Genomic DNA, 288,358 nt, shown 5'->3' with positions numbered 1-288,358 from the left:
ATTTTCTTCAGCCCTTCCATTTTTATGATAACTAGTATTTACATAGCATCTTAAAGTTTGAAAAGCTCATTATGCATATTATCCCATTATCTTCCAGACAACTTTGGGAGGTAAGTGCTATTATTATTCCCATTTTACAGAGGAAATTAAATTTGCCCAGCTTCACACAGTTAGCAAGCATCTGAGGCTGGATTTAAACTCAAGTCTTCTTGACTGTGGACCAAACTAGCTATCCACTGAGTCATTTAACTATTCACTATCTAAGTATTACCTCCCTCTACTAAATGTTAACACCTCATCTGATATTGTTAGTTATAATTAGTTATATTATACAGTTATAAGATAACTCAGAAAGACTAGTGTAGGTTTTTTAATAATTAGCTCTGTAACCCTGGCCAAGTCATTTTTGTTAAATCTGTGGGAGAGCAAAAATGTACCTATCTGTCACACTTTATGCTTTCAAAAAATGCTTCTTATGGAATAATCCTAGGCAAAAATAATTGGCCTCCAAATAAATAGTTTAATCTCTCTGAAAAGTAGCTTCTTCATGTGTACAATAGAAATAACTTTAGCAACTACCTCCCAAGGTGGTTGTGAAGATCTAACCCTAAAGTACCATATAAACTTAAGCTGTGATTATTGATAGGATGGATTGAGGTGTCAGGATCAGAACCAAGATTTGAACCTTGAAACCAGATCTGCAAATTAAATATTCTTTCTATGACATCACATGGACTTTCTGAAAAAGAAGGAGCTTCCATCTTTGTCAATTTATGAATTTGTTACTCTATCAGTCTAGTGGATCTCCTTTTGCCTTCTGTACTGTAAGCCCTTTAGTGGGGTCCCTGCCACTGTCAGACTAGAGCTTTGGTTCAATTATTTATCAACATAGTCCTTAGCTACAAAAAAAGTTAATACCTTTTTATTCTGCAAAATCATGAAATGATAGATGTAAATTATTGACATTTCTGCCAAACTTGCAAGTATTAAATCTTCCACAAGATGTAAATAATAAAATTTTTGGAATACAAAAGGTAATAGTGAGGGGAAAAATATCTATTCTCATTCACAAGGCTATCTATACTACCCTTCTTAGATAAACTCAAAGTAGGGAGCTATTATATATAAAAGCTTGAAGATTCAAGAAAGAATTTGTGATTGGGGGAGGGAGGGAAGGGAAGAGGTATTATATCTTACTTAATTTAGAACTTTAGAACTAGGTGATACAGTGGACAAAGTAGTAGGCTTGCAGTTAGGAAGACCAGTTCAAATCCTGCCTCAGACTTATTTGATGTTGGGCAAATCGTTTAAACTATTTTAGCTTCTTATTTGTAAAAACAAGGACAATAATATAATACCAGCTTTACAGGATTTTTGTGAGGATCATATAATATAATATATATACAGTGCTTTGTAAATGCTAGCTATTATTACTATCCCTGGATAATTGCTCAGTTCTCCATTTCATTTTGCCCATATGGGTATCAGTTTACTGAGATGAACCAAAAGTTAACAGAAAAAGATTTTAGAATATCATGAAATGACAGAGACAAAGATCGTATCAAAGAATCTAACTCTGTTTCTATCACAAAGAAAGAAAATGAGACTGAGGAAGACTGAAGAAGATTGGCAACATATTTTTAATCTGAATTTTGTGGTCATGATGAACAGGTTATTTTCCTAAATTTGGCTTGAAGTCTTATAAGAACAACTATTTCACCCCTTCCCACTCTAGAATTATTTCTCATTAACCCAAAACATTTTTTTCCCAAACAAACAAACAAAAACCCCTTAAATATCACAAAAAGCCTTTCTTGCAAACCTATTTATGGCAAATGCCTTCTCCTGTTAGAATAGCAATTATGTTTTCATGGCCCTTAATTTGTCATTTCACTGAAGCTCAAAGCAATACAAATTTACCTCAAGTCAATTAGCTACATATTTCTAACTCACAGTCTTGTGCAGGAGCAAGAACTTTTGGATGAGAGACCAACTGGGGAATGAATTAGAACTAGTCCCCTTGGAAGATATCTCCTTATTATCAGTATAAATTGGTGCTATTGCATATATGCCTGAGGATAAAACTGTAGTCTACAGAGAAGACATTTGCGGAAAGGACTTTTTCATTTGGGTGGATGAATAAAATACAGCACGGCACTGGGATACAATGGAAAGAAAGCTGGAATTAGAATCAAGGAGATTTGGATTTCAGTCTTGGCTCTGATCTTTGCTAGATGAATGACTTTGCCCCTCACAGTTTCCTAATGTGGAAAACAAGGCAAATACTAGCTGTCTTTCATGATATTATCATAATGGAGGGTCTTTGTTAACCTGAAAGCTCTCCAGAAATGTGAGTAGTTATTTTCTCTGTTAATTGAGAGAAAACTAAAGGAATATTAGACCCATTAATGCCAGCCATTCACAAGGGACTTTGTGTCAATAAGATTTGTATACAAACTGAATTATTAAGGAAGGTATCAATTCTAGATCAAATCTTTCATGCAGCAAAAACTCCTCATTCTATCCACAGATTCCTGCTCAGTTTATAATCTCCCCAGACATCTTCCCCAAGGACTGAATACCTACTACCATTATTATAATCATCTGAATACTTCCCAAGGCAGGACACACATATATTCCTAAGAAGGAAAGTGTGTTTTTAAAAACTTGTATAATGATGTGACAAACTCTCAAGAAATCAATTTACAGAGTTCCAAGGAATCTCCAAGCAACTGAATGCTTGCTTAGTTCAAAATGATCTGATAATCTCAGAGTGATCATATATATATGTCTTATTGCTCACAAGGACATAGTGTCATAGAAGACAGAGTGTTGGGCTTGGAATATAGAGACCTACTTTCTGAAACCTAAACCATAATGGAGAGAATAATCCTACTACTTACTTCACAGGATTGTTAAGGGACTCCAATGAGAGTATGTAAAGCACTTTGGAAAACTTAAAGACTATGATAGTCCACTCCCCTACTTTAAACTTTAAACATCTCAAGGGCAAGTATTAAATACATCATTTTATATCTTTATTTCATAGCATCTAGCATAGTGTTTGACATATAGTAAAGGCTTAATAAATGTTTATTGAACTTAATTGAAATTTAACTTATCTTTTTGTATTCTGGTTACTTTTTTAAAAAATTCATTATAAGTCTGCAAATGAAAAGTACAAGTTATTTTATTTAAAAAGAAAGAAATCCAATAACATTCTGTTCTGCTCTATTCAACAACCATCAGTTACCTACCACAGAAAGAACACTATGCTATGTATACTTATTGTGTATCTAATTTATACTTTAATATATTTAACATCTACTGGTCATCCTGCCATCTAGGGAAGGGGGTGGGGGAAAAGAGGGGAAAAATTGGAACAAAAGGTTTGGCAATTGTCAATGCTGTAAAATTACCTGTGCATATAACTTGTAAATAAAAAGCTATTAAAAAATAAATAAAGACAGGTTTTGCTAGGTACCATGATTAGGCATCCATATCAAATAAATAAATAAATAAATAGTTGTTGAATTTATGGATAATCATTAGTAGGAAAGAATAAAAAAAATAAAATAATTAAAAAAGAATACTATGCTAGGTGTCAGAATAATTTTGTTGTGGTTCAGTTCTATATGATTCTTCTGTATGATCCCATATGGGGTTTTCTTGGAAAGTACATTTGCGTGATTTGCCATTTCTTTCTCTAGTTCATTTTACAGATGAGGAAACAAGCAAACAAGTTTAAGTGACTTTGCCCAGAATCTCATAACTCTGAGGCCATATTTGATTACAGGCAGATGAGTCTTCCCAACTTCAGATTTGTTATTCTATGTATCATATCATCTAGCAGCCCCATCAGAAGAGTTAAAAGTTTCTATAAGAAACAATTCTTGCTCCCTCTGAACTTTCACCTTAGAAAGAAATGGCATATATACAAATATATATTTTATATTATAGTTATGATACAAGTAATATATTATAAGTTCATAAAAGGGGTGTAAGTGACATGCCAGATGATATCACTTAACTGCCACACATAGAGGGGCAGGGATTATCAAGGAAGGTTTCCTAGGAGAGATGAGATTTAAATTGGGCTTTAAAATTTGGGTAGTAATTCAACCGAGGGGTCAGACAAGGGATTTAGAATTCCAACAGAATCTATTCTTTGCAAAGGGAAAGCATTAAAAAAAAGCATAAAGCTTAAAAAAAATTCGAAGCATCTAGGAAGATAATGAATAATGCAGTTTTTGTGGAAATGCAGAGCAGATGGGAAAAAAATATTTGTAAGATCACTTTAGAATATCAGATTATGGAGAGCCTTTAATACCTTCAATAGTTTCTTATTGCCTATGTCATGGTAACACTGTCTTCCATAATGTATTTGCAAGATCTCTGAAAATTATAAAATGTTATAAAACATACATGATTATGATAATTTGATAAAATAAAAAATCTACCAGACTAAATATCTACTAACAAAATCAACTCAGAATTGACTCCTGTAGAGCAGTTTTGAGATATGTAGTTTAGAGGAAAGAATAATATTGAGTCCCCTCTCTATTCAAGGCTTCCATTCCTTCTTCTGTAAAATGGGAGGATTAGGTTTGATATTCCAGCTCTGAAATGTTCTGATTATAGTATTCTAAGAGAAATAAATGCATTTAGAATTTAAGGTTGCAAGGTAGGTGCATAGTACATAGGGTGGAGATTTCTATCCTGGGTGATTAAGGGAGTCTTCAGAGTTTTGTCTCTTGGGTCACTACTTATAGATCCTCCATAAACTAGGCAACAGCCCCAGAGAGAAAGAATAATGTAACTGGCAAAAGGCTGGCACAATAACTAATTGATGCTTAGAAAGCATTTTGGAAATGTAAAGTACCACATAAATGAACACAACAATTAGAATGATAACAGGGTTGAACAATTAAAACAAGGAGGAAATGGTTAAGGGAGTTGGTTTTATCCTGCAGTGGGTCTATCTGGGCCCTTGAAAACCACATAAGCTTTTAAGATGAAAAAAGAATACAGACTTCTATTCCTTCCCCCTTTAACACCTTGGATTCAAGTTAAAGGGTTAAAAAAGTAAGACAGGTTCTAAAAAGGAATGAAGGGAATAATAGGTCAGAGAACAGCCCAGGTAAGTGCTCTGTTTTCAAAGAGAGATAAGCATCTCTAGTCTAAATTTTATGGGCAGCCGCAGAAGCAGTCAGTTTCCCAGCAAAAAGAGCTCAGCATTTTAAAATTCAGGATATAGAGTGAAATAGGTAGAATGCTTATCAAACCTGTAGAAGACAAAAATAGCTGTTGTGACCAGAATGATGAGAAGACTAGAGACTATGTCATATATGATTCAGCTAAAAGTGCTAAAAAAAAAAAAAAAAAAAAAAAAAAGAGAGAGAGGGGGAGTGGAATAGAAGGGAGAGAGAAGAAAAGAGAGAGAGAGAGAGAGAGAGAAGCAGAGAGACATACAGAGACAGAGAGGGGGACAGAGGAAAGTAGGGAGGGAGAGAATTTAAGGGGGACAGGGCTTTTTTCAAATATTTGAAGGGCTTCACAAGGAATCAAGGGTTAGAATTGCTCTGCCTAACCCCATAGGACATAACTAGAAGAAGGAAATAGAAGTAGAAGAAAGATCTAGTTTTAATGAAAGGGAGGAAAACTCCCTAACAATTACAATTAACTAAATGTGGAATAAGATTTTTTGGTTTTTGGTTTTAGAAAGAAATGAATTCATTTTCATTGGTGGATCTCAAGTGGAAAGGGAATGAGTTTTTTTGTGGAGAATATTGGATGGGCCATTCAAGCTCAGAAAGGATTGAACTTTATGATCTCTAAGAGTTCTTCCAATTCAGATTCAGTGATTGTGGCTGGGCCTAAATCTCTAAAATGAAAAGGATTCAGAAAACAAAACAAAACAAAACAAAACAAAAAAAACAATTCAAAGGGACAAGGAAAATGACATTCTAAAACAAGTCCCATAGGGGTCAGATCTACAATGAAATCTAACCTTTAATTGCTGTTGGGGTGGGAGGTGGGGGGGGGGAGAGGAACTCAAAGTTTTATGTTCAGCTTTCCAGCATTTCATCCAGAAAATTTTAAGGCATCTATTTCCTGTACTGAGCCTGGCTTTGGTGAGCTACATGCTGCCCTCTTGTGGAAAAGGGGCACTACTAGCCTCTGAAAGGTGCTGCCAACTCAGCCCAATGCTGTATTTCATGCCTTTAACATATATCCTGGAAGCAGCAGAGTAAGACAAATTCTGGATTGTTGCGCTGTGTTAACATAGTTTCTGCCAACATTTAGAGCTATAAATAGGGAGATGTGGAGAGAAAAATAGCCAGAGCCTCTGTAAAATCCCCTGAAGTTTACTGGGCTGGCAGATTTCTGGCAGAGCAAAGAAAACGGTCAATGTCTAAAAAAATTACAAAGAGCAGAGATTGTTTTTTCTCAAAGGGAGTACTTTTATGTGCAGTTTACATGTTTTTACATTCAATCTCTCAGTGTTTCTAGAAAGAAAAGGCTATGGGGAGGAGGGAAGTGTTTAGGATGAATGTCTATTTATTTATTTATGTGGAATTAATCATAAGGTTTTGTTCAAAGATTTCTTAGCCTTTCTTCAAGTACAATCTCTCAAATACTACAATGAATTCACAGGAGGTAAATGAAGTACAAGGGGCTAGAGTCAGGGTGTGTGCATATGTGTGTGAAGTGTTTTGTCTGAAAACAGCCCTTAATGATTCTTTTCCCACTCTACTCCTTCCTCTCCCTACCAGATCACAAGACTTCAGTTATTCAATCATCAAACACTTATGATATGCTTATGTACCAGGCACTGTACTAAGTTACTCAGGATACAAAAAAAAAAAAAAAAAGCAAAAACAAGTCCCTTCCCTCAAGGAATACATATTTTAATAGAGGAGACAACCTGCAAATTACTACATACACAGAAGATATTACATATGAAAGGAAATCTCTAAGGCAAAACATTCACAGTAGAGAAGTAGAGAAAGGAGGACAAGGAAAGGCAGAATTGAGTCTTGAAGGAGTCTAGGGAAGGCAGAAGTGAGAAGGAAAATAATATAGGCATGGAAAACAACCACTGGAAAGGCAGGGAATAGGCACAGAGTAATGTGGGAAAAGTGGCAGTAATTAGGGCAGGGCAGCTGTATCACAGAGTGTGTGAAGGGCAGTAAAGTGCCAGAATACCATTAAGGTAAGAGAGCAGGTTGTAAAGGACTTTAAATGCTAAAAAAGGGTATTTCAGAGTTGATCCTCTATCAGGGGTCCTCAAACTTTTTAAATAGGGGGCCAGTTCACTGTCCCTCAGACTGTTGGAGGGCCGGACTATAGTAAAAACAAAAACTTTGTTTTGTGGGCCTTTAAATAAAGAAACTTCATAGCCCTAGGTGAGGGGGATAAACATCCTCAGCTGCTGCATCTGGCCCACGGCCGTAGTTTGAGGACCCCTGCGTCTAAGTAACAGAGAACCCCTGGAGTTTTTAGAGTAGAAGATTAACATTTTAGAGCTGGAAGAGAACTTGGCTATGTGATCCAGTCTAATCATTTTATAGATAAAGAAATGGAAGTTCAAAGCAGGAAAGAGATTTGTTCAAGTCCTACAAGTAGTAAATAGAAAATGTAAACATGACTCTTCAGATTCCAAGATCAGGATTCTTTTTACTATTTAACAATGCCTCTCTTGATATATCTTCCTTAAAATGAGAGCTCTCCAAAAGTGGAATGAGAGATTCCAGGAAGTAATGAGCTCCCTCTAAGAAAGTTTCAAGTGAAGTCTAGATGACTATTTCTTGTTGCTCTTTGTTCTTAAACAAGACCATGACATTAGGGAGGTCAAGATATTATAAAGAAAACTTCTAGTCAGATACAAGTAATACTAGTTGACCTCTGAGATCCCTTCCAACTCTTAATTTTATCTCTGTATTAGTCTAAATCAGGGCCCCTTTTCATAGAGCATCAAAGTGATGAATTAAAGAGGATGGGAAAGATAAAAAGAAATTGGTTTTAAGGAACAGTGAGGTTTTATAAGGCAGTTAGGAGTACAGTAGGTAGAGTGTTGAGCTTGAAGTCAGGAAGACCTATGTTCCTAGATTCAAACCTAGGCAAGTCACTTTATCCTGTTTGCCTCGGTTTCCTCATCTATAAAATGAGAAGAAGAAGAAAATAAAAAATTCCCATTATCTTTACCAAGAAAATCCCAAATGGGTTCATGAACAGTTAGATACAACTGAAAGACAACAAAAAGTCTTATGAGCCCTAATTTAAAAAATAAAAACATGATAACTGGTTTATTCAAATAAACCAGTAACTAAGCATGTTTCCAGCTTGCCGTGGCACAGCAAAAACATAGAATACTCATCCCAAACTTGAGTCATTTTTCTCCGTTAGCTCCAAGTAGTAAGTCTAATGGAGGGAGCCCTGGACTGACAATTAGAAAACCTGGACTCCAGTCCCAAATACTCTGCTGGTTATTTTGCTTCTCCATTCCTCAGTTTCCCCATCTATAAAATAGAAACAGCCATATTTACTATTCCTTAAAACTCAGGGATGCTATGAGAATAAACAAGATGCTGTCAAAGAATCAATGAACCACTTGTAGAAAAAAACAAATATACACTAAGACCCCATATCATTATTCAGGATAAGGAATGTTAATTTTCCTTTCTGGATTGCTGACTTCCCTACATGATCAGCTGAACTTCTTCACCCATCCCTTCAGTATAGCCCCAGAGAGGATAATTTTACATCTGGAAATTCTGTGTTTCCCAATCCCTTTCTGAAGGCAGGAAAAAAAGTCATTATTCTTCCCTTTGTCTCTTCTGATAATTAAATGTTATCAGTTTCAGAACAAAGTAGAGGAATGCTTTAACATTTTGGCATATAGCAGGTTGAATATTAAAAGTCAGAAGAATTAGGTTTTAGTCAACTCTGCTGCCAATTAGCTGTTTTACTTTTGGTAAGTAATTTAACTACATTAGACCTCAGCTTCCTCCTCTGAAGAAACAAGAGATATCAACCTATCTCACTTCATGGCATTACAAAAGATTCACCCTCAACAGGGCCAAAATTTGAATCCAAGTCTTGTGACTCCAAATCTAGAGCTCCTTCCACTAAGGCAGATAACCTCCCCATAAATGTTGGTAATGCAAAACACAATCTTATCCCCATACAGAACCCTGATGTGCTGAATTTAGTTAGGGAAGGAATATCTGAATTCTACTTCTGCCATTTAATATGCGGGTCATCATGGGCAAGCCATTGAAATTCTCTGGGCCTCAGTTTTTTCATATATGAAATATAGAGGATAGAGTAGATGATTTCCAACTCTTTCCAGCTCCTTTCCAACTCTAACGCTATGATCATATAATTCAACAAACATTTATTAAGTACTTGCCAAATATTTGTTAAATTCTGGGGATAGAAAGAAAAATAAGACAATCCTGAGAATATCACTACTTTCAAGGAGTATATATTCTACTGGGTAATTCAAAAAGTATATACATAAGCCAGTGCAAGGTAATTTGAGAAGAGAAAGAAAACAAGGAAAGGAAGGGGAGGGGAGAGGAGGAAAGGCTAATACCTAAACCTGAGCCAAGACTCAAAAGAAGTTAAAGATTCTTTGAGGTCAGGGGAGGTAGCCCACAATTATGTATTCTAGTTATTGGGGAAAGACAGAAAAAAGAGACAAAGAAATGTAATATTCCAATGACCCCTATACTACTTATTATTCACCAAAACTTACCACTAATATTCCAAATTTACTATCATTGTACTTCTTCTCACTCTAGTTCATAAGCCTGGAATTCAATTAAGTTATTTTAATAAGCATCTACTTCTTCCTTCTAACAAATGAAATCTTAAGCATTGTTAAAGGCCATATTCAAATGAAGCCTTCCCTGATTCCCTATGACAGAAGTAATCCGTCCTGATTCTGAATTCTCATACCATTTGATAATTCCCATCTATGATTTTGCAGAAGAAATATGGCATAGAAGAAAAAAAAATGCTAGCTCTTTAGTCATCTGACTAGAGATGAAATCCCTCTTCTGTAACTTACTGTCTGTCCTTAGTCTTCTCATCTTTTAAATGAAGGGATTAGACTGGATGATCTCTATGGTTCCTTTCAATACTAAATTCTAATCCCCATCTGTAAAATAAGCTGGAGAAGGAAATGACAAACCACTCTAGTATTTTTGCCAAAAACAACCAAAAAATGGACATTACTGGCATGTATGGTTCATAGGATCATGAAGAATGAAACACAACTGAAAGACAATCAACTTGAGACAAAATGGTAGGCAACAAAATTCTTCTAATGAGCTCTCTTCTATTACTAAATTTTTTTTTGATGAAATATTTTCATTGATTTTTAGGATGGAAATTGTAGAGTTACTGTATAATGATGATATTAAGCACCATTAATTTAAAATGTGTGATGGGATTTTTTCCTGAAATGCCAGTTGTTACAAGCTCAGAGAAAGCATGGTATGACAGAAAGGTTTTGCCTTGAGAAATTTACATTTTAATGTAGGGCAACAAAGTACACAGAGATAGATATAAAGAGTAAAAATATTTTCAGCAAAATTAATCAATGTATCAAAAAAAATCTGATATTACATACAATGTTCCATATGCCTGGATATCTCCAACTCGGGAAAGGAGTTTGGGGAGAATGGGAGGGATCTTTTTATAAATCTTCATGAGGACAAGCTTGCTTTTTGTAATTTGTTAACATTCATTTAAAAATATTTATAGTTGTTCTTTCATTATTTGTATGTTCATCTCTTCCCTATTAGACCTGTGTATATGGTGCTTTAAGGGATGCAAAGATAAATAAGTCATTGTTTCTTAGTATCTCTCAAAGCACCATATACATAGTAGACACTTAAGAAATATTGAAAACTTATTTGGGAGTTCAAAATATATTAACAAAGATGTATCCCAAATAAATACATTGAATTGCTATTTCTCCCACACCGAAGCTGGGATCATATTGGTCAATCCAATCCTTTGACATGGTTTTGGAGAAATCTTTGATCATTGAACAGGTTGACAACTTGTATTCTAGAGACAAATCTTGAGGGGCCAAGGTTTCTGGCATTGTCAATGATTTATCTTTGGGTCACAGACCAGACTTCCCTTGCTCCTTAACCTAGCATAGAACTGTGAAAAAAGCCTTTAAATTTGTGGAACACTGTAAAGACAGAATGGCTTAACCCAGGGATATAGAAATACCTAAAGTAATTGCCTTCCAAGCTGGAAATACATCATAGAAAATGTCACCACAAATTCAAAGAGCTGGAGATGATGGATTACCCTTACACAAAGTTTTTGCCTTAAAGGACTGAAATCTAGATTTGTACTTTTTTATTTTACAAATATTTATTTAGGAACTAAATGAATTTGATTCAGTCAAAATATGTCATAAGCTTTGTGACTCAGTCTTTCATTCTGACAGGCGGCTAGATGGCTCAGTGGATAGAGTCAGAAAGTCAGGGGTCAGGAAGATCTGAGTTCAAATTTGGCTTCAGATATTTACTAGCTGTATGATCTTGAACAAGTCATTTAACCTCTGATTTTGCCTTAATCCACCAGAGAAGGAAATGGCAAGGTACTCTTTGTCAAGAAAACTTCATGGACATTATTGGCATGCTCTGATTTATAAGATCATGAAGATTCAAATATAACTTAAGGACAATAATCTTGAGGCAAAATAGTAGCCAACAAAATTCTTTGAATGGGCTCTCTTCTATTACTAAAAAAATTTTGGTGAAATATTTTCATTGGTTTGTGGGTAGAAATTATAAAGATATTGTATATGATGATGTTGGGCACCATTAATTTAAAATATGTAATGGGATTTTTCCTGATATGCCAGTTGTTACAAGTTTGGAGAAAGCATGGTATGAGAGAAAAGTTTTGCCTTGAGAAACTGACATTTTAATACAGGGCAACAAAATACATAAAGGTAAACATAAAGAAGAGTAAAAGAAAATTAAGCAAAATTATAAAACCTATGCTGTTGTAGTTCAGTTGTGTCCAACTTTTCATGACTCATTTGAGGTTTCCTTGGCAAAGATATTAGAGTGATTTGTCATTTCCTTCTCTAGCTTATTTTACAAATGAGGAAACTGAGGTAAACAGGGTTAAGGGACTTGCACAGTGTCACACAACTAATTAAGTGTCTGAGGTCAGATTCTAATTCATGTCCTCTTGACTCTAAGCCTGGTGATATATCTACTGCACTACCTCCAACCCATATAACTCTATAACCCAACTTTATAACATTCCTCTTTAGGGGTTCTATAATCCAACAAAATTAGATTCCTGACCTTATCTCATCCTTTCTCACCTCTGTGCATTTGTGTTCACTATGCCTCCTGGCTGAAATGGATTCCTATCACATTTTTGCTTGTCTAAAGATTTCTTTTCCTTTAAAGCCCTGCTCAGCTGCTACTTTGTCCATGAAGCCTTCCCTGATTCTTCCTGTAGGAAGTGTTTTTATTCCCCAATCTCACATTTTTCTGTCAAATCTTTTTTATGCACTTGCCATATTCTGACTTGTGTTATAATTTGTGCACATAACTTGTCTACTCTCACTTTTTATTTTTCCATCTCCAATGACTAGCACAATGCCTCCAAAATTATTTTATCATTATAAATCTGACAAGTAATAAAAAACATCAATATTTATATATAAAAAGAAAAGAAAAAGGAATTGAATGTGAAATCATGAATCTATTATGTAGGGCTTTTTTTTTTTGTTACCATATATAAATCCAACACACTGTTTTTGAAGCTGTCCTAATTATATGTTGCTCTCTGAATTTCCCTTTTTTTTTTGCATTAAAAAGTTTCATTGATGTTCTTTCCCCCCTCTTTTTTGTCATCACTATAATTAACCTCTTCTACCTCCCCTCAGAAAAGTCCTCTCAAAAAATAAGTATAGTCAAACAAAAAAAATCATATTACTCATATCTGAAGATTTATGCTACATTCTGCATTTCTAGTCTTTCACTTTTCTGCTAAAAGGCTAGAAGCGTGCTTTATTATTACTGTTCTCAAGCTGTGTCTAGTCATTCTGATTTCTTTCAAAGTTGTGGGGGCCTCCCCCCACAGTGTTGTGGTCACTGCATAAGTTGTTTTGGTTCTGCCCAATTTACTCTTCATCAATTCCTATAAGTCCTCCCAGGTTTTTCTGAATCTATCCCTTACATCATTTCTTATGGTGCAATAATATTCCTTTACATTTATAAACCATAATTTGTCCAGCCATTTCCCAAATGATGAGTACCTCTTGAGTTTCCTTTTTCTCAAAAAAACTACAACAAAAATGCTGCTTAGAATATTTTTGGATATATGAGGGGTTTTTTTTTAACCTCTTTTTTGATCTCTTTGAGGTTATCTAGTATATAGGCCTTTCTATCTTCCACTATCTCTCAAAGTCTGTTCAAGCTCATGATGTTCGTTATTTTTATGATACTTAACTATCCATCTCATTCTCTGCCTTCCTTTTTTCCTTTTGCCTTCAATCTTTCCCAACATCAGAGTCTTTTCCAGTGAGTTCTGGCTTCATATTATGTGGCCAAAGAATTTAAGCTTCAGTGTTTGTGTGACCTTCCAGTGAATAGCCTGAATTAATTTCTTTTAAGTATTGACTAATTTGATCTCCTTGCTGCCCAAGGACACTCAAAAATCTTCTCTAGCACTACAATGTGAAAGCATTGATTCTGCATCTATACAATGCTAGTAGAAAAGCCATAGCTTTGACTATATGATTTTTGTTAACAAGCTTTAGCCTATTTTTTAGTGTACTGTTCAGATTTACTTTACCTTTCCTTCCAAGGAGCAAGAGCATTTTAATTTCATTGCTGCACTTTCCATCTGCAGTGATCCTGAGCTCAAAAATATAAAATCTAACACTGCTTCCATTTCTTCTCCCTTTTTTTATCAGGAAGTGATGGAACCAGCTGTCAGGATCCTAGGGGTTTGTTTTTTTAATGTTAAGCTTCAGGCCAGTTTTTACACCCTCCTCTTTAACTCTCATCAAGAGGCCTCTTAATTTTTCTTCACTTTCTACCATCAGAATAGTAGCATCTGCATATCTGAGATTGATGAGATTTCTCCTGGCAACTTTAATTCCAACTTTTGATTCATTCAACCTGGCATATCACATGATGTGCTCTGTATATAAGTTAAGTAAATAAGGTGACAATATAAAGACTTGTTATACTCCTTTTCCAATCTTAAAACAAATCAGATGTTTCATGTTGTACCAGGGAATATTAATATGCTACAATAAATGATGTATGTGATGCATACAGAGAAGCATGGAAAGTTCTGCATGGACTGATACAGAATGATGTAAGCAGAGTCAAGAAAACATCATTCAAGATAACTACAACAATGCAAATGGAAAGAACAATACATACAAAAAAACTAAAATTGAATTACCAAAATTACTAAGATTAAGCATGACTTAAATGAAGAAATATGAGAGGACACCCACCCTCAACCTATCTCTTAATGGAGGTGGAAGGTCCACAAATATCACATACTCTGGATGTTTTGGGACTTTTTGTTTAATATATCAATTGATGTATTGATTTCCCCCACTTTTCCTTTTTTCTTTTATTTAATTTAAGGACGAGATGGAAATAATTTTATTTACTTACTTTTTATCTGAAAAGATAAAGTTCCACAGGAGATATATTGGTTACAATAAAGGTCAGCTTCATCTTGAATGTGGTTTTTTATTCAGAATGTCTGAATCCAGTCTGGGAATTTGATATTCTTCATTCAATTTAAGACTAACTGTATCAAAGTGATAATTTTCTTTTTTTATTCCCCTTCGTGGGAAAATTTACCAAAAAAGTCTCCATTTAAGACACTCTCTATGTTGGGTTTTTTAAAATCTTTAATCAAAAGATGATTTCCATTAGCTATTTTGCCTTTAAAAATACTATCTGTTATATAAGATGAGGAAGTGGGAGGGATGCTGGAGATAACTATGATATAAAAAAAAGAGAAGCCAGAAAGAAGTTTTTTTTTTTTTTTATTTCTATCTCTTTTATAGATTAAAAACTCACAATGGATAAGGGTTATGTAGATTGTCTTAACAGTAAGGCAAGCAGACTAGGGCCTAGAACAGTAGGTATTCAGTAAAACTTTGCTGAATTAATTGACGAGCACATATGGTTCTCCTTCCTTTCTCATATTCCACAAATGCTCCGTTTTTGCTCATCAAGCATGAAAATTTGGTTCTCTCTGGAACATTTGAAAGAAAACATTGAATCAAACTTGCTCAACTTTTCAGAAAGCATATCCTGGTGTTCTTGAAAGTCAAGGCCCTGGGGCCAGAGAGAAAACAAACAAACAAGATCTAAAAAGAAAAGGGCTTCAGCTCATTGATGTGACTTTGGGAGTTACTGGAAGGTATTTTTGTGGGGTAAAATTGAGTAAAAGTCCAACTATCCTACATTCACTCTTTCCCCTTAGGCTTTCATGAAGAGACAGTCACTAACTTGATAAGAGAAAAGAAAAAAAGCTCTCACATTTATGCAGCGTGTTACAAAGCACAAAGCCTTGTCTTCCTCACAACAATTCAAGGATACAGTATATTGAAGAACAAATAGATTTGATTTTGGAATCAGAAATGTTAATTCCGATTCTAGTTTTGCTATTCACTAGCTAAGCCATCTTGAACAAACCAATTAACCTCTTTTGAACCTCAGTTTACTTTATCTATAAAAAACACCATATTTTTCTCCTTTCCACACTGAGCGGTTGACACAATCTGGAAAAGCTGCATAAATTTTCTTGGACCTTCCTTCATACCAGAGAAGAAGTCTGGATTATTATGGAATTAAAAGATAAAATATGCTGATATTGTACAATACTATCCATATATTTTATGGATTTCTGTTTCCAAACTTTTCTTGTATCATCTTCTGGTCTTTGCATGTGGTTTCTGCAAAACCTCTCCAAAATTCCCATTTAATTTTTTTATGCCAAACCATGCTATATTGAAACCACAATGGGAAAAGTTAAAAATGTGGAAGGGATAACTGTAAATGATTTATATAAAAATAGTAGACGATTTCTAAGATACTTTTTAGCACCCAAAGTATCTATTTCTGTGCCTTTACACAGGCTCTCCTCAATATTTGAATTGTTCTTCTGCCTCACAGCCTCCTCTTTGAAATCCCTTTGTTGTTGTTGAGTCATTTTTTAATCATGTCCAACTCTTCCTGACCCCATTTGGGGTTTTTCTTAGAAAAGATATTTGAGTGGTTTTGCCATTTCCTTTTCCAGTTCATTTTACAGATGAGGAAACTAAGGTAAACAGAATTACTCACCCAGGGTCACACAGCTAGTAAAACATCTGAAGTAACATTTGAATCTTGTTGACTCCTGCCGCTTTACCCACTGTGCCACCTAGTTACCCTTGGAATTCCTAGTTATCTTCAAAACTTAGCTAAAACACCATTTTCTCCTGCAGCCTTTTCTGATTCCCCTTCCAGTTGCCAAAGCCTCCTTCAACCACCCCCAAATTACCTTGTAGCTATCTTTATTTATTTATATGAATGCGTCTCCCTCTTTAAAATATAAATTCCTGAAATTCAGGGAACATATTTTTGTATTTCTAGTGTCTCACACAATTCTTATTATATAATAGGAACTTAATTAATGTTCACAGATTGATCATTTTAAAACTTTATTTATTTAGCATCTTGATTTTTTTTTTTTTTATCTATTTTGCAGATGAGGAAAATGAGGCTCAGAGAAGTTGAAGGCCTTTTTAGAGTCAGAGTCAGGACTAAAAGACATGTCTTCTGACTCCAAACTCAGGGCCCTCGCTCTCCAGTCTTCCTGGCTACCTTGGCTCTAGTCTCTCACACATGGCACTTCTAACTAAAAGTTCCCTTCCTGGCTTCAGAAGGATCCTAGACCTTTCCCACTGCTATTCAAATTAGCATAACAGGGTCACTGAAGGTCGCCTGTATTTCTGGGACATTATTTTTTCACCAACACACAAAGTAAGTGCCCTGCATCATTTTGTATTTTTACTGGCTTAGCCTTAATGATAAAAACCATTTCCACAGATGTTTCTGGCTAAGATTTCAGCAGGGTGGAGTGACCTTAATGCAAGTCCAGAAAATTCATAAAATTACAGAATTTTATAACTTGAAGGGACCTCAGAGACCTTGTAGTCCAAGATTTCTTAACTTTTTTTTTTTTTTTTTTTGCATCATGGACCTGTCTGGAATCTTTTAAAGACTCTGGACCCCTTCTCGGAAACAAGTTTTTAAATAGTTGAAGGAAATACTCAATTTCAGAAGCCAGTGAAAATAAAGTACATTTTCCTAAATAAGTTAATACATCTGCTAAAATATATCTATGGATCTCCAAGATTGTTACTTTTATTTTCTTATATTTTCTTTATATTCAATAGAACAAAGAGCAACATCTGTTGGTAAAGTAGACATATTCTTATTGTTAAAGGTTAACTTAACCTTCATCCCCCCACTTTACAAATAAGGAAAGAAAGAATAAGTGGTTTGCTAAAGTTCACATAGAACTGACCAGTGACAGATCCAGGCCTCTTGATTTCTAGGTCTAGCGCCTTTCCTACTATCCTGTAATTTTAGCACACTAGGCAAATATCCAGGAGTCACAGCTACTGCTGTCTTCCCACTAAAAGTACCAAAAAAAAAAAAAAAAAAAAAAAAAAAAAAAAAAGGAAAAAAAATCCCACAGACTTCTCTTTTCAGAATTCTGGGCAAATACTCCATTACCTTTGCCATTTTTATAGTGTTTTTAAGGTTTTCCCATTACTTTCTTCATAACAATTCTGTGAGTTAGATCTTATAAATATATATGATCCCGTGTTTGAGGTGCCTTAGGTCACTTAGTGTCAAAACATAGCAAGAGCTGGCTTTTGTACACAGGTCCTCTTACTTTAAATACCTTCTCCATCAATTCGAGCTACATCCCAAAGCAATGAAGACAACAAAGAATTACTATAGTTCCAGGATGCAAAAAAAGAGATGTCTGGATATTTAGTACTTGGCATGAAATCATGAAGACCCAGTTCAAATCCTTCCTCAGGAATTTACTAGCTATGTGACCCTGAACAAGTTACTTCACCTTGGTCTGCCTCAATTTCCTCAACTAAAAAATGAGGATAATAGCTACCTCTCAGGACTGTTGTAAAGATCAAATGGAATAATATTTGTAAATTGCTTAGCACAGTGCCTGGCACATAGTAGGTACTTAATAAATACTTATTCCCTCTTTTTAGCCCTCTCTGATAGTGTATATTCCTGAAGTCCCAGTTTTTTAATGGAGCCACTTACATGTCTGTCCATCTTAAAACTGACCCTGCCCATTTGGTTTGAAAAATGAAAATTGCAGACATATTCATTTTTTAGCAGCAGAAAAGAAAGACATAAAACCACATAAATATCATGTAAAGTGATCTTTTTTCCTAAGTGTATGTTTATTGTGCATAAAAAGGTGGATTTAATTACAAATGGCTGGAAGTTTCCTAACAGCCCAGTATTTTATTTTATTTTATTTTTTTCTTTTCAAAAATTAAGGTCTGGCCTAAACTTTTGGGTTGCACTTTGAGTCTTCTAAGCATTTCCTTGGAAAGATGTTGCACTTGGTCCCAGGCAAAAAGTCAAAATCAACATTCCAAAAACATAGCCTGTATCATTTCCAGGACTGCAGCATCGAGGTATATTTAGGGGGAACTCAGCAAAACTAACTCCTCTGCTATTTGAGTTGTTACATGAAGCTAGACTTCAGAGGAGGAAGTTTGTATTTCAAATGGTGTTTTTAACTACATGTGGTCAAGAGAATAACTTATTAGACTACCACGCTATTCCCTACATCTTCACTGCCCTCCCCATGAGTAGTCTTAATGGCTTTATACTTAGATGCATGTGATTGCCTCTTTTAAAACAATAACTTGAAAATGGAATTTTTAAAGAATTAAATCCCAGATGTAGCTATGAATTAGAAGAACAAAGAATAGAAGGAAGAAAATAAACTACTAAAAATTTCAAAATTTTCCTTTTGGCTTAGTCTTCTATAAGTTTCTCTAGCATTTACTGAAAGCAAACAATTTCTAAAGTTTCGCTCATTTACTTTTAGCTATCTGGTGTCACATAGTGGTTGATAATATGCATTTTTGCAGCTATAGGATTTCCTTAAGTCACAAGCTGGTCTCTGTGTTACCCAAGGAAAACCATCTAAAGCCAAGGATGAGAGTCTGGACCAGATGCTAGGAAAGCACAACACTAAGAATGCACTTGGCCAAATAGAAATTCAATTGTTCTAAGTGGGGATACATACCCACAATCTTTGTGGCATGATAAAGTTTGAATCTGAGGGGGGAAAATCATGTCCATGTTTTCTGGTCAATTGCCTTTGTTGCAGCTGTTCTGTTTTCCAAACGCTTCATTTAATTTTCTGAGGAGCTGTGCACGGGCATTCAGAGTTCTGTCTCAAGTATGTCTCCTAGCATTGAAATGTGAATTTCTAAAGAGCATGTGGGTTTGTTTTGGGCAGCTGCAGGCACATGAAGGGCACAGAATCAATGGGAAATAACAACCAATTCCAGAGTCCAAATAGAATGTGCTTGCTTGTGTGTGGAATGTATTATTTTGTGCCAATGTGCACAATTAGCAATGTTACTGAAGAATGACTGACTACAAACTGCTTGCTGGAAGTATTTATTGTGCAGAACACATGAAAAGTGGGACAGGGTAAGTAAGCAATGATTACAAATGTTGTTTGCAGAATTGGTCTTCACAGTTTTTCAGATCTCCAAGGAGATGAGTTAATTAAGCATAAAAAACAGAAGGAAAGAATATGACTCTAGACAAAGTGGACTAAATAGCAATGATTTTAAGAGTAAAGACTAGTTGTAATCGAAAGATCACTGGATTAGGAATCAGAGTTTTTGAACTGGGATACAATTCCAGCTCTGTCACTAAATCTGGACAAGTCACTCCCCTTTCCGAGTCTCAATTAGGGAGTTTAGCAGCATGCAAAAGAAACTAGCTTTGGAGTCAGAGGGTCTGGTTCCAAATCAGCTTTTGATCTTTAAAACTACCTCTATGACCCTGGACAAGTCAATTAATTGATGTGGGCCATCATCTTCATCTTCTTTCTTCTCCTCTCATCAGAACCTTGGACTGTGCCCAGAAATACCCTGATGAGTAATCACTTTCACCCTATATTGATTGCCCTGAACTGGACCTCCAAATCTCTTCTCTGACATGCTCCAAAATGAGCATACCAATCACCTCTCTTTCGAGGTCTCTTTAATGTCTTATCTTTCCTTCTTATAGTGGAAGCTCCCCAATGGTAAGAATTTCCTTGCTCTCTTGTATTTGTGATCCTTTGTGCTTAGCACGGTGCCTGGCACATAGTGCTCCATAAATACTTTTTCATTCTATTTACTAATTTGTAAAATAAAGAGGGTTGGCCTAGATGGCATCTGAGATTCTGACTACATCTGTGATTTAAGGGAGTATAGGGAACAGGAGAGATGTAGAGGATCTCTAAAGTCTTTTCTAACTCTAGCAAACCAAGAATTTAAACATATTTAAATTCGATTTAACTTGATCCAGCAATGAACTATGAGATTGACTTGGTTAATTTCAGTCCAAGGTCAATTCATTATTTTTCTATTATGAAATAAGAATTGCTCTCAGAGTCACCTTGGGATATTTCATGCTTTTTTATCTCAATAAATCTCTCTGCAAGAAGACTTTGGATTAGAGATATAGGACCATTTAAATGGATAAGAGCACTTTCATTTGGATGTTGTCAATAAAACATTGGACTTAGTCTTTTTTCTAGAGAAAACTTTTAAAAATCAAAAACATTTAAAAAGTAATAATTGACCTTCATTCAGTATAATCGGGATTTGATATCTATGCCTTGTAATTAAAATCTCAGACATGAATGCTCATTGGTTTTGCTCTCATTAATTCAAAATTTGTGATAAATTTGATAAGTGGCACTGTAAAGAAGGAGATGAAGTTTACCTTATTTTAACTTACTATCTGTGAAGAAAGGCCTACCTAAACAAATTAATGATAAAGTCCTAAGTAAATTATTTAACCTATATAACCAAATTACTTTCAAAGATTTACTTGCAGAATGGAAATGGATTGGTTACAAAAGAGATTTGTCTATTCACTAATGCAATACCCAAGTAATAATTTATTGGCAGACAGCTGGAGCTATTCTATGTCCTTGAAGAATTTTTAAAAACACATTTCTTTGAATGAGACATTCTATAATTTAGGCAGGCCTTCCCCTTAATTAGTCTGAATGGGTGCATTTTTTTTCCCTGAAGTATTTTCCAAATGTTGATAGTTTTACAATCTGAGTACAATTAACTCTTCATCCACTTACTTGCTTTTCCTTTGTTGAATCGCTTAGACCATTGCATTAGGCAATGATATATCTCATTGCAGAAGCACTGTAATTAATATTCCAGGGCTTGCTGCAGTCAACATAATATCATCTGCAAATAGGTTCACCTGGAGAATCTTACCATCTGTATGAAATCCCTTTTTCATTGAGGCTTTACACAAAACATCCAATAGGACACTGGCTAGAATGCTCTCTGCTGGGTAAGAAGAACTAGAACTATGATTTCATTGATACAGGAAACTTCTTGGTGAGGAAACTCTTTCCACCAACACAGAGTGGCACCTTCTCTGCAACAGTAATCTTATAGCATTAGCTAGGGCACTAAGAAGTTAAGTGACTTGCCCAGGATCACACTACCAATATGTGCCAGAGGTAAGACTTAAACCCAAATTTTCCCTGCTAGGTTTTAAGTCCATTCAAATGCTTTATTTTGTTTTGGTACTCAGAAAAGTTTTAAAGTATAGTTATCCCTTCTACATCCTGACTTTCCCCATTGCAATTTCAATACATTGCAGGTTGGTATAAAAATTAAATAAAAATTTGGGGGAATCTTTGCAGAAGCTGCAGATGACACTCAGAGACCAATAGGTGACATTAACAAAAATACTTATCCCAAATTTTACAATATGGTACTGTAAACATCCCATAAAATAAAAAGAAAAAGAAAACATTCAGATCTTCTCTGGTACAGAGGGAGAAAAAATGTATGTGGATTTTCCATATCTTGGGGGCACCATATATCTAACTCCTGTGATATAGAAAGGATAACTGTATTCAAAGAATCAGAGACAGGCCCCTAATGTGACAATTGGATCTTCTATGAAAGAACATGAATAAGTTATCTTCTTTGCTAGGAGAAAGAGTACTAATCAGAGGCCGACTTAAATTCAGAATGTTCAATAATATATCAGATCTAAGGCAGTAATCCTCTGAGACATACTAGATATGTAACTCTGAGGGGAGCTCTTCAAACTTCATCCTGGACAGTAACAGGCATTGAGTGAGAATTAAGCTCCATGTTCTGTTCCTATTATTGTTTTTTCTAAGCACCTACATCTAAGAAAAGCCAAATTACATTAAGAATGGGAACTGAGTCTTAAAATTTTTGAGTAAGTACTCTATGCATTCTGAAGCATAGAAAAAGTCAACTCACTTGAGTATAAGTCAAAGGGAGTCTGAAGGGCAGTAAGACAGATGAAATATCCCTCTTTCCATCTCTCCTGACAGAACCCCTGGTCAAGTCTATATTCCTAGGTTCCTTATGTTATAATAATTTATGGAATGCTTTTTATAACAAACCAAAACTATTAGCCAAAAAACTTGAATTTAATCTCCTCTCCTTCTAAGTTCAACCCACATATCTTATTTAAAAGAATCAAAGACACGTTATTTTGTCTCAGCTGCGGTCTAAGTCTGGTGACAAACAATTGATTAGCTAAAGAAAAAATGATGCTGAATATGAAGATACTGAAAAATGAGGCATCCCTGCCTGAATGGAACCAAAAAGAACAATGGAGACCAAAAGTTGATAAAATTTAGAAATGTGTGGATTTAGATTATAAATTCGCTAAAGATTTAATTTGTCATACAAACAAAGCACACATTAGTTGGGCATAATGAGCATTATGACAGAATAAAGTATGAATCAGACAATGTCCTCCCACAAAACCCAATCACCTCAAATATCACTGCAATCATAAGATAATAGAATGTAGGTCTAAAAAAGTATCTTAGACAGTCATTTATGAATTATTAAAACTCGAAGGAAATTTAGATCATTTCTAGTATAGTCTTATCTTACAGATGAAGAAACTGAGATTTATAAAAAGGAAGTGACTCACCTTTCATAGGAAGAGAGAGAGATCTAAACTACCACAGTGTTTTTTTATATTTTTATAGCACTTTAACATTTATAAAGTATTTCTTCAGAACAACCTTATGAGGTAGGCAATATGAGCAGCATTACACCTGTTTTACAGTTGAGGAACTGAGGCTAAGAGGGATGAAATTAATTGACCAAGATCCTATATCTATCTAGTAAGTGTCAGAGTTAGGATTCAAACTCAAGTCTTCCAGCTGCAAAAACAATACTATACTTTCATGAAATACAGTTGGAACATTTATTCAATAATGAGATATATTGAGGATTTTGGAATTTTTTTATTGTTTATAGATATAAGAATTACTGTATACAGAATGTAATTTTTTTAAAATAAAGGAAAGATAGAGGCCAATAAATATAAAATAAATATCTTAAAGTTTCTAAAAATTCGAATTTCTTGAATGTACAAGTACCATATCCTTGAGTTATTAAGGACAATTTTCAATAGCAAGGGCACATGTTTATTAAGCACTTACTATGTTTTAGGTACTGTGCTTAAGTGCTGGATATTCAAATACAAAAAAAATGAAACAATCTCTGCTCTAAAGAAGCATCATAGAAGATCATCTCAGTGATGCTAGAGTAGAAAACACTGTTCCATCATTAGAATGATATCATGTATATTATGTATATGGGATAATATTTTTTTTATCATACCCTGGTTAATATTCTGTGGTTCAAATATCCTGCAGCTCAATAGGAAAGAGACCACAGGATACATTTAGATCTGATTTTATGATGAAAAATAATTAATGCATGGACCAGCTGGCTACTTTGTCCTGCTTCAGGCTCCCATTCCTCAGTACATGTTTTTTTCTTTCCTAATAGATGTATACCATCTCCATTTGGATATTTTAGTAGTTGTTGATTCCTTTGAAGATCCAAGGGAATTGTTTCTGGGATACCATGACCTTTCCCTGGCCATCTTCCACCCTTCCATTCTTTTGATACCTCAGGAGGTATTAAATAAGATATTCAGTTCTGAACTCCCCATCCTTCTTCATCTAGCCATCTTGCTCTGGGAAATATCATTTAATCAATATTATCATTGTTACTGAAAAGGTTAATTGACTATTCCATTCAACACCTTAGTGACTTCTCAAGCTAAGACACATTTTCTTGGGCATCATTCTCCTATGTCTTATATCCCCCATTAAAATGTGAGCTCCTTGAATTCAAGGACTGTCTCAGTTTTGTATTTGTATCCTAGTGCTTCGCATAATGCCTGTCACAGAAGAGGTACTCAAGAAATGTTTTTTTAATTCATTCATTCAACCATCTATCTATTCCTTGTACATATGTAAAAACTATAATATAATTCCTAGTCTGATCATCTAGCTTAGCTGATGCTGTGAAATACTCACTTAAAGAATCTAGGAAATGGAAGGAATGGAAGAAGAGTAAATAAATGGAATATGGAAGTGGCATACAATATGTGATATATCTTCAAGACAAAGAAAGTTTGTATAAATCTCATTTTCCTCTAGCATGTTATGGAGTAGGGCTTCTTAAACTTTTCCCACTTGTAACCCCTTTTCACCCATAAAATTGATATGTGATCCTGGGTATATAGGTATATAAAATAGTATATAAATAGTATATAAATCAAATATTTCCTAATAATAATCCATAATTTTGTGACTGCCACATTCAGTGGCCCCCGTATGGGGTTGCAATTTGCAGTTTAAGAAGATTTGCATATACCATGAATGCAACTTCCAGGATCCTTTGCTAACAATCCAAACTCTTCTTGCCCATGAAGAGATCTCTTCTGCACTGCTCTGGCTGATCTAAGTTAACTAGATATGAAAAGAAAATTATTCTTTCAAATGGAATACTATACTGTAAAAATCGATAAATGTGAACAACACAAAGATATGTGGTAAGACATGAAATAATGCAAAAAAAGCAGAATCAGGGCATAATATGTACTATGTAAAAAGGGAATAATAGCAAAATTGAATGAAGATATGAGTGAAAAAAGGATTGGACAGAGAATTATGGACACTGGTAAAAATACTGTTATATTTTCTTTTTATCCAACTGTAAATAATTTAGAACAGATAGTTTTATTTGTGACTTTATTTCTTGGAAAATATTTATTTTTCTTCTGGGTGAGGATAGATCTTAAGTTTGAACAAAAATTGTTTTTAAAAACTGAACCTATAGGTCATAAAACAAGAATTGGAAGGGATCTCTGAAGCAATTGTCAAATCCTTTCATTTTTCTAATGAAAGAATTGAGGCCAAGAGGCTAACAACTTGTCTAAGGTGATAAAGGTTGTAAGCATCGGAGGTGAGATTTGAATCCCGATTCTTTAATTCTAGGGTCCAGGCTTTTTCCACTTTATAAGATTTCTTGTTTCTTATCTGTAATTTACCATCTGCAGTCTCAGATTAAAAGGGCTATTCATTAGAAACTCTTCAAAGATGGCAGATAAGTTTTAACAACAAAACAAAATGAAATCAAATTTACAAGGATGTGTAAGAAAGTTTGCTGTGAGACAGGTTTTACTTATGAGGACTGTATAAATGAGAATGTATCCTTTACAGATCACTGTACTAAAGATATTTCATAAAGTTGTCTACAATGTGTCTCTCTTCAATGTCTCTGCAATGTCAGTTTGAGAGAAGCGGCTGGCACCTCATAATAATAATGAACCAATCCTAGGCTGGCTTAGCACTGAGGGACAGGCTACAGGTGGCTGAAAGTGATCAGTCAGAATCCCATTAACACACTGCATCTAATGCTTCCTAGAAATGGCCAAGCCCAAGTAGTAAAGATATAATGAAATTCTACTTGTTTCATACACTGCTGGGAACATGTAAATCTCCAGATCCAATAAAAGCTTATTTCAATTTTCTAAGTGGGAACTTGTCATAGAGAATATGCTTTCGAAACTACTTAAGAAAATTATTGAAAAATTACCCCTAGTAAGTGGATTTCTTCAACAAAGAGATCTAACTCAGTTTCAATCGATCAATGGTGGACAGAAGCAGCTCCACTCAAAGAAAGAACACTGGGAAATGAATGTAAACTGTTTTCATTTTTGTTTTTCTTCCCAGTTTATTTTTACCTTATGAATCCAATTCTTCCTGTGCAACAAGAGAACTGTTTGGTTCTGCACACATATATTGTATCTAGTATATACTGTGACATATTTAACATGTATAGGACTGCTTGCCATCTGGGGGAGGGGATGGAGGGAGGGAGAGGAAAAGTCCAAACAGAAGTGAGTGCAAGGGATAATGTAAAAAAATTACCCAGGCATGGGTTCTGTCAACAAAAAAGTTATAATTATGAAAAAAAATTATCCCTAAAAGACTTAAGTGTAGTGACAAAGAGTAAAGTAAGAAGAACCAGAAAAACTACATACCCAATGACTCCACCAATGTAAATGGAAACAACAATAACAAAAATGAAACTGAATGCTTTGTGATTATAATGCCTGGGCTTAGCCCCAGAGAAGAGATGAAATTAATATGCCTACTTTCCTTCCTTAGAGAGATGTAGGGAACTAGGACTGTGAAAAACTGTGTACTGTCAAAGTAGGCTGATATATTCATTAATTTGCTAAATTTGCTTCCCGTTCCCTATTTATTCCTAGTTTCCCTGGCTTCCTGCAAAACAGCTCAAATTTCACCTTCTGAAAAAAGATTTTTCCCAGTCCCCTTAGCAGCTGGTGCTTTTCTTATGAGATTATGTTCTATCTACTCTGTCTAATTTTACATGTTGTCTCCTATATTAGAATTCAAACACTTGGAGGGTAGAAACTATCTTGTTCTTTGTTCATATTCCTAGTGCTTGGCACAAGGCCTGAAAGTGTTGTTGCTGTTTGTTGTAGTTGTTCAGCATTTTTCAGTTTTGTCCAACTATGACCCCTTTGGGTTTTTTTTTTTTTGTTAGAGATATTGGAGTAGTTTACCATTTCCTTCTTCAGTTTATTTTACAGAAGAGGAAATTGAGGCAAATGGAATTAAGTGATTTGTCCAGGGTCACACAGCTAATAGGTGTCTGAGGCCAGAATAGAACTCAGGAAAATGAGTTTTCCTTTTTCCAGGTCTGGCACTACTCACAGTGCCACTGAAGTACATACATTTTTTAAAAAAACAAAAGTAAAATCAACTCCCACCCCTCCCCAAGAAAAGCAACCATTCTTCTGGAGCCTTAAGGTGAAAGCGAAATTGAGGGTACAATGATGTTCCTTTTGGTTAATCCTTCTAAAATCTCCCAAATAATTTTAAACTTTACTCTTATCAAGGGACTAGGCTCCACACAATTGGCATTTTCAGATATATGGCCATATGCCATTCTTCTTAGATATCCTTCCAGTCTGACTTCCCATTTCTACTAAGGCTCCATTTCAATTATTGACCTCTCATATAGAACCACAAACTAATGAATTCCTTAGGACTGTTGAAGGCTCTTCTATATTTTCCTTGGAAAGAAACATAATCATCTATCTAAGTAAGGCCTGAGATGGAAGACCATATGATATAGGGTTGGATCTGAATAAAATTATTATATTTGTTTAACTCCAAGAAACTTAGAAATATAATAACTGACATTTATGCAGTGCTTTTGAGTTCAGAAAACATTTCATATATATTATCTTATTTGAATCTCACAACAGCCATATGGTTGATAGGCAGGAATTATCAAACCCATTTTATTAATGAGAAAACAAGTTCAGAGACATGATGAAGCTTGTTTATGATCATGTAGAGATCTTTGTAAATCCAAAAGGAGCACCTCAGAATTAGAATGATTAAGATTGTTATTTTCCCATTGTTCAAATCATATGGACAGGACATAGTGAATAAGACCCAACAAATCTTTCAGTCAGGTCTGATTTACCCAATGTTTAATTAGACAACAAGCATTTACTAAATACTTACTATGTGTTAGACACTGTATTAGGCAGTAGATATATAAGACAAAAATGTATGTGTCCTCAAGGATCTTATACTCTATTAGGAGGAAACAATTTAAGAATGTAGGAACATAAAAACATAAATTTGGAATTAGAAAAGAGCTAAGAGATTATCAACTCCAACAATTTTATAGGTGAGGAATCCAAGAGACCAAGAGAAATTAAGTATTTGCCCAAGATCATAGAGGTAAGTATCAGAGATGAGATCTGAACTCAGATCCCGTATGTACAAAGTCATTTCAAGGGAAATTATGTACCAATTAAAGTGAGAAGGACTTACAACTACGGGGATCAGGACAAGCTTCCTAGAGAAGGTAACATTTAGATTGCATCTTAAAGAAAACCAAAGATTTTCTCAGGTACAGTTCATATACTATAGTACCTTCCAGTGATTTAAGAATGTCAAATTGTTAGTGCGTAAAACATGAATCCATGGAGGCAAGGAGTCCAATAAAGAAGCTTTTACATATAATCTCTTTCATTATTACATATACTTTTTTGAAATGGAAATTTATTGTTATATATTTTCAATCTTCCCTGATATTCTGCTACATTATAATGTTTTGTTTTGATTTGTTTTTTATTTTCCTTTTCTGTCTTTATTTTTATATCTTGTTTTTTCTTATTTTGTATTTAGTTCACTAAAAAAAATTAAGGAGTTCTAGATTTAACAAAAAAAGAGGTTATTATAGCAACCCATGTGAGACATGATGAGGCTTCATCCAGTTGATGGCCATGTAATTAGAAAGAAGATATTGGATACAAGATATAATGTGGAGGTAGAATAAATAAAACTTGGTGAGGGGGCAAGGGTTTACATATACGTAGTATAACAGCTTCATTTTATTGATATATAAACTGAGTCTTTAAGGCTTAACTGATTTGTCCAGGCTCACACAGGTAGTAAGTGGTGGAACTAGTATTTAAAATATCATCCTCTGATTCCAAATCTAATTCTGTTTCTTCTTCACTGCCTCCCTATAATTGGCTTAATGTCAGTAGAAGTGAATTGAGAGGACTGGAGCAGAATTTATTATGCTTCAGGTGAAGTAAAAAAAGCAGGGGTAGCAATCCTGATCTCAAATCAAGTAAAAGCAAAGATAATAGATATCTTTGAAAATATCTTCAGAAAGAATAGAGATAATGAAGCAATATCAATATTAAACATATATGCACCAAGTGGTATAGTATCCAAATTCCTAGAGGAGAAGTTAAGAGAGATGTAAGAAGAAATAGACAGAAATGAACTGAGGGTAATGCTTTGAAATAATAGAGGAAAAGCCTAAGATTAACCATTTATCATCTGGCTAGTTTCTCTTCTCCTCTTAAGTACTTTGCTGTTATCTTAATATCACTCCTTATGATTAAGATGTGTTTATGCTTTTCCCAACATCAGGAGGCAGCAGAGTACTTGTTCAATAGACAAGTTTTAAAGTCTCTGACACTTATTAATTGTGTTGAGTAAATTATCTCATCTCTCTAGGAAAAAAAAAAAAAAAACAAACCACCAAATGTGAATGTCCAAAGTAAGTGCAAACTGACTACATGAAAAAGGACTGAAATTTATATAGCACCATATAGTTTACAAAGAACATCCCTGTTAAGCAGCCAACATTCATATGATTTTCCCCTTGATATAGAAAATGAAACCAAGGATCAAAAAGTTGTAGCAGGTCCAGGGCCTGTCAGTTAGTCAATAGACTAACATTTATTAAGTACCTATTATGCACTATGCTAAATACTAAGGATACAAGGAAAAGAGAGGGAAAAAAAAAAGTCCCTGCTGCCAAGAAGCTCATTGTCTAACTGGAAAAACTATATGCAAACAATTATGGATGTGGAAGAAATATATAAGATAAATTAAAGATAATCATCACCAGGCAAAAAGTGTTTGCAGTACTTAAACCCAAGTTTTCTGATGACAATCAGAAGTTCCTTTCACTATATCTGCCTGTATCAAAAGTGAAGACTGTTCACTGTCTTTTTCTTAACATCAGAAATATATGAATGACTTGTTATTGTTGTTGCTGAAAATCAAGCCTGGCAGGTAAACCATTAGATTTTAAATGCAGCTATTTAATTGTTTTCTCTTTCTCTCAAAATCAATTAAGTGGTAACTACTGACCCCTGGTTCCAAGCTTCCCTTGAAAATTGTGCTAGGGATCTAAAAATGTCCTCCCACAATGCATTAGTGCAAAAGATATTACTATTTTGATGGACATACGTATTACTTGATGCTGCAATGGTGCTATTGGCTAATGGGGTAATCAGCTAAAAGCAAGTCTTTTTTCCCCTCTTCAGTGTGATGAGAGGTAGGTAGGTAGTACAGTGGATAGAATGCTTGGTCTGGAGTGAGGAAAACCTGAATTCAAATCTAGCTTTACATACTTACTATCCAAGCAAGTCACATAACCTCTGTTTACCTATTTCCTGAACTGCAAAACAGGGATAATAAAAGCATCTATTCACAAGACTGTTAAGAGTATCTAATGAAATAATATTTGTAAATCACTCAGCACACAACCTAGCACATAGTTGTTGTTCAATATCATTCACTAACTTCAACACACACACACACAGACACACACACACACACACACACACACACCAAAAAAAAAAATCAATCAATTATCGGTCTATCTTAATATAATGTTTTTTAAAATGGAAGAATAACAATTTATTTTCTTGTAGGGCATTTTTTTAAACTATAAATATTTTTGTAAAGTTGTTTTGTACCATTTTTTTTCCTAATGTTGAGCAAAATCACTACATAGCATGATAAAATGGAGAGAATCCTGACTTTGTATTCAGAAGATATGACTTCAAATCTTGGTTCTGCTACTTAACATCTGTATGAATTTGGGCAAATTCTTTCACTTCACTGAGCCACAAATTCCCTTATTTGTAAAAAGGGATCATAATTAGATGACATCTAAGTTTTCTTCTAGATCCAAATCTGTGGTGCTATCTCTGAATTTCGGCAACACATTTGCTGAAGCTCCTCACGCTAACCTGTGAACAAGTTAGAGAAATTTGGGCTGCATCATAATAGTTAGATTCAGAACTGCTTGAATGACTAAATCCAGAAAATAGATTTCAATGGATGGAAGAGAATCTGGAGGACAATTTCTAGTTGGGAGAGTCACAGGGATCTCTACTTGTCCTTATTTCAGTCATTATATTCTATCAGTGACTTGGAGAAGGAGAAATGAGAACTATCTTCAAAGTACCTGAAGGAGTAATATGCATAAGAAGATTCAATGGTATGCTTAACTGAAAGAGATAGCTAATACTTTGGGTGATTGAAGTAGGATCCATAAATATCAACAGGCTATAAAAATAGGTTGGATTCAATAAGATGAAATTTTACAGGGATAATAAATACAAAGTTCAATACTTGGATTAAAAACAATTTGTTTTAATAAACAACAAATATGAACTTGAGCAAATCCGTTAGCTTTATTGGGCACCATGGCATAGTCAGTCCCCCAATCTTCTCCTGGTTTTTTTTGTATTCTTAATAGCATGAACTCTCTGAGAGGGGACATTAGGCATATGGATATCAGGCACTTAGCTATGGTGTGATCACCTCTACAGTACTGTGTTCAGTTCAATGAAATGCATCTTAAGAAAGGCCTTAACAAGCTCAATAATATTAAAGAAAGATGACAGGGAAGGAAACAGTAAATCATTCTATCTGAACATCAACTGAAAGAATTGGGGGTATTTAGTTTAGAAATGAACACTGAAGGGAGAGACTGAATTGTCTTCAAGGACTGTCATGTGAAAGAGAGATCTAAATTGTTCTGCTCAGCTGCAGAGGGAGAATCTAAGAGTACTGAGTGCAAGCTGAAGAAAGGTAGACTTTGGCTCAATATAAACATAAACTTACTAACAATGAGAAACAATGAGAAAGAGAATGAATTGCCATCCTTAAAGGTCTTCAGTAGACTGGTGATAGTTAGTAATGTTAGAGGCACTAGTTGCTCTGATATGTATTGAACAAAATGAGTTCTAAATGCTCTTCTTTCTCGAAGATTTAATGATTCCATTGGACAAATAGGTAAATTAAGAAAATATGCAGAGATAAAAAATCAAAAAGCTGATTACAATGACTTCTTTAATAACCAAGGCTGTGGAAATAAATATCCACATGGTACAACTACTAAAACTCCAATAAAGAAAAAAAAGAATATAGATGTGGAAATAGCTATTTCCAATTTATATTGACTTCTGATATAGAATGTATATCAACATTAACCATTTTTAAAAATTTAATTCTATGCCTTATAAATACATTTTCAAATAAAACAGCCATTTAAAAAAAATCTCTAAATTTTATGAGGAAAACATGATCAATTTAAATAGCTCCCCTTAAAAATAATTGCTTATAAAAGGGGAAAGTGAAAATTGTTATATCTTACAAGCCTCATTAGTATATCCAGTTCTTGGCATAGTGCCTGGCATATAGCAGGGTACTTAAGTTTATTAAATGACTATTGGTTGATAAATATATGTGTGTGTGTATGTGTGAGTATACATATAAATTGCTCCTAATTATCAAAATTGGGGCAAATAATCATATCCTTTTTACTAAGTCATTTGTAATTCTGTGAAATTAAAAATAAAATTTATCTAAAATATAAAAGTATTTAAAATCATCCTTCATGATCTCTAAGGTCCCATTAAAATAACTTTCTTGTCCTTCACAATACCTAAGATTGTACCACCTTTCTCAATGTCTTTCCACAGACTAGAAAGGACTGCTAAAATCCCTTGCTTTTTTTAAAGTTCAATTCATTGGTCTTTCCTGATCCTTCTAGCTCATAGGTTCTCAAATACAGAATCCCAAGGGTCAATGAACTTGGATGGGGAAATTTTACATCTTTATTTTCACATCTTCTAACTGAAATTTAGCATTGGTTAGTTTTGCTGAACTGCTCTTTCCTCCCCATCTTGCTTTTTTATTCTTTGTTGTTCAGAACAGCTTTCTTGGTAGGGAAGAAGGGAGAGATATATTTAGAAGTGAAGATGATATAAAAATGAAACATCAATAAAAATTCTGAAAATGAAGCAAAAGTTACCACAGCTAGATACAGCTAGATTACAATGATATACTTATATTTACCATATTAACAGTAGAACTAGCACTCATGAATTTCTTTTATTTTTATGAAAATTTCTTTATTAATTTCTTTTTACAAGAGAAAGGAGGGTCAATTTCACAGGGCTTTATTTTAGATTCTTTTTTTTTTTTTGTCAAACAGTGGCATCAAACTCAAAGAGAAATGGATCCCTGAAGGTGGCAAAAGGACTTAGAAAACCACAAATTAACATCTGTTTTGTGTTGTAATGTTATTTATTTTGCTAAATATTTTTCAATTACATTTTAATCTGGTTCAAGCTGTATTTCTGAGAATGGTAGGCCATATGCCCTTAGAGGCATGTAAGACACCTCAAACTCTAGTTTGCGTAAGTGACATGCCTTTGCTTTCTCTAATAGCTTGCAGAATTGTCAAAGAACATAGAATTGGAAGGGACTTTACAACACAGAAAAACAGCATTGCAAAAATACTTAAAACCACAGAGACAGAATAGAGTCAATCTAACCCTAGCATTCTACAGATTAAGAAAATAAAGTCCAAACAGGTTGTACAACTAGGTAGTGGAAGAATAAGGATGAGAGCTTTGGTTTCCTCCCTCTCAGTTCACAGTGTTCTTCAGATTACACCCCTCTGCTGCCTCCCTGAACTCTACTCTGAATATTGAAATTCCACACACATGGAAACAGCTGCTGTTTGAAAAATGGTGATTAGGATGGTATCATTTTTCAGGGTTTGTTGGCTCAGCACAGTTTCAGATCTACTTCATTCCCACATGAAAGTATATTTTCTAATATGCCACAATATATATTATTATTGCCCTTTATAGTAAAAAATGTTATCAGATCTTGATATAATACACTATATACTATAACAATATTAGCATGACTTAACTAACGTATCATTACAGTATAGAGTGTATTGTTGATAATGGTATCAAGAAGAGCCATAAGGTAGTAGAGAGGCAGTGTGGTGTAGTAAGTACAGTTAGGTAACACAGTGGAGGGACTGCTGGGTCTGGAGTTAGAAATATTTGAGTTCAAATATTGCCTTAGACACTTACTAATTATGAGACCCTGGGCAAGTTAATTTTGTTAGACTCAATTTCCTCATCTGCAAAATTACTTGGAGAAGGAAATGGCAAACTACTCCACTATCTTTACCAAGAAACCCCCAAATGAGGTTACAAAACCACTAAATAATAATAATAACAAAGTGTGGTGTAGTAGAGAGTGATGGTTGGAATTAGAAAAACAAACCCTTGGGAATTCTTACAGAATAAGAAATATATCACCAGGAACTGAGATGACATTCATTTCAGAAATTTTCATCTCAGAATTGCTTATTTCTGAAGTAAAAGCTATTATACCAAAGCCATAAATCTGGATGGTTAGATTTAAAATGAAGGCAGACATGAGGGAAATAGGAGAGAAATGGAGGGAGCCCTTCTAGCCTGAGACCTTGATTTTTAAGGGAAAATGTCATTCATTATGGACAATTCTAAAAGCTTTGTTTATGATGAATATGAAGCATCTTTGCACAACCACAACAGGTTTTACCTTTGCTATCAATTGTCCTTTTCCCAAAATACTTAGAAAATACACTTCATATGTTGTAATTCATATGCTTTACATATTCCACAAGTCACATACACTGTCACACTGCTGAGATGCATTCCTAGAACAAGACCCAATTTCACATGATTTAATTACTCCTAAACCCCTTTATTTTTTACTCTAAATATGAAAACGATCCCCATTCTGGAAAAAAGCAAACAGAATGTCTAAGAATATGTACAATTTTTATAAAATGCATATGGAAAAATACAGTCTATCCACTCTCATTCCTGGATCACAAGACAATCTATCCTTTAGCTGTATATTCACAGCAAACTTAAGCTATTCAGTATTTAAAAGCATTAACAGATGTAGGGCCACTCCCACCTATTTAGAATCACAGAATCACAAGGCAGCTAGTTCTGTGGCTTCTACTGAAATACCATAAGTAGTGGTGGAGCTATTTAGTGCTTGATATAACAGCCTGGTACTGCATCCTCCTCCTAAACACCCCCCCCCCCCCATCCTCCCACTTAAATCAGGCTACAGAGTTGGTCGTCTACAGAATCTGCTGCCTTCTGGTCTTTCATTTGACTCAACGAAGTCCTAGAACTGAGGAACCAAAGAACCGAACTACTTGGGCAAGCTAGGAATGATGGTTAAGAGGCAAAGAAACAAAGGAGAAATGGGAGCTAAGGGGCAAAAGAGTATTTTGCTGGGGAAACTGCCTTTTTTTCTGCCCACTAGCCAGGCCAAAACCCACTCTCTATGCAAGTCCTGACACTTAATACTCCTTGACTTTAAAGCTTCCAGCTGCGGTGCGCTTGGCATCCAGTGCAAAGAATGTGAAGTGGAGACTAAAAGTTTTGCATGGGATAAAAAAAAAAAAAAAAAATGATTGAAAGTCTACTTCTAGGAAACACTTAACCTGAGCAACCCAAGACCCCGGTTCCTTAGCTGGACGGTTTAGCTGATATGTGGGTGGTTCTCCCTGTACTCTCAGCTCCGGTCCCACATCAGTCTGGGGCTCCATGGGTGCAGGAAAGGATACACTCTATTGGTTTTTCATCATCACTCGATGTCAAACAGGCGGCGAGTTTTCATTCACTGAAGCTACCCCAAACCTCCACCCTTCCATCACCGCTCCTCAAGGGCCACCCCAGCAACTGCCCCTTACATTACTCCCTCCCAACACCCAAACATTCACACGTCCTTCTCCAAACCTCCCTCCCCCCCAACTCCTTCCGGGCTCAGCCCATCTTGACCGGCTATTTCCAACACTGGGGCTCATTGTAGCGTTCTGCCCCAGCTGGGGCCGAAAGATCTCCGCCCTATCCCCCGCCCCCACTCATCTCTTTCCACTACCACCACCACCACCACGATCACCACCACGATTACCACTACTACCCCCCATCCCCGCCACATCCTCTGCCCCACCCCCTCCTTGGACACGGCTCGGAGCGCGGGCTAACTCGACCCATCCTCCATCAGGACCCCGCCCCACGACTGCACTTTGGGGTGAGGAGTCCCTCTCTTACCCCAATCACAAACCAAGCCAGTTTTCTCCTTGTCCCGCCACCTCCCTCCTTCCAGGCCACAATATCCCTCCTTCTCACTTTTCTTGGGTCTGGTTTGGGGAACCTACACACATCGTCTCAGGGCTGTCAGGGGCCTGGACTGGCACTTGCGGCCCCCAGCACTGGGCATGCTCTCTCCTCCACCCCCATCCCTGGCTCGACCCGCGAGTGCCTAGCAGCTCAGACTGCTCCCCCTATCTTTGAACCCCAGACAGTACCCCCGCGCCCCCGAACCCCCAGGACAAAGCCAGTTGCCTCACCCAGCAGCAGCAGCCGGTGGGTCTGTCTGTATTCGCGCTTCTCCGCCTTCAGGCTCTTGTCGATGCCTTTGCTTCGCTTTCTCTCTGCCTTCAGCCGGGCCAGCTCCAGCTCCCGCAGCCGGCTCCGCGACTGAGGGTCGCCTGAGTCGGGCTGTTGTCCCCCAGGGAGGTCGCCAGTTTCCAGAGCGACTGCGGGGCCCCGGCCGCTGTAGGAGATGGAGGGGTGATGGGCGCCCAGGATCCGGGCTCGGAGGCTGTAGCACATCCCCATGGCTCTGGGTGAGGGACGCGCGGCTCTCCCGCGAGCGAGCGAGTGAGCGCACACTCCCCGGGAGGACACACACACCGCGCGCGCACACACACACCACACACACACTCTCTCCCTAGCCCTTTCGTTCCCTTGCTCACTAGCACACGCCCGGGCTAGGAGAGCAGGCTGCGGGCTTAGCTCCCCGCCCCTCCCCTTCCCCTCTCGCCCGGCCCCCCGGCCCCCCTCCCGCCCCCTCCGGTCACTCTGGCCAGACGAGTCCATGCGCTCTGCTCCGGGTGCTGCCTGCTCTGCCTGGGTTACCCAGTCTGCCCCGGCTTCGTAATCGGCGGGGAGCCGGAGGGACCTGAGGATGTTCCGCCCCTTCCCTGGCGGAGTGCAGACTGCAGAGGAGAGAGGGGGGACTAGGGCGGGGGTGGCCTTCGTAGGGGGTTCTGACGCCTCTCTTTCCGGATTGATCGCCTCTCTCTCCACCAGCCCAGGAGCCAGAAAGCGACAGCCACTTCACACCCCACGTGATCAGGACATGTTTACCATATTTCTTCCAAACGGGTGGGGAAGTGGTGGCTGTTGCAGCTCAGGCCAGGCCTGCAGCCTCCCAAACCTCCTTCTTTTGGTCCGGCCCAACCCTCCCCCCGGGAGGCTTCGTCTTGGCGCCTCCAAACCGCTGCCTGAGGCAGCCGCAAGAGGAGCTGGCTGTAGCCGTAGCCTGAGACCCACAGGTGGCCTTGTCCTCCCCGCAGAGCCATCAGTTACTCAGAGAAAATGATACTTGATTGTTTTTCATTTTTAAGCATCTCTTACACACACAGGGCTGGTGGCTGTCCCTTCTCCGCTACCGGGACTAGAGAAAAGACAAAGGAATCGATGCCCTCAGACTAGGCCACTGCTTGGCCATAATGAAATCAGTGCATTTAACTGGGGAACAAAACGCTCCCATGCCTGTCAGATTTTTTTTTTTTTTTTTTTTTTTTTGTCACTATAGGGCCACATTCAAAGCATTCCGGCCAGGCCAGCTTTTTTTTTCCCTTAGGGAAGAACTTTAAGTCTTGGAGAGCCTCTTCTGTGTTGTTCCCCTCCCCCATCCTGATTTTCACTAATTATTGCTGCCCCTTATCACACACACACACACACACACACACACACACACACACACACCTCTCCCTCTTCCCCCGGAAAAGAAAAAGGGCCAGGTATTTTCTTCCTGATTTTTCTTTTAAGAAAATTGAGTCATAGAGAAGTTACACAGCAAGTATAAAGGATATGGTACTTAGACCCAGGTCCCTATTTCCCTAAGCAGCAGGAGTTTCCTAAGGCCCTTGCCTAAATTTAGTTTTGCTTTTGGATAAGCCTTCTGCACACCTTCCTAAAAGGCTGGACAGTCAAGGTTCTCAAATTTTAAGATAGCGTTACATCCCAAGAAGCATTTACATTGTGCTGTGAGTCTGTTGGAGCTCAAAATCTTATAATCTTACATTGAAATAAGACATGAAGAAGATAATTTTTTTTTAAATGGAAGGAAGATTATTTCTCTAGTCTATCCCATGACAACAACAAATTGCTTCTTTACATTCAAGGTATCTCTATTCTACCCATAAATGTTATTTCTAAAGGATGTCTGGAGTCTTTATCAACCTTTTAAGTCTCTTCCATGACTTAAACTAACTCAATTCCTGAACATTTCATAGCTGCCACCATTTATAGAAAATCATGTCTGAAATCTGATCAATGATTTGAATTGGGGGGGTCTGGGGAGAAGGATCCTTTTATTGCCTACCTCCACAAACAGTCATGGAAATCTGGGTCTTCTGGAAGCTCACAACAGTAATTCACCTCCTTAAATGGGCTGATGGAATGTTAGAGATGTATGGAACTTTCTAAATCATTTCACTAAGGAGAAAGCAAAAGCCCTATGTTACATGAAAAACCTAGTTAATGAAAAAGCTAAAATAAATTCAACAAATATTTATTAAGCACCTTACTACATTCATGGAACAAAGGCAACATGATGTGGTGACTAGAGAGCCATTTTCAGTTAACAAGACCTGGGTTCAAGTCCTACATCAGACATATACAGTCTTTATGACTTGGGACAAGTCATTTAACTTCTCATCAAACCAGGTTAACTTTCGTAGACAGAGATCCAGAGCAAGTGCCAATTGGGAATTTCTTTTCCCTATACCAATAAAATCAGAGATATAGTCCCTCTTTCCCACCAAAATATTTTGATGGCACTATACAAGGTTCTGGAAATACAAAGAAAAACTAAATAGCCCTTTCCCTCACATTCTAATTGAGTGACATAATATGTACACAGAGAAGGAGAAAGAGGTAATTTGAAGAATGAGAAGTGGTACTCAAGCTAACCCTTGAATGAAAACAGAAGTGGACGAAAGAAGCAATGCATTCTAGACTTGGGATAGCCATGTGGAAGCATGAAGAAAGGAGATGGTATATTGATCTAATCTTGAGAAACTACTGCTGGACTCCCAGGGGCTTGGGTACTATACCATTTCCTGTCCTCTAACCAGCTGTGTGAGTTCCAGCTTCAGAGAAAAGCAGGGCTAGCCTCACTGTTCTCACATTCTTTCATTACTTAAACTCTCATCCCAGAATTCTAGGCATGATTTTATTTCTTGATACAGCTCATTTCTAAGATTTCCCCAAAAAGGGAAAGGAAAGAGATAATCAATGTATCATATGAATCAATAGTGAAACAGGTAATTCCCTATAAACCTGCGAAATTCTAAACATAACAAAGGATGCATTTTAACAGAATGACTTAAATAACATTTAATAACAACTTTAAACTACTGATAAAATCTTATGGGTGCTTGATAATTAAACCTTCATCAAAAAATGAAGCATGCTATAGCACTGTTAATTAGGTATTTTATATTTCACCTTGGCTCTTTACTTTCCAAATAACTGGTGGTACACATCTTCTGGAAAACAGCCAGGCCATGCTCTTATTGGTTGCTGTCTTCTTCAACTACTGCTGCAGTAGTTGATGGGAATTCTTCTGCTTCCATTCAGCTCAGATGTGATGGAACTTCTTGATGTCTTGAACTCACTCATCTCAGCAGAAGTACTCATTCAAATTACAACAATGGTTTTTAATGCCATAGGTTATGGTTAGAGTCCATACTAAAATTATTATGGAAATGATGATAATTTTTTTATTGCCTTTGTTATTAATTTTTGGGTTTGTTGCTTTTGCCTCTAAGCCTTCTCCTATGTATTGGGGGTTTAAGTCTTGTGGTCAGTAAGGGGTTTGGGCTGTGCAATTGTTGTGAGTTTAAATAGTACTTTTTGGGGGTTGATTTTTTTTTTAATTTATTTGGGAGGAATATTAGTGGTATTTGGTTATACTGTGGCTATGGCTACTGAGGAATACCCAGAGAGTTGAGTAGGGAATTTGGTGGCTTTTAGTATGTTGTTACTTACCATGTTGATAGAAGTGATTTGGTTTATGATGTCAGGTGAGGTTGAGATTGTTACAGCTATTGAGTTGTTTGATTCATTAGGTAATTATTAAGATCAGAAAATAAAAGTAACAAAGAGGCAGCCCAATCTCAAATTCAGGCTTCCTTAGACAGGCCATGTCCTTTAGATCTGGGCTTCTTAAACTTTTTTCTATTTATGACCCATTTTCCCTCAAGAAATTTTTACATAGCCCCAGGTATATAGCTATATGAAATAGGTATATAAAGCAAAAATGTATTGATAATAATTCATAATTTAGTGATCCCCCCCATTCAGTTATGTGACCTCAGATAAGGTTGCTACCCATAATTTAAGAAGCTTTGCTTTAGATGCTATGTGTTCATGACCAAATGGAGTCCAGGGAGAGAAGAAGAGGACATTATGTTTCTTCTCCCATTTTCCTTTTCAGAAATAACTGGAAACAATTCTGATGGGATCCCCAGACAAAAAGGAAGAGAGGAGTTGAAGGGGTAGTTTGCCCTTTTATATACATCTACTGAGTCATCAACTCTTCTGGCTCTAGAGTCAATAAGAAGATTCTTTGTCATCTTAGAGTGTAAGCCCTTTAGCACTAAGTCACACATATTTGGAAGCAAGTCCTAAAGTTCCCACATTTTAGAGCAGAACCATACATTGCGCCTCTGAACATGTTGCATGGGATGGCCCCTATAGGCCAATTCAATCTTACCATACTAAATTGGAGAGAATCCAGATCTCCTAATTCCCTGGCCAATGTGCTTTCTTCTAAACACTATAGTTATAAAAGTAGTTAGTATAATATATTATGATATGAAATATGATTTAGTGTAGTGTAACATAGTATAGTATAGTATAGCATAATACCATGGTATTTTGTAGAATAATTTAGTAAAGATAAATATCCAAATTGGAAATCTATAAAATGAGCTGGAAAAGAAATGGCAAACTATACCAGTATCTTTATCAAGAAAACCCCAAATAGAGTCATAAAGAGTGGGACATATCAGCAAATGGATGAACAACAGCAAACCATTGTATTATAGAGTTCAGGATGTTAGTATAGATTTCTATCCAAAGATTATAAATTCTCTCAGTTGTCATATGGCCTGTGTGGCTCAACTGTAGCTGAGTCAGAAGGAGCTGTGTTGAACTAGACAGTGACTACTCAGACACTTCAGTAAGCTGTTGTAATAAAGATTAACTTTATATTCAGACTGTGCAGAATCAAGTTAAGCAGGAAGAGGAGAGCAAAGGATCCAGGAAGAATGGCAAGATTGTTCCTGTCTCTTTACTAACATATACTTTTTTTAAAAAGTTGGCTTATTATTCCAGTTTTATTGATGAAGAAATTTATATAGCAACATGAAGCAATTTGCCCATTAATAATAATATTACAATATAATAATTTTCCAATATGCTACTACTAAGCTAATGAGTGTCTGAGATCATATTTGAATCTAGATCTTTCCACTATCAAGTCCAGTACTTGCTAAGGACCATGTCTAAGTATGAAACCCAGAAAACCTGTAAAAGATTAAAGGGGACTGTATCATTAAGGGGCCAGTAGATTCTTCAAAAGTCCCCACAGCTGTGAATCATAACACACTTGAAGGAATTGCAAATCAGCCTCTACTAATGGAGAAGTTGAATTGGGAATGAAATAAATCAGAGGCAAGAGGGAAGAGGAAAGAGGTCAGAGAATGCAATTGCCTCTCAGTCTCCTTGTATTGTGATCATCCTCTCACATGAAGGGATCTATTCTGCTGCTCAGAATTACATTCCCAGCAGCCACTAGAAGGTTGCTCTCATAACAAGTGCTTGTCCACTACACCATGTTGGTTGAGCTATAAAGGAGAAAAGCTATGAGTAAAACTTCCTATTAGGAATTTTGATATTAAATTGGCAGAAGTCATATATAATTTCATTTTAAAGTTAAGAGAAACAAAGTATATAAGATTATATACTGATATTGTTTAATTTTATATAGCACTTACTATGTGCTAGGCATTTGTTAAGAACTTTACAATTAACATTATCTCATTTGATCCTCACAACCATCCTGGGAAGTAGGTGCTAATATTATCATCCCCATTTTACAGATGAAAAAAACTGAGGTAAACCAAAGTTAAGTAGCTAGTCCAGAGTCACACACCTGGTAAGTCACATAGCTACCCTATAATTGATATATGTATCAATTACAGAATCATAAATTCTTCAGTTGGGGAGAATCTTAGTGGCCATCTTTAGAGGCCTTTTGGGAAACTATACCCCAAAGAAATTTCCATTATAATATATCCAAGGGGTTATGAAGCAGATTGAAGGTAGAAGTTTATTTTTTTTTTAATAATTATAACTTTTTATCGACAGAACCCATGCCTGGGTAATTTTTTACAACATTATCCCTGAGCAAGACCTCAGAAGGTAAAAATAACCCAGGAAGAAAAACAAAAATGCAAACAGTTTACATTCATTTCCCAGTGTTCTTTCTTTGGATGTAGCTGCTTCTGTCCAGCATTGATCAATTGGAACTGAGTTAGATCTCTTTGTTGAAGAAATCCACTTCCATCAGAATACATCCTCATATAGTATCATTGTTGAAGGTATAATGATCTCCCGGTTCTGCTCATTTCACTTAGCATCAGTTCATGTAAGTCTCTCCAAGCCTCTCTGTATTCATCCTGCTGGTCATATTTCTGTAAGAAATATGGAATAATATTCCATAATACTCATATACCACAATTTATCCAATCATTCTCCAATTGATGGGCATCCACTCAGTTTCCAGTTTCTGGCCACTACAAACAGGGCTGCCACAAACATTTTGGCACATACAGGTCCCTTTCCCTTCTTTAGTATCTCTTTGGGATATAAGCCCAGTAGTAGCACTGCTGGATCAAAGGGTATGCACAGTTTGATAACTTTTTGGGCATAATTCCAGATTGCTCTCCAGAATGGTTGGATTCGTTCACAACTCCACCAACAATGCATCAGTGTCCCAGTTTTCCCGCATTCCCTCCAACATTTATCATTATTTTTTCCTGTCATCTTAGCCAATCTGATAGGTGTATGGTGGAATCTCAGAGTTGTCTTAATTTGCATTTCTCTGATCAATAATGATTTGGAACACTCTTTCATATGAGTGGAAATAGTTTCAATTTCATTATCTGAAAATTGTCTGTTCATATCCTTTGACCATTTATCAATTGGAGAATGGCTTGATTCCTTATATGGAGTCAATTCTCTATATATTTTGGAAATGAGGCCTTTATCAGAACCTTCAACTGTGAAAATGTTTTCCCAGTTTGTTGCTTCCCTTCTAATCTTGTTTGCATTAGTTTTGTTTGTACAAAGACTTTTTAATTTGATATAATCAAAATTTTCCATTTTGTGATTAATAATGATCTCTAGTTCATCTTTGGTCACAAATTACTTCCTCCTCCACAAGTCAGAGAAGTAAACTATCCTATGTTCCTCTAATTTATTTATAATCTTGTTTTTTATGCCTAAATCATGAACCCATTTTGATTTTATCTTGGTGTACAGTATTAAGTGTGAGTCCATGCCTAATTTCTGCCATACTAATTTCCAGTTATCCCAGCAGTTTTTGTCAAATAATGAATTCTTATCCCCAAAGTTAGGATCTTTGTGTTTGTCAAACACTAGATTGCTATAGTTGACTATTTTGTCTTGTGAAGAAGATAGAAGTTTAATGAGTAAGGTACCAAATTGTATTTATGCTACTTTGTTTTTTTTTTAGTTAAGCAACAATTATTTATTAAATTCATGTTATGTATCAGGAACAATAGTGTTGGCATAATTTATAAATGTAAGTGATAGGCAAGCAAAGGAATATGACCACACGTTATATTTGAAATTACTTTTTCATATAATATAGATCATAGAGCTGATCTACCAATTCATACTGTATGAACCAATACTATAAGTAGTTACTGAGTTGGGTCTAGTTTTAAATAGGTGGACTGCCTTTGGGGAATTAAAAGGCATTTTTAATTTTTCAAAGGTAACTTTTGAAATAATGTCCCTTTAAAATTATTTTTAAATTTTTCCAATTACACATAAAATCAATTTTTAACATTTTTTTAAATTTTGAATTCCAAAGTCTCTCCTTCTCTCCTTCTGTTCTTGAGAAGAGGAACAATTTGATATAGGATTATAGATGTGCAGTTATGCAAATATTTGCCATGCTGCAAAAGAAAACACAGAACAACAACAAAACCAAGAAAAATAAAATTAAGAACAAATTTTCTTTTCATTTGCATTCAGACTCCATCAGTTCTTTTTCTGAAGGTAGATAGCATTTTTCCTTATGTCTTTTTGGAATTGTCTTCGATAAGTATGCTGCTGAGAATTACTACCATTCACAGTGGATCATTGTACAATATTGCTATTACTATGTACACTGTTCTGATTCTGCTCATTTTATGTAGAATCACTTTAAGTAAGTCATTTCTGAGAGTATCCTATTCATCATTTCTTACAACAGCATAATAGTATTTTGTCACAATCATATACTACAACTTGTTCAGCCATTCCTCAATTGATGGGCATCACCTCAATTTCCATTTTTTTGTCACCACAAAAAGATTTGTTATAAATATTTTTGTAGGTTCTTTTCCTTTAAAAAAAAATCTCTTTGGGATACGGACCTTGTAGTGGTATTTCTGGATCAATGGTTTATAATCCATTATAGTTCCATTTGTCCTCTGGAATTAGTGCTTGTTAACCTGCCTTGAAAGCATATTAATCTTTATTTCAATAAACTACAATTATTGGGATTCAAATTAATTGGACCATATCATAACCAAAACCCCATGGTCCATTCAGTGGCAACATATTAAAATCTCCACAGATAAAGAAAAATAAACTGAGGAAATAATCCACTTCTTGAGTACTAAACTTGTAAGCTTAATCCTCTAAAGAGACAGTGACATCACAAAAATAGGTACAAAAAAGAAAAGAATCAGGGATCTCACCAAGCTCTCTAAATCTAGTGTATTCAAATAAGAACTGATAATAATAAATTTTCAATGAGAGCTACCTTCCCTACATGGAAATACACTGATGAATGATTTATCATTTCATTATTTGGTTATTTTTCATTCTTATTTTATTCTTCATTCATCAATAGAATTTTAGATTCTAATGCAAAGTTTTTCAAAACTATAAAATTCTTTAAATGGTTCAGCTGTGAAGAAAGAAACAGGGTGGAATGATTTTTAAGGCTGGAGAATTAGGAAGGAGCAATAAGAGTTCCATAGAAAGCAACCAGGTGAATCTGAGAGAACCTTTTTGGCCATAAATGTTTCTAAGACCTGTGGCTTCAGGAGGGATTACTAGAACAAGAAGCAAGCTATATTTAGAATGGGGCCTCTCCTGGAGTTCACAGTGTTCTGTTGGCTGTCACTGTGTTGCCTCCAAGGGGGAAAAGGAGCCTTTTCACTACTTGTGAGAAAAAGGAAAAGGCAGAAAGAGGAGAACAGAGGCCAACATTCAGCTCTTTTTCTTCTTGACCTCAAAGTGACATATTTTCTGGTGGAACAGCAAGGACACTTTGAAGCTGTCTTCCTAATTATCCTTCATTGAAGACATCTAGTCTCCACTCTCTTAACTTCAGAATATTCCCTCTCTCTAAGACGCCCCAATGTTGTCAACAAGCAGTAGGAGAAGTCTTTTTATATAAGGACTGTAGTCCCTTGTAGTTTAAACTCAATTTTTATCCAATTTAAAAATGTGATCCAATGGTTTTTTTTATTATAAATTTGCAAAATCTGGCTTAAGAAAAATGTAAAACCAATCACTGATGCTTTCCTTACCACTACTACTAGCAACATTTATTGTGGTGTTTTTCTTCTTTAAAATATAAGAGTTCTCTCTGGAAGAAAGGTTTCTTGGGGAGGTTTTCTGGAGGCAGCCTTAGCTTCAGTCACAAGTAAATAATCACCCAAATGCAGCAAGTTGCTAAGAGTTCAGATCTTTTATTGTGTCCTTCAATATAGCCGGGTTAGCTTTCTTTGAGGCCTCTCTCTCCTTGGTTCTAAGAGCTTTTGCAGCATTGTCCTTTGCTTCTGCCTCTGCTTTCTTCAGCCTCCAGCCAGCACCTCCTTGGCTGGGCCTGGGCAGCTTTCTGGAGAGCCTTTCAGACCAGCATTGGTCTCAGTGGGGGAAGTGCAGGAGCCCAGCCACCATAGCTGGGATGAAATGAATCTGGTTGTGCCTCCGAGAGTGGGCTTCTACTGAACTGACCGACACACTCTTCTTCAATCTAATTCAGCTGAACTGCCGACCAAGTCTCTGTCCACCTCTTATATATGATTTCCCAAAGGTTAACTCCTCCTCTGAGAGAATGGGATTATGGGTTTCTCCCAGAGTGCTCTCTGGCCCTGAGAGCTTCAAGGGAGATGTGAATTCAGATATCTCATACTAAACCCTGAAATCTCCCAAACATGTGAACTCCAATGAGTACTTAAATACTTCTTGCTTATATGAGCTCTCTAAAGGTATGAACACAAGCATTGTTTCTATGAGTTGTACTTAGTACCTTGTTTCAAGTTCTGGCCCATAACATCTCCTCATAGGATCAGATCAATCATACTGAACCATGCTAAATTAGATAATTATTGTCTCTATCAACTCTAATGACTCAACACTTTGTAAAGATTCCAACAATTTATAACTATATATAGATATGTATTTCATGTTTGTTATCTCATTTATTATGTTATGGTGCTCATAACAACTCGGTGAAGTAAATGCTGTTGTTATATACATTTTACAAGGGAGAAAACAAAAGTTCATAGAGCTAAAATATTTGCTCAGATTAACACAGCTATAAGGAGTGTCAAATTTACTTAGTTCTTTCTGATTCCAAGTCCAACAATCTAGATACTATACCTTTTTTCCTCCATATTATAGCAGATGATTTCATAAATTGCTGAAGTACTGGGGAAAAAAATCATTTCCTGATGTTTTATTTTCTATTTTGAATTAAATTATATGGTTCCTAAGATGATGGGTAAATAGTCTGTCTTGAGGACTAGGCCCCAAAACTTGCCCACTTAGTAATGTTTTTCAGAGCTTATGTTCTGCTGATATAATCTGAGTCACTCAAAGTTTGCCTCCATATCATGCAAAAGTACAGAGAAGTTTTAATGAATGTAACACCATTTACAACATGCCAGCACACCCATTCCCTCATATATTATTACTCCCCTTATGGATTTTTGACATACATAGAAAAATAAGAACTCTAAAGGGACAACTTCTTACTACGGGATACTAGTTATGATTTGTTCATTGCATATGTTGATTGTCCACAAATTGAATGTGCTAAGGGGTCCCTGAAATATCCTTTCTTCTTAGGAAAAATAAAGTTGAGGTACAGATATTCTCTCCCTGGCATAGCAAGGCCTTTGAAGTCCTTCCTTTTCTCTTATAGAATATGATCTGTTTTTAATATAAACATTTTTACCTCATGGATCATTTTCACAGAAAATATTTTTGTCTGCATATCAAAGGACAAGTGAATTATTTCTATGGAAAAATAACCCTGAGTTGAAAACAACAATTTACAAAAGCATATCTCCAAGAAATTCTCCAAAATCTTTAATATTCCCACTCCTAATTTTGCCTATACTCTCCTTTCTCATTCAATTAGTTCCCATAACTGGTCTGTGAATTGTAACTCAGGCAGAGCAATAACTAGGAAAAGAAAGTGGAGTTTTGCCCCCATGATAGAAAATTATCCAAGGGTTTGAAATTTGTCCTACACCTAGGGCAGATGCAAGAATATATGGAAAAGTACTGAAAAACAATTATCTAGAGGCTCGCTGGTAAATATAGATTAGAACCTGGTATGGAGAAGAAGAGGAAGAGAGTGGATTGTGACACAGTTACAGTAATAAGATGGTGAAATTAGAGGTAGAGGAGCATCCCATTAGAGGAGTAGCTTGATTCTCTTGCAGAGTTACTGAGATAGAAGTTGAAGCTGGCAGGACCTAAATTCTGGCCCAGTCTAGGAATGGGAATTAACCCCTAGAAAGCTATTCCTATCCCTCAGTGTCAACAGTGGTTCCAAGCTACCTTAAAACATTTATCTGGGGAGGGGAAGTCCAAGAACTAGCATGGAAGTGGGTCGGAATCTCTTCCTGAACTCATGATCAGTTTTCAAAAATTGGGACCTGCAGTAAACCCAACCTATAAACCTGTAGTAAACCTATCTACTAATCCAGGTTTGGGATTTAATGTAAATATAAATATATATGTTATTATTGATTTATTGAATAAGACAAGCATTTTCATGATATAGTATAGTAAAAAAAAAAAGATGATTTCTCATGGAACTACAATCTATTGTGTACAACTTGTTATTCCTTTTAAATATATAATAAGATTATCATGTAAATTTCTTTTTTTCTTTCCTTTACCCCCATCCTAGAGATGGCTCCCATTAAACACAGATAGATATGTGTATATTCATATCCTTCTCAGTCTTAGTCTCTCTTTTTATCCTATCCCCATTACTCTCTTCCCCATTATTTCCCCCAGTTTCCTCAAAGGTTGATGTTAGAAACTTACTTTCAGCTATGTTTGAGATTAAAATGAAATGAGATGCTTCAACTCCATTTAAGTTAATAAAAGATTTATTTAGCTATCGCAGGGGAAGATATTTAACAAGAATATAGCATTAAATAAAGACAGCTCTGAGATACCACTATATACCTGTCAGATTAGCTAAGATGACAGGAAAAGATAATGATGAATGTTGGAGGGTTTGTGGGAAAACTGGGACACTGATGCATTTTGTTGGTGTAACTGTGAATGGATCCAACCATTCTGGAGATCCGTTTGGAACTATGCTCAAAAGTTATCAAATTTGATCCAGCAATATTTCTATTGGGTTTATATCCCAAAGAGATCTTGAAGGAGGGAAAGGGACCCACATGTGCAAAAATGTTTGTGGCAGCCCTCTTTGTAGTGGCAAGAAACTGGAAACTGAATGGTTGCCCATCAGTTGGAGAATGGTTGACTAAATTATGGTATATGAATGCTATGGAATACTATTGTTCTGTAAGAAACGACCAGCAGGATGATTTCAGAGAGGTCTGGAGAGACTTACATGAATTGATGCTGAGTGAAATGAGCAGAACCAGGAGATCATTATATACTGCAACAACAAGACTATGATGATCAATTCTGATGGACGTGACTCTCTTCAACATTGAGATGATCTAGGCGAGTTCCAATGGTCTTGTAAGGAAGAGATCCATCTACTCAGAGAGAGGACTGTGGAAACTGAGTGTGGAACACAACATAGCATTCTCACTTTCTCTGTTGTTATTTGCTTGCATTTTGTTTTCTTTCTGTTTTTCTTTTTCTTCCTTTTTGATCTGATTTTTTTCTTGTGCAACAAGATAACTGTATAAATATTTATACATATATTGGATCTAACATATTTAACATGTATTGGATTATCTGCCTGCTAGGGGAGGAGGTGGGGGGAAGAAGGGGAAAATTTGGAACAAAAGGTTAAGCAAGGATCGATGTTGGAAAAATTACCCGGCCATATGCTTTATAAATAAAAAAAAAAAAGAATATAGCATTGATTCAGATGAGAAGAACTTCCCTATATTAATGTTCATTATGCTGCTGTTCTGTAGATTAAAAGATCTGAGGAAGAGCTGGACCTCTTACTTTACTTTTTATACTTACTGGACTAGGAAGTGGCTTTAGTTCCTGGAGACAATTAAGGAAAAAAATAGCCTCCCCCCCATCTCCTAGTAACCAAATTTCTTGGAAATCAAATGTAAGATAACTGATTTTAGTACACACTTAGCAATAATAATTAGTTAAAATAAGAATCCAGTCAATGTCTAATTTCTTCTGGGCAAGAAGGGTAGTCTTTCCAACAGTGTTATCCTGAAGTTTTTTCTCTCATGGAGTGGGATACATTTTATATACACTATCCTTTTTCCATCCCCCACCTCAACCAATTATCTTTCATATTCTTGCCATGTTTGCAGCTCTCGTCCTAGTTTCAAAATATTATTGATTATGCCTCTGAGCTCAGTTATATCTGATTTGTCCTCTTTTAAGACCTTTAAGAAAATAAATTAAGAAACTCATGATTAGGAATTTTGGAGGTGGTAATGGTGAAAATGACATTAAAAATATTTGGAAAATGCAAAACCAAGTATTTTTTTTCACTAGGGATTTCCTGATTTGGGATAAGCGTCACTTTGAGACTCAGGAAGAGATATCAAACAGGTTTCCACAAAATCCCTGGTATTGGTCTTAATATAAATAGCAGCTAACATTCATATATGCTTTCAACTATATGTATTGTCTCCTCTTATTACAATGTAAGCTATTTAAAGACAGGGAATATCTCAATTTATATTGGTATTCCTAGTAACTAAGGGCCTAGTTCATATTAGACACTTAATTTTTTCTGGTTTATTCACTATAGGTTTACAGAGTCCATCTGTTACTACATCTTGTGAGATAGGTAAGTAAAGTGCTATTTCCCCCATTTTACAGATAAGGAAATGGATACTTGAAGAGAGAAAATGAGTTGGATCATAGATCATAAGGTTTATAGCTGGAAAGGAAATTAAAGAACTTCTAGCCCAAACTTTTCTTTTATAAACAAGGAAAGAGAAGCTCTGAAAAGCTAGGTAACTTTCCTAAATGCCTCTATCAAGTGGAGAGCTCAGATTCAAACCCAGGTCTTCAATACTCTTTCCTGTACTCCAGTACAACTCCTTTCCTCTGCTGGAAAAGCACTTGTCAGCTGATAGTGGATCAGTGAAGTCAAAAATTGTGTCAATGCTCTAAAACACTGACCTTCATTCAGGTTTGGGCAATTCATATTTAAGGCTCTCTCATTGTTACAAGGAAGAAAATATCTTGTTTTTGTGATTCATTTACGGCTCCTGTGGCTATTCAAAATGTGATGATGAAATTGGAAAATATAGAAGGTAAAATCATCAACATATATTCTATATTTGGGTAAGTTTATCTCTTCCTAAAAACCACTGCTTCTAGCTAAAAATCTGCATACATTACTTGAGAAACATTTGGAAGGGGCATTGCTCATAGTAAAAAGTTAATGTTGCTTTGAAATTTTCAGTTCAATAAACATTTATAGAGCACTTATTTTGTAAAGTGTTATAATGGGTGCTAGGGATACAATTATTGAAAATTGAAAAGCAGTTTTTGCCTTCAAAGAGTTTATATTCAACTATTAGATAAACTCATAGATTCATCAAATCATGAAATTTAAGTTAGAAGGAACCTCAGTGTTCATCTAGTCCAACCCATACATGAAAGAAATCCTTCCCCGAGTATAACATATCAGACTAGAGTTCATCCAGATCATTCTTGAAGATCTCCAGGCACCAATCTTTTAAACATTTGTCCTTGTATGTAATGGACTTAAGTTCCTTCCCTGACTTGATTACAACTCTTCTTGTAAATGTCTTTCTTAAGCCATGGTACCCAGAACTGAACAAAATACTTTGGTATGGTCTGACGGAGCAGATTACAGTAGAACCTTTCTATTCCTGGAAGCTATGCCCCTTTTATTTCAGCCCAAGGACTCATTCACTTTTTTTTGGCTCCTCTAACACATTGCTAACTTACATTGGGTTAGCAGTTTAATAACTAAATCCCCCAGATCTTTTTTAGAACAACTGTTCTCTAACCATATCTTCCCCATTTTGTATCTATGAAGTTGATTTTGTATGCCTATATAACTTTACATTAATCCCTACTGAATTTCATCTTATTTGATTCAGCTTAATGCTTTAGTTTATCAAGATCATTTTGGACTTTATCACTGACTGTGTTAGTTTTCTTCCCAGTTTTGCATCATCTGCAAATCTGATGAGCATCTATTTTTTTCTCAAAGTCACTAATAAAACAAGCATACATACTTGAGATACTCTACTGGAAAGCTCCAGCTATGTTGAAATTGAAGCATTAACAACTATTCTTTTAGTCCATCCAGTGATGAATTCATCTGATTATATTGTTGTATAATCCGTCTTTCCATTTTCTTCATAAGAATAGAGATTCATGAAGCTCATAAGAGTGAGAGATTCCTTTTCAAAAGGCTTTTTATATTCTAGGTAAATTATGTTCACAGCATTCCATTTATCAATGAGTAATCCTGTCAAAAATGAAAATGAGGATGGCTTGGCATGATCCATTCTTGATGAAACCATGCAGGCTTTTTGTTTCACAGACTTCTTATGTAGATATCTCTTTAATGATCTGTTCTAGAACTTTTCCAGAAATAAAAAGGCAAGCTGACTGATTTATAGTGTACAGACTCTGTTCTCTTACCTTTTTTTTTTTTTTTTTTTTTTTTTTTTTTGAAAATCAGTCATCTTCTCTTCTTCCACCTTTTGGTACCTCTCCCATTTTCTATGATTTTTCAAATATCACATAGTGGCTCAGCAATAACATTTGTAAGTTCTTTTAGTACCCAAGGATATGGTTCATCTGAGCAAGGTGACTTGAATTCCTCAAAGGCAAATGGATATTTTTTTACTATCACTTTAATTATCTTACATATTAACTTTTTGTTAGTCATTTTCATTTAAAAGTTGTTCTTTACAGAGAAAACAGAAACAAAATAATAATTGAATAGATCTGCTTTCCCTGTATTTTCAGTTATCATCATTTATCCACCTTAAGCAAAGGTCCTATTACTTCTTTGAGCCTCCTTTTTTTCCAATGTTGCTTAAAAAACCAAACTTTTTTTTGTTGTCCCTTACTACTTTTGCTATCCTTAGGTTGTCTACATTTTGGCATTTTTGCTGTTATTTGTTGGACTGTGCCATACTCTCATATTATATAATTTTGTTTTGATATTTTCTGCACTTAAAAAAAATTAAGTTGACTGGGCTTATATCCCAAAGAGATCATAAAGAAGGGAAAGGGACCTGTATGTGCACGAATGTTTGTGGCAGCCCCACCTTTTGGTACCTCATCCTCATACTCATGTCATTCTCATACAAATGTCATTTTTTCTGTTTGCTGTAATTGTTTCCACTTGTATCTTTAGAACTGTATTCTTAAGTATCTCCTAGTCCTCCTAGCATGACTTCCCCTGTAACATTTTACTCCATCGAATCCTACCTATTCTTCAAAACTTTGAAATGTTTTCTTTTTTTTCTTACCAAATATAGGGTGGATACCATAATATATCCGATTGCTCCTCAGCTATCAGAAACTCTAGACTGAAATGTTCATTTCACCAAAAGATTTTCATAATTTCCATTGTGATAACCACAGTAAGAATCATATTGAGAGTAGAATTTGCTCCTTGTAGGCTCTTCCTCCATCTTTTGAAGTCTGAAATATCACTATCTCAAGTCAAGAAGCTATTAGCTTCTAATAGCTACTAGCTTTTGATAGAAAGAAAGTTCTAGCAGATGTCTGGATAACTGAAATCCCCTATCCACATTTTTGCTAGAGTGCCAAGCTTGTAGTCTGTTACCCAATCACCTCATCTATCATCTCTTTCTGTGGGTTTGATGTGGGGAACCTCGATACTGTCCTGACTTGGGGGAGACCGTGAGGTAAACACTTGAGAACTCCTTGAAGGGGAGAAACTTCTTGAACTCTCCCCTGAGAGAGACCTGCTTTAGGGCATCAAGATAAAGTGGTTTCATTTTATTTATCTTGGTGGGACTAGTTGAGTCCAGGACCCTTCTACTTAGCCTGAGCTGGAGATCTAGATTTTAAAAAAAAAATTTTTTTATTATAGCTTTTTATTTACAAGTTATATGCATGGGTAATTTTACAGCATTGACAAATGCCAAACCTTTTGTTCCAATTTTTCCCCTCCTTCCCTCCATCCCCTCCCCCAGATGGCAGGATGACCAGTAGATGTTAAATATATTAAAATATAAATTAGATACACAATAAATATACATGACCAAACCATTATTTTGCTGTACAAAAAGAATCGGACTCTGAAATATTGTACAATTAGCCTGTGAAGGAAATTTAAAATGCAGGTGGGCAAAAATATAGGGATTGGGAATTCAATGTAATGGTTCTTAGTCATCATCTCCCAGAGTTCTTTCGCTGGGTGTAGCTGGTTCAATTCATTACTGCTCCCTTGGAAATGATTTGGTTGATCTCGTTGCTGAGGATGGCCAGGTCCATCAGAAATGATCATCATATAATATTGTTGTTGAAGTACATAATGATCTCCTGGCCCTGCTCATTTCACTCAGCATCAGTTCGTGTAAGTTTCTCCAGGTCTTTCTGAAATCATCCTGTTGGTCATTTCTTACCAAACAATAATATTCCATAATATTCATATACCACAATTTATTCAGCCATTCTCCAACTGATGGACATCCATTCAGTTTCCAGTTTCTAGCCACTACAAAAAGGGCTGCCACAAACATTCGTGCACATACAGGTCCCTTTCCCTTCTTTATGATCTCTTTGGGATATAAGCCCAGTAGTAACACTGCTGGATCAAAGGGTATGTACAGTTTGATAACTTTTTGGGCAAAGTTCCAAATTGCTCTCCAGAATGGTTGGATGTATTCACAATTCCATCAACAATGTATCAGTGTCCCAGTTTTCCCACATCCCCTCCAACATTCTGCATTATCTTTCCCTGTCATTCTAGCCAGTCTGACAGGTATGTACTGGTATCTCAGAGTTGTCTTAATTTGCATTTCTCTGATTAATAATGATTTGGAGCATCTTTTCATATGGCTAGAAATAGTTTCAATTTCTTCATCTGAGAATTGTCTGTTCATATCCTTTGACCATTTTTCAATTGGAGAATGGCTTGATTTTTTATAAATTAGAGTTAATTCTCTATATATTTTGGAAATGAGGCCTTTATCAGAACCTTTGACTGTAAAAATATTTTCCCAGTTTCTTGCTTCCCTTCTAATCTTGTCTGCATTAGTTTTGTTTGTACAAAAACTTTTCAGTTTGGTATAATCAAAATTTTCTATTTTGTGATCAGTAATGGAGATCTAGATTTCTACTGACCTCTATTGAGTTGGAGATTAGTCCAGGATCACTCATTCAATTGGAAAATTTCTATTCAATCGCAAAGATTTCACTCTTATTTCAACTCAAATTGCACCCAGCCCCTAGCTAAAATTTCAAATTATAAAAAGGGGCATCTTGGGGCACTTCCTTGCAGAGGGCCAAAAGCAGGAATCATGCCGCGCAACCTCTCTCTCTCCTTGGCACAGTTGCCTTCAAGGACCCTCTGCCCACTGAGAAGACATTCTCTTTTCAATGTTAACCCCTCTTTATCCCTCTCACCTATTTCCCTAACAGGACCACACCCCTCTTTACCTCTCTGCTAGGAACTTTATCTCTCTCTTTGCCAGAACTCCTCAGCTAGGCTTTTACTTTTCTGTTGGGACCTTGCCAGGAAGGAAGTCAGTCTTCCTAGCAAAGGTTGGCTTCTCTGTTCCAACAATAGACTTCTTTTTGCCGGTCTAACTTTTCAGGTTGGTCAATTCAGGTTGGTGCAAAGGACCTGCACCGATCAGAAGGGGTTCCCACAACTCTCTGCCCTGCCCCAAACCTCATCAGGTTTCATTCCACCAAATCTCAGTGATATCCATAAGGTCAAATTTGCTCCCTTGTTTGGGACTGCTAGTTCCTCTTCTTTGTTGTCTAAACTTTAAGCATTTGTGTATAGGCATTTGAAACCACGGGCTTTATTACCATCTTTTTTTTTTCCTTTTTGCTTTCATCTTTCATGAATTTCCAGGTGTCTCAGTTGCTATTCAACCCCCACCCCCCCTTTTTGGTGGCTATTTTATTATAGCATCTAACTTAGAGAAACAGACATAGGCAGTTTTCTTCTTCTTCTAGTCTTTTTAGTTTAAAGCTTTTTGATTCAAACTACAAAATAGTTGAATAGTCTCCATTAGGTATACTCCTTTTCTAGCCAAAAACTTGTCCTCCCTACATTGTAAGTTCTGGTTCAGAAATCCAAATCAAATTCCTAAGCAGCTGTTCACTTCCCAATTTAATTTTTCTCTTCTGCATCCCTTGCCTCCAATAGGCAACATCAAGGAAAATGCAACCTGTGCTTTTACAATCTTCAATTTTTTTGTCTTAGACTTCAAAATCATTGGCAATAGTTGTTTTTTTTTTTTAATGTTCCTTCTGGAAGTGTTATTTGTGCCCAAGTGAATCACCAGAAGTGGGTAGTTATCATCTGTTTTGATAAGTCTCAAGAAGTTCTCTGTTTTATCTTGGATAGGTGCCCTTGGAACACAGCAGATCTCACCATAGACTGTTAACAGAGAGCTCCCTCAATATCCCTGAACAGGAATCATCCACCACTACTTCCCCAGCCCCCTTACTGCATGATCCTTCATCAGAAAGCTTCTGTGGCTCTACTATATCACTTTGTGGTAGACAAGTAGCTTCTTACTTCTTAATAACTAAGCTCCCTCCTATTTATGAAGAACTTCTCTTTTATTTTGAAATTCTAATTGTATAAACTATTCTTTTCCTTTCCTTTCTCCACTTTGCTACGCCTCCATCCATCATATTAACAGTCTTATTTTCTTCATCTTAGATCTCTTGCTTCCTTATTGGAGTCTTGCTTCTGTTTGCTATAGGAACAATTCATTCTTCTTTAGAACCTGGAAGGTAGAGAGGTGCTCTCTGAGTCCTTTCACTTTCTTCTCTAAGAAGCAGATGAACCTACTCTTGGAGTACAGATAGTAGAGCTCCTCAGATGTGGGACATCATATATTTAACACAAGTCCCTACCAAGTTTCCCCTGCTCTTCTTAGTGGTTGACATTTTCAATTTTATTTCTGTGAACTACTTGTGAATGTTTACATCTCAATCCTAAACAGTTGCTTAAAACTTTTATAGCAAATTATTACCTCTTAATGACTTGATATCCCCAAAATCACCTAGATAAGTCAATATAAGATAATTTGAGGAGGGAAAGAGTCTCAGCTAAGACAAAGGAAAGGCTTCCTATAGGAAGTGGTACCAGTGCTGAATCTGCCCTCTGAAATTACCTGTTATTTATATTGTCTATATTGTGTATATGGATAATTGTTTGTATGTTTTCTCCCTCATTAGACTGAGTTCCTGAAGAGGAGGAACCATGTTTTCACCTTGATCTATTGAGTTCAGAGAATGACAATAGTACAGAATGGCTAGAATTTAGAGTATTTCCACATTATAGGGAATAATATAAAATAGAGCAGATTGGAGTCAAGTTGTTTTGGGTTTTCTATGATGAATAACTGTTATTTTATCCTAAAACCACGGGGGAATCACTGAAAATTCTTGAGTTGGTGAGTAACCTACCTCGCCTGAATCTCATGAAGATCATTTTGAGAGGGTATATTTAACTTTTATTATGTGTCACAGACCTATTTGGCAATCTGATAAAGCCTATATAGATCATTTCTCAAGATAATGTTTTCAAATGCATAAAATTAAAAAATGCCTAAGGTTAGTGAAAATAAAAACGTAATCATTTCCCATCCAAGAAATATATCCTCAGGTCCCTGACCATAAACTCCAGGTTGAGAATGTATGGGTTCAAGAAAGGGAAATATTGGAGGCAAAGAGACTAACTAGAAAGCTTTTGTAGTAGTTTGGGTGAAAGGTGATAAAGGAGAGGTGGAGAAAGGAGAGAGGGAGAGCATAAGCTTTTATTAAGTACCTATTACAGGGTTAGCAGCTGTGTGCTTCACAAATATTAATTCATTTTTACTCACAACAATCCTTTTAAATAGGTGCTAGTAGCAGCCCTATTTTACAGTTGAAAAAAGACAGAGGTAAAGTGACTAGGCCAAAATTACACAGCTAGTAAATATCTGGATTAGGATTTGAACTCAGATCATCCTGACCCTAGGCCAACACCCTATCCACTCCATCATCTAACTGCTTCTAGCCCAGTACCTGATGATGACCTGAATAAATGGACCTTCCAAGTCAGAATGGAATAATGAGATTAGACTGTAAGTTTCTTGAAGGCAAGGATGCATATATTATCTTGTCAATCAGTTATTAAATAAGCATTCATTATGTGCTTATTATACTACAGGTACCATGCAAAATGCCAGGGACATAGATAAAAATAAAAACATGGTTGCTATTCTCAAGGAACTTAGTCTAATGAGGGAGAAAACAGCCAAAAAACTATTTACATACAAGACAAAGATAATGTAAAGAAGAAGTAATTTCAAAGCACATGCAGTGGATGGGAGGGGAGGAGTAGGAAAGGGGAAGCCTTTTATAGAAAGTGAGATTTTTAAATGAGACTTCAAAGTCAGAGCAGCCAGGAGATGAAGATGAAGAGTATTGTAGCCACAATGTTCAGTGAAAAGAGGCGCAGCTGAGAGATGTGGTGTTGAGTGTGAGGAATCACCTCCCACAGGTGAAAATATAGGGATGGTCCAGGTTGTGAAAAGATTTAAGAGCCCCATTTTGATCTTGGAGGTATCAAGGAGCCTGTGACATTTTATGTAGTAAGGATAGGCTTTAGAAAGATCACTTCGGCAGTCGAACTGAAGTTGGACTAGTGGAAAGACCAACTAGAACGAGTATTGACATAATCCAGGCTACAACAAAGTAGTAGCTGTGTTAATGAGAGAATGGGACATAGGGCAGAGATGGTGGGAAGGTAGAAATGACAATTCTTGGCAACAATTGGAAAATGCGAAGTGAGTGTGAGTGAGGAGTTGAAGATGATCCTGAGATTAGAAACCAGAGGTGTTTGGAGGATGGTGATATCCTCAAAATTAATAGGGAAATTTGGAAGAGGGGAGAGCTTGAAGAGAAATAAATTCATTTTCTTTTGAATGTGTTGAATTTTAGAAATCTGCAGTACTTCCTTGGAATTCCTAAATAGTCTAGATATATAATGAATGCTCAAAAAATAAGTATTGAATTAAAAAAAAAAAAGAAGAACTTGAAATGAGAAAAGCTCCCCAAAATTGCAAAAATTGCTGAGGAATTATATAGTCTCAGTTTGTCCTTTTAATTCTATGACTCTGGAGTCCCATTTCTATCACCATTTACCCAAAAGAGCTCTATGATTACTTCTGTATTTATAGTATAGTATATTTGCTATGAAATTCTTTTAACTATATGAAGATGCTTCGAGACATTGCCAAGAAAAAAGAAGTAAAGTGGTGATATATCACTACCCACACCTATATCCACACATACAGAGGTATGTGTTTATGTGTATTTTATATAAATACATTATAATATTTTTATTTGCAATCAATTCTCTATATATGTAAAATAACATATTTAATTACATATACAAAATTATAAAGATATTTAAATATATTTGAATGCTTATATAAATATATTTAGTGTTATATATATATCTATATATATAGAATACATTTATATAACAAAAATTCTCTCCTGTTCTGTTCTGTTTGGAGATTTTTTCATCTTGAAGAATAATTAACACTAGGTGAAATTATTAAGTTAACAAAACTTGTGAAAGATTTTTTTTTAATGGTTGTCATTGTTTTACAGACAAAGAATATTTCTCTTGTATGATTGTTTAGGAAAATTGTAGCATTTGAAGATGAAATATCTATAATGTTAATATGAATTCCAGGAAGTCCAGAAACTCTTAGATAACAATATTTGTGGAGACATAAAGTACTTCCTTTTTCAAGATAAAGTTCTTTAGGTCAAGATAGCTGTGGATCTATAGTAGGTTGACAAATAAGATATACCTAGATTGCTAGGTGGCAAGTAGAGTACTGAGCCTAAAGGCAGGAAGATTCAGATTTCTGAGTTCAAATCTGGCCTCAGACACTTACTAGCTGTGTGACCGTGGACAAGTCACTTAACCCTGTTTGCCTCAGTTTCCTCTTCTGTAAAATTAGCTGAGGAAATGGCAAACCACTCCAGTATCTTTGCCAAGAAAAGCAAAATAAGGTCAAGAAGAATCAGATATGAATCAATAAAAACAACAAAAATTACTTACCTTATTAAAAGTTTGTACTATATAATTTGTGGACTATATTTTTCAGTGGAAAAGACTTGGAGTCAGGACTGAACTGGGATGAAATCTTATTTTCGACACTTGTTGGAATTAAGACCATGAGAAGGCCCCTTAACCTTAGTTTCTTCAACTATAAAAGGGAGATATTAATACCTGTAGTGCTTCCTTCAAGATTGCTGTGAGAATCAATGAGAAAATGTTTGTAGAACACCCTAAATATGAGATATAAAAATGCCAGCTATTATTATTTATTTGCTCTGTAAGTCACAACTTTGCTGAACTTCAGTTTTCCTATATGTCAAATAATGATAAAGATCTATGTCCTGCTTACATCACAGGGCAGTATGATAAGGATAAAATTCAATTTGAAAAACATTTCTATTTCTGACACTAATTACCTATGTGGCCTTGGCAAGTCAGAGAGACCCAGTTAATTGTAAAAGGAGGAGGCTGGACTATAGGCAATTAGGGAAAGACAGAAGACTTGAGCTGGACTCTCAAACTACAACATTAATTTGAAGTCTAGAATCCTAGGTGCTGGGAGAGATGTAAAGTTTAGATAAGAAGCAGTCCTTTCTCTCAGGAATTTATAGTCCAGTAAATCATGACCAATTATTATATTTGCAATGTCTGAGTCTGGTTAACTGCCAAGAGATTGTCATCAGTAAGGGCAAGACTCTAGAGCAATAGTATGATCATAGATTTGGAGCCAGAAAAGACTTTTGAAATAATCTTGTCCGAACTTCTCATTTTATAGATGAATAAACTGAGGACCAATGAAGTGATGTCATTTGTTAATGGTTAGACAGGTAGAGAGCATTTCAGAAGTGAAATCACACTTATAAAAGTGTGAACTCATATGGTTATTAGGAGGATACTTAATTTTCAACAAATATTTTAATTAAAAACACCATAATTTTGAATCCCAGTGATTATATTGTTGCAATTATATCTGTGCACATTCTCTATAAACTGCTGATATAGCATTCTTATATCCTTACAAAGGGAGTTTGGTCAGAAAAATGCTGTTTAAAACACATTAAACAAAGTACTGGGAATTGCAAGAATGCCTGAAATTTTGAGGAATAGTTGAACAAGTTGTGGCATATGATTGAGAAAGAATACCACTGTACTATAAGAAATGATGAGTTCAATGATCCTAGAAAAATGTGGAAAGACTTGCACAAAATAATGAAGAGTGAAATGAGCAGAACCAAAACTCTGAGAGCTGTATGAAATTTTAGTTTCCACAGAGCTATATAAAAAATCAGAGAAATGAAACTGAAACCTAAGAAATGAAAGGCAGGAATTGGGCTGACATGAAAAAAGCACATGAAATTTATAGAGGGACTGCTAATATAATCACTCACCAGGAACTATGACCAAATAAGGTAAACAGCAATGGAAGATGTAGCAGGGTGGGGACTCATATTCATGGGGGAATTAGAAGCTCTAGATGAATTGTAACCTCTATAGTATACAGCCAATGAGGGAAACAGGGAAGGGACCTGTGTTTTGGGATAGAGAATGAAAGGTTGTGCTTTTACCCTTCAAGGGTGTGCCTACTAGTTTAGCAGTTTACCACTCTTGCAAACATAAAATTAAATCTTTTCCTGGATTCATCAGTGAGTCAGTGGAGTCTTTGGTAAGATGCTTGTCTGTAACAAAGAAAACATTGTATATGATAAAAGCAATATTGCCACAAGTACAACTTTGATCAAATAAGTCATTTTGATTATTATAAATATCTAAATTAACTATGAAGGACATATGAGAAAGATGTTATTTGAATCTAGAGAAAAATCAATAAATACAAGTTTGTATAGAATAATTATGTACATAATTGTTCTACATATATAGCTATTTATTTAAATATAAAAACTGTAAAAGTTTGTTATAATGTGGTGCTGACTTTTTTTTTTTCCTTAACAGGTTATTATTTTTTGAAAATATAAAGGGGACTTTGGGATTGTACCTACAAGATATTGCTGGAGGAAAGATCTAATTTAGTTGGGTAGGATAGGATAGTTCCACTTACATTATTACCATGTCACCCAATAAGTTTCAATTTGTATAAACGGAAAAGGAACTGGGTTGATGTGGGGCAAAGGGCTAAGTGTCTGTGTAAGTATACACAGAATCAGAGAACTAAAGAATCTTGAAATTGGAAGGGTTTCAGAAGATACCTAGTCAGACTATACTTGATTAAGACCCTCTAAAATAAACTCTTGACTTTAAATGACCGGTATTTCTATTTTGAAGACATTGGAAAATGAGATGAGAACAGATTGCTGACAAGGAGGAATGTTGGTGCTACAGTTTCAAGATATGGATAAGCAGGTGTGATTTGACTGTACTGAGGTCTCAGTTTCAAGATATGGATAAACAGGTGGGGTTTGATCAGACTGGCAAACTTTGTTTTACAAATCTTCAATGGAGACTATGAATTGGGACTTGAGTATGTAGGCTTCTGTTAAGAATAATAATACAATCAATTCTGATGGATGTGGCTCTTTTCAACAATGAGAGGATCCAAATTAGTTCCAATTGATCTGTAATGAACAGAACCAGCTACGCCCAGGGAATGAACACAACATAACATTTCCACTCTTTCTGTTACTATTTGCTTGCATTTTTGTTTTTTTCTTCTCAGGTTATTTTTACCTTCTTTCTAAATCTGATCTTTCCTGTGTAACAAGATAACTGTATAAATATGTATACACATATTTAACATGTATGGGACTACCTGTCATCTAGGGGAGGGGATGGGGGGAAGGAGAGGAAAAGTTGGAACAGAAGGTTTTGCAAGGGTCAATGTTGAAAAATTACCCATGCATATGTTTTGTATGAGGTGAGTAGTAAAAATATGTCCATTTTAGAGATAAGGAAACTTAGAGAGTTTTAGGGACTTATTAATTTTACATAGCTGGTAAAATAACATTTATATTATAACTGAGATCTTTTGACTACAAGACTCCTTTGCTTTCCATTACACCATAATGATCCTCTCATATGACTAACTCAATAGATGAAAGGCATTAGTGTAATTCATCTTTGGAATCTTAACTACATAATCATAGGGTTTAGAGTTGAGAGGCCACATAGGTTCTATAGGCAGTAAATAATAAATCTTAGAAATGAACCCAGGCATTTGACTCAAAATTCAGTGCACCTTCTACCACAATGCATTGTCATTGTCTCTTCCCCTAGAGCCATCTCAGTATATGATATTGGAATCATTTGGTGATCTTTGAGCAAATATCTAAATGTATCTAGTGTACTGTGCTAAACCCTAGAGGGGGAATAAAGGTATGAAAAAGAAAAAGGAAAGAGTCATTGCCTTCTTGAAAAGTCAGTAAAAAAAAAAAAGTCTACTTCAGTCAAGTAGAAAATGCCTTGAAAGCCATTACCAAGCAATATGTGAAAAAGTGAGAAATAATTTACTCAGATTGTGTACAGAAAATTATAGTGGAAAGAAAGAATAAAAATCACACGTGGGGTTAATCTGGAAAGACTTCATGGATAAACTGAGTCTGGAGCAGAGAACAAACATGTGGAAAGATCCCTGGGTTTACACAGCTCCCAAGAACAGAGATTGGGGCACATGGTTTTTGCAAGGTCCCAAAAGCACCTGCAACAATGCTTTTCATATAATGGGTGCTTATAAAATACAAAGTTGTTAAAGTTTAAAATTTCACTCAGACTTTTGGAACACCTGTGTGTGTTACTTTCATTGGTTGGAAGAGTTAATGCACTTTCTTAGGCATATTTTTGGGCATGGTTTTACCTTTTAAAAAAACAAAAATATTTGCAACAAAGAACAATTAAAATAAAATAAAATTTTAAGAAGCTAATGGGACTCCTGTATGATGATAAAATTAAATTATGAGGCTTCTTCATTCCTACTGAATGAAGGAGGAAAGGAACAAGCATTTATTAAACACCTGCTATGTAACAGGTGTTTACAATTGTGATCTAATTTGATCTTCAAAACAGCCACATGAAACAGTTACCATTAGGATCTCCATTTCACAGGTGAGGAAACTGAAGCAGGCAAAGGTTAAGTGACTTGTCCAATATTATGTCCAAGTGTCAGAGAGGATTTGAATGCAGGTCTTACTGACTCCAGGCCCAGTACTCTATCCCACCTGCTCTGCTCTGGTACTCTGCATCACTAGTTACCTGGGCAAAGGCTGAGAATGGTTATAATCAACCTTTCTAAACTCATAAACCCTAGAGGCAGGTGTGTGTAGTTAGAAGCCTTAAACTGGAGTTCTAGTTCCATCATTTGTTCACTGTATGCCCTTGGAAGCCTCAGTTTCCTCATCTGTAGAATGGGAATAAAGATATTTGTACTCCCTGCCTCACAGAGTTGTTATGAGGCTCATATGAGATATTGGATTATAGAACACTGCATCTGTAACAAGTCACAGAGCAGTTGAGTTGACACTGAGCAGTAAACAATCTTTATTTCTGGTCACATTGTGTTTGTTAAAGCTCATTAAAGTGTTCTGTTTGAGATTTAGAATCTGCATTTTCATAAGGACTACCATCATACTCATATTTCCCAAGGTAAATACCTGAAGCAAAAGAAAAAGCATTCTTTTTCATTGAGTGTATGTTCCAGGGGGAATCAAGCTTTTAAATATGATCTGGTAGAAGTTATTTTTAGAAAGAGAACATGTTTGTCTATTCAACTTTCCTCCTGATGGATTCATTGTGGTAGATAGAATATTTCATATCTCTTACTGTCCTCCACCCATTCCTTTTCTCCCTCCAGAGAAGAATCCAATAACATCAGTAGGATTTCAGAATAAGGAACACCTAGAATTCTAGAGGAGGCAGTGAAATAGACCTAATTGCTTCTTTATAAGGATTGTTTTCTTGTTATCCAGACTGCACTGACATCTATTGGTCCTCCCCAAGAAAAAAAATGGTGAAAATTAGAGCTAGGGCTTTTGTGTTTTGAGGAAATGTCAGTGAAAAGCAAACAAATGAAGAAGTCATCTTTTCACATGACTACACTTCATCCAGGAGATTGTTAAATTTAAAATACAGGATTTGTACAGTAGTTTGGAGGATGGGATAGGATCATAAATGATCACGGTTCCTGCATAATGATAATGCCAAGATCTGTTCAGATTGGAAGCTACCTGCCTAGCAGAAGCTGCTGGCTGCTTCACTCCCCATCCCAGCTAGGTGATCTCAGGCTTGAGAACTGGTTCCTAACTTAACAGAAAAAATATAAAAGTTCCCTGACTGGAATTAAAAATTGCTTTAGAGTCAAAGGTACTGGCGATGATCAAAAAACCAGAGATTTAGAACAGAAAGAACTTTAGAAGTCATCTGGTCAAAAGCTTTTTATTTTATAGATGAAAAATCAAGCCCATGATTTGACTAAGCTCACACAGAAATAAGTAGCAAAGCCAGAATTGGCTCAGCTCATTGATGATGGTGCTAGCTGGCATTTCTGAAAGTATTTTAAGGTTTGCGAAAGTACCACTAGGTTCTTTTATAGGAGAAAAATAATCTCTAAAATTGATATCTATAACTTGATCTTCTGATTGGATACAGTAACTGTGAGATCATGCAAGAAATTCTACAAAGGCCCACTCAAGGATAACAAAAGGGCCCACCTAATGACAAAATAATTCTATCAATTCTCCTCCCTACTTGCCTCACATAATAGTTTGGCCTTTGGATTATATAGAATAATTAAGGCCTTCTCCTGTTAATGCTCCTTTCTTGATAGCCCCCCTAGCTATCAAGGACTTGGGATCTTTTTGTTGAGGTCTTATTCTAAGAATCTTTTTGTTTTTAAAGAACCTATTTGCAGGGGCAGTTAAGGTGGTACAGTGGATAGAGCACCAGCTCTGAAGTCAGGACCTGAGTTTAAATCTGGTCTCAGACACTTAACACTTCCTAGCCTAGCTGTGTGACCCTGGGCAAGTCACAACTCCAATTGCCTCAGCAAAAAACAAAAAAACCTCCACCGATTTATAATATTGGATTTATTTGTTTATAATTGTATCTTATAAGACTGATGTTTGGTAAGTGAATTGTATTTGGAATTAGCATTTTTGGGCTTAATTCCTGACTCAACTTCTTCTGTAGCCTTTGGGAAATTGACTTCCAAAATCCAAACATAATGAGATGGTTGGACTAGACAATCTATAATATCCTTTGAGAGTGTACACCCCGTATTCCTCTGAAAGTAGAGAAGCAGAAGCAGAAACAGAGATAGAGACAGAGATAAAGAGAGATAGAAACAGACAAGGATAGACAGCAACAAAGAAAAAAGAAACAGAGAAAGGGGAGAGAGTGATAGAGACAGAGATAAAAAAAGAAAAAAAATGAAATAAAGACAGAGAGATTGAGATGGCAAGAGAAAAGAGATAAAGAGAGACAGACTCAGATAGAGACAGAAAGTTCTTGGTTTTTTGGCGAGAATGATCAAATCTAATGCTGAAAAAACCCTGTCTTGTTCTGGATAAAGGCAACCTGAGGTTTGGATGGTTTTCTCATACGGTAAATACTGGTGTTGAGATTCTATGAAAAGAGACTAGTCATATTCAACAGATTGTCTTGTCATTGGGCTAGAAAATGCTTTCAAGGAGAGTGTATCTGGTAACATTTACACTGCTGGTGTTCAGAGTACAAAAAGAGAAGAAAAAGGAGTAGAAGGAAGTTAGTTAAAATTCTGAGGCCTATGGGGAAATTCCAATCAGATGACCCCTTGTACGGAAATAATTTTTTATATGTTTTTAAAAACATCAATTTAGTTAACAAGAATTTTTGGAGTGTCTAAAATATTCTGTACTAAGAACTCTGGATTATGTAAGTATAAAACATAATCCCTGCCTTTTATAGTTTGCAGAGTGGTTAGGAGAAAAGACAGATATGCATGAAAGAGGTAATGATACAAAAGAACATGTGATTGCATACTGGTTTGTGTGGTTCAGTTAGTGCCACAGGAGCTCAGAGGAGTGAGATCAATGAGCATTGGATTGAAGAAAGTCTTCAAGGCAGAGGTGGGATTTGTTCTGGGCTTTGAAGAATGAATATGATTTAGCAATGGGTAAGATGTGCTAAAATGGCAGCTGGGTAATCCAGAAACAGGAGAATTCCAGGCTGTTAGCACAGTGTCTGACATTTCATAAGTGCTAGCTGATTAATTGTTGTCAGAAACATGGATTCTACAGGAATAGATATTAAGGCACAAGCCAGGTTAAAGCAAAACAAGTGAAGGGTCAGAAATACTAACATGGTGAGGAGTAAGACTAGAATGACAGAACCAGAGAAGCAGTCAGGTATAGACAAAACGCATGAATATCTGGGGTCTTTAGATCTCTCTCCACTTTCCTTCAGTTGGTAAAGTGGGGTCAGAGCACCAGATTTGGAATAAGCAAGAGCCTAGTTTTGAACTTGCCTCTGAAACTTACTAGCTATGTGATTGGGGGCAAATCACTTATCTTCTTTGAATTACTTCATTTGCAAAATGAGGATAATCATAACTTATAGAACCTATAGAACCAGCTCAAAGGGTCATTATGCGAATCCAACAAGATAAGATATGTCAAGAGCTTTGTAAACCTTAATATATAAATATCAACTACTGGATTACAATAACTTGTTGGGATTTGCTAAGAAAATGGACATCCTAATTCTTTGTCTTTTTTTGCTCAATAGTATTTTATTTTTCCAAATACATGTAAAGATAGTTTTTAATATTCATTTTTGTAAGACTGTGTTCCAAATTTTTCTCCTTTTCTCTTTTACCTTTCCCCTCCCCAAGATAGGAAGTAATCTGATATAAGTTAAATATGTGCAAATCCTTTCAAATATATTTCCATATTTGTCATGTTGTACAAGAAAAATCTGACCAAAACAGAAAAAAATCACAAGAAAGAAAAAGCAAACAAAATAAAAAGGTGAAAATACACATTTTGTCTCCATAGTTCTCTCTGTATGTGGATGGCTTTTTCCATCCCAAGTCTTTTGGAATTTAGGCACCCTATTTCTGTAATAGCTTTTTATTTTTGAAATACATGCAAAGATAATCTTCAACATTCACCCTTGCAAAATCTTGCGTTTCATATTTTCCCCTCTTTCTTCTTCCCTCCTCCCTGCACTAGATAGCAAGTAATCCAACATAAGTTAAACATGTGCAATTTTTCTAAACATATTTCCACATTTATCATGTTGCACAAGAAAAATCAGATTAAAAAGAAAAAAAATGAGAGAAAAAAACAAGCAAGCAAACAACAACAACAAAAAAGCTGAAAATATATGTTGTGATATACTTTCAATCCACATAATCCTCTTTCTGGATACAGATGATTCTCTTCATCACAAAGCTATTGGAATTGTACATCTTATTTCTAAAGCAGATGTTTAGTATCTAGGAAAGGTGAATTTAAATGATAGGCTAGTATCTAAAAACTCTTATCAGGATATTTACTGGGGTTGGGGGGGGAGGGAAGGAAGAAAGGATTTTTTACTAATACTATCTTTTTTTTCCATTGCATCCAGAGGCATAGAATCTCTCCTGCAACCAGATTGTCATATGACCAAGATAGAGAAATATATTGTCCTACATGTACAATGATAACATCATTGACCCATCTTCATGAAGACGTGAGAAACTGGTCTGATACTGAGAATAGTTTTGTGCTTCTATGTCACATGCTTTCCTTATGGTGGGAGTAGATGTAAAGTCTTTGGGCATTCAGATGCCTATCGTGCACATAGTTCTGTACCTAATGCTAGAGAAGAATTCAAAGCTTAGAGAAGACATTGTCCCTACCATCATGGAATTTACAGTCTCATTGTAAGGTAAGATACATACACACATTAACTATAATATAAACTATTACAAATGCCCCTGAAATATTATGTTCTATAAAAAACAATCATCAGGATTATTTTAGAGAGGTCTGGAGAGATTTACATCAACTGATGCTGAGTGAAATGAACAGAACCAGGAGATCATTATACACGGCAACAAGATTATACGATGATCAATTCTGATGGACGTGACTGAGTTTCTTCCCACTGACACAATACTGGAAGCCTGAACAAGTATCCCAATAATCTGACATCCCATTGACCAAAAAGTTCCTTCTAAGGCTATTTCCTTTAGCACTGAAAGTGTGTAGAAGTCCTCCATTATGGGCAACATTTCATACCAAAATTACATATTTACACATCAGAGAAGTGCAGAACAAAGTATAGTGTGAAATCTAAGGCAAGATCAGGAAAATTTTCAAATTGAAGATGGCCTTTGAATTGGATAAAAATAGGTCAAGCCAAGGAGAGGGCATTTACAGGCAAGTATGCCTAGATTATTTCTGCATGGTAGAGAATATTTTGATTTCGCTAGAAAATAAATTACGTGGTGAAGACGAATATAAAATGAAGCTGGTAAGTAGGGTAGCACCAAATTGTGGAGGTGCTTAATTATCAATCAGTCAATCAAAAAACTTATTGAATGTCTATTATGTACTAGGCAGTGTACTAACCCCCATGGATATAAAGAGTCAATAAAGTCCTTGTTCTCAAGGAATTTGTAATGTAAAAGGTGGACAAAATGCAAACAAATATATACAAAAAATGCTTTTTACAAGATAAATTGGGAATAATTTAACAGAGAATAAAGAAGGGTTGGGGACGCTTTCTTGTAGAAGGTAGGATTTTAGTTAGAACTTAAAGGAAGCCCTCTTGATCAATATTTGGAGTGTACAGCTACAGAAAATGACCAGAAAGAAGAATGGAGTGTTTTGTTCATGGGACAGCCAGGAGGCCAGTATCACAGGATGAAAGAATACATAGAAAACAGGTGTAAGAAGACTGAAAAGCAGGAGGGAGCTACATTATGAAGGGCTTTGAATGCCAAACAGAATTTTGTAATTTGAACATGAAGGCAACAGGGAGCCACAGGAGTTTATTGAATCAGAGAATTACATAATTGGACCTGAATTTTAGGAAAATCACTTTAGTGGCTAAATGGAGAATGAGTTGCAGTGGAGAGAGACTTAAAGCAGGCATACCTATCATCAGGCTATTTCAATAGTCTAATCAGGAGGTGATGAGAACTTCTACTGAAGTGAAGAGGAATCCAGGTTTGAATGGAAAAGAAGTTTGAATTTTACTATTAGGGAGAAGAATAGCATGAATAACACTTTGCATAAAGGGGATTAGTCTGGCAGTGATGTTTAGAAGGTGGTTTAAAAGGATTTGCACAGAAGAAACTGGGAAACGGTTCCATCATTGTCAAGGTAAAATGCAAAGCTAATTGACCCATTTTTTTAGTTTGAACAATCTCTGAAATAAGCAAAATAATCCAAATGGGGACTAAAATGGAGTTGATTAGGGCATTTAAAAGATATAAAAATTGAACATGTTCACTCCTTTAGGCCTAAGCTAGTCACCAAAATAATTCCCCACCTTCTCAACTGAATTCTTCTTAATTACTTCTTGTATTATTTTCACATAATGAAGTACAAAGTTGACTTGAAGGCCCAGGGCACCAAAATTTCTAATTTTTGCTCCATCATAACTAATGACCTGCCTGCTTTGGTTATCTAGGTTCCCAGAGCAGCTGCTAATTGCAATCACCAACATATCAGAGTTCACTGGGGAAGGAGTGCTGAGGAAAGCATAACAACAACAAAAAAATATTAAGAAGGAAAGATAAAGTTAATTTGTTTTTTTTAAAGGTTGTGTCATTGTCTTTTTTCACACACAGGTAGAGAAGATTAACAGAGGCACTGGGTTAGGGTGCAGTAGTAGTAGCACGACATAGCATATGAAGCCTGCTCTCAAACAGACTACAGAAACTAGCATGCAAATTCAATCAACCGCCTGCAAAATTCTACATCCTGTTTCCTGCTCTTTCTGATTCCTTGGCCCCTGTTTTCCAGTCTTCTTTCCTGAACCTACCTTTCTTTTTCTTTTTTTTTTTTTATTTTGTTTTTATTTTTATTTAATAGCCTTTTATTTACAGGATATATACATGGTACTTTAGCATTAACATTGCAAACCTCTTGTTCAATTTTTCACCTCTTACCCCCACCCTCTAAATGGAGGATGACCAGTAGATGTAAAATATATTATATTTAACATCTACTGGTCATCCTCCATTTAGGTGGGGTAAGAGTGAAAAATTGGAACAAGAGGTTTGGCAATTGTTAATGCTGTAAAGTTACCCATGTATATATATCCTGTAAATTAAAGGCTATTAAATAAAAAAAAAAAATATTAAAATATAAATTAGATACACAATAAGTATACATGACCAAAACGTTATTTTGCTGTACAAAAAGAATCAGACTCTGAAATATTGTACAATTAGCTTGTGAAGGAAATCAAAATGCAGGTGTGCATAAATATAGGGATTGGGAATTCAATGTAATGGTTTTTAGTCATCTCCCAGAGTTCTTTTTCTGGGCATAGCTAGTTCAGTTCATTACTGCTCCATTAGAAATGATTTGGTTGATCTCGTTGCTGAGGATGGCCTGGTCCATCAGAACTGGTCATCATATAGTATTGTTGTTGAAGTATATAATGATCTCCTGGTCCTGCTCATTTCACTCAGCATCAGTTCGTGTAAGTCTCTCCAGGCCTTTCTGAAATTATCCTGTTGGTCATTTCTTACAGAACAGTAATATTCCATAATATTCATATACCACAATTTATTCAACCATTCTCCAACTGATGGACATCCATTCAGTTTCCACTTTTTAGCCACTACAGAAAGGGCTGCCACAAACATTCGTGCACATACAGGTCCCTTTCCTTCTTTATAATCTCTTTGGGATATAATCCCAGTAGTAACACTGCTGGATCAAAGGGTATGCACAGTTTGATAACTTTTGAGCATAGTTCCAAACTACTCTCCAGAATGGTTGGATTAGTTCACAACTCCACCAACAATGCATCAATGTCCCAGTTTTCCCGCATCCCATCCAACAATCATCATTATTTTTTCCTGTCATCTTAGCCAATCTGACAGGTGTGTAGTGGTATCTTAGAGTTGTCTTAATTTGCATTTCTCTGATTAATAATGACTTGGAGCATCTTTTCATATGACTAGAAATAGTTTCAATTTCTTCATCTGAGAATTGTCTGTTCATATCCTTTGACCATTTTTCAATTGGAGAATGGCTTGATTTTTTATAAATTAGAGTTAATTCTCTATATATTTTGGAAATGAGGCCTTTATCAGAACCTTTGACTGTAAAAATATTTTCCCAGTTTCTTGCTTCCCTTCTAATCTTGTCTGCATTAGTTTTGTTTGTACAAAAACTTTTCAGTTTGGTATAATCGAAATTTTCTATTTTGTGATCAGTAATGATCTCTAGTTCCGCTTTGGTCATAAAGACCTTCCCCTTCCACAGGTCTGAGAGGTAAACTATCCTGTGTTCCTCTAATTTATTAATAATTTCATTCTTTATGCCTAGGTCATGAACCCATTTTGACCTTATCTTGGTGTACGGTGTTAAGTATGGATCAATGCCTAGTTTCTGCCATATTAGTTTCCAATTTTCCCAGCAATTTTTATCAAACAGTAAGTTCTTATCCCAAAAGCTGGGATCTTTGGGTTTGTCAAAGACTAGGTTGCTATATTTGTTGACTGTTTTATCCCTTGAACCTAATCTATTCCACTGATCAACTAATCTATTCCTTAGCCAATACCAAATAGTTTTGGTAACTGCTGCTCTATAATATAATTTTAGATCTGGTACAGCTAAGCCACCTTCATTTGACTTTTTTTTTCATTAATTCCCTTGAAATTCTTGACCTTTTGTTTTTCCATATGAACTTTGTTGTTATTTTTTCTAGGTCATTAAAACTGAACCTACCTTTCTTGAAAATCTTGAACCTGACCCCCAGTGTTCCCTTTTCAGAAAGGTCTTTTTAATAGTTTGTGGGCAGCTGGGCATCTTCCAGTCTATCATTGAATGATCTTTACCCCAAAAAGGCCCTACCTACCCCAATCACTGAAAGCTGCTTGGATTTCCTCCTCTCTTTTTTCTAATTATTTTTGTTATAAACTTAATAATTTAACAAATATTAACAATAAAAAAACAATAAAGGATAAATTTCTGAACAAAACTTTTAACGATTGACCTTTGAATAAAAATATACTCTAACAAGATAGCAGTATTCACAAACTATTAGCATTAAGAAAATGACAACTTTCTTTTTCTCTCTATGCCTTTCCATGATTTAATTTCTGCTTCTATATTAATAAATTCTACTATTGGAAATGACATGTCAGGGGAATTTTTCAATAATGCCAGAGAATGTTGATTTTTTAAAAAAATTAACAAGAATACGAAGAAATATCTAAAGATATATAAGCAATAATGCAGAGAGAAGGAAGCACAGTTAGAACAATGAATATATTTGATGACATATAAAAATAATAGCCCCAGAATTGTGTCAATACATAGTGATTTTTTTTTAAAGCAGATAGGACCTTATTCTCCTTTTCTTAGTTATAGGTATCTAGGTCCATTTTGTAACTATTAGTATATTTTGCCAGAATCTAGGCTTAATTCCAATTTAAATCCATTGAGGTGGAAATAATTTTTTCTTCTTGTTCTTCTTCCTCATTCTCCTCTTTCTCTTCTTTTGCTCCCACTTCTTTTTCCTGTCCTTCTCTCTTCTTCTTCTTGTCTTCCCTTCTCTCCTCCTTCTTGTCCTCTTCTTCCTCCCCTTTTCCTACTTCTCATCCTCCTCCTTCTTCTGAAAGCCATACAGTTTAAAATGCCACAGTTTTTAAATGGAAGTCATTTTAGAATCTTTAGTAATTGTTCTCTTACAGACCAAGTGTTTCCCATCTGCTTAATTCAATCATTTTAAAGCTGGACGTGGCTGTTACACTCCTGGCCAAAACAGCTGCATTTCTGTGCTGCTGAGACACTTACCCTCCTGCTAATCCCAAACCCCAGTAGGGGAAAATGAGAGCAGCCCATTGGCATGCATGCCTTTCAGTCTTTCAAACCAACTTTGCAATCTCCTCTTAACCCCCCCCCCCCCCCCCCCCCCCCCCCCCCCCCATTCTCAGCACACAGAGAGCACATTCTATAAGCCCAGAATCTGGGCACTTTTTATAGAAAATTACCTTGCCATTTCCAAATACTTTAAAAATAGAATCCTAATTACTTGGGCTGAGATTAGGTTGTTAAAGTTTTACTAATCGAGATTACATCACCAGTTTGTGAGTATAGAAGGTTAAACTTTGTGCATAAAAGGTGGAGTTTCCCCCCTCCCCCCCCACACTTTCTCTTCAGTCACAGGGGATGGAAGGAGCTAAGAATAAGAAGACCCAGGAGCCCGATTAGGGAATTATTTCCTTTACAATCTGGCTGCTTTTTTGGCAGCCAAGATGGGTTTGTACATGATGGAATTTAAATCTGGCAGCAGCCATGGAAGAGCAGAGTCAAATCCTTTTACTTTATAGATAAAGAAACTTAGTTCTGTTGAGGTAAAGTGATTTTCCCAAGATCACACAGTAAGTAGCAGAGCTGGGATTTGGACCCAGATCAATTGATTGTAAATCTAGTGTTTTTTCCCCATATTACATCAGTGGACTTTGAGTCAGTTGTGTTTTCCCCCCATCCCAAATGAAGTCAATAACCTATGTTTGAGAGACAGTAATCATAATAGTTGACATATATATCTAAAGTTGCAAGGTTTGCAAAATATTTTATGTATATCACCTAAAAAAACAACTCTGTGAGTTAAAGACTACCAAATATCCTTATTTCTGTTTTATAGATGGGGAAACTGAGGCTAAAAGAGGTTAAAATATATGAATTTTCCAGCCTAGTAAGTATTGGGGTCTAGATTTGAACCCATTTGTCTTAATTCTAAGTCCATTGTTCTAGCTCCTTTAAGAAGCAACTATGGTGAGATGGATAGAGGGCAGGACTTAAAGTCAGGGAGATACATTTGAGCTCAAATCTTTTGATGTCTACTAACTGTATGTCTCTGGGCAAGTTCCTTAACGTCTATTTATCTCAGTTCTCTCATCTTTAAAATGGGGACAGTAATAGCAACTTCTTCCCAGGATTGTTGTGAGGATAGAAATGGAAAGATTTGGTTATTAACTGGATATGTGAGATTAATAAGAGTGAGATTAATTTTTTTTAATTAAAGATTTTTATTTTCAAAACATATGCATGGATAATTTTTCAACATTGACCCTTGGAAAACATTGAGTTCCAAATTTTCACCTCTTTCCCCCACTCCCACCCCTAGATGGCAAGTAATTCAATATACCTTAAACATGTTAAAAATTTATGTTAAATCCAATATATGTATTCATATTTATACAATTATCATGATGCACAAGAAAAATCAGATCAAAAAGAGAAAAAATGAGAAAACAAAATATAAGCAAACAACAATAAAAAGAGTGAAAATGCCATTTTGTGATCCACACTCAGGAGTGGAAGTCATTTTGTAAAGTGCTTTGCAAACTTGATGGTACTATATATTATACTAGCTATTATAAGGCACCATCATAGTGCCTATCATGGAGCTGGGAGGGCCGGGATGCAGAACGAGGAGAAAATCTTTTTCCTCTTTCAAAGAGATGAAAGATTTAGAGTTGAAAAAGAATTTCACAATCACTCAGTACAGCCCTACTCATTTGGAAACTGGATCCCAGAGAAAAGAAAGGGTCTTGCTCAGTTTCACAGGTAGAAAACGGCAGAAACCCGAATGTGAAGCTAGGCCTTCTGATTCCAACTGCAGTCCTGTCTCCACTGCACCACACTGCGCCCAGCCCTAACCTGTGCCACGACTGAGCTAGGTTCCTTTTACCCCTCTACATGGCTCCTAGGCTGCTGCTGTTTCCGGGAGAGATCCGCTCCAAGAGAGACAACCCGGGCCGGGACTATTGGGTTTCACCGCAGAGCTAAAGGCGAGATCCTTCAATTTTTATCACCAACTCCACCACCAACCTCTTTGCCACGCCCCCTCCCTTCACCCACTCCACCTCCTGCTGATTTCTACTCTGGAATAGCTTTTACTCTAGTTTCACCCTTTCCGCCACCTTCCTCCAACCCCCAAATGATAGTAGGATAAATATGAAAAGTGCTTAAGGGGACAGCACGATTCGGCAGTTTCACCAAAGACCAGTGGAAGGAGATAGTTGTTTCATAGCACCCTACTTTCAAAGATCCAATTCATCAGTATAGGAACCCCCCTGCATGCTCCTCTTCCTGCTTTTCTTTGCCTTGTGGTTTCGGCCAATCTTTTTGTCTCTGCCCCTCCGCCCTTGGCCAGGCTGATCTTAGGTTGACAACAATCCACCAGGCGGCTGCCTCCAAAGCCTTTACAATGTAGTTTTAGCTTCACTAGCAGAGCCTTTTAGAACCTAAGGTCAAAATGAAATCCGTTCCTAAAGGAGGCTTCCGAGGTGGATTGCATTTCCCACCATCACTCAAGAGAATTTTAGAAATCGCCTTACACCCCAGGAAGAATAAACAAAGCAAATTCAGAGTTTTCTTGCCTCTGTTGTACAGAGAGTGCTGAAACTAGACTCAAGAGGCTTGAGTTCTAATCCACACTGCAATGTTGATTACCCATTTGAACAAATCAAATAATTGCTCTCTCAATCATTCACAGTCCTCATCTTTACTTTGGTCTAGCTGACCCAGAAGGTCTCTTCCAGTGATAATTCTATAGTCCTATGACCTGTACAATTTGAACTGATTATCTATCTGGGTCAAATTCACCGGATAAACACACAATTCTTCCCCCAAACCATCTGTCTCTTTTTCATTTGCGTATATTGTGTATCTAAGACAAAGGTGATTTTGAGAGAAGAAAAGACCTTTGAGAAGCACACGGCTAGAGTAAAAAGAATATCGTACAGGAAATCAGCAGACGTTTAAGACTGACTCCTGTGTGTCAATTTTGAGTTCTAACTTTTTTTATATCTTGAGTTTTTAATCTTTGGCAGTCTGATGAAGCCTTTTTCAGAATAAGGTTTTTAAATAAATAAAGGGAATGCAAAATTTCAGTTACAGTTCAGGGAAAATTAAAGAGGAATTCCCCCCCTCGTCCAAATCCCAGAAGCTCCTGAAATTTATCCATAGACTTCACTGCTTTCCATTAAGAACACCTGTTTAGTATCTACTTTCCCACTGTAAAATGGGACCATAATCTCTGTAAAATCTTCCTCTCTGGATTGTTGTGAGGGGAGATAACACAAAGTGCTGTATGATAAAATAAATCCACATAAATTATCAGCATTTTTAGACATCACTAACAAAATCCAACAGCAAGAGATACAAAGAGAAATTCCATTTAAAATAACTGTCCATTGTATAAAATATTTGGGAATCTATCTGCCAAAGGAAAGTCAGGAACTATATAAGCAAAACTTCAAAACACTTTCCACACAAATAAAGTCAGATTTAAACAATTGGAAAAATATCAAGTACTCTTGGATAGGTCCAGTGAATATAATGAAGATGACAATACTACCCTAAACTAATCTATTTATTTAGTGCTATACCAATCAGACTCCCAAGAAACTATTTTACTGACCTGGAAAAAATAACAATAAAATTCATCTGGAAGAACAAAAGGTCAAAAATTTCAAGGGAATTAATGAAAAAAAAAAAAAAAAAAAAAAGCAAATGAAGGTGACCTACCTGTACCAGATCTAAAACTATAAAGCAGCAGTCATCAAAATCATTTGGTACAGGCTAAGAAACAGAGTAGTTGATCAGTGGAATAGGTTAAGTTCACAGGACAAAATAGTCAGTGACTATAAAAATCTGGTGTTTGACAAACCCAAAGACCACAACTTTTGGGATAAGAATTCACTATTTAACAAAAGCTGATGAGAAAACTGGAAATTAGTATGGCAGAAACTAGGCACTAACCCACACCTAACAACGTATACCAAGATAAAGTCTAAGTGGGTCCATGATTTAGGCATAAAGAATGATATTTGTTTATAATAACAAATTAGAAGAACATAGGATAGTTTACCTCTCAGACCTGTGGAGGAGGAAGGAATTTGTGACCAAAGAAGAGCTAGAGATCAGCACTGATCACAAAATAGATAATTATTATATTAAATTAAAAAATTTTTGTACAAATAAAACTAATGCAGACAAGAGTAGAAGGAAAGCCATAAAATGGGAAAACAATTTTACATTCAAAGGTTCCGATGAAGGTCTCATTTCTAAAATATATAGAGAATTAACTCAAATTTATAAGAATTCAAACCATTGTCAAATTGATAAATGGTCAAAGGATATGAACAGACAATTTTCAGATGAAGAAATTGAAACTATTTCTAATCATATGAAAAGGTGCTCCAAATCATTATTGATCAGAGAAATGCAAATTAAGACAACTCTGAGACATCACTACACACCTGTCAGATTAACTAAAATGACAGGAAAAAATAATGATGAATGTTGGAGGGGATGTGGGAAAACTGGGACACTAATACATTGTTGGTGGAACTGTGAATGGATCTAATTATTCTGGAGAGCAATTTGGAACTATGCCCAAAGGGTTATCAAACTGTGCATACCCTTTGATCCAGCAGTGTTTCTATATCCCAAAGAGATCTTAAAGGAAGAAAAGGGACCCAAATGTGCAAAAATGTTTGTGGCAGCACTTTTTGTAGTGGCAAAAAACTGGAAACTTAGTGGATGCCCATCAATTGGAGAATGGCTGAATAAATTATGGCATAGAAATGTTATGGAATATTATTATTCTATAAGAAATGACCAACAGGATGATTTAGGAGAGATTTACATGAACTGATGCTAAGTGAAATGGACAGAACCAGGAGATCATTATATGTGGCAACAACGATGATCAATTCTGATGGACATAGCTCTCTTCAACATTGATATGATTCAAGCCAGTTCCAATTGTTCAGTGATGTAGATAGCTATATACACCCAGAAAGATGCCTGTGAGAACTGAGTGTGGCCCACAACATAGCATTCTCATTCTTTCTGTTGATGTTTACTAGCATTTTGTTTTCCTTCTCAGGTTTTTTTTTCTTTCTAGATCCTATTTTTCTTGTGCAGTAAGATAACTGTATAAATATGTATACATATATTGGATTTAGTATATATTTTTAATATATTTAACATGTATTGGACTATCTGCCATCTAGGAGAGGGGATGGAGGGAAGGAGGGAAAAATTTGGAACAGAAAGTTTTGCAAGGGTCAATGTTGAAAAATTACCCGTGCATATGCTTTGTAAATAAAAAGCTTTAATAATAAAAACAACAACAAAGTGCTGTATAAGTATCAACTACTATTATCTCATGTATTTGTGACTGCTCAGTATGATCTGTTCATCACATTTTTTATGTTATGCTCATTTTAAAAATATGAATATTTATGTTCTTCTCCCAGAGTACCCTAGAATGGCAGATGCTATGATATTGATAGAGTTCAAGGGACAGGAAACTGAGCTCCTTGTAAGACTTTCCTCCAAACCATCTGTCTCTTCCCATTTTGCTCCCTTAAAGCATCAGACTCCGAATTTACATGTTTATTAGATTTTTAAAATCAGCCCTGGGGGGAATGTACTGATTTCAGTTCAGAAAGCAACTAGAAGGCCCCTTTCCTGGCCCCTGGGTCTGAGGCTCAATGCTGGCATTTATTCATGCTAAAGACAAATGCCAACTCTGTGGTATCCATGTATCAGTATCACTTCAACATACCAAGAGGCCAGACAAGCCACCACATTCTCCCACGTGAGCTGTTCCAAATGCAGGGTATGCTCTTGGTAGGACAGTATGATATTACAATGTTTCTCTTCCTTAACCCTGGAAGAACCAGTGCTTTTCTAGATTAGGCAAAGGCTAGGGACTGCCTTTTTATATCAATCTTATCTTCTCAGGTGAGCTACTTTTTAACCTTCATATCAGCCATACAAACCAACACTGTCTTGCTTGGGAATTGTGCTGTGGGGAACCAAGTCAGTTTGTACCAGGTTGTAGGGGCATTATAGGCAATGATGGACAGTTGTGAGGATAGCAACTTGATGAAATAAAATTATAAGGTTTTTATTTTTTTCCCCTTTCAAATCAGTAGGCATAACAACTTGAACTAGTTACCCTTTAGGAAATCTGCTTTAATGAATTGGTAAGAATTGTTCATAATTGGCACATTACTATTTTTTTTTAATGTTTAATATGCAAATAGATGCCTCTAAACATGACTGAAAAGTTAGCTCTCCTAAGTAGGCTATTGGTCTCCCTTGCAACCTTGATTACCCTATTATGTTTCTAAGTAAGTCCTTTTTTCAAGGATAGTTAGTACAAAGTCCTTCCCTCATGCTTCATCATGGTGTGAAGGTGACCCTGGGATCTTAAAGACTTTGCCAGAAGATCACAAGCTCTGGCAGAACCAACCAAGCTGGAAAGGCTTCTAGTGGGCTAGGTGATGGAAAAAATGCATTTATCCACTCTTTTAACAGATATTTATTGCTTACTAAATGACAAATGTTATAATCCAAATAATAGCTAACACTTACATAAAGGTTTTTTAGGTTTGCTAAATTATATATATATATATATATATATATATATATATATATATACCCACACATTATGTATATTGCATATATGCATGTAAATACATGTGTATATATACATACATATGTATGTATATGTTGCATATCTATATCTATCTATGGCTATACTCTTATTCTAGTTTTAGCTTATCTTAATTACAAGAAGATGAAGAACAAAAAGTTGGCCACAAAAAATTCATGACAATTGATGAAGTAATTTCCACAACGAAGAAATCTTCATTTGATACCCTGATGATCAAGCCAGACCACAATCTCATTTTTTTCTTTAGGTCTCAGGCACTTAAAAAAAACAAACAAAAAAAATTCATGCTGCTATAGTCACTAGGTGGCGCAGTTGCAACAGAATTGCAAATAGAGACTCCATTTGTAGAGAGGTTGGAGTTAGGAGGCTGTTTGATGCTGTACCTTGTGTCATTTATGAGACAGTTATTCTCCAGCCATCAGGTGTTCCTTTGTATTTCTAAGATATAAGAACCATGGGCTAAACTGCAAATTTCTCTCTCTCTCTCTCTCTCTCCTTTGTTTCAGGTTATTTCTCCTCTCATTCCACCAACATTTCTTTTTCTGTAGGGGATGAAAGGAAGTTGACTAATCAAAAGCAAGAATAAGAAAGCCTAGAACTTTTGAACCCATGTCCAAGGTTTTCTCTACAACACCATTCTGCAATTATCAATAATTTTTTAAACTATCACAACAACCTAATGAAGGATGGGGGAAGGAGAGTAGATTTCCTAAAGGGTAACTAGTTCAAATTGTTATGCCTACTGATTTGAAAGGGGAAAAAAATAGTACAGGTACTATCATCATCATCATCATCATCATCATCATCATCATCATCATTCTCATTTAATAGAAAATAGAGTAATATTCTGAAATGATGCATAATGATTAAGCTTCCATAAATGCATTCACTACCTTGCTTTTAAAATGGCCACTTTATGAACAACATGACCATCCCCCTTCTCCAGAAAACAAAGCAAATTCAATCTACTCTTTCACAAAAAGCTGATAGATAAATCTATCAACTACAACCAACCCATATATGTATTTTGCTGTCTCCACAGATTCCTTGTGAAAATAATCAGCACATGGATCAAGGACACTTTTATGAAAATATAAGAAAGGAATTGTCAGGCTTCATATGTAGTGACATTCTACAACAAATTTATCTTTACAATTCCTTTTTTTATTTTTTTTTATTTAATAGCCTTGTATTTACAGGATATATGCATGGGTAACTTTACAGCATTAACAATTGCCAAACCTCTTGTTCCAATTTTTCACCTCTTACCCCCCCCACCCCCCCCCCCAGAGCAGGATGACCAGTAGATGTTAAATATATTAAAATATAAATTAGATACACAATAAGTATACATGACCAAAACGTTATTTTGCTGTACAAAATATCTTTACAATTCCACAATGCACTGGAAGGTATAAGGAATATAACCTGCCTAGTATTTATTATTAGTTGACTTAAAACAAAACAATTCTCGCTCCTCCCAATATTTGGTTTTACTCTCCTTCAACAAGTTATCTCCCAAATATATTTTAATTTTTAAAATTTTGAATCAATTTTTTTATTCCCTTTAATTATTATTTGTTTCTTTTGAAAACATTCTTAACATTTCTTTTTAAAAATTATATGGAGTTCCTATTTCTTTCCTTCCCACCCAACCTATCTCTAGTAAAGGCAAGAAATGTGATATCAATTATATGTATGAAATCATGTGAAAAATACTTCGATGTTAGTCATGTTGCAAGAAAAAAAAGAAAGTAAAAAAATAAAGAAAGTTAAAAAAATGCTTCAAACTACATTCAGACTCCATCAATTCTCTGGAGGTGGATAACATTTTTCATCATAATTGGAATTTTTATCTTGAGTCATTGTATTGATGAGAATACTTATTTATGGTTGAACATTGTACAATAGTATTGTATATACAAAGTTACCCTGGTTCTGCTCTTTTCACTTTGCATCAGTTCATTTAATCTTTCTAGGTTTTTCTGAAAGCATTCTGCTCATAATTTCTTATAATATAATAGTATTCCATCACAATCATTTTCCACAATTTGTTCAGCTTTTCTCCAATTAATGGATATCTCTCATTCCCAAATTTTTGCCATCACACACACACACACAAACACACACACACACACACACACACACACACACATACTTTTTGTATAAATAGGTCCTTTCTCATTTTCTTTGACCTCTTGGGTACAGACCCAGTAGTGGTATTGCTGGATCAAAGAATATGAAGTTTTATAGCCCTTTGGGCAGAGTTCCAAATTGCTCTCCAGAAAGGTTTGGATTAGTTCACAACCCCTCCAACAGTGCATTAGTGTCCCAATTTTCTACATCTCCTTCAACATTTGTCATTTTCGTTTTTCAGTAATGTCAGCCAATCTAATAGATATGAAGTACTGTTTTATAGTGGTTTTTAATTTGCAATTCTCTAATCTTGGCTGTATTGCTTTTGTTTGTGCAAAACCTTTTAAATTTAATGTCATGAAAATTATCCATTTGAAATCCTGTGATTCTAACTATTTCTTCTTTGGTCATGAGATTCTTATTTTTTTAAACTCTGTGTAATTTTTTATTAAAACTTTTTATTTTTCAAAATATATGTGTGGACAATTTTTTTTTTACCTTAGTTGAAGCATAATTGATTTTGCTCCAGCTCCTTATTTTTACTCTTTCAAGTCTGTTTCTTGAAAAAAAAAACTCAATAACAACCCAAAAAACAAAATATATTGTTGGATTCTATTTTATAATCCATTCTTCTATTCCTTTCTGTTTTATATGTGAGTTCATCCAATTCACATGAGTTATGATTCCTAACTATATATTTTCTTTTATCCTGTTTCCCCTTATTTTTCCTCTCTCCCTCCCTCCTTTCTCTTCCTTCTCTCTCTCTCTGTCTCTCTCTATCTTTATCTATCTATATGTATGTATATATCATATTTTTCCTTTACTGTCTCTTCTCACAAATCTATTTTACTTCTTATAACTGCCTTCCTTAATTTGATCTCTCTTCTATTATTTGCACCCTCTTCTCTTACTCCCTTTTCCTCTTATTTCCCTGTAGAATAGAGAGAGATTTCCATACCCAATTGATTTTTTTGTCTCTTCTACCATTTGGCCAATTCCATTTTTTGAAGTTATTTTTCATTAGGATTTTTTGTGTGCTTCTTTTCCCAATCTGCTGATTCTCTTTTTATAATCTTCTTTCATTACTTTCATTTCTTTTTCTAATTTTTCCTTCACTACTCTTATCTTTTCCAGAGAATTGGTAAAATGAATTTTCTCAATTTCTCATGAAACTACAATTCTATTTTCTATTTAAAAAACATTCTTGTTGATTTCTGTATTTTTAATTCAAAATATCTATTTGGTTCTTGTCTTCTTCATGGAATACTTAGATATAATTGGTTTCAACAAAGGTCTATTTTTCCCTTTAATATTTAATCAACTTTTCTAGGAAAGTATAGGCTTATGCCTTTTTCTAAAAGGAAATATAGCAAAAAGTAAATCAATAAATATTTATTAAGTTAGTACTGAGAATGAGGGTTATACTGATATAGACTATCAGGCCCTGATCCAAGAAGGCAGAAGATAAATGATATAATAACTATTGCTTATATGGCACTTGAACATTTGCAAAAACCTTTACAAATTTTGTCTAATTTTATCTTCACAACAATCCTCAAAGGTGGATTCTATTATCACTCCCATTTTGCAGAGGAGGAAATTGAATTGACAGATTTGCAGAGCTCTAAATATAAGGTAAGATTTAATTCTAAAAGGAATATTGTGTTACAAGATCTCTTTTCCTTTATAGCAGTAGCTGCCAAGTCTTATGTGATTCTGGTTGTGGTTCTTTGGTACTTGAATTCCTTCTTTCTGCCTCCTTGCAACATTTTTTTCTTTGAACTGGAAGCTTTACATTTTGGAATTTTCATTTGGGGATTTCTTTCAGGAGATAAATGACTGGTAGATTCTAATTTTATTTTGTCCTTTGGTTCTCATGAACTTGGATATTTTTTTGTTCATGATTTCTTGAAATATGAAGCCTCTTCTTTTTAATAGTTGATATTTTCAGCTAGTTTTATAATTATTTCTCCTAGTTTTCTAGCTTAGGTGCTTATGATAGAAGATTCTCTGTATTTTCTGATTTTTTTTCAGTCTTTTGTTTATATTCCAATTTTATTGCTGCTGTTGTCTCATGGAGCTGTTGGTCTTATTCTGATCTTGTCTAATTTTCAAGGAGTTTATCCTTGACTAAAAATTTCTACTTTCTTAACTGACCTATTTTTCATCTAGCTCTTTCCTCTTTTTCCCCATTCCTTCCTTGAAAGCTTTCATTTTTCCAAGGCAATCCCAATTTGGACTTTGGATAGAAAATGTCATCTGCATCCAGAAAAAGAACTATGAAGATTGAATGTAAATCACTACATGCTATGTTCACTCCTTTTTTCTGTTTTTTTTCCTCCTCCAGGATTTTTCCCTTTTGTTCTGATTTTTCTCTCCCAATATTAATGTGTATTAATAATAAGTAAATAAAAATAATTTTTAAAAAAGCTTTCATTTTATTTAAATAATCATTTTTAAAGTTTTGCTTCATTTATTCTAGGAATTTCAGCAGAACTTTTAGCAGAGCTGTGAAGCTTTACTTATAGATGATATGACATTATTCTCTTCCATCTTGAATTTCATATTATTGGTTTATTATTGGTATTTTTCTAATAGTTACCCATTTTTCTAACCTTACTTCCTGAGTTAGGACTTTATGTAAGGGGAAGGTTTTGTGTATTTCTGCAAAGAATGATTAGGTCTGTCTTGGTACCAATCTGTATTTGAGGGCTTTGAGTAATGGGCACTATTTTCCTCAAGGATCTCAGGGGAAGTCTACTCAGGATGGTGCAGAGGCAGATGGCATAGGGATATTTTGTGCAGGAGTGTCTCAGTTTCCAGTTTGGAATCAAAGAAACACAGTTGTAGCTCCCAGATGACTTTCCTTGACAGGTAGTTCCCATGTATCTGTCATTGGCACATAGCTACAGGCTGTAGTCTTCTCTGACTGGCCCTTGATCTGTGTGCTAAAAAGTTCATTTGCTTTGAAAACATGGGTTAGGTTTTTCTGGTGGGACTCCTTCCTTGGTGCCTGAAGGCTACCTGTGTTAACTTAGACTAGTAAAATGCCCTTACTAAAGTTTCTCCTTGGATTTCTTGATCATTTCTTGCCTTAGTTTCTTTTTCCTTTTGCTTTTATGTAAGCTAGAAAAATTATGAGCAAGGTAGGCTATTCAGCTTTTTATTACTCTAGTATCTTGCAGATAATCTACAAATAATTTTGTTTATTATAACTTTCAAATTTTCTTATTTTTCAAATGTACCACTATTCTTCTACTATCTTGGATTCATAATCTCAATGTCATCCTTGATCCCTTACTCTCATTAACTTCCTTACCCATTTAATAACTAAATTTTTCCATTTTTATTTTCATAATTTTTTGCATATCTTCTTTATACTCATAACCAGCCACCAGTATAGTTCAGGTACTTAGCACCTTGCACCTTGATGACTACATCAGCCTCCAAATTGGTCTCCCTGATTCAAGTCAAGTCTTTCCATATTTTTAGTCTGGCTCCCACATAATCACCAAAATGATTTTCCTCAAGCACAAATCTGCCCATGTCACATTCCTATATGAACAACTCTCCTGGTTCCTATTACATCTGGAATAAAATCCAGACTTCTTTGTTAAACTTTTAAGGCATTTCACAACCATTTTTTTCAGCCTTATTGGATAATATCCTCTCCCATACTCCATGATCCAGCCAAATAGGCATCCTACCTGTACTTCACACATGATACCTCATCTTCTTTCTCTCTCTTTGTGTTGACTTTCCTCAATGACTGAAATATATTCCCTATTACTTCTACCCAGCAGAATCTTCCATTTCCTTCAAGTCACATTCAAGCTCCATCTACATAAAGGCTTCTAAATACCTTGTACTTAACTACTTTGAATTTACTTATATTTAGTCTATCACATATAATTATATATATAATTTAACATATGTTATATATTTATAATATTTAAGTGTGTAATTTATATTTAATATTAAAGTACATAGTTTAAGTAATATATTTAAGCATATATATATATATGTATATATGTATACACACAAACTTATTTCTCCTTTAGGAAATAAGTTCTTTGTGAATTTGTTTCATTTGTTGTATTTGTACCCTGACTATTCTGACCACATTGCTGGTGATTAATAAAAACTTTAATGGATTTGATGGCACTGTATTAATATCAGTCAAGACATAAGGAAATGGTCATGTTAGACTAAAGATATAGCAGGATGAGTATTTTTAACCATAAAATATCATATTCAGATAAAAAGAAAATACTGCTAAAAAAAATAAAGATATAGTAGGACAGCCAGGAGGTACAGTGGATAGAGTGTTGGACCCAGCATCATAAAGACTCATCTTCTTGAGTTAAAATTTGTACTTAGACATTAGCTATGTGACCCTGGGCAAATCCCTTAACATCTGTAAAATAAGCTGGAGAAGGAAATGACAAATCATGTCAATAACTTTAACAAGAGAACCTTAAATGGTCACAGAAAGTTGGACACTACTGAAACACTGAACAATAATGATGACACAGTTAGTACCTTGAAAAGAGGCTATTCCATAAGAAACAAATCACAGATTTTCTTGAAAATATTCTTTAGAATACACTCATTCAGACCATCTTTATTTCCCCTGTCCTAAGAATTAGTGAGAAATTAAATAATAGACTTTTACAGAGGTGTCTTTTGATATTGCTTCTCTTGTCCCTTTCTAAGAATATTGATCAGAAAAAGAAAAAAAAAGACAGAGTCTCTTGTTTGAGTTCTAGTGAAATTTTCCATTGTAGTTCTTTTATTTTCAAATTAAATTTTATTTTAGATTTCACCCTTTTTTTTTTCTCACATCACCAGGAAAAAACAACAACTTGGTAACAAGTATGAATACTCAAAATTGGTGTACTTGTACATTGGCCCAACTAAAAAATATATGCCTCATTCTGAACCTTGAATCATCACCTTTTTGTGGGTAGCATGCTTCATTATCACTCTGCTGGAATCAATGTTGATCATTGCATAGAGAAGAGGTCTTATCTGTTATATCCATTGCTTTAAAAATTGGAAATCCAGTTGTACCCTGATGATACCTTCACTCCTTGTTCCTTTCTCCCATATCTCCTAATTTTAGTGTCAGTGTGGGATAAAAGGGACTTTCCGTAGAGTATCTACTTTAGAGGGTATTAACAACACAGTGAAGTCCTTCCAAAGAGTAGAAGCAAAGCGTTTCATACCTGTTTTTAACAAGGATAATCAGTTAAACTACAGATGGCACACTGAAAGGAGTTCCTCACCGAGCTCACGGTATTCCTTCTCAACTTCATGTACAGTGGGCTCCTCAATTTAAACCTCACACTGGGATTATCCCAAGGTCTTTGCTCCCTATTATCATAAGGTAGTGTCCCCATCCTTTGTCCCACACAAATCTAAACTCTCACTCCCACAAGTGTGCATAGCCTGCAGGCTGATTATCCTAGAACACAATGAGTGGCTGATATTTGTCCCAAGCAAATTTATGGCTCTGCTTCTCTTTTTTGTGCACAGTCCTTAAATATCACAGAAATCTTGATGAATTTGACTTCAAATAATTCCTTTCTTTGACATGGCAAAATTTATGACAGACTTTTTATGCTATAGCTAATGTTCCCAAGCTGAACATCCTGGATTCTGTTGAAAGTTCCCATAAACTCCTAATAATCCTCAAATCTTCCAAACCATTTATGTAAACCCTACTAAACATAGATATTGATGGACAGGAAATCTGAGGATCAGAAAATAAAAGGGGGAAAACAATTAGATTGGAAGTCAGAGGCTCTGGGTTTGAGTTCCACCTTTGCCACCTACTAATTGTGTGTTTTTGGGCAAGTCATTTAACTTCTGCCTGTACCTCAGTTTCCTCATCTTTACAAAGTGTTTAAAATGTTCTCTAAAGCCTTTTCCAGCTATGGTCCTAAGAATCTTCTAAACATGATTACTTGACTAAAAAGAATATAGCATACCCCCCAATACAATGACTTGCCATATGAAGAAATATTTGTTGATTCATAGATTTTACTCAGTTACAGGTTTTGTTGTTGCTGCTTTAATTTAATTTGTTTCTGACCCCTTGTTCTTCAGGAGAGAATAGACTTAAAATTAAACAAAGTAGGAGAGAGAGTAGTCAGACATAAGGAAGAATTTGACCCCTTGGCATGTTAGATACTAGATAGGTTACTGTAGGAGTCTTGAAGTTTCTATGTTAGAACATCCTGAAAAAAAAATAGAATGTTTTTTCTGGATGGTTTAGGCATTCATCTGCCTGAAGGCAGAAGGCTAAACTAGATTATCTATGAAAGTGCCTTTTAGTTCTAGAATTCAACAATTCTCCCTAAGGTTATGATTCCATTAACACTGTAACATAAATTTAGAGATATATGTGTGCATACACATACATATTTAAGAACAAAGATTTGCTATTGATTTCACAACAGTGTTATCACTATCTAATCTATTGGTGATACTCTGGATCTAAGATTTCAAGGTCTTTTCTACACAATCCAATATACAAGACTATACTCAGGAATGCATACAATAAAGGGAAACAAAGTCAATGACAGATTAAAAAAAACCTAATCCAACACTCAGGAAATTTTAGACACCCTAGAGCTTCATGGCTTTGGTATAGCAAGGTTTCATATAACTCTTTTGCTCTCCTTCCTTCCAACACACTAAATTCTGTGAACAAAGCATGAAAAACAAATGGGGGGCACTATTCCAGAGACTTCAGAATTGCCTTTAACTGACTTCAAAGTAACAAAATAAATAATAATTCAAAGTATAAAATTTTAGTAGTAATATTAATAACATTCTAACGTGAAAACTTTAATATTTAACATTAATATTAATTCAAAGTATGAAATTTTAATATTTTCAAATCTTTCCTTCCAGTAATCTTTCAAGGAAATAGGAGCACAAAGAAATTTAGTATTTGTATAGGCTTACAAAGGCAGGAAATATCAGCACTGAGACTTGAACTCAATTCTTCTGATCCTGGGAATAGTTGTTCCACTACATCATGTGGTCTCTTTGAGTAGGAGAGACATTGTTTCCTAAGTTAGGGCCAGTGATGGTAGTTGCTGTCTTCCTGTTTCCACAACTCAATTGTCCTGCCTCCTCGACTGTGGTAACATATAGAAAGTTAAATGGTAGGAAAAAAGTGATTTCCAAAATTTGAAACAATGAAGATCGGTCAAGATAACAAGGAATATATGGAGGGATCTTCCTCTTGTACCTTCCTGTACAAGAGCATTTATATGTCTTACCTTCAACTCAGCAAGGCTCTTTTGAATATCTGTCATATGTCCAATAGTGCTGGGATGGATGCAAGAAAAACATTCATTCATTCATTCTATGCATTTAGAAATTACTATAGAGAAGGCACTGGGCTGGGAAAGTGTGGGGAATTAAAAAATGCATAATATATGATTCCCTGAGTTACCATCTAGAAGGAGAGATAAAATGTATACAAGTAAATAAAATGGAGAAGGAAATGACAAATCACTTCAGTATCTTTGCTAAGGAAATACCACAGATAGTATGGTTTGGGGGTCAAAAAATCAGACATGATTGAATGACAGAACAACAAGGAAAAATATGAGTGCCATAAGAAAAGTGTGAACAAAGTATTATGGTCACTAAGAGGAGATGGGGGAGAGGAAGGGAGGGGGGAGAGAAAAAGGAAGAAAGAATGAGAGAGGGGGAGGGAAAGGGAGAGGGAGAGGGAGAAAGGAAGAGAGGAAGAGGGGGAGGAGGAGAGAGAAGGAAAGAGGGAGAGAGGGAAACGAAGAGAAAGAAGGAGAGGTGGAGAGGAGAGAGAGCGAGAAGAAAGGGAGAGGAGAGAAAGAGGGAGAGTGAGAAAGGGAGAGAGGAAGAGGAGGAGGAGGAGAGAGAAGGAAAGAGGGAGAGAGGGAAACGAAGAGAAAGAAGGAGAGGTGGAGAGGAGAGAGAGCGAGAAGAAAGGGAGAGGAGAGAAAGAGGGAGAGTGAGAAAGGGAGAGAGGAAGGGAAAGAGGAAGGAGAAAAAGAAAGGGAGAGAAGGAGAGGGAGAGAAAAGAAGGAGAGGAAGAGAAGGAAAGGAAGGAGGGAGAGAGAGAGAGAGAGAGAAAGAGAGAGAGAGAGAGAGAGAGAGAGAGAGAGAGAGAGAGAGAGAGAGAGAGAAGAAGGCAGGGAGGGAGGGAAGAAAAGGGGAAAGGGGGGAGGGGGGAGGAGAGGAGAGGGAGAGAACACTTCCAGTTGAAAGTTACCAGGGAAGGCTTCGAGTATTACAAACCAGGGAGTTCTCAAACTCACTAATGGGTTGATAAAGAAGGCTCAGTCATTTGTATTCAGACATGCAGCCTAGGGTAAGAAAGGCCTCCCTCGCTACCAGGAAAATACTGAGAGTATTAACTCTAGTACATGTAAGCTGTCCAAGAGTGAGGGCAAGCACTAATACAGCACACAACCCCCTTGGCTGCATATTCACTGATCAGCACCCAGGAGACACACAAAGATAAGCCCACATTTGAGAAGTCTTGGGGGAATGCTGTGCATTTCCCAAGCCTCTGAGGCATACTTGGGTTGGAATTCTCTGAAACAGCCTAATCTGCCAAAGAGCTCTATAATCAGGGCCAGTTTTATTAACTCCTGGCAGCAGGCAGGACACTTCCTCCTCAAACCCATCTGCTGTAAATCCTGCCAACATGCTGATAATAGTGGTGCAACACAGTCCAGCTGGGGCCACCTTCAACATTTCAATAGCCAGAGTGCAAAAGGAGCTAGCTGCATCTTCCTCTGCCGTTAACATTGGCCATAATGAGGACAGTGGGTAAGATTATGTTGGGAGAGAGAGAGGGGGGATATTCCAGGTAAAGAAAATGGTATGGACATAGGCAAAGCACAGGGGACAGCTAGTAGTCCAGTTTAGCTTGAGCATAGGGCATGTATGTCAACAAGTGGTGGGCAGAGTCAGAATGAAATATTCAATGCTCTGGGTAGGAATTGAAAGGTGAACCCCAACATGCCACTTGTTATTGTTCATTGGAGCCTGAGCTTTCCCTGGAACACCCACAACTTATCAGGAGATACTTATCTACACCCCATGGAGAGTAGATTTTTCTTACAGGAAGGAAAGGGAAAGGAAATAAGTATTTATTAAGCATCTATTGTGTGTCAGACACTATGCTAAATGCTTTACAAATATCTCATTTTATCCTCGCAACACTGGGAGGTGGATGCTATTATTATCATTCCCATTTTACAGGTGAGGAAACTGAAGCAATAGTTACACAGGTAGTAAATATCTTGAGGCCAGATGTGAATTAAGGTTTTCCTGACTTCAAGTCCAGTGCTTTATTCACTGTGCTACCTAACTACATAAATACACATACGATTAGAATAAAATTCATATGAAAATATACCTCATTGTGTCTTTGTGTCATTGTGACTATACCCTAAATGTTTGTCTATCCTGCTCATCCCCAGTTCTTGGGGTACTTTCTAGGGACTAGTAAAAGGGACTGAGGACAGGGTATATAGAATCTTGAATTCCATGGTGTCAGTCATGGACGGGTTTTCAATCTATCATGATAATGTATGTATAGCAGCCTCTAGTGATTGTGACCTTGAGAGAGAGAGAGGGGTTCCCATGAGAGGAGACTTTAGATGATTTCGTCTACAGAAATAGCTCATGCTGACACTGAAACTCTCCTATGACCTGGGGTTTAATTACATTACATAATTCCTACTAACATATAAGATGTTATATTTTCCCTGGGCAGGGTCTTTGTCTTAATTGTGTATGATTTAGGGAAGGATCCCTGGTCCAAAGTATCCATTTCCTCCATATTCAACCCTTTTGAAAACTTTTACTTCATCTCTCAGTGAAGGAATTTCTACCAATCAGAGATATAGAACCACCCCCTCTCTTTCAAAATATAGATACCTTAGATGAATTCTGTTAGTTATTAACAGGGAGGTACATGGTGGAAGGAACTGGCCTTGAAGTCAAGAAAATGTAGATTCATATCATATTTATCAGCTGTGTGATTTTGAGCAAGTCACTTAATCTTTCTATCCCTAGATTTCCTCCTCTGAAAAACAAGAGGATTAGATCCCAAGTTCCTTTCCAGCTCTACTTCCATGGCCTTACTTTTCAGTTCTACTTGTATGGAGTCACAGAAGCTGGGTGTGCATTAGCTAATAAAACAGTTTCTCTCCTACCACTCTGCTGACAAACTGATATTTTAGCTATGGGAACAGAGCAGGAATTTGGGATCCTAGAGCAATGGGAAGTGGCACAGACATGAATGAGGCATACCTAGTCAAGCCAGGGTTCAGTAGGTAACCAAGCTGAGGTATAGGCAGGAGGGAGGAAAAGAAATCTATAGTAGCAATCAAGTCAGATAATTCAGCAAAATCAGAGAAAAATGCATTTCAGTGAGGCATTAGCAGGATAATGATTTGTTTTATAAAATATCTCTGTCTAAGTAGGGTCTTTCATGGCCAGGTACCATCCACTGCCTTTCCTTTGCTTTGTAGTATGGATATTACTGTGGTCCTGAGTAGGACTGGACTAAATAATCTCTAGAGTTCTTTCCAGTTTCAAAATGCTGTGAAAAGTAATAGATGCTTGTTTTAGGTCTACAAAGAAGGATTTGGGCTCTGGGACTGCCAATTCATCCTTTCTGACTGGCACCAGATTTATTAACAAAAATATTTAAAGTATAATCTTTTCACACTTTGATTAAACATTTAGCAATTTTCAATCAAGGCCCACGTTCAAAGCAGCAGAAAATCCTTTCCGCATAGATGACTCACCAGGATGAATGTTCCTTTTGATTTTCCTGTAAGTGATGCCTCCTATAATTGCTCCATTAGGCACTGGAGCCTGGATCCCAGAGAGATTCTGGAGCATTAGCTATCTGTCATTCATCTCTGCTAAAAGTACTTAGTCTCAGATTATTCTGTATTCCATCAGCAAGCGCTGAATTGACCTGAGTAAGGTTATTTTAATGAACACATTCTTCCTCGTGATTCACAAATTTAAAATATTTAACTGAAGTTTAATAGGGAAAGGAAATACAATACTTGGTGCAGAGGAGGAGGAAGTAAAAGAAAGTCAATTCAACAAACATTTATTATACTTACTATGTGCCAGATACTGTGCAAAGTTCTGGGAATAAATATACAGAAAAAAAGATAGTACCTGTCCTCCTGGAGGTTACATTCTAATGAAGAAGGACAACACATAAAAGGATGCTGAAGAGAGAAGGAGAAGTTGGGAAAGATAAAGATGGGGAGGAGTATTATAGGGTAAGACCTGGAGAGTCTGGAGTGTAGCCTGAAGAGAAAGGAAGACATGGTTGTCCTTGCCTTCCTCCTTTAAATGGAGCTTCTGGGAAGAACCAGCCAATCAGAAGGAAAGGTTACAGGGACAAAAGGTCCTTCCAATGTGTGAAGTCCATGGGAGAAGGTGACCTTCCAGGGTGAAAGGATTTTGGAGGCATTTTGAGAAGGGCAGTAGAGCCAGAAGTGTAGTCACTTCTTGTTGCTAGAAGTCTTTTCTCCCATTTGTAAGTACTTAAAAAGGGTCTCCTCAATCACAGGATAGTTTCTTTGCTGGTCTCTTTGAAGAGTTGTGGATTTATGTTCAGTCTCTTCTAGACTTCCAATATAGACACTGGCTTTAACTGACCTGAATGGTAGGATACAATGGGAAGATGAGAATCTAAAACTAGATGGAATCTTTGAAGTTGAGCAAATTTTGATTTTGTATTTGTTTTTCTCACCTCACATCATTTTTCTTTGCTGTGGGAAGTCATGGCACATTACTGGTGAGAAGTCATGTACTACTGAAGAACTGAGAGACCCGTGATTGCAAATGTAAATTTCCCACAACTGGACTGAGACACACATAATCACAAGTATATGTCCCACACCATTCAAAGCATAATTAACCAAAGTTGGAGCATATTAATGTGCTATGGCATACACATAATAGCTTTGTTTTATAGAGAAGGTTCACTTTGCCCTAGGCTGGATCATCCTGGATGTTCTGCCCCAGAAACCCTTTTCTTCTGCTTGGTCCATTTCTCCCAGAACTTTCTAATCATGTCTTCATACCTTTATGAACTCTCTACTCTTGGCCTTCTTCTAATCTTAAACCCTACATCGATCTTCTTCCTCTCTTCTCTTTCTTTTCAGCTAGATTCCTTTTATGTTATTAGAGTGCAAGTTCTCTGATGATTTTCTTTTTGTTGCATTTTCAAAACCAGCACTTAACATCCTGGTTCATAATAAATACTTAATAAATCCTTAATATCCTGATTGATTTGACAAAACAGTAAGCCAACTTTTGCGATACAGTCAAAGAATATCTTAAGTAAAAATGTATGTCTAGATATTTTTATCAGGCAAAAAATAGAAAGGAGGGATTAATAAAGCAATAATCCTCAAAACTATTCAGGTAGTTCTCAAAATATTGCTCCAAGTCACTGTCACATTAGAGAAATGAGAATTAAAGCAACTCTGAGGTTAATCTCACACTCAGAATGAAAAATGATAAAAAAAGGAAACAGAAATAAAACCTATTGATATGTTATGAATGTACTGTTGGTGGAATTGTGAATTGATCCAGCTAATCTGGAAAGTAATTTAGTTACATGCCCCAAAAAGTTACTAACTTTTGCATACTCTTTGACTCAAGGCTACCACTTTTAGGCCTGTGCCCCAAAGATCAAAGAAGAAAAGGTCTTCCATATACAAAAATATAATCTCTTCTTGTAGTGACAAAAAAAAAAATAGAAAGCCAAAGGGGTTCTCATGCCTGATAATATTATGGTATATGAATTTAATGAAATATATTGTTCTATAAGAAATGATTATAAAGATGGTTTCAGAAAACCTCGGGAATATTCGTATCAATTGCAACAAAGTGAAGTGGACAGCACTAGAACTATAACATCGACATTGTAAAAATAAACAAGTTTGAAAGACTTGAGAACTCTGATCAATGAAATGATCAACTATGATTCCAGAGGACTAATGATGAAGAATGCTTTAGAATGAGACATTTTTGGACATGGCCAATATGGGAATTTGTTTTGCTTAACAAATTTAACAAATACCAAATAAAATGAGCATCTTTTTATACATAATAACTCTCTATGTTCTTATAAATAATAGAACATAAAGAATACATCTGTTATATACATATATTATATGTAAATTTATTTTCTTTTAAAAAATGTTCTTTTAAAATATATAACACATAATATTAAATATAATATTAACACAATTATAATGTTATAATATATGATATAATTATATTATAAAAATAAAAATATACCATAAATTCAAAATGTTACTTTTAAGATCATCTTGCCTTAGTATAATTCTTCCTGGCCTTCTAGCTGTTTTTTGAATGTGCAAAAAGCCCCCCAAATTTTTGAATTTTTCATTGAACCCTAGCATTTCTTTTTTTCTTATCCTACCTTCCTAATGAAAAAAACCTCATAATTTGGAGTATTACAAATGCTAAATTAAAGAATTTGAATTTTATACAGAGAAATGACATGACCACTTCTGTTTAAAAGAAGATTATTCTGGTAGTGCTATGAAAGATGGATTAGAGAAGGAAAAAATAGAAGTGAGAAGACTTCTATATTGCTGATAATGAGAACAGTGATTACAATGGAAATAGAGAAGATGACACAGATGTGAGAAATATTACAAAGAGGAATTCAATAATAACTAGTTTTAAAAGTCTTTAAAGGCTCTTAAAGTTGGAGACTATAACCTTGCATATGCTTGCTTAACAGTCAATTTACCACTACTAGAGGATATTTTGAACATCCTAGAAGAATATATTATAGCCTTGAGCTTGGATCTCAGCTTTTTTTGAAATATTGACGTGGAGATCCTGTTCTTGAAGCAGTGTCATGAACTAAACCACAAAACCTTGAACATAGGTTCCAAGGCTATGTTTCATGTCTTAACAGATCGAAGCCTTCCATAAAACATTACACTAATTGTAAGGTGAGTAAGATTATTCCTTCCTCTTTCATAAGTGATCATCCAAATTAAAACCAATAATTTTGCTTTTAAAATAAAGCAGGTAAAACCAACTTGAAGAATATGATGCTTTAAAAAAATCTCTAAGATGATGTAGTGTGAGTTTCCTAAAGGGACAATGATGTTCAATACTTTCTTTGAGTCAGGATTCTTGCCAAACTAAACAAATGGACACATTAACATCAAATAGAAGCATTTAATTAAACATTATAAGAAGATATACAATAAAGAAAACCCTTCACTCCATACACTCACAGGGGCACAACCCTATCTACTAAGAGGGAGAGAGGAACATGTAATTTGGAAAATTTAAACTCCTGTAACTGGAGCCCAATCAGAATACTTCTCTGCTTCTATAGCTGGCAGAATCTTCTGGGATATTGGTACAATGAACTGAGAACTTCTGATATGATCAATTAGCTTTCTTTTACCATTGAGTTGCCATTTTCTGGTGTTTTACTTGAACTGCTCCTGCCACCTTCTGGTTATTCAATTATTTGCTACTTCCATATGACCTCTGTAAGGAAGCCTTGAATAAGGGAAATATTGAGATTTGTGTTTTGTTGTAATAATAATTGTTGCTTTGTATTTTTATATGAGTGCAAGAGGTGCAGGCAAGGGTATGTATACATGTATATAAATATATGAGAGAGCAAGAGCAAGAGAATATCTAGCTTAGTGTTTCAGGACTGTTTTAGCTCTTTTGTGAGTCAGACACACAATCTATCCAGTCAATGTAGGGAAAATTCTTTTAGATTAAATCTGTCTTTTGAAGTATTTTGCTTCTTTTGTGGTACCAACTTACCCTGATATTTGGATTGGGTGCATACCTTCTTTTAAATTTTTGTCAAACCCTTGGGAGATAAAAGTAGGGGCATGCAGATTATTCATGATTTTCATTCAGCAAGATTAGAGGTGATAAATTCTTTCAGTCAGTGTTTCAGCAATTATACACAAATCAATATTCTTCTTATGTGGATAAAGTTTGTATTTTTCCTTGATCCAAATTATATTTTAAAATTAAGACCGAGTGTGAGAATGTATTTTTTATAGGCACAATTTTTTTGAACTTATGCTTTATTATCTTCAATTCATTAACCATTTATTGAGTCCCTATTATATGCAAGGCCCTATATTAAGTATTGGAGAATTGAATTGTTCTCTACATGTTCAGTACAAGTTTTTGTTTCTATAATCTATCTATTCATATATATGCATATATTTTAGTCTTTATCCATATATGCAGATATATGTACATCATATATATATATATAAAATATATTAGTCATGGTTGCTTTTTTGGCAAGATTTTGTTTAAAATTTATCTGATGAAGGGAAGGCATTGATGGTTGGATGGAGGCAGCAAGATAAATTGGGAAATGATTCTGATGCATATAAAAGCCACAAGTAATTTTTGGGTCTGCCTGGCTCATTATAGCATGAGGACCTCAATTTTTCTCTACCATTTTAAAATGTATTTTCCATTGTCCAAAGTCAATTATGCTTTAAATTCTGCATATCTTTAGCTAGCCAAGGAGGCTTAAATAAGCTTTCTTATTTTGCCAAGTGATAACTGGTTCCAGATAAGATATTCTAGAATTGTCTATTTTCCTCAGAGGAGTTACAGATTACAGACTGTTTAACAAAGCCATAGTATTTTTATGTATTCTGAAATCACCCCAGTTTAAACTGCATGAATATACAGGAAGGATTTACTCAGAAGATGGTATTCTGTTTTCTTATTAAGGCCCAGAGAATTTCAGAAAAGTAGGGTTGGCTGCACAAAGATAATTTCTAGAGTCAAGTGTGATTCTTGACTCTTCCAACTTTCACTTATCCCACATATTCAATCCTTATGGTTTTGCTGGGAATATCATTGTGGGGCATTTCTCACAAGAATTCTGTTTGCCCCCCTCATTTTTTCCCCTAATTTATTGTGGCACAAGACCTATTTAATCTTGGCATCCATCTTTCAGGTCACAAACTGACTTTAAGTTTCAAGCAAAACAAATTTAACATTTCTGGGAACTAGAAGGTTGCTTATTTTGATGGGAGAAAATTCTCTATCATCCCTCAAATGACATCATCAAGGCCACAACCTTGCTAAGATATCCATAAATAAGGCCAGCCTGAGTATAATGGGGAATCACTCATTTTGAGAATTGGGGCCAGGCTTGCCTATTAGTCAATCAGTAGGAGTGCTGCAAGTACTGAGAACTGATCCTTTTCAAATTTTAGTGACATCACAATTTAAGATATACAGGGCAAGTTGAGTAGCTGCCAAGATATTTTTTTTTCTTGAGAAGTCATTTTTCATGTGATCTTTGTATCTTCAGGATTTAGCACTTAGTAGGCATTTAAAATGCTTATTCTTGGACTAGACAGGCAACTATGGTGTATTGGCTAGCTATTATTATTCAATCAACAAACATTTAAGAAGCACATACTGGGGCACAGGCCCTGTGCAAGAGACCTGGAAGATAAAATTCTAAGCTGGCTTGTATTGCCTTCTACTTGTGTGATGTTGGGAAAATCATTTAACCTCTCTATTCCTGTTTTCCCATCAGTAAAATAGGGATAGTTAGACCCATAAGACCTATTTCACAGAGTTCTTAAGATAATTATTATTATTAGTAAATAAATTAACAATGACAATTTAATTTGTATAGCCCATTAAGGTTCTCTTCACAACAATCCTGTGAGTTGGGTTATGTTAGTATCATCTCCATCTTACAGATGAAAAAGCTGAAGTTCTGAAAAGTTAAGGAATTTCATCAATTAATAGATGTGTAAAGTGAAATTTGAACTAATTTCTACTAATTCCACTATTTCAAGGAGATAATTCCTATGGAACATGTTGAGATCATTAAGTGCTTTATGAATGTCAACAATAATCATTCTTTTAATAGCGAAAACATTGAGTTATTTTGTTGTTGCCCTTTATCTGAAAATGTCCTAGATGATGATGGTTACTGGCAGGGCCTGTGAAATTTCCACATTAGATTCTAATTGGGAACTATGACTCCTTCAGCCTGAAAGGAGGGAGTTGAGACTTTGAAAAAGAAGAGTGTTGAGAGATCGATGATTTCAAAGAGCAAAATTGAAGAATACTTATTCAGCAAGAAAGGAGGAGACTAGATTAAAGGGAAGAGGCCAAGGAAGGGATCAATTTTTTCCACTGGCTAAGCACATGAGATTTAGTATATAGCCCTGCTGCTCATCCCTCAGTTGCCTTCCCAGAATCCCCTTCTTAAAGTTGACTGTTATACACTCAACTTTTCTTTTCTGGCCACGAACAAAGGTTGATAGTGAAAGAGCAAAGTATGCAGCATGAAGAAGTGGTAAAGTCTTTCCACATTCTACCCGGCTCTGGTCTGCAGGGGTGAGCCAACACATAGCACTTCTAGCATTCATTGTGAGCAGAGTGAAGATCATGGCCAGTGATGTCACTTCTGCGCTCACTTTTAGAGTTCTTCTGCCATTCTCTCTGATTGCAGGTAAGATTGCTTTCTTCCTTTTGAGAAGAAAATCACAATGCATAGGTGAGTTTAATCCCCAAAGTAATCAAGGTAGAAACTTTTCTGTTCAATGTCTTCCACAGCTCTGTGAAATGTAGTAATTTTATTTTATTTCCAGCTAGAGATATAGCTGCTACCTTGATAGACTGTAGACCTTCAGTCTGGAAATATCAACTAGAAAACTCCTTCTTTTTGGAATCTGGGAGTTATAGGATATTGAAAGCATATCTTGTTGCCCTTCTAATGTTTTTAGAAGGTAGAGAAGTAAAGGTAGACTTTGGAGTCAAAGTTAGCTAGGTTTTTGAGCTCAGTCTCTGTTTAGGACATTTTTTGAACTTTCCTAACTTAGTATCACTGTAGATAATTGTAGATGTCAGGGGAGGGAAAGGTTTGTCTATAGCACATGAATATATTCAATTGAATTGGTCAAAAATTCAATCCCATTTAGATATGTGGGCAGGCAGTTTATACTTGATTTTTTTGGTTACATTTCCAATTGTTATGTAAATATGACCTCAAAAATAGAGCCCTGACTCTGGAGTCAGAGAGCCTCAGTTCAAATACTGCTTCTGCTGCTCATCTGTATGATCTTGAGCTTCCTGAGCCTCAGTTTCCTCATTTGTAAAATGAAGGGACTGGAACTGATGACCTCTGAGATAATGTCCAATTCTCCATCTATGATCCTACTATCTTATGAATAAATTAATGACTTTAGACTTTATCTACACAAAGGAAAGATATAAGATAATTATTCAGAGAATTCATCTGAAATATTACAGTAGTTGTAGCCAAAATTTGTTTACCTGGATAATTCTTTCATTAATTCACCATGTCCCCAATTATTAACATAGTCTAACCAAGAATGATAGCAATGAACATGAGACATCACACAGCTACAAATCTATGTGTCAACTTCCCCAAAGTAGTTTCCTTTGTTTGCCAGTGATGCACACTTTGATTTTGCAATATTAGTTATTGTTAGTGAAATAAGATTTTTTTTAGTACTGTAATTGGACAAATTATTTTCAGCTTGTTAGAAATTCTGATTTTTTTTTCCTAAGCATACTTGAAAGCAATGTTTTTGTACGTGGCTAAGTCAATGACAGGCATGGCTACATTGCCAAAGAAAGATTGAAAAAGTGGGATCCTGGTTAGCCCAAAATTACTATAATAATTCATTATGAATGGGGCAAAGACTTAGAAAAATCTAAGAGATTTCTTAACTGAAACTTCAGTGATATTTGTGATGACCCTCCTAGATAAACTCTCTCTTTCAATTCAATTTGTCCTCTATAACTTATAATCTTAGAGAATTGTCTAGACTAACATTGCAATGTCAGAGGTCTTGCTGAGTTATTTATAATCATATATTTCAAAGGTAGGACTAAAACTCAGTTCTTCTATTACTTTTCTTATAGCCTTTATTTTAGAGCAGAAATTTTAATGGAGCCTGGTGGACTTTATTTTTTAAAGTCTAGATAACTGTATTTTAAATATTTTATTTCCTTTGTATTCCTTTGTATTTTTTATGCATTTAAAAACATTCTTCTGAAAAGCAGTCCATAGCTTTGTCAGAAGGAGTCCATGACTCAAAAAAGGTCAAGAAACCCTGCCTCAAAAATAAATGTGAATGAAATTCCATCACATCTGTTCCAATTCAATTGAACAAATATTGGTCAACTGCCTACCCTATGTAAAGCTCTATGTTGGAGGCTGGAAATGCAAAAATATAGATACATACTTTGATCTAAATACACTTAAATGTATTTAAAGTGTATAAAAGATACATTTTTATGTTTATGATTATGATTATAAGAAGAGTGGGATAAATACAAAGTATACACAAAGTATTATAGGAAAAAAGAGGAGGGAAAAATCACTTTCACCTTAAAGGGAAGGAAGAAAGTGAATTATAGAAAAGTTTTTGGAGGAGTCAGCACCTGTAGGCAGGGAGAGGCTTTAACAGTTGGAATGTACTGAAGTACTGGGTTGGGGGTTCAGTGTAGGCAGGGGATAGAAGATAATATTTGTTCTATTACCTGCTAAGGATCTGATATCTTGATTTTTTTTTTCCTCTCTATTACAGCTATATCATTCAGGTACAATGGAATGTCAGTGGTCTATCTTATATTTTTACTACTCCTTCCACTCTTTCCCAAACCCTCAGCTACCTTAATGAAAGGTAGGTAAATACTTTCTTGAAAAGGTTTCAATATAGGATAAAATTTAATTTTATGTTCTCAACTTTAAGTATTGTATAGTATATCCCTGGGGAAAATCAAAAGTAAAACAATGAGTATTCCCATGCTTACAGGTAACATTAAGTTTTGAGTTTAGCTTATAAATACTTTAGTAGAGGTTAAGGGTTCATAAGAGAATGGAAATCTATTATTAAGGCCAGTGTAAGAGTGTTGGTCTTGGAGTCACCAGTTACTAGCTGAAATCCTGGGGCCACCTCCTTAGGCCTTAGTTTGTTTATCTGTAAAATGAAGATAATAATAGTACCTATTTCATATGAAAGGCAGTAGAATGAGTGCTATTTATTATAAGGGAGACCTACGGTTAGGTCCTACTTTTGACATTAGCTATATTACCATGTACAAATCATTTACTCTCAGCCTCAACCAACTCTCTAAGATATCTAATAATACCTACTCATAGGGATTAATGTGACAAACAAAAGAGTTCATATATGTAAAGTGTGGTTGTGGACCTGGAACATGAATGGCAGACAACTGTTATCTTGAATATAGTACACCACGGTGAGAAGCAATTTAGCCTAGGAGATAGAGAGTTCATCTTGGAGTTAAGAGGATAGGAATTCAAGTCTTTCTTCCAACAAAAACTAGCTATGGAGCCATGGGCAACTTGGTTAACCTATTGCTTGCTGTCAACTTTCTGGCAGAGAGTCTCCAAAGTAGAGCTGATCAACCAATCTGAGGATGAAAAAATAGGTTACATCAGTCTCCCTGTGTCAGCCAATCACGGGGGTCTGATCTCCAATACAGCCATGCCTGACTTCATCCTCAAGCATTTCCTTCCTTCAGTAGTAGATACTCTTAACCTCCTCCATTCTGAATGATAGGTGACCTACTAAAGGAGTTATATAACCCAACAAGTTTTCTTTAGCAGCAACTAGATAGGTACCATCAGGGAAATTTCTTCCTTCTTAACCTGTCCAGCTCTGTCCTCCAAGTACTTTCTGGCTTCAAAAAAACACCTCGGGGCTCTGTGATCAGGATCAGGGAATAGGAGACACACTTCCATTTCCATTTCATTTTGAGAGAGTTTTGCAGGAGGAATAGGCTTGAAGTTATGGTCTACATTATAGATTCCATTATGACATTTTCCCCTCAAATCCAACCCTTTCCCAAACTTTCCTCTTTGTGTTAAGGATAAGGTTCCTGATCTGGTTTCATTTTCAACTCTTCCCTCTCCCTCATACCACATTATCTAAGTGGTTGACAAATATTTCTATCTCCATAAAATCTCACATTTTCCCCTTCTTTCTATTCCTACAGTCACAACTCTAATTCAGATCCTCATCATCTCTCACTTAGATTTTTGCAATATCCTTAAGAGTCCTCCATTTCCCCCTACTCCCTTCTCCCATCCACATAATTGCCAAAGTAATTTTCCTAAAGCACAGACTTATCTATGCCATTTCTATTCCCTACTTAGTAAACTTCAGGGCTTCCTATTGACTTTAGGACACAATATTATTTTGTCTTTAGCTCATCCATTTACTTGTATTTCTATTTTTCTATAATTTTTCTAACATAAAATTAGCACAGTAGTGCTTGCATATAATTTATAAATAAGTATGCATATATTTGGATGGCATGTTCATTTTTTAAAACCAATATGAGCATGAGATAATAATAAAAAACAAGCTTAGAGATAACTGCTTCAAAACTGTTAGAGAAGGATGAGCTGCCAATCAGCATTTGGTAGAGGGAGTTTCCACAATGAACATTCCCTCTAAGGATGAAATCATAACTCCACCCTGTTTCCTCTCCCCACCAAAACAGTATGATTGAACAAGGTCATGTCTCCCTGGGCTCCTGACTTGAACAAAAGATTGATTGTTGAGCATTTCAGAGAGCTCATCAATTATAACAGTAAGAAAATTGGAAGTCTGAGAGATCTGGGTCAGGTGCTAGTCCTACCACTTATTTACTGCTGTGTCATCTTATAGAAGGCACTTAATATCTCTGAGCCACTAATGTCTATAAGAGAGGATTAATAACAGGCATACTATCTACTGGTCAGGGCTACCACAAGGAGAGTGCTTTCTAATCTGAAGAAGTGCTCTATAAATATGAGCTATTATCATTAATAACTTGTGACCAATAGTGAATATTTTATTTGATAAATAATAAAAACCCATATCCACATAGATCTTTAAGTGCTCTTCTCACAATTCCCTTTGAGGGAAGCAGGTCAAGTAGTATTAACTCATTTTACACAGGAAGAAACAAAGGGCCAAAGAGAGGTTAATTGACTTTTTTAGTCATGAAGTAAGAATCAGAGCAGGGACTTCAGCCAAGATTTCCATACCACCGCAGTTCCTTTATTAATAATACAGATTATAAGAGAAACTATCTGCATAGAAAAATCTATTCCAATAAGCACTAGAAGAGTTACATAAAGAAAGAATATTTTTCTAAATATAGTATGACCTAATTTGTTTGGATCTCATTCATTTGGTGAAAGCTTAGATGAAGGTTTGACTTTGGTGTTATCTATGATTAAAGGATTAGAGACAAAAGGCTGTAAAAAGAATTTATTCAGCAAATTAATAGTATGACAAGAAATTCAACTTTAGGAAGAAAGCTTAACCTGCTAAGGAAAATACATTTTTTTGTATTACATTTTTATTTACTTCATAAACATTTCCCAATTGCATTTTTTAATATCATTATTTTATTTTTTCTAATTATATTTAAAGAACCTTCATCATTCACCTTTATAAGATTTTGGGTTTTAGATTTTTCTCCCTCCCTCTTTTTCCTCCCTCTTCCCCAAGCAATCTGATATGTTATATATGTACAATCATGTTGAACATATTATGATATTAGTCATGTTGTGAAAGAAGAATCAGAACAAAAAGGGAAAACCACGAGAAAGGAATAAAACAAAACAAAAGTGAAAATAGTATGTTTTGATCTGCATTGAGACTCCATAGTTCTTTCTCTGGATATGGATAGCATTTTCCATCATGAGTCTATTGGAATTGTCTTGGATTATTGTATTGTTGAGAAGAACTAAGTCTATGATAGTTGATCATCACACAAAGTTGCCATTACTCTGTATAAGGAAGAATACATCATTTTAAGTACTGTGCCAGCTTTCATTTCCATTTAACATATATACCAACTACATATTATTCTTATCTATTCAATAAAAGATGCCTAAAGGTGTTCTACATGACTAGCATCTCTCTCTTGATCTGAATCTGCATTGGAAAATAGAAATTTTCTGTAATTACAGTATGAAGATAATTCAAAATGACCTCTCAAGTTTGAATTAATGAAATGATTCAGTGGATGTAATTTGGCCTAACCCACCCCACCTCTAGAAGATCTTACTATCAATCTATTATGGCTTTGACTCTTCTGGTGAGAGTACAAAATGTATGTTGTAGTATGTGTGCATAGTCTGGAGCATACAATATATACAGAAAAGAGATTGAATTGACAGGGACAGACATCTGGCTCTTCTTGAGGGCAGTATAATCCTTAATTTTCTCCAATTCCTTTTCTAGGCTGCACAAAGAATCTGTTGAGAGCAATCTGTTACACCAGTGCCCTTTTCCTACTGATACAATTGACTGCTCAGATAATTTTTCGTTTCATGCCTCCTGACGGTAAGGAATAATATACTGAGATCTCTTGCTGCACCAGAAAATCCAGGAGTCAGAATTAAAAGTGGACCCTGATTTCAGTAACAGGAAGAGTCAAGTCTTATCATCTTTCCCCTTTCTATGTGCCATTTTCCTTTCCCCAAGCCTTTCCAAGGTAGACACACCTACTTTTCTTTTTTCTTTGATTTTTCCGGGAAGTACTTTAGCCAAGTAGAGCCAAAAATCACAAAATGAATTCCAAGAGAGAAAGGGGACTAGAATGACAGAAGAACAAGGAATAGAAGTTTCCCCGACTAGTAACTCCAGCAAGAGGCAGCATGGTACACTGAAGAATGCACTGGGATTAGAGAAAGATCTGGGTTCAAGTCCTATATCAGATACTCATTAGTTCTGTGACCCTGATATTTTATTTTGCCACTCTTGATACCTCATTTTCCCCAATTATAAAATGAAGGGGGTTGGATTCAGTGTACTCAAAGATCCATTTCAGCTCTAAATCTATGATCTTAAGATCTCTACCTCTTTCATCTCTTGAACCCTGGGAATGGAAGAGTATCTATATGGCGTCTCCCATTTATGTTGTCTCCTCCAATCAGAATGTGAGCTCCTTGAAGGCAGAGACTGTATCACTTTCCTATTTTTATCCCCAGTTTTTGGCACATGGTAAGCACTTAATAAATGTTGTTTAATTCACTCATTTGTGAATTTCCAAGGGGAAAAAAAAGAAGGGATGGTTTTAGGCTCCACTGAAAATTCAGTTGTCTTCAATAAATATTAATTAAGCATATATATAGGAAATATCAGCATACCAGTAGGACCAAGAAGCACATCCTGCTTCTTTCTGCCCCACTTCAAATAGTAACACACAGGCTGGCAAGAAAAGAGAGTCAGAGTCATTAAAAAGGAATATGTTTGCTTGATGTGAACAAAAGTTCTTTGGTCTTTTCTCACAGGTGCAGTTTGGGAAGTGATACTTGGAGATTTGGGGATTCTAAGGTAAGAATGAGTTTGACAAATAAAGGAGTATAACAGGCAGAAACTGTTCCTAAATGATTCTATACAATTCCAATAGTATTTATTGAGTAATAGCTCTGTGCTAGGGGATCTTGGGAGGTATAGAAGAAGGAAATGATAGTTTCTTCCCTAGTGGAAATGAAAGTCTTTTTGGAAAGGAAAGTATTTAGAATACTTTAGGAAGGGGGAAGAGGGACTTGAGATGGATCTTGAATGTTAATCATTTGTTAAGATGGTAAAAAGGATTATGGCCAAAAGCCAGAGGAAAGAGAAAACAAGGAATCTATATATTCCACAAACTAGCAAATTATTTCATCTAATACCTGTTATCATGGTATGGTGACGAGAGCTCTCGATTGGGAATCAGAAAAGTTAGATTTGATTTTTAGTTCTGCCATTTAATACCTTTCTTTGGAAAGTTAATCTTTCCATACACCATGCCTCAGTTCCCTCATTTGCAAAATTGATAGAGTAGTCTCCATTCCAATGTTCATTACAGCTCTAAATTCTATGGACTCCCATGGAATCCATGAGATAAGAAAATAACACCATAATTTTTCACCCTCCAAAAAGCTCAGGGAAATCTTTCCACTTGACTTACATTTTCTTCTCCATAGATTCAGCCAAGTGGATGCTAAGAATATTGTGCGTCTATTGGGTCCAGACATTGGGATGCTGGTCACATCTCTTGTAGTAATGAAGTTGAGCCAAAAGCTGGTGATGCCCCTTGTTCCTGAGTCACCTTTATCCTCCCATAGCAAAGTGGTGGAGGAGGAGACAGGGGAAGAGACGGAGGCAGTGAGTGAAGCTATATGCTATCTTAAATCTGACAATAAAGTTGAATTTTAGTTGATGGAGGTAATGGGGTGTGTGTATTTCTGGACAGGGAAATGAAGGAGGGTATGAAAGGAAATTGTAGCCTTTATACCATATTAAATGTGCAAGTCAAGGAATCCCATGTTGTTTTTTTTGTTTTTTTTTTTTTTTACACTGAGGCAATTGGGGTTAAGCAACTAGCCTGGGGATCACACAGCTAGGAAATGTTAAGTGTCTGAGAGCAGATTTGAACTCGGGTCCTCCTGAATTCAGGGCTGGTGCTCTATCTAAAGTGCCACCTAACTGCTCCCCATGAATCTTAAATAGATTCATTCCACTCCTTACTCTATTCACTCTGTAAGAGAGCAAAGGAATTGAAGCATGTGGTTAGAGGATTGGAGCTATCTTCTAGTTTCTGTCAATGAAATAAATCAACAAGTAATTATTGTGTTCTTTGAACAAGACACTCTCACCTGATTCCAGATATTTTCACGCAACATTTCTCCATACCTGGAATGCTATCTCTCCTCATCTCTGCCCTCTGGCTTTCCTGGTGCCCTTCAAGACCCACATAAAAATCTTACCGTCCATAGGAAACCTTTCCCAATCCCACTTAATTCTAGTAGCTTCCCTCCATTAATTATTTTCCATTTATCCTGTATATAGCTTGTTTGAATATAGTAGTTATTTTCATGTTATCTATCCCATTAGAATGTGAGTAACTTGAGGGCAGGGACTATCTTTTATCTTTGAATCAAAAATACCTGAAACTGGTGGCTCCTACAAAGTAGGTGCTTAATAAATTTTTATTGACTGATTAATTTATGAATTGCCTCCTTTGTGCCAAGTATCATGCTAGGTACTGGAAATACAAAAATAAAACTCAAGGTCCTTGTTCTCAGAGTTTACTTTCTATTGTAGGAGACAAGAGGACATAACATATACAAACAATGTAGTTCATGGTGAGAGGACACTAATGGTAAATGAAATCTGGAAAGGTTTTGTATAGAAAGCAGTGATTAAGCTGAAATCTTTTCTCTCTGTAACAAACATTTATAGACCTGAAAAACAAATTCCTACTTGGGCTATAATTGCTCTCCCCCAAAATATACCTCTATCTGAACTCTGAATCCATCATCTCTCTTCCACCTCTCTATAGAATGTTCCATCACAAATTCTTTGGAATTTTGAGTGGTTATTGTATTGATCAAAATTCCTTTGTCTTTCAAAATATTATTATTGTTGCATAGATTGTTATCCTGGTTTTTTCTCACTTCATTCTACATCAGTTTGTGAAAGTCTTCTTATGTTTCTCTGAAACCATCCCCATTATCATTACTTAACATGCATCACATGCACATAACATAAATTGCTCAGGCATTTCCCAATTGATGCACACTCTCTCAGTTTCAAATTCTTTGTCACCAAACAACAACAACAAAAAGCTACTCTAAATATTTTTGTACAAATGGGGCCTTTTCCCCTTTATTTACTGTCTTTGGGAAATGGACTTGGTAATAGTATCTTTGGGTCAAAGGTTATAGCCAGTTTAATAATTTGGGACAATGTTCCAAATTATTCTCCAGAAAGATTGGACCAGTTCATAGTTCCCCTAGTAGTATAATATATGTCTTCCTTTCTCCCTGCCTTCAGCATTCATCTTTTTTCCTTTTTGTCATCTTTGCCAATCTAATAAATTTTAATTTGTAATGATTTAGAGCACTTTTTCTTATAGTTATTGATAGCTTGGATTTTGAGTCAAGTCTTGAAGGAAGTAAGGGACTCTATGAAAGAAAAACAAGGAAAGAACACCTTCTAAGTATGGGGGACGGCCAGTATAAAAGTTTGAAAAAAAGACAATTAAATATTCTGTAAAAGGAACATGAAAAAGGTCATTTTGGCTGGATCACACAGTATGGGAAAGTAATGTGTAATGAGAATGAAAAGTAGATTGAATTCTTTTCACAGGGAGATGGAATTGATCAGGATATTGATGACAGTAGTTCCGACAGTAGCACATCCTCTGAAGCAAGTGTTTCTGGAGCAAGAACCAAGGGGAAGATGACAGAATTCTTGGGCAAAATCATTGCCATCATCACCCACTTGAAAACAATACTGGATACCATTATTACAGTAGCTGGGAAGATCCTGGTGACCCTCCTCCTGGGTTTGTCAGGTAATGTAGTAGTCTAGGTGGAAGAGGAAGGACTTGGATTGCTCGGACTATCATTCATAAAGAACTTAAAGCTTTCTCTGGAAACTCACTTGGTGAGTTTCCTATAGAAGTTCCAGAGAATCTCTTGGGACTAACTTTCTGAAAACAATTCAAACTAACCAAAGTTATCAAGTTTGAACACCCTGGTCAATTTATTTGCAACTAGCGGACTTTTTAAGGCAGTTAAGTGATGCTGGGCTTAGGATCATGGAGGGCTGAGCTGAATCCTTCATCAGATATTTAGTTACTGTGAATCTGGGTAAGTCACTTAACTTCTCCAAGCATCAGTTTCCTTGTCTATAAAATGAGAAAGTTGGACTTGTTGGCCTCTAATGTCCCTTCCAGCTCTCAATCTATATTTTATAATACTTTCTTCTCACAAAATCATTGACTGTCAGGACTTAAATTGAATTTAGGAATCATATAGTCCAACCACTTCCCATTACAGATGAGAAAAAAAAAGGCAGTATGATACAGTGGAAAGAGCCTTGAATTTAGAATCAAAGAAACTATGTTCAAATTCTGCCTCTCTGGCCCAGAACAGAGAAAAGGGAAAGGAATAAGCATTTATTAAGAACCTACTGTGTGCTAGGTATTGTTTTATGCACTTTAGAAATATATCATTTTATCCTCACCACAACCCTATGAGGTAGGTGCTATTTTAAATTCTCTATTTTATAGTTGAAACTGAAGCAGACAGAAGTTACATGACTTACCCTACATCTAAAGAAATATTTGTTTGGAGATGAATTCATGTCTTCCTAATTCCAGATCCAGTGTTAGTAATTGTCTGAGATAAAATTCAAACCTGGTGTTCATTCCATTATATCTTACAGCATCTTTTAAAATATTTTAGATAATGTCACTCCTACAAAAGTCCTATCCTGTGCCATATAGCTGACTGTATCAACACTCCCCCAGATATATTGTTGTTGACTGTTTTACTAGTAAGAGTGCAAATGGGGTGAGGATTTAAACTTTTCATTCCAAGCCCAAATAAACTATTTCTCTCCCTAGGAATTGTCTATCCTTCACTTACATCTGCTGTATACTTTGTCACCTTCCTGGGCTTATGCTCGTGGTGGTCCTGCCATCATGAAGTCGGCCCCCTGGCCTTCAGCACCATGTGTGTCTCCCTAGCCATCTTCACTTCAGGCCACATCGGGAGTTTCTATCTCTATCAGCTGCCTTATTTTCAAGACTTAGTTTCACCTGAAGACATTTATGCCAGGTAGAAGTCAAGGCTGCAGCCTGAGCTTTAAACTGTCTCTCTCAATTAAGGGGAAGGGTTCAAAGCGAAGACTTGCTGACTTTGAACCCCATCAGAATTATAATCCAATTGAACAAATGTATTTATGAAAAATCCATTATATTCAATGCCTTATGATTAGTGCTGAGGAAGCAAAGATAAAAACAAAACTGACCCTGCCTTCAGGTAACTTACATTCTAAAGGGAAGGGCAGGGAGGATTTCAGGGTGTGTGTTGGAAATTTTTATTGTTTGGAACTTGGTCTAAAGAGGCCAAAGTCTGGAGTTCTTTCTCCATGTGAGCCAATCAATTAGTTTTTCCTCTTAACTGACTGATTCAAAGCCAGATTAATCACATTGAAATTGGTTCTGGCAATCATAGTGAGAACTGGGGGAGGAAATATAGATGATTTAGTACAAAACTCTCTTGACTTCTGGAAAGGCACCAGTAAGTATTGTACAGATGATGGGCCTGTGGTATTACCTTAGTGTGGGAAAGATACTCCTTCCAAGCTCTGTCCCCGGTCTAGAACTAAAGCTAAAAGTCACTTCAAAGATCATCTAGTTCAAATCCTGCATTTTGCAGATGAGGAAATTGGGGTCCAGGAGTTTAAAGGATTTGGTCAAGATCATACAAGTGGAACGAATTAGAAATTGAATCTGAACCCAGGTCAACTGGTTTCAGAGCTTCTGCTATTCTAGGCAATATACTAGGTACTAGGGCTACAAAGATAAAAATAAAAGATTCTCTTTCCTCAAAAGACATTCTATCTTCCAAGACAAAATAGAGTTGGGAATTTGACTGGACCAGTTTAATCTCTTCATTCATTGAAAAATGTTTTAAAAAATCTGGCAAAATCTATTTCACAGAGAAAACTTTCACTGAGTAGACATATCCACACCAGTAGCACTGATAAGGCAGTGATTGACAGGAAACACTATTTACTACTTCAAGCCTTTCACTGTTTTTTGTCTCTATTTTCTTCAGGCTATTGGGCATGACTGCTCTCATTAAGACCAATAGAACAGAATCCTGGAGACTCTACATCCATCAGGAACTCAGCTGGCCTGAGTTTGCAAATCCTCTCATTTTGCTTTTATTCTACTATGTGCTTATCATGCTATTACATCAATGGAATCCAAATCCAAGGATAAGTGAATGTGTAAGTGAATGGTTTGGTATATATGTTCAAAATAGGGGATAGCTACCTTTGGAGACCACCTTCTCAATCCCTAGCCAATTTTGATAGAAGAAAATAATCTTAATGATTTACATTAATGCATGAATGGTTGTATATACCATCATGGCTTAATTCAGGGATATGTATGAATGGATGAAAACAGTTCTTAATCACTTACTATGTGCCTAAAGCACTGTTTCTAACTGGGATCAGGCAGGAATCTACTTGAAGGCAAAGGCCATTTTACTTTTGTCTCTATATTCTCATTACCTAGTATAATGTTTACCTGTGATAGTCACTTATCATTGGCTCTAGAGTCTGAGGATCTGTATTCAAATACTGTCTCTGATGCTTCTTACTTTGTGTGACTTCAAGCAAATTCCTTAAACTCCTTGGTCCTCTGTTTTCTTATCCAAAAAAGAAAGATGGGTTTAAATTAGATGATCTCTGAGATCCCCTTCAAATTTAAATATATCATCCCATCACTGTGAACAGAAATCAAAACCTGAAATATTATTTTAGTTGAAAATAAGAACATTAGGAAATGAAAGAGGTGGATGTACTGAGATTAAAAAATGGAAAAATGCAGGGCAACATAAATCCTATCTTCAACATTTACAGGATTAGGCTTACTTACTCTTAGCTCCAAAGACAGACTCACAATTAATAGGAGGAAATTACAGTAAATTTCATTGCATTTTAAGGAAGTTTTCCTACCTTTAAAGCTGTCCAATATTAGGAAATACCATAAGAAGTAATGAGATATCTATCATAGGATAGGCTCAAACAGAGGCTGGGTGACCAGCTAGATAAGAGATATTTCTACACATCTTGGAGTAAAATGGATGAACTGAACTAGATCATTTCTAATGCTTCCTCCAGTTATGAGATTTTATGAATCTTTGATTCTGACTGAATTTCCTACACCACTCAGTTTAGGTGGTTATCTGTCTTATTTTTAAAGCTGCCAGCATAGGAATTAGAAATCTACAGACTTGAGTGCAACACAGGGATAAAGAGTGCCCAGGGTATAAGTGGAAGTCTCTGGAAGCATTGAGATGCAAACATAATGGAAACAAAGGCAAAGGTCATAGAACTTAAAGGGACCTTAGAGATCACTTGGTCTAATCCCTCCCCGCCCTCCCCGTTTTACAGATGGAGAAATTAAGTCCCAAAGGACAGATGTGACTTGCTTAAGACTATACAGGCAGAGCCTGGGTTCCAATCACTTTTCTGACTCCAAAATCAATGCTCTTTTTACTTTATTATGTAAATAACTTCCAGCATACAGTAACTGTATACAATATGTATATAAACTGTATACAATAACACATACTCCATAATTATAAGCTCTTATTTGACCACATCCCTACTCCAGTTGCTTCCTTCTAGTATTTTCAACATCTCCCTGGGGCTAGGCTTTTCCTGTCTACTAAGGTGACAATTAATTTATTTCCTAGGCTCATTACTAGTGAATCTATGAAGAGGGCTTTTAATTTCCTCAGAATCCCCATTCCAATTATCTAGCTATGGAAGTATATCAGAACAAAGACTTTACTCTTAGACTCAATGGTGGCTAAGTCTCCCTTAACCTTGTAATTGTATCATTTTATAAAAAATTCTCTGCATTTTATAAAATGAGACAGAGAGGTTAAGATTTTCCCCAAAGTCATGTAGCAAATCAGTTGTGTGCCAGATACTTCATTAAGCACTAAGCATATAAAAAAGGTAAAAAGACAATTCTAGCCCTTAAGGAGCTCATAATCTAAAGAATGCAGAATGGAAGTTCAATCATAATGTCCATATTACTGGCCTCATTGGAATTATCTTAAAAATTTTTTTTTCACAGAAACAAGAATGGATAGAAGTTACTCCAGACTCTTCAGCAGACTATGATGAAGTAGAGATGAACTGTATCTTGTGGCCCATTGTCAATGAGGACAGGGTGAGAATATTCACATGTATGCTTATATGTAACAACTCTTTTAGACCTTGGGGTCTTCAACTGGGTGTAATAAGGACATTTCTGGAGTCAGTGATGCCTGTATGGTAGGGTATTTTTGCAAAATTTTGTATTAAGAGCCCTGAATTTTAAATGCATGTCATCACCCCTATTCTGCCATCTTGATATAAGAAAAAGGAGATTTGAAAATCAGATGGAGTCTCATAAAAATGGACAAGGAAATAAATAATGTTTGTTGTTTGATTAATGCCATATTGAAAACCTTTCATCACTTTCTCCTTTACTAATGAAAAGTTTTGGGTGTGACATTAATTAAACAACAACAAACATTTATTAATTGCCCACTTAGTTCAAGACACTTTATTGAGGAAGGGGTAATTTGTCTTGCTGTTACTTACTTAAGTTTCCCTCCACTTCCCACTATGGATGTCTCCCTTATCTTCTCCCCCTTATCCTTTCCTTCCCTTTTTATCCTACTCCCATTAATCTAAATAGTCTTCTGTATCACATATTATTCTATGTCCTTTTACCTTTTCCTAGATAGTTTTGCTTTTTAGAGTCACACTATACTCTATTCCAATCTTTGGACTATACAATTACTAATGTCAGTGTTAGACATATGGTTTACATTCCCATGTGTAAAATAAACAAATTATCTTTATTGAGTCCCTTGAAATTTGTCTTTGATGTTGGCTCTTAAGTTTAGGTCTATTTGAAACACAATCCTGGAAATATGACAATGGACAATGTCCATTCTTTTTGTAAAATATTATACTTAATTTTACCCTATATAATATTTTTAGCCATAACCTGATAATTCAGACCTATAATCTTTTATTGTAGCCACTGATATATCCTGTGCAGTTCTTGTTGTAATTCCAGAACATTTAAATTGTTTTTTACTTGTTGTTGCTGTATTGTTGTTGCTTGTAAAATTTTCTCTTTGATCTAGGAGTTTCAAAATTTAGCAATGATAATTTTTATATGTTTTCCTTGTAGGATCTCTTTGAGGTGATGATGCATATTTTTTTCCTATATTTCCCCCGCCTTGTTCTATCACTTCAGAACATTTTTCTTTAATTATTTTTTGTATTATTGTGTCAAGTTCTTCTTCTTCTTCTTCTTTTTATTTTTTTGGCCGTAGTTTCTAGGTAGAACAATTATTTTTTCCTCTTCTTGATCTCCAGATGTATTATTTTTCTTATGAGATGTCTCATGTTCTTTTCTATTTTTTCATTCCTTGATTTTGTTTTATTATTTTTTTGGTATTTTATACTTCCCTGGCTTTCCTTTCCCCAATTCTAATTTTTAAAGAGTCATTTTCTTCTTTAAGATTCTGAACCTCTTTTTCCAGTTGGCTGACTTTGTTTTCATAGTCTTCTTGGTTTCCATGGATTGTTCTTTTCTTTGCTTTTCTTTTTTTAAATTTTATCCCTCAGTCTCTCTCATTTGCTTTTTTAAAAAGAGTTTTTTTTTTATTTTTTATTTTGAGTTCTCTATAAATTCTTTTGGGGTAAGAAGCCATTTAACATTACTCTTTGTGGTAGGAAGATCTTTTTTTTTTTACTTTAGTAAACTCTTCTGAAGATGAACCCTGGATTTCCCTATTCCCATAGTAACTTTCTATAGTTGGATTCTTTCTCCTTTTCCTGATATTTTTTTTTTTTTTTAAATAAGAAATTAATACTGTAACCACCTCTAGTGAAGGGTGGGAGGGATGGTGCCTCTAGCTTCACTTCAGCTCTTCTTTCTGACTTGGAAACCCAAATCAAGAACTCTACTTTCCTGTAAGTGGCAGCAGCTTCTCTGATTCACTGCTTCTGCATTCACAGGGTGTATTGGCTACTTCTTGCCTAGGGCAATGTCTTAGCAGCACATCTAGGCTTGGCGTGCCTTATCAGTGGAGGTTTCCTTAATCTTTGGGGACTGGGACACTCCTCAGAGAGGTGAAAATGCCTGTGATTCTGACTGAGACTACCTTTGAACCCAGATAGCCTCAGGATCTATATGATTTCAGGGGAGCTAGCCTATGGGTGTTTATATTTCACACCAGTTAAGTCTCTGATCTGGGGCCTTTCTTTTGACTTCTCTGATTATCCTAGAAGGATCCCTTTTCCTCTCAAGTCTTATTTGTTTTTCATTGATCTATCCAAAAAGGTAGGTAAAACAAAAAGTATGGAAGGTCTTAAATGCCTTCACATCTTATTCTATAAGCAACAGGAAAACATTGAAATTTGGAGACAGGAGGATTATATGGTCAGACTTATGCTTTAGAAAAATGCCACATAATTTATTCACTCAACCAGCATTTAATAACGCCTACAATATACCAGGCACTTTGCAATATAAATATTTCCTTACTATTTTCTATGTGCCTAACACCTACGTATGATTTGCTATCTACCCTTTCTACCTTATTAATATCCTAACCCTCTGTCCATTCATTTTTATCTCTTGTTCTGGGAACAGCAATCCAAACAATACCATCACTACTAATAAAAGGCATGGTAACTGAATGACCTATGGCTACATTCACAACCCCTATGAATTCCAGATAAAAACCTGTATCTGACCTCTTCTTCTTAATATAAATTTTACCCTTTCATTTAAAGGTTAGCTCTTTGAGGATAGGTATCTGTATTCACAATGCCTCACATAGTGCTTAATAAATATTTTGGTATTTCTCTCTTACTTGACCTTGCTTCCATTTTCTGTTCATTTCTCTTTTAAATCCAAGTTAGTTGATGAGTGCCTTATGCATCTATATTGGTGTTTCTTCATTGGTTTCTTTCTCCAATTTCTATGGTACAATAGTATTCCATTGCCCTCATATACCATAATTCATTCAGCTAGTCAGTCCATTAATAAACATTTAGTAAGCATCTACTATGTGACAGGCATTGTACTGTTATACCCAGTTTATGGGTCTCCTTTTAGTTTCTAGATCTTTGCCACTAAAAAAAAATCTGCTATAAAAGCTTTTATACATATAGATAATTCTCTTCCTTTTATCTTTTGTCTTTTATCCTTTACATTTGCAAAACACTGGACAGATGCATTTTTGCCAGCTATATTAGGCATACTTCATCTCTAGCCAGGAATCTGTCATCCCTACATTTTTAATAATCTAGAAATCCCATTTGTTCTCTTCTCAGCCAGATATTTACTTCCTAAATTAATTTTCTCTTTTGCATTCCTTGTCTTCAGTGGGCAAAACAAAACAACCTTTGCCATTGTGATCTTTAGTTTCTTACCTAAGACTTCATAACCATTGGTAATACTTTTTAGGTTCTTTCTGGAAATTGTATTTGTGACCAAGCAAATCATCAGAAGTGGGGACTTGTCATTTGCTTTGATTTGTCTTGAGGGTGTTTCTGCTGTATCTTAGAAAAATGTCCTAGAAAGATAGCAAATCTCTCTATTGTTGTCAGGTTAACAAATATTAGTACCCCCAAACAAGGAATGTACAATTTCTACTACTTCCTTCTTCTTCTTCTACCTGTTACTGAATGAACTCTCACCTGATGAACTCTGTCCTGAGAGCCCATACTTCATCACCATATAGAAATCTCCAATTCCTTGTCCTATAAGTAGCTCAAACTCAGTACTTCAGATTAGAGCTTATTATATTTTGTACTAAGCCCACCTCTCTCCAAATTTCTCAATTTCTATTAGGGCTACCATCATCATTCCAGTCATTCAGATAGGCAACTTTGAAGTATTGCTGCCCCTCCCCAGTTCACATCCTTAATACTTCTCACCTTAGCTATTTTAATAGTCTCTTAATTCGTCTGTACATTTCAAGTCTCACCTCTTTTCAATCTATCCTCCACTCATCTACCAAAAACAATTTTTCTAAAACACAAGTTTGACCATATCTCTCCTTTCTCTTTCCCCCACCAAGAGGTTGGTTGAAGCTAATTGATAAATCCTCACTCTCAATCTGAAGAAGGGAGACCACTATTCTGTGTACTAAAATCCCTGAGGGGCCAGTATTGCTTTAAGGATACAAGGATATGAGGAAGAAGAAGAGAAGAATGAGGAGTAGAAGAAAGATGAACTTCTGTGTTTGGATCTTTGAGTTCTTATCTGAATTTCCCTATTTTTTTTTAAATTGGAGCCTTTTCTAGCAGAGAAGGATAAAGGAACTAATAAGGCAATAGAAGAACACATTGAGCTGCTACAGAACATTTTTTTTTAATGTAGGTAGAATTAGCCATTGACTTGTAATAGAAAGGAAGCCAACACTGACCTACAATAGTAAATAAGAACAGAAAAAAAAATCTTGCCATGCAAATAATCTGACTAAGAGTAATTAGCAGAATGAAATGTTAGATCCTCGTTAGACACAAAATTCACATAAAACTAGAATGTATGTGAGCCCTGAAATGACCACTCCATTTGATGGAGTTGGAAATTCTTTGGCTAGAAAACAGTTTTTTAATATTGCTTTTCCTCAGAAGTACCTGGCATTTAAGATTTGGTCAATGTGTTGAATTGTTTTGCTTGATTATACTTCTATGTTAAAGAGAAGAGTAATGATTTATCCTGTGGCAATGAGGGCTGGAAGTTGAGTGCATAGTGACAGTAATGGAAGAAATAAAAAGAGGAAAGAACATTGATAATAAATTCTATTACAAATTATTCCTCTTTGCACCTTTGTGTTCTAATTAAATTATAGAAAGGGTTTCCTATCTGAGTAAAGGTTTTTTTCTCTTCCTCAAATTTACATCATAACTATCAGCACATAGTTGCTAAACACCTTTAATGAATAAGTCCTTGTATTAGTTATTGGATTTATACAAAATGAATAGCACTTAGATGCCAAGGTACTTCTAGTCTTGTTCCAACCAACTTGGAACAATTTAATGTTGCTCAATGAGTCAGAAATCTGTGGTTTTGCTAGCATTCATACTTCCTTGGTCCATACAGATTACAAATGCTTTATGTTTTAGGTGATAATCTTTGAGAATAGTTGAAAAATCCATCTCCCAGCAGCCATCCTGGTGATTAGCTCCTTTGAATTCAACTAGGCTGGTTCCCCTATGTCAGATGTACAGTGTATCATCACGTCCACATTCAATATCTTCCTAGATTGCCAAGATTTTTCAGAACTCAAGTTCATTAACATCATTTGAAAGAACCCAGTGCCACATCTACAGCATAGTGAAATGTCAGGGTAGGAAGGACTTTAATGGAAGGATCAGGAATATGCAGAATAACAATTGCAAATAACTCAAAATAAAATGAAAAGAATATTAGTGGGTGCAATCAAGTTGCAACCTATTTAGAGATCATCAAAGATGAATAGTCCCTAAATCATGGGCTGGATATTATATAGTATTTAAAATTTATCTTTCGTGACTGTCAAGCCAATAACTTTGTCTGACTTCTATTTTTCCCCCCACTAGTTGACTGTTCCCCCGAGTGGAAGCTGGCAGGATGTGCCACTCTTAAAGTGTGAAGAATACAAGTTCCCAAGTTCTGGTGTGGATTCACCTGCTTTTTGTGATTCAGAACATGGTAAGATTTTTCGCATTGGATAGAAGTAGAATTCAGTGGTGGCCTAGGGAAGTGATCTCAAACCCCTTCCTGGACTTAAAAAGAAACTATGTATTATTGGACAGAGCAAGGGATTGGAGTTAGAAGACCTTACTCTGCCACTTGCTAGCTGCTTGCTCTAGAACATGAGTCAGAGATTCATAAGTTGAGTGCTGAGAGGGACTGGGAGGAAATAAATCTTTGTTCAACTCTCTCATTTTATAGCTGAGAGTAAACTTAGTTGTAGAGATTTTAAGTAACTAAATAAATTGTCTTACAGTGTTTGAAATGAAATTCAAACCCAGATTTCTAAAATTTCAAGTCCAGAGCTTTATTCACTACATTATATTTTCTTGATCTTTGGGAAGCTCTTTAATTTCTTTATGCCCCCTTTTTATTTTCCTCATCTGCAAAATATTTATTTTTATTTTATTTTTTTCTAATAGTATTTTATTTTTCCAAACGTGTGTAAAGATGGTTTTCACCATTTATTTTTGTAAAACTTTGTAGTCTAAATTTTTCTTCTTCCCTCTCTTATTTCCCTTCTCCCCAAAACAACAAGCAATCCTATATAGGTTAAATATATGACATTCTTTTATGTCATGTTGTTCAAGAAAAATCATACCCAACGGGGGAAAATTGAGAAAGAAAAAACAAACCAAAGATGAAAATATTATACTACCATCTACATTCAGTCTTCATAGTTCTCTCTCTGGATGTGATTGGCATTTTCCAACCCAAGCCTATTGGAATTGCCTTGAATCACCACATTGATGAGAAGAGCCAAGTCCATCACAGTTGATCATCACATAATCTTGTTACTATGTACAAAGTTCTGCTGGTTCTGCTCACTTCACTCTCATCAGTTTATGTAGATCTTTCCAGGCTTTTCTGAAATAAGCCTGCTCATTATTTCTTCGAACAATAATATTCTTTACCTTTATATACTGGAACTAATTCAGCCATTCCCCAACTGATGAGCATCCACTTAATTTTTAGTTCTTTGCCACTGCAAAAAGAACTGCTACAAAAATTTGTGAACATCCGGGTCCTTTCCCTCCTTTTTTTATTATCCCTTTGGGATAGACTCAGTCTCATCTGTGAAACAGAACTAGCAATACATGTACTAATTACCTTAACTGTTTTATTGATGAGTTTATTCTTTTTTTTTTTTTTTTTTTTTTTTTTTTTTTTTTTTTTTTTTTTTTTTTTTTGCTGAGGCAATTAGAGTTAAGTGACTTGTCCAGGGTCACACAGCCAAGAAGTGTTAAGTGTCTGAGGCCAGATTTGAACTTGGGTCCTTTTGACTTCAGGAATGGTGCTCTATCCACTGTACTACCTAGCTATCCCAGATGCTTTTATTCTTAAATATCCTGCTTCTTTTGTATATTCCTGTCATTTCCCCGTGGATCACCCATCTCCCCCAGTAGAAACTTCCCTTGTCACAAAGAAATATAGTAAATAAAAACAAACCAACACATTGACCGAGATGTAATATTGCATTTGAAGCCGTTGATATGTTATTGTTTGTCCTCTGTTCTCCATGAGGATCAATCACATTGGAGTGATATCTTGAATTGTACATAAATTGGATTTAAGTGAGGCAGAACTGCACAAAGTCACCAAACTCACTTTTTCACTTTTTCATTGAAGTCCAGTGGCAAGGCACAAGTCAAGATGCTGTTGATGTGGGTAATTGAAAGGAATTTGTGAAGATTGCTATCTCCTTTACGAGATAGAAAAGATGGTCTTTATGCTGTAATAAGACATGCTCAGATAAGATAGCCAAATATTTTCTGTAACAGTTGGAATTGCTAGGTCTATTTTAACTCTTCAGTCTTCTTCCTTGGTATCTGTAAATATGTTTACACTACTTGTAGGAAGCAGTGCCTTTCTTGAGGAGACAGAACCTAAGGACAAAGAGCCCAGCAGTTTCTTTGTTCTTCGTCATCTCATTATGAGTCAAAGTTATGTAACAGCATTGATCATTATGATGGTAAGATCCCAAACTGATGAAACTTGTTGTTATTTATTGATTGATTTATTTGGGTTCATTGTTGTTATATTTGCTATTCTTCTATCCTAGGACAAATAGAAGAAAATATTATTTTATACAGGGATAGAGACTTTACCTGTCATTTCATTGGTATAAGGAATTTCTGGGTGAGAAAACTTCTATCATCTCACATTTTGACCTTCTCTGCAATTGATAATCTTAGAAAGTTGCTGAGAGCATCAAAAAGCCTTCAATTGTGCCCAGAATCCATTTTAGTTCTATGAAATCTTCCCTACTTCAACAAATTCAAAAATATTTATTGAGTGATTCAATTTAATTTAATTCAGATGTCATTAAACACCTCCACTATCTGTGTTCAAGGCTGGAGTTATAAAAATGGATGCAATACAAGGTCTAATTTCTAGGAGCTTAGTGCCCATTGGAAAAAATGATATGCCTCCAAATAACTCTGATGGAAGATTCAGATATTCCAGTATCTAAATTGGATTGCAAAGGAAAGGACTTAAAAAAATTAGGAACGGGAGTGAATCTAACCCAAGCATGGGAGATAGCATGAGATTAGGCATGCATGGAGGCTAGAGTAACATGAAAAGATAACATAGAGAGTAATCTGGTTTGGTTAGAATGTAAATACAGGAAGAAAGTAGTATGAGATAAGGTAGGAGTATAGAGAGCCCTGAATGTCAGAGTCAGAGTTTTATATTCCCTATTTGATAGCCAATAAGAAATCCCTGAAGGTTTAGGGGTAGAAGAGTGATGGGATCATAGAGATACATCAAGATAAGGTTCTTTATGAATCAGAAATGTGTCTGCTCTTCCCCAAAGACATTTATTTAGCTTCCAGCCAACTGGACTCTTGTGCTGCCATTTTGCTGCAGGTCTGGAGCATCACTCATAACAGTTGGCTGACTTTTGTCCTGTTGATCTGGTCATGCATCATTTGGATGAGTCGTAACAGGCAACGCTTGGCCCTGCTCAGCTCACCTTTTCTTGTCATCTATGCAAACATCCTTATTCTTCTCAACTTCTTTGTGGCTCTCAAAGTTTCCCAGGAAGAATTATTTCCAGGAGTTCCAACTTCAGTCCTCATTGACTTTGATCTAAAGCCTTATTCTCAGCCCTGCTTCGATATTGGTGTCAAGGTAAGAACTTGTCTTTTGAGTAATTCTAAATTTGGTATTAAATCACCTTTTGATGGCCATGGGTAGAAGGAAAGACAAATGCAGTTTGGGATCAGTAAGGACAGAAGAGAAACAGAAAATAAATGATTATAATAATGATGAGAAAAATTCAATAGGCTACGAATGACTCACTATTCCTAGGGAAGCATGCACTGGAATGGATCCTAGATTGGTATTTCAGAGACCTAGATTTTAGTCATGGTTCTGCCACCAAATTGATGTTTTGGATAAATCACTTTCCCTTTCAGGACTCCAGTTTCATCATCTGTATAATGAAGGGGAATAGATGATCCCTATTTTTCCCTCCTATTTTTTGGATTTGTACATTCTTTTTTTTCAATTTTTTTTTATAGCTTTTTATTTACAAGTCATATGCATGGGTAATTTTACTGCACTGACAATTGCCAAAACTTTCGTTCCAATTTTTCCCCTCTCTTTCCCCGCCACCCCTTCCCCTAGATGGCAGGTTGACCAATATTGTAATAAATATGTTAAAATACAAATTAAATACAAAATAAGTATACATGTCCAAATAGTTATTTTGCTGTATAAAAAGAATCGGACTCTGAAATAGTTGTACATTCTTTAGAGGTATAGAGATGAGTGGTGTGGACAGAGATGACCCATCTTGACATTACTTGACCAATCCTTGGTTTGAACCTATTCAATCCTCTCTTACCAGTTGGGGTCCAGATATACAAAAGAGACTAAGCACTCCTTTCATATTTCTGAAAGTCACTGCTGTGGTGGAAATGAACAATCTCTAATCTCAGGAGGTCTTTGAATAAATAAAGAAAAGTTTTCGTTTGTTTTTAATTGCAGACTTTCTATGCATTTTCATTCTGGCTTCTCCTGAGGCAATATGTGACAGAGAGACAGTCCTTGGCAAAGGCAAAGGAGGAGGTTCTACAGGAAGTGACTGGTGATGAATGTGGTGAGGACACAGTATGATAAAAGCAAATACTACCCAAGCAGTCTCAGCATTGGGAGGAACTTTTGAAAGAATTTACCCCACTCTTCTTTGGAGTGATTTTTTTTTTTTTAAATTATCAAAGAACAAGGTAGTAATTTCTAGTGTTTTTATGTGGGGTCCCAGGATTATAATAGAAGCTACTGACATGTAGCTTAATAAAGTGGCTGCAGTAGTCGGTAAAGGCACTCAGGATCACTTTTAGCTTCAGGCCTGTTTAAAGTAGTATTCCATGTTAAGTTACTTGAGATCATAGGAAGTGGGGATAATTAGTTTGAATAAGAGAAGATTAGGGGGATATGATGGCTGCATTTAAATATTTGAAGGATTTTCATGTGGAAAAGGCATTAGACTAATTCTCTTGGGTCCCATGGGGCAAAATAAAGAACAATAAGTGGAAGTTACAAAGGACATTTTGGTTTGATGCCGGGAAGTCTTTCTAACAATAAGAGCTGCCCCAAAGTGGAATTGATCATCTCAAGAAGTGGAAGATTGCCTCTTCTTTGGATTTCGTCAGGCAAAGGTTAGGTGACACTTATCCAGTATATGTAGTGAGGAACCCTTACTGGGATGGGTTGGATTAGGACCCTTATAGCTCTCAAAATTGGTGATTTTCTGGGGTTACAACGATGAGTAAGACATGAATTCTATCTTCAAGAACCTCATATTTTATGATGATATATGACATTGGAAACCATCCAATTAGCATTTACTAAATATATATTAGAAAGATACATAGATATACGTATATACATACATAGATACATAGATGATAGAGACAGATATGATAGAAACAGATATATACATGCATATACATTTGATAGACATATAGCTGGATAGTCTGATGCTAGATATAGATACCTTCCTAAAGACATGAACACATACATAGGTACATAGTTAATTGATGCATAGGTGATAGATGCATGGACACATAAATACTTACATAGATTATATATATATATATATATATATATATATAGAGAGAGAGAGAGAGAGAGAGAGAGATTGATGATAGATATAAACATAGATACATAGATAATAGATACATAGATAAATAAATAGATATATAGACACATTGAAAGAATGATAGTTGAGTGGATAGACAGACTTATGACAGGCATTATGTTAACTACTTAGGATATAAATTAAGATACAAAATCGAGATAGTTTCTATGCTCAAGTTTACATTCTACTTGAAAGAGGAAATATTAAATGTAAAAACATGTAAAGCCCTTTATAAATCTTAAAGAATTACATAAATGCTAATTATTTTTATTATTACTCATTATCATCATTGCTAATATTAACAGTGGATTTGGAATCTGAGGACCTAGGTTTTAATACTAGTTCTGAAATTTATGCTTGTGAATTTCAATAGTCACTTCATTTCTATTCAGACTGTTTCTTCTGTAAATGTAATGGTTCTACTAGATAAACTCTAATGTTCATTCTTGGTCTGAAGTTCTATTTGCAAATGGCTCCAAAACAAAATAGAATGTAATATACAAAAAAGACAAAAAGTTATAGGAATTCAGAGGATACAAACATTATTACTGGTTGGGGAATCTGAAAATTCTCTCCAGACAATATGGCATTTAAACTAGGCCTTGAAGAATATATTGGATTTCAATAGACAGAGATAAAGAAGAATGAAACTCTGGGCACAAAATTCTTTCATAAAAGTAAGTGGATGAAAGCAATAGCAATATTATTTTAAAAACAACTTTGAGTGAATAAGTCATTTTGACTATTATAAATACCCAAATTGACTACAAAATACCTATGAAGGAAGATACTATCTGCATCCAGAGAAAGAATTCATAAATAGAAGTATGTATAAAGTGATTTTATATGTATATGTGCATACATATATTGTACATATATATATGTGAATATATACACATGCATGTATATTATATGCCTATATACATGCATTCATATTTGTTTCTAATGGTTACTATCTCTAGCTTGAGGGATGGGGGTTAGGGAAGAATAAAAAAGAAAAAAAAGCAAGTTACATGAAAATTTTATTATACATTTGAAACAAATAGTAAATTGTAAATAATAGATTTGCGGTTTCATGTACAATCATCTTTTTAATTTTACTACATTATGGAAATGTTTGTCTTATTTCATATACTAAAGATAATTTTAAAAAACTGAGTGGGGTAAAAATCTTAAATGAATTAAAGTATGAATCAATGTTATGTGGCTCAGCTTGGAAGACAGTTTAATATGCTCATAAAGAGGGTAAGGACAGAAGACGGAGGAACAAACCAAGCCTTGCTTACAGTCATGACAATTTTGATGATACTTAGATCAGGAATTTTAAAAACACTGTTGGTGTTTTGGTAATTGTAGATGAATGGCTGTTATACCTCATATCGTAGCTTAGAAATGGGGACCTGAGAATTTTGTTTATTCTGCCTCAGACACTTATTAGTTCTATGACCCTGGGCAAGTATCTCAATCTTTCTGAACCTCAGTTTCCTCACCTATAAAATGGTAGGGTTGGATTGGATAGCTTGTAAGATCTCTTCTATCTCTAAATTAATAGCCCTATATTTGACTTTTATCATTGTCTTTATAGGTCAAGACAAACTAACAAATGCTCTGATGGATCTCTTGGGCTCTTTCATTATTGGAATTCTGACCAAATACTGGATCTTTCTTTGTGGTAGCATGTTTTTTATTGTCAGCTTTGATGGCAAAGTGGTTGTCTACAAAATCCTCTACATCATGTTTTTTTTTTGCCTGTATGGCCCTTTATCAAGTAAATAGCCCTTGCTAAGGGCTAACACAGATGTCCTTTCTTTGCTTTCTCCACATGCTGGATCCCCCAAATCAATATCTTTTGTGCCTTCTTTTGCTTCATTGTAATGTGAAAATGGCCCAGGGTTCTCAAAAGTCATGGAAGTAAAGCAAAAACTCCTCTTTTTGTGCTTTATTTACTATTTTTATTTTCCCCAGTTATCTGTAAAACAATTTTTAAAATTTGTTTTTAAAACCTTGAGTTCCAGATTCTCTCCCATTCTCCTTACCCCCACTCACAATAAGAAGGCACATGTGAAGTTATGCAAAAAATTTCCATAAAAGACAAGTTACAAAATAAAATATAAATCCCCTTCTCTCCCCAAAAACCTCCAAGAAAAACAAAGTAAAAAAAAAAAAAGAGTATGCTTCGCTCTGTATTCAGACACAATCAGTTCTTTCTCTGGTTGTGGATAGCATTTTTCATCATAAATCCTTCAGATCATTATATTGTTGAAAATAGCAGTCATTCACAAATGGTCATCCCACAACATTGCTATTATTTTGTATGTAGCACATTTCACTTAAACTTGGAAAGTCCTCCATGAACTCAAGCTTTCTGAGAACTTTTCTGAGAGCATCCTGCTCATCATTTCTTATCGATCAATAATATTCCATCATAATCACATACCACAATTTATTCAGCTATTTAATAACTCATTAGGGTAATCATTCAAGGGTGAGAGTGAATAAATCTACAGCACAAGCCAGTGGGGTACAGACCATCATATTTTAACTTAATTCTTTGCTGAACTTGTGATTGGGTTTAATCAGTGTCCAGTCCAAAGTAGGCCTAGAAATCCTAAGACACAGGCTGCAAAGTTAACATTCAAGAATAGGTGTTGGGACAGCTAAGTGGTGCAGCGGATAGAGCACCAGCCCTGAAGTCAGGAGGATCTGAGTTCAAATGTGATCTCAGATTACTTAACACTTCCCAGCTGTGTGACCCTGGGTAAGTCACTTAACCAATTGCCTTAGCAAGAAAAAATAGGTGTTCAACTAAGAAATATCGCTTCCTTCTGCTTTCTTGAATGTATATGGACTGAGAGTTGGACTTTGAATCAGAAAAATTTGGACTCAAAGCCCACAAATAACTTGAACTCAGTTTTCTCTAATACAGCAAACAGATATTGTTTGCAGTACCTGCCTCATGGGGTTATTGTGAAGTTCAGATGTGATAAAATACCATAAAGCACTTTGCAAACTGTTATTATTTATAATACACCTATGGGATACAAGATAAGGCTATTTTATGAGCAAACATAGAGAGGGAGCAGAGAAAGAAGGAAAAAGGATGAGCTCTATGAGTTAAAAGTATGAAACACAGAAGTGAGTCCGTTAAGGAACATAATTCATTTGTTAAGATACCCCTGAAAAAATGGGAAGTTATCTAATGCAGTGATTCAAGGCAATTCCAACAGACTTGGGATGGAAAATGTCAATCACACCCAGAGAGAGAACTATAGAGACCGAATGTGGATCAAAGCATAGTACTTTCACCTTTTTGTTTGTTGGTTTGTTTGATTTTTTTCTTTCTCATGTTTTTTTCCCCTTTTTGGTCTTTTTTTTCCTTGCATAACATGACAAATATGGAAATATGCTTAAAAGGATTACACATATTTAACCTATATCAGATTGTTTACTGTTTTGGGAAGGGGGAAGGTAAATTTAGAACACGAAGCTTTTTTTAAGAAAAATGTGTGTTGAAAACTTTACATATATTTAGAAAAATAAAGTACTATTAAAAAAAAAAGGAAAAAAAAAGGTAATGGGAAGTTACCCAGGATCATCAGCATGGAGATTAGAAATAAAATGGGTATAATCTAAGAGTGAGATAGACAGAGAATGAGGCAGATGGATAGAGACAGAGACAGAAAGAAAGACAAAGATAGAGATAGAGAAAAACAGAGGGAGTGAGACTGAGAAGAGAGATGGAGACAGAGACAGACAGAAAGGGAGAGAAATGGGTAGAGAACATCAAAGACAGGACAAAAAGCAAGGGACAGGGACAGGGACAGAAATTTCTAATAAATTTCAACTTTTCTACTTTCAATAAATGTATGAAGAAGCAATAACTCCAGGTTCAAAAGATATAGTATTATTTGTTGAGAATCAAATGAATAGCTTTTTGAGTCTCTGACTTTAAAGAAACATCAAGATTCCTCACCATGTTTTGTGACAGTTTGTCATCCTTTGACAATCCAGGATTCTGCTGCCTCTTGTGGAAGAAGCTGCTTAGTTGTGCTCCAGCTGTCTGTTGGCTGTCAGTGCTTGGGGGCATTTCCTGTACAAGCTGCCTCTGGCTGTCCTAAGTGTCCCTAATATCTTGCAGTCTTCACTAACTCACACAATGTATCTGCTTACAGATTCACTATGACTGTTAGAGACGAAACTTGAAGTATTTCTGGAAGGCTGTGGTCTCTTACTCCATGGTAGTTCTTATTACTGTTTATGGCTACCAGTTTAAAACCATTTCTGGCTTTTTAATCCACACACTGGGGCTGTCAGAAGAGGGGTAAGAGTTTTTATCTTTGTAGTTTGTGGGCAGATCTGGGACAAGAATAGCAAAGTTGGAAAATTGTGCTTCTCCTCCTCTCTTCTATCCTGTGTTCTTAACCAAATCTGAGATCTGTGAGTCATCCCTGGAACATGTATGACTTGACTCATCATGTGACAAGGGAGAGTGACATTTGGGCATGAAAATATATTCAATAATAAAAAAAAATCATCCTATTTGTGAGGTCCACTACCATCAACCACAGTGTTGCCCCTTTGGAGCAACCCTGCTCACTCCAACTCCCGGTTGTGTTTGTTATCAATATATTGAGACTAAGAATCCCAGAATATTGAACCTCCATGAACTGTGGAGGTTTGGGAGATGGTGGTTGAAGTTAAATCAGAATTAAATCAACACTTTTCCTACTCTCTTTATTTTGAAGTGTTAACCTAAAAGGAGAACAAAGCAATTGCTTCTTAGAACCCAGTAATTTTCACTGATATAGAAAGTATTGTGCATGCCAGCTTCACGCACTGCAGTTCTGAGAACTACTCAGCTCTTTGGCAAGCTCCACAGGCAATTGGCCCTGGCCTGGGGAGTGACTTTTCCAATTCCCTTTATTCTACCCTGGGTTGCTAGGCTTCTTCCTTAGGGACTCGGAAACAAAACACATAGAAACTCTACTCAGCTTCTATCCAGAAAAAAGGTTCATTTTGTCTCTGAAGATAAAAATCTTCTGGCCCAGCATCAGAGTCAATCAATCCATCATTTGGCACTTATTAAGCTTCTGCTATGGCTGAGGTACTAGAAATACAGAGACAAAAACAAAATAAGATCTGCTCTTAAAGAGCTTCCATTCTTTAGGGAGAGACAATGAATATATTTAGATATATATTTGTAAGTATATAAATATATATTTAAATATATACACACATGAGATATATGTATGTGTATACATATCATGTATGTGCATGTATGTATGTAATTTGGGGAGGAGAAATTAGCAGCTGGAAGATCAGAAAAACCTTTATGAGCTTTGAAGAAAAACTGGAACCTGGGATTCTAGGTGAGAAAGATGTGCATCTGAGGCATGGACAGGCTAAGCAAAGACATAGAGATGAAATGTTGTGCGATGTACAGCACAAAGCCCATTTTGGTCAGACTGACAACCCTTGCCTACCAGGATCCAATTATTCCCCATACAGGCACAATTCACTGTAGGGGAGGAATAACTAGTTTTATATCACAGCCCTTCCTCAAAGTAGGATTTGGGATTATTTACATCAGGCACATAGAGATATTCAGCCAAAACCTCAAGGACACAAGCATTGTAATTTGTTGATACTATTTCCAAGAAAAGGCCTTCAACACAGTAAGCTAGCTGTGATTTCTTTTGTTTGTTTGTTTGTTTGTTATTTTATTTCATTTTAAATTCAGGTGTAAAACAAGCATTTCCATAAGATAATATAATAAAAAAGATGGCTGCACATGGAACTGAAAATTTGCTATGCACAACTTGTTACTCCTTTCAATTATACAACAAAACCACCATGTAAATTTCTTTTTCTTTTCTTTTTTTTTTCCTGCATTAGAGAGGTCTACCATTAAACACACAACTCCCCACATTCATATATATATATATATATATATATATATATATATATATATATATATAAAATTGTTCTATATATACTTCATAGTTAATTTGGGTATTTGTAAAAGTCAAAATAATTTATTCAGTCAAAGTCATTCTTTAAACAATATTGTTGTTACTGTATACAATGTTCCTTTGTTTCTGCTCCTTTTGCTCCTCTCACTATTTCTTTCAAGTTTTTCATATTTTCTAAATACAGGAATAGAGATGATTAGAAACTTAACCTTTATAAGGCAACATAACTTCAAAATAATGTAATTAATCAATTATAATGAATCATAACCCATTATATAATCCAATATAATAACCCAATTAATCCAGAGTATAGCCAATTCTTTTCCCCCTCCCAAATCTCAAAACCACATCACTTGGATGTTTATAACATTATTCTTTTTGTCTTTTAATATTTATCACAAATATTGTATTATATCACAGCATATTATATTTTCCTCCATTCAGATAATCATCCCTGTAACAAATAATTATAAAAAAGAGAAAAAAAGCTGCTCAGATGAATTCATCATTTCTTATTTCATATTCCATCACAATCATATGCCACAATTTGATTCCCTTAAATGTCCTGGCTTCAGCTGGTCAGAGTAGAAGCATCAAAGCCATGAGCTGAGCATGTCCCAATTATTCTTAACAGCCAAGCCACAGGGAAGCCCTCCTGCATAGCCACCTATCCCAGCAGAGAATGCCCAGTCTTTCTCCTTGTCCCCCCCTCCACTTCTGCTCCTTATTGTTTGGATCCCCAGCATTCCTGACGTAGCTAAGCAAGAAGCAGCTGGGGCTATCATACTGCCATCATAAAGGGACACAACAAAGGCCTAAGACTTGACATAAAATAACTTTTCGTTTGCTCATTCCTTGATATACTAATGTCTTATTATTGTTTCCTGACCCTGCTTCATACAGATTTTCCCCATCCCTCCAGTTTTGGATTATTTATCCCAGCCTCAGTTTCCCATTCCTAGTCTTTGGATTGGTTTACTCTGGTGAACTGTTTTATTTGATCCAGGCATGACATTTTGTTTAACATTTGGGAATCACAGCTTGGGCTACATCCTCTCCTTTTCTCCTGACTTGTGAATGTGTCTGCTCTATACTGTCAGGAGTTTGGGATGTGATAATGTCATGCTTCTCTATTCTCTCAGAAGGCAGTGAGAGGCAAAGAAGAAAAAAAATCATTGCCTTACCTTGTCCCAGCCATAGATTCTGGAATACAGGCACACCATGAAATATATCACTAATTTGTCCTGAGAAAACTCAATAATGGGTGAAACAACATAAGAGATCTTGAGTTTATAAGAATAATGTTATACACTGTGTGACTTAAATGATCAAGATTGGCCCTCTGCCCACTCTTACCCTTAAACAGTTAATGTCATGATAGAAAAAAAAAAGAAAATTCTTTTTTTTTTTTTTTTTTTTTTTTTGCAGAGATGGGAGGTATTTATAGACACAGAACATTTTATATGCTGTCTAAGTTGAAATATTGGTTAATTAACCTGAACTGTTTTTTGCCTTCCTTTTTATAATTATTTATTACAGCAATGATTATCTGAATAGAGGGAAATATGATATGTTGTGATGTAATATAACATCCATTTAAAAATATATATATATAAAGAAAAAAAGAATAATGTTATAAACTCCAAGTGATATTATTGAGTGGTTTTGAGACTTGGGAGGGGGCAATGTATTGACTATACTCTGGATTAATTGGATTGTCATAGTGGATTATATAATGGGTTATAATGAAGTTATTTTATATGAAGATATAGTAGGAGTGGGAGTATTTAGCAGGAGAGTTGAATTAATTCATCATTCATAAGAGAGGAGTCATCAATAAAAAGTGCTAATAATAGATGTACAGGTCAGATGTTCTTACTTTATGGGGTGAAAAACCAGCATGACACTCCAGGTCTGCTCAAATGATTCTTCCTTCTTATCCTTTCAGGTTAAGAGATATAGGACTAGAGCGGTTTGATACAGTAGAGCTGTTTGCAAGGATTATGCTTCCTGCGGCTTTTCTTCTGGCGTGCATCCTTCAGTTGCATTATTTTAATGAAGACTTTCTCAAGATCACCAGCTTGAATAATACTGCAATCAGTTTGGAAGGCACACCTGACAGGTACTTTCATTTATCAGGGCAGCACTGGACATCTCAACATATATGCAAAGAATCTACACTCTAGAAATTCAATTAGGAATACTGCTCCTCTCTGCCCCCTCTTCCCCAACATATAAACATATTCCATTTCATTACATTCATTTTGCTAATAATGAAGTGCCTGCTCTATGCTTGGCACTAAGCCAGGTGTTGGAAAATCAAAAAGAAAAATAAAATAGCTCCTTAAGGGGTTCATATTCTATTGAAATAAGGAACAGAATACAAGAAATACACAGATAAATAAATAGGAGAAAATTTAAGGAGGGAGAACTCAGTGATAACAGAATTGTTATTTATCTTCTGGCTTGGGGAAGATGGGTTTTTCCTTTTTTTCTTTTTTGTTGTAAATTATTCATTATCTTTTCTGTACTCCTATTTTTAACTTTATTAAAAACATAACTAGCTTGATAGAAAAGATAGACAATATCAGGCTAAAGATAACTAGCATTAATACAACTCTTTATGGTTGTCAAAGTGCTTTATGACTAATGTTGATCATATAGATACCAGATGATGATAGCTGCCAAAAGTTAGGGTTCAGTCATGTGAAGAATTCATAATGACCATTCTCTTTGGCAAAAAGTAGATTTACATAGGGAAATAAGTTACAGACAAAATGAAGGGATACAATAGACACCAGGAATGGTAAATATGAATAGAGTGGGAGAGCATATGAAAGATGGCTTCCTCATTGGAACTTAACAATTACTTATTGGAAAGGGAGCACTATGAGATTGGGGCATGCTGTTAGCTGGCAGGCTAAGTCCTAAAAGGGAGTTAATACCCTAAAAGAGTTAATTAGCTATAAGGAGGAGGAGTAGGCTTGAGAAGCCTCGTGGAGTTAGAGGAGATATCCCATGGCATGGACAAGGGTTAAGGAGAAAGACACAAGGAGGCAGAGTGCCTTGTTAGACTGACCCAGAGGAAGACAGCACCATGAGATGACCCATAAGTAGATTTTATAGGGAAAATTTAACCTCAGGGACATGACTGGGATGGCGTAGCAAGGTGAGACTGCCTAAGACTCTTACAGAGGGTGTGTCTCAGGGGTTTGACATAACTTGGGTTTCTGACTTGGAGGACCCTCCAGAGGGTGGGACCATGGAGTTAAACTGATCTCTAGCAATAACTTCTCCCTGCTTGCCTCCCAGATCAATTCTTTAGTTTCTCTTGGTCCAACTTACCATTGGGGACCTCATCAGTGACTATTACCTCATTTTGCCTTACAATCTTTGAAAGTAGGTGCTATTACTATCTCCACTTGCCCAGAGTTACACAGTTACTAAGTGTCTGAGGTAGGAATTGAACTCAATCCCAGGCTCAGTGCTAAAAACACATTGGTTTTCTCTCTTCAAACGCCACTGCTCTTCATTACACATGATTTTCCCCACTTGATTTCTTCCTTTTATTCAGATAGTAAGCCTGGGGAGCCCAGTGGGGGAGATCCCAAGAAGCTGTTCTCCTCTACAGAGAAAAGGAAGTTCATTACCTAAGAATCCCAGAGCTCACTTTGAGTGACCATGGTAGGCTGTAACTCCATCTTAACAGAGAATCCATTTAAAACCTACTGGTGAATGCAGAACAAGCTTCTGGAGATAGAACTCAACTTTGGGTCTTATGGTTCCCAGACTGTAGAACTGTCTTCTTGACCTGAAAAAAGTTAATATTTCCTCATGCTAGCTCTCGCATTTTATTCTATAGAAGGGGAGTGGGAGTATTTCTGAAACAGGTTATCATTGTATTATAATTTCATTTGTTATAGCATTCGTTTACAATATAACTGTTCTGTATTTCTTAGCAATAAGACAATTGAAAATGATGTACATCTCCTGGCAAATGTGTAAGTCTCTTCTTTTTTTTTTTTTTTTTAACCCTCTGTAGAAACTTTCTAACCAGCTGTCTCAGTCAATCAGTAACTATGCATTTATTAGGCATCTGCTATGTGCCAGGCATTGTGCCTGGGAATACCAATATAAGCAAAAAGAAAGACAATCCCTCACTCAAGAAACTTACATTCTAATGGAGGAAGATAACACATTAAAAAGAAACTGAAAGGGGGAGTGGAAGGCAAAAGAAAGTATTGTTAAAGTTTTATAAGAACAAAAATATTCCCTAATAAACAAATGGTCAAAGGGAAGAAAGGGGGGCTGAGATAATCAATTTCTGAGGGATTCTCATTCAACTCTTAGCTGCATATCACTGTTTCCATGTGTAAGACTTTAACAGGAGCAAAATCAGGGGAGGGGTCCATGGCAATGATCATCAGAAAATTTTGGCTTAGATCACACAATCACAAGTTACATCCTTCTGTCTTCCATATAGGCTGACAATGCCATAGGAGCTCATAACAAATGTAATTTATTATTTATTATATTAATTATTGTAATATATTAATAATATAATATTATATATTATTATGTACAAAAATATTTTCTCTTCTATAGTCTTTTCTTATATGGCGTGAGATTGAGAAACTGGTACCTTGGAGGGGGATGGAAAAATTGGCAATATTTGGAAATAGAACTCAGAGGAATGATTAAAAGGGAGAAACAAGGGAATTAACCAATAAATTGCACATATTTGATAAACTATTCCTTTTCTTTAGGCTGAAAGCAACAATTCAGAAACTTCATAATAAGTGAGGATTAAATAAATAACCTCTCCTCTGGCTTGTGTTCACTTTGATACATTACCTGCTACATATAGCCCCAATAAGTTAGTTTGCAAAAATTCTCATCATCATTTATCTGGTCTGCACAGCAACCTCAGAGAGAAGCTAGTGTGCAGAGGCTCTTAACCTGAGCTCTGTGAATTTCTCTTATCAATATATTTTAATATAATTTATTTTCTTTGTAATCTTATGAATTTTATTTTACACATTTAAAAGGATTATTCTGAGGAGTCAATAGGTTTTGATAGACTGTCAAAAGGTCCATGACATATACAAAAAAAAAAAAAATGAAGAGTTCCCTGGTATAAATATTATCCTCCCTGTTATACAGATGCAAAAAATTGAGACTCCAAGAGTTTAATTGATTTGTCTAATGTCAAAAAGCTAATAATTTTTATTTCAGAATTGAATATTCTGACTTACAGTTCAGTTCTTCTACGTTGCCAGGTCAATTTCCTAATTTGGAGTCAGGTTTTTTTTTTCCCCCTGCATGTGGAAAAATGTTGATTAAATCGGTATAATGCTAATGGAAACAGGTCATAGTAGTTTAAAATTCTAAAGAATAGATAAATCAGCTCATTCCTTCCATTACCAGTGATGAGGACCCATTTACTTTGTGACCTTTAAAAACCCAAGCCAACAAATGAGGAAGTTGGCAAATGAATCGGTAGTTTTTTTTTTGTTTTTGTTTTTTTTTTTTTTTTTAATAGCCTAAGACCACTTTTTCTGTATATTGCAGTCTGATGCCTGGAAAGATTGATGAAACTCAGACCTCCACAAACTCTCTAGACACTGTCACAGAGGATGAAAACCAGAAGCAGGAGGAAAATGAGCAGCCAGAACAGAAATGACCAGCAGGTTAGAGAGCTGATCTTCTTCTGGAATAGATCATAGATGACTCTCTAAGGATTCCAGTTCTCAGCTGTGCCAAATTGATACTTTAGTGTACTAGGAAGTTGATATCTGTCATTAGGACATTGGGATGTGTATTCAGATAATAAATTTAGAGCTGAAGATGACCTTAGATGTCATAAAAGCAAACCCCTTCATTTTTACAAATGAGGAAACTTTGGTTCTTCACTTAATTGTCTCAGGTCACACAGTAATTGACAGAGATGGGATTTGTACTATACTATTTCCAACACCAAATTCAGAATTTTTTCCTTTGTTACATATTGATGGCACAATAAACATAGTGTTAACTGATCAGGTCATTTAGACAAATGACTAATTTTGTATAAAAAAATAAGCAAATCATGTTCCCTTCTTCCCCATCCCATTTCACCCCCCAATCAAATTCCCAATCAGATTTCACCAATTCAAAGTTGCTGGGCTAATTCAACTTTTTTCAATAAATTCAATTTAATTTAACCAATAAGTGTTGGATGCTCCTTTTATGCAAGTTCCAGAGTAAGAGGAGAGGTGGCATGAAGAATAAAAAGATGAATAAGATATAGTACTGCTCTTAAGGAATTTACAAGCACAATAATAGCTAACATTTATATAATACTTTAATATGAGGTGTACAAAATGCCTTTCCACTATTAACTCATTTGATTCTCACAACAATTCTGAGAGATAGATGCTATAATTTTTCCCATTTTACAAATAAGAAAACAGAAAAAAAAGGAAGAGATTAAATGACTTGCCCAGTATCACACAGTCAGTAAGATCTTAAGCCCAGAGCTCTGTCCACTGGGTCACTTAGCTGTCTGGGTAGACCCATACAAAAATAAGTGTAGCATATAATAGGATTTGATAAATTGTTATTAAAGAAGTATAAAATGCTATGGTTTAGAGAAGAAGAGGCTCACTCATGGCAGAGAGATAAGAAACCTTTATGGAGCAGGTGGTGTTTGAGCTGGACTTTGAAGACTGGTATAGAAGAATGGAGTCAGAAAGACCTATATTCAAATATTATCCTTTGATATTTATTAGATGTAGAATCCTGGACAAATCAATTACCTTCTCTGAGCCTCAATTTCCACATCTATAAAATGTGGGAATTGGATTAGATAACCTTTGAAGTTGCTTTTAACTAGAGATTTGGAACCCTGTGAATGAATAATATTTTGATAGGCAAGGATGGGTGAGGCTTAAAGGTACTGATACAATTTTAGAGCTAAAAGAGACTTTAGAGCTCATCCAGCCAATCATCTTATTTTCAGATGAAAATAAACGGAGGCTAGATTTAATTCAGAGAGCTAATTAGGCAAAAATTAAAACTATTATACTGCCTCTGAAACAATGAATTGAATGTCATAATCCCCCAGCATCTTCAATGCTTTTCCCCCTCTCCCAATACTATTAAAGTCATTTTAGTCACACATGTGGACAAACCTCATTATGTCAGACCCTGCTAATTAGGAATATATGATAATTCTTACAGGGAAAAGGCTGATCTGTTTTTGTTACTATGTATAGAGAAAGGGCTTGCAAATTCATTCATTCAGTAAGTGATTGGTACTATGAATAGTGTAGTATGAAACTGGGGGAAAGAAGAATATAAACATAAATAAGGTAGCTCTTTGTTGTCGTCTTCTGCAAAGAGCTTCCCAAATAGGCAAAATTAAATTCCATCAAGATTTAAATAAAATGTTTAATCTATTAAAGAGAAAAAAGTCATTTTAAGCGCTTCAAATGCACTTATGTTCAAACAGTCTGCTAACCACAACCCATCTGATCTATTCATTAAAGTATGCTGAAAAAAAACTTCTTTTTGACAATGTTTAATAAGCTTCACTCTGGTATTATAAATGCATTTCAAAGTATTCAATGATATGTCTTTAAAAACAGCTCACCATTCAGACTTTTCACTGATGGCTTCAATTAGTTTTAATGAGATTTTAGTATAGTATTTCTAAGTCATGGCTTTTTTTCTCCCTTTTCAGAGAAAGAAACAAGAGATTGTGACTGGATGATTGACAAGTTAACTACTGGTTTTCTGAAAGTTCTAGAAATAGTTAATGGAACTTAAGTGTTACTATGGAGATTCCTGGAAATACACATTATTAAGATTGTTTCCACTATGATCATCTGGATTACTCTTCAGGAGGTTAGTGATCCAGATGGAACTGCCTTTCACGGGACTTGCAAAGGAGCATTTTTTTCTCTAATTTGTGGAAGTTTGAATTTAGATTTTTAGAACTTTGAAAACCAGGTGGATCTCAAGATGAAAACCAGTTGAACATATTCAAACACATACTTATCTCCTTCCTAAAAGCCACCATTTGACTCTGGACTTCTAAAGGCAGGAGTATTCAGAGGCACAGCAAAATAGAAAACAGGATCCAATCAACACTAAACAAAATCTTTATTCCAGGTTTCCTTCATGAATTGTATTTTCTACATCATCTGGGTGTTTGCATTGCCGTATTCCAAATTGCGCCCGTATGCATCACATATCTGCACAGTTTGGGCTTGTGTGATGGTCATTTGCAAAATGATGTATCAACTGAAGTTTGTCAAACCTCTGACCTACTCATCAAATTGCACTAAGGTGAGAATACTGACAAAAACTTTAGAAATGACTTTATAATCTGGAGCATTAGATCAGGAGGAGATTGTAAAGTACTATATTTCTCTCTGTCTCTCCATGTGTGTCTGTCTTTGTGTTTTTATGTCTTTTTCTGTCTCTGACTGTCTCTCGATATCTGTCTCTGTCTCTCATTGTTTCTCTTTCTTTCTGTTTCTATTTGTGTCTCTGTCTCTTCCCCTCTCCTCTTTTTCCTTTGGGATGCAATCAGTGTTAAGTGATTTGCCCGGAGTAACACAACTAGTAAGTATCTGAGATCACATTTGAGCTCAGGTCCTGCTCCGAACTCCAGAGCTTTCTCTGCCACTGTCACCTAACTGGCATATCTCTTGAGAATGATTTCTCATACAAAGAGTAAGGAAGTTTTTGCATACTTAAGGCAATTTATTTGAAGATGTAATACTATTGCTACCTGACTCCTGGGGAAAGAAGTAGGAAAATAAAGGAAGGGGTTACTTTCTCAGACTATTACTTGAAAGAAATCCCCAGGACATGGATGATGGACAGCCTAAGTGACAGCAAAGGCAGGGTCTGTTAGAAGAACTCATAGACTTATAGAATCTTAAAACTTGGAAATCATCTAGTCAAATTTCACTCCTGTTCCCCACTATTTTACAGAAGAAGAAACTAAGATCCATGTGTTATTCAAAGAACATTTATTAAGTATCCAATAGGTGCACTGGGAGAACTACCGAAATAAGTTAGACATAGTCCCATGGTATCAGGGTACTTAGGTAATATAAGATACATATACTCAGACAAATATATATTAGAAAATAATAAGTATGGAGAAGTTACTTCCATTTGGAGAAATGGGGGAAGGCTTCATTAAGATCTAAATTGGTGATGATAGATTACATAGGATTTAGGGGCAAAGTTAGACTAGAACGCAGATGTCTTAAATCTCAGTTCAATATTCTTTCCACTGGTCACTTCCTCCTCCACTTCTGCTTTGAAGGAGTAACATGAGCAAGAGGAAGGAGTGTGACACAGTGATAAGAGCACCATGTCTGGACTCAGAGCTCCTTAATTCAATCTTAATTCAAATCTGTCTCCTGTTGTTTATTACCCATGTGACCTTGAGCAAATTACTTTAAAAATACTGGAACTGTTCCCTTATCTATAAAATGAAGGTGTAGACTAGATGGCCTAATAGGTTATTTCTACCTCTGAAAGGGTGACCCTATGATCTCAAATACTTGCTGTATTGTGTAAAGATGTAAACTAATAAATGTCATTATCTTCTCTGTTTTCTACTAGGAGTTGTATCAGAATGGGACTCTTCTACCTGACAACCTAGAAGAGCTGCGAGAGGTTTCTCTCTTATATATCTCCCCTATTGATCCAGCATATTGGCTTGGGGGACTAAGAAAATGCGATACCAAAGTGTTACCTTGCCTAAAGGTAGATGAGAAACTATCCAGTAGCCTAAAAAAATTACACTTTAGTATTCTTTTTCTTTTCTTCCTCTACTTCTTTCTCCTCTCCTCTTCCTCCTCTTTCTCCTCCATCACTTTCTCTTCTTCCTCCTCTTCCTCCTTTTTCTCCTCCTCTTCTTCTTCCTCCTCCTTCTTTTCTTCTTCTCCACCTCCTCTTTCTCCAATTCCTCCTTCTTCCTTTTCTCTTTCTCTTCTTCCTCTTCTTTCTTTTCTCCTCTTCCTCCTCCAGTAGCAAACTGGGAAACCAAGAATAGATTAAGTAGTTAGTGGACACTAAAGATAGTTTATTAGGTAAAGCAAGGAAAAAAATGGGAACTTGGCTTGGGTTCTAAGTAAAAAGTTTCAGGCCCCAACAGAATACTGTTTTAATTTCCAGATCTCAGACTAGAAACTTACAAAATGGACAATACAAAGATCCTGAAGCACTTATGAGCAGAGAGACCATCTCCTTGTCTACAAATAAAAGATGCATTTCAAAATTTTCAGGGCATTTGAAGGTTAATCTAAGCAAAGTATATTTATAAGATTTATGGTTGGCAAGTAAGTAGATCTGGACTGCAGCTCTGCTTTCAATCTGCTTCAGATGATGGGTAACACTCCTGGATGTTTTGAGTTTTGCAAAAAAAAAAATCATTCTTTATCTTAAAGAGCTAGTTCCTATTTTAAAATTGCTCTGGAATGACTGGCTCAAGAGTAGCATAGTTAAAGGGAAATAATCTAATAAGAGAAACCCTTTCATGTCCATGTCCTATATCTGTATGGAAAAATGAAAGATATTTATAACTCCCATTAAACTTTGAGAACATTTGTTTTTCATCATTCACCAGTTAATATCTGGGGGAAAGATCTGGTACTTTTATTATACATGGTTTACTCTCACATAGGAAAGAAAAAAAATGCTCTCTTACTGAATTCTTTTTTAAAATGCTTGTCTGTTTTTATAACAAAATTTATTACAAGAAGTATTATTGATAACTAGATGAATGAAGAGTTCTTAGGCCAAGGGGTAAGTTCAGTAAGAAGGGACGTGAAGAATGGGGATGGTAGCACAAAGGTGGTATTTTCCTAGATGGGTCCAAGCCTGAAAGGGAGTTGGTGAAAGGAAGGCAGACTAAAAAATCAGGAGCAGAATGGAAAGTTCTTTGGGGAGTGTGTGTCAGGAGTAATCATACCTCACAATAGAGGAATGATAGTTACTGTAAGAGAAGAATACTTCTTAGAAGATAGTCAAATGCACTCCTCCACTCAAATTGGCACCCTAAGGCAACATCCTCATTGCACAGAGCTAGTTACAACTCTGAAAGCCAGATACATGCTTGTTGTTGTTGCATGGCACATAAAATTGGATACAAGTTCTGTGTATGGTGATTTAAGAACATAAAATATAATTAAGCAAAGTAAAAGAATCAATTTTCATTAGTTTAAAATTTTTTTTGGCTTGTCAATAGTCATAATTTTACTAAGCATTTTCTCCTAGATCAATTATAAAATGGAAAGATTAATCATTGGAAAATGTTTCCATCATTGAAAATGTTCAGAACTTCTTTGGCTTCCTGACAGACCATTGTTGGAAATATTCACTTTCTCTTGCAAATAGTGGTCACAAAAAATAAATATTTTAAATAGCATTTTATTTTTCCCAATTACATTAAAGACAAATTTTAACATTCCTTTAAAAAAATTCTCTCTCTCTCTCTCTCTCTCTCTCTCTCTCTCTCTCTCTCTCTCTCTCTCTCTCTCTCTCTCCTTCCCTAAGATGATAAATAATTTGATATAGATTTTATGTGTATATCATGTAAAACATTTAAAAATATATGTTTTCTTTTGAAAATATGCTCTTGCAGGGGTCTTCAAACTTTTTAAATAGGGGGCCAGTTCACTGTCCCTCAGACTGTTGGAGGGCCAGTCTATAGTAAAAACAAATACTTTGTTTTGTGGGCCTTTAAATAAAGAAACTTCATAGCCCTGGGTAAGGGGGATAATCATCCTCAGCTGCTGCATCTGGCCCGTGGGCCATAGTTTGAGGACTCCTGTGACTTGAGCTAAAGTGAAGTCAGATGAACTATTTTATTCCCAAAAAGAAATATTTTGATAACTGGTATGGAGGCTGAAGGTGACGTTCAGATTTTTTGTTTAGTTAGCTAGGCAAATGGAAAGGATCCTTGCTAACTCCCAGCTCCCCATCACTCTGACTTTACAGAATCATCTCACCATCTTGGCATTAATGGCAATTGAAGCCACTGTGTACAGGCACCAGAAATTCTACCGACACTGTAATCAGCTGAAACAGCCCCTATTGAGCACCATTTTTAATGGTGTCACGAGAAAGCACTTGGATGATGGGTTACTGAGTATGATCAAATATTTCATCAACTATGGTTTCTATAAGTTTGGGCTAGAGGTAAGACACCCTCTTTTTGTCCCCATTATTGCCTGTAAGTTGAACATGGACCATAAGAACCAGAGGCGACCTTAGGAATCATCTAATCCAGGGACTCCAAAGTTTTTTTTTTTTTGTTTCTGTTTTTTAAAAATATCTTGGATATTAAAGTTTGTCAGTCTTTGTCAGTCTGGTGGAATCTATAGACCCATTCTTAGATTAATGTTTTTAAATGCACAAAATAAAATACAAAGGATTACAAAGATATACAATTGTATAGAAATAGAATTATCTATTTTTTTTTAAAGCAAATTCCCAGAAGCCACAGTAAAGTCTCTTGATCTAACCTAGTCCCCTTATTTTACTGATGGAAAAACTTAGGCCAAGAGAGGTAATTGATATACCCAGGGGCACATAGGTATTATGTAGCAGAGTCAGGATTACATTCCAGCTGCATTAGTTCACCTCTCCTGCATCTCTGGCATAAATCTCTAGGATTGGGACAGAACTGGATGCCAGTTTGCCTCCTAAATATATAAATCATGTTTAGAGAAATTTGCTATATTAGGTAGTACCTAATTCACTAACTTCTGTTATTTCTTAACTCCAAGAAATTAAATTTAGTTTTGTTGGTACAGTTCAGGGATTCTTAAAATTTTTCCACTGATGACTCCTTTTTGCTCAAGAAATTTTGATGCAACAGTAGCGTAGAAGTATATAAAATAGATGTACAAATCAAACATTTACTAATAATAAATCATAATTTCAAGATCCCTCCCCACGTTCACTTACATGACCCCAAATAAGATCATGAACTATAGTTTAAGAAGCTTTGGATGGTGGATAGACCTCTAGAATTGAAATCAGGAAGACAGAGGTCTAAATTCTGTCCCAGACAATTATGAACTGGGTGAGCATGGAGAAGTCTTTTCTACTCTTCAAATTTATACCTCTAGCTGCCTATGAGTGATCTCAAACTGAATGTTTCTTAGACAAGTAAACTTGTCATCTTTCCAAATCACTTAACCTCTCTCTGCCTAGTTTCCTCATCTGCAAAAAAGATAATAATAGCACTTACCTCTCAGAATTGTGTGAGGTTCCAATGAGATAATATTTGCAAAGTGCTTTGCAAACTCTAAAGTGCTATTTTTATTATTATTACCTTCCTTATGAAACTGCAAGCTCCCCAAGTTGATCTTGAAGCTTTAAGAGTCACAAAGCCCTTTCTTTACAAGAATCCTATGAAACAGAAACACAGAGAAGCAGGACAGTGTTAAAAGTCACACATTTAGGGGCTGCTAGATTGTGCAATGGATAGAGCACCAGCCTTGAAGTCAGGAGGACCTAAGTTCAAATCTGACCTCAGACACTTAATGCTTCCTAGTTGTGTGACCCTGGGCAAGTCACTTGTCCCCAATTGCCTCAGCCAAAAAAAGAAAAAAAGTCAAAAAGTTGCACTTTTAATTTAACACATTACTTTTCTTTTTAAAAACCAAGCTATGTTAATAGAGATTTGCAGTTTCTTATACAATTCATTTTTTTCTGTTCTATTTTATATATGGAAATGACCTTCTTGGTGTTCATTAAATTCAGAATAAAAATAAAATAAGATATAAGAATCCAGTAAAATCTATAATTGGAATATTAATTTATATGAATTTGTTCAAGATCACACAGTCAGTAAAGGTGGGAGTTAAGATTTGAACTTAGCCCTCTGACCCTACCCCTCCCTTTCAGTATATTAAGCTGCTTCTCAGTCATGGCTTCTCTCCAACCATCTCTAGCATGTTGTTGTGCAGTCATTCAGTTGTGTCCAACTCTTTGTGACTCCATGGACCACATCATCCATGGGGTTTTCTTGGCAAAATACTGAAATGGTTTGCCATTTTCTTCTCCAATAGATTAAGACAGAGATTAATTGACTTATCTAGAATAACATAGTATCTGAGGTTCAATTTGAACTCGTTTCTTCAGGACTCCCAGCTCAATGCTCTCCAATGAGCCATGTTGATGCTTCTAAGGCAACCAGAGATTGAATAACTTGCCTGGCTAATAAGTGTCTGAAGCCAGTTTTGAAATCAGGTCTTCCTGACTCTAGACCCAGAACTCCATCCACAGATCTATTTAGTGCCTAGCATCTTAGGTCCTTAATAGATGTTTATTAAGTGAAACTGAAACATTAAAAACCCAACAGCTTCTATGCTCTGTCACTGAAAGAGTTCTCTTCCTATTAATTCACATTTTTAAAAATCAGTTTTTAAATTAAATTTATATTTGCCTTACAGATGTGCTTTGTTGCTGTTCTCAATGTCACAGGACAACGCATGGATTTTTATTCCCTGGTCCACATCTGCTTGTTAATTTATTTGATACGTCTTCGGAGGAGGAAAGCAATTGCTGAGGCTTGGCCAAGATACTGTGGGTTTCTTGCCAGTCTTATGACCTTTCAGTACTTTCTCTGCATTGGAATCCCTCCAGCTTTTTGCAAAGGTAAGTTTGTCAGATGCTTCAGCTCACATCTTAGGACCTTGCACTCTCCTTGTGTCTGGGAAGACTCCCCTTCACAGGTGAAGCTCCTCAGAAAGCAGCTCTTTGATCCCCTTTGCTAAAAGGGTTCTTCCTTTCATAAAATTTCTCATAGCAATTTGACTGCACTTTTCTTGTAAATAAATAATTTCCATTTAATTTAATAATAATTCCATTTAAATAGGATTTTTGGGTTTGCAAACCATTTTACCTACATTATTTTACTTGGTCCTCATAATAACTCTGTAAGATCAGTGCTATTATTATCTTCATTTTACTGATGAAGAAACTGAGGCAAAGAGGAACTAAGTGATTTGCTCAGGTTCATTCATTTGATGAGTGTATGAGGCCATATTTGAACGCATATCTTCATAATTCCAACCTTAGCATTCTGTCTGTTTTAATCCTTAGCACATGACAATAGAGTATGAAGTATGCCTAAGTAAGCAAATAAGTAAATAGTCTCATGAATTGAGAATCAGAGGGACTGATTCAAATCCTAGCCCTACCACTTGTCACCTGTGTAGCACTGGCCATGACATCTGATTTCTCGGTCTCAGTTTCTTCATGTGTAAAATGAGGTAGTTGGATCAAATGACCTTAAAAGTTTCCTCAATCCCTAATTCCATGATCCTGTGATCCTAAGTTATTACTAAGCAAGTTTATTTTTTTATACTTACTATTATTTTATTTTTAAAATTTAATTGTCATTTATTTAAAATTAATTTTTACAGTATAATTTTTCTAATTCAAGTTATTAAAAAAAATTTAAGTTCCAAATTCTCTTCTTCCCTTCCACCCCTCCTGCACCTATTGTCAGGGCAACAAATGTGATATCAGTTATATGTGTGAAGTCATGAAAAACATTTCCATATTAGCCATGTTAACAAAAAATGCAAGAAATATCAAGAAAGTTTTATATATATATATATATATATATATATATATATATATATATATATATATATATGATTCAAGTTGCATTCAGATTCCATGAGTTCAGTATTACTTGAAATAAATCATTTAATAAAAATAAAACTACACAGCATTTGGTTAGTGCTTTCAACTTTTCTGGCCATGATTTTAAATCTTGTGCCTTAGCCAATATGACTCTTCAAGGTATAATGATCAAGTAGGTAATAAGAGTTCTATTTTGGCAGGGGAGAAAATTAATTCTTAAAGGTAAAAGATTGGATTCATGTCATTCGGTTGGTTCCCCTGTGTTTTCTCTACTAAATTTCAGATAGACAAAACCAGAGATTCAATGATAATACTTTTATCACTATTAATTTCTCATTATTATTTCACACATACTATTTTAATCACTACCAGCTAAGTTTATAACATTCCTGTGACTACAATACTCCTAAATGTCAATCAAGTCAGATTAAAATATAATTGAGAAATAATTAATACAATGAATAAAAATATAATACCATAGGTAATACAATAGATAATGTTAATATGCCTCCCATAGGGATCTTTATCTACTATTTAGCCCCCATTTCTATTTGAGGGTCACTCCTGACCCTGTGGATAGGCCTTCAAATTGTGACTCAAATATTTACTAGCTGTGTGATTAAGTTTAACTTCTCTGGGTCTCAACTACTTCATCTATAAAATAAAGGAAATAGATTCTATGGCCTCCAAATTTCCTTCTGGCCCTAAATCAATTTGTAAAAAATCTAAAATATGAAACTTTAAGATCTTTGGTTTGAGCTGCTGTGAAAAAAGCAATCACCATTCAAGGAATATCCTTCTGAGCCTTTCTCACCCCAGTGAGCCTGGGAATCCAACAAAAGACACTGTCACACATAGAGTCAATATTTGGAGCCTTTTCTCTCTGGTAGGGTTTGTATTCTGCAGGCACATGTTTTGAGAACCTACATCTTTTTCTTTTAAATAAGAGGCTTTCTTAACCTTGGGTCCACAGACTGACAATTTGAATGGGAGAAAAAATTTCATCCTTTTTTCTTTTGGTGTCTTTATGCAATTCTTCACATTTTAGTTTATGCATTTAAAAATGTAATTCTGAGAAAGAACTCCAGAGACTTCGACAGAGTGCCAAAGGGGTCCATGACACAATAAAAAGTTAAGAAATTTTAATCTGGATGATTTAACTCTGTTGTTAATGGACTTCTGTCACTCTGTCACTGTGTCTGTCACTAACTGCCTGTGTGACTCCGTACAAAGCACTTTGTAAAATGAGTAGTTTGGTCCAGATGGCTTCAAAGTCCCTTCTAATTTTAAATAAATACTATTAAGATAAATACTAAATACTATTATGATCTTTTAATCTCTATGGTCTCTTATAGCTCTAAATAAATCCTTTGATCCCATATCCTGCTCCCCCACACATGCACCATAATGAGAGATCAGAGATGGGCTTTTATCTCAAAAAAATTGCATTAAAGAATGATGACTCGATGTGATTAAAAAATATGATGGTAATAATATGAAAATCACTCCTTGTTCTACAGATTACCCATGGAGATCCATGAGACCAGCAATTCACTCAAATCTCATTAAATGGTTGTATCTCCCCGATTTTGCCGAGAAACCAGATGCTGGTTTTTTGCTGCGTGAGTAGCTAATATTTCTGCATGCCAGTGTCCAAAAGGGGACTTCAGATCAACTGGGCCTTGCATCTCGCCTGATTTCATCTTGTGGTATCCTTGGGCTTTCCATATTCCTTTTCCAGCATCATCTCTTAATACTTTCCCCTTTCCTCCATCCCCTAAATTTTCCCTGTCAGTGTAGATTGATGAGAAGAGCAACCCTGATTCTGTCACTAGCCAGCTCTGCCTCCTTGAGCCAACCACTTTTTTCTTGGAGCCTCAGGTTTCTTACTGGAAAATTTAAGGAATTGTACTAGACAAACTCTACTTCTAATTCTAAAATACTGTAATTCTTTGAACTTCCTCACCATGCACACAATCTATTACTTTCTTTGAAAATTGTACTGTTAAAGTTGATGGTAGGGCTGAGGATAGGACAGTCAACTCAAAGTCCAGTTCAAATCATGCTGGCTTTTTGTGCTCCTGAGTTAAGCATTTTGAGCAGGGAATCTACTCTTATCCATAAACCCAGAGTCATAACCAGCTACACTGTATCTGGGATAATTATCATAAAACACATGAGGGACAGGGTGAGGAGTTTTTGTACTAGGATACTGCATGGCTATTTCTAGGGAGACTCTCTAGTAATAGGATTGGTGGGGAATTAACAGTTCAGGATTGGGAGGAACTAACTTGGGTTACTGTAGCCAGTAGGGAATAAATCTTATCAGGTAAATTCATTTTTAAAACTTATTTTGCTTGGAACTAGGTGCTAAGTTCATCTATTTCTAAACTAGTAGTTGGATTAGACCAGCGTACTAACAGCACTCTCTAAAATTTCTATTTCCTGGGCAAACCTTTGCTTTTATTGCCCTAGTTGAGACTCTATCTTTTGGTAATATTGCTGCTGTCCTACTTAGTAGCTAGTTGAAAAAGCACAACAACTTCTTTGTGTTTTTGTGTTTTTCCCCCCTTTCTTAAAAGAAAGATGATAAGGGAATTAGTTCACAAAGTGATTTGGGAGGATGAATGATTCTATTTAAGTATAAAGTTTTACTGCCCTAAAGGACTTGATCCCTGAATAGTGACTTCAGTAGAACTGTTGTATGAACACTTGTTTAAATGTGGAGCAGACCACCTTGCAATGAGTCTAATTCCATTCCTTCATATCTTCACAGATGATTTTTTGCTTCTGCTTTTTGCCTCTCTCCAGTGGCAAGTATTTGAAGATGAGAATAAGGCTTCTGTGAGAATGCAGGTAGGAGATAATGTGGAGATAAGCCGGGATTTAGTCCCTGAAGACCTAAGTCAATTCACTACAGTACCAAACTTTATTTACTCCCGGTAAGAGTCCAGTGAGGCTGCAGAAGAGTGGCTCGCTTTTTATTCCCTCCTTGGTTCATCCTGTTCCTAATGGGTTGTTTTTTTTTTTTTTAATTTTTTTTCTGGACTTCTCCTGTAATCTAGTCCTACAGAGGCAGCTGAATGAGTATAGTGTCAAACTTGGAGTCAGAAAGACCTGTGTTAATACTGTTTCAGACACTAAATGTGTGACCCTGGGCAAGCCACTTAATCTCAGCTTCAATTTCCTCAAATGTAAATTTGGCATATATACAAATATATATGACACAAGATTGCCATGAGGATAAAATGAAAAGACATAAAATATTTTGTAAATCTTAAAGCACTATATCAATGTTACCTATAATTATTAGCTATAATTATAGTCCCATCTTTTTAGTAAATTGCTTTCTAATGCTTCTTGGTTTTTTTATTTAACTTTTGAGAATATTTTTGGGTTCTTTCCTTCTTAGAAATCATTTTGTTCAATTCTTCATTTTACAGATGAGGAAAATAAGGTTTAGCTAGGAGAACATACTTGCCCATAATGATATGTTAGTAAGTATCAGAGTCAAGATTTGAATCTTGGTTCTTCTCTTGATACAATTTTCTTTCCACCACATAATACCACTTCTCATTTTGTAGTAAATAGACATGTTCAACAAGAGATTGAATATTTACATGAAATGAAACTCTTAAAAAAGAGATTAGGGAGGACCCCTTCTAACCCTCAGATTCCCAAAGCTATGGAATCTTAACATTGGAAGAAACCTTGGAGGTCATTTAGGCTAAAAAAGTCTTACCCTATGAAATTCCAAATGTCTACTTAGATTTTCACTCAACTGTTCTGTTCTCTAGATCCTACCTGGATATGGCTAAAGTCATTGTGTTCAGCTACCACCTCTGGTTTGTACTCTGCCTGGTTTTCCTCACAGGAACTTCTCAAATCAACATCCTCTGTGCTGGCTACCTGGTAGCCTTTTTCTATTTCATGCTCCATGGAAGGGCCCTCCTGCTGAGACCCGTGAAAATTATTCTCCATAAGTGGGATTATCTGATTACATATGCTGTTCTAGTGATTGCCATGAAGAACCTTTTAAGTGTATGTTTGAACCTTCAAATAGCCTCCTACTTCTTTTGTTTTAATGCTCAGCTTTCTTAAAACTTTAAGAAAGTGAAGGTGTATTACAAATATGAAGAGTGATCTTAAAAGAACATCTTTTTCATCTATTTAACCAAGAACTTCACTAGGCAAAACACTTAACTTCTCAGTGTGATAACAGTCAACTCCTATTAGATAATATATTTCAAAGAAAATGCTTATCTCCATCAATAGAGTTTTGCTATCTGGGAGTTCCCAAATCAATGAAACCACAAGTACGGATCCTAACATTTTAAGCTAGAAAACACTAAGTAATGTCTAAAATGTCATCATGCAGCATATACTTCTTAAAGAAGCTTTGAAGACCAAAATGCTATGAATTCGAATAATGGTAGGGAAAAAACAGAAATGATAGGGTGGGAAGTGGAATGATTTATGAATTAGCAAATGAAAACTAGAAACTAGTATTAAAGATAATTATTAGGGATTGGATTTGTGATTTCACTGATACAGAAAACTTCCAGATAAGAATATGGTCCCCTTCTAGAACCTTATGTGCAACATGTAGTTTTAGAGAATTCTCTAGATAATTAAGAAATTAAGTTATTTGTCAAAGATTATATAGTCAGTACATACCACAGGCAATACTTGAACCCAATTTCTATGGCTTCAAATCCAAATCTTTATGTACTGTGTCCATATTGCTTCTCAAAGTCCATTATTAAAAATTTCTGACTCTAAATGACATTTAAAGTGCTCCTCCAAACCCTTATCCTAGCTTGGGGGTGATCCTGGATTCTGGAAGGCTAAAAGAGTGGTACATAGGTTTCAGTAAGTTCTGTACCAAGCAGGAACAACTTTGAGGACATCCCTGTGATGGATAGATCCATAGTGATGTCTATCGTTCAGAACCAGCCTAGCTAATAGTCAAGAAGTTCAGAACCAAAAGATCAGACACAAGGTGGCAACTTTTTTTCTGTAGATGGAAACATGGAGGGGCTATCATTTGCACTAAAGATGAAATCACAAGTCTAGGTATTACTGAACAATAAACACTTTGCACAGAACTTGAATACAGATGGTGCTTAATAAATGATTTTTGATCAATTACTAGAATTTCATATTTCTTATTTTACTTAATCCTTACAATAACCTTGCAAAGATTATTGTGAGAAAGGAAAATTGTCGTTATCTCCATTTTATAAAACAGAAAAGTGATGCTCACATAGCTTAAATTATTTGTTGGGATCATGCAGCAAATGATAAAATAGGATCTTGAACCCAGGTTTTCTGATTCCTGGTCAGTCCCTGTGGCTGCTAAGACAAGTGCAGGAATCACACAGAGATATCTATCTGGTTTAGCTTTAAAATAAACAACTCCTGGGATCACGTTTCAGCTCTAAAATCTTGTGATTCTGTACTGAATGTTCCCTGTGTTTCTTTTCTGACTGTAGATCGGAGCTTGTGCCTACTTGGAGAGATTATTGAGTTCCCACTGCTGGTTTGTACACAGTTTTAGCATATACTGTACAATCAGAGGCTATAGCTTGTGTAAGTACCCAGTTTGCTCTTCTCATCATTGGTGTGAATGCTTGGCTAACTGCTGTCATCTCTGGTATAAATGTCCATCCCATTGTACTCACCTTCTCTTTTCAAAGAAAAAAGATTAAGGAAGTTGGGCAAAAACTTCATATAAGCTTGATTAACTATGTACAATTCATGTTCTAAACAAAAATATGGAGAGAAACCAAGCTAGAAATTGGTCCCAAATTTGGGAGAAATGAAGGAAAGGAAGAAGGAGGGAAGGTGAAAGGAAGAAAGGAAAGAAAGAAGAAAGAGGAAAGAAGAGAAAGAAAGGGAAAGAGGAAGGGAGAAAGAAAGGAAGGGAAGAAGAGCAAAGGGAAAGGAAGGAAGGAAGGGGAAAAGGAAGGGAGTGTGAAAGAGGAAGGGGAAGGTAAGGGAATGGAGGGGAAGGAAGAAATAAAGAAGAATACTTTTATCTTTTTTTATTTTTTTATTTTTATTTATTTATTTTTTTTGCTGAGGCAATTGGGATTAAGTGACTTGCCCAGGGTCACACAAGAATACTTTATCTTCAATTTCTTCCTAAAGATAAAAGCAACTAAATAGATTTGACACCTTCATTTTTTTTTTCAATCTTGACATGTATGTTTATGGGAATATTCAGGGAGTGCTTGAAATGTACAAATCATTTATCCACATCTCTATATGAGTTATATTTCTCATAGCAATAGAGATCATATTAAATGTACCTACAAGTAGTCCAGTACAGCAATTGGCATGATTTTTCTTGTAATTCTTATTTAACTTCTCCCTAAATTACTTTCATGTAATTAATATCATATGCTTTTTAAAATGTCATATACATTTTTTTTTTTTTTTGCTGAGGCAATTGGGGTTAAGTGACTTGCCCAGGTCACACAGACAGAAAGTATTAAGTGTCTGAGGCCAGATTTGAACTCAGGTCCTCCTGACTTCAGGGCTAGTGCTTTATCCACTACACCAACTAGCTGTCCCAAAATGTCATATATAATTAAAACAAAACAAAAGAAAAAAAAGGCATAATTTTCTTGATCTATCCATGGAGGAAATCTTCAATCAAGTTGACTCTTTCAGGTCTAGGGTCATATCATGTGACACTAAATCTGTCCAGTGATTGACCAGTGTAATGAACACTCCTCAGTGATAATCCTTCAAGGGACTATGTTAACTACAAACAGTTCAACTAGTTGCACAGGACCCTTTAGAGAGAAAAGGACTATAATTTTGCTTCGACAACTTGATGAAAATGAATTTGATTTTGGGAATGGGAGAGAAAGAGAAGACTATTATACTCTTAGTTTTATAAGACATCTTGAATTTCTATATCTGCCTTCTAAAGAGTTCAGATCCCTTTTCCCTCATCTGTTCTTGTACCATTTCTTCTATCAGTTTGGCTATTCTTATTTTGAGAGAAGAAGGAGGGTGGAAGTAGGGGACAAGATTATTTCTATTATGCCCTCACAGAAATGCTTATAAACAATAACATTCTTTCTTGTGTAGCCTTTCCTGATGATGAAAAATGTGAACCTCCAGAACAGGATGCTGGGATCCTATGGGATGCTATATGTTTCACCTTCCTGCTAATACAGAGGAGGATTTTTACAAGTTACTATCATCTTTATGTAATGGCTGATCTAAAAGTTACTGAGATCTTAGCATCCAGGTACATGGGCAACATGCCACTGAGAAGAGGGTGGGAATTGTCATATTTCAGAGTATATCTCAGAATATTGAGTATTGTCATATCTTAGAGCTGGCATTCAATTGACTCCTACTGGATTCAATATATGTTGAATACATGTTGAGGAAAGATATATAACATGACTATAAAGTGATCAATTTTGGATGACTTCATTTTATAGAAAGAGAAACTGGGTTTCTGAAAAGTGAAGTGATTGCCCAAGGTCAAGTAGTGAATTAGTGGTAGAGCTGGGAGCAGAACCTGGGTCTTTTGATTCTTGGTAGAGTGCCATTTCTGCTACATTAAGTTACACTTGTCTTACTCAATGAGTGTCTTTCCTGATGACATTCTCCCAATACAAGGTAAAATTGTTTCATGTTTTGATGAATGCCAGGTAAGTCAGCTAGATTTCATATAGTAGGAATAACATAATGGGTTTTTTTGCCTTCTTAGAGGAGCTGAGATGTTTGACTTGAAGTTTAAAAAGTTGTTGGTGCTCCGAGAAAAAGAAGAGGAAACGTCAAAACTGTTCATGATGAAACAGTATGTTCTTCCAACAATGCTTTACATCCTGCTCCTACATAGGAAAGATTAATCAACCACATGAGACCGGTCTTCTGCATTGCTCCTTCTCCATTTCTATCAGACAATACATTTTCTACTTCATAATTATGTATTTAGAGCCAGGAAGAAACTTAGAGGTCACTGAGATGAATCTCTTCATATTATATAGGAAAAAACTGAGTCAAGGAGAGTAAATGTGTTTCACCTGAGATTCCATAGGTGGTAAAAAAAGCTGAGTCAAGATTTGATCCCAATCCAACATTCTATCCATTGTACCATTCTATCTTTGTTCTACTGTTTTTAGTCATTGTTCCCTGACCCAATTTGGGATTTTCTTAGCAGAGATACTGGAGTGGTTTGCCATTTCCTTCTCTAGCTGATTTTACAGATGAGGAAATTGAGGCAAACAGGGTTAACCCTGTTAAATGACTTCAGAAAGATGAGTCTTCTTGATTCCAGACCCTGAATTCTGTGCACCATGGTGCCATCTAGATACCCTTTTCACCATACTCCTCCTTTAAGTGACTCTGCCCCTCACTTTATTGAATATGACTAACAGGAAGAGCAAACAATAAAGCTGAATAAAATGACCATGTTCTGAGTGTGGATTGTTATATTTGAGATTTGAATATGAGTTGACCAGTAGATAAGGATGCTAAGAAGTGCTTTTCCAACCTAGGAATCTTATATAATTCCATAATTTGGATCTTCTTCCTTTCCTACCTCTTTTCTCCTTCCAGTTCTGTCCTCCCTTCCCCACCTCACCCACAAACCCATAATTGCTATTTCATATTTCCACTGCAACCCCATTTGCCATGATGGATCTCCCTGGAATAACTTACCCTCTTCTCTCTACTGATCTAATGCCTATTCCTTCCTTAAAGGCTCTATGGAGTTTCTTCCCTCCATCCTTAGCAAGTCAAGAGAAAGAATAAGTTCTAAAATAACATGGAGCATTCAGAAGTTTTGGCAGGAGATAGGGCCCATTTGGTAGAGAAGAGGTGGGGTTTGGGGTAGGGAAGGATGGATTCTTGTAATTTGTCTTAAATTTCCAGGATGGAGAAAATCAAATTGAAACAGAAGAAAATTGACAGTAGGCAACAGACTGATAAGACCCCTGATGCTTCAGTGGTTAAAGACAGCTATTCTCCCCAGCCAGGAGCAAGACAAACACAAGGTAAGGATAAAATCATCAGTACACTCAGCTGTCCCAGGTGATCCTTGAAGATTATTAAGAATATTAATTAAATCATCTCTCATATAAAGCCATTCTTCTCCAAGAGTAAGAAAGGGGATAGACTTAAACCTCTAGAAATGTCAGACAATGGATCTACACTAGAGCAGCTTCTCCACTGACCTCATATACTTACAAATTTGCCTCTGAAACAGTGCTGGAAGTATAAATTCTGAACCATAGAATTGTAGGGTTAGAGCTGGAAGACTCCATGTAATCATCTGGTCCAAACTCCTCATTTCATAGGGGGGAAACTGAGATCCAGAGGGGTTAAATAATTTTGCCTAAAGTTGTACATATAGTGGGGGGAAAAAAGTCATTCTCCTAAGCCAGGAGCTTGGCAGTTGAGATACAGATCTAACTCTTCCAAGTACAAGTGAGGAACAATTTCTACTGTACTTGTGGGCCTCCAGCAGAGGGAGGCCCTTCCTTTTTGCTGGTTAATTAATCCTAGAAATTCAAATGCTGCTTTGACAACTACAATCCTGAGATTTCTCAAAATATAACCTCAAAGGATCAGGTACCTAAATGAGATGTGAAATTTTTGCTTGTTTAAACAAAGAATAGAACATTTTTTCTAAAATTAAATTTTCATTTCATAGATTCCTCTTGAACTTAGGAGATCAAAAAAAAAAAAGAATTCATGTCTTTATTTGATGATTAGTCACATTTCTTTTTATTAGGCGAATGTTACATTGAGTATATAATTTCACCTCACCAATTAAGACTAGTTAGATTGAACAATCTATATTAGTAACATTTGAATTTAGAAGATATCTTTTAAAAATCATTTAACAAAATGTACTTTCCCCATTTAAAAGTGTATAAAATATCCAAAGTAGTTTTGCAAAGTATTGCCCAATAGAGATACTAGGGACATTTGCTTTTTTGAATAGGCAAGAATGAGTTTTAATTGTCATGTGTGATGAATGTAACTAAAAATAATTGTGTCAAGTTACTTTTTAAAATCTTGTAAATCTATTCATGTGATTAAACCAATCTTTTTTTAATGGATAAAACAAAGGTAGTCTTTAGTTCTTTGGGGAGGAATTATTCTAAGTTTTAAATGAGTAGTATCTTATCTAATGAAGTTTAACTATATTTGCAGATGATGGGAGCATAATGAACATTAAAGAAGAGAACTGGTGGAAACCTTGGGTGAAGCATCCTTCTAGTAAGTTGACTGAGATTCTAATGAGCATAATGGATTATTACATAGAACTAATGAGGCGGAGGTAAAGGGTACAAATATTATATAAATGTTTGTTATCCTCAGTATTATCATTATTTTCTTGTGGACCAGATTTGTTCCATAGTTGCAGATTAAATTCCCTATTCCTAGTCAGCTCCCTGGAAATACTATGCTATATTATGCAAAGGATCCTGAGCTAGAAAGTGTAGATAACAGAGAAAACCCCTTATATTTGTATAAATACATATTATTTATTATAACTCATGCCCTAGGTAGATGGGTTGTATTTTAGATACAAATGGACAGTATTTCATTTTTTGATAGCTATAGAAAATCTGCAATCTGATTGTCCCAAGAAAGGAGCAATGAATGGAGGCTTTCTATGCTATAAATAACAAGCTGTGGTGATAAATGACACAGAAAAGCACATTTCCCTCCCCTTCCTCCCATGCTCATTCCCCCCCACCCCCACCCCCAACTTCCCTAGGGAATAATTCAATGCACCAGTACAAATGCAGCTCAGGCTACATGAGAAGGTCTGAGATTTCAGACTGTATCAGGAAGAAGTTAGTCTCATAAAAATGAAATGTCTTGTAACATCACTAGAATAAGACAGATTTTAGATAGTACTTGACCTTTGTTATAAACTTTACTGACATGTGTACACAGAGACAAAGGTATATATTCTTTTATCCTGTTGAATTGTTTTAAGTGATTCAGGATGGGAGCTATAGCCTCTTTGAATCTGATAATGAAGAAGAAGAAGAAGTAAATGAAGAAAAAAAGAAAGAAGCATTTCCAAAGCCTAAAACTGCCTTCCAGGTATCTTTGTTGAGTGAGGCCCCTGAATTATCCAAATGTAATAGTCTCATTACAATACTGATTTGTTATTTTTGTTAATAACAACTCACTAATGATGTTTTAAGATTCATAAAATACTTTTTTGATAATAATCCTGTAAAATAGACAGTGCTAATATCATTTCTATCCCTCAAAGGGCCTATCAATTAACTGTCCTAATTCTTCTCCTACAGGTATTATCTCTCCCTATTAAAGAATTAAGTTCCTGGAGAATAGGAACTATCTTACTTCTGCCTTCCTATTCCTTGAGATTCTCACCCTCCCTCCCTTCCTTAACTTCCTTCCTTCCTTCCTTCCTTCCTTCCTTCCTTCCTTCCTTCCATTTTATAAATGAGAAAACTGAGATACAGAGATATTAAATGACTTGTTCAAGAACATATCTAGAAAGTATCGGGATCAGGATTTGAATCCAGGTCCTCTAATTCTAAATCCATTATTCTTATTATAACTCATGCTATAAGTACCATGTCATGGTGAGATCAGAACATCATAGATGTTCAGTGGAATGAACACTAGATTTGTAGTCAAAGGATCTGGGCTGATATACTGGCTTTGCACTTACTGCCCTCTGTCACCTTGGAAGTCACTTATCTTAGTTCCTTATCTGAAAAAGGAAAGGATTGAACTAAATGTCCTTTAAGGTCTTTACATTGGCTCTAAATCTCAGATATTGGTTAACCATCTCATTTTATAGATAACTGAGGCTTGGCAAAGTTGTACAAAGTTGATTGTACAAGTGGAAACAGCAGAACCCAGAGCTAGGCTTTGAATTCAGGTCCTAGCAATCTAACCCCAGTGCTCTTTGTGCCATATCAGGCTGCCACAGTGTATATCTATCACTGTGTAATGGAAAAATGAGTTGACATACATATTACACATAAACAATATGGCAAGGGACTTCATTGCAGGTTTTCATTATGTGTTCATTGTTTTAATATGAAGAGAATTGCTGCTTAAGAAGTCCACAATTCCAGATCTTTGCATGTGTTTATTTGTAATCAGGGCATGGAACTGAAATACATCTTTTCAGTTTGAGGCAGTCTGCTAGATATTTGGAAAACAAGGTTCAATTGGAAAAGAAATCCTAGTTTTTCATTAAAGGAAGTCACTGGCCGGTTCCTCTCATTGTAAATCATTTGCCCTACAATACAGGAACTGTGGATTGCATTGATCTATGCAAAATAAAGGGGAGACTAAAGCACAAAAATGTTTCTGTCTTTCCTATATTAAAAGGCAAGGAAAGCCAACATGGCATCATGCCCTGAGTACTAGATTTGGTACAAGGAAAATGTCTTGTCTGTGATGTTTGCCAGTTGTGGAACCTTAAGTGATATAGTACTTTAAACTATGCATAATAACACTTGTACTACTTATATCTCATGGATATGGATAGAAGTGTGCTTCATAAATCTTAAAGTGTCATAAAAATGTGAATTTTTAATCATTTGGGAAAAAAAGGCTTACTTCAACTCTTTACTCTTTCAAACCTTTGTTCTGTCTCAAATTTTTTGAAGAGCAGTCTAACCTTGATGCTTCCTCTGCCACCTTTTCATTCCTTGACCCTGTGTAATTTAACTTTTATTCTGACTTGGTCACTTTGACTCTCTACAGTCATTACTGATGTCTCACTTCTTATATCCACTGACCATTCCTCATGATCTCATCTTCACACTTTGTTTAGCAATTGGCATTGTTGATTATAAACTACTCAAATATTCATTCTCTTCTCCCTCATTTTCAGTGATATCAAAAAAACTTAGTTTATTTGAAGGAACCAATAGTTCATTTAATGTACTCTCTTCTTAAAGTATTTATCATTTATGTGCCTCCTTTCAAATTCATAGGGCTATAAATGGGTCTGAGAGTGAATTTGGTATAACTCCTTCATTTTTTTAAGGAAGAAATTGAGCACTTGAGAAAAATCCTCAGGTGACTTTTCCAAGACAACAATAAAAAATAGTCAACAAAGTTGGGCTTTGAACCCAGGTCTTCTGATTCCAGATCTATCACTTTCCATTGTAAAATGCTGCACCTTGTTCATTTGCCATTCATTTTCCCATAGTTTCTGTAGTTAATATTTCTGGGTTTTCTTTGGAACATGTCACAGGATCACCCAGAGAATTTTAATTTACTATGGTGTGTAAATATCTGAGTAGAACTTTAAAAATATTTTAAAATTCAAGACCTGTTCCTTAAGATCATTTCTTTTCTAAGAGGAAATTACTTGGAACAAATATGACATCGATTTTCTATCTCACTTTATTGTTTTCAATTTGTCTGTTTCAAATTGCTTAAGACTTGACAACCAGATCATACAGTTAGAAAGGTTTCTGATTAGATCTTGTGGCTTAAAAATAAAAGGAGGGAATATAGATGAGATTGATGTTTGTTGAAACTGCCAAAGAGAGATAAAACAGAGGATTTCTCTGTCTCTCTGTCTGTCTGTCTGTCTGTCTCTCTGTCTCTCTCTCGGTCTGTCTGTCTGTATGTCTGTCTTGGTGTGTGTATGTCTCTCTCCAGCTTGCTTATGATGCCTGGGCAAATAATTCTGCATCAGCTCTCAGGCTGTGGAAGCAAGATGAAATGACATTCAGGACAGAAGAAAAGAGGGAAGAATGGGATCCACAGTGTCAAAGAGGTATCCATTCATTCCAAAATAGAGAACTGTGATAGCTTTGATAGATCACTGGTTTAAGAAGAACAACTGAAATTAAACAGTTGTCATTTTTGATTTGTGAATTAGCAATGAATAGATTGGACTCTAGGAAGGATTACATCACAACCAATAGGAATTCTGTGGCTGTTTTTATTATTATTATTACTAAGTTGGTGCCCATTATAAAAAGTGGAATTTTTTTAAAGGATAATTTATTCATCTGAGGCACTTGCCGGGTCATCAAATTTGGCAAATCTGTTTAACACCATAGTTATAGCTTTGAGTTTCAGAAAATTATAGATCTGAAGGAACCTTAGAAATATTTCTAAAATGTTATTTACAAATTATATACATATGTGTTACATAATTTATAATAATATTTTATTTATTTTATTATAATATAAACTTATGAATATAAAATAATTATATGTACGATTTACTTTTATATCACCTGCATTTTGAATTACATCCTTTCCTATCTCTACCTGGAAAATCATTACTTATGACATAAAATAAAGAAGAAATAGGAAAACAAACCAACCTAGCAAAAAAAAAAAAAAAAAAAGAAGAAGAAGAAGAAACTAACAAAGACATCAACCACATCTAACAATATATACAATGTTGCATACTCTTATCCTTCACTTCTACAAAGAAGGGAAAGAGTTGCATTTTCTCATATCTTGAAGATTTAAAAAATTACAAAGTATGTAGTTTTTAATTTTTCAGATCTTTGCCTAGAAAAGCATCCATCACAGATAAGTTATTTCAGAACAAATGGTAAATTAATATAAAAATTTGAAAGGTTTTAGTCTTGATATGATCTGAAAACAGAATTATATTATTGGGTGCCATTTCCCTAGTGAAATTCCAAATATGTTACATTCATCTAGGTTTGAGAATCATTCCTAGCTACTAGCAATATTTATGCCCCAATACTCCCACAGACATATATCTCCTATAATATCATGGAACTAAATCTTTGATAATAAAGGATAAAAGATGATTCCAGGGGATATCTATCTTCTATAGGATCAAAAGACAGAAGTCTGGAGAAATGTAAGGAAGAAAATGGAAGCTTGCATGAACCAGGTAGATATACTGGTATCCATATAAGGGATTCTCTTTCTCATAGAAAGAGAAAAAAGATGCTTTAAGAAGAGGGTAGGTATCAGAGATAAATGTAAAGTCCTGATATCCAAGGAGGTTTTCCTCCATAATTAGCTGGGCTATGTTAAATTTTACATTGACTCTCAGTACTACTATAAGTCTATGAAATACATATAATGGGGCTTTGTTACATAAATATTTGGAGGTTTGATTTGTTCTTCCCTCCTGATTTTCTCTTCTACTTTACAGAAATTCTAATGCAGAGAATAATCAATATCATCAAATTTTCATGGGTCTTTGGCAAAGTGCTGCTGGAGGACACCACAGCAGCAGTGCACTCCCTGTACAAAGAAAGTTGGGAAATAGCCACTGTGTTGAGGATGGAGCGGTGCATGCTACTGAGAAGGCTCAGTAAGGTAAGGAACCAGAGTCTCTAAAGAGGCGATTCTTGAATGATGACAGGTTCTTTGAGTCATTCAGCTCAGACATATCATTCCACAGTCTGGCTAATGATTCATGTCTTTTGTGAGATCTCCACCAGGTCATTGTCACTCTTCCCCTTGCATGGATTTCTGCATGTTCAGATCAAAAGCTTAACAAAAACCATTGCTCCCATTAGGTGCAACCAGCAACCTCTGATAAGTGTCGGAGAGAAAAGTGAGGTGTTCTCTTGGTGTCTTTAACTTAAATGGTCCTTTTCTTCAGGGAAAGGAATTCTCCCCCCACCAAAGCAAATTGTTGGAACTTTTTGGATGCACTGTGAGTGTTCAAAGAGTTTGATTAAAAAAAAAAACATTAAATACTTACTAGTAAAAATCATTACACTTGGTGCTAGGGACACAAAAACAAAAAATGAAACAAATTCATCCATTTAGAACTCAAAGGAATCTTCTATAGATTATCTAATTCAATGTCCTCATTTTTTCAGATAAGGATAATGAGTTTCAGAAGTTTCAGTTACTTGCCTGTGGTCACATAAGGCATTAAATAGAAGAGCTAAAATTAGGAAGCAGATCCTTTGATCTTAAATCTAGCACCTGTTCAACCATATCACTTTAGTTAAACAAGAGTCCAGTCCCTTCCCTCAAAGAACATATAGTCTGTCAGTGCAAGGGGATTCAGGTAAATAAAATAATGCAAAGAAGAGAGTGATGGGGTTAAAAGAAAGATCCAGACAAGGTACCCTGAGACATTATAGAAAGGATAGATCATTTTGGGTTGAGAAAATCAGGGAGGGTTACATGTGGCAACTAGGTATTATGTAAGAGAAGGCACTAAACTGGAAATTAGGAAAACCTGATTGAGAATCCTGGCTCAGATACTAGCTGGTTAAGTCATTAACTTTCCTCTGCCACAGCGTCTTTCTTTGTAAAACAAAAGTAATATAGCACCTATCTCAAGAGTTTATGAGGATCAAATGAGATAATGCATGTAAAGGACTTTTCAAACCTTAAAGTACTATATACATTTTTAGCTACTATTCTTCTAATTGTTATAACATAGTTGGAAACTAGCCTTAAGAAGAAAATCTGAAGGGTGATGAGGAATTGGCCTATTCATGACATAGAGAATGTCCTTTGGGAATACACCAGTGTGGGAAATGGTATCTCTAGTTCCTGTTAATGGAAACCAATTACCATGTTTTATTTGTAAAATGTCATTGTAGGGGGAAAAAGCTACCAAAGAGAATATTTTGAGATACTACCATTTAAAGCTTCAGGAGGAACAGAAAACCACACTTGTCAAAATAAAGGAAAGGAAGACAGGAGCAGAAGACCAGGGGTTACCTGAAGCTGGGTTATCTGAGCACTATAGGGACAACGCACAGTTACCAAATGAGTCAGAAGAGGCAGTGATTCCTCCAGGGGATCATTGTAGAGATAAAGATACTTCAAGTCAACAATCACCAAGGGAAGAGTTTCAGTTACAGGCTGGAGAGGGGAAGGACTTTGCCAAGAATGACCTTGAGGATCTGCCATCATCAATGGGGCATCCCCCAACTGGAGAAGACTTGCAATCATTTGAGGAGACCATAGTACTCAGGTGAAAAAGCTTTGATGACAGTTTAGAGTCTATTAAGGTCAAAATGTTGCCTTGCAGTCAGAATAATGTTTTGATCAGCATATTTTTGCTGGAGTCATCACACTGACCCCTCAGCCAAAAAATATTTGGCTTAAATATGTACAAAAATAATTTACCCTAATTTAACCTGAAACCTAGTTTTAAAAAATTGATAGTCTGTTTTACATTACTTTAATTTCTGAATATATCCTTTCCCCTTCTCTTCCCAGAAAGTCATTCCATATGATGAAGAGGGGGGATGGGGAAATCAGCTCAACAAAATTAATCAATACCTCAAATAAGCTAAATGGCAATCAGTACTATAACCATGGTCTTCCATCTCTGTAAAGATGGGGGCAGAGGGAGAGAGAAGTGCATTTTCTTATCTCTTCTCTGGGGTTATTTGTTTATTATCATTACATTTTCTTGTTTTTATTTCCATTTGCACTGTAACCTGTCACCAGTTAAAAAAACAAATAGATAATCCAAATTGATTTTAATCTGGTAATTGACAAGATTTAAATAAACTAAATGATTGGAAGGTAATTTTGTTAGTAAAAAAAATATAGAAAATTCTTTATAATTTATGACAGAATATCAGAAGTGGAAGGTCCTTAGAGACAGTTACCTCTAAACCCATCCTTTTATACCTGAAGGAACTGAGATCCCAAGGGAATATATGATTTGACTATTGTCATACAATGTTTTGACTCTTAGACCCTCAATTTTTCTCCTAATTAATCAATCAACAACCATTCAGTAAATGCTTATCACATGCCAAGTACTTTGACTACATCAAATTAACAAAAGCCTGTCTACTAACATTTCTGGAAGACTTGCTTTAAAGAACAGAAAAATATGGTTTATAAACAAATTGTTTAAATGAAAATGAATTCAGTTTTTACACTAACAATTTGTTCAGTAAATCTTCTCTTCATAGGTAGAGCAAATATAAATCTCAGTTCAGCCCTAACCAAATGATTACAAATACCTAATGGGATTTTCTGATGATTGAAATTTGTTCCATGTGACTTTAATATATTTATTTAAAAAAGTTTTGGTGTCTTGTGGATTCTTTTTGGTGACATTTAGGGGACCTAGGGAACTCTCAGAGATGGGTGATGACCATGCAAGTGATGATGAGGGAAATCTGAGTGAGAAAGATGAATATGAACAGTCAGTTTCAGAACTTGTTTGTCAAGGAGCCAGCCTATCCTACAGCAGCTCAATGCGATCTCAGCAAAGAAGTTCCTTATCAGAAGGCAAAGAGTTGGTTACTGTCTCACTGGGGCAGAAGAAGAAAAGAGTCACCAGACCTATGAGAAAAACTCCATTCCCATTTTTAACAGCTGGAGATTTACTCCTTAAAAGGCAAGAATACTTTTTTTCTTTCCTTCAGTTTCCTTTTCCTGTTCTCTTCCTTTCTTTCCTTACTCCTCCTTCCTTTCTTTCTTGTTTCCCCTTCCTTCCTGTGAAGTCCGGGTTAGCACCCTGGATGCCTTAGAATGAGCTGGAGTCAGGATAAGCAAAAGTCCTTGATCTTTATTCTTGGTCTTTAGGGGGAGAAGTGAAGGGAATGGACACAAGCTCTCCACAACCTCCCTTCTCTTCGTCCACCACAAAAATGACTCTGGCTTGTCTTACTCCACCCCCTAATCCATCCTACAATATACCAAAAGATGGAGCCAGCACAGAATAGTGGGAAGAGCCATTTTCTAAGCATATACTAATAGAGTATTATCCAATAAGTAATTAGCCTTAAGTGCTCAATTATCTGATTGCAGTGCACCTACTCAGAGTTTCAGCCTTTACACCTTCCTATATTATTTTCTAATTAACAAGCATTTGTTTTCTCTTCTTTCTCTTTTCTTCTCATCTGCTGCCTCCAAAATGGAAAAAACAAAACAAAACCTTTATTAAAAACATATAGTAAAGCAAAATAAAATCTCACATTGTCCATATCTGAAAATGGAGATCTCATTCTCTATCTTGAATCCATCACTGCAATATTGGGAGGTGGGGAGCATACTTCATTCTCAGAACATGTAATTATGGTTGGTCATAGCATGGAGCAGAGTTCTTAAGGAAAATGCAAGAGCTATTTATAATCCATAATCAATGAGATTACCTGCTCTTATTCAGTGAGGGCAGTCCAAACCATTCTATTTGGGTTAAAGAGGTAAACTATATGCCCTAAGAAACCAGAAGCAAGTAGTCTTTGTCAGGGACTGGAACTATGATTTCATTGGTTCAGACAACTCCCCAGTGAAGAAATTCTTTCTACCATCAGAACTTTGAACAATTAAGTTTCTGGCCTAAGGTTACTTGTATGAGCATGTCAGAGGCAGGATATGAATTCAGAATCCTGGCTTTAAGACTTGTCATTTATCTGCTATGCTGTGTCTCAAATAATCATTAAATATGTGCTGTAAACATTTTGAGCAAATAGGGTTTTTATAAATTACACAGTTTAAATGCCTTAAGGAAGCTGAAATGGATAATTACCTCTGGGTTATAATCTTTCTTCTTTAAAAAAAGATTTTTAGATCTTAGGTCTTCTTAAATCAGGGCACATCTGCATCTGCAGTTAGTATTAGAAATTTTAAATTAGAATTGAAAGGGATTTTCAAAATCATCTAGTTAGATAGCCTCATTTTACAGATGAGAGGAAATGCCTTATCCACTGTTTTATGGAGAACTCACATAGGGCAAGCGCTTACAAGGTGGTCAGAAAAAGTCATACAAGGACACTCCCAAAGATCTCTCTTAAGAACTTTAGAATTGGTTATATGATATGGGAGACACTGGTACAGGAATGTCCATCATGACATCCCTTCATTAGAGAAGGCTCTGTGCTCTATAAGTAAAGTAGAATTGAATTAACTCAGAAGAAACAGAAGATGCACAAAGTTAGAGAAGCTCCCCCAAATGTTCATGGAGACTATTTATGTCTAATTTGTGACAGAGCATACTAAGCTCATATTGGTCCGATCAGCCATAGTCAGACACACTGCAACTCAACTAAAATAGTGATGCCCTTTTGGTTCACTTCGACAATGAAGGACAATAACCAACTTTGCATTAAGTAGAAGAGTTAGAATTTGAATCTAGAATTTTTTCCTGCTTCTCATTGAAAGCAGCTTATCTGTTACTTCCAGTTTTACAGTGTCTCTTATGAGGTAGGCAGTAGCAGCATTATTATACCTATTTCATAGATGAAGCTTGAAAATATGGAGTCACCTAGCCAAGGTCATACAGTAAGTTTTATAGTTACAACTCAAACCTATGTGTTATAACTCCAAACCTGGTACCCTTTTGTACTGCTCTGTGTCTCCTCTCTAGCAGCTACCTAGGGAATGTTCTCATTTTGTTCCAAATGGATTGGTTCTTTCTTTCAGGGTTTTTTATGACAGTGAGCTTGAAGAGGCTGATAAGTTCTACAAGAATCTCCCCCGGATGGTGAAGTTGACTTTGGAGCTGTACAAACTGATCGAGTCCAAATCTGAAATGCTCTGTTACTTCATGATCATCCTAAACCACATGGTTTCAGCTTCCATTCTGACACTGGTGCTGCCCATTCTGTGCTTCTTGTGGGCTATGCTTTCTGTTCCAAGGCCTCCTAAATGTTTCTGGATGGCTGCTATCTTTTACACAGAGGTAGAATCAACAAAAGATAGCACTCACATGTTGTTGTTCGGTTATTTCAGTTGTGTCCGACTCTTTGTAACCCTATTTGAGGTTTTCTTGGCAAAGATATTGGCGTGGTTTCCATTTCCTTCTTCAACTCATTTTATGGATGAGAAACCTGGCTTAAATGACTTGCTCAGACTCATACAGCTAGTAAGTGTGAGGTTATATTTGAATTCAAGTCCTTCTGACTCCAGATGTGGCATTCTATCCACTGTGTCAGCTAGCTGGCTAACACTCACATACCATCAGAGTATCACTTGCCATATAATTTTTTCTCTAACTTCTCTTTCAGACCTTATAAATAATTCATTAGCTTTTAAAAGTCAAAATCAAATCACAAATGAATTTTTCTAAAGGATAGTTATAGAAAAGAAGCATTATGTCATAATTGATAGGACTTTCCCCTTTCCAATTATTTTCAAATACCTTGTATGTGTCTCCATAGTAACATGTTGTCACCTCCACCAGAATGTTTGTTCCTTGAGAGCACTGACTCCGTGTGTGGGAGGGAGGGGGTATTTGTGATTTTTGTATCTGGGCTCTTAGCACAATCCTGGCACACACTAAGCATTTAATTGTTTGTCCTCCATTTTTGAAGAGGGCCGGTGACATCATGGGGTGATGTCTTGAGAATGAATTGAATTTAAGTGAGGCAGAGTCATACAAAGTCATCAGCCTCATTTTCTCTTCCCGAGTCATTAAAGTCCAGTGGCAAGGCAAAAAGTCAGGATGACTGACAACGGCTCTGCATTCAGTGGATGACCTTGGCGTCTTTGATGTCTGACTGAGCTCCAAGCTCTCCACAGCTCCCTGCTTCAGCTGTCTTCACAGTCATTGGAACAAATTGTTCTCATCCACCCATTCCACAGGAGAAATTTTCACAAGCTTAGGGTAGATATCTCCCTAATTCACCAATAGGTTTGAAGCCTGTTAATTAACTTCAACCTGGTTTAACTCATCTGATGAGTGTGGCCACTTTGCATACTGTGGAACCACATGAGGGAGTTGGATGAATAAGGTAGACACTCAAGATGGACTTCAACAGCCTTGAAAAGGGTTCGGCAAACCCTCACACCAAAAGTCCTAATCTTCCTGAATATTCCACACACCCCAATAAATGCTTATTGACTCACTAAATGATTGAGTGGTCTTGGAATTAAAAAGACCACAGTTCCAACTGGTACATATGACCCTAGATAATTCATTTAACCTCTTAGTCTCTGGGAAATTTCTTTCTTTTTAAAATTATTATAGCTTTTTATTTACAAAACATATGCATGGGTAATTTTTCAACATTGACCCTTGCAAAGCCTTCTATCCTGGAAAATTTCTAATGCTAATAATAAGTCAAATAGTTTTTAATTTACATTGGTAGATACAATTTTCTCACTGGAAGTTTCCTACACCAATCAAATTAGTGGGCTGGACACCCCCTAAAAAGAAAATTATAGCATCAGCACAGAGGCTTATACATAATAAGTATTGAATAGATAGATGTTTGGTGAATTAGAGGTACTTGATAAATTTTTTATGGGAATGGAGACTAAATTTGTGATTTCATTGATATAAGCAACTTCCAATGAGAAAACTCTTTCCACCAATGCATGTTGACCTCTTTTTCTGCACTTTTAAGCCATGGAAAGCAGTCTGGGGCACTGTGAAATTAAGTGTGACTTAGCCAAAGTCACACATCAAATATATATGTATCAGAGGCAAAACCTGAACGCAGGTCTTTCTAGCTTTTAGTCCAGTTCTCTACTACCATTTAAACATTATATAGAATTTTAATATACCTTTTAGCTGTGACATTCTTTAAGATAAAAGTAGCATCTTTGGGAGTACCAAAGCAGGAAGACAGAAGATAAATGATCCAGTCTCTAAAAGAGTACACAATCTAGTGGGAATGATAAAGTCAGTATAGAAGTAAATAGAAATCAAGTTTGAATGGAATAAGTACCATAGAAGTTTAAAAGCTAGAGGGGTCACTTTTATCTTAGGGAGAATCAGGACAGTCTTTGAGGAGAAGGTGACATTAAAGAATGGGGCAAATTTCACAGACAGAGATGAGAAGTAGAACTCCAGGTAAGGAAGATGTCTAGTACAGTCAGGTTGTTTGAAAAAGTATGGAAGTGACCAGGGCTAATGCTGTGGATGACAAAGCTACTTTAAAAGCATTTTTAGTATAAAAAGAGGACAACTCCTTAGCATAACTCCCACAAGGAAAGGTTTGGCTTTGGAGTAGTGGACTGAGAGAACGTTAGAATTTGGCTACTATTTGGGAATTTGCCAATCAACTAACAGGCAACAAATACTAGAAGAAATTTGGAATCACAGATTTTTAGAGTCCAAGCCATACACACAAAAAGGAAAAGAATAAACATCTCGAAGACATTTTAAAAGGTTGAATGAAAGATGTGGAGATGGCAGCATCATGAAAGATTATGTAGTCCATCCTAAACCTTTTACAGATGATGATATTGAATCAGAGATAAGAAGAAACATGCCCATTCCTTTCTCTTTTATGGTACATCAGTAATATTAGACAGTGATATCTAGAGAGTTCAATATGATGTGGTTTCTCTCTCTCTCTCTCCCTCCCTCCCTCCCTCTTTATTTCTACAGATAATACCCATTAGAGAAATCTCTGATCTAAGAAAGACTAATTTTAGACTAAATAAGTACTTTCAGCTGATTTTGTATGTTCTCTATTTTCCTCTTTAGGCAACAGTAGTGGTCAAATATTTTTCACAGTTTGGATTCTTTCCCTGGACCACAAAGCTCTATGCAGGCATACATGGAGAAAAGCCATTTTCTCTGCCAAATGTAGTTGGGATTGAAAAGAAGAGTGGCTATGTCCACTATGACCTTGTGCAACTGTTGGCTTTGTTCTATCATAGGTCAGTCTTGAAGGTAAGTGACCCCAGAAGAGAACATATTCTTTGGAAATGATTTCATTCACTTTGTCATTTTCTGGCAACTCTTGCTTTTTAGATTTTGTTTTTAATGAAAAAATAATTTATTAGTTTAACTTCACAACTCAAATGTTGTGGGAAAGGCTCAAATTGATCTCCCTATATTCCAGCTGAAAAAGCTGAGACACAGAATTGGCTGCTTGCCCCATCCCCAAATCCTGGAACTTGAGACTTAAATACCTTGGAATTTCTGATTCCTGGTCAGAATGGCTAGCCTGATCGCATTGTTGTTTTTTACTTGGTGCATTGGTCTGTATTAAAGATTGATTTAAATTAGTTTTTAATTTTTATTTTTAACTGTATCATATAATCCCATCAGGCTTGATGCCAGGAATCCTTAGGAAGCCAAATTTCCCCTAAAGCTCATTTCAATGAGATTTCTTCCCAATGAAGTGCTGAGTTCTTAATTTGACAGGAAGTAATTAAAAAAAATCCTTCCCTCTCTCCTCTTTCCTTTATTTTTTCAGCCATGTGTCAGAGCACACTCCCTCTTTCTTTTCCAGCCATAGACTTAACTAGGAATTTTTGTACCTGAAGCATTGCTAGAGCGAGCAAGCCTCATGAAGGGTGTTCTTAGTTGGTGGAAGAGGTAGACACTACCAAAGAAGGGAAACTCCTTGAGGCAGCTGATGTGGAGGTTTCCCATCCCTCTAAAACTCCAGAGGAAACTACTAATTTGGTAGTTTCCTATTTAAACTAATTATCTCTGTAATTGTGGTCTTCTAATTTTTGGAATTGATCTCTAAACATGAAGATATGGGTTCAAGTGTTGAGTTGGACACATCTTGACTGACCATGTAATCTTGGACAAATCACTTAATGACCTAGTACTCTAAATAACTAAGATTACTAGTTGTAGACTAAGTATGACCTGCATCTGCAGATGGAGTTTTTGAATCTGTAATTCCCCTATATCAATGAAATCACAGATCTACTTTCTCTCCCCTTTAAGCTCCTACATAGTCCATGTGAGGTAAGATTGCTCTCAATTTACAGATGTCCTTCTGATGAGGACCTGGGTCACTGGGTGGAGTTAGCAGAAAAAGCCTGAAGTACTGATAAAATGAATCCCTGAAGCAAGCAGGGAAGGGCACTGGGATCAGCTCAGCCTTACAGGCCCACTCTCTATGAAGGTCTTGGGTAACTCCACCTTACTATATCCAGTCAGTACTTCAGGCTTTCTCTGTCAACCCTATCCAGTGACCTAGAACCTCATCATTTCTATAAAGCTATCCCCAAATTAGTTAATCCTTGGAAGAGAGGGGAGGATAGGAATGGGGTAGAAATGGGAGTGGGAGTGGGGATCAGACTTGTGATTTCAATGGCATTGATAATGTTCTAGAATTAGTGTCCAAGCAGGGATACAAACTCACTTCTGACTTGTGAACCAATGGTCTTTGCCAGGCTGCTGAAATTTAGCTGACTTTGAGGATTTAAGAGGAAAAGCTTTCAAGGGGAAAAAACAGGTCTGACAATGGAAGAAGCAAAGGCATTCCCAGGAAGGTATAGACTTCCATCAGAGTCTCAGGAACTAGATCCCTCTCCTGCCTTGCCTTACCCCAAAGTGCTGCAACCCCCTTTATGATTATTTTTCAAGGACATTCATTTACTTATCCATTCAACAAACTTTATTAAATATTTGCTATGTGCTAGGTACTGTGCTGAGTTCTGGGGATACAAAAAGAAGCAAAGGATAGCCCCTGTCCTCAGGAATTTTATAATCCAACAGGGACACAAAATGCAAACAACTATATACAAAGCCAGTTATGTACTGGATAAATAGGAAATAATTAAAAGAGGGAAAGCACTGGAATTAAGTGGGTTGAGGGAGACTTCCCATAGAAGATAGAATTTTAGTCCTAGCTTAAGGATAGTAGTTTTAGTCCTTCCTTCCTTAAGTACTTTAAAGGAGCCAGGGAAAGACTGTTCTGATAGATTCTATCAGACTCAGACCTGGGGAAGTACTTCCTTATCACCTGAGCAGCCTGGCCTCCAAAGAGCTCAGAGGCTCTCAGATATCACAACTTCCTTTTCTCCTAAGTGGATGGCATTCCATTATATTTTCAATCCAGCCCTACCCCACATCTGGATTTCAGATATTCTGTATAACTCTATACATCCATTTTTAGGTGAGCAAAAGTGTATCACAGGGATGGGGCTAGGGAACAGGTGTTGTGAGAGAGATACCACAGCTTCTGTTCTGGGATTCATGGGTGATTTTCTTTGGGGATCTTTCTGCCTCTGTTTTCAGGCAATGTCATCTTGGTCTCTTCACTACTCAAATACAGCTTGTCCTTTTGCTCTTAGGGATGGGTATCTATTTTGGATTTGGGTGAAGGGAGGGAGGGAGGGAAATGAGCAAAATATATCTCAGATATTTTCCCTTTTCCCTCCAATTCAGAGTCTAGGACTATGGGATGAGCCATCCTCTGACCAGGCTAACTGCAAAGAAAAGAAAAAGATGAAAAAATCCAAGAATCAAGGACACAGCAGCAGAAAGCAGGGGGGCTTCCCTCAGGGTTGGCAGGCAGAGCCTCATCCTCAGCCCATCCCCTCCCTGCGGGTTTTCTGGAGAAAAAAACAAACACCTTTGGGCACAGGTGCGCTTTGGAGCTACAAAAAACTCAAGATTTATTTCTTATTCATAATTTCCCAAACTTATTCCTTATAGAGGCTTTGTTAGGAACCTTGGTCTGACTTCCTCTCTACTAACTCCTCAGTTTCCTCCCTTCCTTCTTCTACCTCCTCATCTTCTTTCTCTTCTTTCTTCCTTCTTAGCTTCTATGAGAAATATGTAATGGAAGGATATAGAGCCAAAAGACCTACATTTCCTAGTAGGAATGGGAGGGATCTTAGAGGCTCTCAATCCCCTAATTATATAGATGAGGGATCTGAGGCCCAAGGAATTTCCCCAGTTTATATCACTGCTAAGTATCTGAAGCAAAATCTGAGTTCAGGTTTTCCTAATTACAAATTCAGTGTCCTATTCATCACACTATGATGACTCAGATTATTTCATCTAGCCTAATCCCTGTTTTATAATTTAAAAACTCACTCTGCAATGAAACTTCTCCATGCCTTAGTTTCACCTTCTGGTAAATGAAGAGATTGGATTAGATTTGAGGTTCTTAATCTTTTATATGTGTATTAATAGACACCCTCCCCCCCCCCAGTCAGATAAAGCCTATGGACCTCTTCTCAGAATAATGTTTTTAAATGAATAAAACATATAGGGTCACAAAAAACAAAAACACAAAAACAATTATGTTGAGTTATTGTTATCAAGGACGCAGCTTTTTTCAACATTGAAATGATTCAGGCCAGTTCCAAAGGTCTTCTGATGAAGAAACCATCTGCACCCAAAGAAAGGACTATGGGAACTGAGTGTAGATCACAACATAGTATTTTTACTCTTTTTTTGTTTGCTTGCATTTTGTTTTCTTTCTCATTTTTTCCTTTTTGATCTGATTTTTCTTGTGCAGCATGATAATTGTAAAAATATGTATAGGAGAATTGCACATGTTTAACATATATTGGATTACTTGCTATCTATGGGAAGGGATGGGGGGAAAAGAAGGAAAAAATTGGGAACACAAAGTTTTGCAAGGGTTAAGTGTTGAAAATTATCTATGCATATGTTTTGAAAATAAAAAGCTTTCATAAAAAATTCACTAAAAAAAGAAATATTGTTATCAAAATAGATTAAGAACACCCTAGATTGGATAGTTCTCTTTCTTCATTGTAAATCCCATGATTCTCTCTCCCCACCATCAACCCCTCATTTTCTCCCCATTTTCAGTATCTAATTGCAAAATAATAGAAAGAGCCCCTCAGAAATGTTCCTTTGCACTAGAATTTGACCTAGAAGGTTGATCTGGCCAAGATTCCTGTTCTTCTGTCCTTATCCTTCACCCTTCTCCCATCCTCCCAACTTTACTCCTTAGTTCCCTGCCTTTATTCTGAAAGGCCTCTAAAGAGCAAGGCTAGGGCTGCAAATGTGATTTTCATTTAAAAAAATTTTTAATAGCTTTTTATTTTTTCAAATACATATAAAGATAGTTTTCAACATCTACCCTTGCAAAACCTTGTGTTCCAAATTTTTCTCCTTCCCAGCCCCTCCCATAGACAGCAACCCAATATAATATGGGTTAAACATGTGCAATTCTTCTAAACATATTTCTACATTCATCATGTGAGTGAGGTACCACAGCTTCTGTTCTGGGATTCATGGGTTATTTTCTCCGGGGATCCTTCAGCCTCTGTTTCTCAGCAATGCCATCTTGGTCTCTTCACCACTCATATACAGCTTGTCCCTTTGCTCTTAGGCTGATGGATATCTATTTTGAACTTGGGTGAGCAAAATATATATCAGATATTTCCCTTTTCTGCACAAGAAAATCAAATTAAAAGAGAAAGAAAAAAAACAAGAAAAAAAACAATAATAAGTGAAAATATTATACTCTGATCCACATTCAGTCTCCATAGTTTGTGACTTTCATTCTAAAGGATATAACAGTCCCATAAATCAGGCATGTGCATTTCCCTCCAGTGGAAAAACAGCTAGATTATTAAATTCAAGTAGGGTAGGATTTGTGGAGAGAGGGAGATTCCCAAATAGATCCTAGAAGAAAGATTGTTGCTTTTGTATTTTTCTCAGGGGAGTCCAAGGACAGAAAAATCAAGAAGATAAAGAGCTGGTTCCGGCAATTCCCAATCAATGCAAAGATGCTGAAGAAAAAGCTGGTGAAAGCCAGAAAGCTGGTAACTGAAACGTAATTGAGAAGAGTCTTGTTAGAGAAGGGGCTAGAAAGAAAAGGAGTCAAAGACCAGAAATGGGGACATGCGTTCAAGTTCCTATGTTATCATTAATCAACTGACCCTTGGGTAGTGCCCCTGAGAAATAGGGGAAATAGAGAGGACTTGGTGATTGCTAAGATTTATTTCAGTTCTGACATTTTATGGTCTGAGTCCTTTTAGCTCTGGCACCGAATGAATGGATGAATGGATAAATGGATGAGTGGGCGAATGAATGAAAAAAACATTTATTAAGCATTTACTTTTTGCAAAAGATACAAATAGAAAATCAATTAGACTATGCCCAGCAAGAATTCATATTCTAATGGGTACAATAAGATATGTAAATGGTTTCACCTTCAAGATGGAAAAATTCACATAGTCCTTAGGGTACAGCAGCAATGCAGTTGGAAAGACATCTTCCTTGATGTCATTTTAATGAAAAACTATATCTGTTTCTGATGTTGAACCATTTGATGGTGCCACAGACTTTAGTAACATGAACTTTTGGGGTCTTTTCTGGGTCTTTAGGAGCTGCAGCTGCTAAAGATGGGACTACAGTATTCTTGAAGTGGGACTTTGAGTCAGAAAGGCTTGTGTTTGAATCCTGACTCAGGAAATTTCTTAATTGCATGACCCTGAACATAACTTCCATTTGTATCATTTTAGAGTACATAAGGTCAATAATAATAGCACTTAACTGCTAGGACTGTTAGGATGATCAAATGAGTTACCAGATGTGAAGCATTAAGCAGACCTGAGAAGCCCCATATAAGTGCTAGTGATTATTATTATTTTTGTAAGTAGAAAACATTGGTTCTGTCATGAGGTCCCTTCCTACTCTGATAGTCTTTGAGGAGATATAGTGTTCAGATACAGTCATCAGTGCATTTATCTTTGACTTCCTAGTGCCCTCCATATCTATTGGACCATTAAACAGTTCTTCTACAACATCATCCATCCAGAATTCAGCCCCGTGTGTGATGTCTATGCCTTCAAGTTCCTGGTTGAGAGCATCAACTTTCTCATCATCATCTGCAGATACTGGGCCTTTGGAGTAAGCACAGTCTATCTCTGTCATCTGCACAGCTCAGTACTTGGGCATCTTTTGGTGTTCCTCAGGTCTCAGAGCTCCCTCTACTACCATACTTTTAAGGAGGGTAAACTGGGCACATTGCAAGAAGAGTCTGGAAACGACTTGCTGAAGGACAGCAGAGAATCTATTTGTTTTTTGCTTTAAATACCAAGTTTGCAGATCCCATTATTGAAATGGCTGTTACTTTCTGTGCTATGTCCAACACTTACATTAAATTGATTTGCTGCTATTGTTAATTAAAGTGAAAGCTGGGCAGCAGAATGGATGAGTGGGTGAATGAATGAAAAAAAAACATTTATTAAGCATTTACTGGGCAGTTCTGCTGCCCAGAACAAGTGCCCACCTGGGCATTGATGATCATTTTCCACTGTCCTGGCAGGTGTTCTTGCTTAGAATTCTTTCTTCCCTGTTAGTGTCCTTCCTCTTCAGCTGTATACATTGTCTGGTGAGAATAAGGGAAGGAAGGAAGGGGGAAGGAAAAGGAAGGAAATGAGGGAATGAAGGAAGGAGGAAAGAAAGGAGGGAAGGAAGGAAGGAAGAAAAGAAAGAAAGAAGGAAAGAAGGCAGTATAATTTGTGGTTGTGAGTAGTACAGACAATTTAACTCAATTTAATCTAGTGACTGATATTAAGCACTATATTCAAGGCATTCTATTAGTACTGAGAATGCACAGTTAAAAAAAAGTAATAATCCCTGTCTCAAAGAGCTAATATTCCATAGTCCAGAAAGTACTGTAGGAATTTAGAGCGACAGAGTCATTGATGAAGTCCATCTCAGACTGGGAGGATTTAACATATATGGTAGTTCTTGAGCTGGGCTGGAATGATGAGGAAAATTTTAATAGGGGGAGAGGGATAAATGTATTTTAGGTTGAGGGAATGGTATAGACATAGGCACGGCAGTGAACGCCAGGGGATTGTGAAGAGACAAATTTGATGGAGAGCAGAGGCTTATGTTAAGTAATAGTGGACATATATTTGAAGAGAAAGGTTGAGAAATGATTATGAAATAGTTTGAGCATATGGAGCAGTAGAAAGTCCGTTGGATTTAAAAGAGAAAACTAGGGTTCAAATCCCTGCTCTGACATTTACATCCTGGATGATCTTTGATAAGTCACTTCTCTGGACCTCAGTTTTCTGTTCTCTAAAATGAGTTGAACTTAATGACCTCCAAGGCCCTTTCTTACTCTAAAAATCATACAATTCTGTGGTCTTGGATACAAGTCTAATGAGTTTGATGCTTACTTATATAGGAACTAGAGAGCCCTTAAAACTTTTTGAGCAAAAAGTTATCAAACTGTGCATATCCTTTGATCCAGCAGTGTTACCACTGGGCTTATATCCCAAAGAGATTTTAAAGAAGGGAAAGGGATCCACATATGCAAGAATGTTTATGGCAGCCCTGTTTGTAGTGGCCAGAAACTGGAAACTGAGTGGATGCCCATCAATTGGAGAATGGCTGAATAAATTGTGGTATATATGAATATTATGGAATATTATTGTTCTGTAAGAAATGACCAGCAGGATGATTTCCGAAAGGCCTGGAGAGACTTATATGAACTGATGCTGAGTGAAATGAGCAGGACCAGGAGATCATTATATACTTCAACAACAATACTATATGATGATCAATTCTGATGGACGTGGCCATCTTCAGCAATGGGATGAATCAAATCAGTTCCAATAGAGCAGTAATGAATTGAGCCAGCTACACACAGTGAAAGAACTCTGGGAGATGACTAAGAACCATTATAGAATTCCCAATCCTTCTATTTTTGTCCGTCTGCATTTTTGATTTCCTTCACAGGCTAATTGTACACTATTTCAAAGTTTGATTCTTTTTGTACAGCAAAATAACTGTTTGGACATGTATACATATATTGTATTTAACTTCTACTTTAACATTTAACATATATTGGTCAACCTGCCATCTGGGGGAAGGGATGGGGGGAAAGAGGGGAAAAGTTGGAACAAAAGGTTTGGCAATTGTCAATGCTGAAAAATTACCCATGCATATATCTTGTAAATAAAAAGCTATAATTAAAAAAAATTTTTTAACAAGATTGTGACAGGGGTATCCAAGGAAGACAAGGTGGGAGGATGGTTTATGCCAGCCATTCTATATATCCTGAAGATTATGTTTTCTTATTTCTTCTTGTTAGAAATACTCAGCTGCTGATCTTTCTGAAACACTTTCTGAGGACCAGGTTCCAGAAGCTTTCTTGGCAATGATCCTTATACAGTATGGCAGTATGATTGTAGATCGTGCCATCTACCTGAGAAAAAACATGTTTGGCAAATGCATGTTTCAGGTTGTCCTGGTTATTGGAGTTCACTTCTGGCTGTTCTTCATTCTTCCAGGAGTAACCAAAAGGTATTTCTGATGGGGGACAAGAAAATCATTATAGAGAAAAATCTTTCTTTTCACTTCCAAGGTACAGAAAACCAAAGCACTCAATGCTCCCATATGGTTAAGTAGCATAGTATAGACAGTTTAACTCAATTTAATCTAATTGACTATTATTAAGCATTATATGCAAGGTACTCTGTGGGTACAGAAGATGCATAGTAGGAATAAGGAGGAGGCAAGTTCATTGGGCCATACAAATTTTTCACTGAAACAAAGGAGGTACAACCTTCTTGTCTTGCTTAAAGGAGCCTGTAAAAAGATCAATGTCAAGAGGCTGGTAGATCTCTTCTAGACAAGAGAAGGACAGGGAAGATGTCTTAATTTTTTAGCTTTAATCCTCATTCAACTGATCAATGAGCATTTATTAAGGATTTACTGTATGTCAAATACCACATTGAGCTCTGGGGATACAAAGAAAGGGGGGGAAGCCTCTTCCTTCAAGGAGCTTACATTGTAATGGGAGAGACAACATACAAAGTTCTAGACATACAAGACGTGTGTGTGTGTGTGTGTGTATAATAATAAATGGAAGACAATCTCAGAGATTTGAGGGAGTCAGGAAGGCCAAGAGATAGGAGCAAAGAAAGAGCATTCTAGGCATGGTTGGGAAATTGCTTTCAGTGGATATTTGAAGACTTTAAAAATCTAATATTGGTGGTGGAATACAGTTTTGTGGCAGGACTAAGATTTTGCTAATGCCTAGTGGTAAAGATTGCTGGAGGCTGGCCATTCTTTAAGCCCCACCATGCCTCTCCTGGGAAAACCATTGGCAGTGACTATAGTTGGAGTAGAATATATTTTTCTATTTTTCCCTAGTTTCTGCTGGGAAGTTGGTAAAGGATTAATTAGATGGTCTTTAGTGATCCAGTTAAGTAAGTCGGGGAAATAATAAACTTAGCATAGAAAGTGCTTACCTGGGGAAACTATTACCATTTACTACAAAACCTTCCCTGTGTTGAGCAGCTTTTGTCAGAAATAGAAAAGAGAAGAATTTAAAGAGTCTAATATAGAGTATCATAGATTAAAGTTTAATAGTTTAATATAGGGATTTCCACATCACCACACAAAGAAAAAACCATTATCTATTATTTATCTCTCTCTCTAACATCTATCTCTCCATCATCTGTCTCTATCACCTATCTATATATCCCTCCCTCCTCACTCCCCCTTTCCTTTCCTCCCTTCCTCCTTCCCTACCCCTCCAAAAAAGGAGGGGTATTCAGTATTTTTGCTGATACTGAAAAAAGATTTAATAGAAGAATTGGATGGAGGCATTTAGCCTAATGCTAAAAACAGTAGGCTCCTTTTTTCAGTACCTTTAAGGGGAGGTGTAAAAGGGAAGGTCATGGGACTTAGCTATTCAAGGAAGCACAGAGGAGAGAGTTAGGACAACTAGGAAAGGGGTATTAGGGCAATTCTAAAGCTGGTCTGGAACAGGAGAGGGAAGGAATAGAATTAGAGATGATGGCAAAGAGCCTTGGCTTTATGGCTCTCAGACCAGGGCAGAAGGAGGAATCCACAAATGGTCTTGGACTCCTTAATTCATCTTCATTCTATGCTTCAAGGCAGCTCCAAGATTAGGGAAGTTTTGCTTGGAAAGAGAAATATCTATTAGCTAGGTTTCCCAGGACCAGGGTAGGGCTAAAGAGAGAAGTTACCAGGCAGAAGGAGGGAGCATGGTTTGGGCTTAGAGAGTTTATTGGATGGAGAAACACTTAAGCCAGAAAAAAACTAAAAGTTTTTCCAGACTATAATAATAGAGTAGGAATTATTCTCTCCATGATACAGATGGAAAACTAAGTCTTCAGGAACTTAATAATAACAGATTTTTCTGTTTGCTTGCAGGAGATTCAGTTTAAACTACGTGGCTCAGATTTGGTACCTGGTCAAATGTATTTACTTTGGCTTGTCAGCCTATCAGATCAAATGTGGCTATCCAAATCGTATCCTGGGCAACTTTCTGACAAAAAACTTCAATTTTCTAAATCTCTTCCTATTTAAAGGGTAAATAAGAAGACTTCATTTCTACAAAACCTCATATTATCATGAGTAATTACAGAAAAACTTCAAGAATATTTATGTCAGAACTGAGTCTTTAGTTATCCCATGATCTTTCCAAAAGGCTATAGGGACTAGAATGAAATTTGGGGTATCCAAGTGTAAAATTGAGCAATATCTGTTGTTTTCTGTGATTCACAACTTACTTATGGGAGGAGACTAAGGCAGAAGCTTCCAAGGGAATGGTAGCAAGCCAGGCAGCAGTTCAGATATGAACAAAACCTGAGGGTTTCTATGAAGTACAAACTCAATTAGGAGTCAACATTATGATGTGAAAGCCCAAATTGTACAAATGTGAGTTTTGGCTGCAGGAACAAAAGTATTCTGAACAGAAGCTGGGAAAGTGGGAGGGGATAACCTTGCTATCTTCTATCCTAATGGTCCAATAGCATCTAGGATATTAGGTTCAATTCTGGATATCATATTCTAAGGACTTTGACACACAGAGGTAGCCAGAGGAGAGCAACTAAGACAAAGATAAGTCTTGTCACACATATGAGTTTCAGTTAAAAAGTCTGGGCTTTTTCATCAGGAGTAGAAGATATTGGAAGCAGAATGAGGAACATGACAGTTTTATTTTCATTATTGATGGACTGCTATGAGATATAACAATTAGATGTGTTGTTCTTTATCCCAGAGGACCGAAATAAGAACAGTGGGTGGATGCTGCAGAAGAACAGAATTTGTCTAGATGTAAAGCAATTGGAGCTGTCCCAAAGTGGAATAGTTGCTTTGGGATGTAGTAAGTTTCACAAAACCCAGAAGGGATTTCAGTTCTAGTATAAGTTCGATAAAGGGATCTCTGAAGTCCTTGCCAACTCTGAGATTTTTGTGAAATGATTTTAAAAATGTATGCCATGTGCATCCTCCTTGTTATCCCTTTCCTCTCTTTGTATTTTGCATTTCATAAACATCGCCTTGGAGTATGATTTCATCCTCCAAATATTCTTCCAACTTCACATCTAGTTGGTTCACCTGCAAATATACTTTCGCTGTTGAGGGGTTTCAGAAAAATATAGGAAGAATAGCAACATAAACATGATAGAATAGTTTAGAAATATCTAGAATGGAGACCAATATCTGCTCTTAAGAGTGTTAACCCTCCTCCCTTCAAGTTCTGGATAAGAGTTCATTCCTCAGGATTTTGAGGACTGAGTTGGCAGATGTGGAGCAAATAATTCTGGATTTTGTTTCCTCTTCCAGCTTTCGATTTTTGCCTTTCCTTTTGGAGCTGAGAGCAGTTATGGACTGGATATGGACTGATACTGCCCTCAGCCTATCTAGTTAGATCTGCCTGGAGGACCTATATGCTGGTGTTTTCATCATGAAATGCTGGAGGGAATCTGAAAAGGTGTATGATCACATTGATTTCCTTCAGTTGTATCTAACTCTTGGTGATTCCAAATGAGTTTTTTTTTTTTTTTTTTGACAAAGATACCAAAGTGGTTCACTATTGCCTTTTTTCAGCTCATTTCACAGATGAGGAGAGTCCAAAGTTACACAATTAGTAAATGTCTGAGGCTGTATTTGAACTCAGGTCCTCCTAATTCAAGGGACAGCGCTCTATCCACTGCTCTGTCTAGCAGTTCACAGTAATTTCCTTAGATGAGAGTGATTGGCTGCTTCTCTGGTTTATAGCAGAACTTGATGTGGAATGGTTTCGTTACCCACCAGGCAGGCTGTCATTCTGTAAATTCCACCTATTCCCATCAACTGCTGTTCATCAAGAGTGGGTGAAGAGGTATGTAGGAGTACTGCTGGATTTAGAGTCAGATTACTTACTGAAACATATCTCCTCTGTGATGTTGAGTAAAGCACATCTCCCCTCCGGTCTCAGTTTCTTTATATATAAAATGAAAGGGGTTAGATTTTGTGATCTCTGAAATTCCTTTTAACTATAAGTTCTGTGATCCTAAAGTGATTCCCTTCTCTTTCCCTCACCCTTTATTCCTCAACCCTGACACTGAATTCCTCCTCTTCCTATCATTGAGACTTCTGCTTAACACTCTGTTTAAGAATTTGATAATTCAATCTAAATCTTTACACACTTAACTAATAGCCAGTCCCGTGCTATCTTTGCTCTCATCTTGGACTTAACAAGTCCAAGGCATCATTATTATTCCTGGGCTAATGGAATTAGGGGTTATGAATCCCAACTTCAACTTTCCCTTCCTGCCCCCACAATTTTAAACTATCATTAGCTATTCCTTCCATTTACAATCTGCTTTTGTCCAGCCCAAAGAGAGCAACCCTTCATCTTTCTAGTGGTTGTAACTATGTTCTTCCCTTTCTATTTCTTCTCTCTCATCCCTATTCTTTTCTGTAGAAATATCCCCATTCACTAGGACAGCAGAAGAAAAAGATTGTGAAATATGGACAGGGTGGTGTCATTACTTTTGCTCTAATTTTCCTCATGTGGTTCCCACTGGTTTTTATGTCTTTGTTGAAGTCAGTGGGGGGAATAACCAACCAGCCCTTGGATGTCTCCATCAAAATTTCCATCAGTGGTTATGAGGTAAGGAAATGGGGAGAAAAAGCAAGGAAAATGGTGGCAGTGGGGAGGAGGATTTAGATTGGCTTTCACGGATCTCCATTATTTGTCTCCAGCCAATCTTTCCTAACTCTCCAACTCTTCTATAAATCAAACCTTCTCTTCCAACTAAGTGCATTTTCTCACTGTGCTGCTGTATACATACATATATACATACATTCATATATACATACCTATTGGTCCAATATAGTTTATGCCATCTACTTTCTATACTTGCAATTCTTTCACCCTCCTTATGCTTCTAGTAATACTACCTATTCTTTGGGACCCATATCCATCTCTTATTACTCTCCTACACACTGATAACCCTTGTCTCTCACCACCTATGGTTTGAACCACCTAATTTCACACAAATTCACATCGAAAGACATAGAAAAAGACAGTATGGTGTGGTGGAAATCAAGTGAGTTTTGGAGTCAAAGAGACCTGGGTTCTGGTCCAGATTTCAACATTTCATGGATCAGAGGGATTCTAGGAAATCACAAAACTGCTCCGGTCTTCAGTTTCCTCATTCACAAAATGAGGATGGTTATGCTGTCATTATCCACCTCACCAGATTGTTGGAGAGGAAGCATGCTGTGAACTTTAAGGCATGATAGAAATATAATTTATTATTGGTTTATCTTTTTCTGTTACTTAACATTTGTGTGTGTATGCGTGTGTGTGTGTATGTGTGTGTGTTGTGTTGTCTCCTCTTGAGTCTTGATTTTCCTTGAGGCACTATTAGGGTCCTTGTGGTGTGTGTGTAGACCAATGGTAGATAAACAATAAGTAGGTACTTATAAACACAGTGTCTCAAAAGTCTTATTGTGGTTTTAAGCTTTAATAGCTACTAAAATATGCTAATAGGTGCTAAAGCTTTTCAAAGCTATTCAAAGTTATTAAATCTTAATATTAAATATAAATTTTAAGGCTGTTAATAACTATTACAACTTAACTTTTGGGATGCCATGTATGCTTAATGAATGATCACTGCTAAATTCAATGTTATTTTCTTTTCTTCTTTTTCCCCTAGACCCTTTTTACCATGAGTTCTCAGCAGCAAAATCTTATCCCATTCTCTCAGAAAGCATTTGACAACCTGACAGCTCAGTATGCTTTCCATCCGGTAAGTGTCCCTTAAAGCACCAATAAATCAACTTGCTCATGAAAATTTGTTTCTCTTCTGTTCTTCTTTTCTCCCTTATCTTAGTTCACTTAGTGGTCGGAGGACATATGCAGTTAAGATATGTTAGTTAACTAGGCAGTTAAGTACCAAGAAGGTACCTCAGGTTTTTGATATTCTTTTGGAGGGCCCTTAAGGATGTTTATTTATTTATTTATTTATTTTTGCTGAGGCAATTGAGATCAAGTGACTTGCCCAGGGTCACACAGCTAATATCTATTAAGTGTCTGACTTCAGGGCTGGTGCTCTATCCACTTGTGCCACTTAGCTGTCCCCCTTTAAGGATGTTTAAGGAGACCTTATATCTTCAGATTACAAGAGATCACTTTTATGTTTTAATTTTTTATCTTTGATTCTTCATGTGGCATGATGGAGAGATCTATGGGTTAGAAGGCAAGAGATTTGGGTTCTATTATCATCCTTACCATTAACTTGGTAGATTGCTCTTGGGCAAAGTTCTTCTGTTCTTTGAGCCTCAATTATATCATTATCATCGTCATTATAAGTAACATATATGCCTGGAAGGTTTACTAGTAATTTGCATATGTTCCCTCATTACCTCATTTAATCCTCACAACAACCTTGCTAGGGAGGAACTATTATGATCTCCCATTTTACAGATGAGGAAATTTAAACCCAAGGTCACATAGCTAGTTAAATATCTGGGGCAGGATTCAAACTCAGGTTCTGCTGACTACAAATCTGACAGTTTATCCACCACGCCACTTCTCTTCCTCTATATTATGAAAGTCTTGATTTAGAGCAGGGGTTCTTAAATTTTTTTTTTTTTTTTTTTTTTTTGTATCATGGCCCCACTGTCAGTCTGGAAAGCCTTTGGAGCCTTTCTCAGAATAATGTCTTTAAAGGCATAATATAAAAAAAAATTGAATTACAAAGGAAACTGATTTTATTAAAATATATTTATTAAAATACCAAAAAAAATTTACAACCCCTTGTTAAGGAACATCTTGCCTGTATGGTCTTTATGGCCTAGGGTCCATGTTCTACAATTACCGGTTCACATTATCTATTTTCCTTTCCCTTTCTCTCCCTTTCCTCCCCAATCTTTTGCCAGGCTGCCATGCAGTTTATATCAAACTATCATCCGGAGGACATCATTGTGGCAAAGATCAAAAGCCATGCCAGCCTGCTCTGGAACATCAGCCCCGCCAACCGAGCAGCCATGATCACTGAGCTGTCCACGGCCACAGCGATTTATGTGACTTTGATGTGGACTATTCAGAGGTAACTGGGAATATAACCCCTCTAGGATACTTTCTCCATGTCTGAGCACCTGAAGACAGACATTTCAGGATCTTCAGTGGGGTTTTAAAATAGTTGAAAGGACCATCCAGTCCTACCCCTTGATTTTGTAGATGAGGAGACTGAAGACCAGGTAGAGTGACTTGGTCAAGACTACACTGGCAATAGGGAGAAGTATCTGGGTTAGAAGTTAGGTCTTCTCTCTAAATCCAATGCTTTTTCCATTAATGATCACACACACACACACATATACAATGAGTACTGCACACACAGCACTCTTTTAGTAGTGGGAATGGTTGCACACATCCCAGCAATCATCACATACAAAGGGGAGAGGCAGCTCATTGGATCAAAGATTTTGAGGTGGAAGAGACCCTTAGACATCACTGAGTCTAGCTCCTCATTCATAGGTGATGAAACGGAAATTCAGAGAGGCTAAATTATCCGGGTTCACCTGGCTCATGGCAAAGAAGGAATTTGAAGCCAGGCCTTCTGGTTTGTGGGGCAGCTAGGTGGTACAGGAGATAGAACACCAGGCCTGGAGGAAGGTCAGAGTTTGAATCTGGCTGTAGACAGCTACTAGCTGTGTGACCCTGGACAAGTCATTTTACCCTGTTTGCCTCAGTTTCCTCATGTGTAAAATGAGCTGGAGAAGGAAATGGCAACCATTTCAGTATCTTTATCAAGAAAACCTCAAATGGGGTCAGGAAGAGTCAGACATGACTGAACAATAACAACAACTTCTAGTTTGCAAGCATTCATTTTATCCACAACACCATGTTATTTCTTTTTCTGATCAGATTTGTAATTTAGGAATATGCATCATCATCATAATAATTTAAATTTATGTATAGATATCTGAAGATTTACAAAGTGCAAGTGCAAAGATTTACAAAATACAAAGATCATGGAATCATATAAATTGATTCTCATAAGCCAATGAAGTTAAACACAATTAATATTCCATTTTATAGAGGAAGAAACTGAGACTCAGCAAGGTAAAGTGACTTTCCTATAATCACACATCTAGTGTATGAGGTAGGATTCAAGCCCAATTAACAGTTCTAATTAACTGGGGTTAAGTTTCTGAAACAAAATGTTAGGGCTAAAAGGGCACTCAAGAGATCACCTAGTACCTTCTACTTTATTTATTTAAAGTTGACTTTTGAGAGGTATTTGGAGTTAAGTAATTTGCCTAGAATCACACAGCTAGGAAGTATTAAGTGTCTGAGGCTGGATTTGAACTCAGATCCTCCTGATTTCAGGGTTAGTGTTCTATTCATTGAACCATTTAGCTGTCTTCCACTTATACAGAAGATGAGATTAAGACCAGGAGAGGTAAGTCAAGTTGGCCAAAGTGACACAAATAAATAGAAAGTGGCAGGACTTAAATCCTAGTTGTCGTCTACTGCTGGTACCCTTTCCTCTCTCTAGGGCGCTGCCTCCTCAAATGCATTCATCACACCCTAACTTTCATGATTTAAACACTATTGTGTCTGAGAACTTGGACTGTCACGTGACCCCATTACCATTTGGTAAGGAAAGAGTATGCTTATTTATGTCTATTCTATTCCACTCCTGATCATACCCAGCATGAACTTGCCATGTCTGCACTGACAGGTTTGCATCTCTGATAAATAAATTTAAGGAGAAAGTGAATATAAACCTACCCAAAGAGTTGAGAGTCACTGATCATAAGCCTCCCAGTTCTGATATCTCAGCTATGACCACGGGAAGGCCATATCGTTTCCTCATCTGCAAAAATGGCAATAATGAGTCTTGTATGATTACTTTCATAGAACTATTCTAAGGATAGTCCAATATGGAAGGGGAAGACCTTCTAGATTTCTGGCCAAAACAGAAACAATAACTATTAATTGTAGTCTGGGTCATTAAAACCTAAATAATGATCAAGTGAGATTTGGGTAAGACCTATTTTTGACCAATAAAAGAGAACCAGAGTGATTTGGGTTTAAGGCTTGGTCTATGGTAAGTGCCGGCTATGATTAGTTTGGTACAAACTCATGCCCACTGCTTGGAGGACTGCTATGCTCATGGGAAGCCAAAGGATTCCTTTGGTCCATACACACCATCTGAAAACTGGAGTAAGATGATAGGGTTACTTCCCCAGCCACAGAAGGAACCTTAAATTTCCTTTGTTTTGCTGATGCCCAGGCTAACAAGAAAGAGAGAGGACTGTGTTTCTTCTGCTCCAAACCCTTAAAGTTTCTTCACACAGGAACATTTACTTGCTCTGTAAAACAAAACAAAAACCTTTATTCTTTGAGAAAGTTTTTATATTTTATTTTTTCCAATTACATGTGAAAACAATTTTTTAATATTCATTTTTCAAAACATTGAGTTCCAAATTTTTGCCTTCCCTCCCTCAATTTTTAGGAAAGCATAGAAAGGGGTTTGAAGTTTGTCGTCCTGAATCTTCCAAAAATATATTTTTAGGGAAGATCAGTTAAGATTTTAAGTTTAAGAAAAGTTCTCGTGTTCTCTCTCTCTCTCTCTCTCTCTCTCTCTCTCTCTCTCTCTCTCTCTGTTTAAGAGAAGCCTTATTGTGTGCTAGATTGTTGGGGTTATTGCTTGCAGATGGCTCTTTACAATTTTTCTTTTCTTCCTTCTGGTGCAGTGCACTGTTCTTTTTATTCATAATCTTATCCTTGTCTGTCCATTCATGGCTGAACAATTGTAGAGTCTCTTCTTTGTGATAGCTGTATAATGCGATACAGCTTCCAGGGAAAATGTGGAAGTATCCCTGAGACCAACAGGTCTTGACAATGCTGTAATTTCTCAAATAGCACTGGCTGCCAGATACCGATTTGTTGGTCTGTGATAACAGGATTTCTGAGACAAATGGTAGGGTACTCTTCTGTTGCCACCTCTAAGTCATAAAATATTGAGGGGCATAATAAAAATTAGTATATCAGCAACATGAAACACCAGATCCCTCTATCCTTTTCCTATAAATTTATCTTCTTGCTCCTAGTTCTTTGCTAGTCCATTTGGGATTAGCCTGATGTTGCCCGTGTAATAAATCTTTGTCCCTTAATTTTGAAAACAAACTGAGTTTGCAAATTCTTTCACCATACTTGCAATACTGGCCTGGGGGACCCTAACTTTGTTGGGGTTCAAATCTAGGTCTTTTCTTTTTGCAAGGCAATTGAGGTTAAATGACTTGCCCAGAGTCACACAGCCAATAGAAGAGTTAAGTGTTTGAGGCCAGATTTGAACTCAAGTCCTTCTGACTCCAGGGTTGGTAGTTTTCACTGTGCCATCTGGCTGCCTCTGAAGCTAGGTCTTATGATTATAAATTTAGTAGGTTTTTTTCTCCATTATACCACTGCCTGATTTGTAAAAGTTACTCTTAAGTAGCACCTTTATTCAAATGCCTATTTAATTTGTTCAGAAGCAATTAATTATTTCTAGCCTGTATAGGATTTTAGGAGTGATGTCAAAGGACTTTGGTTCAAATTCCAGCCCTGTTACTTACTTATTATACTTATTGAGAACTTTATTAAGTCCCCCCAGTCCCCAAACTCAGTTTCTCTATGTGTAAAGTAAGAGGGTGGTAGGTTTGAACAAGATGATGTATAAAACCCCTTTCAGCAATAATCATATCTATGATCCAAGTGGGAGTGAAGTAGCAGAAGAACAGAATGAGGAAGAGAACAGGCTTCCACCAGCACCATCCCTCCTTCTCATGGGCCACTCCCCATCTCCTCTGGCTCATGTGTCCCCAGGCAGTTTGGATGGGTGTCCCCAAGATTGTGCCTGGGCTAGAGCAGCTCATGCAAGCAATTAAGATTTCATTTCCCTGGTTGTGGCAGCTGGGGCCAGGATGTTGGAAGCAAAATTTGAATCAGAACTTGGGAGGGGGCCGGAAGCATCCCTTTCTACCCTGTGGACTTTAGTTGGGCCTAGCTCAGCATTCCTCACTGAACTTCATCCTCCCTTTTCAGGAATGTCTCTATAGTCAAGAATATTGAAGCATCCGGCAAATACACAGTGTGTTACAAAGATAAGGAAACGCGAGATCAAATTGTCCAAATGCTTACCCACATCAGGAATGAGCCCATGTAGGTATTTTCACCTTCTTTTTGTAGTTTCTTTAAGCCGTGGCCTATTTTCTGCTGAGCATAACAGAATATATGTGAGGACTACAGAAAGAAAAAGTTATTTTTTGAATTTCCATCATGTTTCAAACTCTTAAGGACACAAATTCTGTCTTCTGACATGGATTTCCCTTTAGGATTTGTTGTTTATTTTTCATTTTCAAATTGGACCATGACATCAGGAAGGAGATATTAGTACTTGCAAGTGAATAGGATTTAAGTGAGGGGTGTAAAGTCATCAAACTCACTCTCTCTTCCATCTGAGTGCAGTGGCAATAAATAGATCATATTGACTGGAGATGGCCCTGGATGCAGTGGAAGGCCTTAGCCTTTTTAAGCTAAATTCTTTCCCAGGTTTCTCTGTTTGTCTAAGACAAACATTCAGAGATTAAGACTAGGGAAGAAATGAGGCAAAGAATGGCCTCTTTTACCTAATTAGAAAAAAAATCAATATGGGAGGGGAAGATCTTCAGGGTTTTTGGCCAAAACAGAAACAGTTACTATTACATTCACTCTGAGTCATCAGAATCCAAACAATGACCAAGTTAGGCTTGGGCTGGGACCTATTGAAGGCCAATCAATGAAAGCCAGAGTGATTTGGGTTTAAGGCTTGTCCTTAAAAAAAATCTATCCCATTAACCCCAAAATATCTTACTAGGTTTCAGTGATCAAACCTGATATTATTTTGGGCAGAATACCTAAAAGTAATTCCCTATATGGATGGAGGGAGAGGAAGGAAGGAAGGAAAGAAAGAAGCAAAAAAGAAAGGAATTGTGTTGCCTAACTGGCCAGTGGGACAGTAACAACTACTACTAGAATTTAAGGTCAGGAGCAAGATTAGGAAAGTAGCAGAGATGCAGGTTTGGGACACATTAGTAATCAGAGCTGTCCCAAAGTAATCCCAATGACTGGAATTATTGAAGTGGAAGAGATGGATGACTGCTTGTTAGGAATGTTGCAGAGGGCATTCATTTAAGTATGATTTGAACTGATCTCTGTAGACCTTTACAATTGTAAGACTTGATGATTATAGTAGATGCACCCATTTTTCTTTAAACCAATGTTGCTTCTTGTCCTTATTCCCTTTAAAACACACAATGAAATTCCTGTTGTAGTACAAAACACACAATGAAATTCCTGTTGTAGTGCATACTTGGGACTAGGTCCTATGGCCTCTTCCTCTACTTTTTGAAAACTCCAACCTTTGTCATCATTCTATTCTACGATCATTTAAAAAAATCTCTTTTGAACTTCCATTTTCTCCCCTTTTGTTTCCAAAGAATAGCAGCCAATCAACCTCCATAAAATAATCACAATAATACTAGCACCACCAATCTCACCAGATTGTTGCAACGAAAGTGCAAATAATTCACAAGGATCCCATGTAAGGATGAGGATGGTTTGTGGTAAACTTGTCCACTACTCAAGAACTCACCTCCTCAGGTGAGGTGTGATTCTGTTACAAGGTTGGACATTGAGGGAAGACATCAAATGATCTCATCATGAACTTCTCTTAATATCTTTCTCTCTAATCTTTGATACTCTGCATAGATGAATTCCTCAAAGATTAGTATATTCTCTTATACTTGCCCCATCCCAGTGAGGCTTAACCCCTAGCTGTTTATGTAAAAACCCATTCCTTTACCTTCAAAGCTGCTCTCTTACAAACTCAACTCTACCCCAATGTCCCATTTCAGATCTGCCTGCATCTTCCACACATGGAATACCTGCTTTGTAATTAACAACTTTCTTCATCAAACCTTTTCCTTTCTTCTTCCATTTTTCTGGAACTCACTGAAAACCGGCTCCCTTCTAATAATAATTCTGCCCTAATTCCTGTACTGGCTAGATTTTTTCTTATACCTCAGGTCACAGAGAGAGAAACAGAGTGCTTCTTTCCTCCAGTTCCCATTTCTAGACTCTATTCTTCATATTATCCAAATTTACCATCCATTCCATAACTTAGTAGTCATTGTCTCTTTACTCTTAGGATATTCCTCTTCCTTCCTTAATGAATTCAGTGTCTGGCTCAAAGCCTTTTCTCTTAATATCCTACTCTTACTTTACAAATGCCTCATTTCCTAGTTCTTAAGTCTACTCAATTCTCATGACCTACTCCTTGACTTCACCTCAGCTACACAAAGAGATGATCATTCCCTTGATCTTGCCATCACCCAAGGGTATGGTTTTTCTTTCACATTCACTTACCCCAGAATTCCTCTATCTGATGTCAATCTTTTATCATTCTATCTTTTCTTATACCCTGAGATCCCTTATTTTGTTCTTCATACTTACCCGGACCTTCATTCCCTTTACTTCTCAACTTTCTTCCAGGCTATTACCTTTACACTGGTTACATTCTGCTTCCTTCCCTATCTCAACATTTAAATCAACCAACTCAATTCTATAATATCATCTGATGTGGTTTAGGAGAGCAATTCCTAGTTCCAAATGATGAGTTTGGGGTTTAGCACAAGAAGATGAGATTAATGTAGGCATCAAATGTTGGTATTTGGTTATGTCAGAAATCTACAATGACCATTCTCTTTGGGAAAAGGTACTTATTTAGGAGAAGAGGTTACAGACAAAATGAAGAGATACAATAGACACCAGGAATGGTAATGAAATAGATTTGGGAGAGCATATAGTTAGCAAGGAAAGGGACTTTAACAATTAACAACAGAAAAGACAAGTTCCCTAATGGAACTCACAATAAACAGGAGAAAGGGGACATCCCATGAGGTTGGAATATGCCCTTAACTGGTAGGCTAAATCTATAGAGGTGTTTAGCACCCTAAAAGGGTTAGTTAGCTACAAGAAGGAGAAAGACACCATAAGAGATGATGGGATAATGATAGCAAAGATACCACAAGGCATGAATGAGGGGGTGAGGGGGAAGGCACCACAAGGTATAGTGACATGGCAGACAACCCAAAGGGATTCAGCAAAGAGCCGGGAACAGATTTATAAGGGAAATTTAACCTCAGGAGTTTAACATAAACTTGGATTTGTGGCTGGACACAGCAAAGTAGAACTACCTGCAACTTCCACAGAAAGTGAAACTGTAAGACTGAACTGATCCCCATCAATGCCCTTCTCTGCTTGCCTCAGGGAATAATTTTTATCAGTACTTAAGGCTCTCTCTACTAATTCCAATTAGGGACCCAGGACCCATCATTATCTGCTCTCAAATCTCTTACCATCTTGTTCTATTGCCAATAGCATCTTACAAAATTCCACTACAGGATTACTTCTGCCATCCCCTCTTCTTTGCACCTATTCCCATTCTGGAATGGGAAAGAGCTGGCAGAAATCATGAAACCATGAACCAACTACACATTTGTCATCTAATCTCCAGAATCCTCAAGAAAATCATTCTACTCATCCTTAATTGTTCTACTATCTCATCCTCCACAGTAGCCATCCCAAACCTTCTCATCTCTTCTCAAGCCTCCTACAACAGCTCCTCTTCCCATTCCTTTTGCTGAGAACATTTTAAAAAGAAAAATGGAAGTCATTACTTAACAGCCTCCCTGCATTCTCTCATCGCTCAGACAACCTCTTCCACAATCTCCTTCAATTCAGTCTTGGATAAAGAAGTGACTTTTTCCCTTGCCAAAGTGAACTGTTCTACATGAACCTTTAATCCTATTTCCTCCTGTCTTCTCCAGCAGATTGACTCCACTCACTCTGTTATATACAATCACTATCTACTGGCTTTTCCCTGCTGCTTACAAAAATGCCTGTATCTTCCACATCCTTATAAAAACAAAGCAAAAAAACCCCTTTCATTTGCTCTGAGCATCTCAGATATATAATCATAAGTATCATCCTATATCTCTCCTCCTCTTCTCAATTAAACTCCTTGATAGTCATCTATCAAAAAGAGTAGGTACTTCTATTTTCTTTACTCTCTCTTTTAAACCACCGGAAATCTAGGTCCATAGTAGACAGAGCACCAGCTCTGAAATCAGGAAGAGCTGCATTCAAATCTGGTCTCAGACACTTAACACTTCCTAGCTGTGTGACCTTGGGTAAGTCACTTAACCCCAGTTGCCTCAGCAAAATAATAATAATAATAATAATAATAATAATAATAATAATCTAGGTCCAGACCTATTCAACTGAAACTAAAAGTTATTAATGGTTTCTTTATTGCCAAATTTAATGGCCTTTTTTCAGTCTTTATCCTTCTTGACCTCCTTGCAGCCTTTGACATCACTGATCACCTCCTGGGTACTCTCTCTTGTAGGAGGTTTCAAGACACTTCTCTCCAAGTTCTCCTATCTGTTCAAATGCTCCTTTTTAATCTCTTTAGCTGGTTGTTCATCTATGTCACACTGTGACCTGTGGCTCTTCCCTAAGACTTTGCCCTTGTCTATTCTTGGAGAATACTAATATATACTTGGAAATCTTATAGACTTCATGGATTAATTATCAAATTATTCTCAGATCTACATATACAACTCCACTTTCTCTCCTGAATTGATTTAACATTACTTTACCTCCCCTACCTTTTGGACATCTCAAACTGGATTCACACAGGCACCCCAAACTTAGCATAGTTAAAAACAGAATTCATTATCTTCTACTCCATATCTTCCAATCTTTCTTTGTTTTTTTTTTATCATGAATTCTTTTTTTTTTCCAGTCTTTCTTATCATTGTTGTATGACTATCCTCCCACTCACCCTGGCCTATAAACTTGGTGTTATCTTCAACTCCTCACTCTTAATCATCCCATATATATCAAGTCTTTTAATTTCCACCCCTACAACATCTCATACACATTCCTTCTCTCCATGCACTCAGCCATCACCCTGTTTCTGACCCTCATCTCTTTACATCTAGGCTGTTGTAATTATTTTCCAATTGGTCTTCTGACCTTAACACTTCCCACTCCAATCTATCTTCTATCCAGCTGCCAAAGTGAGCTCCAAGAGAGAAGATCTGATGATTTATTTCTTCCCTACTCAACAAACTCCACTGTTTCCATTTCACCTGTTGGACATTTAAAGCTCTTCATAACTTAGCCCCTTCCTACTTTCTAAATGTTTTATAGTTACAGAACTAGAACTACTCTGTTATTTTGCAGCACTTGCTGAGAAAGACAAGTATCTCAGTCTGGTTTCAGGATTGATGCAGGTGGCTTCTGGTCTTCCTAGCATATCAAAATCTATACAATTGAATTCCAGAAGTCTTCCATCTCATAATGAATCCAGTCACCAAATTCTTGGCTTCTAAATTAAAGGATCCCTGGTTATTTTTTAATTGATGTTTAAAATTAAGTGGAGGAGGGAGTGAGCAGAATTGAAATGTAAGAAGACTTTAGAAAAATTTTATTTAAGTAGCCAACAGTACTACCATCAGCTTACCAGCATATTTTGTAATGATCATAATAAGTAAAACAAAATAATGAGTCATTTTTTTTCCTCTCCCCACCCCCCATCAAAGAACTCTTCCTGGTCTGATTCCCAAAGCTCTAAGGACAACAGCTGGAACAGAAGCTAAGATTGCTCACCGCTTGGAAGTTGGTAAGGCATCTAGTACAATGATCAGCCTTATATATAGCCCCAAGCTTGATCTTACTATGATTAAGAGGACTTCTTTTCCCAGACTGCATTTGAACCATTTGAGACCTGCCCCTAACTGAATCTGATCATATTTGTGATTCCTCCCAGCTAAAGAAGATATTTTGCTTAAAATATAAGGAATAATTTGCTTTGGCACATAAAATGACTATAATCTTGAAGGCAGAGAATAGAATGTGTGGAAGAGGAGATCAAGGAACTAGACTGCTAATTCTGTGAGGTTATAATGAAGGTAGTTAAAAGAAAAGATGGAGCAGCATTTGGAAGTGGGATGAATCCTGGCTTTTTTATTTTTCATGTGATCTTAGTTATCACTTTAGCACCAACTGTCTTTGATACTTCTGTTTAATAGGTTTCTATGACACTAAATTCCCTTTAGTCTTCCTTTTTCAGTCTGTGCTGTATCTTCAGATAGATTATATACTCCATGAATGTCCATAGCCTTGAGTGTCCTTCAAGGTTTGGCCCTGGACCTTTTTTTTTTTTTTCTTCCTCTTTACTATGCCACTTAGTGACAACTTCCCAGGGATTCAACTATCTTTATGTAGATGATTCTCAGGTCTGCTTCTCTAGTGCTGATTTCTCTCCCAATTACTAGTCTCCAATCTCCAGCTATCAATTGGACATCTTGACATGCATATTAGACATTCTAAACTCTGAATACCCCAAATTGAACTCATTAGCTTTCCTCTCAAACCCTACCCTTTTCCTAACTTGCTTATATTATCACCCTCTCAGTAACTCAGCCTTTCAACATTTTCAACTCTTCACCCTTATCCCTGTCCTGTTGGAATCTTTATAGTGTTAAGCCATTAGAGTTGATAAGAGACAATAATTACCTAATTTAGCATGGTTCAATATGATTGATTTGATCTTAGAAGGAGATATTTTGGGCTGGAACTTGAAACAAGGTACTAAGTACAACTGATAGATAATAATGCTTGTGTTCACACCTCCCTTGAAGTTCTTAGGGCCAGAGAGCACTCTGGAAGATAACCCAGAATCCCATTCTCTCCAGAAGGAGGAGTTAACCTTTGGGAGATCATATATATAGAGGAAGCTCTTAGAGCTGGAAGGAGTTACTTGGAAACACTGTCCCATCCTGTGCCCCACCCCATCCAATCGATTATTAAGTCTTGTAGTTTTTACCTTCTCTTGTCTATGCCCTTTTTGCTCCTCTGACACTGTTACCACCCTGTTAAGAGGTCCTTATCACCTCACACCCAGACTAATAGAATACTTGTTGGTTGATCTCTGCTCTGTTCTTCGATTTTCCCTCCACTGCCCAACTCTAGTCTGTTTTCTACTTGGCTGTCAAATTGTTCTTCCTAAAGTACAGGTTTGAATACATCACCCAGTTTTGGATAAATTCTTGTGGCATCCAGTTATCTCTTGGATCAAATATCCTAACTCTATGTTTGGCTTTTAAAGCCTTCTTTAGACCTAACTCTCCCCCGTGTACTCTGAAATCCAGTGACACTGGTCTTCTTTTTGTCCTTTGCATTCACTCCACCTTTTGACAGAGCATTTTCACTGGTTGATCTCCATTCCTGGAATTCTCTTCTTAAATTTGCCTTATGGTTTTCCTGGTTCTTTTCATCTGCTGGTAATGTTCTACCTTCTGCAAGAAACCTTTCTCTGTCTTCTTTAATCTGAGCATCTTTCTTTGAAATTATCTATAATTTGTTCTCTATTTTATTTGTATATAAGTTTTTTGTTTTTCATTTTTGGTGCTGTTTCTTCCATTAGACAGTAAGTTTTCTGAAAGCAAGGATTAGTTTTTTTTGGGGGGTGAAGGTGGTAGTGGTGGAGTATCTTTGTTTGTATTCCTAGTGTTTAACACAGTTCCTGGTATATAATAGCTGCTTAATGATTGTGATTTACCTGTATTTCACAATGATTTACATTTTCATAATGATTTTGAGTATTATTGAATACTGTTAATAATTTGCGATTCTTTTGAGATTGCTTTGTTTATATCCTCTGACAATATCTATTGGGGAATGGCTTTGGTCTGTGTATTTCTATTAGCCATTTATGTATCTTGGATATCCCATCTTTATTGGAGATATCTGATATAAAGTTTTTTTTTTTCTCCCAAATCCAGTGATCTGGATTCCCTAATCTTAAGATCATAGACTACAGTTTAGAAAAGACCTTAGAGATCAAGTCTAGCCCATATACAGATGAAGAAACTGAGACTCAGATAAGTGACTTGCCTAGGGTCAAGTCACACCTAATAAGGACCCGAGCCAAGTTTCAGATATAGTAGTTTTCCTGACTCTAAATGCAACACTCTATTCACTATGCCACACTGTTTCTCACCTTATGGCATTAATTTTATTTGTGTGTGCCTTTTCAAAGCATTTTCTAGGCCCTAAAATGCTTCTTATAGAAACGTGACTTATTCCAAGTGCCTTCCCATTTGTTCCTCTTTCAGTTCTCATCACAACTCTGAGAGACAAGGGTTTTAAATAGCCTGAATTATGAACCCAAACCATGCAGGCAGATTGTGAACTTTGGATAACAAGCTTGGAAGCAGTGATAGGGATGATGGGTCATCTTTCTCTGTCTATCACCCTATAATATGCAAAGTGCCTTCTTACAGAAAGGGCACTTCTGAGGGCAGGGGTTGCCTCCTTTGATTTTGTAGCACCTAGCACAGTACCCAGCACATTAAAAATGCTTAATTGATTGAAGTAGGTAGTGCAAATTTTTGATTCTGGTTTTACAGAATAATATCCAGTAAACTGACCTCTTCACAGGAAACTAAAGCTCAGAGAGGTAGACTATTTTCCTTAACATAATTAGAGTGGGTCCTCAAATCCATGCTGCCCAAATACTGCATTTGTTTTTAGTGAATCATAAAATGAAGCAACGTGGTTCCCACCCAATCAAAACAGCTGACTGAGCCAGTTTTAACTAGAATAATTTTAAACTATGAGGCTTACATAGTGCCTTGCACATACTATTTTTCTTGAATGGCTGACACCATCAAAAATCTACTTTAAGCCAAATTAGCATTTCATTCAGATTCAGTCCCTGCTGTGATATAAGGTCAGTGGACTATTTTACGGATGAGAAAATTTGGACTCAAAAGAGAAGTAATTTGTCTAGAACGAGAAGAATATTGGTTTGGAATTTAGGACACCGTGATTCTAGTCTTCATCATTGCTGGTGGCCATTTGGTGCAATGCAAATAGTGTAGAAATTCTGATCAGGAAACTTATGTTTACATTCTAGCTCTAACACTTACTAGCTGTTATGGGCAAGTTAACCTCACCTTTGCACCTCCATTTCTTTGTAAGACAGAATCATACTTCTACTACCTACTTTGTAAGGCTGTTATAGGAAAACTGATTAACTCAAAGTACTATAGAAATCTGAATTGTTAGTAACAATTTCTCTGTATCTCAATTTCTTTCTGTAAATTACATGAGATTAAAATAGGGCATATGGAGTGGTCTGATGATTTCACTACCACAAGGAACTCTCAGATGAGGAAATCCCCTTTCCTGAAACATTTTGGCACCTTCTCTGCAATCTCTGGAGTTTGAGATGTTTAGTACACTGAGTGATTATACTAAATTATTTGCCCAGGGCCAAACAGCCAATGAGTCAAAGGTAAGATTTGAACCTGGATTTTCCTAGCTCTAAGACCCTTTTTCATTGCTGCCACAGACCATGGAAAATCTGTACATGATATATAGGTATAGTCTCAGGATTTTCTTCAGGTGTAAATGAGAAAGGAGGCATTGTCCTTTAAGGATTGACTTCTATTCAGTAAGGAGAGGTCAGTAGTCTGTTTTTGAGTAGATCCCTTTTTTCTTTCAGTTCATTCTGAAAGCCCCAGGACATTGACAAGTTGGCTTTCTACAGAAACATCACCATCCAGCTGCAGCAAGTAGCAGCCAATGCGTCGTCCTCAGGCTCTGGGACTACAGAGTGGTGGGTTATACAGGAGTGGAAACCCAGCTGTGCAAAGAACCAAGGCTGCAGTCAGGACCTCGAAATTATCATCTACAATGACAAAGTCAGCCCCCAGAGCCTGGGCTTCCTTGCGGGATATGGGTAAGAAATCAAGTATTTCCAGGGGGAGGGAGGGACTTCCCTATTTGGAAAGACCCAGGTTGTCCTTAGGACATTGCAAAAGGGCTCAGCTTTGCTTTATAAGATCAGTAATAGTTCTGAGGCATTGAGTCTAATTTCACCCACTTTCTAGATGGGAGGGGGGGGGGGGAGGGAGGAGGCCCAGAGAAAGAGACTGACTTTTCTAGTTACACAAATGGCTAACTGAACTAGAACCAAGAAATAAAGTCTATGATCCTTAGAACTTAAGTTTTCTTTTTTTTTTTTTTTTATTTAATAGCCTTTTATTTACAGGATATATACATGGGTAACTTTACAGGATTAACAATTGCCAAACCTCTTAGAACTTAAGTTTTCAAAGTTTAAAACTGTACAGAGCTTTATGAAGAGCTTCTATGTTACATGTATAAGTACACTCCCTATGGGCACTGTCAAAAATGTTTACCGGTGGTTAGACCTTGATTCAAATCCTTCCTCTTATACATGTTGGCTGAGTGACCCTGGTCAGGTCATTTAAATCCTCTACTATATAATAACTTCCTAAGGTTTTAAGTTGCAGAGATGGTGCTGACCCCTAAGGAATTTTCCTACTCCAAAGAAATCACAGATCTGAACAGGAAAAAAAAAAAAAAGTATCCCCAGCAATGTGCCTACAAACATTGAGTGCCTGGTGAGCACTGGGCAATGAACACAAACACAACTCAGATCGCAGGTAGCCAATATACAAGTGTTTGTTGTCATCTAATGGAAGGAACTCTGTACTCCAGGCCTGACTCTTCTACTTCCCTGATGGATGACTTTGGGCAAATCATTAAAACTTCTCAGGGCTTCAAAATATCCAATCCATAAGATTAAAAGAGGTCCACCCCTAACTTCTAAGGATTTCATGTGCAAAAATGAGAAGAGAGAGATGGGCTTTTCAGAAATACATGACAAAATTGATATTAATCACAAAACTTAGCTTCAGTGGCAAGTATAAAGGATTTTGTTGGGTTTGTTTTTAGAAATAACCAGATTGCTTGCATTTTGGTTCTTTAGAAATTGAGGTGTTCCTAGATTCGCAACCATACAGCTTCACGTTTGTAGGCCTTGTTTATAAGTTAGATTGTTGCACTAGGGTAGCTTGGGATCATGGGAAGTACTGTGCAGTTTCCCAAATCCCAATCAATCCATTCCTCTTTCTATCCAATTTGGGGCCCAATTTATTCTTTCAGCAGTGCTCTTTTTATCACCACCTGCCTCCCCCAATTTTGAGAAAGAGCATTGTGTGGTAGAAAGTATTGGACTTGGGAGTCAGGAGAGACCTAGGTATAAATCTTGGTTCTGAATCTTGTGGACAAGTCCTTTAAAACTGGAAATTATAGATGGACTAGGATCTCTGTCAACAGAGGGAGTTATCATATACCCGAAATAAAAATAATTGTAGCAAGAGCTAAATTGTTCCCCATAAGATAGTAAAGGCCTTTTTTTTTTTGCTTTCTCCCCATGTATTTCACAGTATTGTCGGGTTGTATGTGTCTGTGGTCATGGTTATTGCTAAGTTCATCCGGGAACACTTCAATGGCATCTCCCGTTCCATCATGTATGAGGAGCTCCCCAATGTGGACCGCATCCTCAAGCTTTGCACCGACATCTTCCTGGTCAGGGAAATGGGGGACTTTGAGCTGGAAGAACAGCTCTTCTCCAAGCTCATCTTTCTGTATCGCTCCCCAGAGACCATGATCAAATGGACTCGAGAGGCCCAATCCCCTTCCCAGCAGCCGGTGGATCAGTGATCTGGGTCCTGGCAATCATGCAAGACCACATGTGAATACCCTCCTCTCTGCCCCCTTGCATTCCTTTCTAAAATCTAGCTCTCAGTGCACAAAGAATGGAATGTCAGGTCACCCTGAAATCTGCCAGGCATTGTGGCCCTGCTCTCCTGCTGGCAGGAGCAGAATAATGCAACTAACTCTGGCCAAAGGGTTAACTGTTATGAAGGAGGCAGCAGGTGAAGGTGACATTTAGGAGACAAGGCATGGCTACATGTGCTAGTGGATGGCACTGCCAGACTCCACAATAGCAGCAACCACTCCTTTCTTAAAACCCAGACTCACAGGTCCCCACCATTTGGCATGGCAGCTAATCAGGTAGCATTGAAATTTCTTCTGTTTTTTGCCTTCATGTAGATACTAGCTCAATAAGACTGTAAGCTCCATAAGGGGCAGGGGCTTTTTATTTCTTACTACATCCTGTTACAACTGAGCAAGCAGTTGTTCAATAAATTGCATGATGAACAAAGGAAGAGTCACTTCTCTCTCAGAAAAGGTAACCACCAAGAGTTTTAGAAGGGACATACCACTTTAGTTTCTGTGCAGTGACTACACTGCCTTGGCTATGAGGTATACTTATAAGAGGCAGCTCATTGTTCAGATCCCAATCTATTAAGGAAGCCTGGTTTCTCCTCTTCCTTCCCTCAGTGAGCTAGGTTAGATTCGGGTTTTATCAGTCATCTTGCAGAAGAACTACTGGAACAGCTTTATGTCTGTCTCAGCAACCTGAAGAAAGAGGTCGTTCCCAGGGGATGCCTACATCACGGCCGACCTCCTCACTACTCAAATGAACTCTCCTTTACTGACTTTCCTTAGGCGACTCCATCACCAGCCACAAATCTGAATAAGAGAAGCCAGGCTTCCAGAAGCAGAAGGAATTCCATATTAAACTTCAGGCTGTGCCCTGCAAGCCCAAATAAGGCTGAGAAGGCTTTTACTTAGGCAAAGTAATTCATAGCTCATATTTAGGTCTTTAAGGTTTGCAAAATGCTACAGATTGACAGATGAAACAATGCCTCTTTTTATCCATCTGATGCTCACAACACTTCTGTGTGGTCGGTGCTGTTACTCCTCACACGAAGGCACTAATATTCAGAGGGTCACAGCCATAGATTCAGAGCTGGAAAAGCTCTTGGAAATCATCTAATCCTTTATTTTACAGATGAAGAAATTGAGAAGTTAAATGACTTGGAGTCCTAAATAATAGGTAGCAGAAATAGGACTGGCCCCTAAGCTTTCTGCCTAAATCCAAGAGCTCCCTCTACTGTGCTACATCTTCTCTTTATGTCCAGGTTCTCTAGGTTAGTATCTGGTCATGATTCAAATCCAGGTCTTCGTGACTTCAAATTCAAAAGCCTCTTATGCTATGCTGCCTCTCAAAGGTCAAGGAGACTTAGGGCACAAGAAGCCTCAAATAACAGATTTAGACTAACTTCATATTGGCAGGATTCCTGAATTCTGAAAGGGTTAACTGAGCTATAGTCCAGGACCTTTTTGTACCTGTAATCATTACTTAGTCTCACATAATTCAAAACGACCAAATAATGTCCTTCAGTAAACTTTGCCACTGAAAACTCTCTGAACCAGTTATTAGAATTCATGTTGCGAAATGAAGCTAAACAGACTAGCCCAGAACTTTCAAGTTTGTTCTCTATATGCAAACTGATTAGGAAGAATCAAAGAAAGCATCGTCTCAGGACTGGAGATTTCAGGGAGATTGTCATAAGCCACTTCTCTGGGCACCTTATTGCCAGGCCAGTCCTGGATCCCTAGTTTTAAAACATGGGTGAGGGGTTAGTCCATAATTCTCACAAAGGAAACAGGGAGTTGATAGAAGACACAAATTAATTCTGAGCACTTATTTTATATAATCAATGGTATTCTCAGAGTCTCATTTTCCAAGAGGACCTAATTCTTCTAGGATTCTTAACAATTCCATCATATGTAACTTCAACCACATGAGCTCTCCATTCATGCACAGGTAAATCCATCCATACTTAGTAAATAGTTCAGCTAGTAGAATTACTTTGGACAAAAAGTCTATTCTTGATGGGGATCCTTAGGAAGATTGGTATGACAGAAACTCCATTCACCAGACTCATACATTAAGCTTTTCCATTTTGGTAGAATTTGCCAGAGCTAGTTCTCTGATAAATATACAATCTTGGAGAGCTCAAGGTCACCCGTACACCAATATGATAAAAAGACAAAAGTCAAAAAATCAGTCAGAGAGGGATGATGTATTTGAATTTAATAAAATCTTAAGTAAATTATAAGTAGCCAGAGCAAAAGAATCCTTTCACTCTGTAGATGAAACTGATTCTCAAGTCTGGATCCATCATAGTTAATATTTTCTGTCCTTCCAAAGGGAAGCACTAGCTGAAGACGTGGCCTGGCCTAGGCTCTGTGCACCTTTTCTCTGGGCAGCAGGATAAAAGGATAGGTAGAGCACTTCACAGAAGGTGAGAGACCTGCAGCCAGCAGTGGAGGCTATGATGTGCTAGGCATTGGGACTGCTGATGCTAGAGATGCAACCAGGGTAGCTCCTTCCTCCTGTCTGCATTTTGAGAAGCAGAAGCTTTCTCAAGAACCTGAGTCAGATGACCTCATGGAAGCAAAGTGAATAACTCTTTGCTTGGTAGCTGCTTTGCAGAACCATAGACTCAGAGCACAGAGAGGCTGAAGTGAGGTCACAGCAAAAGGTCATGCTCTCCTTCTTTTCTTGGGAGTTAGTGAAGTTTGCAAAAGCCAAGGGAGCCGAATTGTTAGGTAACTGTGTGAACCAGCAACTCACACAACAAGAAGCCCAAACAACCCCTGACCCTCCCTTCCCTCCCTCCTAACCCCCCAAACCTCTTAAAAAGTAGGAAGGAGCAATTTCATCACCATGACAGTAAAAAATCCCAATCTCTAATGCGGAATTTTGCAGTTGCTTAAAATTAATCAGTGCAAAGTGAGGTAAGAGACCCTACAGGTGTCTGGGCCCTGGGGGTGGGCTAAGGTAGGAAAAGATCACACTAGGCGCCGCCTTTTGCAGTCTCTCTCCATGTCTCCCTGAGGATCTGCATCTTCACCTAAAGGAGATACCATGTTCAGGAGCGGATCTTCAGAGGCTCCACCAAAGAGAGACAGCAAGAGAGCCACACCGTAGCCTGTAGCTCGTTCCCCCTAAAAGCAAACCAGTTACACGACTGAGTCAGGAACATTGAAGGTGTTATATAAATATCATAAAGGCAGTGATTTTGCTGTTGCTACTGAGAATCAAGTCACAGTAAACCAATTTTAAGTTTTCTTTGGATAATCTATGACTATTTTTCTTTGAGAATAAAAATAGCTATAACAGGTTTATAGCAAAAAGCTTCCTTCAAGAATGACCATTTTCTATTAGGCAAAGAAAAGTTGAACTCAGCTTGTCCACATCACTGCCCTTTTTCCCCCATCTCTGGCTTTCTGCTGGGCCAGGAATATAGCAGGAGTTAGGCCTCTAACACACTGAAGATCATACACTGAGGCATCCCAGTGGAGGAATCACAGGTCATGTGTCAATTGTTTTGTTCCAGGGAGACTCAACTCCAGTGGAAACCACTCACAGTAATGTTGAATTACTTTGAATGAGTCTTTAAGATAGAACATGCTTTGGGTTAACTTGAATCATAACCAAAGAGCCAAAAACCATTGCAAGAGTATGGAAGGAAAAAAGCTTTGACTGAAAGGAAAAAGGGAGGTTTTTGCATGAAATGTAAATATAGGATAGTTGAAGAAACAATCTAAAAACAAATCAAGAGACAGGAAGAGAAAGCAAAGTCAAATAAACCTATAATGATGAGGCATAATTTAGGAAGAAAGGGTAGAGAAAGTTCAGATACTTACTGCATGCACTGGGGAAGCGATATCCAGGTGGACCCATATACCAGGCCAGTCAAAGCCAATGTGGGAGGCAATGAAGAGGCCAGCACAGGAGCTGGGGCTGTTGTCTCGGTCCTGGAAAGAGTTTAAGATATTACACTGTGCAGAGAAGTCTTACTGATCTGCAGAAGGTAGGTGAGAATTTATAAAAGATCTCATAATTCTTAAACCTGATCAGCTGCAACAAATGAGTGACAGTTTTCTGGTGCTACTATAAAGCTCCAGAGCTTAAATCTATTTTGCTCACTCCCAGGAAGTATGGATACCATTGTCTTGGGAAATTCATGCCACAGTAACCCAGATACAAAGCTCCTCTACGTTAAAAAAAAGTTTTACTGATCACTTATAATTCTAAAACCACCAGGTTGGGGAGTGGGGAGAATGGGAACACAAAGATTTCCTACCAGAGAGACAAAACACATGCAAAGACAAACAAGTCTTCAATCCAAGATATACCACATGCCACATGTATACCTAGGTTACATCAGCATCCCTATTTTCCTCACTCCCATCTCTCTTTGCTTGTGCTCTTCCCCTGAATCTGGAATATCTTTCCCTCCACTCCACTTATCCTTTAGAACAAGAAACCTTCACCTAATCACTATGCTTCCTGTCCACTCTAGTCAGCCCTACTGAAGAGCAACTATTCCCCTCTCCCCTTATCCTTGTTCCCCTACTAGTTCTTAGAACTATCCAATCATAGCATGTCTTTCTCAGGCATATATGTATGTATGTTTGTGAACTTATACTCCTCAAGGGAGCATCCTCCCTTTTCTGTGTGTCTATTCCCTTATCAAACTCAGCTCAGACACCATGATAACCTTATATGAGTCTCAGTCAATGATGCTAATTTGATTAAGATTCTGAAAATGAACTTACTGCCACTGAATTCTTCATATCTGCAACAGCCGAAGTAAATTCACTGAAGTGAAGTTCTGGGCAATAGACTAGGGGGTGCACCAAGTCCCCACAGTTCCTCCCAGCTTTCACACATGCTGTTTCCCACTCTTCACTATTGGTGAGGACAGCGGCGTGGTACTTCCCTGTGGCAATTCCCTAGAATTGTGGGGAGGGGAGAATAGGAAGAAAGCAAAAGAAAGGCAGAGACAAAAAACCAAAGAAACATAGAAAGGGACACAGAAAGGGATAGAAAGAGAGAAGATGGCCTCACCTGTCTGTAGCAAACAACAGACTTCTTACCCAGCTTCAGTCTCAAACAAAGGTTTGAGACACAGAAAAAACAGCAGCTTCCCCTTCTCCCCCCACTAGACCCCAAGAAATTCCACTTTCAAACAAAGGGATGCCTTTTAGGACACAGGGAAGAAGTGAGTCACAGGAATGGCAACCCAAGCATTAGGAACATGGGGCCAGAGCCCTCTGCAGTAACCTGCCCTGCCTCCTCTACCTGAGCTCCAGTAAGTGTAGCCATATCTAGAATGATGTCAGCCCCTAGGTCCTTGCAGGCATAGGACACTCCATCAGCAAGCACCAGTCTGCCTTCAGCATCTGTGTTGTTGATCTCCACAGTCCTGGGGAGATAGAACTCATTCTAATTCTGTAATAACATTCTATGTCATTTACAGGCTCCCTGGGAATGGAAGTACCTAATGATAATCCCTTCTAGCTGCATGGAACAAATCTTAATAATAGGATCTCACACGATCTTGACCACAATCCCAGTGAGCAGATATTGTGATGCCCATTTTACAAATGAGGAAACTAAGTCTCTGGAAAGTTAGGAGGCTTGTCCAAGAGAAACAGAAGGTAAAAATGAGACTAGAGCTAATGTCTTCTGAATCTGAGCTCAGGGCTGTATCCATGGCACCACACTACTTCTATTTAGCTTAATTTGAGAAGGGTCCTCCCACCTCAAAAAGGTATCAAGTCAAGATGTTCTCAGTCTTGCTGCTGCCTGCCCCCTGGACAAATTTACCTGCACATAAATCAGCACTTTAGAGCCAAAGTTATTTTTGATGGTAACTGTAAATGAGGATACCATAGCCATACAATCTCGAAAAATTCCTGAATCCAGAGTCCTGGTTTCTAGTCTTGGGTCTGTGAGGACCTGTTCTGGTTCTCCGAGTATACCACCTGCTATTATCTACATCTTAAGGAAAAAGTAAGCCGACAAGAAAACACTTTGGCAATAAAAATGCCACATCAGCATTTTCTAAACTATCCTACAAAATCCTGATATGCTGTGATGTGACTAGGGGTACTGTCAGAAAAATTTCAGTCCTAATGATTATTCCCTTCTAAAATATTGAATTATGAATATTATGAATCAATAATTATGAATCAATTTTTTAAATGCTTATTATGTGTTTCTATAGGCAGGCTGAATTCTATTATTCCATTTTTCTTTGACCATCTTTTATCACTAGAACATTTCATAGCCCCAGCTTTGTGGTCACTGGACAGTCACTGAAATGTTCTATGCTTTAATTTCTTCAGCTGACAGGGTAGGGGCTTCTGGATCTACCAATTCTATCATCCTAACAGCACCTACAGAGTCAGTCAATAGGATGTAAAGTATCCAAAATAACTCACTACCAAATAAGTTTATAGACACTGTGCTATGAAAATGCAGAGGATTATTAATAGTTATGATACCTCTGACAGAAACTGGTGATGAAAATATGCACTGGATAAAATGGGGAGAAAAAAAAAAGATTGAATGATGAATACAAAATTATATGGGAAAGGTGCATTCAAGGAAAGTATGGAGACAACCTTACTTTCCTGAGTACAGCAGGTGAATGTCATCAGGTCTTGTTGCATTCGGCCCCACAGAGTTCTCCGCCAAGCAAAATACAGCATGAAGATTGTCTTTGAAGCCCTGAAAGAAGGTACATTTGATGATTGGGAGTAACCAGAGTGAGATTGTTTACATCCTGTCAGGACTTGGTTAGAACATCCCTATATCATGCTCAAGCTTTATTTTCCTGCTGGCCTCCTCAGTCCTGCAGGGAACTTCAGAGGGAGTAAGGCAGTGGGTATGAAAATCAAATGGGATTTTTAAAGTCCAAACATTCATGAGAGACAACTTCCAAAAGAAGCTGACTACATGGAAGATTAATCATCCAAAGTCAAAGAGTTTTTCTGAAGCTGAAATGAAGGTGGGGAGTGAAAAGACATGAATTTTTAGCTTGGCTTTGCCTCTCAATCCATGTTTTTTCCTTAGTAAAGAAACTAAACTGAGAGCAAGCAAGAGTAGATTGGTGTACCACCTTACTAAGAGTGTTCTCTTAAAACATTGTCTTGAAGGAACCATTTCTCATCTACCTAGATTAGAAATTTGGCCCATGGCCCTGACAAAAACAAAATGCTTACAAAAAAAAAAAAAAAAAAAAAAAAAAAAAAAAAAAAAAAAAAAAAAAAAAAGATCTGTGCCAGAATACCCTTGAAAAAGCCCACCTAACTACTTTTCATACCCTTCCCTCATACTGAGCTAGGAGCAACCTCCATGCTCTTCCCAACTCTGGAATGCTTTCCCATAACCAAGAATCCTCTTGCCAGCTTCAAAAGGCTCTAAAATAAAGACTAGTATCGGACCAAAAATTCCTCCTTGTACCCAGGGTTGACTGTTGGCTCAACTGCAGATGTGAAATGTAGCTACTAATCTCACAGGAATCCTCTGCTGTCTCAAACTATCATGAGATGCAGGTGGAACATATCCCATTTTATAGATTGAATCTCAAAAGTTAAGGTGACTAGTCTAATAATGGAACAAGCTCAGAAGCTGAAACTAGGGTTAAGTTTTTTACGATGAAGTTGGAGGCTCTGGGAATGTGACCCACAGAACCAGCAAAGACAAAACACATTTTAAAATATGTCCTAGACCCCAATGATTAAGTGACCAAAGAATATGAAAAGTTCTCCAAAAAAGGACTAAAAACTATTAAGAATCATAAAAAGAAACACAAATCTAAAGAACTAAGATTTACTTAATACCCCACAACTGCAAATTGGAAAAGATGACAAAAAAATAGGAATAATCTTTTGGTTGTGTAAAGAGAGATGTACAAATCAGTGCTGGTGGAATTGCAAATTGGTACAACCATTCTGGAAATCAATCTAGGAAAAAAATGACCAAAATATTCATGCCTTTCAGTATGATTTTATGTTTACATAGCCCAAGATCAGAAATACAAAGAAAAGTTCCACATATACCAAAATATTTACAGCAGCACTGTTTGTAATGCCAAAGAACTGAAGAAAAAAAATCGGTATTTATTGATTGGAAAGTTCCTAAATAAATTAGGTCACACTAATATGACAATATTATTGTACCATTAGAAATAAATACCCAGATAATATGGGAAAAACTTAAGAGCTGATATAAAATGAAGAAAATATAACCAGGAAAATAATGTACACAATGACCATAACAATGCAAATGGAAAAAAAACAAGTATCAAAATTGAATGGTGAAAAATTGTAATGAACAAGCTTGGTTCCTGAAGAAAAGATATAAAAATGTACCTTCCGCCTTTCTTTGCAGTGGTGGGGCACTGTGGAAGTGGGACAGAGAACATAAAGTCAGATCTGACTAACATATAGATTCGTTTTCTCAAATTGCCCTCTCCTTTCCAATTTTGTTCCAAAGACTAGCTCTCTGGGTGGGAGTGCAGGGAGCAGGGAGCAAGACAATGAGAAATGAAAAACAATGTAAAAACAAAAGACACCAGGAAAAGTTCAAAATAAAATTTATAGTGGCTCCACTGTGTCCTATTAGAAGACCTAGATAGATATCTCCCTCCCCTTTAGGAGGAGGCAGGAAGGGGTTAGCAGTTCTATAAAATGTTCTGGGATACATGGCTATCCTATAATGTGCTAATAAACATCATAAGCAAAAACCAAGTGGAATAATTTCCTTTTAAAAATACATTAAAAGCCCCAATGGATGTATTATAATATTATAAGGCATCTTTGTTATTCATTGAGATAAATTTAATGCAAGGCTTTCAAAGACAAATTTAATAAACAATAATTAAGTGCCACAGTATGCAGAATACTTTGCTAGGCTCAAAAAGAAAGCTTATTTGAGACATCATTTCTGTCCTTATGAAATGTACAGTCATGTGTGGGGTGGGGTGGGGAGGAAAGATGTTGGAAGAGAGGCAGAGAGTGCTAAGAAAAAACACATAAGTACATCAAAGAGGTCCAAAATGCATACATGAAATATGCCAGGAAAGGTCATCAATGAAGAAAACTTATGCTTCTTGGAGCAGGTGGTATTTGAGTTGTATTTTAAAGGATGAATAGTGCTTCACCAAACAAATTCAATCCAAAAGATACTTAAAGTTTCTACCATGTGGCACTGATATAAAGGTAAAACAAAACAAAACAAAAAAAAAAAAACAATCTTTGATCTTAAGGACTAGAGATAAACTAAAGGCTAGTTTAGAAAGTTAGTTGGTTAGAGGATATAGTCCCAGAATTAGCTCTTGAAGGATGTCAAATATTTTTAGAGGGAAAACTTTTAGAGGAAGACATACAGACCAGCCATAGGCAAGGAATGGAATGCACAGTTCTGGGGAAAAGCCAGGAGGCTAATTTGGCCATAATGCCCAATGTGGCTGATCTGGGCTGGAATCCTTGGAATGTAAACTAAAATCACACTGGCGCAGACAAGATGGCAGATTGAGGTCAGACACTCAAGCTAACCTCTCCCAGCATTCCTCTCTAAACAACTTTAAAATAATGTCTCAAATCAAATTATGGAGTGGCAGAGCCAACAAAAGGTCAGATGAGACATTTTTCCAGCCTAAGAAAACTTAAGAATTGACAGGAATATTAAGAAAATTTAAGGAGGCAGAAAGGTTGGAAGCCTTTCTGGAACCCACATGTGTGGTGGCAGCAACAGCAAGTACAGTAGTAGTGGCACTTTCAGAAGCTGTCAGCCCAGAGATGGTAAGAGGATCAGACAACTAACTGGTCAGAAAGAGATTACAGGGGACCCTTTGCTGACACTGGCTACAGCTGGATCTGACTGGTAACTCTACTGCTCATACACAGTTCTGGGTCACAATTCCAGGGTGGAGAGGAGTTCCAGGGTGGGGGTTGATTACAAGGGAGCAGGGGCACCTTTTCTGAATGAACAGAGCACAAACCAGAAAAGTAGTAAACACACTTCTCCCAGGATCATATCATCCTGGAAGCAACAAAAACTTGCGGACTCCAGAACTAGCTCTGAAAACAGAAGTACAAAAATCCCTGAAGTTTGAAAGAGAACTTTCCCACCCCAGGCAAGCAGAGCCCAATTTGAACATAAAGTACAAAATCAAAAAATAGAGGAAAAAATGAGTAAACAACAACAACAGTTACTAAAAAGAATCTAAACATAAAAAAAAAGCACTCTGGTGGCAGGGAAAGCCCAATATACAAAGTTAGACCAATATTTTTAAAAAAGTTACAAAGTTTCAAAGACAAATGTTAATTGGACCCAAACCTAATAAGAATTCCTGAGTTAAAAAAAAAAAAGATAACCACGGTAGAGGCAAAATTGAACAAAGAAATGAGTTTAAAGGAAAATTAACAGCTTGATAAAAAGAGCACAAATAATACTGAAGAAAGAATACCTTAAAGAAGAGAACTAACCAAATAGTAAAAGAGGGACAAAAATTCACAGAACAGAACTTAATAAAAAGCAGAACTGGCAAAAAAAAAAAAAAAGCAGAACTGCTTAAAAAGCAGAAAAGGGGGTATTAAAATTCACAGAAGAAAAGAAGTCCTTAAAAAACAAGGATTGACTAAATGGGAAGAGACACAAAATCTCCCTGGGGAAAAAAAATTCCTTAAAAATTAGAATTGGATTGGACAAATGGAAACTACTGACAATGAGAAAAAAGAACACCTTAAAAAGGGGAACTAACCAAATTGTAAAAGAAAGACAAAAATCCACAGAACAGAACTCCTTAAAAAGCAGAAGTGGCCAAAAGGAAAAGAGGGTATAAAAATTCACTGAAGAAAAGAACTCCTTAAAAAACAAGAATTGACTAAATGGGAAGAGATACAAAATTTCACTGGGAAAAAAATAATTCCTTAAAAACTGGAATTGGACAAATGGAAGCTACTGACTTTATGAGATAAAAAACAAACAAAAAATACCAAACAATGTAAAGTCAAAAGAATGAAAAAACAGAAAATGTGATGTCTCATTGCAAAAATGAGTCTGAAAAATAGATACAATAGAAATAACTTAAGAATTATTAGATTACCTTAATGTCATGATCCTAGCCTTCATATTTCAGAAATTATCAAGGAAAACTTGATATTCTAGAACCACAGAGCAAAACAGAAATTGAAAGAATCTCCTAAATGTCACTTGAATGAGATCCTAATATGAAAACTCCTAAGAATATTACAGCTAAATTTCAGGGCTCCTTAATGCAATTAGGCAGAAACAATCCACAGTTAGGATCACACAACAATTTGCAGCTTCCACATTAAAGAAAGGGAGGGCTTGGAATATGATTATAGGAGACAAAGGAGCTAAGAATACAACCAAGAATAACCTATCCAGCAAAATTGAATGCAATTCTTCTTAAGAAATATAGATATTTAATGAAATAGTAGGCTTTCAAGTGTTCTTCATGAAAAGAGCAGAACTAAATAGAAAATCTAATATTCAAACAAGGGAAGAGTAAAAAGGTAAACATAAAAGAGTAATTATAAGGGACTCAATTAAGTTAGAATGTTTCATTCTTACTTAGGAAGATGATACATGTAACTCCTAAGAACTTTTATCATTATTAGGGAAGTTAAAAGGAGTTCATATAGAGGACACGAGTGTGAGTTGAATATGTTGGAATGATTTCCCCCCAAAAATGAAAGGGTGAGAAAGAGACGCACTGGGAGATGAGGAGAGGATTGGTAGAATGGGAAAAATTTTCTCACAAAAAAGAGATGCACAAGAAAGAGTTTTTACAATGGAAGGGAAAATGGGGCGATAGGATAGGCAATATTTGAACCTCACTCTCATTGGAATTGGTTCAAAGAGGAAAGAATACACACACACACACACACACACACACACACTCAGTTGTGTATAAAAATGTAAGTTCCAATAAGGAAATAGGACAGGAAGGGGATAAGGGAAAAGGAGGAGGGATTTTATAAGGGAAGGGAATTGAGGAAAGCAGTGGTGAGAGGCAAAACAGACTTTTGGGAATGGATAGGATAAAAGAGAGAAAAAGGAAGAAACAGAAGAAAATGGGATGGAGGAAAATACACAATTAATTATCATAACAGTAAATGTAAACAGGATGCTCACCAATAAAATGAAAGTTAATAGCAGAATGGATTTGAAATCCTATGTTGTGTGGTTTCAAGAGACATTATACAGAGTTAAAATAAAGAGTGGAACAGAATCTAATATGTTTCAGCTGAAGTAGGCAGGGGTGACAATCATGATCTCAGACAAAGCAAAAGAAAAATATAACTAAATAATCAAGGAAACTACATTAGGTAAAAGGTACCATGGATAATGAAGTAATATCTAAAATTTTACAGCAAGTTTCTCTGATAGAGGCCTTCTTTCTCAAATATATACTGAATATAGAAATGAGCCAAATATATAAAAATAAGAGCCATTCCCCAATTGATGAATAGTTAAAGGATATAAATAGGCAATTTTCAGAATCAGAGATCAAATCTATCTATAGTCATATGGAAAAAATGTTCTAAATCACTACTGACAAAGCAAATTAAACAATCCTGAGGTGCCACCTCACATTTATCAGAAATGACAAACACTGGAGGAGATGAAGTCAGTAATGAACTACTGGTGGAATAGTGAATAGGTCCAAATCATTGTGCAGAACAATTTGGAACTACATCCAAAGGGCTATAGAACTACGCATACCCAACTATACCACTACTAGATCTGTATTCCATAGAAATCAAAGAAAATGGACCTCATTTGTAGCACCTCTGTTTGCGGTGGCAAAAAATTGGAGATTGAGGAGATGCTCATCAGTTGGGGAATAGCTGAACAAGTTGTTGCATATGATTCTGACAAGGAGGCCGTTTTCAGAAAAATATAAGAAGACCTATGTGAAGTGATGCAAAGTGAAATAAGAAAAAAATGAAAGATCATTGTGTACAGACAATACTATAATGATGATCAATTGTGAAAGACTTGGGAAATAATGATCCAAAATAAAGGACTCAGGATGAAAAAATGCTATCCACTTCTAGAGGAAGAACTAATAAAACTCTGAATGCAAACTAAAATATATTTTCTTGCTTTATTTCTCTTGCTTTATTTTGAAATATGACTGATATGGAAATATATTTTGCAAGATTTCACCTGTATAACTGATAGCATATTGTTTACCTTCTCAATGGGTGGGAATGGAAGTGAATTTGGAACTCAAAATTTAAAAAAGGAAAGAATGCCTAAAATAATAAAATAAAATGTTAAAAAAAAATTTTAAAGTCACATTGGGAAAGATTTTAAATAACAAACTGAGCTATTTGCATTTTGTCCTAGAGAAGATAGCAAGCTGTTTATGGTTCTTGAGTAAGGAAATGATATAATCAGACCTATCTTTTAGTAAAAAGATATTAGTAGTTTTACTAAAGGTGACTAAAGATGACTAAGCTTACTAACAGTGACTCCATTTACTAAAGGTGACTAGCTTATAGGGTCTGGACATTGAGAGTTCCACTTAAGAGGCTACTGAAATAGCCCAGGCAAAGGGCCAAAAGGATCTGTCATTTGATGGTGGCTGTATGAGTTAAAAGAGAACACAATAAACAAATCTTAGTTAGGAAGAGGGAAGAACTGAAGATGATTATAACAGCATTAACTAGAATTCCTCAAAGGGTGATAGTAATATCGCCACTCATTTCATAATCCTGTTCACAATTCCTAAGCTTTTTGGACTTATTAAAAAAATATCTGTAAAAATGACTTGTTTTGAGGAAAACATAAGTTACTTTCAAAATCTCAATGCTGAAATAACCATCTTATTTTGTTTTGTTATATAGTTAATTTTTAAAAAGAGAGGTATAACAACTGATCAGCGTAAAAATGATAACTGAACCTATGAATATAGACAAGATCACTGAGCAAAGAGATGATGAGCCAAGACAGAAACTGGAGAGCACACTTCAAGTTAGGGGGCAGGACATCGATAATGATCCATTAAAGGGGACTGAGTAGTGAGATGGGCAGGAGAAAGTAGTGAAAAATAACGAGGAGGACATAAAACAGAAGGAGTTGTGAACAGAAAAGTCAAGGAGTATGAGGGTTTAGAAAAGGCCACAAAGTTTTACAGTAGAAAGATCACTGGTAACTTTGAAGAGTGCAGTCAGAAGTCAAAACTAGAAGGAAGTTGAAGTGTGAGAGGAAAGCAAATAAAAGGAAGAAATGTAGAATTTTGTTTGATTTTGGTTTTTTTCCCCTTTAAAAGGGAGGTAAGGACAAGTAGCTTGAGCTGATGTAGGACAAAGGTGGCTCCGGCTCATCTGTAGGTGGCAACAGGGAAGATGTCAACAGACTAGGAGAAACAAAGTTGGGATAGAGGGAAAGGAGATATTCCAGAGTCCAGGTGAATGGATTATTTATTATGGGCAAAATATAGGAAAAATATAGAAAAGAACAGGGGTATTAAGAGGCACAGCTAAAAGATAGGGGAGATAAATAAAATAAAGTTGAAAACAGGTAGGTAGGCTGATCAAAGATTATACAGGGTTTTGAGTGAAGAGTAATTTGAATTTTCCTTGGTAGGTAATAAGAATGTCACTGAATGTTTTTCTGTGGAGGAATGACAGATCTATATATAAGGAAGATTATCTGGTTTTTGGTAAAGAGAATGAATTGAAAAGGGGCAGAGAATAGAGGAAGCCTATGAAGAGATTATATCAAGAGTCCAAAAAAGGACGGTTGAAATGAAAATAAGGAGAAAGGGATGTGTATGTGAGATACCACAGAAGTAATAGGATTTGGCAACTGATTGTGTATGAAAGCCAAGGCAGATAGAAGAATCAAATAAAGACCTTGATATCCATATATTCAGCTCCTCATCAAGATTCTTTCCCTCAATGTCCAGTAAAAGGAACAAAATGATCTGATAAATTCATCCATCCTTTAAATAATATGTTGCCTTTCTCAGAGATTACTGTATATGTAAAAAGAGATCGTAAGGACAGAATGTAAGCTCTTTGAGAGAAGGAACTTTTATTTTTGTCTTTTTTTCTCCAGGGCTTAGCATAGTAGACAATTGGTTTTGATGGAGCAATTGGGACAATTTAAGTGACTTGCCCAGGATCACACAGCTAGTAAGTGTTAGTTTCTGAGAAAATTTTTAAACTAAAGTCCTCTTGATTCCAAGGCCAGTGCTTTATCCACTGTGTGATCTAGCTGCCCACTTTTTGTTTATTTTGTTTTGTTACACAGTAGGCTCTTAATAGATACTTATTGATTGATAGCAATGGTTCAGATCAAAGAAATTAATCACTAATAGTGGGCTTTTAAAAATCAGCATCAATGAACTTTTCCAGACTTCTTCATTTTGCTGATGCTAAATTCTGAAAATCCAGATTTCTATAAAGAAGGAAAATGCAAGTTAAATGGCTACTGGTTGTTGTGCCCTCCCAGATGAGTTACACTCATTGAACTTCCACCGAACTGACATAATAAATGTCTCCTTCAACTTCCTCATCTTGGCCACATATCAGAAAACCAAAGTTACTACTTTCCAAAGAAGTATCACAGTGAACAGAGTCCATTCTAAGTTTAGACCTCATTTTACTGAGAAACTTTTTGATAAACTCACTAAATCAAAGAACCTTCACAAAATCATTGGGTAATTCACTGAAATATGAGAGAAGGGAAGGAAAGATAAAAACTGTTAAGGCTCCATCCTTTATAGGGTTATCTCAGGTGCTTCCTTAGATGTCTGAAATTAGATTCTTTTAGGTAGATAAAGCATCACAATTTTCACAAGGTAGAAGAATGCATTAAATGGATAAGATCTTTGAAACCAGCCAGTCAAATTTAATGGACAAGAAAACTTAATTCTGCAGAGGGGAAGTCACTTGTCCAACATCATTACATACATCAGATTCCATTTCTAAATGATCAAAACTTTAAATTGCTAACTATATAGCAAAACTAAATTGCTAACAATAGAATTAATGAGATCTAACTATATGTCTCATTACTCTTTTATTTATAACCTTCCACCCTGCAGTACCTTCTACAAATCAGTACTTATATATCTAATATAATAAATCATTCAATATCAGTATTTTTTAAATGTCTTATAAGTTTGCCTGGGAAGAAACACTTCCAAGCCCACAGGGGAAGTACAACTATCCATGTTCACCTTCATTTAAATGCAGCAGTCTCTTGGTGCTAGAACTCTGCATGTAATTTACAACTACTAGAGATGGGAAATTCTATCACATTCGTAACTGAACTAAGATATTCTCTAGTTCTCTCCAGTCTGGTTTCAACTGTAGGTCTCTAATGAGTAATCCACAAGGTTTACATTTTCTTTAACATCAAATGGGTCTGCTATGGTTTCAATACAAAGTGAAAAACATAATTCAGGGCTGAGGAATTGGAATTTGGCTACTGGCCACATCCTGTGCAGATTTCCCACATTAATCCAGAAGGATGAAGGCTCTTTTGAGCCTCCAATACTTCTTGAAGGGAAATCATTGCTCAGTAAGTCTAAGTTATCTCTAATTTATAAGGGAGATAAGGGCCCCTTTGGCTGCATCAGAATATTTTCCTTCGGAGTGGTTCCCAATTGCTATTTCTAGCAGCAGCTTTATGCTGATCTCTTTCCATTTGGCCAGGGAAAGAAATTGATAGTCAACCCACTGCTGAACCATGAAGTGCTGGCAAAGAAGTTCTTAGCCTGTAGGCTAACCCAGTTGCTCAGACAAGATCATTATCTACTTCTAAAAGCCCCCTTCTCATTTGAAACCAATAGTTTTTACATACAATTTATTTGGAGAGGAATTAAATAAATGCCAGGATTGAAGGGAGCAGTCTACTTTGGTCCAAAAAGGTTTTTTAGGATTAAACTTAATATCCTCTAGATAACAGAAGACTCATTCTGAAGAATGAATTTTAAGTAAGTTTTTTTTTTCCACCAGATTAATTTAGAAACAAGTATGCTGATGTCCTTTTGACTGGGGAAGAAAATCTGTAAAAATTGGTGACAAACACCATAGGCCCCCAAGGTACTTGCAACTTCAGTGCATATTACTGGATCGATCCTCAGGAATGAAACTGAGCCGTGCTGGCTTTTCAACAAGGCAGAGTTCTTGTTCCTTCCCATGTTGTGTTTTAATAAAGGATTGTGACTGATTAGAAAGGCTGGTGTTTGATTTGAGAGGACAGTGGAAATCTTTGGTGAATGATAGCTTGAGAATTTAGCAAATGATGTTAATTAAAAATTCTCCATATTTAATTAGCTCTCAAAGCTAGGTATCATAATTGTTAATGAGCTGGGCCTGTGTTTGATTTACATTCACAAGCTTGGTTTTTCTAGACCTATTGTCAAGTTACAAGTTAAAATGTTTCCTGGGTTTTCAGTTTAGAATTTTAAGCAGAATAACCTCCTCAGGTCTGCAATTTCCCCATCTGGAGGAGTAAGCTTTCTTTCTGTTGAACCAGATACCTATCATTAGATTCACAATTCAATCTCCTAATGCTGATGTAGACTTAAAAGATAAGTTATTATTGCTATTCACCATCTTGAGTCAATCTAAAGCAGTGGTTTTCAAACTTTTGCTCTCTGTATCTTCATGTTGCTAAAAAACTATTGAGGATCTGTTCAAAAAGTTTTTGTTCACATGGGTTATATTTATAGCTATTTACTATATTAGAAATAAAAAATAATTTTGAATTTGTAGACCCTCTGAAAGGGTTTCAGAGACCCCAACAATTCTTTGGACTACAGTTTGAGGACCACTGATCTAAAGTTTACTGCTGGGGCCAGGAGCTACAAACATCCCAGCTCTGATACTTACTAATCATATGACCAAGGATGGATAAATCACTTCATTTCTATCAAACTTGAGCTAATTCTTACATATTTCCTCATAAAAAAGTTCATTATTCATTAAAAAGTTCATTGTTCATTAAAAAGTGAGTACTTTACAACCCTTGAAAAGTTTAGTTCAATTTTGACAAAGACAAGAAAAGGACGAAGTAATGCACAGGTGTCTGGAACAGAAATGGTTTCCAGGCTTAAGAAATAAATGAAAATTGAAAATCATCTAGTCCAAATGTTTCAACACAGGGTGTAAATGCAAGGAAACTTATTGTAGAATGGTTATAGGGAACCAGTACCAAGGCTACTAGCTGCATGTCATGGAGGAATCGTCCCACTTGCCTAGTCTCATTTCCCTCTGGAAGATAAGAAGACTGAATGAGATGCCTTCCCAAAGTTTCTTCCAGCTTTAAAGGTCCAAAATTGTGCCACTGTCATCACTTCCTGTCACTGTCACCAAGTGTCAGGGCTTAGATGTCTGGGTAGATAATAGCAGAGGTGCCTACAAAGCTTCCTCACTACAGGATGGAGACATCTAGACCTCACTTACTTGTCTAATGGCAGCTCTAAAGGCTCCCAGGACAGCTGCTGCTCCTCCACAGTCACGCTTCATGCCAGGCATGGTGGTCTGTCAGCACAGAGGCAAGGAGAACAGGTAAAAAACTAGCCACAGTCCTAAAGCCCACTTAAGACCTCAAACACATAGTCACAGGTAAAGTCCTACCCTCACAGGGTCCTTTCCACCTCCCTCAGTTTTCATGTAATAATTCTGTGATCCCCAAACCACCTTTCTCTCTAATGACTTATAGAACTCAAGGTAGCAGCAACCTCACTGAGGTCCCAAGCAAAACTAGGAACAGAACTGGAAAAGGAAAAGGGGAGAGCATTGTTTTAAACTAGCAGCTTTGTTACCTCAAGCTCATTACTAGTTACACTTCTGTCTGGGCTATGGGGCACTTGGCATGAGCAGAGTTCTGGGCTATGAAGAAGTTTCAGTGGGGGCCTACAATCAAAAGAAGATCCTCCCCAAACTATGAGACTGCTGTGTCAGAAACAGAAAACGGTTTTAAAACCATCAACTCCTCAGCACGGGCACTGACTCAAATGCTGATGCCCCTTATATCCTCTTCCCAATCCAGCTCCTCAGAAGCATGTTCCAGACTCCTGAGGCTCTAGAATCAGAGGCACCTCAGACAAACATGCCCTAGAGATTCTTGCCCCAATATAGCCCTCAAGGCCAGTCATAGGATCTCACCTTCCCTTTAATGCTGAGTCCCCCGGTGTCATAGACAATGCCTTTACCAACCCATGCGATGGTCTGGGTGGCACCCTCAGGCATGTGACTGAGAACCGCCAGTGCAGGGGGGTGCACAGCAGCTTTGCCAACTCCATAAATACCTATTAGACAGCAGAGAGATCCATTTATGAAGCCACCACCAACACAGTCCTGACCACAGTCACTGGCTCACACTTATAGACATTCAGGTATGTGCATATTGTTTCTCTCAACAGATTCTTGAGGACAGGAATTGCTTTTTTTCTGTCTTTGTAATCAAGTATCTAGCACAGTATTTGGCTGTTCAACTATTAATGTTTAATAAATACTTTGATCAAACGAGGGTCTAACAAAAATTCTCTCAGGCCATCTGGGGTGAGGAGTTACCTCTCAGGATCTTTGGATTCCCTTTTGAGCATACTCACAGTGTGGTTCAAGGGATGCAAACTCATATACAAAGGGAAATTCTGAGGTCACCTCCATCTGGTCTATTCCAGAAACTATACAATATATCCCCAAATAGCATTCTACACAAGAGTGTCAAACTCTCAACCTGTTGAGGACCAGGTTAAAACATAGTTAAGAAATGTTTAATAAAATAAATGAAAACACGATGTTCATTTGAAATTTTCTAAGTCAACAAGTACCTGAAAAGATCCATTTTTATTTGAGTTTGACATCACTGGGCTAGACTCTACTTACAGACCTCAAATGAGGTGAAACTCACTGCCTCCTAGGGATGTCCCTTTTGGAAAACACTAAGTTACTTGATCCATATCTAATTCTGTCATCCTAAGCAAAGTACTTCCTGGGGCCAAATCTGCTGCAGATAAATTCTTTCTATTTTTGCTCTTACCCCTCCCCCTCCATTAAAAATGACATGGAAAATAGAGATCTAAACAGGATTTTAATGCTCAATGGAACAAACAAACCTTCAGAAAGTAAGTGATTGCCTCTCTTCTCTTACAGGATTTGCTCTGGCTTACACCAGAGGTAGGCATATATTTTCCTTCTGATCTGATGTGAAAGGTTGAATAAAATGCCTTTGTGACAACCTAACTGTGTGGCTGACATACCCAACTCAGTAGGGAGTTGCAACTAGATGCATTGAGGCCAGTCCTTGGCAAGAATTCATCATGGGACCTACCTCCAAAACCTCTCTGCTTTAGTTCTTCATCCCGGATGATGGTTGGAACTATCCCCAGGTCTTTTCCAACTTTTTTAATTTCCTAGAAGTTTTTGTGGAAAAAGAAAAAAAAAAGCTAAAGATGGATTCAAACTTACTTCTCTGAACACAATGAACTCTTAAATGTTTTTTGAATGGTTGAGAGCACCTGCTTCTCCATGCCTAGCCAACAGTCACTAACAGTCATACAGAATCCAAGGACAGTGGGGTGGCTTCAAAAAGGAGGATGCTCATTTCTTTGAGTTGGGCCAAGATTAAACACTAGAGGGAGATCATGATGCTTTTAATCCTACCAGGGGAATCATAAGAATGACTACCACCTCTAAAGGCCATGGCACCCAGAAACCAGGAGAGTAAAAGCTTTGGAACAAACCACAGACTCTGTATGTTTACCTGAATGAGAATGCTGATTCCCCTTGCCTTCCTAATCCTCCTTTTTGTGTCTCCAAAGAGTCTCACTTGGGCCCTCTTGACTTCAGTTGTGTTCCTATGGGTTATATCTCCCAACATCCCAACCAGACAGTAAGCCTTTCAAGAGCAGGGACTGTGTCTTCTTACATATATGGATGCTGGAGATGGGAAGAACTTTAGAAGTCCTCCAGATGGCAAAATCAAGGTCCAGAGACTTGCCCCAGGACTCAGAGAATTGTCCTCCTAGGACTATGGATTGGAAAGCTGGAAGAGACCTTAAAGGTCATCTTAGCTGAACCCTTTCCCTCTGTAGGTGAAGAAAACGAGGCTACAAGAGCTTGTGTTCCTAAATGCTATGCCAGGAATTGACCTTGACTTCCGACCCAGCTCCCTCTCCCAGTGCCACAGAGGCTGGGCCAGAACTACCACAAGGTCCCTACATGGCTGCACAAGTACATGCTGAGTGTTCTCAGTAACCAAATCTAATTCCCTGTGCACAAGAGGTGCTTAATAACCGTTTGCTGATGACTATGACTACTCTGAGGATGAAAAAAGTTTAATCAGTCAGGAAGCTTTTGGTAAAGTTGCCTTATTAAGGTACCATTCTCTTACTCTCACTCCATCAAATTGCTTCTCTTCCCTCCCTGAAGCCCAGTGTGCCATGATGGCATAACAAACCTCAAGGAAGTTATCCGTGTTCATTTCATTACAGGGTGTGTCAACAATTCGGGCAGCCAGCCTCACACCTTCAGTTGCACTGGTCAAACACTGGAAACACAGAAGAGCCACAAGGATAGTCAACCAGAGGATAGCAGAATCAGCTACCTATTAACTAAACATACACAACAGCTGAAGAACAAACCTCAAAGTGAACATGTCACTAGACAGGTTATCATTGATTAGACTCCTTGAGGAAAGAGATGTTTCAAGTCCTCCCCACCCACCACAGATTCCCATCTCTTTCTAACCCCTGATATTAAGCTGGCCACAGCATACTGAATTGTTAACACAACTTAAACAACAGGGAAAAGATATGTGTTTTGTAAAAGATGGAATTCAGTGGAACAGTATACCTGAAGAGGAACCTTTTCCTCAAGAAACAGGGAAAGGAAACAAATTATCTTTGCTCCATGCTGATTTGGAAGAAGTCAATGTTAAAAGGAAAAAGAACAGGGGAATGACTCTATGACTTCTAATGAAAGATAGGAGGAAAATGTGGAAACTGGTGAGTTTCCCATCAATTTTTGTGGCCTCTTCCTGGCAAGCATGACAGACCATGCATTGGTAAGGCTCAATCAACCCCATGCCCATTCTCCAATTTACTAACAAATTTGATGAATTAGTCTCAGTTCATACTGAGTTAATTTTTTTTTTTTTTAATGAAAGGCTTATTTGCATTTTACAATTTAAATATGAAATATGTCTATGTAACCTTTTCACCTCTGCCAAAATGCCCCCACTATCTTTCAATTCAAATACTTTTTAAGGAAAATGAGTGAGTTTCTTTAGTGTATGGTAAATAGTAGAAACTATCAACATGTTGAAGTCACAGATGTTATTATGAGAACTATCCTAGCTCATCTGACCCTGTTATAACAAGTCAACAGTACATAATGCACTAACAATACAAAAGTCATCTCAAAGGTAACAAGAGACATTTTCTCTCTGAAGGCCACTGGTAGTAACACCCTAGCTAGAAAAGAGCAGATGTGACAATTCTTTTTTTTATTAGAAAACCAAAGGCCCAAGAAAGTCCAGGAAGCTGTACTCTGAAAAGGCCTTTTTGATTTCCTTAGCTCTTCCTAGAGAAAATGAGGACAATTATTCCCAAGCCATGAAAAGTCCTAATAATGATTATCTGTGCCTGAACTGAGATCAAAATGAAATAATTGGAATCCAATACTCACTTTTAGAGTAGTCACTTCCACGGGGCCATTGTTTTGACCGACCAGGAAGAACTCCACAGTGACAGTCTTCTCTGTGCGTCTCGAGGCACTAGATCGGTGTGTGAAAAGGGGGAAAGCTCGGGCCAGGGCACAAGCAGATGCAAATACTTCTGATCGTTCACAGATCATCTGCAACACAAAAATGTGGAAGTGAGAGAGGAGGGAAGAAGTCAGAATGTGATTGACTAATTCCAGGGATGATGAATATAAAATTTTTCTTTTTTTGTATTTTGGCTTTTACATATGAATCACATTCCTACCCCACTGGCCAAAGCTCTTTGAGGCCAAAAGCTGTTATTTTTTTTTAAGTGAAAAAAAGGATTTATTAAGCACATACTATGTGCACAGAACTATATTAAGTGCAAGGGATACAAATAGCAAAGTAAGGTAGACTGTCTTATTTACCTTTTTATTTTGCTCAGTACTTACAACAACAAAGTTGACCAAAGCAGAGACTTAATAGATGCTTGCTGAATTATAAGGGGGAAATCTTCATTTAAGATATGAGAACGTAGCCCTGACAAGAATTTCCAATATAGGAATGTAAGTGAATTTTGTTAACTGTGGTGAAGAAAACCAAAACCAGCTATTCCAATCCATGTCTTGATGAGCCAGATGAAAAAAGAAAATCTAGAATACAAGAAAATGCAACATTTCCTACTAAAAGTGAATTCTCTTGCCAGTACTCCCTTGGACAATTAATGGAAAAGTATTTCATTTTTAATTGAATTATTATTTTTTCTTTCTGAAAAAAGTGACATGAAGAATAAATCATAGAATTACAAAATTGTGGACCCTGAAAGCCATCTAATTCAACTGAATGACAGTGTAGTGAAATCAGCAGAGCCAGGGTGCTTGGCACATAAACATTAAGCATTATCTAATAAACAATAAATTTAATCTAGTAATTTACAGGATGACCATGATAATGTAAAAGAAAAGAACTTTGAAAGACTACAGAACTCTGATGCTTTGACCAATCATGATTTCAAAGGAGTGGTCATCTTTCCTCTTGGCTGAGAATTGAATAATAAAGTGCAGAATGAAATATATATTTTCAGCCATGGCCAATCTGCTGATTTAGTCTGAGGGGGAAGGAGAGCAAAGGTTGAATCAATGCAAAATGACATAAAAATGGAAAGAAAGCCAATAAAACATGAAAAAGATGCCAAGGAAAAAATTTTAAAGTCTAGAATGTGAGAAACAGAACAATTTTGATACTCTTGTTAAATTTAATAAATATTTTAAAAAAACACCTACATAACAGAAGATCACAGTTTCTTATATCATCCTCTTTTTCTTTTGTTCTTTGAACATGGGAAATGTTTGTGCTCATTATTGATTGTTACTCACTGAACAAATTAGTAATTAAAAAAAAAAAAAGTGAAACTTCTCAAGGGAAAAAACAAGCAAAACCCAAAAATCTGCCCATGCCTAATTATTTCTTCAATTTTCCAGGATTTACTTACCAAAATACATCTGTTGGTCCCCCCTGGAAGGCAATTTCTTACAAGACGGGTGATGAACTGGGCTGCTGAGGGACTATTGTGCCGACTCACTCGGGAAGGAAGTGCTGCCACTGTGGCATAGTTCAAGTAGAGAGGACAGCTGTCTGTAGGATTGGGATTGAGTGTGCCTAAAGCAGTCTGCCAAATCTGTTAGGAGGGTGGGACAGAGAAAAAGAGAGTACAGACATGAAAAAATCAGAATGCCAGGAGTAAGAAACATTCCTGTATGTGAGACTGTGCTCTTCTAAAAGGCCATGCATTTTCACAGTTTCCCCATGGCAGCCACTGTTTGGCAATTAGAGAGATATATCACATCTTGCTGGAGTTAAGTTTCTTTCCCCATCAAGTTCTTTCCCATCGTGGGATTTAAGCAGATGCCTCTGGTCAAAATTAAAAGGCCATGATGAGGCCTGGTTTCTAAATTTTTCTAAATTACAAATGGTTTGAGTCATGTTAACTGATGTCTTTGGAAGGAAGGAGCCAATGGCTCCATTCCAAAAATACAAGTTGAAAGCCAGATCCTGAAGACTCCAAAATGTAAAATCAGATAGCAGAAAAACTTCAAAGCTGGGCCTCTTGTAACAGAACAGGAAAATCCAAACCCTTTAGAAACTCAATTCTTGGAGAGACTCAAATCTCAGGCTTTTTTCTCCCTCCTTTTTTCCAAGTGACATTAAAAGAGGAAGAAGGGGAGGAGTCGGTCTGGGTGACATCACTCACATCCTCAAAGTACCTCAGGACTACAGATACCCTGGAGAGCAGCTTACCCAAGCAGAAGGCAAAACCAGAAAAAGAAGGGGGAGGGGAAACTATGTTTTGGGTTCAGGGTTATCCTGTTCTGAGCACCCAACTCAGGATTCCACAGAGATGTAAAATTGGGTGGGGGCTGGGCTTCCCCCCCCCCAAAAAAAAAAAAGAAGAGAAAAGAAAAGATAGAAGAAAAGAAAAGAATCAAAAAGAAAGAGAAATGGTTCCTTATGTAAAAGGTCAGGGTACCCAGTAGAAAGAACATAGGGCAAAGAAACAGAAAATAAGGCTCGTGGGCCCAGATCTCTTTGGCCTAAGTTTCTTCGTCTGTAAAATGAAGATAAGACTTAGTGCCCTCCCTATCAAATAGGGTTAAAGTGAGCATGTGTCTGGAAAGGAGGGCTAAAAAGCTGTATACAAAAGTAAGGGGTTCCAGCGTTAGGGGAATGAACATTTCTTTCAAATCACTTCATCCCCAACCTCACCCCGTACACAGAGCCAGAGCAGAGGGGAGTGTCCGGCTTGGACCCTAGGCCTGTAAAGAGGGCTGCAGATAAGTCCTAACCATCAGAGGGGCTGGGGGGGGGGGGGGGGTGTTACGAGGGGCCGCTTCCAAGGGCCACAGAAGAGCCCTCTTTCCTCCTCCTCGGGTCTGGGCCTTCCCCTGCACCTCCGACCCCGGGCGGTCAGCCCCTTGGGCCGGAGGGGGGCTGTAAGGCCGGGGGGAGTGGGGATATTGATGGGGGGGGGGGTCCCTGTGGCCCCGGAGTCGATGGGTCGGTGAGACTGAGAGAGGGGCGCATAGTGGCCCTTGGCCACAGTGACAGCCTCCCCCCGAGAGCTCCGGATGGAAGGAGGGGCGCCCGTGGGCCCAGGGTAAGACGCGGGGCCGGGAGGGAGAGGCGGAACTTGGTGCGCGTAGCCCCGCCCGGCCCGGCCCCGGGCCCCAGCTCACCTCCTCGGTGACCCGGGGCTGCAGCTTCCCGCGGAGGTGACTCCAGGGCACGCGGTGCAGGTTCTGCAGCTGGCCCAGCAGCAGGACCGGCCGGCTCTGCGGGTCGGCGTCCCCGGCACTCGCCACGAACTGCAGTCCCACGTTCGCCATCTTCGGAGCCCCGGCCCGCCCGGGCCCCACCGCGGCTCCAGCGCCGCCCCGTCCCTCGGTGCCCGCCGGCCGTGCTCCGCCTCCCCCTAGTTCCCCCACCGGCCGGGGTTCTCACGCTCGCGAGAACTCGGGCCCCGGCCGGTGAGGAAGGGGACCCGATGGGATGGGTTCTGGTGGAGGGGCGGGGCGAAGGAACGGGGCGGGCTTCTCCAGGAGAGTGGGCGGGGCGAATGGATGGGGCGGGCTCTGCCTGAGGGGGAGGGGAGGATTAACGTGGGAGGCGGGGCGAAGGAACTGGGCGGGATGCTAGGAAGTGGGGCAGGGCGAAAGAGGGAGAGTCTTCTGCGGAGGAAAACTGGGAAGAACCCCTTTTAGGAGCGCAGAGCAGGGTGCAAAGCGATCTGGGAAGACTCTCTTGATAGATGGGCCCTGAGGAGGAATCCGCGAAGGGGGTAAATGAAGCTAGGCCTGCGCTTTCCTTTGCTAGGGGTTCTGGTGACTTTTGCAATTACATCTAAGGTTTAATTTGCAAGAGGGGCAGGGCAATATACCAGCTCTGGTGGGGTCAGGTTGTCAGGAGTGGAGGTTTCTCCTCAGTAGGATATGAGATGCAAGAGGCTGACTTGATTTATTGAGTAGTTTTATAGAAAGAAGAAAAGTGTATGAAACGTAGTCTTGTCTGCAGTTGGGCTTTCAGTAACCGCTTCTCGATAACGCCAAGGCACCAATTCCAGGAGTCTGGAAAGGACAGAAACTGGAGAGAATAAGCCCTTTCTTTAGTCTTCAAAGCCAGATGTGGAGTCCTTTCTTCCCATCCCTCTTGGAATATTTGGGGAAACCATAGCCTCAGGTTTTTCCCAAGGGCAGCCCCAATTTCTGATCTCCTATGTCTCCCATATTTCACTTTTTGAGTTGGAAAGGTGGACAGATTGAAACAGATTCTGATCTAGAGTAAATGAAGAGCAGATAAAAATTAGTCGCTCCCTACCTCCACCCCGCCGCCCCTTTACCTTCCCTTGCAACATTCTCTAGCTCCATATCCCAGCTGCTACTTCATTTTTTCTTTGCCTCTACCTATCGCATTCTCTAGCCTCACTTCAAACGTTTAAAGCACCTGGTTTTCTCCAAATAAAAGTAAACTACATTATCATAAGGGTAGAAGCTGGATGTGTTTTTATAGACGAATAAAAGCTCCAGAAAGCTAGTATTCGAAAAAAGGCACTTTGATAGGGTCCTTGGAGTCAGAACCAGACATCTGCTTCTAAAATACACTGATTGTGGGTACTCACATATGTGGATATATTGTTTCCTTCCCTTTAACTTTGTATCACTAGAGATAGGGATGTAGTAGCAGTTCAATGATTACCTCTCAGGGCTTCATTTTATATACATAAGTTTCCCTTTCACTGTTAATGTTATAGGTCTGGAGGAAAAACCCATCTGTAGACAATCTTTTTTCACAATATAGTTCTTCCCTGTTTAAGTCAGTTAATTAACTACTTTTTAAGAAAGTATTAAGGTTTTATTTCTATGTCCTTAAACCCACACTGACTGTGGCATTGAATGAACCTTACAAAATTAAAATTACATAGTTTCAAAGTACTTTTGAATCAATATTTACTGAAATTTTAAGAAAATGTCTTGTCCTAGTTTTGGGATTATCTGGCTTTGCTATTTAATATTTGCTTGATTTTCTGAAAGTCAGCTATTTAACTTCTTTGGCTCATAAAATAAAAAGAGGTTAGGACAGATATGTTCTTAAGGTTGGTTCCAGCTCTAAATCCTGTGTATGTTAAGCCAGCTGGGTACAGGAACGAAATGTTCTAAATATGGATCCTAGTTTGCTGGGCCTCAGTTTTGAAAGAATTGGACTAGAAGGCCTCTAAGAGTCCTTTAAGTCTATTGATCATATGACTGTAAGGAGTTTTATAAATATAACTTTAAGGGTAGTTCTTTTTATACACAATCGACAAGAACTGAGGTGAACTCTGAGAAGATGGAAGAGTTTTATGTCCCATCCTTGAAAGGATTTTTACAATGCTTAAAAATGCACCAGTTAAAAAGAAATAAGGAGAATAATCTGTGGGTTCTTCTACCAAGTCCTTGAATGCAAAGGATTGGCGAAAAGGCTGCTGAAATAAATAGTAATCAGAGCCTTTATTTCCTATTGTCCAGTGAAACTTGGGACACAATTCTTTTTATGCCATGAGAATGGTCATTTGACATGTTTACGAAACTTGTCACCAGGCCCTTACCTGAACTAGTGTAACATATAACAATGGCAGTGTATTGTAAAACTTTTTAGTCCAAGGCTGACTTCAGAACATGCATCTCAGATGTATCTAGAGAGTAAGTACTCAAAATATGACAGGAACAATAACTTCTTTGGGTTGAACTAAAAATTCAAGTATTCTTTTCTAAGTGGAGTATCATTACTCTGTCAAGTAATTGCAAGTAGGTAAGAGTACTTATAAGAAAAAATACATTAGTATTAGTACTAGGTAACTGCTCTCTCAGCATTAGTAGCAAGGAAAAACATTGCCTTAAGATTGTTTCCCAGATATCTCCAGAGGATTAATACTTCCATTTACTGTTCCTGTAATATGTATTTCTATGTTGGGTAGCCCAAGTTCTGGAATTTACTCTCCCAGCTCACAGCCAGATTAGAAGGCTGAGTACTCAGAGGGGCAATTGCTACATCTTCCCACAGAGTTCAAGGGCTGGAGTCTGTCTACTGCTATAGCTTGTAAGCTCCCATAAATATGCTTCCCTGAATGATTAGTTGATTTCAGTCAGACTTAGCTTTTAGAAAATTGGTATTTATTAAGAAAAGTTTGTATAAAACATCCCCTCAGACTCAGGACATACTCTCCTACAGAGGTCATAAAATAGACACAGTAAAATTCCTAGCTCTTAGAAGTCCTTTTGCTAGAGTACTCAAGACATTCCCTTCAGATATGGGGCAGCTTTCTATTTGAATCTTCTTTGTGGTCAGTCAGCTAGGCTGCAGGGTGAATAGGGTGCTAGACCTGGAATAAGTAAAACCTGGCTTCAAATCAAGCTTCAGATACTAACTCTGCAAACCTGGGCAATTGTATCCCACAGTTTCCCTCAATTGTCAAATAGAGATGATGACATCTACTTCCTAAAGTTGTGAGGATCAAATGAGATATTTGTAAAGTGATTAACAAGATGCCTGGTACATAATAAACACTTAAAAATAAGTGCTTGTTTCTTTCCTCTTTGTTGAAACTACCTTCCTCCACATTTGTGGTTTGTCTTCAACTCCTAATGGAAATGGAAATACTGTCACTGCTCACTGCTGTTCTGGAGACTTTTGCTAGACCACCATGAGAAGTCCAAATTCACTTATCCGAAGTTCACAAGCTCCTCCTCTGGCTAGGAGCAAGGAAGGAGAGAGAAAGGATGAGAATGCTTTTTTGACTTTCAAATATTTTCCTCACAAAGTCTTATATTCCTCTCTTCTCTATGCTTTTAAGGTCCTTGGGTCCAACTATTTTATAAAAGGCTCTTATGGCATAACCTCAACCAAAAAGATCATTTCCTGAATGTTCTTAACACACTTAAGGACTGAAGAGAGGTACTCACCTGCAAGAGGCAGTCACTGAGGTTGATTCAGTTAGGATGGGTAGCCCTTGTTCATACCTGCTTCATACTTCTGATTGACTCAAGAATCTAGGTGACTGCCATTCTTATACTTAGCTTGTAATCTTTTCTGAGATCTTTATCAATTAAAAAGCACATATTCAACTTTTACTAAGTTAGGATTTGGGGGAGCAATGATAAAAATAAAATAATCTTTGTAGTTTTTAAGTAGTTTACATTCTATCAAGGAAGAGAAGATTTGGTACATAGAGAATAAATATTTAAGGGGGGAAGGGGAGCAATTTTAGGGAATCATGAAAGGCTTCACGAAGAAGGTAATGCTTGAGCAGTCTTTAAAGAAGAAAGGATTACATAAATCAGAAGTGAGGAGGAAGTGCTGACTCGGTGTAAAATAGTGTGGATGAAATATCAAGTGGAAAGGGAACAACAAGGTGGGAGAAGTAGATTCCAGTCAGATTATCAAGGACTCTAAAAAACCACAATTTATATCTGATCCTAAAACTAATAGGGAACTCTTGGAATTTATTTAGTAGAGAATGACATGGTCCTACAAAATTCTAAGGTATAGGGGGAAAAAAAAGACTACCTACCATGGAGTCAGATGACTTGAATTTCACTTATGACTCAACTGTTTACTTAGCTGTATGGTCTTAGGTAAATCATTTAATCTTTTAGAACCTCAATTTATTCATTTATAAAATGGGGAAATACCAGTGAATTGTTAATAGTTTTCTAAAACACAAATATAAAAATGTGAGTTATTTTATGTAAAGAACTCTATATTCTTATTTAATTTTGCATCCTAACGATTATTTTGATCTTCTAAAAAATTGTACTTAACAAGCATTTATTGTTTCTCACACTCATCTTTTCCTTAAATGGATTTAGAACAAAAAAACAAAATCAGATGCAACACAACCCTTACAATAAATATACGTAATCAAGCAAAATAAATTGGGGATGACCAAAAATGCACATTTTATTCTGCATCTTAGTCCATCATCTCTGTGTAGGGTGGGTTGGCAGCCTCCATTACTGGTTCTCTGGAATCATAGACAAGACATTGCATTGATCAGTATTCTTAAGTCTTTCAGTTATACTTTATTGTTTCACTCTGCATCCGTTTATAAGATTCGTCCTAGGTTTCTTTGAAATTATTCCTTTTGGATATGAACAATTTTCAGGGATGAAATTGAAACTATTACCACTCATATGAAAGTGTTCCAAATCATTATTAATCAGAGAAATGCAAATTAAGACAACTCTGAGATACCACTACACACCTGTCAGAGTGGCTAAGATGACAGGAAAAAATGATGATTGTTGGAGGGGATGTGGGAAAACTAGGACACTGATACATTGTTGGTGGAGTTGTGAATGAATCCAACCATTCTGGAGAGCAATCTGGAATTATGCCCCAAAAGTTATCAAACTGTGCATACCTTTTGACCCAGCAGTGCTACTACTGGGCTTATACCCCAAGGAGATACTAAAGAAGGGAAAGGGACCTGTATGTGCCAAAATGTTTGTGGCAGCCCTGTTTGTAGTGGCTAGAAGCTGGAAAATGAGTGGATGCCCATCAATTGGAGAATGGTTGGGTAAATTGTGGTATATGAATGTTATGGAATATTATTGTTCTGTAAGAAATGACCAGCAGGATGAATACAGAGAGGCTTGGAGAGACTTACATGAACTGATGCTAAGTGAAATGAGCAGAACCAAGAGATCATTATATACGTCAACAACGATGTATGAAGATGTACTCTGATGGAAGTGGATTTCTTTGACAAAGAGACCTAATTCAGTTTCAATTGATCAATGATGGACAGAAGCAGCTACACCCAAAGAAAAAACACTGGGAAATGAATGTAAACTATTTGCATTTTTGTTTTTCTTCCCAGGTTATTTTTACCTTCCGAATCCAATTCTCCCTGTGCAACAAGAAAACTGTTTGGTTCTGCACACATATATTGTATCTAGGATATACTACAACATATTCAACATATATAGGACTGCTTGCCATCTAGGGGAGGGGGTGGAGGGAGAGAGGGGAAAAATCGGAACAAAAAAATAGCGCAAGGGATAATGTTGTAAAAAATTTACCCTGGCATGGATTCTGTCAATAAAAAGTTATTATAATAAAAAAAGAAATTATTCCTTTTGCTATTTCTTATAGCACTAGTGTTCTATTAAATACATGTAATATAATTTATCCAGGCATTTCTTAATAGGCAACCCTTAATTTTCAATTCTTAGCCACTACAAAGAAATTTGCTATATTTTTTGTTCACAAAGGTTATTTTCCTCTTTCCTTGATCTCAAGTATAAGCCTAATAGTGATATTAATGAGTCAAAGGGAGTGTACACGATTTAGTGATGTTGAGAGCATAATTTCAAATTACATTCTAGAATGACCAGATCATTTCACAGCTATCCTCCTTCTCCTTCTCCTATAAAAGATTTACAAATAAAATCTTTTCTCCTTACAATCCTGAAATAGTTTTTTTTTTTTTTTTTTTAAACCCATCTTACATTTAAGGAATCTGAGGCAGACAGGGGTTATTACTTGCTTAGGATTATATAGCAAGTAAAGTGTCTCAGGCTAGATTTTAATTCAGATCTTTCTGACTCCAGTCTAGCCTAGAATCCTGCAGGAATAGTTCACAAATATTTCCCAGCAGCCTCTCCAAAAAAATTGTTAGTTGAATATTACTTGTTAATATCCTTTGAATCGGTATCAATTAGTGAATGAACCTTGGCACTTTCAAAAGTATTCATGTCACTATTAAGCCAGGACTGGACTTCAAATATGTTATATGTGCTTGCATATGACCCCCCTCCCTCCACGCCCCTGACTATTGTCATTCATTTTAAGAAAACCACATATAAGAAAATTTGGAACCACATAAAAGATATCAGGAAGGAGCACAGGTTTGTCTACCACACCCTGCTCCCAATGCTCCCAACTGCCTTTAAGCCAAAATATAAAGTCCATCAGCCTGGCATTTAAAGCCTATCATAATCTGGCTCTAACCTACCTTTTCAAATTTATTTCACATTACTATCCTTCATGGACTCATGTTCAAGCTAAAATGGCTAATTGAATTCTTTTGTAACAAATAAGTACAGTTAAGCAAGACAAATCAATACTGGCTATATCTGAAAAATCTATGTACCTACAGTAACTATGGTAGAAAGAACATTGACACAAATCAGGCAACCCGAGTTCAAATTCTGCCAATGATATAAGCTATGCAATTTTGGCCAAATTACTTAGCTTCGTTTAGCTACAGTTTTCTCATTTCTAAGATGGGTTTGTACCAGAGAACCTACGAGGTCCTTTATTTAGGGCTTTTTTTTTCCATTCACAACCTCACATTCAATTACATAATCCCAAATTGGATTGTGGCCCACAATTTAAGAAGCTTTGGTTTAGATCGATGATCCCTCTGACTCTCTATCTCTCTGCTGAGGTACCAAGATCTCTTCGGTCAAACTGATCACCAAATTGATCAGAATATTTAAGTCCTTTGATATTATTTCTTCTACATTAATGGGATCATTTAAATTGTTCTCATTTCTTTCTAGAAAACTCATACAGGGCATTCCCAAGACATTAAAAATTTTTTTTTCTTATGGTACAATATTCCATGGTTATCACAAACCATTATATGCTTGGCCATTCCCCAATTACTGTGCACTCTCTCTTGTTGACTACAAAAAGTGCTGCTGTATAGCATGAAATACATGTGTGCAATGGAACTTGTCTCCCATTTTTGACCATCCTGATATATGTGCCTAGTAGTGGCATTGTTGGGACAAAGGGTTTATACAATTTGGGGAATTTTTAGCATATAATCCTAGGATTTAGAGCTAGAAAGGACCTTATATGAGGCCTTATCTCATTTACTTTATAGGTAAGAAACTGAGGCCCAGAGAAGAGGATTAGTAATCAAAAGATTAACGTCGTTTCAAAACTAGGTATTCTGACTCTAAATCTATCTTTCACATTGGCCCCCTACTCACCTATCTAGTTTCAGCAGAAGGAGTAAATGCTTCCATACTTTGTGATCAAGGAATCTGCAAAGTCCCATCTTTGAGCTGTATAAGACTATAGGTCTCATTAAACATCTATACTCCAAAGCCATATACAATATGGTATTGGTGAAAATACCTGCTTTTGACCCAAGTCCAATACTAGACTTCATTTATTCTTGAAAGAAAGGTGGTTTAGTAAGTAGAGGACTGGAGGAGCTGTGTTCACATGTCAAATTGTCAACTTACTGATTGTGGTACCTTGGTAAATTACTGAAACTCTTGGGCAAAATGGGAATAATAAAATCATAGATTCAGAGTTGGAAGGATCTTTAAAAGTCATTAAGTTCAATTCTGTCACTTTACAGATGAAGAAACTAAGGCCCAGAAATGTATTTGACCAAGGTCACATAACTTATTAAGTAATTGTGGCATGATGGATTAAGTTCTGTATTTTGGGATAACATTGCTAGTATTACTTACCTTATAGAATGATTGTAAGGATCATAAATACTAATAAATGTGCTCTGCTTAATGCTGTTAAACACAAAATTAATTAAAAAATCAGAAAATATACTAGGCAAAATAACAATACAGAGGGACAGATGACATTATAGTGAAGTTTGCAACTTAATAGGTAGAGTTAGCTCTATTATTTATTAATGGTTCTTCTCTGATGCCTCCTTCAGTTGTGGAGGTGATAGTCACTTCTCGAAGTTGTGTCAGTGGAGAGCCTAACAAGCTAGAAGGGGTTGTTAACTTACATGAGACTGTAAACAATGTCCCATTTTAGTTAACTTAGAGAACAATTCCCAGAACTCAAGGCATGGAGAGATTGTGAGCTGTACTGGTGAATGGAGAGACCAGCTCAATAAAATCATGGATACCTAAAGTACCAAAACATAAACATTAATAATAATATTGTGAAGGCCTTGGTGGGGCTAATCCTATTTAACTGTAAAATATTATTCAATTGTCAACCATTATGTTTCTGCTAAATGACTTACAAAAACCAACTGAATTAATTTTAATGTAATAGTATAATAGAAAATTTAAAGTTTTTTTTTTTAGCAAAACCATGTCATAGTTCTATTTAATACTTCCATCCTTTTAGCAATACATTAATACTTTACTTATAACTTAATATGACAATCCATAAACTTAATCTATATTGTTTTCATTATATTTAATATTATTATGTATAAATCTATACATGCATATGAATATAATTTAGAACATCTTGTTGTAAGACAATATGCAGGTAAAAACATACATTCTACATAAGGGATCTCCAACTTTAAAAAAAAATGAGGCATTTTTTCCAAAGATCTAAGATTATACATCTCTCCTTACTACTGTAAAGGCACATGTATGTTATGTCCAAACTAACTCTTTGAAGGATCTCAGTACCAACCCGAGTCCTTGGTATTAGAAAAATGATGAGGTGGGACTCATGTGGATAGTCAAACATGGATTCCATTTATTCCAAATTCTCTCAGCCTTATATACCCTAATACCCTTATATAACTATAGCAACATTGCACATAGGCTAACTGCGGGGTCACATAAACAACTTGCTATTGCATGTAGTTTGCCATCTGGTATCATTCTTTGCTACCTAGCATCACTCTGCTTCAACTACAACACAAGTTGTCACCACCCCAAACTTCTCAGGAAGGCTGAGAGCCTTTAGGGGAGATAAGGAGCGGAACCCAACATTGTCAGCAGTTTCCCTCTGAGCTGAAGGGTCCTATACCTCACCTAGAGTACCCCTACTATCTGCAGCGCTCTACACTTATCATTAAAGGCCTTGACTTGTAAAAAGGGAGTGGTAAAATGTAGATATATCTGTACTACCCTATTTTAATGAGAATTCAGAAAAAATTATGGGGACTAGAATTAAAGAATAAATAGAGGATGGTGATGAGTTTGAAATAATCAGAAAAGGCTTCAAGATTTTCATTGACTGGTTAGAGACCTCTGTCATACACAGCTCTATAAAACCATGATTTTAATTTTAATTTTCCAATGATTTAGGTCTCACTATTCAACAAATATTTATTAAGCACCAACCAAGTATAAAGCACCATACTAAGTACTAGGAAAAAATACAAGGGTAAGAAAAAAAAATCATAATTTATGATCTCAAAGTGATGAAATTGAATGCTATATTAGACAAAAGTAAAACTGGTTACATATACCAAATTTTTATTACTCAGTCTTAAATCTATAACATTATAAATTCTGGTAAGATTTGATGTATATACATATATATGAGCCTTTTAGACACAAATATGTACACATATTTACATTGCGAGACCATTTTTTGATGTCTTGCAAGACATCAGCAGCAGTTAATTCATCATATTCACACAAAAAACATAAGTAGAGAAAATAGTCTTTCTATCATTTTTGCTCTATCAGTTTCATCAAATAATCTCATAAAAAAACAAAACCTTAAGGAGTTGCAGGCCTTGATAATGACTTTACAAGTATACTTGCATTAAGAAAAATGTCTCGGTTTTTTCCAAGTTATACACTGAATAATAATATTTTTGGGGGGCAGGGGATAGACTCACATGGAAGGAAAAGGAGGGATTTAGATTTTAGTGAATTTAAACAATTTTTTAAAAAAGCATGCTAGAAATAAGATTTGTTCTGAAAATAACATTTTGGGAGCAAAGGTTAAAGAAATCCTTTTATTTCTTAAAACTCTGAATCTTAAGACAAAGAATGGCAGATACATGAAGTTATTACCTTCCAACAGTATTTAGCCAAATGGCTAAAAACCAAATTACATTATCCAAGGAGTTTAGGAAAGCTTAGAAAGCCAATGTGGTGAATTGGGCAAACAATTTTCTTTGGCTAAAGTTATATAAGATAATCATACCATCTACAACTCTTTGACCCTTTAGAATTTCCTCTTGTATTCAAAGAAAGACCAATCAAAGACCAGTTGAATGACTTCTCTGAATTTTTAAGTTGAGTTAGGCGAGTCAGCATATCATTTTTTATTTTCCAGCTTTTCCTGGGCCTCAAATAACTTTATTATTAATTGAACTGCAACCTTGGCATTTAATGCTACTCTGAAACAATTCCCCAGATTGATTACTTCAAAGATCCAATATTTCGAGAAAGCCTGCAAAAGATTTTTTCCCTCTAAGTTTAAAAAATGCTAGTATTAACTTCTTTTAAACCAGATTCTTAATTTTCATAAGAATGAAGGTGCTCAAGTAATAAGTTTTTGAATGGAAAAATATTGGTGGGAGCTCCAGTAGGACAATTATTTAAAATGTCGTTTTCCACATACAACATAAAAGATATAATACATATGGGTATGATGTAAATATTATACATTTATTGAATAAACTGGAACACATTTATGTCAGATAAAATGCAAACTATCACTAGTGTAGGCATTAAGCAAAAATTGACAAAAACGTCAAAATCTTAGGTGCCATGTAGAAATCTGTAATGTTTACAATAATTAAATTATCAATAAAAATCAGGAATTATGAACAGGTTAAGTATATGGATAACCTGTTTAGTCTTTTTAATGAACAAATCCTCTCAAAGGTCCTATTAGGCAGGCCTTTTGCCATATGACTCTCACATGGGCTTTTGGCAGACTGGGCAATGATTATCAAAAATCAAAACAATTTTGATCTGGAAAGATACAATTATATTAAATATTGATAAAAATTTACAAATAAGCTAAAGTGTTTTACTTTTTGTCAGATAAATTATGACAGAATGGAATACCTTCCAATTGATCAAATATAAAATTCAAATGTGATAGAATCAATAACAAGTAAACAGAAAGTCTCACACAGTTAATATTTTAGGCATGCAACATAAATTATATTTAGAATTAGCCTAGAATCCGAACGTTTCTGCAAACCTGTCTATGAAGCTTAAAGATGAGACAGAAGACAATTTGGTCTGTCCCATCTTAGTCCTGTTTCTCTTAGTAGTTCACTATGTGGCTTATGTCACTTATAATTTCACTGAGCCTCATTTGACTCATCAGTGAAATGGACTATTTCCCCTAACAATTTCATGGAGTTCTGAGAAAAAGATTAAAAAGGATTAAAAGTTATTTACTGACAGCTACAAATAGTATGTAAGAAGAAAAAGTATTATGTTGAAGGGCAATTTAGGTACTAATGCTGATGTGTTAGTTAAGCCAGCCAGCTTTAAGGCCATGGACAAATCACCTAAACTTTCTGGGCCTCAGTTTCCTCATTTACAAAATAGAGGCCTAGATCACACTATTTTTAAGATTCCAGTCTCCCCTAAAATTTTGTTTGTATCTTAAATTCTATTGCTTTCTGGCTCAACGATCTGGATAACTAGACCCTTAGCCTGGCCATACTGCAATTTGAACAGAGAAATGCACATCACTTGAAGCTTCTATATAGCATCCATAGTCAAGACTATGATACCATCATTTCCAAAGGCATAATAATCTACAGATGTTTTTGGCCTCTAATGACTAATGCAACAGTGGTTTATAATGACTGAAGGAATTTTTAAAACTACAGACAAATAGTAAAAAAAAAAAAAAAAAAAAAATTATACTTCATAGTAATATCAGAAATAATAGATGTCATTGGCATTGTAGAAAGTCTGGCTTATTTTAAATAATCACTGATAGGCTATGACATTGTAGAAAGGACTTCTACGTTAAACAAGAAAGATGTATTAAATGACCTCTTAGATTTCTTCCAATTCTTAAGAATTAAAACTTTTGAAAAACTTTCTTGTATATGCCAATGAGCAAACTAAGAGAAAATCTAAAATTTACTCCAATATTGGGAGACAAAGGATATGATCATAAAAACATCGTCAAATGCCTACACGTTAAACAAACTAAATAAATAACAGTTACCTTTAAAGTTTGTTTCCTGAGAAAACTAAATATCTATACTAATAATACTATCATTGCTCAAAACGTTTCATGAACTCTGTTTTATAATTATCTTCAACCTTTCTGAATAGTGCTCTCAATGGCAGTTTTATAAAAGCTTTGCAATTATTTCTTAGCTTGATCCTTTGATGTAAAACAATTATCTGGTATTAGTAATTTCCTTTTTTGTATCCCCTATCAAATAGAGAATTCTATTTGAGTGTTCTTTAATTAAATGAATTTACTTTGTAATGTTCTCAACCTATTAAGAGTCAGATCCTTTGTAGAATACTTGATCACAAGTAGAGTTAGTTACAACATAAGGTGGATATTCTTGAGGATTACAAAATCCACATAGCCCTTCCCCTCCCCATCTCCATTAAAATTAATACTAGGATTTCAAAACAATGATCCATAATCTCAATGATTGCTTTATTGTACAAAATCTCTTTAGGAATGAAATTCATAAAAATAGACAAAAATTTAATCTCGGAAATATTAAGTGCTTCATTAACTGTTTTATTTTAGCCCAAAGAGGGAAAAAAGTCATCTCTGACCAATCAAGTTGTAAAGGTTTTATTACCTTTAAGAAATCATTAGCTAGAATAAAAACATCAAAAGCACTTGTGTCAAGACAAATAAATAAAGACTCTCAATTAGTAGAGAAAGATGTAAATATGTTAAATTAGAGCAACATACTGTTTTACACTGCATGGTGTAACCAGAAACACCACAAAAAGAAGACAGTAGTTTTATTTACAATCATGTAAAGTATCAATATCAATACTGGATAAAAGTCGAACAAAACATCATTTGGTTCCCCCCTTCCCAATTTTTTCTTTAACTTTCAATAAGTGTCAGTCAATGAAACTGATAAATTGCCTTAAGCAATGAAGTAGGCTTTCACCCCAAAGCAGTGAAAAGGACAGACAATGGAACAAGCATAACAAAAATGTCATCAATCTCAACCAAAAGTAATCAACCAATTCCAGGAAAAACAATGTCATCTTCTTTGTGGCAGTCAATTGTGCCATGAAAGCTAAAAACTAGATTGGCTACTTTTAATACGGAAAATGGCTGTCAAGAGGTAATGAAAGTAATTAATGCCATCTCAAGTCACAGGAAAAAAAAATACATATATATATATATATGCATATCTGCATTCACCCACACAATAAAGTTTCATTTTACTGCCCAAATTGTAACTAATCTTTCCTCAAGTACAGACTTAGTAGTATATAAAGTATTCTGATGTCCAGGGTATTATGGGCAAAAAAACAAACCTCACTTACCAACAATAAAACCCTGTACCTCTTGGGACCACATTCCAATTTATTCTCAGCCATGTGACTATTTTATCTCTTTCTGAAGCCAGACAGAGTAATAACAGTCGACATGTTAGTTTTTATCCTACTTTTCATAAAGTCTTAAGGAAATGGCTTTCCTTTCCTCCCACATCAGGTAAATTTTTTTTTTTTTTTTTTTTTTTAAAAAGGAAAATCCTGATTATTTAGTGAACCCATATTGGTGGGAAAGTCCTATTCTCTGAAAATAAATGGTTTTTATTTTTAAATGAGCTATTTTTAAAAAAAGATTATCATGATTTGATTTAATGGAATCAGATGAATACACAGAAACAAGTCCCACAGATATTCCCAGAACTGTTCTCATGGTCCGTACCTCTTCCGAGAAATTTAGCAAAATTTCCAACTAGGGTCATCTTAAATACTATGCCCAATAATCTGGTATAAATGATGAAGTTATTTGAGAAATTGGAGATATCCTAAGTTTTGGGGTAAGGGGATTCTCCTCTAAGTTCTTCCCTAACAAAAGAGCTATCTATCAAGGAAGAATTATGGCCATATTTCAAATGGTGCTATTTCCTGGAATGCCAGGTACAACACATGATCTATCGTCACCTCACTCAAAAGAAAATCTAGTGATTGCCTAGTCATAAACAATTCAGGGGTGAAATGGGAGTGGCTGGGGCAAAGGTTTATAATGTAAAGAAGTCTTGATTTTATTATTTAGTCATACATATAATATTACTACACTCTGAACCTGAATTTAAATTTCTGGGAACAACTTCAAAGTCAATTCTATGGAGAACATTTCATTTTACTAGTCAAAATAAAAAACAACACTATTGGAATTAGTTTTTAAACCTTTAAGAAAATGAGTATAGAATAAATAAAGATCATATAAATATTACATAAGGTGAAAATCTTTAAAATTGTACAGTCATTTCAGGACCAATTAGAACATGAACAATTTAATTCTCCAAAGTCATCACTCATCACATTGTTTTATGATTCCAGTAGTATTTGACAGCACCATATCAACAAAAGTAAGTACAACTATGAAGTCTTCCTTTAGAAATCTGCCCCACATTGATAAATATATTAAAAAAAAAGTTTCGGTCAAGATTTTTATATTACTTTAAAATGGACCTAGATCTCAAGTAATAAATAAAACTACTGATAACATATGTTTCATTAATGATCTGATTGAACTATACTTTGAGATCCTCATTTGCAAGTTACCCTAAAGCTAGTTTATAAAATAATGGAATGAATAAGAATAACTGAGGAGCTTCCTTTTTAACTATGAATTTAATTCATAGCATCAAATTTTTAGCTTGGGTAGCTATAAATAGTAACACCATGTGGTTTAGAGTAAAAAAAAAAAATGGTACAGAAATTCTAAAATGAAGGACACACATATACTATTCATTTAAATACATGTAGTTGTTTTAACTGAGCAACTAAATGTATTTGTATCAATGATTGTTTCTTAGTATCCAAACTTTATTAACCTGATAATTAGCAATGATAGAAAACAAAATTATATTAAAGGGGAGTGAATTTAAAATTTTTAAAGGCTATCTCAATTTATTTTAATATGGAAAATCTGTAGAGGAAAATGAGAATGTTAGATTCTTAGAACCCGCTGTTTAAGGCATCTGACCTTCCAACCATACTTTTTGGTTCCAAATCACTTTAAAAACACATGGTTAAAAAACAAAACAAAACAAAACACACACACACACATCACCACCACCATCCCCAATCTCAATTGCAAAACCTATTTTCAACATGCAATTCAGAAATATGGCTGCTAAAAATAATATATATATATATATATTTTAACAGCTTTTGCATGTGCATGTAAACTTTCAATTCCTCATATTTTCTATTTTAAAAATACTGCAAATGTCTGGATATATAACTCAATTTCTATTTGGTAGCATAATCATTTGACTTGAAACTCTCTGTTGGAAGAAACTAAAACCATTCCTATTACTGAAACATGATTTATGAAAAAGAATCTATTGAAACATTGCACAGACTTGTACCACTGAGGGTCATACATTCAAAGGCAGTTTTCAGAAATAAAGCTCCACTCATTCACACTGGGAAAATTCACATACACACATACACACACACACTCACACATCGAGTTACCTAGTGTGACTTTACACCAACTAGTACAACAATAAGGACAATGACTATTACAAATAAAATTAAAATAACAAGCATCTTCCGATTCTTCTTTTGATATTGTTCTGCCTATAGAATAAGAAAAAAACATCCTGTAAGTAATTTTTCAAAAGAGTCAAAATAAAAACTGACTTATCTGTAGTCTTATATTCTTAAATTCTAGTTATTTTTAATATGAGAGATTTTTATTTCAGGCTATATGATTATATTCCAGAAATTAAAATAATATAAAAGGAAATTTCACTAATTCTATAATCTAAGTTTTTAAAACTCAAGAGTCTAAGTTGAAAGTTATGCTGATCCTTCCAACTTCTATTTTGATTTTATTTATCAATTCACTACTTTTACAAAACCTTTTGCCTTTTGTAAAATAGTATAAAATATGTAATTCCTTGGAAGAACACTGAAATCTAAAATAAGAATAATATATGATAAACTGTTAACTAATTAATTGTAAACTCTCTTTTAAGTGTTGATATTTAATGCCACTTAGTAAGAAATGTTGTAAGAAAAAAAAAAAAATAGAGAAAAATGCATCCTGACACTATGGACTATTCCCCCAATTCTAAGAGACTGGTCTTGGTCTACTCTAGAAAAGGGGGAATTCACAAAGCACAAAAACTTGATGGAAACATCTTTGAACATCCAATTGCCTCTTCTTTAATTATAAGTTCACTGAAAAATCATCAGAACTGTTTGTTGGTCTCCTGAGAGAGGCATCAAACAGTAGCAAGTGCCCTCCAGAGCAGAACTAGTTACACTATATAAACTAAATGGCATTCTGACTTATAAATCAGTTTTCTATGAGTTAAGTTAGGATCCAATCACTCATGCATAAAAAAGTAATATATTATCAAATGTATACAGTCTCCAAAAAAAGGGGAAAAAAATGCAATGCTAGAGAAAAGTCAACATTAAATGAATTAAATATCAGTCCAATTCACAGTTAACATATTAACATAAAGTAATTCAGAAACCCTAGTGTTTTATTTTATTTTTATTGTGCAATCTATTTTGCTAGTATCATTCAAGATGCCTCTAAAGACTTGCAAAATTCAGAAGAATCTTTAAATTTAGGTATTATACAATGAAGAACCAAAGCCAGTTTTTCCTGTTTTACTGTATAATGAATGGCTGATGATCAAGTTAACTTAAATGTTCAATAAATATAGCAACATTATACCAAGAAAGACATTATCTTTTAAATAAACAACAGAGGCATATTTTTATCAGCTCCATTCTCACCAAATATATGATAACAAGAGCTGAGTAGGATACAAAATTCTCAACACAAACTTTTAACAAACAGAAAAAGATGAAGCTATTATGAATTAGATTGCTTCCTGTTTTTAAAAATTCATAAATACAAGAAAGTGGTACTGAAAATCAGAATTATACTTATTTCATGGCTAAAAATATTACTAGATAGTACGTGAGGAAATGGAAGAAAAAAATTTACTTGTGAATAGTCACACACTTTATTTTTAAAATACATTCAATTAAATATAAAATTTACTTGGCAGTTTATGCACATCTGTTTCTCATAACTGATTAGATTTAGAAGCAGAGCAGTAGGATCATTCTATCCATAAGAAAAATAAATAATTACAAAAAAGGCTACCACACTGCTCTTTTTACATGAAAAAAATTAGAGAACAAATAGTATTCCACTTTAATCCACTTTTCTCAGGCTAATACAAAGATCTACTGTGACAATCAAAAGGGAAAAATTAGATTCTGATCTTCTACAGAAGTGTTTCTCTACCAGCAATTCTTCAGAAAGCTACATGACAAGAAAAATCCGAGCTATAATGAATAGATTTTCAAGACACTTCAACAAATGTTATAACAACTTGTTTCAAAAAAAAAAAAAAAAATTAATTAGACTTTAAAAGAAATGCATTTTTTAAAAGTATATTTAAGAGGGAAAAATTACAAGCCTTTTGTTATTAGGGCTAACAACTTAGTAAACAACAAGGGCTAAGCACTTAGTAATTTCAGATCTAAGGATGAGTTCACCAGATGTCATTAAGGGCAGAAAAAAAGTAGTGATCCAAGGAATAGCTTTGGATAAAGTGCTTCCTGAATTACAGACTTGTCAGAATTCTTCAGATTTACTTGTGATGCTTCTATAATAAATAATGGAACCAAAGACTTGTATTATTGAAAAAAACCACTGACATAATTCTCTATTTGGTGATAGTTCTTAAAACTATGTCAACCACTAAAAAATATTTTAAAAGTCTTTCCCTTTACCTTTTGAAGCTGTTTCAAACCATCTTCAGTTTTGATACAGGATTGTTCAACATTATAGTCAATTCTATCAAGGACTGTTCCCTGAATAATAAAACAGTTAATGATTAAAAATTGAACTTAAAAACAAAAACTCTAAAATGCAGATATTATTAACAGGGTTAGCTGTACCTATTATTTATGTTTAAAAAAATGTAACTGAAAGCTTCAATATGATTTGGGGGAAATATGGATAAATCAAATAGTATAAAAGTGCATGCTTATCCTATTAGGTACAATAAAATCATCTAAGTTCAAAAGAAATGACAAATAGGTTTTTGAAAATTTACATCCTAAAAGACAATGAGTCAGACTTATGGAAGTTTTGTCAATCATATAGTTGAATAAGAATTAGCTCTGAAAAGAAATGTTTAAATAGATAATACTAGTGAAACCAGAAATGGTTATTACAATGTCACCAAATTTTTAATCACTGCAATACATGTAAACCCTAGTCTCCATATATAAGAATTAAATATTTCAAGCCATAACCCACCATCATAAAACTGAATAGTTTTTCTTCAGAAAATCTAATTTTCTGTGAAAAATTGCCTCAATTGCTGGATGAAGTATGGAAAAAGAGCTGATGTACTGATGGACATTTTCTACTGGAAATTATGTCAGTTCATTTAAAATTGTTAAAATAATTATTTTACCTCTATCTTCTATAGCTCTAAAGCTCTATTTTTAGTAGTTGGCTTCACATAGATCAGGATCTAAATATCATTTTTATGGAATTTTATCAATGATGAATCATCACTTAATTGTATTTGAATGGTAGTGGCTCCAGCAGCCATTATGCAATAACCTCCCCAAACCAGAAAGCTTAATAAGAAGTAGTTGAAATAAGTCAGAACCAGCCAGTTCTCTAGAAAAGATTAAGTATTACAGAAGGAAAATAAGACGAGATGATAAATTCACATACTTGTTCTACGATCATTGCTCCTAAGTCCCTAAATATTTCATTTAGGTCAGAAATAGACTGTACAATCTGGCGAATTTCTCGCTCCCGCTCTTCAACCATTAATGTATTTTGTTCTACCAACACTAGCTGGTCGTCTGTAAAACCCTGTTGGGGAAAAAAAAAGAGGCAGACTTCTAAGTTAGGATTTTCTCTTTAATAAAGAAAAGATACTATATTATGACTAAATTATGTAAGTGGTGTACAGGCTCAGAGCATTCTTTTGAGGGAGTTATATGGACTTTATTGTATAAATCTTTAATTTTCCCTTACTAGAAAAAAAAATTAGCTTTACAAAGTATACTGGCTCCAAATGGATAGTGAATTGTGTTTATCAGAATAAACACAAGTCACCTATATGTTTGCATTACTCTATGCAAAGCCAATCTTGAAAAATCCCACCAAGATTGACTTTTTGGTTCCTTGCTTTATTCACAAGGAAGAAATCAATGTAGACTACTTTCTGGAATGCTTTCAGGAAAGCAAAAGCACAATATCACATCACACCTCTAAATATAAAGACTTAGCTTTTATCTAACACTCTCCCACCCCCACCCCATCTCACCCCCATTTTTCTTTTAGCACATTGTTAAAACTATTTGATGAATACATAGTAACATTATTGATGTGTTTTTAATTTTTTAGAAATTAGGTATTAAAAAAAAAAAAGGAAAAAGTACTAGTTAATTGCTATTAAATTTATGGTCCTTAACATACCCGATCATAAAGAGTGTTATCCTCTCCATCATCCATGAGTGGTACTGATGTATCAAAAAAATGCTGGGATCTTTCCTCTCGATTCTTCATGCCTATTGGAGGTATGAAGCTACTTTACTAAAATATTTAATATTTTAGAAATATTATTTTGTAATTGAGAAATAGATCTATAATGTAAACATGAACATCTGGGGAACAGTTAATTTAGAGAAAATGAACTGAGGTTTACTTTTTTGTTGGGCAAATGAGAAAAGTAAGTAAGATCATAAAGGAGTTATTTAAACTACTGATACATTAACCTTATTTATTCATGAACACTCTGTTCCCACAAGTGACTATTGTCCTTTAAAGTCTATACCAGATCTCCTTCACTCATCCTCTTTAACTAAAAGTATTCCTTTGCTACCTGAATCTCATGACTATTTAATGTCTACTTTGCAATTATTACATTCTAGCTTTTTTTATGTTTTACTAAGTTTTATTCACTTATGTTCTATTTATTCATTCTTAACTAAAGTCATGTAAAACTTAGGCATTTTTAGAATCCATGAGGTAAGTGCTTACTAAATGTCTATTACTGAATTATGCAAAACTTGAATTTTTAAAAGAAATACACAATTACTTTTCAGTACATCAAAGAGATAATTCTTCTCACTTTTCTTTACTCTATTTCAAGTCCTCTCTCCACCTCCATTTTATATTTAATTTAAATTATATTAATGAGGTTTTACATATAGCTATATGTTTCTTGCTGTCATAAGTAATGCAGTATTATTATATTCTTTCCAAGTAAAGAACTACCAATCTTTCTTTTGATATAGCTTTCATATGTGCTCAAAACTAATAAATATAAACAGAGAAGACAAACAGCCACAAAACCAATGAACCTATCTTCTTATTATTTTATAGCCAAAATCATTTCATTGCTGAAAAATAAAATTGCTGAGAGCAAGTGCTTGCATCTGAAATGATACTTACGTTTGAGATAGCCAGACTGTGCATGTCTAAAATTAGTGGATAATTCCTGAAGTGACTGAGCTAAAGAAGATACTACATTTCGGAGGACCCGCTCTTCCTGTTCAGTACAGTTTCGTGCTCTGCTTTGTAAGGCCTGCACTGCTCTCTGACATCTATGAAAGAGCTGGAAGCATAATCTTCATTGATCAAACGGAACAATTTAAACAGGCTTTCCAAAAACTCACAATAAATGGCAATTACTGATATAAAATACTGATATGAAATTTCATATTTGAAAAATATCCAAGATTTTATTTACGCTACTTGGTGTTAACAGTGAACTTGAGAGAAATAATATAACCTTAATATAGAGATTAAATTAACAATCAAATGAATTAAATATGCTTTAACAAATGAAAAACAATCATCTTAAATATTGTTAAAATAGTAAACAAATGAAATTTCACTAAGAAATCAGGCAAGGACACTGGAGATTTCTGGAGAGTGAACCCTAAACCTTTTAGATCTGTAATGTTCTATCATAGTTTGGTTTTTTCAAATATGTTTCAAGTGCTATATATAATTTTTAAAAATGAAAATGAATACAAATCAATTTTGTATGGCACATTACATATAAAATCTAATAGCATCCTTTGACATATATATGAGATATTCTTAGGTACATAAAACTAAGAAAGAATGTCCAACTCTAGAACACTCCAGAGTATACCTTTTTTCTTAAGTTATAAAAAACAAACACTTCTGCTGTATTCTTCTGAACCCTTACCTGTGTGATTTCTTGTGTGGTTATTTCAATGGCATGTTCTTCTTCACTGCTATCATCCAATGTAGGTCTGTTTAAATGCTTGTCATGAAGACTGGCTAATTCCTTCATCTTTTGCTTAATTCTCCCAATGTCATATTGTATCTAAATAAAATAAGTTAATTAACATCACTGAAACAATCAGAGAGTTCCTCAGACAACAGTTTGCAACAAATCTTTACATGATTAGTTATATAAAAAGTAAAAAGTTCTTCATTCTTGCCTAAATCACCTGAAAGCAATGGCTTTGGCATCCAAAGACTATCTATATCGTGCCTTCTAATTTTGGGTATTCCCCTATATTCCCTCTATAGTTTATCTCTTTTATATCCTTGCTCCCAGTGACATCAACTCCTATGGTTTATTATTGTTTCTATGCAAGTAACTCAGATTTATATATCTAATCCCAGTCTTTGTAATTACAAGGAAGGTGTTATGGACACAAGGCAAAGAATGACATTATCCTTTCTTACATAAAGTTTATATTCTAGTGAGGAGGATAAAAAAATACACACACATATATGAGAAAGAGGGCACTAGTAATTGAGGAAATGAGAAAAGGCTTCATGTAGAAAACAGTGAAAGGGCAAGAGGAACTCTCTGATGTAGAGATGAGGATAGTATGAATGCATTCTAGATTTTCTGCATGACCAGTGTAAATTCCACTGGATATGATAGAGTTACCTCAAACTCAACATGTCCAATCATGTCTTTCACCCCAAACCTACCCCTCTTCCAAAATTCCCTACTTCTCTCATACCACCATTTTTATACTCCAAATTCATAACCTGGGCCTCACCCTGCACTCTTTATTCTCTCTTGCTTCCCATATCCCACATGTTATGGGTCAGAACTCTGTACTTAAAACAAGGATTCTTACAAGATGTTAAGTCAGTGGAATTGATAAGACAATGGTTATCTAGTTTAGCATGGTGATTAATAGTTCTCTAGTTCAGTATGATTGATTTAATCTTACAACAAAAAATGGTTCCCTAGTGATATAATGATTGGTTTATACTCAGTATATTGTAAATGATCTAATTATAATAGAGCATATAAACTAGGACAAACTCAGCCAGGATCAGTCTCGGGGAAGACAGACTCAGAAGGGGCTTGGAGATAGACTTGGAGAAGACAGTAGACTGGAGGCTGGGGCACAAGCTCTTGGACTGAGATTGTGGTGGTCCTCCTGTCTCCCCCCTCAGAAACCAAGACACATTCCGGAGGACCTCAAGAAAGCTACCCCGGGAAAGGAGAATAGACTGTGAAGGAGGTAATAAAGAATTTGGACTTTATCCCTGACTATCCTCATGGTGATTTACTCAGCTGAAATGAAGCTGGTCCAAACACCTTCAGAAAACCAACCAGAACATTACAAACATGCTGACATATCTTGTCCTTTTAATCTCTGTGCTTATGAAATATGACTTCTTGTCTCCACTCACACAGCTACTACTTTAGGTCAGGTCCTCTTCACATCTTACTTAGATTATTGCAGCTGCAGCTTCCTAAATGGTCTCCCTGTCTCAAGTTTCTTTTTATTTCAGTCCATCCTCCATACAATGCCAAAGTAATTTGCCTTAAATACAACTCTGATCCAGTCAATCAACTCTGAGACCCCCTAATGATTATAGGAATAAGTATAAAGTTTTCTGCTTAGCTTTCAAAGTCCTTCTCAACCTGTCCCTAATCTAGCTTTCCAATATCCATGTACTGCCCCTTCTCTCCCCCATGCTCAGACAACCTTCTCTGCTCCTCATATATGACAACACTCTATTTCCCTTTTTAACTTTGCATTGGCTGTTCCTTGTGTCTGGAAAACACCCTCTCCCAACCTCTATTTCACAGCCTCCATCAATTAAAGACATGACTCAAATATTAACTTCTACATGAAGCCTTCTGATACTGAAAGCTAATGCCTGCCCTCCCAAACAATTTTGCATCTAATCAATCTATATTTATCTCCTTTATATTTATTCTTTGTATATTTGCACATATGTCCTTGTTTCAATATTTAAAAATTCAACTTACTTCATCTACTCCATCAACCCATTTGGGAGGTAACCGTTTTGTTACACCAATTGCTGCTTCTGGATCTAGGCTGATGCCTGACACTAGTGCCATACGATCATCAGCAAGCTAAGGAGAGAAAAGGAATATTTATATGAAAATTTGTCTCTAAGTACCCACTTATTCTTTTTAAAAATACTGTCCCTAAAAAGCCATAGGAAGCTAGAATATGAAGATACCACTCAAAAGAAATGTGTACCTGAATCAACATTGCTATAATTTGGAATGATCTATCTCCCTCTGTTATAGTCATATATGTTGTAGGTCTCCTTAGATACATGGATAAATGTGAATTTTATTTCATCTGGATAAGAAAGGATCTTACTTTTCTTATGAAAACATGAGTAAATAAAAAAAATTAATAAAGAACTTTTCAAAGGAACAAGTTATTAGAATTATTTCATAGTAGAATATCTTTATATTGTGCCATGGGTTATCATATTTTTTATGATACTTACAAAAACCGAATTAAAAAAAAAGACTGCTATAAAAAGAACAAGGGGTAAATTTTCTTTGGACTTCTGTTTTTTTTTTTTTTTAATTTATTTTATTTTTAAAAAATAAGGAAAAAAGAAAAATGGAAAAGGAATACAAAAGAGAACAGTCATATATGCTTAACAGATTATCAATATGTAATACAATATATAATACTAAAATATATAACAACAAATTACCAGTTCAAAAAAATATATAATAGAAGAATTTATATTCACAAGCGTCCATCTTTTCTTTATTTCCTTATAAATTGTTCCTTTTGTTCTCTGCTATGCACCTTTTTTTACTTTTTTCCCCTAAGGGGGAATTTTCAAAAAACAGGGCTAATTTAGTTATCTCAATCTTAAATCATAAGATTATAGCTTGTTCATATCTGACACTGTGGACTTTTATAGATTTTATGTATTATCTTTGCTATATTTTAAGTAATTTTTCTCCTCTAGTCTATGTCCAGATGTAATATTTTTACTTTTGATTTAAGTTTTAAGTACTTTAAAAATGGAATCAATAGTTCTAATTGGGATTTTTAAAATAGCAGCTTCTTAGAGAACTTTAATGAAACAGACAATGATCTCTTCTGTTTAAATGAGAAGACTCATATTGAATTAGTTTCATGATATATGATTTTACTGTACAAGTAAAACTTAAAAAGCTTGAATGATAGTCAAGAGGACTATATACCTTTGTGCATATTTGCCTTATGGCAAAATATATCTTTAAGTTGCCATTATATTTATTTGAAAATTTCTAATAAATTTATTGTCATGCAAAGTAAACATAAAGGGGAAAGAACTGAAAAGATCTCTTTGGCAATCTATGTTTTCATATCATCTCACTCAACAAGCATTTATTGAATTGTTTCCTATGTGCCAAGCACTGAATTGGGAATACATTGGGCATACCAAAAAAATAGGAAAAAAGTTTCCACTGTCAAGACACTCACATTCTAATGAGGGAAATAGCCTGGAAAAAGCTACTTACCTATAATGTCTATGGGAGATAATCTCAGAGGAAAGATACTAGCAATGGGGAAGGGGCCACAAAAGACTTTTTGTAGAAAGGGAGATTTGAGGTGGTTCTAGATGGCAGACCGGGAAGGCAGGAAGTAGAGATGAGAATGGATAGCATTCCAGGGAAGAAGGGAAAGCTGGTGAAAAAGACTAGAAGAGTGTTTTATGTGAGGAAAAACAAAATGCCTAGAATCACTGGTTTATAGCGTATGCTGTAAACCAACGTACATTTTGGGGAGAACATCTTAATTGTAGTCAAGTTAAACAGGATAGAGTTTATTTATGGCAAAGCATTAAGAATTTCTGAACTTTAGAATCATCAGATGTGGTTTCAAGTTTCTACTCTGAAAATGACTTGCTATGCAACAATGAGCAAGTTATTTACTTTTTTGAGCATTAAAATTCTTCATGTGAAAAATAGAGATGTCAACTTTATAGTATTATAATGAGAAAGATAAATCTTAATGTGTTATATAAATGTAAACTTATTACTGTAATAATTAACAATATCAAGCGAGTTAAGTAGTCCTTGTTTAAAAAAAGGCATTTAAATTTGGTTTATTAAAACTACAAATGTAATGTGATTTATACAGTAACTTTTAAGAAACTGTTTATGTCAGATCTGTGTAAATTATCTATTTTGAATACTTTAGGAGAATTTAGAAATTAAAGGCAAATCTTTCTATCAGCTTCACAAAAACTTCTTAAAGTATGTTTCATTAAATCTAAATTTTTCATCTATTGAATCAAGATTTCTTAAATTGAGGTATACTTGTAGATATTTCCAAATTATCAAACTTGAAGCATAATAATTAGCCCCATTTATAATAGAATAGAATATAAGCTTCTTGGGACCAATAACTGTTTCACCTCTATCTTTATATCCATAGCACTGCCCCTATACTACTTAATAAATGCTTGTTGACTGAGTAAATAGTTTGATTATAACAAAAGTGATAGTCCCAAAATGAAATCAAGCATACCATTTCTTTTGACAATTAAAAAGGAATTTACCATGTGTACCACAGTATGGAATATAACAAAAAGACATTACATTTTGATAAGAAAGACAGTATGACTAAATATAAATGTCAGCTCTACTGGTTCTGTACCTAGAGCAACACTTTTTTTTTTTTTTAAATAAAATAAAACTAATCACCTTTCAAAAACATTCAAAACACAATACCTCATCCAGCTCCTGAAGTGATTTGTTGTTCCCATCAGTCCCATCCAGTTAGAGAAACAAAAAGTAGGAGAAAAAAAGAAGGATGGAGACAGACAGACAGAGTATGGTCAGTTTTGGGGAAAAAACAAACAAAAAACTGTTTTTTATATTTAAGTAACTTATTTCACCAAAAACAGAGTTCCACAAACTAAGGCATTTTTGGTCTAAAAACAATTAAGTAAAAAGAAAAATCCTACATTATCAAACTGCAGTCAAGTTACATAAAACTATATTTTCATTTACCTAGACTATGGTACTATTTTGATCGCTGGAAAAATAGAAACAGTTTTAAAAAATGAAATTTAAAAAAGTTTAAAAAACCCACAAATTTATTTTTGTCAAAATTTACTCATCATATTGATATCCAAATATCAATTAGATATGGTTACATTGTAAAATTTCCATCAATGAAGTAATGACAAAATGTGATATCAGAAATAAAATAATTTAACACTTTAACATGGAGATAATCCTTATAAATATTTTTTAAAAGTAAGAGCTAACAAAAATGTTCTGGTATTTGTAAAACAAATATTTATTAAGTGTCTATATATGCAAGACACTATATAAATCAAATGATACAATCTTATCTATGGAATAAAAGTCTTTTTCAAGCCATAAATAGTAAAACCAATGAAAACCAATTCTACTAGGGTTGGACACTAAGTAAACATTTAGAAGGAAAGGGGGGGGGGGGGAGAAACTCAACCCTAATAGAATACTATTCTAGAACTATTCATTTTTAAGATGAGCATAGAGAGCTGTCTCCAGCAGTGAGAAAAGCATCTCAGCCAATTTAAATAGCCAGAAATATAACTGGCACAATGACATAATAAACCTGTTAAATTTTTCATAATGAGCTGTTAAAATTTTGATAAAGGAGTCTTTACCATTTTTGGAAATAAGTGAAATGGCCAGGAGACGTAATTAGAAAGGGAATTCAACTGAATTTTGAAGAAAGCTAAATATTTCTGTAGAAAAACTAAATAATATGAAATTTTAGGAAACTGAAGTTCTCCTTTTCAACTTACTCTTAGAAACAAAAGGAATTCAATTAAAATAAAATTTATATACATTCCTACTTAATATATAGTCCTACTTAAATGTTTCATTCCTGTAAAAAGGTTAATCCTAGATTTTGGAGGGCAAGCTCTGGCAAATCCTACCACTTGGGGAAAAAAATGGAGGATAGTTTGGTGATGTACTATGCGTCTGTCTTCCTTTTGAGAATCAGCCTAGCTAGAGAGGCTCACTACTAAAAAGTTGGCTTTCATGTAAAATTTTCATCCAAGGCAACTTAGAATGTGTATGGGGGTTAGAATGAAGAGAGAGGGAAGGAAAGAAAGTGATACTTCTTTGTGTTGCTGGAGGGAGTGTCAGTAAGAGTTAATATACATTCTATCCATGTTATTAGTTCTACAATATAATATTAAAGAGAGCAAACAGTGCCACACTGTAATCAGATTTAATTACTTTTTATGTAAAAGAGTAATGTATATGATTTTCTGATGGTCAGGAAGAAAGCCTTCTTTCTATTCATGACCAAGAGAAATTTAGCCAATAATCAAAACTTCATATTCAAATCAGCACATCTTGCTTTGGAGTGGCCACTTACTGTATTTGATCTTCAAAGAAATGTAACAAACCAAGATGCGAATCACATGCAGCATTTCAGACTAGAACAATGAACCCAGCATATGGTAATATTTTTTGATTATCATAAATCCTGAGTTGAAGAGATATTAATATCAAAGAACTTTAAATTTTTCAAGACCTCAGAAATAACCTCATTTCATAGATGATGAAAGAGAAGCTCAGAGAGATGACTTGCCTAATTAGGATCACAGTGTTAAGTTAGTGGCAGGGGAAAGTCTAGGACTTGGGCTTCCTAACTCTTAAACATGTGTGCTCTTTCTAAGCGACTAATGCTTCCTCTCTAGTTTGATTTCAATTTTAGAAAAAAAATTCAGAGAAAATTGAGAATTTTATATAAACTACTTTCCTCAAAGCTATTTTATCTATTAGCGTTTTATGCCTTCATCAGCGGTACTACTACCTCATAGTTATTCCAAGTCTTACTCCCAGTCAGAAAAGTCTGACTTCCTAGTGGGAAATTGTAAAGGGCTGAAACTCTTGAGTTCATGTACTGAGGTCGGACAACCAAGCACTTAAACTACCAATTGGACAATACTCTATCAGCATTTGCTTGGAAAATGGCCCTTCCCACTATTCTGTGTTGGCTAGGTCTGTTGGTGTATACAAGAGAATTGGAGGTGTGGAGATTCCTGTGTCCATTCCTCTCACTTGGATCAAGAATAAAGACCAAGGACTTTTGCTTATCCTGACTTTGGCTGATTCTAAAGTATCCAGGGTGATAACTCAGTCCTCACAGGAAATGGCTGTACTTGCAAAGTGTAAATTATTTTTACCAGTCCATTATGAAAACATAATTACCCTTAAACATTCTTCTGTTAATAAAAGTATAAACAGAAATTGATAACTGATATACTGTTTCTCAGTTTCCTGAGTTATTCCTAACTTTACTATTTATTCCACATCTATACTATAAAATATCTTTAGCCTTTTCCAAGATGGTATTTTTAAAATAATTTAGAAGATTATTTTCTCAAAACCTCTATACAATGATTAATAGGTGAAGGATATATAATTTCGTCAACATAGATAGCCAGTCATGTGGAAGATCCCTCACTGATGCAGACTGAAAATAAATTTGTGATTTATTTATTAAATCCTAAGGCCTATCTGAAGAAACTAAAGATTAAGTGACTTGCCCAAGATCATAAAGCTAATAAATGCTAGCCCTTGGAAGACTAAACCCAACACACTATTTAACACACCATGTCCCTCCAAAACATGGGCTTGTAATCAAAAAGACTCATTCATGAGTTCAAGTCCAGCCTCAGATACTACATTTGTGTTACATGTGTACATGTGTTAAGTCACTTAATCATATTTGCTTCAGTTTCCTCATCTGCAAAATGAGCTGGAGAAGGAAATGGTAAACCATTGCAGCAGCATCTGTGATAAGAAACCCTCAAATGGGGTCCCTAAAAGTCAGATCCAACTTAATTAGATTTCTAATAAAGTATGTATGAAAATATAGTAGCTGCATGTTTTGGTACTTGGATCTATTAAATCTCAAATCAAACTTCTCAAAAAACAAACCCATATTGCTTCAGCTCAAAAAATACAAGTCTCTCTGCACCCATGAATGAATAAAAAAGGAGTTGTGTATATTATTAGGGAGTCATTTTGTAAATAATTCCCATCTGAAATAAATTTTCAGAAGGAAACTGGTAGCAATCATAGGAATGTCTGAAGGATAACAAATTTCCAGTAAGAGTCTCTAATGTGGCAACTCGTAGTTTATGAGTTTAAATTTCCTAAGTACTTGTCTGTGTAAGTTGTCATGTCTTCTGATAACATAACCATCACTAGAATTTAATTTAAACACTTTCTACCAATAAACCTAATCTCAAATGCTAGAATTAATTTTTGAAAATTATGGAGGCATATTTTTTGGACTTTATTGGATTATTTTTGGACAAATTGGACAAAATTTATTGTACTACTAGGCTAATAGTGCAGTTTTTTTTTTTTTTAAGTGTTTAATTAGAGTAATTCCTACACAGACACTGAGAAAGGCAGTCAGAATGAAAGGAAAGACTCATTTCCTGAATGGAAAATGAAAAACAGGGAAGTCCACTCCCCACCTGACAATTTTACAAAACTGTGGTCTCCAGGAAATAGGGAAACGCATGATTAATAGCATAAAGCAACAGAAGGCTCCACTGCCACACAGAAACGGAAAATCCTCAAGGAAAAAAGTTAGACTTCATTCTATAAGAGTCATTTTAAAGAGAAAATGTGTTGGACAAAACAGGGAGGCATCAGAATGAAAAGTCAGGGGATTGGGGAACTGGGGAGGAGAGGCGTAACAAGCAGAAACATGAAGCAATGAAAGCGTAAACAGTCGCTTCAAACACAGGGCTTCAAAACTGAGCAAGACCCAAGAGCAGGAACTGGTCCGAGTCCAGAGCGAGGACGGCCCTGTGAAAGTTGGAAGGAAAACCCCGGGGAGGGGGGAAGGGGGAGATGGGAGGGAGAGAAGAGGAGGAGACGCCAAAGGGGGAGGTTTCAAAACAAAGCCCAGCACCTCCAGTCTGATGCCTCCCAACAACAAGACGGCGACATTTCAGCAGAGAGAGAGAGAGCAAGACAGACTCAGAGAGAGAGACAGAGAGCGCGGGCGCCGCGAGGAGCAGGCGGAGGAGGCCGGCAGGAGACTCACCGCAGCAACGCTACGTGAATGCAGAGGGCTGCAGGTGGAGGAGGTGTAACTACTCACTTGCTCGGCTAACAGCTGCCGGTTTTGGATGGAATTGTTCCGCAACAACAAGAAAGCGTCGGTTAAACGCCGGGTGGCCATGCTTAACCCGCACGCCTCCCCGTCGGGGACCCCCACTCAGAGCCTCGGCCTGAACCTCAGAGACTAGGGGCCGCCTGACCCTCAGGGGCAGGCCGCCCGACCTCAGGGGCAGGCCGCCCGCCCACGCCTTCCCCAAATCCAAGCGGGGATTTCGTGCGGCCTAATTCCCCACCCAACCCCGGGTTTCTGCCCCTCTCGGGGCCGGGGCCCCTCCAGATCGTTCGGAGCCCGTCCACGGGCCTGTCAGAGCCCAGGTGGGCTCCCGGCCCCGACGTCCTGGGTCTTCGTCCTCCTCCCTCCGGGGGACCAAAGCAGGAAAGCCCCCCCGCCCAGCGCCTTGTCCCCCTCCGGCTACAGGGCCTCCCGGGGGGGAAGCGGCGCGATCCTCAGCCTCATCATTCCTCTACTCCGCCGCTGCCGCCGCCGCCGCCGCCGCCTCCGGTTCCATCCATCCCCGGATCTGACTGCAGCAGCCCGGCCACTTCCGTGTTGGGGTTCTACCGTCTCAAACTTCCCCGGTCCCATTTCCGGTCCGTCCTTCCCAAGCGCCACTTCTTCTGGTTTGACTCCGGCTCATACCGTTCCGGGCGCTCTTTTCTCCCGAACTCCCTCCGCTGTTGGAGCTTCCCGTGGAGGTCGCAGTCTCAAACACTGCCCTTATTCCCTTTTCTCCTACGCTCCTCCTCCTTATGAAGAGAGAATAGGGTTTAGAATTGGGCTCTTCCTTAGAGACCAGTCACTTCATTTTATGAAAAATGAGGAAATTAAGCCCATACAAACTAAGGGAATTTCTCAAACCTCAGAGACGGGTAACTGACTCCAAGTCTGGCGCTGTTTCTTTGCGTTGCTTTATTAGCTCAAAATTTTGGGGTTATCGACAACCAAATGGATGGAAAAATCAGGCAGACAGATTTCTCTTTAAAATAAGACAACTTGATAAGTAATATTTAGAGTCTGCTTTGAACAAGACTGTTCTAAGCCCTGGGGAGGCAAAAATAAAACAAACACTAGCCCTTGCCCTAAAGGGTAGACACCGGATTTGTTCTTTCATTTGTATGGGAAATATGCAGGTTAAGGAAACTTTTACCAAATACAAATAGGTCCCGTTAAGGCAGCTTTGATCATTGAGATGCCTTTCCCAGGGTCGCAGAGGTAGAATTTGAAGAGGTCTTCCTGGGCAGTTCTCTTTCCCAGTGGCTGACAATAGTCGAGGTCTCTAACGGACAGAATATGAGAGTTAGAAAGTACCTTAGAGATCATCTAGTCCAAACGAATCCAAATAGAAGTCTTCTCTATTGTTAAAGTTGAGCAACGATGAAATAAATGGGCAGCTTCTCCGAGTGTAAAGCTTCCCCTGACTACAGAGAGATATTCAAGTAGAGGTTGCAAGAGCATTTGTCGGGGAAAAGATGCTTTCTTCCGTGGATTTAACTAGGTGATTTCTAAAGTTCCTTTTAGCGTTAGGATTCCGTGAAACATTTGATATGATGTAATTGTCATGCCGAAGAAACTGAGCAAGACAGAGATTAGAGACCAATTCAATAGTTTATTAAATGGAGAGAAATCCTGGGACCCATGTTGATCCCAGGGCTAGAGGAGACCATCATCTCAGAGTCTAGCCCCGATATCCTGGCAGGGAGCGTTTTTATGGAATAACAAGAACAATGACAGAATGGAGGGACCTAGGTGGGGATAACCTGATAGAAGGAGGTTACTGATATTATAATGACATTAAGGAATGTCTATACCACCTTTATCTCAACCATTAAGAGGGGATGGTTATAACCTAAGGCAGAATTACGAAATAGGACAATTGGAGGAACTGGTCACCCCATTAAAAGGGACCTTTGGCATAACATAATCTTGAGTTGTGTGTTTTTATGGTTAGTGCAAACACATCATTGAAAGAACCGTAAGAAATGGGGAATACTGGGTGGGTCCAAGGTATCAATTAGCGCTGCAAATCTAGATTTGCCACTTCTGGCAGACAGGGACACATATGCTTCTATTTCCAATATTCCTTATCCTCCAGGATTATGAATATAGTTATTAACCTTTTTTTTTTTTAAATGATGTTTCCATTTGGCAGTCTGGTGAAGCTTATGGACTCCTCAAAATATATATTTTTTTAATTTACAAAGCACATGCATGGGTAGTTTTTCCAACATTGACCCTTGCAAAACCTTTTGTTCCAAATTTTCCCCTCCTTCCCCCTCACCCCCACTCCCCAGCTGGCAGGTAGTCCAATACATGTTAAATATGTTGAAATACATGTTAAATCCAACATATGTATACATATTTATGCAGTTATCTTGCTGTACAAGAAAAATCAGATTAAGAAAGAAGAAAAAGAAAAACTAAGAAAGAAAAGAAAATGTAAGCAAATAACAGAAAGAGTGAGAATGCTATGTTGTGTTCTACACTCTGTTCCCATGGTTCTCTCTTTGGGTGTAGAAAAATAATATTGTTAAGTACATAAATAAAATTCATATAATTACAAAGGGAGATAATTATGTTGAAATATGATTTATATCAATCTAATTTATCATCTATCTTTTAAATTAATGGACCCCAGATTAAGGATCTTTGCTCTAAGGAACAAACATAAGAGAGTGCTCCTGCCCTTGAAGAATTTTAGACCTGATAGAAATCTTAGACATCACCTATTCCAACTCTCTAATTTTATGGGTAAAGAACCTGAGTTTTATAAAGATGAAATAGAAGGTCTTTATGACCAAAGCAGAACTAGAGATCATTACTGATCACAAAATAGAAAATTTCGATTATACCAAACTGAAAAGTTTTTGTACAAACAAAACTAATGCAGACCAAGATTAGAAGGGAAGCAATAAACTGGGAAAATATTTTTACAGTCAAAGGTTCTGATAAAGGCCTCATTTCCAAAATATATAGAGAATTAACTCTAATTTATAAAAAATCAAGCCATTCTCCAATTGAAAAATGGTCAAAGGATATGAACAGACAATTCTCAGATGAAGAAATTGAAACTATTTCTAGTCATATGAAAAGATGCTCCAAGTCATTATTAATCAGAGAAATGCAAATTAAGACAACTCTAAGATACCACTACACACCTGTCAGATTGGCTAAGATGACAGGAAAAAATAATGATGATTGTTGGAGGGGATGCGGGAAAACTGGGACATTGATGCATTGTTGGTGGAGTTGTGAACGAATCCAACCATTTTGGAGAGTAGTTTGGAACTATGCTCAAAAAGTTATCAAACTGTGCATACCCTTTGATCCAGCAGTGTTACTACTGGGATTATATCCCAAAGAGATTATAAAGAAGGGAAAGGGACCTGTATGTGCACGAATGTTTGTGGCAGCCCTTTTTGTAGTGGCTAGAAACTGGAAACTGAATGGATGTCCATCAGTTGGAGAATGGCTGAATAAATTGTGGTATATGAAAATTATGGAATATTACTGTTCTGTAAGAAATGACCAACAGGATGATTTCAGAAAGGCCTGGAGAGACTTACACGAACTGATGCTGAGTGAAATGAGCAGGACCAGGAGATCATTATATACTTCAACAACAATACTATATGATGACCAGTTCTGATGGACCAGGCCATCCTCAGCAACGAGATCAACCAAATCATTTCTAATGGAGCAGTAATGAACTGAACTAGCTATACCCAGAAAAAGAACTCTGGGAGATGACTAAAAACCATTACATTGAATTCCCAATCCCTATATTTATGCACACCTGCATTTTTGATTTCCTTCACAAGCTAATTGTACAATATTTCAGAGTCTGATTCTTTTTGTACAGCAAAATAACGTTTTGGTCATGTATACTTTGTGTATCTAAGTTATATTTTAATATATTTAACATCTACTGCTCATCCTGCCATTTAGGGGAGGGGGTGGGGGGGTAAGAGGTGAAAAATTGGAACAAGAGGTTTGGCAATTGTTAATGCTGTAAAGTTACCCATGTATATATCCTGTAAATAAAAGGCTATTAAAAAAAAAAAAAAGATGAAATAGCATCTTTATCATACTCATACTACCTCCTGTAGAAAGGATATATAATTTTAAATTAAAAAGATTTGCATAAACAAAACCAATGCAGAAAGCTGGGAAACAATTTTTACAGCCTGTGTTTCTGATAAAGGCCTCAATTATAAAATATATAGAGAACGGAGTCAAATTTAAAAGAATACAAGTGATTCCCTATTTGATAAATGGTCAAAGGTTATGAAGACAATTTTCAGATGAAGAAATTAAAGCCATTTTTAATCACATCAAAAAATGCTTTAAATCATTATTGATTAGAGAAATCCACATTAATATAACTTCGGGATATTGCTTCACATGTATCCTATTGGCTAAGATGTCAGAAAAAATAATGATAAATGTTGGAGGGCATGTGGAAAAACTGGGACACAAATGCATTGTTGGTGGAGTTGTGAATGGATCCAACTATTCTGGAGAGCAATTCTATACCCAAAGGACTATCAAGATGTGAATACCCTTTGATCCAGCAGTATCACTACTGAGCCTGTGTCACAAAAAGATCATAAAAAAGTAAAAAGGACCCATATATGCAAAAATGTTTGTAACAGCTGTTTTTAATGACAAGAAATTGGAAATTGAGTGAATGCCCCTCAATTATGAATAAGTTATGGTTTATGAATGTAATGGAATATTATTGGTGTCTAAGAAATGATGAGCAAGCTGATTTCAACAAAACCTGGAAAGATTTACATAAACTCATGTTGAATGAAGTGAGCAGAATCAGAAGAACACTGTACACAACCACAAGATTCTATAATAATCAACTGTGGTAGACTTGCTTCTCCTCAACAATGTATTAATTCAAGACAATTCAAATAGACTTGGATGTTTTTTACCCCTTTTGTTTTGATTTTTTTGTACACTATGACATATATGGAAATATATTTAAAAGGATTGTACATGTTAAACCTATATCCAATTATTTGTTGTCTTGGAGAGGAGAGAGGAAAGGGAGGGAAGGAGAAAAAATTTGGAACTCAAAAACTTGCAAAATAAATGTTGAAAACTTTCTTTACATGTATTTAGAAAAAAAAATAAGAGATGGGGTGGGGAAAAATAGCATGTAGCTGTATTATGTCTACGATATTAGCTCAGAGTAGCACTGGATTCAGAATAGTTTCATTTGGGATGGTAGTAAGGGTTATAGTAGCCTAATGCAGTGATTCTCAAACTTTTTGATCTCGGGGCCCTTCAAGATTCTTTCAATTATTGAGGATCCCCCCCAAAGAAGTTTGTTTATTTAGGTTATAACAATTACTATTTACCACACTAGAAATTTAAATGGCCTCGTACTGAAAATATTTTGACCTTGTTCCAGAACCCTCAGGGGCTCCCCAAAACATATTTTGAAAATCACTGGCCTAAAGGTACTTTGGTTGAGGAAGGGAATCAGTAAGGGATAGGAGAGAGAATATCAGTGAGAATATTGTGGTTATATAATGCTGTCTTTCTTCTCTTTCCTCCCCCTTTCTCCTTTCCTTTAAAGATGATTCTTTGAAAGGACTGACATCAACTGAGCAGTGTGAACCAGTTCTACTCTTAATTTCAATTAAACCACTTATAGAAGTTTGCAAGACTTAACCCCAATAAATCATTTGCAGATTAGTATTCTCCATGTTTTCACATCTCCTTCCCTTCTACTCTCTAGCCTACCCTTACTCCTACTCCTAAAGTGCTGGCTCCGATTGGAATATTACTCCTTCTCCTTCGACCCACCTTTCTGTGTCACATACTATCTGTAGGTGGCACTGCAGGGTTATACAATGTGAGACTTCACAAATACTTTTTCCTCCTTTTATCTAAAATGAAGTTCTTTTTTTCTCCACCCAATATTAGAGACTTCAGTTTTCACACACAAACCAGAAGCATAAAACTCCTTGCCACCAACTCTAATATTTATGAACCCCAAATAAAACCTCATTCCACTTGAGGAAGTTGGATATAATAGTAGCAGGTTATAGGCTGTATACTCTTAATTTGGGTTTGTGGGGAGCAAGTAGAAAATTAATGGACTAGTTTGTGTGTGGGGGTTCTTCCTGGATTCCTCCCTTTGTAATAGGTTAGAATGCAAGTGTCACCTGAGAAAACCTGAATTTGGAAATCGACTCCATAGAATGAGTTTGGAAAAGAAACTCACACAGACAAATCTGCAGATGAATCCATCAAAAGTATTTCAGATAATTAACTGTACAAATTCAGGCATCTGGGTAGTAAAAATGAAAAATTAGCTGCTAACAATTTTGCATCTGATACCATATCAATGATTTTTGCTTCAGTGCCACTAGGTATCGCCAATAAAAAAAAACCATCACCTTTCTTTCTCCTTTTCTTTCCCCAGCCTTTTCCATAACCCCTACTGTATATCTGAATGTTTTCCCACATGCCCAGCCTGAAAAGCTATATCTAACTAGACTGTTGTTTAGCCTCTGGAATCCTAAATCCTCCTAATGATGTTTTCTTATACTAATCAAAAAGGATAAAACTTTTTCTAATCCCATCCTAAAATTTAAAAAAATCTGAATTCACAAGGTCCACAGGGTTGATCCTGCCTAAAGAACACTCAAATGAAAATCCCTCTGACTCTATTTGATAATTAGAATTCTTTGCCTCCTCATCTCTGGCTCTGGACTTCCCTGCTTTTCTTTGAATCTCAGTTAAAGTTTTGCCTTCTCCAAGAATCCTTTCCCAGTTCCCTATAATGTTAGTGCTTTGTTGATTATATCTAATCAGATGGTTATAGTAGTTCATAGTTATTTTGATTTGCATTTCTATTATTAGTTAGTTGAAGCATTATCTTTATATAGTTGATTGAATTGCTTTTGAAATGTTTTTGAAAATTTGTAACATAAGGTTTTGCAAGGGTCAATGTTGAAATAAGCAGAACTAGGACATTACTATACACTTCAACAACAATACTGTATGAGGATGTATTCTGATGGAAGTAGATATCTTCGACAAAGAGAAGATCCAATTCAATTCCAGTTGATCAATGATGAACAGAATCAGCTACACTCAGAGAAGGAACACTGGGAAATGAATGTGGACAACTTGCATTTTTGTTTTTCTTCCCAGGTTATTTTTACCTTCTGAATCCAATTTTTCTTGTGCAACAAGAGAAATGTACAATCTGCACACATATACTGTATGGAAGATACACTTTAACATGTTTACCATGTATGAGATTGCGTGCCATCTAGGGGAGAGGGAGGAGGGAGGAAAGGGAAAAGTTGGAACAGAAGTGAGTGCAAGGGACAATGTTGAAAAATTACCCATGCATATGTTCTGTCAATAAAAAGCTATAATAATAAAATAAAATAAAATGATGAAGCTTAAAAAAAAAGAAAGAAAAGAAAGTACCTTGCCCACCACTAGAGTTTTGCAGAGGGGAAATCTGCAATTCAAAGAAGGAAAGTTAATTCATGCAATTAATGAAATATTTAATTTCAAGTGGAAACATAATATTGTTATTATTATTACAGTTACTATTTAAGTCTATGGCTTATGACTTATAGGAACTCATTGTTAAAGATTCCTGCATTACTAATGCAGGGCAGTAATAATTCTTCGATTTTTTAATCTCAGAAATTTGTCCTGAGCACTGAGATCTTGTGACATAGGATTATACAAATAGTAGGGTTAAAGGCAAAACTTGAACTTAGTTTTTTAGTTTTTAAGACCAGCTCTCTGTCCTGTAAGGCGCAAGAAACATTTGTTGCCTTGCTGTCTCATTGCAGCTTCTGAGTTTTTCTTAAATTATATGTTGTGTTAGTATTCTATCCTCTCTCTACTATATAACACTGCTTTTAAAATATAAATTCTTAAAATTATATGCAAAACCATCAATTGGATAATGGTTGGGTAAATTGTGGTATATGAATGTTATAGAATATTATTGTTCTGTAAGAAATGACCAACAGGATGAATACAGAGAGGCTTGGAGAGACTTACATGAACTGATGCTAAGTGAAATGAGCAGAACCAGGTGATCATTATATACTTCAACAATGATACTATATGAGGATGTATTCTGATGGAAGTGGATTTCTTTGACAAAGAGATCTAACTCAGTTTCAATTGATCAATGATGGACAAAAGCAGCTACACCCAAAAAAAGAACACTGGGAAATGAATGTACTGTTTGCATTTTTGTTTTTCTTCCTGGGTTATTTTTACCTTCCGAATCCAACTCTCCCTGTGCAACAAGAGAACTGTTCAGTTCTGCACACATATATTGTATCTAGGATATACTGTGCCATATTTAACATGTATAGGACTGCTTGCCATCTGGGGGAGGGGATGGAGGGAGGGAGGGGAAAAGACAGAACAGAAGTGCGTGCAAGGGATAATGTTGTAAAAAATTACCCAGACATGGGTTCTGTCAATAAAAAGTTATAATTATGAAAAAAAATTACATGCAAAAAAGAGCAAATTTGTAACATAGGGTTTTGCAAAAAATATGTTGAAAAATTATCCATCCATATGTTTTGAAAATACAAAAGCTTTAATTAAAAAAAAGTTGCAACTGGCCTGGCAGATAGGTGCTGTTATTATCCCCATTTTATGTTGGAGAAAACTGAGGCAGATAAAAGTTAAGTACTGACCCCCGCCTCAGTTTTCTTTCCACTGTACCATCCAATTGCCTAGAACTTGGAAAGCTCTGATTTCTGTAAAGTAACTGGTGAATAAGAGCCTCACATCCCCCCATTTAATTGCATTTTCATTGTTTATAATCTGGCCCAACCTATCATTCCAGTATCATTGGACTATATTGCTTTGCCACACTTTCTAATTGTGCCAAACTTCTCTTTGTCTCACATAGGACACCCTTATGTCCCATCTATTGCCTACCTCTATCCCCACTCTGCTCCTCCCTCTCATAGAATCTCTTTCTTCCCTTAAGATGCAGTTTAAGAACCACCTTCTGCATGAAGCCTGTCCTGATCATCCCCAGCTGCTAGTACCCCTCCTCTTTTTCCCTCTCCAACTGCATTGTATTTATGATATATATATATGTATATATATATATTAAGCTTTTTATTTATAAAACATATGCATGGATAATTTTTCAACATTGACCTTTGCAAAACCTTGTGTTCCAAATTTTCTCCTCCTTCCCTTTACCCCCTTCCCTAGATGGCAAGTAATCCAATACATGTTAAATGTTAAAATATATACTAAATCCAATATTGTATATATTTTTATACATATTTGTAGCTTCCTCCATTAGAATGTAGCCTTCTTTTGGGTAGGGATTGTTTCTTTCTTTCTTTTAAAAAAATTGAACTTGTATCTCTAGCACCTAACAGTGTCTAGTACTTAATAGGCATTTAATAAATGTTTGTTGATTGGTCAATTGAACCATACCTAGAAACAAGAATACTTAATTCTGGTTTAACAAAAATATAAGCTCTTAGGGAAGACCTGGTTAATTTCGGAGACTGGAAAGGATTGCACCTAGGAGGAGGAAGAGTGGGCATGGACAGGAATAGGTTAGATCTCTCCAACTGTGAAGACTCATTTGGGAAATAGAGATTTAATAAGGAATCCCAAGGCAATTTTTTTCCCCACATTTAGGAAATAAATCAAATCATCATTTCTTTGTAATAAACAAACAAATAATGGTGTTTGTGTCCTTAATTAATGATGGGGAAATCCCCAACATTCTCTCATAGCCTAAAGATTTAAAGTCACTCCCACATGACCACATTTATATTTCTATCAGACTGAAATAGCAGCTGCATATGTTTTATATTTAAATCATTTCATTGTGACTCATTTTGGGACTGGGAGAGTATAATGTCATGGTCTTCAAGTCTAGAGTATCCCAGTGGTTACCTTTCCAACATTTTGTCCATTGACACATGAAATTTTCTGGGGATGATCTATTTTTTTCTATCATCATTGTTCTTATTATCTTTACTCCTAGTGACATCATCAGGAAATTTTTATGGTACAATAGAAAAAAGCAATAACTTTGAAGTCAGAAGACCTGAGTTTGTATCCCAGTTCTGCCACTTAATATCTGTGTGATTTTAGGAAATAATGATGATGATGGTGATGATTATAGCTAACTTTTGTATATAGTCTACTATGTACCAGGTACTATGCTAAGTGCTTTACAAATATTATTTGATCCTCAAAACAATCTTGACAAATAGGAGTTCATGTTTTCCTGATTCCACATCTGGTACCATATTTACTGTGCCATCTAGTTGCTTTCTGGATCTCAGGCTCTAATTTATAAAATAAGTAGTTTGGGCCCTTTCAACTGTAATCTATGATATAATGATCTGAGAACTGAAAATTTGGATAATTGTGTTGAAAACCCATATTTATTACTAATTTGCTGTGTGATGATAGATGAATTCTTTTTCTACTCTGAGTTTTAGTTTCCTTATCTGGACGTTGGAGGTTGCATAATAGGATCATAGATATGAGGATGTAAATCCTTTCATTCCAGATAAAGAAATTGAGACCAAGAAAGTGCAAGTGAGTTGCATAGAATCATATAACCAGTAAATATCTAAGGTAAAATTTGTACCCAGGTCTGCCCCTATAATTAGAAATTCTGACAATTGAGGAAAATTCCATTATGAGGTAGATACACTTGGTATTGCCATTCCTGTGCAAGTCTGAGGTAGATTAGAGTCAGCAGTTGTGGTAGCTGAAGAAGTGGGGAAAATGGGAGGCCAAAGTGATAGAAGGGGAGCTATACAGCCAAGTAGTAAAGAGGGGAGAGGGGTGGGTCTGGATTCAGGAAAGAACTAAATTTAAATTCTGTCTCAGACATTTAATAGCTATGTGATTCTGTCTGTTCAGGTCACTTGATCTCTCTCAGCCTCAGTTTCCATATCTGTAAAATTATAACAATAATAGCATCTACAATATTATTTTAAGGATAAAATGAATAACATTCATAAAATACTTTGCAACCATTTAAATTGCTAGTTATTGTTATTATTATCATGGAAATCAATGAGAGTATATTGATCCATGTAATGAATTTACTGGACAAGAAAAAGCCCATAGATGACAAAATTAAAAAAAAAAAAAAAGGAACCTAGAGAGTCAAGAGAGATCTAAGTGCTGAGTAAGAGAAGGTATGAAAATGATAGAGAGGAGGGAATGTGCCAAAATTTCCTTGACCTTGATATCTAGTGGAAATAGAGGGCAGAAAATAATGGGGATATGAGGTGGGGATAGATGCATCTTCCCTGAAGAATATGCTCTGTATGGAGTGGGAAGAAGGAGCAGCAGTTGCAGTGTGGCTAGTGCTCATCAGATCCTGCTGATCTTCAGGCTATGAGACATGTATGTGGGGTGGTCTGTTCCATTGTGGTGGGAAGTTGTCAAGGAATGGTTGATAAAATTTGGTGAGATATGGTGAGACAAACCCACTCTTCCAAATTTCCCTATTTTCATGCAGAATATTACTCTCCTACCAGTCTCCTAGATTTTCCCTTATTCTTGACTCCTCACTCAATTGAAACTGTCTTCTTTAAAGCTTCTGATTATTGCTTTTTAAACTGAGTTCCAAGGCCCATTGGTATGGGATTCTCTCTTCATTGGTGGTTGATCAATGCCCTATTCTGTAGGCATGGGAGAGAGTTGTTAAGAACAAAAGAAAAAAGAGCTTCAATATCTTTAGACTCTTCTATCTTCCAGCTTGGAGAGAAAAAATGGCCAGTACCAAGTCCACTTCAGATTGATGAAGGGAGAATAAGATTGTGGGAAGAAGGTTACATGAGAGGAACTAACAGTCTCTGTCATATCCCTACTTCCAGTTTACTACACTAAAGATTTCAGGAAATTTCCTGAAGTTCTCTCCCAACTAGGACTCTTCCTCTTGGTTGGGTTGAATTATCCTGTTCGCTATGAGAGAGCTCCTTCACACTGCATTTTCTGGTATATTTTCCCCTATATATATTTTCTTTCATTTCTTGTTTGTGATCAACTTGGATAAACGGGTTTCTCTGCTATTTGCTTTGTACATGCTTATTGTAGAACTGATATTTGGTGGTAAGAAGATTAAGCCTTGGATATAGAACTTGAGTTTCTATTTTCCCCATTAATGAATAGCAATCAGAAATTTACAGAAGCTAGAACTATATCCGCTAGACTAATAGCATTTAAGGGAGTAGTTATTATTTTAGCCTGATACCTCTTTCTCTGAGGAAGTCTGATCCCAACTTCCTGCTTTTTCTCCTAGAAGGAATTAAAGTATCTCTCGGAAAAGATAGTCTGTTTTGCCTCTTTTTGAGCCATATAGTGTTTCACCCCTATGCTACATATGGGGGACAACTTCGTAGTAACTGAATTAATTACTGAAAGCGATAATGTTTTCTTAATTTTAATCTTTCTTCACCTGTCTGTAGCATTTGACACTGTTAACCTCAGATATTATCTATTCCTTGTGTTGTTGTGACATTGCTAACTCTTTGTCTATATTTGTCTAACCATATTTTCTCAATGTACTTTTTGGATTATAATTCATATCCCTACTGTCCTAAATTCTTTCTTTTTTCTCTTTCTACACTTTCATTTTGTACTCATTTCAATTATGAAATCATAATCCCCCCTATAGTTTAATTATCATATCCATGCAGATCTTCACATCATGAACTGCCAATCAGACATTTAGAAGGGAATGTCCTGTAGGCTGCTGTTGTTTGTCCTTCATTCTTGAAGAGGACCATCACATCAGGAAGTCATGCCACAACATGAAAGTGAATTGGGTTTAAGTAAGGAAGGGCTGTACAAGGTCACCTGCCTTATTTTCTCCTCCAGAGCTTTCTGGGTCCAGTGGTCAGATATAGATCAGGAAGACTGGAGATGGCCCTGGATGCAATGGTATACTTTGGCATTTTATTTTATTTTATTTTTTTGGTTTATATGCATTTCATTTATTGTTGATTTTTTTATGTTGGAGTTGTTGATTATTTCAACTATTTTTAGTTGATTTCCTAATGTTATTTTTTAATAAATTTATTTATTTTTAATACACATTGCTTTATGAATCATGTTGGGAGAGAAAAATCAGAGCAAAAGTGAAAAACCATGGGAGAGGGAAAAAAAACAGAAAAAAGAAATGAATAAAGCATGTGTTGATTTATATTCAATCTCCATAATTTTTTTTTTCTGGATGCAGATGGCAATTTCTGTCTAAAGCTTATTGGGATTGCTTTGGATCACTGAACCACAGAGAAGAACCAAGTCTTTCATAATTGAATATTGCACGTTCTTGCTGTTATTGTGTACAATGTATACCTGGTTTTGCTTGTTTTGCTCAGCATCGGTTTGTTTAAATTTTTCCAGATACCTTATCTTTTTTAAATTAAGTTCTTCAACAGGTCTTAGTTTGACTGAGGTCACAATCAGTCAGTGATTAAGGCTAAGTAGTAATTGAGGCAAAAAAAAAAAAAATCTTCTTTTCCCATCTAGGCAACAAACAAATAAATTTGGGAGAGGAAGACCCTCTGATTGAATATGTGTGTGTGTGTGTGTGTGTGTGTGTGTGTGTATGTGTGTGTGTGTGTGTTTTAAGTAGGTGAAAGAAGAGATTCTGTACTTCAGTTACTACCTAGTTGTAACCATTGAATCAGTGTGACCTCATTCAAACTGTGATATGTGGAAGAACTTAGCTTAAAAAGGACAAGGTCTCCTATTGCAACCAGAGCCATCTCTAGTCTTCCTGATCTATATCTGGCCACTAAACCCAAAGGACTCAGGAGAGGAAAGTGAGACAGGTTACTGTACATCTCTCCTTTACTTAAATCCAATTCACTTGCATGCCATGGCATCACCTCCCTGATGACATCATCTGTTCTTTGAGAATGAAGGACAAAAAACAACTTCTGTGAGTAGAGCTGGTCCACAAACTGGAACTAGTCAATTGGAAAACTCTTTCTTCCCTCCCTTCCTTCTTTCTTCCCTCCTTCCCTATTTATCTCTCTTCCATCCTTTTTTCTTTTTTCCCTCCTTCCCTCCTCTTCCCCACCTCCCTCCACATAGGATATCATACCCTATCTACAGATGCTCTTAAAGCTTTTTTTTCTTTTTGGGGGATACTGGTTACATTTCTTTCTTAAGGACCATGCCTTAAATCAAAACATCTCTAGTTCTCATTTATTGGCCACCAATAGGTCCCAGGATAAGCCACATTTAGAGATTGAGTCCTGATTGACTCAGATTGAATGTAAATAGCAATCATTTCTGCTTTGTATTGTAGGCAGCTCAAACACTACAGGTACAAAAACAGAACTCATATCTTCTGTCCTGCAACACACAATCCATATTTTTATTTCATATTCCAAACTTCCCTATTTTAGTTTAGTTCCTGACATCTTCCTAGGCACCCCGTTTTCAATCTTGGTATCCTTGATTTGTCATTCTCCTTCACCCCATATATCTAATTAATTGTCATATCTTGCCATTTCTACCTTTATAGAATCTCTCTAATCTGTTATTTACATTCACAAATTCTTCCTATTTCATTTGGACTAATAGGGTATCTCTATCCCCAGTTTCTCCACTCTCCAAAATATCTTCCATATAGCTCCCAAATGATTTTCCTAGTTCAGGTCTATCTCATTATCATAGTCAATAAACTCCCATGGATCTCTGTTGACTATAGAATTAAATATTATTTCATCTCTATCTCCTACTTTTTAATTTTTATTTTTCATATATTTTATAATATATAGTTATTAGTATAGTCATATAACATGTATTAATTTAAAAATAAGTAAATACATATATATCAGGATATGTGTGTAAGATTTTTTTACTTGAAAGTGATGTTAGAACTAGAAAACTTGCAGACTTATGAAGAGACATTTATGCTGACTTAGTACATTATAAATTTATGCTATCCAACTTCAACTGCCTTCATTATAGCACGTTATCCTTTTTATTCTTCTTTAATTGATTCCCTGTCTTATTCTCAACAAGTTTCCTAAATCTCCTCTCCTTAGACTTCTTTCCCTGTCTCTGTTTCCCTGGCTCCCCAGCCTCAGTACTTTAACTCTTACCAAGTGGCCTTTGACAAAATTGAGGCCATTCAATATAATGTTGAATATTTCAAACTGAATGTCCCAAAGACATCTCGAACTCAACATGTTTAAAAAAGAATTCATGATCTTTCCCGTGAAAGCTACCTTTTCTATTTCTATCAAATTAATCTTCTCTAATCCAGAAAAAATTCCCTTATTTCCTAATTTCTCAAGTTTATAACCTTGGCATAACCTTAATTCTTCATTCTCTCTCACCCTACATATCAAAATAGTTGCCAAACCTCGCCATTTCTATGTCCATAACTTGTTTCTCTTTTAACTCCTCTCTTTTCATACATCTACCACCTGAATTCAGGCTCTTATCATGTTTTGTCTTTTTCTCTAATCTCAAAACCCCTAAATAAAATAAGCTTAAATTCTCTCCTTCTTCCCCTTCTCCCCCCACTGCACCCAATATCACAATGATCCTTCTTGCTAAGGCAAACTCTTCTTCCTAAACCCTTGATCTTATCCTTTCTTGACTTCTCTTGCAGATTGCAGCCTCAGTTATATCTATTTTTTCTCTCTAATCACCAACTTTGCCTTATCTCTTGGTTCCTTCCACACAGTTTTCAAACAAGCCCAAGTCTCTCTCATTCTTAAACAAAACTTCACTAGACCTTCTATCCCATTAAGCTATCATCATATATCTCTCCTTTTTCTCAGCAAAACTCCTAAAAAAAGCTATCTACAACCATTTCCTCCACTTTCCTCTCACTCCCCAATCCTTTAAAATCTGACTTCTGACCTTTATACTCAACTGAAATTCCTCTTTGTAAAGCTACCAATGATCCCTTAATAGCTAAATTTAACTATTGCATTGGACAGTATTCACTATCTTGTCTTCCAGAGTAATTCTCTTTTCTGGTATTTTGTGACACTATTCTTCAAGGAGAGATAAGGCTTTTTTAAATGAGCAATGGAAAGAAATAGAAAAACAAAACAATTGAATGAGAAAGGTAAGAAATCTCTTTAAAAAATTAGAGATTTCAAGGGAAAGTTTCATGCAAAAATGGGAAGTATAAAAGACAAAAATAGTAGGGCTTTAACAGAAGCAGAAGAGATTAAGAGGTAACAAAAATATACAAAAGAAGTACCCAAGAAATATCTTAATAGCAATGTTGACCTAATGAGGTGGTTACTAATCTAGATCCAGATATCCTGGAGAATGAAGTCAAATAGGCTTTAGGAGGCATTGCTTACAATAAGGATAGTATAAGTGACAGAATTGCAATTGAGCTATTTAAAATTCTAAAAGATTTGTTTTCAACACTTTTTTAAAGTTTAAGTTTAAAGTGTTGCACTCACTATGCCAGCAAATTTTAAAAATACAACAGTGTTTGATGTATTGTAAAAGATTAGTTTATGTCTTAATCTTAAAGAAGGGCAAGGTCTAGGAATGCTCAAATTACTGGATAATTGTGCCCATTTCACATCCCAGCAAGATTATACTTAAGGTATTACAAGCTAGCTTCAGCAATCAAAAAGAGCAGATTATTTTCACAGAGGCAGAGGAACTAAAGACCAAATTGGCAAAATTTGTTGGGTTATGAAGAAAACAAGCAGTTCTAGAAAAAAGTTATTCCTACTTTATTGGCTACACTAAAGCCTTTGACTGTGGATCACAACAAATTGTGGTAAGTTCTCAAAGAGATACCATATCATCTTACTTGTCACCAGAGGAAGCTGTATGTGAGCTAAGAAGCAACAGGTAGAACCAAACACAGAATTGCTAATTGGTTTTAGATTAGGAAAGGAGTATAAGAAGGATACATCTTGTCATCTTATTTATTTAACTTGTACAGACTATATTATGTGAAATGCCAAGGTAGATGAATCAAAATTTGGAATTAAGGTTCCCAGGAGAAATATCAACAGTTTCACATATGTGCATGGTCCTACTCTAATGATATAAAGTAAAGAAGAATTCATATGCTTCTTGAAGGAGGAAAATGTAAAAGCTGATTTGAAGCTTAACAAAAAAAAAAAAAAAAAAAAAAAAAAAACCCTCTAAGATCTTGGCAATTGGTCCTATCACTTCCTGGCAAATAGAAGAAGAAGAAATGGAAGCAGTGTCAGATTTCATATTCTTGGGCTCAACGATCACTGCAGATGGGGACTGTAGCCATGAAATTAAAGACATTTGCTCCTTGCAAAAAAAGCTAGACAAATCTACAGAGGATAACTAAAAAGAAGAGCTGTAACTTTTCTAACAAAAGTCCATGTAGTCAATGCTATGGTTTTTTCAATAGCAATGTGTGTAAGAGACAATAAGGAAAATTAAGCATCACAAAATCGATGCATTTGAACTGTAATGCTTGAAAGACTTTTGAGAGTCTCTTAAACAGCATGGAGATCAAAGCAGTCAATACTTAGAGAAATTAACTCAGGGTATTCACTGGAAGGTCAAATACTGAAGCTGAAGTTTAAATGCTTTGGTCAAAGACTGAACTTATTGGAAGGACTCGTGTTGAGAAAGATTGAAGACAAAAAGAGGAGAGGACAGCAGGGGATGAGATGGATAGATAGTGTCATAGAAACAACAAACATGAACTTGGACAGACTTTGAGGGATAGTGAAGAATAGAAGGGCCTAGTATGCTATGGTCCATGGCATCACAAAGAGTTAGACATGACTGAACAGCAACAACATTCTCTTATTGTTCTCTTAGTTAATTAATGATGTTTTCTCTCCTTTTGTGATTTATTATCTAGAAAACAACTCTTAATTTGGGTATTCCCAAAGGTTCTGTTCAAATTCCCTCCTCTCCCATTCTATTTTCTCTACTCTGTTTTGACGACTTTGTATCATCATCTATCATTGTTTTAATTTTTATCTCTATGCAGATTATTTTCAGATCTATCTATGTAACTTCAGTTTTTCTCCCAAACTTTGATCACATATCACCAGTTGACTAGTGAGTAATTTCAGGCCAGATGACTTAAGAGACATCCCAAACTCAACATGTTTAAAATAGAACTCATTATATTTTCCCAAATCCACCCCGCTTCCAAACTTTCCTATTTCTTTTGAAAGTAACTCTATTCCTCTAATCTTTCAGGCTCATGACCTTGGCATTATCCTTTACTCTTTGCTTTTCCCTAGACCCACATATCTAGTCAGTTACCCAATCTTGCTCTTTTTACCTCCACAACACCTGGATCTCTTGTCTCTACTCTTATAGCTACCACATTAGTTTAACGGTCCTCATCACATTTTGCCTTTATTATTGCTCCTTGTCTCAAACTTCTACCCATTTCAGGGCAATCTCTATAGTGATTTTCTGTAAACATAGATCTAACTCTGGTGCTCAACTCCAGTCAATCAGATGTAATGGCTCCCTATTGACTAAAGGATTAAAAATAAATTCTTCTGTTTAGCATTCAAAAACCCTTCACAACATGGTCCTAACACAATTTTTTTTTTTTTAACATTAATGGAAATTACTCCTTTTCCTGAGTTCTGTGATCCAGCTCAACTGGTCGAACCTACATAAGACATTTCATTTCCCTCTTGCCTGTAATGCATTCCTTCCTTACCTTCACCTCAAAGAGTCTTTTTTCCTCTTTGATTAAGCCTAGGCATCATTTTTTATGTGAAGCCTTTCTCGGACTTCAACTACTATTTCCCTCCTTCTCAAACTACTTAATATTTGTTATCTTCATATTTATTCTATGCATATACACACATATATGTGTGTATATATATATATATATATATATATATACTCATTGAGTTCCCTTTTAGAATATAAACTCTTCATGATCTAAGATTATTTCATTCTTTATAGTTGCATCCACAGCATTTAGCCTAGGACCTAGAATATAGTAAGTGCTTAATAAATACTTATTAATTGATTGAGACCACTGACCCATAGGGTAAAATATTGTCTACAGGCTGGTATTTATGACCTCTACAATCTGTTTTCAACTTTATTTCATGACTCAAGCTGCAAATGCTTATTTCTTCCTCAAATTTCAAGAAAACTTTATTTGAATTTCCCTTAATCTCATTACATTCTGTCATAGTTCACTTTTAATCCATGTACATAGTTGTTCTCCCCTATTAAATTATGCACTCCTATCCTCCTCCCTTTTTTTGAAAAAGCAATTAGGGTTAAGTGACTTACCCAGGATTACATAGCTGGTAATTGTCAAGTGTCTGAGGCCAGATTTGAACTTAGGTCCTCTTGATTTCAGGTACTCGATCTACTAAACCTAGCTACCCCCTAGTACTTTATACGACATCTGTCATATAGAAGTTTTTTTAATTTTTTTAATATCCAGGGTTGTTTTTTTATTGAATTGAATTTTTTCAGAAGAGAAAGTATTTTTGCTGACAATGAAATCCTAAACTTTCTTTCTCTCTTGGAGGGATACTTTATACTTGATTCTAGAAACAATAAGAAAATATTGGAATTGATTCATTGATTGACTGTGTGTGTGTGTGTGTGTGTGTGTGTTGGGATGTGTGTTATATGGTCAGATTACTTAAACAGCTCTGTGCAGGATGGATTGAAACAAGAAGAAATGTGCCTCAAAATGGAGGAGACAGATTATAGTGAAAACAACTAATTTAGAGGTTTCTCTACCATCTAACTTTTTCAGATCAATTTATAGGTCTTGACTACCCAAGTTTGTTCAGTGAATAAGATTTTTTGAATGTGACACAAGGGAGAGATATGAGTTTCCAAGGGCTCTTTGACCTTGTAAGCTGAGCTATCTCATGGTCTATAGGGATTTCCTGGCAATGAAAGATGGGCTGAGTCATTGGTCTCAGGCTCCAGGGACATAGAAAACCTCTCCCAGAAGTTTGAGCACATGTTCCTGCCTGTATCTTTGGCTCTTTGCCCCTATGTAATTAAACATTTTGCTTTATAAACACCAAGCACCTGTCAGTCTCCCAGTCCTCTTTGATCTCAGTAAGGATGATTCTTATAGCCACCTGGGCCCAAGTTCTGTGTAACAAGTTAGTAATGTTGTCCTATTAGACAAATAAGTGCTCTGATGAGCTAAACCTGGAAGGGACTCTTGGTCTTTTCTCTAATGAGTATTTCTAAAAATCAGGAGTAGCACATTCATGAGCACATTGATTATCTGGAGTTCTTTGAGCAAAAGAAAAGGCAAGTTAGGATCACAGGATTTTGAAATGGATGAAATCTTTGAGACCATCTGGCTCAGGGGTTCTTAACTTAGAGTTCATACATAGATTTCATGGGTCTGTGACTTTGTATGGGAGAAAAAAATTACATTTTTATTTTTACTAGTTACCTAAAAATAAAACAAATAGACTAGTTTATCATTCATGAATTTTCCTTACCTTTCATTGGTGTATCTTTGCCTCTTGTTAAAAAGCCACCTGATTCTTGGGTGACAGTCTAATCAATTTGGGTGTTAAAGTTGGGATTTTTGAAAAATATATTGTTTTCTTTCAAATTTCAGTTCCAAACACAGCTAAATATTTCTGCTGACTATATTAACTTTGATAGCCCAGTGAGAGTTGCAGCATGCTTTTTGTCTTTTTTGATGGAGGAAAAATTGATTGAGTAAGACTTGTGTCCAATTATATTTCTAGAGATAATTTGACAGACTGTGTGAAACTTATTTTATACTTGCCTGATGCTCAACTTTTTCCTAAAGAACACAGCAGCCACAAAGGCGGTATGTAAGAATATGACACGTGTTTTCTGTTATTTTTTAAGTGAAGAAGCTTTTCAATTCCACTGACACTTCACTGTTATGAAATTTGAGGATATTTCTTGGTATAGAACTACTGCTTAGGAAGAGCTTTATAAGTATAAAGGTCAGGATGTTAGCTGCTATAGTATTTTATATCTAGAAGCATTTACTTTGGCTCATTTCATCCTCAATAGACCTTAGGCAGGGTGACGATTTTACTTAGTTCATCGTATTTGCTCAGGGTTTCAGGTTTATTTGGGAGATACCTAACAAGATTTTATTAATTTTTATTACTTCCTGTCATGTAGTCTTTGATCCAATAACACTGGTCTACTGACTATTCCAGGAACAAGATACTCGCATTTCTTGGCTCTGGCATTTTCTCTGGCTATTCTCCAGGCCTGGAATGCTCTCCCTCTTCAACTCTATATATTGACTTCCCTGGCTTCCTTTAAATCCCAGCTAAAATCCCATTTACTACAAAAAGCCTTTCCCATCCTCTCTTAATTTTGTTGTATTCCTTCTATTTATTTTTTATTTATCCTGTATATAACCGGCTTTGTATGTATTTGCTTGCATGTTGTCTCCCCATTTGACTATAAACTTCTTGAGGGCAGGACTGTCTTTTACTTCTTTTTATATACTGCCAGGCACACACTAGGTGCTAAATTAATATTTATTTGTTGATTGATTATTAAGCACTTACAACTAGCAAGAGTTCTGGGGATTAAAAAGTCAAAACAAACAAAAATACTTGCCCTCAGAAAGCTGATATTTTAATGGAGATGATGCAATTTGACTCATAATTTGAATCACTACTTTGAGTCCCGTTTTATGCTAAGCACAGTAGAGAATACAAAAAAAAAAAGTTTAATATATGATCCTTGCCCTCAAGAAATTTACACTACAATTAGGGAGACAATTGAGAGACACAAATCTGGAGAACAATGAAATGAAAAGAAATATGGTACTGAAAAGTACAGAAGTTTTCTGGAAGGAAAGAATAAGAACTGGAATAGGAAGGGAAAAAAGGCTCCATGGAGGAATGAGAACTTGTTTTGTATCTTGGAATCCTGAATGGGATTTGGAAGAATGCTTTAATCAGAGGGGAGGAAAATAAACAAAATCCTCAAATTTGGGCTGAGAATAGAAGATAAGACTGATTGAAAGGTACATTCTAGGAAAGAATACAAATTAAATTGTATAGATTTTAATCTAGCATCTGAGAACCTGTTTGAGTTGTGTTTTTTTTTTATTTTGATAACTTTTGATAATTGTATTTTAATACAAATGATTTTCTTTATGATGCTATGTATTTTATTTTATGCATTCAAACACATTAGAGTTCATAGACTTCACCAGACCACTGAAAGAGTGAATGACACACAACAGGTTAAAAACTCCTGACATAGATGGATATAGGTGGGGCCATGAAAACCAGGTAGAGGAATATGAACTTGATATGGTAGGCAACAAAGAATCATTATATGAGGAATGTATATGAAGGGAAGTGCCATAATAAAGATAGTATTTGGGAAGATTAGTTTGTCAATCGTATACAGGATGGATGGGAGACAAAGTAGAGATAGGGTTAGGCTGCCAGGATAACCTAGGCATGAGCTAACGAGGGCTTGGATTACAGTTGTGGCAATGGAAATGGAGAGAAAAGAGAGAATTTGGGAGAATTTTGAAAGGAAAAATGACAAGACTTACTGACAGATATAAGAATTATAGAAAATCCAGTTAAAGAAAATTCCAACATTTCTAGTGAAGAAGTCTGGAAAACTGGTGGTACCAGTTAGCAGATGTCCAGTAAGTGAGATGCTCTGAAGTTTTAGGGAAGTAGGCTAAGTGGTATTCATATATATAGGATAGATTTTGAACTAGAAGGAATCATATAAGTCAGCATCTAACTGCCTTTTTTGCAGATGAAGAACTATTTCCTAGGAAGATGAGGTGTTTTGTTCAAGACTGAATTGGTAATAAGAGCAGAGCCACACACATCTAATTTCTGCTCCAGTGCCCTTTGCTATTCTATGTGGCTTCTCCAAATTATTTCCTAGATAGGAGAAATATTATGAAGAACATTATAAATATATTTTTCTTATTCTTTCTGTCTTCAGCATAGTCAGGAATGGTCTGGTTATTGTTTGTCCTTCATTTTTAAAAAATTTTATTTAATAGCCTTTTATTTATAGGTTATATGTATGGGTAACTTTACAGCATTAACAATTGCCAAACCTCTTGTTCCAATTTTTCACCTCTTACCCCCCCACTCCCTCCCCCAGATGGCAGGATGACCAGTAGATGTTAAATATATTAAAATATAAATTAGATACACAATAAGTATACATGACCAAAACGTTATTTTGCTGTACAAAAAGAATCAGACTCTGAAATATTGTACAATTAGCTTGTGAAGGAAATCAAAAATGCAGGTGGGCATAAATATAGGGATTGGGAATTCAATGTAATGGTTTTTAGTCATCTCCCAGAGTTCTTTCGCTGGGCGTAGCTGGTTCAGTTCATTACTGCACCATTGGAAATGATTTGATTGATCTCATTGCTGAAGATGGCCAGGTCCATCAGAACTGGTCATCATATAGTATTGTTGTTGAAGTATATAATGATCTCCTGGTCCTGCTCATTTCACTCAGCATCAGTTCGTGTAAGTCTCTCCAGGCCTTTCTGAAATCATCCTGTTGGTCATTTCTTACAGAACAGTAATATTCCATAATATTCATATACCACAATTTATTCAGCCATTCTCCAACTGATGGGCATCCATTCAGTTTCCAGTTTCTAGCCACTACAAAAAGGGCTGCCACAAACATTCGTGCACATACAGGTCCCTTTCCCTTCTTTATAATCTCTTTGGGATATAATCCCAGTAGTAACACTGCTGGATCAAAGGGTATGCACAGTTTGATAACTTTTTGAGCATAGTTCCAAACTACTCTCCAAAATGGTTGGATTCGTTCACAACTCCACCAACAATGCATCAATGTCCCAGTTTTCCCGCATCCCCTCCAACAATCATCATTATTTTTTCCTGTCATCTTAGCCAATCTGACAGGTGTGTAGTGGTATCTTAGAGTTGTCTTAATTTGCATTTCTCTGATTAATAATGACTTGGAGCATCTTTTCATATGACTAGAAATAGTTTCAATTTCTTCATCTGAGAATTGTCTGTTCATATCCTTTGACCATTTTTCAATTGGAGAATGGCTTGATTTTTTATAAATTAGAGTTAATTCTCTGTATATTTTGGAAATGAGGCCTTTATCAGAACCTTTGACTGTAAAAATATTTTCCCAGTTTATTTCTTCCCTTCTAATCTTGTCTGCATTAGTTTTGTTTGTACAAAAACTTTTCAGTTTGGTATAGTCGAAATTTTCTATTTTGTGATCAGTAATGATCTCTAGTTTTTCTTTGGTCATGGGTCCTTCCCCTTCCACAGGTCTGAGAGGTAAACTATCCTGTGTTCCTCTAATTTATTAATTTTCTAATTTATTAATTCTATTTTCTATTCTATTCTATTCTAATTCTATTCTATTCTAATCTATTAATTCTAATTTATTAATAATTTCATTCTTTATGCCTAGGTCATGAACCCATTTTGACCTTATCTTGGTGTATGGTGTTAAGTGTGCATCAATGCCTAGTTTCTGCCATATTAGTTTCCAATTTTCCCAGCAATTTTTGTCAAACAGTAAGTTCTTATCCCAAAAGGTGGGGTCTTTGGGTTTGTCAAAGACTAGGTTGCTATAGTTGTTGACTGTTTTGTCCCTTGAACCTAAGCTATTCCACTGATCAACTAATCTATTCCTTAGCCAATACCAAATGGTTTTGGTAACTGCTGCTCTATAATATAATTTTAGATCTGGTACAGCTAAGCCACCTTCATTTGATTTTTTTTTCATTAATTCCCTTGAAATTCTTGACCTTTTGTTTTTCCATATGAATTTTGTTGTTATTTTTTCTAGGTCACTAAAATAGTTTTTTGGGAGTCTGATTGGTATAGCGCTAAATAAATAGATTAGTTTATGTCCTTCATTTTTGAAGAGGCCTAATGATATCATAGAGTGATGTCTTTACTTATGCATGAATTGGATTTAAGTGAAGCAGAGTTACACAAAGTCATCAGCCTTACTCTTCCAGAGTTATCTAAGTCTAGTGGCAGGTTGACTGGTAATGGTCCAGATGCAGTGGAAGATCTTGGCATCTTTGATTTCTGACCAAGCTCTAATTGCTCCATGGTGCCTGTTTCAGCTGTCTTCATAGCCACTGGAACAAATTATTCTTATCTACTTGTTCCAGCAAGGGAAGACTTTATGTGCTTGGGGTAGACATCCCCCTAATTCACTGAAAAGCTTGATCCCTGTTGATTACCCTCACCTATTTGAGACCATCTGCCAAGCAGATTTGTTGGAATATGACTGCTGTACATACTACAGCTTCTTGGAGCCACAGATGAAGATTGAGCACTAGGTAATCCCCAAAGGTGGGTGAGCAATCCTAGAAAGGGCTCAGTAAGTCTTCAAGTGCTAGTCCTCCCTGAACACCCTATATGCCACAAATGTTTTTTTTCTCAATAATATTTTATTTTTCCAAATACATATAAAGATACATGTAAATATTCATTTTTGAAAGACTGTGTTCCGATTTTTCTCCCTCCCTCTCTTCCTTCTTCCCCAAGAAGGCAAACAATTGCTATGGGTTAAACATGTGCAATCTTTTAAACATATTTTCACATTTGTCATATTGTGCAAAAAAAAAATCACAACAAAAGGGAAAAACTACAAGAAAGAAAAAACAAGCAAACAAAAAAAGGTGAAAATATTATGCTTTGATCCATATTCAGTCTTCTTAGTTCTCTCTCTGGATGTGAATGACATTTTCCCATCTCAAAGTCTATTAGAATTGTGTTGAATCATCAAATTGCTGAGAAGAGCCAAGTCCATCACAGTTGATCACATAATCTTGTTGTTACTTTGTATAATGTTGTTCTGATTCTGCTTACTTCACCCAGCATCAATTCATGGAAGTCTTTACAGACTTTTCTGAATTCAGCCTGCTCATCATTTCTTATAGAATAATAATATTCCATTATTTTCATATGACATAACTTATTCAGCCATTTCCCAATTGATGAGCATCCACTCAATTTCCAATTCTTTAACACAACAAAAAGAACTGCTACAATTTTGCACATGTAGGTCTTTTCTCTCTTTCATAATCTCTTTGGGATACAGATTCAGTAGTGACATTGCTGGATCAAAGGGTATGCTCAGTTGGTAACTCTTTGGGTATAATCCCAAATTGCTTTCTAGAATGGTTGGATCAGTTCACAACTGAACCAATAATGTATTAGTGACTTAGTTTTCCCTTATCTCCTCCAACATTTACCATTATCCTTCCCTGTCATCTTAGACAATCTTGAGACATATGCAATCTACTCCAAATATTAAAAAACTATCTCTCCTCCTAAAAATGTACATCTACACACTTTTAAGTTAAATCATTTAGCCATTTCCCTTCCCCTTTTTAAAGTCTAGAAATCAATAAAAGAACAAATCAAACCCTGATTTGTAGTGTTTGCTAATTTCTGAGGTATAAATACTAACACCCAAAATTTAACTGTCAGCTATCATGAGATGTTATGAACTGGCTCCAGCATGCCACTGAAAATGACTAATATGTCAATATTGAAATATATTATATATCTTACTTCAATATGAATGGATTTGCGATTTTTCAGCCTGGGGAATGGAAAGTGTAGGGAGCAGAAAATCAATGTAGGAAGCATCTCAATAAACCTATTTATGATTTAATGATTAAATCCTAGGGAGTTACATTTAGATTTTGTTTAGGGTCAAAGGGTTGGTGAGTGCTAGGGGCAGAATTTGAACTTGTCTTCCCAAGTCCAACCTCAATATTCAGTCCCCTATACCAAACAACCTATGTATTATAGCTGAATAACATGTCATTATAGGGCAAGAAATGAAATACTTATTGAGGTGACTAATTTTATAAAATTTCTAGGCTGTTGGTGCTTTGTAGGTTATGACAGATTCCAAGTACATTGCTCTGAGACTATCTATTAAGTTAACTAAGGAAAAAGTACATACATCATTCTTATTTTGGACATGGGGATGAGATGTTCTGTCGGTCTCTATATGTGTATTATGTGTGTCTCTCTTTGTGTGTACGTGTTTACACACGTGTGAATCTATGTGTGTATGTATAACTGAGACAAAGACATAGATACACACATATACACGTGTGCATCAACACACACATACAGAGGAGAGAAAATACAGAAGAAAGAGAAATAGATTTTAGCATGTTTGTTTTTATCCTGGGTTCACTTGCAGTCCCTTTCAACTCCCGCTTCCATCCTGGGCTGGGCTAACCTCCTGCTGCTGCCACCCCCACCAGGCTCCAATCATACCAAGGAAATCGGACTTCCTTTTGACGAGGAGTTCTTTTCAAGGCCCCTGATAAAACCATTATGTGGGACTGAATTACGTGTGTGGTTTTATGCTTCATTTCCCGGCAATGCCATTAGCAGCACCAAGCCCTTTTGTGTTTATTTGACAGAATTCCCCACTGGGTTCTCTGCCTGAAGGGATGTATGAAAGGGTAGGGGAAGGGAATTTCTGGAGTTAGCTTTGGGATGGGTGAATGCCAACAGATGATGAGTCCAGCTGTCTTTTCTTTACTTCATTGTTTTGTTTTGTTTTGTTTTTTCACCATTTGAAATAATTTCAAAATGAGACCTTTAGCACCAAACATTGGAAGAGCCTCTCTCAAAGTTTTGCACATATCTTGGAGTTGATGTTCCCCAGGCTTATCTTTCCCCACAAGTTAATCTGTTATTTCAGTATTCCCCAGCTTTTCTCCTGAGTGTGCTCTTTGTACTGTCCTTAGCCTTTCATTCTCTTCATGTGGAGTACTGGAATTTAAAAGAGTACCTTCAAAGAGGAGGGAAGCCCAAAAATGAGACTGCCTATTCAAAGGGGGTGGGGTATTGAAAGAAACTATTCTGTATACTAGGACCTCTCTCATTGACATGAATGGGATAAACATTAGCATTAGAGGAAATGCCAGGGAATGAATGTATCCCAGGGAGAGAGCCATGTGCTTCATACTGTTGACACTGTGTCAGTAATACAACATTGGAAACAAAGACACTGTATTAATATAACACTAGAAACAAAGAAGCTAGTACAACTTCAGACTATATCAACAGAGCCATAATGACTAGAAAGAGGGAGGTAAAATACTATTGTACTATGCTCTGATCAGATCATATATAAGAGGGCATGTTAAGTTCTGAGTGTCCCATTTTAAGTGTGTCCAGAAGAGAGGGACCAGGTTGACAAGAAAATTGGAGACCTTGTAATATATAAGGCAGCTAGATGGCTTAGTTAATAAAGTGCTTGACTGTTGATTAAGGAAGAAAGATGAGTTTGAATACTGCTTCAGACTCTTATTTGCTGTATAAATGTAAGCAAGCCACTTACCTTTCTCAACCTGTTTTCTCATCTCTAAAATGAGGGAGTTACTGAGATAATGATGAGATTAGATTCAGGGAACCAAAATGATGAGATTAGGGTTCCTGGTGGTCAGGGAGTTAAATGATGAGGTTAGTGGAAGGTGCAGGGTTCAGGGAACCAAATGAAGATGTTTGGCTCTCCTAAACCTCCTTAGGATCTGGCTCAAGACAGGGAGTTGTTGGAAACCCCTTTTGGCAACACAGAGATCCTTCATAAAGGAATTTACAAACCTGAAAAACTAGACTGATAAAAAGAAGTTTATTATTGGCATTGGGAAGTCAGCCTTTGCTATGCATGAATAGAAAGGCTGAATTCCTTAGTGGCAAGGTCCCAGCAGAGAAGTAAAGTCTTGTTAGGGAAATAGGTAAGGGAGATAAAGAGAAGGTAACACTGGAAGAGAATGTTATTTCAGTGGGCAGAAGTTTCCTTGGCATAATATGACATAGCATGGCATGGCATGTTAGGTCCTCTGTGAGGATTGGGTTTAAAATTGGCTCTTTTTATCTACAAGCTGGGGGCAGTTCTTGATGGGACTGGATACAGCTTGAGCTGAATTGAATAGAAAATCTTCAATTCAGTAGGGTTGGAATTCTCCAGCTGAGGACTCAACCAGCCCCACCAAGATAACAGAATGAAGCTGTTTGTCTTCAGATGGGGTCTTTACAGAGGCTAGGATTCAAAGAGAATTTCTC

General features: G+C 36.3%; 3 protein-coding genes across 6 annotated transcripts; 1 reads left to right on the top strand and 2 right to left on the bottom strand.

The window, feature by feature from the left end:
* The first annotated feature begins 100,836 nt into the window (after positions 1 to 100,836).
* LOC100930928 (piezo-type mechanosensitive ion channel component 2-like) lies at positions 100,837 to 202,115 on the top strand. The gene is given in 46 exon segments (XM_031949270.1): positions 100,837 to 100,900; positions 106,689 to 106,790; positions 107,741 to 107,783; positions 108,419 to 108,599; positions 110,586 to 110,793; positions 111,850 to 112,063; positions 113,069 to 113,243; positions 115,111 to 115,206; positions 120,636 to 120,747; positions 122,646 to 122,761; positions 123,661 to 123,924; positions 124,786 to 124,897; positions 127,524 to 127,675; positions 127,677 to 127,706; positions 130,111 to 130,259; positions 133,859 to 134,032; positions 135,542 to 135,594; positions 139,634 to 139,797; positions 140,065 to 140,241; positions 141,541 to 141,663; positions 143,893 to 144,117; positions 146,382 to 146,586; positions 149,103 to 149,204; positions 150,359 to 150,524; positions 151,380 to 151,623; positions 153,078 to 153,174; positions 154,687 to 154,849; positions 155,321 to 155,410; positions 156,487 to 156,608; positions 162,731 to 162,897; positions 164,148 to 164,524; positions 165,635 to 165,913; positions 167,941 to 168,199; positions 170,954 to 171,142; positions 173,606 to 173,804; positions 175,862 to 175,976; positions 176,908 to 177,055; positions 179,256 to 179,467; positions 181,349 to 181,507; positions 182,765 to 182,912; positions 183,888 to 184,076; positions 185,128 to 185,220; positions 186,353 to 186,522; positions 187,975 to 188,086; positions 200,099 to 200,322; positions 201,839 to 202,115. Coding segments are annotated over 46 exon segments (7,440 nt in total).
* A 2,270-nt stretch (positions 202,116 to 204,385) lies between these two features.
* NPEPL1 (aminopeptidase like 1) lies at positions 204,386 to 228,452 on the bottom strand. Its single transcript, XM_031951688.1, has 12 exons — positions 228,111 to 228,452; positions 226,370 to 226,555; positions 224,862 to 225,029; positions 223,633 to 223,722; positions 222,505 to 222,586; positions 221,337 to 221,479; positions 220,632 to 220,709; positions 208,796 to 208,896; positions 207,463 to 207,586; positions 206,937 to 207,113; positions 206,022 to 206,132; positions 204,386 to 205,319 (listed from the first exon to the last, which is right to left on the bottom strand). The coding sequence occupies exons 1-12, from the start codon at positions 228,258 to 228,260 to the stop codon at positions 205,164 to 205,166; spliced, it is 1,566 nt and encodes a 521-aa protein (XP_031807548.1). The 5' UTR covers positions 228,261 to 228,452; the 3' UTR covers positions 204,386 to 205,163.
* Positions 228,453 to 241,384: 12,932 nt separating this feature from the next.
* STX16 (syntaxin 16) lies at positions 241,385 to 259,731 on the bottom strand. 4 transcript variants are annotated; one of them, XM_003757644.4, is made up of 9 exons: positions 259,194 to 259,731; positions 254,843 to 254,854; positions 252,113 to 252,220; positions 250,046 to 250,186; positions 249,280 to 249,442; positions 248,302 to 248,393; positions 247,549 to 247,692; positions 246,588 to 246,668; positions 241,385 to 244,400 (listed from the first exon to the last, which is right to left on the bottom strand). In XM_003757644.4, exons 1-9 carry the CDS (start codon positions 259,329 to 259,331, stop codon positions 244,296 to 244,298), a joined length of 984 nt encoding a protein of 327 aa, XP_003757692.1. In that variant the 5' UTR covers positions 259,332 to 259,731; the 3' UTR covers positions 241,385 to 244,295. The 4 variants fall into 4 exon arrangements, with proteins under 4 accessions (XP_003757692.1, XP_012395125.1, XP_031807547.1 ...); XM_012539671.3 differs by having other exon boundaries at positions 259,251 to 259,731; XM_031951687.1 differs by lacking the exon at positions 254,843 to 254,854.
* Positions 259,732 to 288,358: the final 28,627 nt, after the last annotated feature.

The sequence above is a fragment of the Sarcophilus harrisii genome, chromosome 2, assembly GCF_902635505.1.
Source record: "Sarcophilus harrisii chromosome 2, mSarHar1.11, whole genome shotgun sequence".
Lineage (NCBI taxonomy): Eukaryota > Metazoa > Chordata > Mammalia > Dasyuromorphia > Dasyuridae > Sarcophilus > Sarcophilus harrisii.
Note: the sequence above shows the minus strand (reverse complement) of the source record. Positions and strands in the feature narration are given on the sequence as shown.

What these genes read in the sequence shown, in the direction of transcription:
- NPEPL1 (XM_031951688.1), bottom strand. Translation starts at nt 228,260, where the DNA reads ATGGCGAACGTGGGACTGCAGTTCGTGGCGAGTGCCGGGGACGCCGAC. An exon ending in AAAGCAGAGAGGTTTTGGAG is followed by an intron (nt 221,480 to 222,504) that starts GTAGGTCCCATG and finishes GCTGTCTAATAG; the next exon opens with GTATTTATGGAGTTGGCAAA. An exon ending in CACCTGCTGTACTCAGGAAA is followed by an intron (nt 207,587 to 208,795) that starts GTAAGGTTGTCT and finishes CTATCTCCCCAG; the next exon opens with GACTGTGGAGATCAACAACA.
- STX16 (XM_003757644.4), bottom strand. Translation starts at nt 259,331, where the DNA reads ATGGCCACCCGGCGTTTAACCGACGCTTTCTTGTTGTTGCGGAACAAT. An exon ending in ACAGTCTGGCTATCTCAAAC is followed by an intron (nt 248,394 to 249,279) that starts GTAAGTATCATT and finishes TACCTCCAATAG; the next exon opens with GCATGAAGAATCGAGAGGAA. An exon ending in ATAACACTCTTTATGATCGG is followed by an intron (nt 247,693 to 248,301) that starts GTATGTTAAGGA and finishes TTTCCCCAACAG; the next exon opens with GGTTTTACAGACGACCAGCT.